This window comes from Coregonus lavaretus, assembly GCF_964263955.1.
Source record: "Coregonus lavaretus genome assembly, chromosome: 33".
NCBI lineage: Eukaryota > Metazoa > Chordata > Actinopteri > Salmoniformes > Salmonidae > Coregonus > Coregonus lavaretus.
Window position 1 is genome coordinate 34,264,294 of NC_140020.1, and position 264,871 is coordinate 34,529,164.

The 264,871-nt window shown below is 43.7% G+C and overlaps 3 protein-coding genes across 3 annotated transcripts; 2 read left to right on the forward strand and 1 right to left on the reverse strand.

Annotated features, from left to right (window-relative positions):
* The first annotated feature begins 27,578 nt into the window (after positions 1 to 27,578).
* Positions 27,579 to 45,073, forward strand: LOC311108314 (pre-mRNA-processing factor 17-like). Its single transcript, XM_084150943.1, has 15 exons — positions 27,579 to 27,768; positions 28,427 to 28,513; positions 28,620 to 28,749; positions 28,901 to 28,987; positions 29,738 to 29,877; positions 30,043 to 30,139; positions 30,281 to 30,420; positions 33,194 to 33,268; positions 34,287 to 34,332; positions 35,987 to 36,088; positions 36,743 to 36,858; positions 37,252 to 37,385; positions 42,379 to 42,455; positions 43,692 to 43,836; positions 44,454 to 45,073. Exons 1-15 carry the CDS (start codon positions 27,595 to 27,597, stop codon positions 44,629 to 44,631), a joined length of 1,728 nt encoding a protein of 575 aa, XP_084007069.1. The 5' UTR covers positions 27,579 to 27,594; the 3' UTR covers positions 44,632 to 45,073.
* A 2,507-nt stretch (positions 45,074 to 47,580) lies between these two features.
* LOC311108563 (putative methyltransferase-like protein 24) lies at positions 47,581 to 160,052 on the reverse strand (the record flags this gene model as incomplete). The annotated part of the gene is made up of 5 exons (XM_084151218.1): positions 47,581 to 47,898; positions 54,309 to 54,534; positions 78,354 to 78,499; positions 89,717 to 89,815; positions 159,696 to 160,052. The coding sequence occupies 5 exons, from the start codon at positions 160,050 to 160,052 to the stop codon at positions 47,581 to 47,583; spliced, it is 1,146 nt and encodes a 381-aa protein (XP_084007344.1).
* Positions 160,053 to 192,590: 32,538 nt separating this feature from the next.
* Positions 192,591 to 249,685, forward strand: LOC311108694 (solute carrier family 22 member 16-like). The gene is made up of 8 exons (XM_084151414.1): positions 192,591 to 193,137; positions 196,483 to 196,965; positions 206,891 to 207,008; positions 214,448 to 215,006; positions 232,961 to 233,088; positions 248,069 to 248,178; positions 248,288 to 248,387; positions 248,510 to 249,685. The coding sequence occupies exons 1-8, from the start codon at positions 193,094 to 193,096 to the stop codon at positions 248,675 to 248,677; spliced, it is 1,710 nt and encodes a 569-aa protein (XP_084007540.1). The 5' UTR covers positions 192,591 to 193,093; the 3' UTR covers positions 248,678 to 249,685.
* Positions 249,686 to 264,871: the final 15,186 nt, after the last annotated feature.

A 264,871-nucleotide genomic window follows, 5' to 3' on the forward strand; every position in this document is an offset into this window, starting at 1 on the left:
TGGTCCAACAGCATCGGTCAAATGGACACCAAAACACATTGAGACATTATTTTACTGTAATAGAGGAGAAGTTAACCTTTCTAACGATACCCTTTTTATGTCTCAACTCCTCAAATTGCAAACAGAGCAGACACTAGTAAAACGGGGATATCAATGAACATTGATTCTGGAAAATTCATGCTCAGTTTGTCCATTTCAGTAGCACGTATCGCTAGCAAGATTTTAGTCAAAGATTGTTATACTAGTTGTCTAGTCTGTTTTATTAATGTGCAATAAGCGTAAAAAACAATTATATAAGGAATTTGCAACTCGTTCTTATTCTGAGAAATAAGGTAAGCCACTTGATTTCAACATCTGAACAAAGTGAACAGGCTAGCATGCTTTTCAAACAGTTTGAGACGGACAGAAGGGTGTGTTCATAACAGTTCAACTGTTCTACCTAACAAATAGATCCAAATTGGCGAAATTCGAAATATAAAGATTAGCTGGCTACTCACTAGCACATGGGCTTGTGCTTGAGCGATTGTTTATGAGACCGGTGTTCATTTTCTATAATGCCTGCTACAAGAAGTTAGTCAATATTATTCTGGTTAACCTTTTCACGCGCAAGTTCCAAATAGCTCTAATTCTCGCCCCAGCGTGAATTTTTTTATGAGCGTTGATGTCTGAATGCATTCACTGTTACAAAATGTGATTGTTACGCAACCGGACAGTTAACCCATGCTGCCATTAAACCAAGACACGCTGCCTGCTAATTATCTATAGGCTATGTTTCAACTTGTTAGAAAATAATTTGAAATTGACAAGTTATATTTTCTAACAACAGTTTGAATTGAGGTGTGTTTCGCCTCCTCATTAATTCACATAGATTTTGCCCGTTTCACTGTTACGGAGAATTTACAGTGAGGGAAAAAAGTATTTGATCCCCTTCTGCTTTTGTACGTTTGCCCACTGACAAAGAAATGATCAGTCTATAATTTTAATGGTAGGTTTATTTGAACAGTGAGAGACAGAATAACAACAACAAAATCCAGAAAAACGCATGTCAAAAATGTTATAAATTGATTTGCATTTTAATGAGGGAAATAAGTATTTGACCCCCTCTCAATCAGAAAGATTTCTGGCTCCCAGGTGTCTTTTATACAGGTAACGAGCTGAGATTAGGAGCACACTCTTAAAGGGAGTGCTCCTAATCTCAGCTTGTTACCTGTATAAAAGACACCTGTCCACAGAAGCAATCAATCAATCAGATTCCAAACTCTCCACCATGGCCAAGACCAAAGAGCTCTCCAAGGATGTCAGGGACAAGATTGTAGACCTACACAAGGCTGGAATGGGCTACAAGACCATCGCCAAGCAGCCTGGTGAGGTGACAATAGTTGGTGCGATTATTCGCAAATGGAAGAAACACAAAATAACTGTCAGTCTCCCTCGGCCTGGGGCTCCATGCAAGATCTCACCTCGTGGAGTTGCAATGATCATGAGAACGGTGAGGAATCAGCCCAGAACTACACGGGAGGATCTTGTCAATGATCTCAAGGCAGCTGGGACCATAGTCACCAAGAAAACAATTGGTAACACACTACGCCGTGAAGGACTGAAATCCTGCAGCGCCTGCAAGGTCCCCCTGCTCAAGAAAGCACATATACAGGCCCGTCTGAAGTTTGCCAATGAACATCTGAATGATTCAGAGGAGAACTGGGTGAAAGTGTTGTGGTCTGATGAGACCAAAATCGAGCTCTTTGGCATCAACTGAACTCGCCGTGTTTGGAGGAGGAGGAATGCTGCCTATGACCCCAAGAACACCATCCCCACCGTCAAACATGGAGGTGGAAACATTATGCTTTGGGGGTATTTTTCTGCTAAGGGGACAGGACAACTTCACCGCATCAAAGGGACGATGGATGGGGCCATGTACCGTCAAATCTTGGGTGAGAACCTCCTTCCCTCAGCCAGGGCATTGAAAATGGGTCGTGGATGGGTATTCCAGCATGACAATGACCCAAAACACACGGCCAAGGCAACAAAGGAGTGGCTCAAGAAGAAGCACATTAAGGTCCTGGAGTGGCCTAGCCAGTCTCCAGACCTTAATCCCATAGAAAATCTGTGGAGGGAGCTGAAGGTTCGAGTTGCCAAATGTCAGCCTCGAAACCTTAATGACTTGGAGAAGATGTGCAAAGAGGAGTGGGACAAAATCCCTCCTGAGATGTGTGCAAACCTGGTGGCCAACTACAAGAAACGTCTGACCTCTGTGATTGCCAACAAGGGTTTTGCCACCAAGTACTAAGTCATGTTTTGCAGAGGGGTCAAATACTTATTTCCCTCATTAAAATGCAAATCAATTTATAACATTTTTGACATGCGTTTTTCTGATTTTTGTTGTTGTTATTCTGTCTCTCACTGTTCAAATAAACCTACCATTAAAATTATAGACTGATCATGTCTTTGTCAGTGGGCAAACATACAAAATCAGCAGGGAATCAAATACTTGTTTCCCTCACTGTATGTCTGAGCTGGACAAACTTCTCTCTTCAAGGAGAGCCCAAGCACTTCCCCAGTGTTTCTGCAGATCAAGTATGCAGACATTTGCGCAGTCTTGCATAAACATTTTCCCTGTGGCACATTTTCTGGCTGGTGCTCGCATTGCCTTCATTGTTGTTTTCCTTACAAATAATAACTTTGGACATGTGTGTGTTCCTACCAAAGTAAGTGCCTTCTTTTCTGCATATCGTATTGTCGTTTCTACTGTAGCATACCATATGTATGTATGGAGCATAATGTATTTACAGTTTTATTCACATGTTTTCAAGTACTGGTGTCAAATCATGCATTCCGATTCTTGCATAGATTGTAATGGACACATATGATGTGTGTAAAATACTTTTTTTAAGGTTGTACCCATTATGATGAGCTAATGCTAAGCTATTTGCCAGCTATGTGTGGCACCTTGTTTGTTGACATTATACACTGCATTCTGGTTGTCACGTAAACATCTGTCAGACCGAAGATGTTATAACAAAATGAGGTGAAGGGATGGTTCACTCATCTTTCGAGTAAGCTTCTGGAAGTGAATGATGGTAGACGACACCCCCCCTTCAACATGCATACTGCAAACAGACCAAACTCAGCTTGTCTCCTCTTATCTTTGGTTGATGTGAAAAACCAAACATGGTAGTAACACACCTTCGATTTTTTGAAAATGTGTTTTACTCAATTATTTAATTATTTAGATCAATGGTGAGCTCACCCGTGATGTAGTTAATTGTAAATAGTAATTGCTATTAGATCATTCATATTATGGTTTCTGTCAGCCGAGAGTTAGCAAAATATGACCGCTTGTGTTATGTCAATCTTTCCTCAGCGCTAGGACTAATGTAGCCTACATTTTACTGTTTGAATGATTGTGTTATGCTGTAGCTATTTCTGTGAATGTCTGAACATTGCATCCAAAAATAAACTGGTCACATTCAGGACATAAGGACTGTGTTGGTGCAAAATGTTAGTGTGAAATGTTGGTGCAAAATGTTTCAGTGAAAAAACAGTGTGGCCAGCTCAAACGCTGACTGTTGCGTCAATCAAAACTGGACATTCTAAATAAGAGTTCTATTCACACCGGTTTGTGCGTACACTGCAGAGACCACTGTAGAATGGTCACGCCCCTTCGTTGGTATGTGTCAAAGGGTTACATTTATTTAATTTTTTGCCATTTTCATAGACAGACTGGAAAGCAAAAAAAGCAGGTTAAACTATTTTGATAAAATAATGCAATTATTAGTGGGTGTTATGGGGCGGCAGGTAGCTTAGTGGTTAAGAGCGTTGTGCCAGTAACCGAAAGGTCGCTGGTTCTAATCCCCAAGCCGACTAGGTGAAAGATCTGTCGATGTGCCCTTGAGCAAGGCACTTAACCCTAATTGCTCATGTAAGTCGCTCTGGATAAGAGCGTCTGCTAAATGACTAAAAATAAAATAAATAAAATAATGGTTGTGGAAGGCTTATATTTAGCCTGGGTATAATTTCACAAGCCCTGAATTCATTAGATTATTGCTGACTGTTTGAGATGCAGTGTATTTGACTTTTAATTGTACAACAAAGCTTATTTAAAGATATGGCCTAAATATTGATATTGATATATATATATATATATATATATATATATATCGTGAATCGCCCATAAGTTAGAAAAACAAAATGTAGATATGATTTTTAGACCATATCGTCCAGCCCTAGTATCCGTTTGTTTGAAGCCATTCCATTCGTTCTGTTCCAGCCGTCCTCCCCTCAGCAGCCTCCTGTGGTGTGGGTGGGTGTGTGTAAATGTAACAGAGAAAGACATTCAGAAGAATGCGTCCAGGGTTTTTCTTTTTTACCTGCTGGTATAAAACCACACAAACAAATCCTTGTGAAACTGACACACATCATACTTCCTTGTCAACTCAATATCCATCAGAGAAAACAAGGGAGATGGTAACCCTTGATGTCATTGTCCAGTAAACCTACAGGCATCCACAAAACAATAACAAGTAGCCTGAACTCAATTGAACTCTGTTTAACTCACTGCTGCAGTGAGCCCACGGTGTTAGCGATTAGCGCTCTCTCCATTGACCTGCATTGACTTAGTTAGCGTCACATGCTAACTCTCCTCCAGACGCCAGCAGCAGTAGGATTAGTGCTTTGGGACTGTAGAGTGGATGATGGTCCCCAGTCACAGCCAGTCACAGTCCACAGGCCACATGGGGCCTCACGGGCAATACATCACATTCACCACCTATTCTATGTAGTTGAATCCAATGTATTACAGAGGCCTATGGGGGAAAGGAGTTCCAATGACAGGCCTTAAGCTGGTGGTGCTGGATGGTTGTCGACAACTGATGCTGAAAAACAGCAAGTGAGAGAACATGGGTAAGTTCACATATAAATACATCCCAAGATTTATGCCCATTCGTTGAGAGAAAGGAAAGTGATAATTGCAAGAGTGAGCCCATAGATTGAATAGCAAGCATGAGGAATGTGAATTATTGTGCCGTGCTTATAGGCTATAAAGTCAATAGGTGAATTACATTTTGCATGTGGCTAATAGGAAAAAGGAGAAGAAACAAGACGTTATGTTGATGATACGTTTGTATTTATTCCCACTATGCCCTTAGAATAGGAAACTAAGTGAATTATGTTATGCTTACTGGATGAAGTTAAACGAGCATTCGGACCAACCTCCCTAATTGAACTTTCGTAAACTACATTATACCTCACTGCGGTGGCGGTCAGCGCTCGCCTTCTGCGCCCGATGGCCCGCTGCAGGCGCACATGGGCAGTGTTCCAGGTCTCCTGCGAGCGCCGAAACCATTCATCCACCGCAGGTGCCTCGATCTGGCTCTGATGCCAAGGTGCCAGAACTGGCTGATAACCTAATACACACTGGAATGGAGTAAGGTTAGTGGAGGAGTGGCGGAGTGAGTTTTGGGCCATCTCTGCCCAGGGGAGGAAAACCGACCACTCCCCCTGCCGGTCCTGGCAATACGACCTCAGAAACCTACCCACCTCCTGGTTGACTCTCTCCACCTGCCCGTTACTTTCGGGGTGAAACCCTGAGGTCAGGCTGACCGAGACTCCCAGACGTTCCATGAACGCCCTCCAAACCCTCGAGGTGAACGTGTGTAAATAGGGCCTCAGCAGTCTGTAGGGCCGTAGGGAGACCGGGCAGAGGAATGAGGCAGCAGGACTTAGAAAACCGATCCACAACGACCAGGATTGTGGTATTCCCTTGTGAGGGGGGAAGATCCGTCACGAAATCCACCGATAGGTGGGACCACGGTCGTTGTGGAACGGGTAGGGGTTGCAATTTCCCTCTGAGCAGGTGTCTAGGAGCCTTACCCTGGGCACACACCGAGCAGGAGGAAACATAAACCCTCACGTCCTTAGCTAAGGTGGGCCACCAGTACTTCCCACTAAGACAATGCACTGTCCGACCGATACCAGGATGACCAGAGGAGGGTGACGTGTGAGCCCAATAGATCAAACGATCGCGGCCCTCCAGCGGGACGTACACACGACCCTCTGGACACTGGGGAGGAGTGGGTTCGTTGTCCGCGTCCACCTCCCACACCACCGGTGCCACCAGACACGACGCCGGAAGTATGGGAGTGGGCTCCACGGAACTCTCCTCCGTGTCATGCAGTCGGGACAGAGCATCTGCCTTAGTGTTCTGGGAACCTGGCCTGTACGAAAGGGTGAAACCAAAACAGGTGAGATACATTGACCACCTTGCCTGGCGAGGGTTTAATCTCTTCGCCGCCCGGATGTACTCCAGATTGAGGTGGTCAGTCAAAATGAGAAATGGGTGGTTAGCCCCCTCAAGCCAATGTCTCCACGCTTTCAGGGCTTGGACCACAGCCAACAGCTCCCGGTCCCCAACATCCGCCGGACTGAGCTTCTTTGAAAAGAACGCACAGGGGCGAAGCTTGGGTGGTGTGCCAGAGCGCTGGGAAAGTACAGCACCTATCCCAGCCTCCGACGCGTCCACCTCAACCGTGAAAGCCAAGGAGGGATCCGGATGAGCCAGCACTGGAACCGAGGTAAACAGGTTCTTCAGATGATTGAACGCCCTGTCCGCCTCAGCTGACCACCGCAGACGCACCGGTCCCCCCCTTCAGCAACGAGGTAATAGGAGCCGCTACCTAACCAAAGCCCCGGATAAACCTCCGGTAGTAATTGGCAAATCCCAAAAATTGCTGCACCTCATTCACCGTGGTTGGAGTCGGCCAATTACGCACGGCCGAAATGCGTTCACTCTCCATCTTCACGCCAGACGCGGACATGTGGTACCCTAGGAAGGAGATGGACTCCTGAAAGAACAGGCATTTCTCCGCCTTGGCATACAGGTCATGCTTCAACAGTTGTCCAAGTACTTTACACACCAGGGACACATGCTCGGCCCGTGTAGCGGAGTATATGAGAATGTCATCAATATACACCACTACATCCTGTCCATGCAGATCCCTGAAAATCTCATCGACAAAGACTTGGAAGACTGATGGAGCATTCATCAACCCGTATGGCATGACGAGGTACTCATAGTGTCCTGAGGTGGTGCTGAAAGCCGTCTTCCACTCATCTCCCTCCCGAATACGCACCAGATTGTACGCGCTCCTGAGATCCAATTTCGTGAAGAAGCGCGCCCCGTGCAGTGATTCCGTCATACATGCTATCAGAGGTAAGGGATAGCTGTACTTGACAGTGATCTGATTAAGCCCACGGTAATCAATGCACGGGCGTAAACCACCATCTTCTTCTTCACGAAAAATTAACTAGAGGAAACATGTGAAGTGGAAGGCTGAATGTATCCCTGTCTCAGAGATTCGGAGACATATGTTTCCATAGCAGCCTTCTCCGCCTGTGACAGAGGATACACGTGACTCGGGGAAGTGCAGCGCCTACCTGGAGATTTATCGCACAATCCCCCGGACGATGGGGTGGTAATTTAGTCGCCCTCTTTTTACTGAAGGCGAGAGCCAAATCGGCATACTCGGAAGGAATGTGCACTGTGGAGACCTGGTTTGGACTCTCCACCGTAGTAGCCCCCAAGGAAACCCCTACACACCTCCCTGAGCACTGACTGGACCATCCCTTGAGAGCCCTCTGTTGCCAGGAAATAGTGGGGTCATGAGTGGTTAACCAGGGAAGTCCCAACACCACAGGATACGCAGGAGAATCAATCAGATAGAGACTAATCCTCTCCTCATGACCCCCCTGCGTCCTCATTAAGAGTGGTGCGGTAACCTCCCTGATTAGACCTGACCCTAGCGGGCGACTATCTAATGCGTGGACAGGGAAGGGCACATCAACGCGAACAGTAGGAATCCCTAAACTATGAGAATATTGACGATCAATAAAATTCCCAGCTGCGCCTGAATCTACTAGCGCCTTATGCTGGGAATGAGGAGAAAACTCCGTAAACACAACCTCTATACACAACTGACCAACAGGGAGCTCTGGGTGAGTCGGGTGCTTACTCACCTGAGATGGTCGACCAGTGCTCTGCTTACTGCCTCGACTCCCTGGGGACTCTCCCCAGCACCGACCCGCAGTGTGTCCTCTGCGGCCACAGTTGGTGCAGGGGACGGCCCCTCTCCTGGTCTCCCTAAGCGCAGCACCTCCGAGCTCCATGGGGGTAGAGTCGGAGGTGCTGAGGGATGGAATGAATGGGCCCTGATCAGAACGTCCGCGGGTCTCCAACAGGTTATCCAGCCTGATGGACATCTCCACCAGTTGGTCCAGGTTGAGTTTGGTATCCCTGCAGGCCAGTTCCCGCCAAACGTCCTCCCTTAGGCTGCACCAATAGTGGTCGATCAGGGCCCTCTCATTCCATCCGGCGCTGGCTGCCAAAGCCGAATCCCACTGGGCCCAGGTGGCGAAGGGGTGGACTGTGGTATGGGTGGTAGAGTGGTTGGAGGAGGTGTAGGAAGGCCACCTCTCTCCCAACGGTCCATAGTATTCATCACCCTCTCCGTGGCGGTGCAGAGAGCCTGGAAGATACTCTCCTGTCGTTGAAATCGTTCCTCCATCGATTCAGACTGACTGTCTGTACCTGCTGACTCCATAAATGGTGTGTGGTTCTGTCACGAGTGTCAGTGTAATGTGGTGGATCGAAGTCAGGCGCAGGACACAGAACTCTAAGAAATGTACTTTACTGAAATAAGCAAAGAATACAACACAGAATACCTCCACACAGGGAGGAACTAACCCGCTCACCAACGACACACGAAACGAAAAACAACCACGCACAAAACACATTGGGAGCCACTGGGTTAAATAGGGAAGGAGTGATCACATAATGGGAAACAGGTATGTAACAATAGACAACAGGTGCAACATAGAAACATAGAACATAGATCGGCAGCAGCTAGTATTCCGGTGACGACTAACGCTAAAGCATGCCCGAGCAAGGAGGAGGGGCAGCCTCAGCAGAATCTGTGACACAAATACATTTAAACTCAGGTTTTTCATAATTCCTGACATTTAATCCTAGTAACAATTCCCTCTTAGGTCAGTTAGGATCACCACTTAATTTTAAGAATGTGAAATGTCAGAATAATAGTAGAGAGAATGATTTATTTCAGCTTTTATTTCTTTCATCACATTCCCAGTGGGTCAGAAGTTTACATACACTCAATTAGTATTTGGTAGCATTGCCTTTAAATTGTTTAACTTGGGTCAAATGTTTTGGGTAGCCTTCCACAAGCTTCCCACAATAAGTTGGGTGAATTTTGGCCCATTCCTCCTGACAGAGCTGGTGTAACTGTGTCAGGTTTGTAGGTCTCCTTGCTCGCACACGCTTTTTCAGTTCTGCCCACAACTTTCCTATAGGATTGAGGTCAGGGCTTTGTGATGGCCACTCCAATACCTTGACTTTGTTGTCCTTAAGCCATTTTGCCACAACTTTGTAAGTATGCTTGGGGTCATTGTCCCTTTGGAAGACCCATTTGCGACCAAGCTTTAACTTCCTGACTGATGTCTTGAGATGTTGCTTCAATATATCCACATAATTTTTCTTCCTCATGATGCCACCAGTCCCTCCTGCAGCAAAGCACCCCCACAGCATGATGCTGCCACCCCCGTGCTTCACGGTTGGGATGGTGTTCTTCGGCTTGCAAGGCACCCCCTTTTTCCTCCAAACATAACGATGGTCATTATGGCCAAACAGTTCTATTTTTGTTTCATCAGACCAGAGGACATTTCTCCAAAAAGTACGATCTTTGTCCCCATGTGCAGTTGCAAACCGTAATCTGGCTTTTTTAATGGCGGTTTTGGAGCAGAGGCTTCTTCCTTGCTGAGCGGCCTTTCAGGTTATGTCGATATAGGACTTGTTTTACTGTTGATATAGATACTTTGTACCCGTTTCCTCCAGTATCTTCACAAGGTCCTTTGCTGTTGTTCTGGGATTGATTTGCACTTTTCGCACCAAAGTACGTTCATCTCTAGGAGAGATGACGGCTGCGTGGTCCCATGGTGTTTATACTTGCGTACTATTGTTTGTACAGATGAACGTGGTACCTTCAGGCGTTTGGAAATTGCTCCCAAGGATGAACCAGACTTGTGGAGGTCTACCTTTTTTTTTCTCTGAGGTCTTGGCTGATTTCTTTTGATTTTCCCATGATGTCAAGCAAAGAGGCACTGAGTTTGAAGGTAGGCCTTGAAATACTACATTTACATTTAAGTCATTTAGCAGACGCTCTTATCCAGAACGACTTACAAATTGGTGCATTCAACTTAGGACAGCCAGTGGGACAACCACCACTGGGGGAGGGGGGATGTAGAAGGATTACTGTTAGACTATTCCAGGTATTCCTTAAAGAGGTAGGGTTTCAAGTGTCTCCGGAAGCTGGTCAGTGACTCCGCTGTCCTGGCGTCGTGGGGGAGCTTGTTCCACCATTGGGGTGCCAGAGCAGCGAATAGCTTTGACTGGGCTGAGCGGGAACTGTGCTTCCGTAGAGGTAGGGGGGCTAGCAGGCCAGAGGTGGATGAACGTAGTGGCCTCGTTTGGGTGTAGGGTCTGATCAGAGCCTGAAGGTAAGGCGGTGCCGTTCCCCTCACAGCTCCGTAGTCAAGCACCATGGTTTTGTACCACAGGTACACCTCCAATTGACTCAAATGATGTCAATTAGCCTATCAGAAGCCATGACATAATTTTCTGGAATTTTCCAAGCTGTTTAAAGGCACAGTCAACTTAGTGTATGTAAACTTCTTACCCACTGGAATTGTGATACAGTGAATTATAAGTGAAATAATCTGTCTGTAAACAATTGTTGGAAAAATTACTTGTTTCATGAACAAAGTAGATGTCCTAACGACTTGCCAAAAATATAGTTTGTTAACAAGAAAATGTGTGGAGTGGTTGAATAACGAGTTTTAATGACTCCAACCTAAGTGTATGTAAACTTCCGACTTCAACTGTACATGCATAATGATCTGCATGTCATTGTTGCAGTAACGGGAGATCAGCATGAAACCTTCTTTACTCTTCAGTTGTATCACACACACACACACACACACACACACACACACACACACACACACACACACACACACTCTCCCTCCCTCACACACTCTCTCTCCCTCTCTCCCACAAACACAGCTGCTCCCAACTTTTAAAATGTTAGGCACCAAACAGAATGTAAGGAGCACCAGAAAGTGATAGATTTTTAAAATATAGTTTAGGCTTACATTAGGCCTTGATGAATCCTATACCTTTGAAGCACATCTCATGAGCAGCCGACCGACCCTTTTCCTTTCTTCCAGTGCCAATCAAATTTGCCTAGACCTACTGTGAAGTTACCAGTTTGTTAGCTAGGTAACATGACTGAACAACGTTATTTGTTATCAAACCAATAATTATCGGCACAGGATCAGTTTAAAATGGCCCACGACATGGTTTGTGAAATTGTATTAAATGCATGGCTGTTGAAAAGCAGTTTTTTCTCTCTGTTTTTCGCACTGCTGCATGACAGCGAACTTGTATAGCCTACTCAGACTAGCCTGTGCGCTGGTTATACCTGGGATGAAATTATGCACTCTGCTCAAATGTACAAATGTAACAACAGAAGACTGATCAGGGTAAGCATCCCAGCTAGCCATCACAGCTAAATTATATTTTAAAAACGGATGTAGGAATAGTTGAGCAGGAAGAGCGGACGGAGAGAATCAGGTGAGTGATGGCTGGAAGTGGGATGCAGCTGGCTGATTGCAGCTGCCACACGTGATATGCGCATGAAAGTGAAGTGGACATTATTGGACAGTATCATATTAAACTACGGTATTCTAAAATGTTGGTATCATAAGTATTATGATGTTTTGGTACCGTGATATTACCATGGTACCGGTATACCGCGCAACACTACTAGGCAATACTGCAGTGGCACCGCGACCCATAAGAAACCTCCACAGAAATAGAAACCCAAAACCAACCACTCCCCAAACCTCCCCGGCAGCTCCCGATTTTGATCATTCGTAACTTCCTTTGAACCACTTCCTCTCCTCCTCCTCCTCCTCCTCCTCACCTGTTCTTCCTCCTCCTCTACTCCTGACTCTGCACATCTTTCGTACCTATTCCACCTATATTCGTACAGCTCCCAAGTTCCATAAAATCCCCTTTACCCTGTGTGACCTCTACTTTAAAACAATGCTATCATGCCCCATGTGTATTCCATGGAATGATAAGAACTACTAATACTGTTAGACCCGGTAATTTATATTTACAGTATGCATGATATATTTTTAAATAGAGGCTTTGTTGGATGGCTGGCATTTCCTGTGAAAACATAAAAGACTAAGGAGGAGTAGAGCCTGCCCTGCTGCCTGCCTGCCTGCCAGTCTGTCCATCCGGCTATTCCAATTTTAAAAAAATATCCATGGAGCAGAGATAATATTTAGCTGTTTTAAAGCAAATTTCCTTCAATTCCACACATTTTGCCATGGAGCTGAGAGAAAATGTTGCAGTTTTAAAGCAAATTTCCTGCAATTCTATGTATTTTGCAATGGCTAATGCTGTGTTCTTATGCTCAAGAATAATACCAAAATCAATACTGCTAAATTCATTGTTTTGGTAATTTTCAATTCTTACTGAATGTCTAGGTTTTATTTTGGTTAGTGTTAGTTCTCAAATATTATAATATTAAACATTATTTAGCTCTATTATCTTTTCTACATACCTTATACCTGGTTTAGTTGTTTAAGTTTACAATGAAAGCGTTTTCCACGAAAAAACAATGGCAGAAAAATGTGTGTTACTCTCCATCTCTTCCTTCCTTCCTCCTCAACTAGCTTGTTCTCTCACTCCTTCTCACCCTCCCTCCATCTTGAAAGAAGAAAAAAATACATGAAAAACTGCCCCGGCATGATTAACACACCTCAGTCACCTCCTGCGCCTCTGCCCCTACATCAATCAACACACTTCGCCATGGAGACCAGGGTATCAGGGCATTCCGCCTCAATGCCATCCCCATCAGAGAGAGAAAGCGAGAGAGGGGGGAGGGTGCAGTGGTCTAAGGCACTGCATCGCAGTGCTAGCTGTGCCACTAGATATCCTGGTTCAAATCCAGGCTCTGTCGTAGCCGGCCGCGACCGGGAGACCCATGGGGCGGCGCACAATTGGCCCAGCGTTGTCCAGGGTAGGGAATGGCCGGCAGGGATGTAGCTCAGTTGGTAGAGCATGGCGTTTGCAACGCCAGGGTTGTGGGTTCGATTCCCACGGGGGGCCAGTATAAAAAATGATGTATGCACTCACTAACTATAAGTCGCTCTAGATAAGAGCATCTGCTAAATGACTAAAATGTAAATGTACATGGGTGAAAGAGCTAGCAGCCAGTGATCCATCATGCATAGAGAGAGAGAAAGACAGAAAAACCTGTTTGTTACGTGTCGGCTGTCGAGTCTTTGCATATTCAAATCTATTAAAGAGGATATTCAGCATATTCAAATCTATTAGCCTACACAGAAAGAAAAATGAACTGAAACACACACATGCCTGGAGTGCAGCTGAAATCTATTGCTATGAATCACTCTGATGTAGGAGTGGTGCCAGCTTGGGCCTGATTTATTCATCTAAAGTCTCACAGACACAGAGACCAGACTCCATGGCTACCCAGGACACAGTATCCAGTGGATGCTGAGGGGGACTCTAGCTGCTGCATTGTGCTGTGTGAGGTATCGGACTACGTTTACCATCCAAACAAACACGCACCACCACAGGAGAGTCCCTCCCAACCTTACCTGACCCCATTGTGTCACAGCGTTTGGGTCCGTGGCTGGAGCGCGAGAGACAGAGAGAAAGGAGCAGGCCAACCATGCGACAGGCAGGCAGCTCTGGTTGCAGGGCTGATAATGTATTACTAATTGAATGACTGACAGCAGTCCTCAGGGTCTCCCTGACCTCTTTATCTTAACAGAGACTACTACTAGTTACTGTGTATAAGTAACCTGTTAGGCTAGTTACCCTATTACTATACAACAGCTACTACTCTGAAGGCTTCCCTCCCCCTATAGGCCATTGAAATACATACATGGTTACTAGAGGAGGTGGGGCTTCAAAACAATAAGTTAGGCTACCTCTTACTAATCTGAGACTTTCCTGCACCATGCCAGTCATTACTGCTGAAGGAGACAGAGCTCCTGCTGTTTACAAGAGAGAGTGCGAGAGAGAGAGAGAAATATCAATATCATACTGTGAGCACCTGCTGTCTACACCATAGAGAGAGGGGAAGAGATACAGAGGGAGGGAAGGAGGATTAGAGCAGTGAGAAATACAGGTTAAAAGGGGTTGGAAAAGTTAAGTATGGGGTGAGAGAGGGCAGGGTTAGGTTGTCATCCAGACTCTCTCTGGCTGTGGTGATCGGTGGGCACTTCTGCTCCAATGGGACTAGTCCAGGGGAGAGACATGGCGGCACAGACCTACTGTATTTCAAATGCATCTTGTCAAGTTACTGACTGAACCTAGAGAGAGAGGGAGAGAGAGAAGAGAGATAGAGAAGAGGGAGAGAGAAAATAAGAGAGGGGCAGTAGGAAGAGAGAAGAGGTGCAGAGGGAGGAGTGGGAGAAAGACAAAAAGAGAGAGGATGGGGAGGGTGGTGATACACAAGGGGCACCAGTCAGTCAGTGAGACAGGATCAGGCCCTGTAACCACTCACCCAGAGGAAGCTTTTCTGGTGGGCGGAGATTTTAACGCAGGGAGACTTAAAACTTCTACCAACACGTCTCCTGCGCCACTAGCGGATGTTAAAACTCTAGACCACTTTTATTCTACCCACAGAAACACATACAAGACCCTCCCTCGCCCTCCCTTCGGCAAATCTGACCACAACTCCATTCTCCTGCTTCCTCTTTACAAACAAAAGTTCAAACAGCAAGTACCAGTGATGCGCTCAATACAGAAGTGGTTGGATGAAGCAGGACTGTCTTGCTAGTACAGACTGGGTGTCACGTTCGTTTAATGACGGGACAGACCAAGGCACAGCATGATATACATACATGTTTATTAAACCAATAAACACTCGCCGAAACGTGAAGTCTAAGGTAGCACACACAACATACCTTACAAGAAACAAGATCCCACAACCCACTAGTGCCAATAGGCTGCCTAAGTATGATACCCAATCAGAGACAACGAGCTACAGCTGCCTCTGATTGGGAACCACACCGGCCAACATAGATCTACACATAACAGATCAAAACATAGAAAACACCACAAAGAATATACACACCCTGACTCAACATATAAGAGTCCCCTGAGTCAGGGCGTGACACTGGGATATGTTCCGATAGCATTGTCACGCCCTGACCTATGGAAATCTTGTTTGTTGAGTTAGGGTGTGAATGTCTATTTGAGATCTATGTTTGTCTATTTCTATGTTGTAGTTCTAGATTGTGTTTCTATGTTTGGCCGGGTGTGATTGCCAATCAGAGACAGCTGTCGCTTGTTGTCTCTGATTGGGGATCATACTTAAGTAGCCTGGTTGCCTACCTTGTTCAGTTTGTATGTGTATAGCCGGAGGACTTCACGTTACGTTGTTTCTTGTTTTGTTTGATGTTTATTGAGTTAATAAACATGTACGCTTTTCACGCTGCACCTTGGTCCGACCCGTCTCTCAACGATCGTGACAAGCATTGAGGAGTTTACCACAACAGTCACAGGCTTCATCAATAAGTGCATAGATGATGTCACCCCCACAGTGACTATATGAACGTTTCCAAACCAAAAACCATGGATTACAGGCAATAATCGCGCTGGGCTAAAGGCTAGAGTTACCTTCTCTGTAAAGTAATGCTGCTTCTGAAACAGACTAACTTCCATCACTAGGTGACCAGAACACTCAATTAAAAATAATCTCGAGCTGCTGCGTCAAGGCTGCCTGCGTGCAGACCACCGTATCCTAAAAAAGTAGCCTAATTAAAATGTATTCAAATACTGTGACTTACCAAGACATTTAGTAGAAAGAAAGCACATCTTGCTATCCTACCATAAAAAAACAACACAGCAGCACATCCATCAGCAACGTTTATTGTTGTCAGGGAAACAATAGAAAATGATATGCCGGAGCAGAATACTACTGTCTGAAAAGTTACTCTCTCACCTTGACAATAGGGGAAATAACTATGTGAGAATGCTGTTTATAGACTACAGCTCAGTGTTCAACACAATAGTCCCCTCCAAGCTCATCACCAAGCTAGGGAAACTGGGACTGAACACCTCACTCTGCAATTGGATCCTTGACTTCCTGATGGGCTGTCCCCAGGTGGTGAGGGTAGGAAACAACACCTCTGCCACGCTGACCCTCAACACGGTGGCCCCTCAGGAGTGTGTGCTTAGTCCCCTCCTGTACTCCATTTTCAGCCACAACTGCGTGGTCACGCATGACTTCAACACCATCATCAAGTTTGCTGACGACACAACGGTGGTAGACCTGATCAATGACAGCAATGAGAGCCTACAGGGAGGAGGTCAGAGACTTAGCAGTGTGGTGCCAGCACAACAACCTCTCCATCAATGTCAGGAAGGCCAAGGAGCTGATCGTGGACTACAGGAGAAAGAGAGGTGAGCACGACCCCATCCACATCAACGGGGCTGTAGTGGAGTGGGTCGAGAGCTTCAAGTTCCTCGGCATCCACAATGCTAAGGACTTAACATGGTGCACACAGACCCGCACAGTCGTGAAGAGGGCACGGCAGCGCCTCTTCCCCCTCATGAGGCTGAAAAGATTTGGCATGGACCCTCGGATCCTCAGAAATGTCTACAGCTGCACCCTCGAGAGCATCTTGACTGGCTGCATCAACGCTTGGTATGGCAAATGCACCTCCCTCGACCAAAAAGCGCTACAGAGGGTGGTGTGGACAGCCTAGTTGATCACTGGGGCCGAGCTCCCTGCCATCCAGGACCTATATATAATGCGGTGTCAGAGGAAGGCCCGAAAAATTCCCAAAGACTCCAGTCACCCAAGCCATAGACTGTTCACTCTGCTACCGTCCAGCAAACTGTACCGGAGCATCGGCTCTCTGACCAACAGGCTCCGAGACAGCTTCTATCCCTAAGCCATAAGACTGCTAAATAGTCAATTAATGGTTACCCGAACTATCTGCACTGAACCTATCTTGCACTGACCCTACGCACACTCACTAGACTATACACTGAGTGTACAAAACATTAGGAACATCTGCTCTTTCCATGAAATAGACTGACCAGGTGAATCCAGATGAGTCAATACTTTGTAGAGCCACCTTTCGCAGAAATTACAGCTGCAAGTCTCTTGGGGTATGTCTCTATAAGCTTGGAACATCTAGCCACTGGGATTTTTGCCCATTCTTCAACGCAAAACTGCTCCAGCTCCTTCAAGTTGGATGGGTTCCGCTGGTGTACAGCAATCTTTTAAGGCATACCACAGATTCTCAATTGGATTGAGGGCTTTGACTAGGCCATTCCAAGACATTTAAATGTTTCCCCTTAAACCACTCGAGTGTTGCTTTAGCAGTATGCTTAGGGTCATTGTCCTGCTGGAAGGTGAACCTCTGTCCCAGTCTCAAATCTCTGGAAGACAAACAGGTTTCCCTCAAGAATTTCCCTGTATTTAGCGCCATCCATCATTCCTTCAATTCTGACCAGTTTCCCAGTCCCTGCCGATGAAAAATATCCCTACAACATGATGCTGCCACCACCATGCTTCACTGTGGGGATGGTGTTCTCGGGGTGATGAGAGGTGTTGGGTTTGCGCCAGACATAGCGTTTTCCTTGATGGCCAAAAACCTCAATTTTAGTCTCATCTGGCCAGAGTACCTTCTTCCATATGTTTGGGGAGCCTCCCACATGCCTTTTGGTGAACACCAAACGTGTTTGCTAATTTTTTTCTTTAAGCAATGTCTTTTTTCTGGCCACTCTTCCGTAAAGCCCAACTCTGTGAAGTGTACGGCTTAAAGTGGTTATATGGACAGATACTCCAATCTTCGATGTGGAGCTTTGCAGCTCCTTCAGGGTTTTCTTTGGTCTCTTTGTTGCCTCTGATTAATGCCCTCTTTGCCTGGTCCGTGAGTTTTGGTGGGCGGCCCTCTCTTGGCAGGTTTATTGTGGTGCCATATTCTTTCCAATTTTTAATAATGGATTTAATGGTGCTCCGTGGGATGTTCAAAGTTTCAGATATTTTTTTATAACCCAACCCTGATCTGTACTTCTCCACAACTTTGTCTCTGACCGGTTTGGAGAGCTCCTTGGCTTTCATGGTGCCGCTTGCTTGGTGGTACCCCTTGCTTAGTGGTGTTGCGGACTCGGGGGCATTTCAGAACAGGTGTATATACACTGAGATCATGTGACACTTAAATTGCACACAGGTGGATTTTATTTAACTAATTATGTGACTTCTGAAGGTAATTGGTTGAACCAGATCTTATTTAGGGGCTTCATAGCAAAGGGGATGAATACATATGCACGCACCACTTTTCCGGTATATATTTTTTTAGAATTTTTTGAAACAAGTTATTTCTTTCATTTCACGTCACCAATTTTGATTATATTGTGTATGTCCATTACATGAAATCCAAATAAAAATCTATTTAAATTACAGGTTGTAATACAACAAAATAGGAAAAACGCCAAGGGGGATGAATACTTTTGCAAGGCACTGTACATATCTACCTCAACTACCGCGTACCTCTGCACATTGATCTGGTACTCCCTGTATATAGCACCATTCTTGTGTATTTTATTTTATTCCTTGTGTTACTATTTTCTTTTCATTATTATTTTTTAACTCTGCATCATTGGGAAGGGTTCGTAAGCAAGCATTTCACAGTAAAGTCTACACCAGCTGTATTTGGCGCATGTGAAAAATAAAATGTGATTTGATTGGTTTGAGAGGACGAACAATGGCCCCAGTGTGTGTGCTGTATCCCAACAGCTGGGAGATACAGGAGCCATACAGACAGGCCTCCTAGCAGGTAAGGTACGCCAGGGGGATTCACACACACACAACCCCTGGACTCATTTTGCTCTCCTCTATTTCTGCCCTCTGCTTTCTCTCTCACACACCAGAAAGGCAGTGTGAGAAGAGAAAGCTACAGGCTGGCAACAGATCAAAGCAAAGCCGGCCCGCTCATTAGGCAGGATTAGGCTGCAGATTGACGAGGGCGGCATTTTCTGAGCTAAACTGACCAAGACGCACCTCCAACAACAACACATAAAATCTGACGTAATTCTGTTAAAAAACAATGACAATTTCTCGCAACCAGTGGCATTTGGGTTTTTAGGTGAGCGCTGGTGCTGCCCTGTGATAAACAGTGCCCACTTTGTCAAAGGCAGGGGCGCAAAAATATTTAGCTTGTCCATTCCAAGCGCGCCTCTTCATGGTGCTGTTGGAGAGACGCATCGCTGTGGTGCTCCACCAACATTCAGTAAAAAAATATATATATAATATAAATCATGTAGCAGATAAAGGATATGGTAGAAAGAGTATGTGGCATTTTCTGTAACCTACAGGCTGGAGATGAAATGTATTACAATGTAATGAGACAGACACTTTTTACATCATGCAGGTTTCTCCGATCAAATAGCCTAACATAAATGGCGCTCAAATAAAAAGATGTGCTGTCATGTTAACAAACAACATATCCTAAAAACAGGACAGGTCAAAGTAAAATGCTCAATATGGAATGGACAATCACAACTGTTGTCCAGGAGTTTCACCCCATTGTCATGCAAGTTTGTATCCGTCAATTTTTGACAAGCTGATGATAGCGAAATATAAAATACTTCTGCATTTCCCGCTGTGTAAACACATTGCAAATAGGCTCACGATAACTCCTGATAAAGTTTGGTAGCTGATATTCAGAGCTTAAATAGCCAAATTGATTAGTCACAGGAATCAGGACTAATAAAGCCAATGCAACGGCCTGCTTTACAAATGGTGGCCATTCATACAATTCCATTGTGGCGACACGGTAGGTTACACCCCAGTATGCACGAGTCGATGTCCGGTCTGGACCAGCCTTCATTTGGCCCAAACATAGACGTCTATAAATCACGTCTTTTCAACTTTCATTCAGAACCAAAAATGTGCCTGATTTCAACGTCTGGAAAATAAGTATTTTTCAACATCCGGAAAAGATGCCTTTTCAACGTCATGGAAAATATGTATTTTACATGTCTTTTCAACGTCATTTTGCTTACTGGGACTATTGGGGTGGGGTGGCAGAATGGCAAGGACCGGCCCTGGATCAAAGCAACCATAACAAACAGAAGTGAGAGGCGAGGAGAGAGGAAACCCTCTGGGTGAGACTGATTGAAAGCAAGTGGACATCTCACAACAGAGATATAAGAAAAACACATTGGTGAGGATATTCCTGCAGCTATTACTTTATCACTAACTGGGCAAAACTGCAGACATGACACAAGCAATGTGACATGACAATTTTAATGACAACCATATGTAACATTATTTACCTAATATAACAGTTGACTTGCATTTACACAGGCTAATGTAAAACTTCAACAAAGAGAAGTATAGGGAATAAAGGCATGGAAGATTGGGCAATAGGCTATGTATGTCCATCTTCCCTCTCCTCTACTTTGGTTCTGTGATTCTCTCCACTGGGCCCGTTCCAGTTCATAGCAAGTGTGTCAAGGGAAGATAACACAAACCCAGTAGATAAGGAAATCCCACTTGGACGATAAGTACACACTTCAAAGATAACAAGGACACACTTTTAAAGTGGTTTGGTACAGGGCCCAGAGCACCCAGAGGACCTGTTGGTCAAGGTCCATGGTTTAGGTGCATCACCTCAAACTAGTTGTGCAAGGGTGAATTCTAGTGTAGAGAGCGAGAGAGAGAGAGAGAGAGAGAGAGAGAGGCAGAAAAGAAAGGAAGGAGCAAGAGAGAGAGAGAGAGACAGAACATTTATCTCCTAAATGCTTTAATGGGGTGATTTTAAGTTCATGTCTCCATTTGTGGGGGCGTGAAATGTGTGCTTGTACTGTCCCTCCACGCTGCAAAGGAACTTAAAGCCCCATGTATGGGAACTGGCCAGTCATGACATGCTTTGGATGCCTTTTACTGCAGACTGATAAACTCCTCAGACAGCCTCCGTCACGCTGACCCTCAACACGGGTGCTTAGTCCCCTCCTGTCACCTGATAACGTGACCAGGAAGATTTTACTTTACCGGCCATTTGAGAAATTTACCGGACCCATATCCATCGGGTGCATAACCCATTAGGGCGTTCACCCACGGTGCTCAGAATGACAGAAAAATCACATTTAGATTTATGGTAATGCATTTTAACAGAACATGCAACCTATGTAATTAAGTGAACAATAAAAAACATTTTAAAACATTTGCCAAACACATTTTACATTTACATTACATTTACGTCATTTAGCAGACGCTCTTATCCAGAGCGACTTACAAATTGGTACACCATTCTAAACAGCGCACCTGGGTAAACACAATTCTAAACAGCGTCACCATATGTGACAGAGATGAAAATCTCTGTTAGAAACTTAGAAAGAGGGGTAATCTAAAGATGCAACAACTAAGATGGCTTGCTAATATGAAAACTAGGATTGTGCCTTTGGCTTCTGGACAATACATTTGATATGAAAACCAATAGAACAGGAGAGAAATGGCATAGCGGTGGGTCCAATAGAAAAGTCAATGTAAATACATTTGCCAAAATGATATAGGCTAATCACTCCTGTCTATACAGAAATAAATTACATCATTCAAAATACTTCAACAGAAAGCACGACTTAGCCACAGAGGAATCGAGAATCATTAGCTTCTTTAAAAATTAAAATAAAATCACAAGCTTGGAAAGACCGCAATTTGGCCAGCATGCGTGGCAATAAGCCTAGCTGATTATTGACTTGCCGCTGTCAGTGAAAAGCATCTAAAATATGTGTGAAGATAATGTGTCTTGAGTATAATTTTTAAATGTTGAGACAAAAAGGGGAGGGGTGTGTGGTGTCCAGGACCTCTATATCAGGCGGTGTGAAAAGAAAGCCCGGAAAATCGTTAAAGACTCCAGCCACCATAGACTGTTCTCTCTGCTTCCGCACGACAAGCGGTACAGGTGCATCAAGTCTGATACCAACAGGCTCCTGAACAGCTTCTATCCCCAAGCCATAAGACTGCTAAATAGCTAACAAAATGGCTACACGGACTGTCTCTATGCACACTCACAGGGCCCTACACACTCACTGACACTCACTTCATCATTTGCACACACACAAAATATGCACATACATTTATACTGACTCCACACACGCACTCACATACAATAATAATATAATATGTCATTTAGCAGACACTTTTATCCAAAGCGACTTACAGTCATGTGTGCATACATTTTTACGTATGGGTGGTCCCGGGGATCGAACCCACTACCCTGGCGTTACAAGCGCCATGCTCTACCAATTGAGCTACAGAGGACCACACATTCAATGATCATATACGCTGCTGCTACTCTGTTTATCAAATATCCGGATGCCTAGTCACCTTACCCCTATACATATCTACCTCTATCACTCTAGTATCCCTGCACCAGTGGAGGCTGGTGGGAGGAGCTATAGGAGGATGGGCTCATTGTAATGGCTGGAATGGAATCAATGGAACGGAGTCAAACGTGGTTTCCATATGTTTGATACTGTTCCATTAACTCCATTCCAGCTATTACAATTAGCCCGTCCTCCTATAGCTCCTCCCACCAGCCGCCACTGCCCTGCACATGGTAAATATGGTACTGGAACTGACTGACCCTGCATATAGTATGCTTACTTACTTTCTCGTGTTCTTCTTATTTCTATTTCTCGTATGTTTTTGTTCTACCTTGTTATTTTTAGTATTACATTGTTATTGATTACTGCATTGTTGGGTTTAGAGCTTGCAAGAAAAGGCATTTTACTGTACTTGTGCACGTGACATTAAAACTTGAAACTTGAACCCACTCTGTGTTCTTATCCTATATTTTTTATTTAACCTTTATTTATCCAGGCGAGTCAATTAAGAACAAATTCTTATTTACAATGATGGCCTGGCCAGTGATAAAATAAATACAATTCAAATAAAAACATTGAAATCACAGGACAAGACAGACAACACAGAAGGACAGGGACATATGACAAACACAAAGGTCAATCCAGAACAGTTACAGCACAAGGGGAACAGATATCACAACACAGCGGGACAGAATCACATGGCAACAACACAACATTTAGTAAAAACAGTCAGCATAGATAGCAGACAATCAGCACTAAATTTGATAGAATATCAGGTACACCTGCCTGACCAACATTGCTGCTACTCATAGAAAACAACAACAACAAAACATATCCTTGCAGTGATTCATGGACATAGTCGTCTTTAAATTATTTTTGATCAGATTACCATTGCTATAACGATCTGTTATTAGATTCGGGACAGGAGATATTAGCCTAAGCAATAATTTCAGGGGATTCTTCTCCAACTTCAGTGGGAATGTATGCCATATGGCATATCATAAAAATAGAGGGTTGAGATCTAATATAACCTACTGTACAAGATTTGAATGACAGGCGCTTCTCGCTGGCAAATGCAGGACCTGGCGCGCTCCTCACCACATTCGCATACACACAGATGTTAAACTATAGACATCAAATAGGACCGTCGTCAGTCAGGCTTATATCATGTTGGCTAATATCATGCTGCGAGAGACATTAAATAATGTAATCTTATCACAACTAAATTAACTGACAAACTATCATAATATACTGAGCAAAAATATAAAACGCAACATGCAACAATTTCAACGATTTTACTGAGTTACAGTTCATATAAGGAAACCAGTCAATTGAAATAAATTCATTAGGCCCTAATCTATAGATTTCACATGACTGGACAGGGGAGCAGCCATGGGTGGGGAGCCAGGCCCAGCCAATAACAATGAGTTCTTCCCCCCAAAAGGGCTTTATTACAGACAGAACTACTCCTCAGTTTCATCAGCTGTCCGGGTGGCTGGTCTCAGACGATCCCGCAGGTGAAGAAGCCGGATGTGGGGGTCCTGGGATAGCGTGGTTACACGTGGTCTGCGGTTGTGAGGTTGGTTGGACGTACTGCCAAATTCTCTAAAACAACGTTGGAGGTGGCTTATGGTAGAGAAATGAACATTCAATTCTCTGGCAACAGCTCTGGAGGACATTTGTGCAGTCAGCATGCCAATTGCATGCTCCCTCAAAATTTTAGACATCTGTGGCATTGTGTTGTGTGACAAAACTGCACATTTTAGTGTCCTTTTATTGTCCCCAGCACAAGGTGCACCTGTGTAATGATCATGCTGTTTAATCAGTTTCTTGATATGCCACACCTGTCAGGTGGATGGATTATATTGGCAAAGGAGAAATGCTCACTAACAAGGATGTAAACAAATTTGTGAACAAAATGTGAGAGAAATAAGCTTTTTGTGCATATGGAACATTTCTGGGATCTTTTTTTCAGCTCATGAAACATGGGACCAACACTTTACATGTTGCGTTTATATTTTGGTTCAGTATAAATACATCCTAAGATGAAAGCCTGTCAATATCTATATGTAACCAGTAGGGATGTGCTGCTGTCGGGGCTATAGGCCTAAACTGCTACTTTGATACAACCCGAAAAAGCATTACAGAAAACATTTGCATAATAACAAAACATTTAGAATAAAAAATACACCCAAACGACATGGCTATCTCAAAACACGAGTTGTGATTCAGGTTAGTGTGTAGTAGTCACATTATGTGTTTTTGCCACAAATGAACTCAAGGCGCCCGAGTCAGAAAAGGGTTTCAGAGGTTTCTAAGGTTTCAAAGCACTTCCCAAAAATATTTTCCCCGGCTGTGGCGTCCCCATCCCCAATAGACAACTTCATTGGAAACAAACTGAAGGTCGATCGAAGAGGACCCCAACCCTTCTGCAACGAAAAGTCAATGCATTTTTCGTGAGAAAATGAAATGACGTTCGTGCGTGCTCGCTTTGCACAAAGGGGGTTGGTGCACCGTTATCTTGCCCATGCAACCAAAGAAAATCGTCAGCTAGCTATATATCGATAATGTTGACCAGAGTTTGCTAAAAAAACAGAGTTTATGATAATGAATTGAGAAGATGTCTGATGTATACTTTCATTCACACCAACCCTTCAGAATGACAATGTGGTGTGATAGTTAGCATGCTGCTTGCTAACCAGCTCTCCTAATTTACAACCACCATCTATTGAACCAATTACGTTAGCGTGAGTTCGTGCAGATGTGAAACCTTGATCCCTTCCCCCGGGCTATTTTCAAAACATGACCACTGGCCAAGTAGCTAGGTATTTTTTCTCTCTTTTTGTGCATCCTGGTTAATTGCCGTATGCATAATGCAACAAATAAAACCAGATTTGTGCAACAAACGGACAAGTTAAAAAATATATTTTCCTCACACCTGTCACGAGTGGCTAGCTCAGTTGCTCTACTGTTACAGACAGTAAAGGCTAAATATTTTAACAGTTAATTGTGTAAGTAAATGGTCGCAATTTTACTACATTTCCCAATTCTCAAATATTCTTCATGGTAGCAGTTTTTAGAGCATGCAAAAAATTCTGTCATGATAAAATGTTATATCATACCTTAAATGTATTTTCAATTCCTCCTATAGTCTTGCCATCTCTACTGCAGTACAGTGTACGCCGATGTTTCTATCAATTCACATATCCAATCCAACCCACTTCCATGCTTTGGTTATCATAGCTGGGGTGAAATTAATCCCGTTTAGCAGCGAAGGAACAAGGCACTATTCCCTTCCAGAAGGGATCCAGCGGGCACAATCTAATGCAACAGATAGTACAACAACCGATTTTAAGATTCATTCACAGGCGAGGAAACAATTTTATCAATGCAAAGTAGAAAAGATAATCTTGACTTCGTTGGGAAATGTACCTATCGTAAAGACTGTGATGGTACGTACCACTTTCTATTGTTGGAGAGCCACCTCACGCGTCAGAGCGAGGAGCCACAAAACTGACCTTCAGAAAACGCACACCTGATTGGCCCATTTTCTTCAAACCACTCCCGTTCTTACCGTATGTCCAATCCATAGCAAGGAGGTGGATAACAATTTGATTAGTTCTGACTGCCCTACTGTACTGTGCAAATTCATATATATATTTTTTAAAGTCATTACATGCGTAATATTATATTGTTATTACATAACTTTATCACAGTTACACATCAATATAATTAATGTATCTCACTGTTTAAGTTATTGATATAGGTAACCATAGGGTTACATACAATTCTATATAGGGTTTAATGTTCATCAAATAATCATCCTGTGGGCAGGGTTGGGTAAATTACTTTCTAAATGTAATTTAGGTTACTGCTTACCTGTCCAAAATTGTAATCAGTAGGCCTAATGTAACTTTTGGATTACCCAAACTCAGAAACGTAATCAGATTACTTACTTTTTGATTATTTTCCCCTTAAGAGGCATTAGAAAAAGACAAAAAGGATCCATCAAACGCATTTGCTGTGTCATCCTAGTGTTCTCCAGACTTGCTCAGGTGAAACAAAAGTATCTGTAATCTGATTACAATATTTTTGCTGAAATGAAAAGTAATCATCTAGTTTTTCAAAAGTATCTGTAATCTGATTACAATATTTTTGCTGGTAATGTAACCGATAACGTTACCGTTTTTTGTAATCAGATTACCTGTAATCAGTTATTCCCCAGCCTTGCTTGTGGGTTATTATGGCTGCTCATCTAATTGATTTTCAGATCGCACACAACACTAACTAGTCTTATTGGCTTATTAGTTTCCGTCCAAGGAATATTGTCCAATCATGGTCTTGCATTTTGCCTGCTATGAAAGAAAGAGGCGATTCGATTATCTGTCCCGGGTTGCCCCATTGAAAGGAGTTTGATCGGGTGAAAAGTGATTGCATTCGTTTTGGAACAAGGCTGCCTCACGGGCGTGAGCCAGGTGCTCAGCTCTGGCCGACGTTGAAGTCGGCTCCTCAAAACAAAAGTGACGTAGAATTATGAGTAGGATTCTGTGTTTCTTTTTATGTAAAGTGATTGCTTTATCTGCCTTCATAATGAAAACTAGTTTGAAAATTCGAACATATATATATATATATATATATATATATATATTCTATGAAAAAGAGATGTACGTTTCTGAACGATGCGCCGTACTGCCTTGTTGACAACATGGCCGAGCATCGCAGATTACTGTTCGATTGAGAAGGACGCCTTTGCCTCACCGCTTTTGCCCGTGCACGTCACAGGCCATACCCCGGTGCACCGCAGCTCAGCTTAATCGAACACCCTCAGACGAACAACCGATCGAGAATTATATCCTGAATGGTTTATAAAAAATTATTTGTATTGATTCAATATTTAGATCACTCATCTATTGAAAACATAGGAGTGATTTATGTTATTTCAAATTGAGTCATAATATTTAACTAAATAATGAATCTCTCCCAATGTTGACGTTTATTATATATTTGTTCACTTGAATGTTGCAAAGTAAATACCTACTTTTAGGACATTTCCGGTGGCTTTCACAACATCCAAGATGGCGGCCACCCTCGTTTCGTACGGGAGCGATTCAGATTCAGATAATGAGACAAAATCTGATGTTAATCCCGAAAAAATTGACCCTGATGCTTTGGCACATCTTCAACCGTTGAAATATGGCCAAACAATGTCTTTGGCTGTCCTCAATTCAGCTCCTGAGGTCGCCGTAAAGGTACGCGAGCTGGCCAGGCAGATTAGCCGGTTGCTAATTTAGCTAGCTTGTCACATAGAAAAAAACTCTGAATGTAACGTTCACTTAATACTACTTAGCTAGCTACACTAGATGGATCGTGAAAGTAAAGAAGCTAACGTTAGTCGATAATAATTTGATGCTAACGCGTAACACTGAGTAGCAACTGTGAGTCAAAAGGGTTCGTTAACGTTAGCTGGTCAGGCGGGAAATGTTTGTTAACTGTCTGTCTTTAGCTTGCTAGCTAGATAGCTAACATGCTGTTCTAAACGATACATTGAAGAACGTTGTGATTATGGTGGCTTAGAGGATGATACTTTGAGCTGCACGAGTTTTGCGATTTCAAATGTCACCCATATTGATCAGCCAACACCCCGTCAAACGCATCTCAATTCAAATACTGTTTAAGAATGGTGTGCAAGGTTTGTGGGTAACGTGTTGTTCAGTACAAACGTTTTGTACTGAACGTGACGGTTTTGTTGTCACGCAAGGTAACAACCCGTTTAATGAACTGAACGCAACACAGGATAGGTGTGGGACAGCTAACTTCAAGCCCGTTTAACTTAAGTGTCTTCATAGTTTGATGACTGATCAGAATGATTAGCAGTATAAAACCAGTCATGTTTCTTCACTCCAACAGGAGGCTGTGGAGACTGGCGTACATCTGGACCCCTCTCTCAAGGAGGTCAACTACAACCCCACATATGAAACCATGTTTGCGCCAGAGGTAAAATTTTTGTAAATTTTTTACACAAGTAAACTGCTGTACATCATTCTGACTGTACCTACCTAACATGTTCATCATTATCATATTCACTTTGCACCCCTTCTAGTTTGGTCCCGTCAACCCATATAAAAGTCAACAGATGGCTGCGCCCAGGAATATGCTGTCTGGCTATGCAGAGCCTGCTCACATCAACAACTTTATGTTTGAACAGCAGAGGAGGACCTTCTCCACCTTTGGTAAATATACCTTATTCACACCACAGTCATTGTCTATGATAGAATGTTTAGCTGTGAAGAGGTCAACCTTCCTTTCACCTTGAATCGAAAGGTTTAGGGGAATGTAGCATCTTAGTTCTTTTATTCACTTGTTATATACTTTTGCTTTCAGGATATGCTCTGGATCCGTCTGTGGATACAAGCCAAAATTCCTCCAATAGCTACATCGGTGCAGTAGACGAGGCAGAGAAAAAGAAAGGTAATCCTTTGTAATTTCCTGCTCTTTATGTTTTTGCTTGTGATGGGTACCCTGTGAGTGACATCATCCTATGTCATACTTCCGGCGTCATGTCCCGACTCTTTTCAATGGGCTTCAAGAATATATAATAAAATTCATGAAAACGTGGTCATTTTAAGATATATATATATTAAATTATATTTGTATTCGTGTATTGATTCAATCATACCCGATGCCTGTTATCAAAATATTTGACACAGTAAGACAACGCCGGAAGTTAGAAAAGTCTAATTTGAACCGCATCTCCTGCTGCTTTGATAGCATGCAGCATGCCGGAGCGTGCCTGCTTGAGCTGAGGACTTACAGGATGGTAAGAACCTGTTAGTTACTGTCCGTTTTATGTTTATATTATATTACACTCGTTTTTTTTTTACTGAATGTTGCCAGCCAGCTTCTTCTTGGCCGTCAAATACGTTGAAACACGGCACTCGGAAACAAGTATGCAATTTAATATACAGTATATCTTAAATAGACGTGTTATCATGACTTTGATGATGCAAATTTGAGGCTCATTCTTAGCCTACAAAACAAGGAATACAGAAGTAAAATTGACGCGTCACTTGCACATTGTGTGAATTGCTAGCCGGTAAGGGATGTTTTGAAGCGCAATGGAAAGCCGTTGAAATGTGTAGCGTAGTCATGGTTCTCTGTAAAAGTCAATGAAAGAACGAGCACAAAGTTACATTTTCTCTTGTGTTTCTCCTCTCGTAGGATTGACTGTGTTCGAGGTTGGCCCAAAGCAGACTGACAAGAGGAAAAAGGTGCAAGGAGGTGGAGCGGATGACCTTGACAACTACCTCGGGCCCTGGGCGAAATACGTGGACGAAAAGGACGGCGCCAAACCATCAGAGGTAATCAATCAACGAATCAATCAAATAATATAATGTGAAGCTCAAACAAAATGTGGATGCTTGTATTATACAGCAGGAGTGTCATTATTTGGACTTAACTGATTTTCCTCATAGAGAAATATGGTCTGATTCTGACCGATTTGTTGTCTGCTGATTGGTCTCTAGGAGGAACAGAAGGAGCTGGATGAGATCACAGCCAAGAGGCAGAAGAAGGGAAGGAACGAGGAAGAGGCTCCGGCAGAGGAGAAGACCATTCTCCATGGTAACTAACACGCTCGTCTCCGCCATTACGACTTACATAACTGAACTGGTCAGCACTCACTCAAATTAAAAGAGAATGAGATGTAGACCTGTATGTAGACAGTTCTCAGGGTCTTACTGTTTATCTACTCTGCGTCTCCAGTCAAAGACGCGTACGACTACCAGGGGAGGTCATACCTCCACGTACCCCAAGATGTGGGCATCAACCTGCGTACTGCAGACATCCCAGACAAGTGTTACCTGCCCAAGAAACAGATCCACGTCTGGTCTGGACACACCAAGGTGAGGTGTGTGTGTGTGTTAGCTTGGGCGGCATACCGTCTATACTGTGTACCGGGGTATTTTGAAATACACAAATCGGTCATTACAGTGTCCGTCATATTTACAGAGACGGGAAATGTGAGCGTAAGAGCGAGAGAGAAAGAAAGTACTTGTGCAGCAGAAGGAGTGTTGTGGAGATGTGATCAGGCCTTTGGTTCTGCCTGTATGCAGTAGCGTGAGCGAGGGGAGGATCACTCGGGTTTAAAATGAGCAAGGCTTCCAACTCACTCACACAGGAGCCAGTTGCAGACCGAAAAGCAAGAGGGGTGAATACAAATGCAGCGTGCTTGTGGATGGAGGGATAGAGGATGGATGAGAGGAGAGACGGGTAGATGGTTTAATAACGAGTTTAGACACATTTTCCGGTAACGCCATTGTGATTTGAGTAAAATATCCTGCATGGCAGATGCCGCGAGCAACATGCCTTGGCACAAATCAGTGTGCAGCAAGGCATGCATGCCTGATCTCTGCCTCTCTAGCAGGATGTCCTCTCTTTCTCCTGCGCTGCTAGCTATAGGGCAGGCTAAAGGGCCCTACGCAACAGAGTGTCGTATACAGTCCGTTCCAAAAATGTAACCGCACAAAAGTATGTAGAACACGACGCTGCGTTTGCGTAAAGTGTGCAGTGTCCTTTAGTCTAATCACATACACACACTGAGCTGTCCATGAGTAGGGGAATAGTGTTTTACATTTTTACATTTTAGTCATTTAGCAGACGCTCTTATCCAGAGCGACTTACAGTTAGCTCATACATTATTTTATCGAACCCACAACCCTGGCGTTGCAAACGCCATGCTCTATCAACTGAGCTACATCCCCTGCCGGCCATTCCCTCCCCTACCCTGGACGACGCTGGGCCAATTGTGCGCCGCCCCATGGGTCTCCCGGTCGCGGCCGGCTACAACAGAGCCTGGATTCGAACCAGGATCTCTAGTGGCACAGCTAGCACTGCGATGCAGTGCCTTAGACCACTGCGCCACTCGGGATACCCAAGTGTTGTCCAAGACAAGTTGTTAGTGGGTATTATCACACGCACACACACGGGTTCGGGCGCCCTAAAGCTCGAGGGGGGCTTTAGCTATAAGTTCACTATCTAAGATATGGCAATTACATTCTCCAGCTATGCCTTTGGTTTGCTAACTTGCTAGCTAAGTGGATAGCTTGCAAGATCAAGCTTCTTGGTTACAGCAGAGACAATCAACTCCCTCCTGGATCAAGATGCTGCCTAAATGTGTTTTGTGTGTAAATCATTATTACATTTTTTGCAACGTTCTACTAGCAATTTGGCCCACTCTTCAGCAGCAAGCTGCTCTAATTCTTTAATGTTTGAGAGGTGCCCTCCACCAACTCCAGTTTTCAGATCTCACCATAGGTTTTGGATGTGATTCATATCTGGGCTTTTCGCTGGCTGCTCCAGAATAGTCCAACGTTTCTTCTTGAATCATACCCGAGTGCTTTTTGATGTGTGTTTGGGGGTTGTTGTCCTGCTGGAAGACCCACAACCTTCAATGGAGACCCAGTTTTTGGTCACTGGGTTGAGCATTGGACTTCAAAATACCACATAATCTGCAGATTTCATGATGCCTTGGGCACTTTCAAGGCCCCCACTACCAGAGGCAGCAAAGCATCCCCACAGCATTATCAAACCTCCTCATGTTTGATTGTCCTGTGTTCTTTTCATTGAATGCTTAATTTGGTCGTTGGTTAACACAGCGCTGATCTGTATTGCCAAAGAGCGCTAATTTTGTTTAATTGGTCCACAGAACATTTCCCCCCTAGGATTTAGGCTTGTTTTGGTGGGTTACTGAGAAGTTCAATCAGGCTTTTTTGTGTCTCCTTCAGCAGTGGGGTCTTCCTATGTTTGCCAACGACCAAATGCAACATTCAAAGAAAATAACCCCCCCCCCCCCCCCCCCACACACACACACACACACACACACACACACACACAATCAAACATGGGGGAGATTCAAAAATGCTGTGGGGTTGCTTTGCTGCCTCTGGTACTGGGGGCCTTGTACGTGCGCAAGACATCCATGAAATCAGCAGATTATCAACGTGTTTTGGAGTTCAATGTTCAACCCAGTGTCCAAAAACGGTCTCTTTGTTGAAGGTTGTAGGTCTTCCATCAGTACAACAACCCCCAACCACACACCAAAGCACCCTGGAATGGTTCAAGAATAAACTGTGGACTTTTCTGGAGTGGCCAGGGAATAGTCCAGATCTTAATCCCATCCATAACCTATGGCGAGAGCTGAAAACAGCAGTTGGTGGAGGGCACCCGTCAAACATTGAATAATTAGAGTAGTTTACTGCCAAATTGCCAGTAGAAAGGTGCAGCAAGCTCATTGCTGGCTACAAGAAGCATTTTTCGGGAGTTATCTTGGCCAAAGGCTGTGCAACCAAGTACTAGCTCTGGGGTGCCAATACATTTGTCCATGCCACTTGTCTTTAATTTCTACATTTTAAATTGTAAACTTAAGTGTACAAAAATCTAATTCCAAAAACAAGGTGTGAAGACCAAAAGTCTTATCAATTTATTTCAGAAGAAATAGGGAATTATTTAAAAGTGCAAGGTTGCCAATATGTTTGGCCGCAAATGTATGTAAGAGGAATTATAGCAATACCATACACACACCTGCAAGCTCAGTGATGGGCAGATTATTATAATATGAATCTATTATGTCCACACATTTCACTCTCTCTCGCTCTCTGTCTGTCTGTCTGTCTGCAGGGGGTCAGTGCCATCCGTCTGTTTCCTGTATCAGGTCACCTGCTGCTCTCCTGCTCTATGGACTGTAAGATCAAGGTAAGGAACACTCTTGACTCGCTCGGACACCATTAAGTCCTCACTGAGGTGGTGATTAACCCCCTAAATGTAATTATCTTAATAAGAAAATCCCCCCCAAAATCTGTCAGTTTAAGCTAGAGATATGTTTTTTTGCATTGGATGCGTTTCACTCCACTGCATCCGCCTATGTCGCACTTCTGTGGTGAAAGGTGTCCAAACGGTTTGGCCTGCAAAGACTATTATGACCCATCTATGGAAAGATGATACTCTCACGACCGTTTTGCTCTACGACCCCCACAAGCGTCTTGGGACTTGTCTGATGTCGGTACAGCCGATCTGTCAACTTCTGTCTGTAGTGTCCGAACAGTTTGGGCTACACACACTCCCCTCTGGGGAAAGGTGAGACTCTCACGAACACGTACAGTACCAGTCAAAAGTTCGGACACACCTACTCATTCAAAGGTTTTTCTTTATTTTTACTATTTTCTACATTGTAGAATAATAGTGAAGACATCAAAACTATGAAATAACACATGTAATCATGTAGTAACCAAAAAAGCGTTTAACAAATCAAAATATATTTTATATTTGAGATTCTTCAAATAGCCACCCTTTGCCTTGATGACAGCTTTGCGCACTCTTGGCATTCTCTCAACCAGCTTCATGAGGTAGTCACCTGGAATGCATTTCAATTAACAGGTGTGTCTTCTTAAAAGTTAACTTGTGGAATTTCTTTCCTTCGTAATGCGTTTGAGACAATCCAGTTGTGTTGTGACAAGGTAGGGGGGTATACAGAAGATAGCCCTATTTGGTCAAATAGGGCTATCTGACTCCTCACTGTGTGTGTCTGGTAGAACCAGGGGCCTACTGGTTTTAATGCCTTTACTCTCTCAGATGAGCCCTGTGCTGGTTTCTGATGAGACCCTCAGTGGTTGCCAGTAGGACTGGTGCATCACACTGACCCATGCTGGTCAAACCAAGTCAAAGGGTCACGCAGTGCTTGTTTAATATTCTCTTCTCTCATCCCTTTCCTCAGTTGTGGGAGGTTTATAACGAGAGGAGGTGCGTACGGACCTTTATCGGTAAGTGGACTATCTCTGTTTACTGTTTCACACTCTGTGTTTCTGTTATTCATGTGTTGTGCTACAGGGATTATAATGCCTCTTGGGTTAAGAGGGTAAGACCTCAGCTCAAACCACTAACTAGCCGAAGTGTTGTCATCTCAAAGGGTATATACAAAACCAAATGCATTTCTTAGTCAATCAAGCACATCACTTCAACATTCAATCTATCCACCAGTACAAGTTAGTTGGATTTCAATCAAGCACACTCCTTTCCCTCGGCAGATCTCATTAGTGTTTCTAATTCAATGCGGAGTGAACGTGATCTGAACATTGGGAGAATAATGGATGTAAGCTGTTGTCAGAGCATCGCGCTGGGCCACGGTCAGGGAGAGTGACATCTCATTATCCTGTTTCCCACTATTCTAGAACTCTGTTGCGGCGGAATGTTAATTCAGCATTAATACAACGTTAATGGAATGTGAGCTGACACTGTTGGGGGGGGGGGGGGGGGTGTAAGATGTGGAGTATATTGGTGATGGAGCGTTAATTTAGCGCTAAGTGAATGTTAATAAAACGTAAGCTTTCCGCTGAGCATTGAGGATAGGTTTAGAGTAGACCGAGGGACGCAGCTGGGTATTGCATGCAGGTCACTACCCATCCATCCCTCCTGTGGACAGGCTGGGCTGTCGGAGAGTAGATTGTTTTCCTTCAGCTGTGGTTCTGCCTGTCAGCTCCCTCAAACACCATGTATAATTCAACAGCCCTGGGTGGATAGAGGGAGGAGAGGAGGAGAGAGGGGGAGGGGGTGTATAGAAGGCAAGAAAGAGGGATGGAGAGTGCGTGTGTTTTAGGAATGGAGCTCCAGAGAGCAGTGGGGTTATTTCAGAGTAGCAAGCACGCTAACCAAAGTGGTAACGTGTGTGTGGTGAAGGTCTCTAGCTTGAGTGTGTTGTATGTTTTGCCCTACCCTACAGTACAGCTGAAGCCAGTCTCTAAAGTGCATGTGGGGTTAGGAGTCTGTGCCACTACAGTAATGAGATGTGGGATAGGCCTGGTTAGAGCGTGGACAGACAGACTGCTAGCTTCGAAATACCCTGTTATTGCCATGGTAGGCGCTCTTAACAAGAGGGTTGTCTGAGAGGAGAGAGACCAACGGGACCAGATGTTACTTAACCTGACTCTATAGACACGCATACGCATGAACACAAGGGAGGGAGAGTGTGAGAAAGAGGGATAGAGGTATGAATGAGTGGAGACCAGGGGGAAGAGATGAGTTGAGGGAACGAGGGGTATAGTAGAGGGAGATTCTCACGCCAAGTCCCCTTTATGCTTAAGCTTGTTTGTCTTCCTTGCCTTGATACTCCCTCCCTCCTCCCTGTCTCTTCCCCTCTCCTCCCTGTCTCTTCCCCTCTCCTCCCTGTCTCTTCCCCTCTCCTCCCTGTCTCTTCCCCTCTCCTCCCTGTCTCTTCCCCCCTCTCTCTTCCCCTCTCTCCTCCCTGTCTCTTCCCCTCAGCTCCACTTTGGCTTTGTCTCTTTCTCACCCTTCTTTCTCTGTCTGTGATTTCATATTCCAACAATGAATGTGATCTGAAAGGCAGTGGGATCAGGGGCTATAACAGGACAGGAGGAATATATGCATATAAAATGTTTTTTTCTGTCTCTCTCCCTCCAGGCCACAGTAAAGCGGTGCGGGATATTTGCTTCAACAACACTGGGACTCAGTACATGAGTGCAGCCTACGACCGCTACCTCAAACTCTGGGACACTGAGACTGGTTGGTTCAGCCGTGGTCGTGGTGACCACGATATAATTGCCACAGTTCCACCATGTCTGGGGACTGTCATTGAACGGAACAGTCGTGGCCGTGATTTAGAAATGCCACAAATAGAGCCGTCACGATGACTTTACTTGACATAGTCAGAGAAGCATATCAGTTCTATATAACACAATTCTATGAGAATGTTTCATAATGTTGTGCCCTACTGAAGGTGGCCAGCATGGTTGAACATTCAGATAGAAGGATGTTGTGTAGATGTGGGTACTACAAGTGGGACCAGGGAGAGTCTCTGCTCTCCCAGCAGAGGGCAGTAGAGAGACTAATCCTCCACTTGTTGCTCTGTAGGACCACTGACTTGTCATAGCACCTTGTGTACGAGTCACCGAGCTGTATGGTTAGGGGACATTTCATTTACATTCAGTCAACTTGTATTGATTAATTGAAAATGACACATTTTTCATGAGGATTCTTCCATTCATCAATTGTATTGAGGGTGTTGGCTTTGACAAATCGGATTGGATTGGCAGAATGACACACACCGGCAAGTTATGGCTGGCTGGCTGCTGGGGGTGTTTCTGCACTATTATGACAATGTGTGTTGCAGACAGTCCGTGTGGGTTGTTCTCAAATGTGTAAACTGTCCTTCCACAGGCCAGTGCATCTCCCGCTTCACCAACAGAAAGGTGCCGTACTGCGTCAAGTTCAACCCAGATGAGGACAAGCAGAATCTGTTTGTGGCTGGCATGTCTGATAAGAAGATTGTTCAGGTACTGTCATGAAACACACGCTACCTGGGAGGGAGGGAGGGAGGGGAGAGAGGGGAGGAGGGGAGGGGGGAGAGAGGGGAGGGGAGGGAGGGAGAGAGGGGAGGGAAGGAGAGAGGGGAGGGAGAAGGAGACCACAACACACTAGGCACAGTCCCCTCGCTGGAAAAGCAATTAACAACTCTGTAAATAGACAATCTCTCTCTCCCTCTCTATTTTTGAATCATTTTGTCACCTTATTAAACTGTAATATTGGTGTGTTTGTCTATGACAGGAGTGTGTTGTGTAATTTATCTTTCACATTCACTTAGCTAATCTACCGGTGTGTGTGTTTAACCTGTTTCATTTTGTGTTAATTAATGTCTTCTCTCTATCCTGTGTTCCCCCCTCCCCCAGTGGGACGTGAGGACAGGAGAGGTGGTTCAGGAGTACGACCGTCACCTGGGAGCGGTCAACACCATCACGTTCGTGGATGAGAACCGCCGTTTCGTCAGCACGTCTGACGACAAGTCCCTCCGCGTGTGGGAGTGGTAAGTGACAAACAAGAGACTGCTGAGCTTGTTACCTGCACTGACCCTACCATTGTGTTGGCATTGTAGCTTTCAAGCTTGTGTGTATTGGCTGACGGTCTGAATCAGCACCGTTAGTTATGAGATGGAGAGGATTCAACAACATTGTTGATGAGTAGCATCATAGCATCACTACTGGTATTATGCCTCATTTGCATAATATAGCTTGTTTGTACATTGGAGCCAACAGTTTGTCCTGACAGTGTTCTAGATGCTTCTCTGCAAGCCGAACTCATTGCCAAAGAGTGTTTCACAGGTAATAAAGTGCAAATGAGAGTGGAGGAGGAATGTGTTTGGTTGAATTGGGTTAGGGTGCTGCTATGGGTGGCAGGTCATGGGAAGTTCACTACTGTTGGATTCCATGAAGTCCCCTCTTCTTCTAGCTACGTGCCTAGCTTGTAATGTCAGGCTCTTACCTACCCGCTCCTGTTCCGCTTTCAGATGTATTTATTTGCTCATGACGGGTTTAGATGATTTTTGTAGACGAAGAAAAAATGTTTTAGACCAGGGGTGTTGAACTCATTTTGCCCCGGGGTCTTCAACGAGGTCCAGAGGGCCGTACTTAAAATGTTGTCCATTTTTTTAACAAATTATCCTCTATCCATCATTTTTGGAATTTTCAATGCTCACTGACTGTAGTGATTATTAGCAAGCTGGAAAGTCAAACTGTATGAATGTAGGTCCATTGACTGCACAGAACAGGAGGTTGGTGGCATCTTAATTGGGGCTCGTGGTAATGACTGAAGTGGAATTTGTGGAATGGCATCAAATACATGATGCCATTCCATTTGCTCTGTTCCGGCCATTATTATGAGCCGTTCTCCCCTCCGCAGCCTCCTGTGGTGCACACTGATATTTTGTGAGCTGGACAGTCAAGAATGGATGAATATAGGTCATTATCATTTCTACAATGTTTAGATTTGGTTTTGGTCATTTTAAAGTATATAGAGTTCGTTTCCCCTCAAGGGCCCCATCCAGCCCGCGTGCCATATGTTTGACACCTTGTTTTAGACATTCTGTCTTTCCACTCAACCGCCAATCACCAAGCTCGTTAGAACGACTTGCAAATTAGCTTGGTTCCCATGGCAATAAACAAACCACTGGTGTGTTTACCACTAAGATGATAAATATTTAAGACCCGGTGACGAAGGATGGACATTTCACAGGGATACTTAGAGGGACTGTTTTATTAGAACACAGATTCCACAAAATACCCCCTTTTCCCATCAGTTGTGATTCTTTCTGTAATATCCGGTTATTGTGTGTGTTTAAGCAGTAGGATCGAATGGTAGGGAGAGGGTGCCAGGGAGGACAGCTGTGGGTTTAGTAGTGGAGTCTGGGGAGGGAGTGGGTTTGGTCGGGTCGGTGAGAAGGGAGTGATATGCACTCTTGCTAGTATGCCTAATGACTGCGTTTACACAGGCAGCCCAATTCTGATCTTTTTCCACTAATTGGTCTTTTGACCAACCAGGTCAGCTCTTTTGACAATAATTGGGCAAATCCACGTTTTTGGTCTCTGCCTTAATTGATTGGAGACACTGTACTTACACTTTTACGGTAAAATGTGCTTGTTAGGGTGGAGTGTGGAACATGCACACTCTTTGGCTTTGAGAGTGTTGAGTATTTGAATGGATTGCACACTCATTCAGGGTGCTCTCAGGGGCTTTGGGAGTGTAGTGGGGGCGCGAGAGGGGTTTGTTACAGTGAGGGGGGAAAAGTATTTGATCCCCTGCTGAATTTGTACATTTGCCCACTGACAAAGAAATGATCAGTCTATAATTTTAATGGTAGGTTTATTTGAACAGTGAGAGACAGAATAACAACAACAAAATCCAGAAAAACGCATTTCAAAAATGTTATAAATTGATTTGCATTTTAATGAGGGAAATAAGTATTTGACCCCCTCTCAATCAGAAAGATTTCTGGCTCCCAGGTGTCTTTTATACAGGTAACGAGCTGAGATTAGGAGCACACTCTTAAAGGGAGTGCTCCTAATCTCAGCTTTTTACCTGTATAAAAAGACACCTGTCCACAGAAGCAATCAATCAGATTCCAAACTCTCCACCATGGCCAAGACCAAAGAGCTCTCCAAGGATGTCAGGGACAAGATTGTAGACCTACACAAGGCTGGAATGGGCTACAAGACCATCGCCAAGCAGCTTGGTGAGAAGGTGACAACAGTTGGTGCGATTATTCGCAAATGGAAGAAACACAAAAGAACTGTCAATCTTCCTCGGCCTGGGGCTCCATGCAAAATCTCACCTCGTGGAGTTGCAATGATCATGAGAACGGTGAGGAATCAGCCCAGAACTACACGGGAGGATCTTGTCAATGATCTCAAGGCAGCTGGGACCATAGTCACCAAGAAAACAATTGGTAACACACTACGCCGTGAAGGACTGAAATCCTGCAGCGCCCGCAAGGTCCCCCTGCTCAAGAAAGCACATATACAGGGCCATCTGAAGTTTGCCAATGAACATCTAAATGATTCAGAGAAGAACTGGGTGAAAGTGTTGTGGTCAGATGAGACCAAAATGGAGCTCTTTGGCATCAACTCAACTCGCCGTGTTTGGAGGAGGAGGATTGCTGCCTATGACCCCAAGAACACCATCCCCACCGTCAAACATGGAGGTGGAAACATTATGCTTTGGGGGTGTTTTTCTGCTAAGGGGACATGACAACTTCACCGCATCAAAGGGACGATGGACGGGGCCATGTATCGTCAAATCTTGGGTGAGAACCTCCTTCCCTCAGCCAGGGCATTGAAAATGGGTTGTGGATGGGTATTCCAGCATGACAATGACCCAAAACACACGGCCAAGGCAACAAAGGAGTGGCTCAAGAAGAAGCACATTAAGGTCCTGGAGTGGCCTAGCCAGTCTCCAGACCTTAATACCATAGAAAATCTGTGGAGGGAGCTGAAGGTTTGAGTTGCCAAACGTCAGCCTTGAAACCTTAATGACTTGGAGAAGATCTGCAAAGAGGAGTGGAACAAAATCCCTCCTGAGATGTGTGCAAACCTGGTGGCCAACTACAAGAAACGTCTGACCTCTGTGATTGCCAACAAGGGTTTTGCCACCAAGTACTAAGTCATGTTTTGCAGAGTGGTCAAATACTTATTTCCCTCATTAAAATGCAAATCAATTTCTAACATTTTTGACATGTGTTTTTCTGGATTTTTTTGTTGTTATTCTGTCTCTCACTGTTCAAATAAGCCTACCATTAAAATTATAGACTGATCATGTCTTTGTCAGTGGGCAAACATACAAAATCAGCAGGGAATCAAATACCTTTTTCCCTCACTGTATGGTGGAGAGAATAACCTTTACTGCCCCCCTGTGTCTCCCCTGGATACCACCTGGTTGGCTCTGGGCCCCCCCTCTCCCCAGCTCAGCTGAATTCGGCAGAAATAAACATGGAGTCACATATCACTGACATGGCGATAGAGGGGCAAGTTGAATATAGTGTGAATTTGGGACATATTGAAATGAAAACGATTACATGGACAGGGGGGACCTGATCCTAGATCAGCAGTCCTATTCTGAGAGAAGCTGTTAATGTGGATTAGGACTGACTGGGGGCAGGTTAGGGTCTTCAGGAACACAACTTCACCTGAAAGTTTATGGGCTTTATTAACAAAACACACTGGGATGAAATCGCAGCAGTCCACTCCAAACTCTGGTGGTGTTATTCGTATCCTCCTTGTTCTCTCTTTATCTCTCTCCCAGCTCTATCCGTCTCTTTCCCAGCCACGCAGACACATTGAGAGCAGAGTTATTTTTGGAGCTCTGAGAGGAGATTTTACGTGTTTTTCTTGTGTACAGAGATTTAGTTTGGCCTGACTTCTCTGCTGTGGACATCAGCCAGGGCTCGCTCAGGGGGACATTTTGGGTTGCGTGTGTGTGTGCACACGCTCTACATTTTATATGTATTCAGGATCATAGACAGTTGTTAACTCATGCTTTGTGAGTTATTTTTCTGTTGTTCACCCTGGTTTGAAAATGTCTGTCCTGTTCCTTTTTGGCCCTGGTTTGGTGTTGGGTGGAGATAGGCTTAGCTGCTGTTTATGGGATAGAACTGTGCAGCACTGCTACTCTAAACGAGTCCAGCTGTGTGTTATCTGAGAGCGGGAGAGGGGAGGGATGGATGGAAGAGGGAGCGAGAGAGAGATGGCCTCAGTCCAGATAGACAGCCTCCCACTGAGTGAGCAGTCTCGAAAACCCGACCAAACCCAAACAATTTTTTTCCCTTATTGAAGTTTCCAAAAGTCTGTCATTGAAATCAGACCCTAGTCACTGTTGCTGCCTAGAGTCGGGCTTTCGAGACTACTGAGGGAGGGGAAAGGAGGATCAAGTCAACGTGCACACACACACACACACACACACACACGGCATTAGTCACAGTCATAGACAATCTGCAGCCTGCCACAGGGGTCGGTGTCTGTCACACACACAAATAAACCTTAGACTGCCTGCTGCTCTGCTGTCGCAGGCAGGTGGGACAGGACCATAGAGTTGGATGATGCTGGGCAGACCCTAGAACAACATGCATAACATCCCTCCATTTCACTCTCACACTCTGCGAGCGGAGGGTTGACAAAGTAGAGATGGAGAAAGAGAGAACGGGGAGAGCAGGGAAAGAGAGAGGGAACGAGTAGATCTAATTGGACGCTAGCGTTTAAGCAAACATGGCTAGGAAATCCATACCATTTACATATCTGTAATGCCAACACTGTCTGGATCCTAGCAGTACTGTGTGTACTGTCAGTGTTATCATTTGGATCTCTGCTAGAATCATGTCCTGCTAAGACAAGCTCAAGCTGCATGGCATGACTTTGTGAATGTTTCCAACCTGAGAGCATTGCTGCTAGTTGTCAATACTCATGCCAGTAATGTCATGGTGGACCGTACTTGACCATACTCTAACCAATTTGTGACCGTGCTATGTTTTACAGGGACATTCCCGTGGACTTCAAGTACATCGCAGAGCCCAGTATGCACTCTATGCCTGCTGTAACACTCTCACCCAATGGTGAGTGGAGACACACACACACACACACACACACACACACACACACACACACACACACACACACACACAGAGATTGACTGGTGTACATATTCTGGCACTTAACTTTTTATTTGTCCCATTCCCCCCTTCATACACCTCCACCCCTCTCCCCTATCCTCACGTCCCCCATATCTTTCTCTGAGCTGTTCATATTTGACCTGACATGGATTGTTTCTCTTTAGTCTAAATAATGGATGAACTCTCACTGGGAGAGCAGACCACTCCACTCTGTCCCCCACAGCTACACTCCTAAATGGCAGCATGGCAGCAGCCCTAGCTGGGACTGGAGCCTTTCGTCTTCTTATCCTTGTTATTTTCTCTCCACTTTAACAAAAGAGATCTGAGGTCAGAGCAGTCGGGCGAAATTGACCCAGTTGTTTTCATCCGTTTCTCGTCCACATTTTGGGATAATGGCATCCTTTTATGTGGGTTTGGTAAGGAGGACACACACACAGTGGAACACACACACACGCACAGCCAAACACACATGATTCATTTCCATCATGTTTCTTTTCAAGAAGTGCAGTGATTCGTGAAATGCTTTGGCACGGCTGCCCAACCAGCATCTTTGTTACTGAGTCCCAGTGTCTGAGGAGAGAGACTGGAGGGTTTCTAGCTAACTGAACGTCTGTGAGGTTGACGTCAAAGTTATCCCAAATGGCACCCTATTCACTATGCAGTGCACTACTTTTGAACATGGCCCAAAGTAGTACACTATATAGGGAATTTGGGTGCCATTTGGGACGTTGCCCAAGTCGGCGTTCGGTCTTCATGTTTTCCAAAGGGAAGGCTTTCATCTTTCTCAAGTGGTTAGGAAAAAGAGCTGCCAGTGCAGTCTTCTGGGGTGGTCCACTCATACAGACCATGATAACTAGCATTTTCTTTAGCTCAACCAACCTGGCTTGTTTGACACGCTCAGTCTGCCTGGGATAGATTTGTATGATTTTATTTCTAGAGAGTTGTATCCCTTTCCTAACAAAACTGAGCTCCTCATGCATTAGCTGCTTTTCACACTCTGAAAAAGGTTGAACAGAAACATGTTGTTTGGAAATACCTTGGCCCAGACCCACTTCTCACTGGAGAAGTCCTGACCTGGGCTCAACACCTACCATCAGCAAGCTCGAACTAAAACTGCACTCTGAAGAACTCTAAATCAAACCGTTTTTCTAAATGTTATTGTATTTTCTCCCCTCGTAGGTAAGTGGCTGGCCTGCCAATCCATGGACAACCAGATCCTGATCTTTGGAGCCCAGAACCGTTTCCGTCTGAACAAGAAGAAGATCTTCAAGGGCCACATGGTGGCTGGCTACGCATGCCAGGTGGACTTCTCCCCAGACATGAGGTAAGACAACAGAGTCCCATTCATTAGAGCACACCATTGCAAACAGTAGCAAAACATTTTGCAACGAAACAAATGTTTCTTATTGGACAAATCCAGGTAGTCCCTCACCGTTTTCTTCAATTTGATTTCTAATGAATATGACCCAGGGCTTCAGAGAGAAACATTCCCCAAACAGGTAATATTCTGTTTATCCAGAAACAGACAGATCAGTACACTCACCTCTACTTCCCTCTCTAAAACAAGTCCTTCAGTCATTGAGTGTTTCTGAGGATATCCTGTACTTTGAGCCTAATATACACCCCTCCAGGAGAGAGCTAACCAGGCCACCTACCTCATTTTAGCACAAACCCCAATTAAGAACCCCCTCACCCTCCCCGTGTTGCCCCCACCCTTCCCCATGCCGCATCGCTCACCCCTATCAGCAGGTGCCTTCACTTCTCTCTTAGTAACCATGGAAACAGCAAGTACCCCCCCCCCCCCCCCCCCCCCTTCGAGCAGAGACCCAAATTCACACAACCTCTTAGGTATAATGGAACAGGAGACATTTATAGCAGGGAGCCTAACCTCTATCTCTCTCCTCCCTTCTCTCTCTCCTCCTCTCTCTCTCTCTCCTGTAGCTATGTGGTGTCTGGCGATGCGGATGGGAAGCTGAATATCTGGGACTGGAAGACCACCAAGCTGTATCACCGGATCAAGGCCCACGACAAGGTGTGCATCAGCGCCCTGTGGCATCCGCACGAGACTTCCAAGGTCATCACCTGTGGCTGGGACGGACAGATCAAACTCTGGGACTAGAAACATGGGGGTGGGGGGCAAGAGTGAGTGGTGCAGAGGGACTCCCTCTCTTTGGGGGGAGAGGTGGTGGTCTTTCTGTCATGTATTTTACATCATTTAATGGCAGTCTAAAAGCCATAGGGCTGGTATCCAGTCCTGTTGTAACTCAGTGTATATTTCTACCCCATCTGAAGAGGGGACACTGGTGGATTGAACTGTTGATGTTGACAGAGAGCTTTATACATACAGAGATAATGATTCACACATACTCACCCACAGTGTGTTAGTTGTATTTGGAGGGTTTACATCTTTAGTTTCATGTTTTTATTTTTCTGTTTTAATCAGTGATGTCAGTATCATCCACACACAATAATCCTGGAAAATATTGTTTTCCTTATTTTGTAAACCATTTTTTAAATATGACTGTCCCAATGTGAAATGAGATTAAACATTTTGTACATTTTGCCTGTCAAGAAAACGCATGTTGTTTTCATACTTTCGTCATTTGCCTTTGAAGGTCAGATTTTCCTAAGTGTATTTTCTCTTTAGTAACAGTTCCCTTATCACCATTAAATCCAAACAAACCCCTCTCTCAAAAGAAAAGTGTAGCCAAGTCGCTATTTCCTTGTGTCTTTTAAACCACGTCAAAAGATCAGGGGTATTCATTTTTAATTGAAGGATTTTCACAGAATGTATTCATCCGTAATATGTCAGCCTGAACCATGTCTACCATTTTGTAATATTTGTTGAAAAGTAGTTGGACAGCTGCAGAGAAAAGTCAATGAGTGAGACAGAGATTGATTCAGAAAGAGAGGAACGGTTTGAGAAAGAGTGGGAAAACAGCATGAGTCATTGTGGCATCTGGACTGAAATGTTCTAAGGAGGGAGCGACTCCGTACTATTCCCTCAGGAAAAGTTCAGTTGCAGTTCAGGTTAGATAGATTTCACCATCTTTGGGATTGTCTTTAGAATAATCCAGATTTAAATATTTGCTCAGGCAAACTGAATTCTCCCTATAATTTGACATACCTTGTAATCTTTTCAAACACTCAGTTTAATGTATAGTGTCATATGTATTGACTGACGTAAGACAAGTGAGTGAGGCAATTCTGAGAGTATTCTTCACATCCTTGAGTTTTCCCCTCCTGTAACCTACATACAGTACAGTGCCAGTCTGTTGTAACCCAGGCAGGGTCAGTCTCTGGGAAGACAGTCCGTCCGTCTCTCTTCAGGCGGCATAGTCTCTCCTACCCTACCTCATAAGAAGCCTCCTACAGACACTCATCCCTGTGCTAAATGAGGCGTGCTCAGCCTCTCTGACAGCAATGCACCCAGCTCCATTTACCATCTTTTTTGCGGAAGGTCCTGGGGACAATTTGAGGCTATTATACTGAACAAAAATATAAATGCAACGTAAAGTGTTGGTCCCGTTATCCATGAGCTGAAATAAAAGATCCCAGAAATGTCCCATATGCACAAAGCTTATTTCTCTCAAATGTGCACAAATTAGTTTACATCCCTGTTAGTGAGCATTTCTCCTTTGCCAAGATAATCCATCCACCTGACAGGTGTGGCATATTAAGAAGCTGATTAAACAGCATGATCATTACACAGGTGCACCTTGTGCTGGGTACAAAAGGCCACACTAAAATGAGCAGTTTTGTCACACAACATATTGCCACAGATGTCTCAAGTTTTGAGGGAGCGTGCAATTGGCATGCTGACTGCAGGAATGTCCAACACAGTAGTTGCCAGATAATTGAATGTTCATTTCACTACCATAAGCCGCCTCCAATGTCGTTTTAGAGAATTTGGCAGTATGTCCAACCGGCCTCACAACCCCAGACCTCAGGGTCTCGAGGCAATTATCTCACTATGTCTGAGGTCATATCAGGGAGGGGAACAGGGAGTGGTGATTCATCATCGTTGAAATGATAGCAGCTTGTTAGGAGGAGAGTAGAGCTCACATAACTTTACATAAACCTCTGTAGATATAGAGGCATTCATTTGCATGAGTACAGTACTTTGGTTAGCGTGATAAATGTGGTATTGGCCAGAAATACAGTGAGCTCTAAAAGTATTGGGACAGTGACACATTAATTTGAGGGTATTTTCATCCATATCACGTGAACTGTTTAGAAATCACATCACTTTTTGTACATAGTCCCCCATTTTAGGGGACCAAAAGTATTGGGACAAATCCACTAATAAGTCTATTAAAGTAGTCAAAAGTTTAGTATTTGGCCCCATATTCCTAGCACGCAATGATTACATCAAGCTTGTGACTTTACAAACTTTTTGGATGCATTTTCTGTTTGTTTTGGTTGTGTTTCAGATTATTTTGTGCTCAAAAGAAATTCATGGTAAATAATATATTGTGTAATTTTTGAGTACTTTTATTGTAAAGAAGAATATATATTTCTAAACACGTCTATATTAATGTGGATGCTGCCATGATCACGGATAGTCCTTAATGAATCGTGAATAATGATGAGTGAGAAAGTTACAGATGCACAAATATCATACCCCCAAGACATGCTAACCTCTCACCATTACAATAACAGGGGAGGTTAGCATTTTTTGGGGGGTATGATATCGATGCCTCTTTAACTTTGACTACTTTAATACACATATAAGTGAATTTGGAGGGACTATGCACAAAAAGTGCTGTGATTTCATAACGGTTCACCCGATATGGATGAAAATACATCTCAAATTAAAGCTGACAGTCTGCACTTTAAGCTCATAGTCATTGTATCATTTCAAATCCAAAGTGCTGGAGTAAAGAGCCAAAACAACAACAAAACTGTCACTGTCCCAATACTTTTGGAGCTCACTGTAAATATCCAAAGGCAAACATCCTATGGAATTGACGACTCTTTCGTTTTCCATCGTAGCTGGACTACATTTCCCAGAGTTTCCCCTTCTCACTGGCCAGAGGCCTGTCTGTCAGTCAGTCAGTCAGTGCTCTCAGGGCCTCCACTGATTGTTGACCCAGCCCAGTGTATAGGCACTGCTGGCGTTCAGAAAGTTCCTGTGCAGGAAGAGGCGGGGCTTGGCTGGGTCGCTGTAGTAACGGAAGAGGCGGAAGTGAGCGCGCTCCAGCTCCTTCAGCAGGCTGAACCAATAGCGCACCACGGATGGGTCGTCCCCATCCACCTCAAACCCCGCCCAGTGGAGGTGGACTTCTAGTAGTAACTGACCCACTGAGCTCAGAACCCCTTCTAGAACCAGGTTCTCCAGAATCTTCCACTCCGCACTCTCCATGTCTGCCTTCAGAACATCCACCTGGAACAGAGAGTGGGAGAAAGAGAGAGGGAAGATCTCAATTGCATACTCCTCGTGTCAATTATTTATTTACACTAGATGACTGTGTGTTGAAGCCACTGTGCTTCCATCTTGGCACTCCCCCACCATTGTAAAATATATTTAGGATGTTATAGAAATTGATTTATTAATGTCTAGATTCGTTTTTGCCACATTTATTCTATTACAGACACCTTATTGCATACTTGTAAAATATTATGTGAGCAAAACATATAAATAAAAAAGTATAGTTTTTAGAGATTAATAATGTTACTGTCCCCACTACAACAACAAAATTACTTAAATGCATGTAACTTTGTCCTTGAAACATTTAATTGAAATACTGTAGAATTCCATTCATTCCTATAGATGGGTTGGTTGTTTAGCAACAAAACTGACGTGTGTGCAAATATGGGGCAAAACAGACAGGGTTGCATTAGATTATTGTAAACTATATTTAGTCTTCAATGTTTATTGAAAGCATAAATACATTTGCACAATCAACACTTGTCGTTTCTCAGATACATCGCTACAGTTGTTGGTTAGCTAGCTAACACATTTTAGCCATATTAGCATAGACGTAACGTCAGTCAAAACACCTCAAAACAAAATAATACTGATAAAAAATAATATGCCATTCAGCAGACGCTTTTATCCAAAGCGACTTACAGTCATGTGTGCATACATTTTTACGTAACAAGACATGGTATCAAGTATTAGATCAAACTAGATAAAACGAGCCACCTACGATTCCCCACATGGCAGCCTCTTGGAATTGTTGCTAGTTAGCTGGCCATCCAGAATCACAACAACACACAGACGGATAGATGGGTTGGCTGACAACGTCACGAAAATGGATAGACAGGGGCACACTCCAACACTCAGACATAATTTACAAATGAAGCATTTGTGATCACTGAGTTTGCCAGATCAGAGACAGTAGAGATGACCAGGGATGTTGATTAGTGTGTGAATTTGACAATGTTCCTGTCCTGCTAAGCATTCAGAATGTAATGAGTACTTTTGGGTCTCAGGGAAAATGTGTGGATGGAAAAGTCCATTATTTTCTTTAGGAATGTAGTGCAGTAAAAGTAAAAGTTGTCCAAAATATAAATAGTAAAGTAAACTACAGATACCCCCAAAAAACGACTTAAGCAGTATTGGCACTCCTACTGGGGAGTGCCAATATGGCCGACCGGTGGCTTCAAAGCCTTTCAATGGCCAATACATACTGAAACATCATTGCCTCGCGTCCTCTCTCCTCATCTCCTTCTCAAAAGCCATTGGATGAGAAAGCCAGAGGCCCCGCCCCTCTGACCTTCTCCTCCAATGGGTTTTGATAAGGAGACGAGGAGAGAGGACGCGAGGGGTATGCAATTGAGATCTTCCCAGAGAGAGAGAGAGTCAATCATGATGATATCTAGCAATCAGTAGGGAGAGATAAGATGGAGAGAGTAAAAAGTACTTTTGATGGAGGTGAGGGGAAGTTGGTGCAAAGATTGAGCGAATTATTAAGAGGTTGAAAAAGAGAGATGTACTGTATCTGTCTGAGTGGAGGACGAGGAGGATATGAGGGGGGTGAGGGGGGATGAATGTGGTATAAGGTCTGTGAAGAGGAGAGGGGGAGGAAAACACATTAATTTTAATAACGGCCTCAAGATATGATCTTACTGAGTCATCATATGCATGGCCTACTTTCAATGCACATCTATTAGGCATTGGGCTGCTGTTTAAATGTGTTGGAGTATTTCTGATGTCAGGTTAACTCCTTGACCCCATACTTTTTAAAAGCCTAATTAGTGAACGTGCTTTAATCTCTTTGCTTTTGACATTTTATCTAACCAATTTATTCTCTCCTCTCTCCTTCTCCCCTGTACTTTACTACCCCCTCATTGGCCGATTGCCAACATGTCATTGGTGACATCCCCATTGGCAACTTCAAATGCTGCCAATGATATTTGTCAAATAGTTGACCCAAACTCTCCACACACCAAGCATATCTCTCTAATGTTACAGTGTAAGTGATGAGTTTCTGACCTGTCTCAACAGAAAAACACTTCTTCTAAGGGCTACAGTCAAATGAACAACTGAACCTGGCTGGCTCTCGGACATATTGCTCATTCTGTCTCTGGGTCTCCCAATGGATAACATCCCTCCCCAAGGCAAATACATCTTTCTTAATTGGACAGACATGTCATACAATGAGAACTGCCCTAACCAACAGGGATGTTATGACCCATGACCCCACCCCCCCCCCTGCGTATGTGTGTGTGTTTTTGGTTTTACTATCCTTGTGGGGACCAGAAGCCTTCACAAGGATAGTAAAACACAGAAAATTCGGGGACATTTTGCCGATCCCTACAAGGAAAAAGGCTATATGAAGGTCTTACAAATCCCATAATGGTTCTACACAATAGATGTTTTTCTCAGGGTGTGCACTGAGTAGGCCTACTTTCAATAACTTAATTCTATTTGACAGCTGTCTTCTCCCTGTTGTACCATACAAGGCAAAACCTAAGGACTTCACACACACACATCCCTCTCAAAGTCCCCTAAACCCCCACCACCAGCAGTACGTCTGCGCTTCGCTTCCCCTGTATATGGGAAGTTGCAAGGACTGGAAAGATGCCAGTTTTGCGTGAACATCCGTATGGTGGCATAGCTCTGAATAGATCTCCGACTGCTCCACTAAATGGCCTGTGCCTGGAGCTGGGAGGATTGTGTCTGTGTCTGTGTGTGTGTGTGTTTGTCAGAGAGTGAGAGAGGAATAGAGATATGCAGACAGAAACTACTTTGACGGGGAGGATTGGAAGAAGGGCAATAACTGATGGATTTGGGGAGGGTGTGTGTGTGTGCGTGCTTGCTTGCTTGCGTGCTGGGTGATTTAGCCTAAATTGTGGTCTACTGAGGGGAGGGAGGTTCAGTGGTGCCGATGGGAGTGTGAGATGGAAGGAGCTGTTATTTAGTCCTTCAGAGAGGCTCTGCCTGAGTTTGCCTTCTCCCAAGGTCATCAGTAGCATTGTCTTATTCCTACCTGTGCGTCTTTAACACTGTAGGCCTATAGCATTGCTATAAAGCCTGGCAAGCAAGGCTAGAAGCTATGTAAACAACCGCTTTCTCCTCTTGTCTCATCCTCTGTTCCCCTGTAGTCCGGGGATATTGTTCTGGAGTTGCATAACAGCATGGAAACAACTAAAAAAGATGGCTATCATCTACCCTGAGCCTGAGGTATGGTGGTGCCTTTTACCTTTGGGCCACACACTCAGTCCGGACCTTTAGTTCTGAAGTCTCGCTCAAGCAGTAAAGTCATTGTGGTCCCCCAGGCTCCATATAGGGAGAATGTCAGAATCACTCCATCAACAGGAAACATGTTTTAGTGTTCTTTGTTCATAGCCCGCAACGTCTCTCTCTCTCTGTGTGTGTGTGTGTGTGTGTGTGTGTGTGTCTGTGCCTCACCCCTAAAGGTTTCCTTAGATAAATGCACAGCTAGATACACACTATTTTTTAAACCATCGCCAAAGGTGGAGTCCTCGACAGAATCACTTCTCTGTGAGAAGAGGGGAACTTTACTTCCCATTCAGAGAGAAGCTATTCCCCTAGCTGCAGAGAATATTCAAGTTGAGTCGGCCTTCAACTGAAATGAAAGCCCCTCAGCCATTAAACAGCAGCTTTGTGTTCACCCCCAGCCAGGGGTCACTATGTCTCCATTACGATGAGTTATTGTTGATCAAAATGTCTGTCCATAAAGCTGCTTTCAGATTAAGGATACACATTTGTTGGCAGAATGGTTTAAAGCCGTTGGACTGACTAACACAAGATAACAAGTTTGAGTCCGACTCAACACAAGATAACAAGTTTGGCCTGCGTGATTTTTTTGATTGTATCAAGAAGAGATTAAGTATTTTGTGTTCTTTAATTAGTGGATGTGAGGTGCAGGGAGAAACGTCTGAAACAGGCCTCTCCAGAGACTATCGTAATGAGCAGACATTTAATTACACATCGATGGGACCAGGAGAGAGAGAGGTTCTGTTCAGCCTCTCAGTGTCCCCCAATAACTGGTACAAGACCTGTTCTGTTTCCAAATCTCCCTGGAGTTACTGGTCCCAACTGGTCCCCAATTGTTCCCCAAAGCTGGTCACAACTGGTCCCCACAACTGGTCCACAACTGGTCCACAACTGGTCACCACAACTGCATGATAACCAACCCTTACAAGTGTAAGGAAAGGCCTGCGCTGTGGGGGAGATACAATGGAAGCCATGTTGCCGGCTGTGTGTCCCTCTAGTGACAGTGTGGATGTGAGACATTGAGAAGTGTCTCTGTTTGTTGTTCTACTGTCCATTAGGAGAAAGCAAATCAATTTGCATGAGATCTGAAGGACTGCTGAAGTGGTGTTAATCCCCATGGAGACAGGCTCTGATGCTGACTAGAGTGGCATATGACTCATTTATGAGCTGTGTAATCACCGATAAAGAACACAAATGAATGCATATTTTGATCTATAGAAGCAACTCATCAGTTCTCTCTTCTTCTGACACAAAGCTGGAGAAAGAAAAAAGGCAGAGCGAAGAAAGGCAGACAGTTGTTCTTTAAGCATGCTGTGTACTCACCTTAAAAACCCATTATGGAGATGTGTGTGTCGCATTGCATCTAAAGCAGGTACAAGGATAGGATCTGTCCTTTACCTCACACACACATGCACACCCACACGCACGCACACATGCACACCCACACGCACGCACGCTCCAAAAAAAGGAATTAATGGCTGATGCCTCTAAGCATGGACTCGCTAACGCTAATGCTAGGCGCCGGTGCATTCTGCTCAAGAGCCTGATTTAAATTTGCACTGATTAAACTGTTGCTCATGCCAAAAAAAGTAGAGAAAAAACAGAGTGATGAATTAGGCTGAGGTAACCTGCCATCTGGAATATGCAGTTAAAAATTGAGAGGTTATAATTAATTATATCTTGTGAATGGGAATAATGAGAAAATAAAGTTTATTTTGGTTGGTTTCTGGTCTAGAACGTCACATTGACACAATTCTGATGGCAACGCGTGTAGTGTAGCTGACTTGTAACTCCTTCCATAGGATGTATAGTTCTGATCTCTCCTGCCTACTTCTATGATGCCATCGCTGTGTTTTGGGAAGGGCACCGTTCTACAAACTGCTGTGTTCATGCACGCGTTGCATGTGTGTGTGCGTGTGTGCAAGTGAGCATGCGTGTGTGTGGGTGCGTGTTTGCAAGCATGCATGAGTGTGTGTGTTTGTGTGTGGATGTCATTGATCTTGTATGCAGATCCATATCTGATAAGGCAGAACACAGAGCCCTGGGGGACTCCAGTGAGTTAATATTCTGAATGATAACATTTAAAGGAGGAAAGCCATAACTATAAGCAAAGATGATGGATATACTGACAAGATACATGCCTCTCCGCCCTAACATTGGGAGTCGTTGTCCACAAAGCTGCACAGCGGGCTGTCTAGCTCCCGCCTATCCTTTCTTTGGATTGATGGATGCATCTCATTATTGTAATCCTTTTTTTGAATATTCGGTGAGGGTTGTTGACGTCAAATGCCTGTATTCAATGGAGAGAGATGCTATGCGACTAGCCTCATGCCATGAATATGCATAGCCATCTCGAGATAACTCCGATATAGAGTGTTTTTTCTCAAAGTTGCCGGGATGTCACATGTCCTACTTATGTCACTACACTCGTAACAACTTAAACATTACGAAACATCCATTAGATCAAATAAACCTCACGTAGCAAATAAGCAATTCATTATTTTGTTGACAAAATTCAACACTCTCTCATTGACCTCCATAGAAAAACTCCTTGCATGGTGGGCAAAACAACAAAAAAACACCACCTGCTGGAGGGAGACAGATTCTCTGCCGAGTTGGGCCTCTCTCTTCCTCTGAGTTTTCTGCCCTCCAGGGCAAGAGGAGACATTGGAGGAATGAATGATGAGGAGGCATAGAGAGGAGCTGCTACTGGAGTCAACGTGCAGCTTTATGTGATAATAAAGTTCAATCTTCCAGCTCATAGGGAGAGAATATATACATTTTCGTGTAGCCTTTTTCGGTCGAGGTGAGAAAGATAAGGAATTTGTTTTTATGGTGACTTTTATAGTGTCTTTTGCATGGATTGTTTGTATTGTGGTCATGGATATGACATAAAAGACAGGTACTGTATATTGTGCACTGTGTAGGATGTTGGTCTGTGGAGTAAATTATCACTGTATTTAGTATAGTACATATACTCTCTGAATATAAGCCCATGCATGACTTATTCCTTATATTTGATTCAGGACACATTTGCCCATTTGGCATTTCATTCACACCTCTCCCTTTACATGTAACCCCCTTCTCCTCTCTATGTGCCCCCTGACCTGTCTGTGTCCAAAATCGTTGAGGATGGCGGCCAGTTTCTTGGTGTTGCCGTGCTGTCGCTGGACGGGGATGGCTGGGTTGGGGTCCCTCCAGTCTATGGAGAGACGGTGGAGCCACATGTCTGACTCCTGCAGGTGGGCCTGTCTTAGGCTGGGGTCAAAGCAGTGTACCTCACAGCCCGCCCTGGCCAGAGAGCGCTCCAGGGTTTTATCCTCCACACCCAACCTATGGGAGAGAGAGGGGAGGGAGGGAGATTTTTTAAAAGGGAGAGAGAAGTTATATACATCATATTTGATGGATGGATGAGTGGATGGATAGATGGATGGATACAGATATAATGATATATTGTATATTGTATAAGTACTTTTGGGGAATCGTTTGTATAGCTGCTAAAGCTGAAAATCACTGCTCACTTAATAATTCAATGTAAGGCTGAAAGTATGGGAGGATATGAGCATAATATTTAATGTCTTCTTCCCACTGCGCACAGACGTCAATTCAACGGCTATTCCAAGATGGTTCAACGTAATTCCATTAAAATTATGTGGAAACAACATTGATTCAACCAGTGTGTGCCCAGTGGGTTGCTTGTTGTCAAGACTGACGAAGGCTCATGTTTCACTCCCCCCTCTCTTTCTTTCTTTCTCTCTCTCTTCTCCCCCTCTCTCATTTTCTCTCTCCACCCTTTTTTCTCTTTCCACTCTTTTCCTCTTTCACTGAAAGCTCCTTGTAGTTTGTAAATCTATGTAGGCAGACCTCTCTCTCTCTCTCTCTCTCTCTCTCTCTCTCTCTCTCTCTCTCTCTCTCTCTCTCTCTCTCTCTCTCTCTCTCTCTCTCTCTCTCTCTCTCTCTCTCTCTCTCTCTCTCTCTCTCTCTCTCTCTCTCTCTCTCTCTCTCTCTCTCTCTCTCTCTCTCTCTCTCTCTCTCTCTCTCTCTCTCTCTCTCTCTCTCTCTCTCTCTCTCTCTCTCTCTCTCTCTCTCTCTCTCTCTCTCTCTCTCTGAGTAGCTGAGTGTGTTGTTTGTGTTGTGGCTTGCTGTATCGCAATACAGTATTTGCAGCTCAGGGAGTATCTCTCAAAGTTCATTTGTCACGGATGAGCTACTCTGGTCTCTCATAGACAACCATGCGTTTAGGAGGGGGATGCAGGGATGAGATGAGAGAGGAAGGGAATGCTCCAGACATCTCTGTTACTCTCTCTGCTAAATGATTCAGTTAACACAACCACTAATGGTAACATAGCAGGCCTTACCAGGAGAGTGGCTCGTGCTTCGCTACCGTTTTAGTCAAATGATACTTCAGATGACAGTGCTTGCTGTTTTACATGTGAGGATGGGGGAAGAGACAAAGTACTGTAAGTGGTGACTCTGGGTGACTCTAAAGTGCTTATATAGATAAAGGTTGTCTATAGAGAGTAGGGTGCTATTTGGGACTCAGGCCATGTCTGTCTGACTGCTGCACTGGATTAGATGTCTGATAGAAGAGGGTGATAATCATACGGTGTTTTACCATCAGTTATCCTCTGTCCCACAGGACAGGACTGTGTGGCGAAAGCGGGGAAAGACAGAATGCCTGCTGTGTCAGAGAGAAAGAGAACACTTCTTCAAACATGGGGATTATGGTGGATTCCCTGATGATCGTGGTTTCATGACAACCACAAGGGTCTGTGTGTGTGTGTGTGTGTGTGTGTGTGTGTGTGTGTGTGTGTGTGTGTGTGTGTGTGTGTGTGTACAAATACATGACAAAGTACAGAGCAGTTATAGACAAGAACAACATAAGATATGACATTCAATTCAAAATAAAAATAAAATAAGAGTTATATAGTGGAAAGAAACCAAGAGACAACAAAAACACTATTTACACAGTATTCATGAATACATATTAATATTCTTATATACAGTACAGTTAATTTAGATCTTTAGAAAGAGGAGAGGGGCTTTGATACAATATTTTTTTACATTTGTTTTTTAAAGCTAAACTTGCTTTGAGCGTGATCCTGGTAAATAGGGTGTGAATATCACTGTCCTCATGTTTACATTTACATTTACATTTTATTCATATAGTAGACGCTCTTATCCAGAGCGACTTGCAGTTAGTGAGTGCATACATTTTTTATACTTCATGTACTACATGTTGATCTGCAGTCAACACCAAGCTCCCTTCTAAAGATCCCTAATGCCATGGAAGATCACTTATCCTCTGTGGGCTGGGAACGTATCATCTCTCCAACTCAAACTTAACTCTAACCACTCTATCCCTCTCTCTGCCTGTTTCTCTTGCTCTGTTTGTCTTGTATCTTCCTTGCTTTTGTCTCTTTCGTTTTCTCTTTCTCTGTCTCTGTCTCTCTCTGAGTTCTAAAACACTTATCTGAGTAATGAAGTGTAGTCAGTCAGAGCGTATTACCCTCCTCTATAATCTATACCTTCCATTCATATCTCCTCCAACCTGTAGAGCACGCATGCTCATTCACTAACACAAACACAGCATTTATTCAACGTCTACATCATTAAACACTCCCACGCAAACACAAACACACTTACTCACACACACTATGAGATTTGACATTTGTGTTGGACAGATCTTAACTTTGAGGGGCTACGCTATGAGGGAGTTATTACAGTTTTTTCAATCACTTTGGGGCAATTTTCACAAGTACGTGGTACATTTTCACAACTCTAAACACAAAATTCTAACTGGCTCATGTTTCAAAACTCTAAGCACATTTTCAATTGACTGAGTACAACAAACAAATTCACAAAGTCACTTGTTCACTGCACCAAATCACTCTTTTCAAAATGCAATTTTCACTTTACTTTTGATATGATTTTCTTGTCATTTGTTAATGATACAATTAACTCTCATTTAATCAAACTGCTCAAAACTGATAACAACTGAACCAAAATTATGTAGCGCCTAGTTCGTTTTTTTAAAAAATCGCTTTGGTGCTATTTTCACAAGTATGTGGAATTTTTTTAACTCTGTATAAAACTCCAAACTGGTAACACTTGTAACGCAGCCAGCCATACATTAAAAACCTTTCCTTGTGTGTTCATTTTGTTTGTAGACATATCTCACCACACAACCATTGATCCAAAATAGAAGTTTACTGTGAAATATAATGAAGGTATAGATAATAGAGGAGGGTTTTTGGTTTAATCACCAAAACACAACATATCTTCTCAAATCTTCTCAATTTAGTTATTTTAACAACCAGTTAATCCAATAGAAAAAAAATGTAAGATACATGCATATAATTAGAATACTAAAATGGACATGAACCTTCTTATGATGGGATAAAGGTCAGCCATTTTGGTCAGGGAGTTGGTCAACCTTGGTTTGCTGGTGCTGTGATAAGATATTGTGTAAAACAATGCATTTTAAGAATGTATCTGCACTGTATGTTTGTTAGCTAGCTAGCCAGCCAGTTTTAGAGGAATGATCCCATACATTTTTCAAATTAACTGCCATTATACCACAGCATTGTTGATTACTCGTTTCTGATTGGCTAAAAGGGCATTCTAGAATGAACATTAAAACCAGATAACGAGACAGTTGGAAAATATATCGGGACACCTTGCAATCATGACACAATATGCGCCTACACATGCAGACCGTACTTGCTACGAAGTTACAGAAAGCTAAACCAACAACTACACAAACTGAAATAGGATACATTGTAAACACAGGTCCAATGAGGAAAAAACTTAGCTAGCATTGATTTTGTTTTAGCAAAATTGAGCATCTGATGATGACCTAACGTGGTGAGTGATGAACATGAATTTCTCTGGTCCCTGCTGTTGCAGTCATGACGCAAATGGTGTTATGCTGTCAAATCCTCCCATGTTTCTAGTTTGACCAGCTGTTTTCAGCAACAGGTATTTATTTTTTTCGGTTCTCATATTGGTAGGTTTGCTAGCAACAAACTATTTACCTAGCTTCTAGCCTAGGGTTTGATATGCAATGCAATCTCCTCGTAATTAACAGTCAGTGTTGACGAGTGTCCTGATGAGAAGGGAAACTTCTAGCTATGCCAGGTAAAATAGGGCCTTATCAGCTCATTGTTATGGATGTATCCAAATGAATATTAATAGAAAACAGCTAATTTGCTGTTATTCTGGATGCAGAGGTCGTGACTGTGTTAGCCGTTGATAGCTGGCTAGCTAGCAAACAAGGGATAGGAACCTTGCCAGCGAGCATGGCAACGGAACATAAAGAACGAATGACTGCGTTGCACCCATGAATATCGAACTAATTGAATGAACGACTGGGTCGCATCTCTAGCAACCAAAATATGAAAAAGTATGAACTTGCTTATGAGAATGGAAATAAGTATTTCTACCTGTAAATGTGTGCTTTCATATTGTTTTCTTTGGCAACTGTGGTATAAGCAGGATAAACGCCTCCGTTCTGTACATTACGCTCGTCCTGCTGCATCGTCCATTATTTCCAAGGTAATGTACAGAAAGTCGACGTTTATCCCTTACATATGCCAACATTCCATTCAAACAATGCAGTCAATCCACAGCCATACACTGGCTGAATTCAGTAGATGATAGGATAGACAAGTTGTAAATGCAACAAGTTGTCACGGTTTCGGCCGAGGCTGCTCCTCCTTCTGGTTCGGGCAGGCTTCGGCGGTCGTCGTCCCCGGAGTACTAGGTGCCACCGATCGATGTTTCATGTTCGTTTGGTTTTGTCTTTATGTTGTACACCTGTGTCTTGTTAGTCCTCGTTAGTGTCCTATTTAGTTCTCGTTGGTTGTGTTTGTCTTTGTGTGTGATTGCTCTTCTGTTTTTGTGTTGGAGCTACGTACTTCCCTCCAGTGTTTTGGAGAGGGTTTTCGCACATGTTAGTGCGTCGTTTGTTTGACGCCTGTGTGCGCCGTGATTTCGCCTTCGGGCTTATTGTGCTTATTTTTCTACATGATTATTGCACTAAAGTCTTTTGGACTGAGCTTCTGCGTCCTGCGCTTGATTCATGCACCACACCCACCTTCAGCACCCCTTGACACAAGTACTGATATTGTATCATATAATAGCATTCTCAGGTTTCCAAGAAAACAAAAATTGAGACATTCATAGTGTGTTTACATATATTGTCGCGGCTATTTATACAGACATTTTTTTTAAATAAATCCCGTATTTATGATTATATGACAATATTTTAGGTTGACAATAATTCTATTCACAATAATTCCATTTCTGATTTTCTGATATCACATGCCTTTGTTGTCAAGGTATGCTGATGTGGATGCGGTGGTGAAGTCAAGCGCAGGACACAGAGGATAAGTCAAGACGACTTTACTGAAGAACTCTATAATACACAAAAATAAACGGCCTCGAAACACTGGAGGCGAACAAAATACGCGGGGTGCGTAAAACCAACAATAGATGCCAAGGTTCCGAACCAGTACGCATACGACAAGCGGACAATAACACACAACATGCAAACATAACACAGGGGAACTTATAGGTGACATAATCAATACAGAATACGAAACAGGTGCACCAACTAGACATAACAAAACAAACATTGAAAACATCAAGCAGTAGTAGCTAGTACTCCGGGGACGACGAACGCCGAAGCGTAAAATCAGGATTATGCCTCTACTGCCATTCATTGCAATTAGACTGGTTTGGATTTCTCCCCGACCAATATGGCTGCCATTTTCACCCCATTCTGGAACCTCGAGGGTTTATGTCATATCCCCTCTAGTAATTTAATAGGATCTCTATGGATACATTTTTCAAAATTGCCCTTTGAAACATTACACTGTTTTCACATTAGGCCATATACTTGAACTACCCATTAAAATTGACTGAACATCAAATGTCCATAATTTCTTTCCCACCCCCACACCAGAACACCTCCTACTCCATGCTTTACGGTGGGAACTACCCATGCGGAGATCATCCGTTCACCCACACTGCGTCTCACAAAGACACAGGGGTTGGAACCAAAAATCTCAAATTTGGACTCCAGACCAAAGGACACATTTCCACCGGTTTAATGTCCATTGCTCATATTTCTTGGCCAAAGCAGGTCTCTTCTTCTTATTGGTGTCCTTTAGTAGTGATTTCTTTGCAGCATTCCGACCATGAAGGCCTGATTCACACAGTCCCCTCTGAACAGTTGATTTTGAGATGTGTCTGTGTCTTGTACTCTGTGAAATATTTATTTGGGCTGCAATTTCTGAGGCTGGTAACTCTAATTAACTTATCCTCTGCAGCAGATGTAACTCTGGGTCTTCCATTCCTGTGTCGATCTTCATGAGAGCCAGTTTCAACATAGCACTTGATGATTTTTGCGTCTGCACTTGAAGAAACTTTCAAAGTTCTTGAAATGTTTCATACTGACTGACCTTCATGTCTTAAAGTAATGATGGACAGTCGTTTCTCTTTGCTTATTTGAGCTGTTCTTGCCATAATATGGACTTCGTCTGTTACCAAATAGGGCTAACTTCTGTATACCCCCCCTACCCTGTCACAACTGATTGGCTCAAACGCATTAAGAAGGAAAGAAATTCCACAAATTAACTTTTAAGAAGGCACACCTGTTAATTGAAATGCATTCCAGGTGACTACCTCATGAAGCTGTTTGAGAGAATGCCAAGAGTGTGCAAAGCTGTCACCAAGGCAAAGGGTGGCTATTTGAAGAATCTCAAATGTAAAATATATTTTGATTTGATTGTTTAACACTCTTTTGGTTGCTACATGATTCCATATGTGTTATTTCATAGTTTTGATGTCTTCACTATTATTCTACAATGTAAAAAAACAAAACAACAAAAAAACACCCTTGAATGAGTAGGTGTGTCCAAACTTTTGACTGGTAGTATAGGTCTGGATTGAAATCATTGCATGCCTCATCCATGGCCTGAAGGAGGTTGGCACGCTCATGGGGATGGCAATCATACAGTGCCTTGCAAAAGTATTCATCCCCCTTGCCGTTTTTCCTATTTTGTTGCATTACAACCTGTAATTTAAATTGATTTTTATTTGGATTTCATGTAATGGACATACACAAAATAGTCCAAATTGGTGAAGTGGAATGAAATAAATAACTTTTTTCAAAAAATTCTAAAAATAAGTAACGCAAAAGTGGTGCGTGCATATGTGTGCCCTTTGCTATGAAGCCCCTAAATAAGATCTGGTGCAACCAATTACCTTCAGAAGTCACATAATTAGTTAAATAAAGTCCACCTGTGTGCAATCTAAGTGTCACATTATCTCAGTATATATACACCTGTTCTAAAATGCCCCAGAGTCTGCAAAACCACCAAGCAAGAGGCACCACTAAGCAAGCGGCACCATGAAGACCAAGGAGCTCTCCAAACAGGTCAGGGACAAAGTTGTGGAGAAGTACAGATCAGGGTTGGGCTATAAAAAAATATCAGAAACTTTGAACATCCCACGGAGCACCATTAAATCCATAATAAAAAATGGAAAGAATATGGCACCACAACAAACCTGCCAAGAGAGGGCCGCCCACCAAAATTCATGGAGCAGGCAAGGAGGGCATTAATCAGAGAGGCAACAAAGGGACAAAGATAACCCTGAAGGAGCTGCAAAGCTCCACAGCGGAGATTGGAGTATCTGTCCACAGGACCACTTTAAACCGTACACTCCACAGAGCTGGGCTTTACGGAAGAGTGTCCAGAAAAAAGCCATTGCTTAAAGAAAAAAATAAGCAAACACTTTTGATGTTTGCCAAAAGCCATGTGGGAGACTCCCCAAACACATGGAAGAAGGTACTCTGGTCAGATGAGACTAAAATTGAGCTTTTTAGCCATCAAGGAAAACGCTATGTCTGGCGCAAACCCAACACCTCTCATTACCCTGAACACCATCCCATGGTGGTGGCAGCATCATGCTGTGGGGATGTTTTTCATCGGCAGGGACTGGGAAACTGGTCGAAATTGAAGGAATGATGGATGGCGCTAAATACAGGGAAATTCTTGAGGGAAACCTGTTTCAGTCTTCCAGAGATTTGAGACTGGGACGGAGGTTTACCTTCCAGCAGGACAATGACCCTAAGCATACTGCTAAAGCAACACTTGAGTGGTTTAAGGGGAAACATTTAAATATCTTGGAATGGCCTAGTCAAAGCCCAGACCTCAATCCAATTGAGAATCTGTGGTATGACTTAAAGATTGCTGTACACCAGCAGAACCCATCCAACTTGAAGGAGCTGGAGTAGTTTTGCCTTGAAGAATGGGCAAAAATCCCTGTTGCTAGATGTGCCAAGTGTATAGAGATATACCCCCAAGAGACTTGCAGCTGTAATTGCTGTAAAAGGTGGCTCTACAAAGTATTGACTTTGGGGGGATGAATAGTTATGCACGCTCAAGTTTTCTGTTTTTTTGTCATATTTTTTGTTTGTTTTACCCCAAAAAATATTTTGCATCTTCAAAGTGGTAGGCAGGTTGTGTACACCAAATGATACAAACCCCCCCAAAATCAATTTTAATTCCAGGTGGTAAGGCAACAAAATAGGAAAAATGCCAAGGGGGGTGGATACTTTCGCATGCCACTGTACATCTTACACCTGTATTATAATCATGTATTGTATTTTACAGTATTGTATTTATGTATTGTATTGGTCCTGTACATACATGTAGCTCAGTTCATAGAAGCGTGGTACTAGCAACACCAGAGGTGTGGGTTTGATTCCCACTGGTTTCACATACCAAAATATGTGGACTGTTGTCACTTTGGATAACATTGTCTGCTATGTAAATGGAATATATTACAGTATTACAGTACTGTATTGGCCAATGCAATTTTAGTAATTATAGGATGCATTTCTTTCTTGTTTTGGACTTTCTGGATTATTTGCATATAGGTATTGTAATGTATTGATATTGATTTACTGCACTTCAGGAGCTACAAACACAAGTGTTTCGCTACACCTGCTTTAACACCTGCTTATCTGTATACGCGACCAATACACTTTGATTTGTTACATAATAGTCATCATCATAGTAGTACATTCGAGTATGTATATATATCATACTTTTTATATTTCTACTGTACAGACATACATTTCATTATGTACTTCTCAAAATCTGTACTAGACAAACCTATATCACGAATATCCTACCAACGTGGCATTAAAAACTGTAATATCTTATGTTTCACCGAGTTGTGGCTGAACGACGACATGGGTAACATACAGCTGGCGGGGTTTATGCTGCATCGGCAAGATAGAACAACCGCCTCCGGTAAGACAAGGGGTGGCGGTCTGTGTATATTTGTAAATAACAGTCTCGAGGTTTTGCTCGCCTGAGGTAGAGTATCTCATGACAAGCTGTAGACCACACTATTTACCAAGAGAGTTTTCATCTACAGTGGGGAGAACAAGTATTTGATACACTGCCGATTTTTGCAGGTTTTCCTACTTACAAAGCATGTAGAGGTCTGGCCAAAGAGTTCAATCTTGGTTTCATCAGACCAGAGAATCTTGTTTTTCATGGTTTGAGTCCTTTAGGTGCCTTTTGGCAAACTCGAAGCAGGCTGTCATCAATCAATCAATCAATCAATTTTATTTTATATAGCCCTTCTTACATCAGCTAATATCTCGAAGTGCTGTACAGAAACCCAGCCTAAAACCCCAAACAGCTAGTAATGCAGGTGTAGAAGCACGGTGGCTAGGAAAAACTCCCTAGAAAGGCGAAAACCTAGGAAGAAACCTAGAGAGGAACCAGGCTATGAGGGGTGGCCAGTCCTCTTCTGGCTGTGCCGGGTGGAGATTATAACAGAACCATGCCAAGATGTTCAAAAATGTTCATAAGTGACAAGCATGGTCAAATAATAATCAGGAATAAATCTCAGTTGGCTTTTCATAGCCGATCATTAAGAGTTTGAAAACAGCAGGTCTGGGACAGGTAGGGGTTCCATAACCGCAGGCAGAACAGTTTAAACTGGAATAGCAGCAAGGCCAGGCGGACTGGGGACAGCAAGGAGTCACCACGGCCGGTAGTCCCGACGTATGGTCCTAGGGCTCAGGTCTCTCAGTTGGCTTTTCATAGCCGATCATTAAGAGTTGAAAACAGCAGGTCTGGGACAGGTAGGGGTTTCGTAGCCGCAGGCAGAACAGTTGAAACTGGAATAGCAGCAAGGCCAGGCGGACTGGGGACAGCAAGGTGTCATCATGACCGGTAGTCCTGACGTATGGTCCTAGGGCTCAGGTTCTCAGAGAGAAAGAGAGAACGAGAGAATTAGAGAGAGCATACTTAAATTCACACAGGACACTGGATAAGACAGGAGAAGTACTCCAGGTATAACCAACTAACCCCAGCCCCCCGACACATAAACTACTGCAGCATAAATACTGGAGGCTGAGACAGGAGCGGTCCGGAGACACTGTGGCCCCATCCGAAGAAACCCCCGGACAGGGCCAAACAGGAAGGATATAACCCCACCCACTCCGCCAAAGCACAGCCCCCGCACCACTAGAGGGATATCCCCAACCACCAACTTACAATCCTGAGACAAGGCCGAGTATAGCCCACAGAGGTCTCCACCACAGCACAAACCAAGGGGGGGGCGCCAACCCAGACAGGAAGATCACGTCAGTAACTCAACCCACTCAAGTGACGCACCCCTCCCAGGGACGGCATGAAAGAGCACCAGCAAGCCAGTGACTCAGCCCCTGCAACAGGGTTAGAGGCAGAGAACCCCAGTGGAGAGGGGAACCGGCCTGGCAGAGACAGCAAGGGCTGTTCGTTGCTCCAGCCTTTCCGTTCACCTTCACACTCCTGGGCCAGACTACACTCAATCATATGACCTACTGAAGAGATAAGTCTTCAGTAAAGACTTAAAGGTTGAGACTGAGTCTGCGTCTCTCACATGGGTAGGCAGACTGTTCCATAAAAATTGAGATTTATAGGATAAAGCCCTGCCTCCCGCTGTTTGCTTAGAAATTCTAGGGACAATTAGGAGGCCTGCGTCTTGTGACCGTAGCGTACGTATTGGTATGTACGGCAGGACCAACTCGGAAAGATAGGTAGGAGCAAGCCCATGTAACGCTTTATAGGTTAACAGTAAAACCTTGAAATCAGCCCTTGCCTTAACAGGAAGCCAGTGTAGGGAAGCTAGCACTGGAGTAATATGATCAAATTTCTTGGTTCTAGTCAGGACCACGTGCCTTTCATGTGCCTGTCATGTGCCTTTTACTGAGGATTGGCTTCCGTCTGACCACTCTACCATAAAGGCCTGATTGGTGGAGTGCTGCAGAGATGGTTGTCCTTCTGGAAGGTTCTCCCATCTCCACAGAGGAACTGTGGCGCTCTTTCAGAGTGACCATCGGGTTCTTGGTCACATCCCTGACCAAGGCCCTTCTCCCCCGATTGCTCAGTTTGGCCGGGCGGCCAGCTCTAGGAAGAGTCTTGGTGGTTCCAAACTTCTTCCATTTAAAAATGATGGATGCCACTATTTTCTTGTACCTTCAATGCTGCAGACATTTTTTGGTACCCTTTCCCAGATCTGTGCCTCGACACAATCCAGTCACCACATCTCTTGGTTTTTGCTTTGACATGCACTGTCAACTGTGGGACCTTATATAGACAGGTGTGTGCCTTTCCAAATCATGTCCAATCAATTGAATTTACCACAGGTGGACTCCAATCAAGTTGTAGAAACATCTCAAGGATGATCAATGGAAACAGGATGCACCTGAGCTCGATTTCAAGTCTAATAGCAAAGGGTCTGAATACTTATGTAAATAATGCATTTTAGTTTTTTAAAATTTGTAATACATTTACAAACATTTATAAAAACCTGTTTTCGCTTTGTCATTATGGGGTATTGTGTGTAGATTGATATGGGAAAACATTTATTTAATCCATTTTAGAATAAGGCTGTAACGTAACAAAATGTGGACAAATGGAAGGGGTCTGAATACTTTCGGAATGCACTGTATTTTCACTCAACCTTAATATTGCAGATAGATTAAGTTATCTTTTGTTTGTTTTTAGTCCCAGCCTGCAGCTATCCTCAACCCCTCCCATCTATCTCTGAAGACCATCCAGTTTTGATTTCTTGCTGCCATATATTTTTCCACTGTGCTGTGATGTTTCACAAATGTTCTGAACCTTTCTATTCTCATAGTTTCTACAAATTGTAAATTAAAGGTAAACCTTTTTGCTAAGAGTATTATTATATTATTGATCGATTGACTATGGCTTTTCAAATCACCCAGCAGTGCTATTTGCAGAGTTAACTCCAAGTAAATGTTGCAATTTTTCAGCCATTCCTGAACCTGCGGCCAAAAACAAGCAAACATAATAAGTGATCTAATGAGTCTGTCTCTTTGCAGCAAAATCTGCAGAGCTGGGTTGGTTGTATCCCCCAAATATATAACATTGTATTGGTTGCAAGCATTTTGTATAATAATTTAAATTGAAAAACTTAAAATTTTGAATGTGGCGTCGTTTTGTATATCAGTTCATAAACCATGTGCCATGGAATCGGTACATTGAAAATCTCCTCCCAACTATTTTGTAACCTGTATGGGACAGCTGTACATTTTTTGGTCCTTAAATGAAACTGGTATACTTTTTTCTTTATCACAATTTCCTTCAGCCAATTTTGGTCTTCAATGCAGGGCCGACAGACAAGTTCTTTACCTTCTCCCCTTTCAACTTGCCTCCTCAATTTTTGCGGTAGTGCTGCAATCAGTTGGTTGTAATTTTGGATAGAGCAGACATTTCCATATATTTTTGTTAACTGCATGTGTGACAACTCCACCAGTCCTATTTATTATATCATTTACAAAGATAATATATGATCCTTAAAAAATATATATATGTTTTTTTATGAGTTTAACCATAATATTTGTTATAATATTTGTTCTGCTTTTCTGGTGGATTACACTGAAATTGCAACCAGCTTTCTATGGCTTGATTTAAAAATAGCGATATTTTTGAGATTATTTCATTTTCAAATAACCGAAAGTGAGAGGTTGAAATCTGAATGAAGGGAAAAAGGCCTATCTTGAAGATGGGGTGAGCCATTCTTACTAATCTGCTAGAGAACCAGTTTGGATTTAAGTATAAATAATAATTAATAATTTCTGCCCTCCAAATTCATATTCATTATATAAAGAGGCCCGTTCAGTGGTGATTTTAGCATGTAAATCTTGGTGGGGCAAACTCCCCCATTACTTTTTTAATGCATGCCAGCAAAGTCACTACACAACACTAAACAAGACATGAATTGCACTATAACGGTGACAAACGGTGCCCACAAAATGTTAAGGCCTACATAAAGCTGTCCCAACAGCAGAGCTTTCTTTTCAGCACCATGGAGTGAATCCGTACCACTGCTACACCTGGTAATCAGCAGAGCCTTGTTTGGAAGCGAAACAGTTCATTCAGCCTCATTTACTGTCTTTTCAAAAAACATACAGTGGGGAGAACAAGTATTTGATACACTGCCGATTTTGCAGGTTTTCCTACTTACAAAGCATGTAGAGGTCTGTAATTTTTTATCATAGGTACACTTCAACTGTGAGAGACGGAATCTAAAACAAAAATCATGAAAATCACATTGTATGATTTTTAAGTAATTAATTTGCATTTTATTGCATGACATAAGTATTTCATCACCTACCAACCAGTAAGAATTCCGGGTCTCACAGACCTGTTAGTTTTTCTTTAAGAAGCCCTGTTCTCCACTCATTACCTGTATTAACTGCACCTGTTTGAACTCATTACCTGTATAAAAGACACCTGTCCACACACTCAATCAAACAGACTCCAACCTCTCCACAATGGTCAAGACCAGAGAGCTGTGTAAGGACATCAGGGATAAAATTGTAGACCTGCACAAGGCTGTGATGGGCTACAGGACAATAGGCAAGCAGCTTGGTGAGAAGGCAACAACTGTCGGTGCAATTATTAGAAAATGGAAGAAGTTCAAGATGACGGTCAATCACCCTCGGTCTGGGGCTCCATGCAAGATCTCACCTCGTGGGGCATCAATGATCATGAGGAAGGTGAGGGATCAGCCCAGAACTACACGGCAGGACCTGGTCAATGACCTGAAGAGAGCTGGGACCACAGTCTCAAAGAAAACCATTATTAATACACTACGCCGTCATGGATTCAAATCCTGCAGCGCACGCAAGGTCCCCCTGCTCAAGCCAACGCTTGTCCAGGCCTGTCTGAAGTTTGCCAATGACCATCTGGATGATCCAGAGGAGGAATGGGAGAAGGTCATGAGACAAAAATAGAGCTTTTTGGTCTAAACTCCACTCGCCGTGTTTGGAGGAAGAAGAAGGATGAGTACAACCCCAAGAACACCATCCCAACCGTGAAGCATGGAAGTGGAAACATCATTCTTTGGGGATGCTTTTCTGCAAAGGGGACAGGACGACTGCACCGTATTGAGGGGAGGATGGATGGGGCCATGTATCGCAAGATCTTGGCCAACAACCTCCTTCCCTCAGTAAGAGCATTGAAGACGGGTCGTGGCTGGGTCTTCCAGCATGACAACGACCCGAAACACACAGCCAGGGCAACTAAGGAGTGGCTCCGTAAGAAGCATCTCAAGGTCCTGGAGTGGCCTAGCCAGTCTCCAGACCTGAACCCAATAGAAAATCTTTGGAGGGTGTCACAAGCCGGGCTAGAAACTCCGGTCTCAGATGTGGAGAGCTGGGGGTACTACCCCTTAGCCACAGAGGAGGTGTTGTAGGACCCAAATGAAAGACCCAAGGCAATACTCCAGGCAAGTAGATTTAATGTTCCAAAACAGGAGGCAAAACAAAACAACTCCACGAGGGGAGAAAAACAAACTAAAGATAACTTTGAACAACTTACTAGGACAGACACGGTGGGACAAAGCAGGAGACACATAGTCAGGACGCAATAACCAAGTGAGAAACAAGGGGAAAACACACAGCTAAAATACACAAGGGGAAACAAGGCACAGGTGACCTGGATCAAGCTAATTAGGACACATGAGGAAGAACTAAGGCAGAGGGGAACACAGATGACCTCTAGAGGCCCGGAGACAAACAGGAGGCAGGAAGCTGACACACACGAGGAAGAACTAAGGCAGAGGGGAACACAGATGACCTCTAGAGGCCCGGAGACAAACAGGAGGCAGGAAGCTGACAGGACCCCCTCCTCTAGGAACGACTCCTGACGTTCCTTCCAGAACACCCTGGCCCCAGGGTGCGAAAATCTCGGATCAAACCTGGGTCCAGGATGTCCCTGGCTGGAACCCAGGAGCGCTCCTCCGGCCCGTAGCCCTCCCAGTCCACCAGATACTGCAGAGAGTTCTGGACCCTCCGGGAGTCCAGTATCCGGCGGACTGTGTAGGCTGGCTGGCCGTCAATGATCCTGGGAGGTGGCGGGGGTCTGCGTGGGGGGGCAAAGGGAGAAGACAAGACAGGTTTAAGGAGTGAAACATGGAAAGTGGGGTTAACTCTAAGGGAGCGAGGGAGAACCAAACGATACGACACAGGGTTAACCTTTCTAGCAATGCGGAAAGGCCCGATGTATCTCTGGGAAAGCTTCCTGGATTCGACCCGGAGGGGCAGGTTCTTAGTGGCCAACCAAACTCTCTGACCAGCTCGGAAACTAGGGGCCGTCCGGCGGTGGCGATTAGCCTGACTTTGGTATCTCTGGGAGGTCCGAAGGAGGGCACGCCTGGCCTTCTTCCAGGTCCGCCTACAGCGTTGGACAAAGCGCTGGGCCGAGGGAACACCAACTTGCGCCTCCTCCTCTGGAAACAATGGAGGGTTGTAACCGAACTGGCATTCGAAGGGGGACAATCCGGTGGCTGAGGACTGGAGGGTGTTGTGGGCATATTCAGCCCAAATGATATAGGTGGCCCAAGACGTGGGATTACTGGCCGCCATACACCGCAGAGTGGTCTCCAGATCCTGATTAATCCGTTCCGTTTGGCCATTAGACTCTGGATGGAACCCCGACGATAGGCTGGCTGTGGCCCCAACAAGCCTGCAGAAGGCCCCCCAAAACCGGGACGAGAATTGGGGACCTCGGTCAGAGACCACGTCCAGGGGAATACCAAATATCCGGAAGACATGGTTCATGAGGAGCTCAGCAGTCTCCTTAGCCGAGGGCAGCTTGGGCAGGGGAATAAACCGGGCAGCCTTAGAGAACCGGTCTACCACCACTAGGATGACGGTGTTGCCCTGGGATAGAGGAAGTCCCGTAACAAAGTCCAGAGAAAGGTGTGACCATGGCCTTCGAGGAACAGGTAAGGGATGGAGCAGTCCCTGGGGTCGCTGGCGTGTCGACTTTCCCTGGTTGCACACAGGGCAGGCCTCAACATAGACCTGCACGTCCTTCTTGATGGACGGCCACCAAAACCGCCGTCGGAGGAACTCCAGTGTGCGAGCACTGCCTGGATGGCATGTCAAGGGCGACTCATGACCCCACTGCAAGACGCGGCCCCGAACAGAGAGAGGAACGTACAGGCGACCGGCAGGACCACCGCCTGGATCGGGCTCCTGGACAAGAGCTTCTCGTACCCCTCTTTCTAGTTCCCACTGAAGAGGTGCGACAATCCTAGACCTCGGAATAATCGATGCCAAGGGCTTCTCTTGTAACTCGGGAGAATAGACTCGAGACAGAGCATCCGGCTTGACGTTCTTGGTGCCAGGTCGGTAAGTCAGGAGGAACTGGAATCGATTAAAGAAAAGGGACCATCGTGCTTGCCGAGGGTTCATCCGCTTAGCCTGTTGGAGATATTCCAGGTTCTTGTGGTCGGTGAGAACCTGGAAAGGGTGCTGAGCCCCCTCTTTCTTTTCAACAAAAAAGAAGCCCGCCCCAGCCGGGGAAGTAGAGGCATAGATGAGGCCGGCTGCCAAGGACTCCTTAATGTAGGTGTCCATAGCTGCGTGCTCGGGGGAGGACAAGGAAAAGATCCGACCTCTAGGAGGGCAGCACCCAGGGAGTAGATCAATGGCACAGTCATACGTGCGATGAGGCGGTAAGGAAGTAGCCCGGGCCTTGCTGAACACTGCCTTGAACCGATGGTAAACACTGGGGACTCGGGAGACGTCAACAGACTCTTGAAACTGGGTACTAGGGGCTGAGGGACTCTGAAGCATGCAGGTGAGTTGGCAGGCGGGACCCCAGCTTAGAATGGTGCCCGTAGGCCAGTCGATCTGGGGATTATGTCTGCATAGCCAAGGGTAACCCAGGATAATAGGATACTCGGGAGAGTCAATGAGATAGAAGGTCTCCTCCTGCTGGTGTTGAGAGATGGTAAGTCGCAGGGACTGAGTCGCCTCGGTAACCTTTCCTGGTTCCAGAGGTCTGCCATCTAAGGCTGTAACTGCCTGGGGTTGAGGAAGTAGTTGGGTAGGGATCTTAAGTTCCTTAGCCAATCTTACATCCAGGAAATCACCTGCGGCACCGGAATCGATCATAGCCTGGACCCGATGCTGGTGGCCCCCCCAGGACAGAGTGGCTGGAATAGCCAGGACAGCGTTAGTAGGAGGCGCTCTAACTCTCCCCATCACAGCCCTCCTGTAGCTGGGCGGGGACAGGCGTTTCCCGAAAGCTCGGGGCAAGTGGAGCGGAAGTGGCCGGTAACCCCGCAGTAGAGGCACCGACGTTCCCTCATGCGACGTTCCCTTTCGTTGGGAGAAAGCCTGGAACGGCCTAACTGCATGCTCTCCGGGAAATCCTGGAGTAGTTCAGGAGCCGGGGAAGCTCTGAATGACGGAGTCCAAACAGGAGAAACAGAGCTGCTCAGAGGAACTTGGGAATGAGACACCTGACGGCGAGCCATTCTCCGCTCTCTTAGACGATTGTCCAGGCGGATGGCCAAGGCTATGAGGGACTCGAGATCACCAGCTGGTTCTCGGGTGGCTAACTCATCTTGAAGGGGCTCAGATAACCCTCCCTGAAAGCAGACCCTCAGCGCTTCATCATTCCATCCGCTCCTTGCTGCTATGGTCCGGAAATCAATGGCAAAATCTGCCGTGCTTCGGGGCCCCTGACGGAGAGACAGTAGGCGCTTGGAAGCCTCCCGCCCACTGACAGGATGATCGAACACCCGCTTGAACTCTTCTACAAATGCAGCGTGGGAGTCACAACAGGCCTCCTGGGACTGCCACACCGCAGAAGCCCAGGCGAGCGCCTTGTCTGAAAGAAGGGTAATGATGTAGGCAATCTTGGAACGGTCTGTGGGAAAACTTGAGGGTTGGAGCTCGAAGGTGAGGGAGCATTGGGTGAGGAAACCCTGGCAAGAGCTTGGATCCCCAGAAAAGGGCTTGGGAGGTGGTAGTCGGGGCTCCGCCAACCGAGACGACCTGTCGTCACTGGGGGGTGACCTGGGGGAAGGGAGAGGACCAGGGAGGCGTTCAAAGAGCTGGCGGAGGGAACTCATCATTTCGGCCAGGAGTTGAGAATGACTAGCCATCAGCTCCTCTTGTCGGCTGAGAACGGCTTCATGGCGCTGGAAAGAAGCCTCATGTCGAGTGATCACCGCCAACAGGTCCGGGGAACTGAGTGTTTCTGGGTCCATGATTGACTTGGTTATTCTGTCACAAGCCGGGCTAGAAACTCCGGTCTCAGATGTGGAGAGCTGGGGGTACTACCCCTTAGCCACAGAGGAGGTGTTGTAGGACCCAAATGAAACACCCAAGGCAATACTCCAGGCAAGTAGATTTAATGTTCCAAAACAGGAGGCAAAACAAAACAACTCCACGAGGGGAGAAAAACAAACTAAAGATAACTTTGAACAACTTACTAGGACAGACACGGTGGGACAAAGCAGGAGACACATAGTCAGGACGCAATAACCAAGTGAGAAACAAGGGGAAAACACACAGCTAAAATACACAAGGGGAAACAAGGCACAGGTGACCTGGATCAAGCTAATTAGGACACATGAGGAAGAACTAAGGCAGAGGGGAACACAGATGACCTCTAGAGGCCCGGAGACAAACAGGAGGCAGGAAGCTGACACACACGAGGAAGAACTAAGGCAGAGGGGAACACAGATGACCTCTAGAGGCCCGGAGACAAACAGGAGGCAGGAAGCTGACAGAGGGAGCTGAAATTCCGTATTGCCCAGCGACAGCCCCGAAACCTGAAGGATCTGGAGAAGGTCTGTATGGAGGAGTGGGCCAAAATCCCTGCTGCAGTGTGTGCAAACCTGGTCAAGACCTACAGGAAACGTATGATCTCTGTAATTGCAAACAAAGGTTTCTGTACCAAATATTACGTTCTGCTTTTCTGATGTATCAAATACTTATGTCATGCAATAAAATGCAAATGAATTACTTAAAAATCATACAATGTGATTTTCTGGATTTTTGTTTTAGATTCCGTCTCTCACAGTTGAAGTGTACCTATGATAAAAATTACAGACCTCTACATGCTTTGTAAGTAGGAAAACCTGCAAAATCGGCAGTGTATCAAATACTTGTTCTCCCCACTGTAGATGACATTGCTGACTTGCTTAAATAAATGTAGTTTCTACTCACAATTGAGATGTACAAACTATGGCATAAGGGGATGACGAGCAGATAAGAGGCAATCCGTAATTTCGATTAAGACGTTAATGAGTGAGCTAGGACGGACGTAGTCAATATAACTATTTGTTCAGCACTTTTGAAATGTACAGCGACAGAATTCAGAACATGGCCGTTCTTAAAGTATTCTCCCAGTACACCAAGTCAGAACCGTGGATAAATAAAGGGGGCATATAAGCAGACAATGAAAGCTCTTACAATATTCAATGATGACATTTCTCTAAAACAGGCTATGGGCTACATGTGCACTACCAACAGCTAACAGCTAACAGCTAACAACAGCTAACAGCATTACTACACAACATACACTTAGTATAACTTTCTTAGCTACAGTATACATATCTCCTTGGCATATTACATAATTTATGCAGCAGCATACAATACATTTTTGGACTCACCTTGTTGTGCTGTGCTCACTTGAACACAAAGGTGGCACGGTGGTCCTTCATGTGCAAATGTGTAATCAAACTTTGTCATCAAAGTCTGGCATTCTGTTGATTTATGGTGCTTTCAAGACAATTGGGAACTCTGAAAAAAACAAGGTCGAATCATGACATCAGTGATCTTCAGGTCGGAGCTCTAGAAAGAGGCCCGAGTTCCCGACTTGGAATTCCGAGCTGGATGACCGTTCGAAACTTATTTTCCCAGTTGGAGCTAGCTTTTTTCAGAGTTCCCAGTTGTATTGAACTCACTGAAGTCTGAGAGTTCCCAGTTCCGAGTTTCCAGTTGTTTTGAACGCTGCAGAAGTCATGCTGGAATGACAGCATGGCCAGTGTTGAATGTTAATCCTTTTAAACTTGGAAAAGAGACCTTTAAACCCAGACTTGGACCACACACCCACTCCACTGAATAGCAGGCAAGTGATTGCTTTGCAACTCTTGCAGTTAGCCACTGATTCCTTCCAAACCACTCATTGTTGAATTTGTGATTTCCAACTTGTTGTGTAATGTTCATGTCCAATGGCCGATGAGCACCTATACATTTTATCTATAATTTCTCTTCATAATTTCTGTTCATATGACAAGGATTTGCCAGTAGATTGTCGACTTGATTCATGATGATGACTGCTAGTTTGCTAGCTAGGATTTTAAAAGTATGATGTTGACATGATCAGTCCAATCAAAGCTACGGTAGATATAACGTGATTTGACGCCATTTTATCTGTGGCCAATGACCTTGAGCCTTCTTGGATGGGCACATGTAATGTAACTCTATGGCAGCAACCAAGGGGCTTGAATTTTCGAGCTCTCCCCAAAGATTTTGCGGTGACGTAGTGTCCCCATGAGTGACAGAACACTGAGCCAATCACGGGGCAACTAGAGAACATTACCAACCCCTACGCTACGTATTTTCCGCTGGCTGCCCCACCACCACCACCGAAAGCACTGAGCTAGGCTGAAACACCTGCATTTTGGAACTGCCTTACTCAAGAAAGTAATAATAATAATAATATGCCATTTAGCAGACGCTTTTATCCAAAGCGACTTACAGTCATGTGTGCATACATTTTTACGTATGGGTGTTCCCGGGGATCGAACCCACTATCTTGGCATTACAAGCGCCATGCTCTACCAATTGAGCTACAGAGGACTACAAAGTACAAACTGTTTGTTTGTATGCATCTTTATTAACGATTATTTTCTGCACTATTGTTCCAATAATTTGTTTTATTTAGTATAGTATAAGCTTCTGTCTTAAGCATCCTAAATAATGCCATAGATTTTTCAAAAATAGTCAACTTGATGGCAAAAAAGGGAAGAATGATGTAAGATGTAAACCTGGTATTCCAACTGATTATAGGTTACTAAAGCTAACTATTTACCGCTGCACCATGGAGTTTTGAATAAAACAGTGAAGAGAAAAAGAAGTATATCTGATAATCACACGCTGCTATTTATTGCTGACCAGCAGATGTCACTAATGTCCATTGCGAACAGATAATGAAGCTCAATTTGATGAAAGCGTCAAAGCCTTCAGAAAGCCTCCGTTTCCCATTATTCCCAAACAGTGGTCTGAAACCCCTGATTTACAGGCCACATCAAGTCTGCAAGTCACATTATGCTGACATGCAAAGTGATGTGTAATTCCAATTGGAATCAAGACAGAATGAGAATATCCAATAATTGACACTTCTAATCACCCACAATCTGCACTGAGAATGATTGACGGGGTAGAGAAGGTTGAGTAAAGAGACTAACTGTCACGACTTCCGCTGAGGCTGCCTCCCCTCCTTGTTCGGGCAGGTTTCGGCGTTTGTCGTCACCGGCGTACTAGCTGCTGCCGATCCATTTATCATCACTCCACTAGTCTTGTCTAATTAATCACACACACCTGGTCCTTATCACCAATTAGTCATTGTATAAGTGTTCCCTCTGCTAACTTGTCTGTGTGGGTGATTGTTTGTTGTGAGCTGTGTATAGCTCGGTTGAGCTACCCTTACCTCATTGTTGCCAGGGTAGATATTTCCTCTGTGCCTGAGTGTTGTTGTCGCATGCTTGCGCAACTGTTTATCGACAGAATAAACTCTTTGGAAGCATATTACTCTCCTGCGCCTGACTCCTTCTATCACACGCACCACACTACCTAAATCATGTAAACTGGAACAGCCATCTCAGTAACGGGGCAATACGTCCTACTACTAACATATTGGATTTGTTTCGAAAAGTGTATGTTATTTATGTTTGTGTAGCATAAGATTAATCAACCAATCCAATGTTGCAAAAATACAGGTATTGAAACAAACAATTCTGAAAATCAACCTGAAATAGAGCATGCTGGGAAATATGATAATGAGGAGTGTGGTTTTGAGCAAACATGAATTTGTAATTATACTCAACAAGCTTGTTCAAATTCAGCTCACTTCGATCAGATTTTGTTGAGTAAACAAACTTTAACACATTACGTTAGCTCAAAGTCTTGTCCTTTTGAAGTTCACTCAACTCACAGAATAACGCTGATTAAGCAATTGGTTGAGTTGGCTTTTTTCCTCTGCTGATGTTGGCTGTTTGTCATTATTGTATTGGTCAGAGCTTGGATGGAAGAGCTTAGAGATGATCCTGTCTTAGCTTCTGTTGATTATAAATCAAGGACTCTAAAAGGATCTTCACGATCTTTTCTGAAGGATGTACGTTGTGTGAGGTCACATATTCAGAACTGTCCTACAGAATTGAGGTCTTATATATATATATATATATATATATATATAAACAGTATGTTGTAGACGCTTTTGGTAGCACCTGTGTGCATCTTCAAAATGCCCTCTAAGTGAAATTAACTTGTTTATATTGGTTCCCTGATCTCTCTATCTCTCTCTCCCCACTATAACATACACTTGTCCACTGTTTGTATCCTAAAATATTCCTAGAACTGGTAGTTATATATGTGTAGGGTCAAAGGTTATGTGAACAGCCATGATCAAAGGAACAATCCTGCTTTCACACAGCTCTGGCCCCTAGTTATAAATGTATTATTCCCTGATCAGGTAGTCAGGAAAAACCATGGCGCTTAATGATGTCTCTCTCTCTCTCTCTCTCTCCCCCCCACAATGTTGCAGTGTTGGTGTGAGTGTTGAGGGTAGGGATAAACTCCTGTTTATCTAGCTCTGCTATCACAACAGTCCATCAAACTAATGTGGCAGAGAAAACCAACCCACAGATCATTAGATCAATACAGACAGCTGAAGTGTGTGTGGTGACTTTTATGGCGTACTTTGACCTGAGAGGGCAGTACTATAAGTAACATCATGAAAAGTGAGGAGAAATGAGTGCGTATGTGTATGTGCTCATCAGTCACCAATAGTAAATCTATTTCCCTCCAACCAGTTCATTTGACCCTTGACCCTGCTGTAAACAGGCAGCCAGCCGAGGGTAATCCCTAAACCTCTACTGCTGCTTTCCCGCCCCCTCATTCCTGCTCTCGCCCCTCTCACCTCTTCCCTCCCTCTCAGAGTCCACCTATTGCCTACCCTGCTGCTGCCAGCACACCTGTGCTGTCTCTCAACACTCAAATTAATAGGCCATCCAGGGGCTTAATCTCTTCAACCCTACATCCCTCCATGCTACCACCGGCAAGCCCAGCCAGCCCAGCTCAGCCCTGGGCATACAGCAGGGGCACAGCCTCTCCTGGAAGGTCAAATACCTTTATAACCTGCAAAATAGCATCCAGATTACATGACACAGAGATTTGGACGTGTTGGCCAAGGCTGTTTCTTTGTGTGTGTGTGTGTGTGTGTGTGTGTGGATGTGTTTAACTATACTTGTCCACAAGAATAGTAAACAAACCTACATTTGACCAACTGGGGACATTTTGTTAGTCCCCACAAGGTTAAATGCTATTTCTAGTGGGTTTAGGGTTAAGGTTAGAATTAGTGTTAGGGTTAGGGTTAGGAGCTAGGGTTAGGGTTAAGGTTAGGGTTAGGGTTAGGGGTTAGGGAAAATAGGATTTTGAATGGGACTGAATTGTGTGTCCCCACAAGGTTAGTTATACAAGACTGTGTGTGTGTGAGCGTTCGTGTGTGTACACTCACCCCAGAGAGTAGACCCGGCAGTGTTTGGTGTGTATCCGTTGCGCAAGGCTGTACCTGCTGTCCAGACACACTGCCCAGGGCCCCTTTGGCCCTTCCTGACCCCCTAGTACCAAGGGGCCCTCTGGGGAAGGGGGGGCACAATACACCTGTAGGAGAGACACAGGGGTCATCAGTAAACCTGTCCCCCAAAATATCATTTATTTGTCATTGTGTTCTGCATTGTTGGGAAGATTAAGTATGCATTTCACTGTTAGTCTACACCTGTTTTTTACGAAGCATGTGACAATTAAAATGTGATTTGATCGTTATCATCATAGCTATCATTATCATTGTAATTATCATCAACACCACATACTGTATACCATACTTATCCCTTGCCCCTGTCAGATCACATATTCACCACACACACCCACATACATTCATATTCATATTTCAACATGTTTTTCTTTCTCATCAAATAGCACCCTCTCCATTTCTCCTCATCTTCCCCTCGCCTTCCTTTCCTTTTGGTTTCAGTGAAGGAGAAAAATGTTGATTTAGTGTAAACAAATGCGTCCTCCATCCTTGACATGATTCTCCATCTCACAGAGGGACAGGGCACCTTAATCTTGTCTTAACGCTCAAGGATTCCATTGATTCCACGTTGCAGTTCAACGTATACACAGGTACTATATGAAGCAGGAGGAGCTGTTAGACATCTCCATTTGATGATGGTCTCTGACAATCAATAATGCCGGTTGGACATACTGCCAAATTCTCTAAAATGATGTCAGATGCGGCTTATGGTAGAGAAATGAACATGCAATATCTCTGGTGGACATTCCTGCAGTCAGCATGCCAATTGCACGCTCCCTCAACTTGTGACATCTGTGGCATTGTGAACATTTTAGAGTGGCGTTTTTGTCCCCAGCACAAGGTGCACCTGTGTAATGATCATGCTGTTTAATCAGCTTCTTGATATGCCACACCTTTTAGGTGGATGGATTATCTTGGCAAATAAGAAATGCTCACTAACAGGGATGTAAACAAATTTGTGCACAAAATTGGAGAGAAATAAGCTTTTTGTGCGAATGGAACTTTTCAGTGATTTTTTTATATCATCTCATGAAACATGGGACCATCACTTTACATGTTGCGTTTATAATTTATAGTTCAGTATATGTTTTTGGAGTTTTATCCTTTCCGTGTGTGTTCCAACCACTCCTGTGTGTCTGGGTGAGCGTGTACGACACACATTAGTCCCAGCCTAGTGGTGAGTCTGCGTGTGTCAGTCAAAGCCCAGTTGTGTGTGTCTGTCCCAGCCCAGCTACGTGTGTAGTTCAACCCCAGTGGTGTGTGTGAGACTGTGCGCTTCTGTTTACTTTTTCATTGTAAAGTTCATGTACTAACTGAAACTACATACAATATCAATAGATTAATTGATATTATTCTCACTTTTCAACAAGGCTGGAGAGAGGGGTTTAGGGGTGTGTGTGTGTGTGTGTGTGTGTGTGTGTGTGTGTGTGTGTGCGTGCGTGCGTGTGTGTGTATGTATGTGTAGAGCTATTCCTATGCCAACATAGAGCATTCATCATACTAGGCAGCTAGAGTTGAAAGCGGACACTGCCAAGTTTCTCCTGTCATCAGAAGAGAGGGAGAACAAGAGAGGAGGAGAGGGAGATATCTGCCCTTCCAGGCCCCTATCTCTCCATTGCAGCCACCATGGCCGACAACAAAACCAAGACTAACAGAGCCAGTTGGCTTACACTGGCTGGTCTTAGTCTGTGGGGAGTAGGTCTTTCTTTGTTTGGGACGGGGTGTGTGTGTATATTAGAGAGAGACGGCAAACTCCAATGGCATAAAGACAAGGATGGGTGTATAAAGTATGTGTGAAGAGCTGTGTGTGAGCCAAACTAAGGCATCATTGATAGTGTATGTGTGTGCGTGTGTGCATGCATTCTTAATGCATGTGTGTGTCCTGAATGGACTGGACCAGCGGACATTGACAGAGCCTGAGACTGATTATTTGTTCCAATCACCATGTCTTTCCCCATAGAGACCACAGCCCAGACTGTGTGAGATACTGACTAGTCCACTGCTCTGCACAGACTGGTCATTAATCCTTCTCTTTCTGAACCACCATGTTAATAACAGCCCAACCCTAACCAGGGGCCGGTTGCACCAGTTGGTGCGTTTTAACGCTATGTCCAACGTAAAATGTGCTCTAGTTTGCTGACATTTATGAATTCTTTCCCATGCCACTAATAGAAAGTGGACAAAGTCTAGAATCCCTAGGGGGTTCTTACGCTTTGTGATGTCATAAAGCTTTGGAATTTATGGTTTCCAACTGCTTCAATCTTTAGAAGGAAATAATTTATCCATAGAGCTGAATAGGAGGACCTCTATGCTTTTATCCTGTCCGAACAGAACTTTTGGCAGAAAAGGAAGGCAGGAGGCAATAGGAGGCATGACGAAGTCAAGAGCTGTGACTTATTGTGAGGGAATAACAGTCACACTTGGAGCCTTGGGGACTTCTGTCAAGCGCTCTGCAACAATGGCATTGTAAAAAAGGGTCATACAAGTAAAACATCTCGAAATGCAATAGAATTTTAAACAGCCTTATGAATACATTGTGTTGTGGTGAGCACCGTGAGCTGTGCTGAAATGGGAGGCACTCGTCCATCCATGTATTGCAGTGGTAGCGATGATTCTGTTGTATTGGAGGATTTTTGTTTTGCTGTTGCAGTTGTGTGTTGTAGTGGTTCATAATTGCATTAGCAGAGCTCAGCCGGTGTGGTATTGAACAGTATTGGCCCATTATTGTTGATTTGAACATGTTTTATTGTAACAGTATTCTGGTCTATATTGTGAGCTATTATGAATAGAGAGATACTGACACGTTGTTGTCATTTTGAATATACTGCAACACTACAGTATGTTACATTGATCAGTCTCCGCCTTTCCCGCTGTTGTGTGTGTGTTTGTGTGTGTTGCATTGACTGCTATTGATTTGCCAATCCCAGTGCAGCGTGCCTCAGAGGTTGAGTTCCACCAACCACAACGTCAGTCAGAATTACTGCTGAGGATGCTGTTATAGTCACTGCAACTCCCCCTCTGCCTGTCAGAGGAGATAGATGATTCACCCCCAACCACCCCCCTTCACGCACGCACATATGTACACACACACACACAAACACACACACACACACACCCAAAGGCTAATTCATTATGAGTTACATGCCTGCCATGTAAGATATACTGTAGAGAAAGTGCTTCATCATTAGCAGAACTCTGTAGGCCAATGGTATATGAAAGAAGATAAGAGGTTGCTGATGTTTCTAAACTTCATTTGATTACAGAGGAACAATGGCCTTCGTTATCAGAAAATGGTGGGACTGTAGTGAGGATAAAACTTAGTTGACTATTTAAAGAACTTGATTGATGCTATAGCCTCTCTCACAGTGCAGTTGTATTTTGTTGATTGTAAGACACAAGGGCATGAAAGCCGACCCTGTCTCTGCCTCGCAATCTTTATCCTCACACAACACAACAACGTATCAATCGATTGGTTGTTGTTTTCTTTTCCACAGACAAACAGAAAAGGCAAGAACATCTCATTGATTAAGTTCAATCGAGTACAGGCTTAACTGAATGAACAACAGAGACAGAATGCAATATGGAATTTGATGATATAGTTTGGGTTTATGGCCTCATCTCAGAGGAATGCTCCTCGGAGCCAGATGCTGATGACAGGTAGCCCTTTGCTGGGCAGCTGGCATCGAAACCCCTCGGCTGGGGGAAAGGAGGTCCAATGAGGGGCCTTAAAGTTATTATAGCTGCTGGTGGTGTGGAGGTGGACACTTTGGGACTGTAGAGTGGATGATGGTCCCCAGTCACAGCCAGTCACAGTCCACAGGCCACATGGGGCCTCACGGGCAATACATCACACTCACCACCTATTCTATGTAGTTGAATCCAATGTATTACAGAGGCCTATGGGGGAAAGGAGTTCCAATGACAGGCCTTATAGTTGAATCCAATGTATTACAGAGGCCTATGGGGGAAAGGAGTTCCAATGACAGGCCTTATAGTTGAATCCAATGTATTACAGAGGCCTATGGGGGAAAGGAGTTCCAATGACAGGCCTTAAGCTGGTGGTGCTGGAAGGTTGTCAAACTGATGCTGAAAAACAGCAAGTGAGAGAACATGGGTAAGTTAACAAATAAATACATCCCAAGATTCACGCCTATTGGTTGAGAGAGAGGAAGGTGATAATTGCAAAAGTGAGCCCATAGGTTGAACAGCAAGTGAGAGGAATGTACATTATTGTGTCATGCTTATAGGCTATAAGGTGAATGACATTCTGCACGTGGCTAATAGGAAAGAGGAGAAGAAACAAGACGCTATGCTGATGATGATACGTTTGTATTTATTCCCACTATGCCCTTAGAATAGTAAACAAAGTGAATGATGTTATGCTTACTGGATGAAGTTAAACAAGCATTCAGGCCAGCCTGCCTGATTGAACTTTCGTAAACCACAGTAGGAACGAGACAAATCAGATGAATCAGAATGCCATCTCTATGGTAATCAATGGAGTATGTTTAACTGTCAAGCGAGACAAATTCTCTCTCAATTAACATATATGAAAAGGGTGCTTTGTTTACAGTTAGAGTTGGTTATAGACCAGCATAAATGTCAAGCTGGTCGATGCTGGTCCATGCAGATTGTGTGTGAATAAATGTCCCAATTGTTAGATATCCCCAATCTGGCTGGGTATATGCATAAACTGGTCGGCCAGCATACCAGCATCAAAGTGTCCAAAAAACAGCAAAGGCTGGTCACCAGCAAAAGCAGCATTAGTCACCAGCATATGCTGGTCTATGCAGTTTTTTCCCCAGCAGGGTTCTCTGTTATTTACCAGTTAGGCCTTTATGCAGAACTAGGGCTGTTACGGTGACCGTATTACTGCCACACCGGCGGTCACGAGTCATGACGGCAGTCAAATTCCACGTAACCGTTTAGTCACCGGTAATTATGCTTCTCCAAGCTCTGATGCTGCTGATGGTCATTAGTAGCCTACCAAACTTGCTAACTGCCTGGTACTCAGCACTCTATTGTCCCTCTAATCACTCTGACATCAATGCAAATGTAATCGAAAATCTAATCAAACACTTCACGAGCTTATGTTGCGCAACATTTCGATAGGCTATGCAATTGCGTGAGAAAACGTAGTTATGGCCTCTATTAAAAAGAGTAGGATCCCATCAGCTTTCTATAGACTAGGCCTACTGTATTTATTTCTCAACTTTCCTAATATTAAGCACATTGCTTCTCTTTACAACAGGAGTATAGCCTTCCTGGCTGGCATGAAAATTAACCACGGGAAAAGCGTCCTCCATTTGCTATTTAAGTGCATAGATGACATGTATGTTTTCCCACTGCCTGTTTCGAGACAGGTGCATAATAATGGTCCATTCTAAATCAAAACAAATTTCACACATATACACTGCTCAAAAAAATAAAGGGAACACTTAAACAACACAATGTAACTCCAAGTCAATCACACTTCTGTGAAATCAAACTGTCCACTTAGGAAGCAACACTGATTGACAATAAATGTCACATGCTGTTGTGCAAATGGAATAGACAACAGGTGGAAATTATAGGCAATTAGCAAGACACCCCCAATAAAGAAGTGGTTCTGCAGGTGGTGACCACAGACCACTTCTCAGTTCCTATGCTTCCTGGCTGATGTTTTGGTCACTTTTGAATGCTGGCAGTGCTTTCACTCTAGTGGTAGCATGAGACAAGGTCTACAACCCACACAAGTGGCTCAGGTAGTGCAGCTCATCCAGGATGACACATCAATGCGAGCTGTGGCAAGAAGGTTTGCTGTGTCTGTCAGCGTAGTGTCCAGAGCATGGAGGCGCTACCAGGAGACAGGCCAATATATCAGGAGACGTGGAGGAGGCCGTAGGAGGGCAACAACCCAGCAGCAGGACCGCCACCTCCGCCTTTGTGCAAGGAGGAGCAGGAGGAGCACTGCCAGAGCCCTGCAAAATGACCTCCAGCAGGCCACAAATGTGCATGTGTGTCATGCCCTGACTCAGGGGACGCTTATATGTTGAGTCAGGGTGTGTATATTCCTTGTTGTGTTTGGTCATTGTTTGTCGATCTAGTATGTATGGTTCTATGTTGGCCGGTGTGGTTCCCAATCAGAGGCAGCTGTCGTTCGTTGTCTCTGATTGGGGATCATACTTAGGCAGCCTATTGGCACTGTGTAGTTGTGGGATCTTGTTCCGTGTAAGGTATGTTGTGTGTGCTACCTTGGACTTCACGTTTCGTTTAGTTTGTTGTTTTGTCGTTGTGTTTATTTGGTTTAATAAACATGTACGTATATCACGCTGCCCCTTGGTCTGACCCGTCCTTCAACGAACGTGACAATGTGTCTGCTCAAACGGTCAGAAACAGACTCCATGAGGGTGGTATGAGGGCCCAACGTCCACAGGTGGGGGTTGTGCTTACAGCCCAACACCTTACCAGGACGTTTGGCATTTGCCAGAGAACACCAAGATTGGAAAATTCGCCACTGGCGCCCTGTGCTCTTCACAGATGAAAGCAGGTTCACACTGAGCACATGTGACAGACGTGACAGAGTCTGGAGACGCCGTGAAGAACGTTCTGCTGCCTGCAACATCCTCCAGCATGACCGATTTGGCGGTGGGTCAGTCATGGTGTGGGGTGGCAATTCTTTGGGGGGCCGCACAACCCTCCATGTGCTCGCCAGAGGTAGCCTGACTGCCATTAGGTACCGAGATGAGATCCTCAGACCCCTTGTGAGACCATATGCTGGTGCGGTTGGCCCTGGGTTCCTCCTAATGCAAGACAATGCTAGACCTCATGTGGCTGGAGTGTGTCAGCAGTTCCTGCAAGAGGAAGGCATTGATGCTATGGACTGGCCCGCCCGTTCCCCAGACCTGAATCCATATGAGCACTTCTGGGACATCATGTCTCGCTCCATCCACCAACGCCACGTTGCACCACAGACTGTCCAGGAGTTGGCGGATGCTTTAGTCCAGGTCTGGGAGGAGATCCCTCAGGAGACCATCCGCCACCTCATCAGGAGCATGCCCAGGCGTTGTAGGGAGGTCATACAGGCACGTGGAGGCCACACACACTACTGAGCCTCATTTTGACTTGTTTTAAGGACATTACATCAAAGTTGGATCAGCCTGTAGTGTGGTTTTCCACTTTAATTTTGAGGGTGACTCCAAATCCAGACCTCCATGGGTTGATAAATTTGATTTCCATTGATACATTTTGTGTGATTTTGTTGTCAGCACATTCAACTATGTAAAGCAAAAAGTATTTAATAAGATTATTTCATTCATTCAGATCTAGGATGTGTTCTTTAAGTGTTCCCTTTATTTTTTTGAGCAGTGTATTATTTAGTATATGTAAAGACAAGATTAAATCAAGAACAGTGTGATGGGTGATAATATTAGCCTATCACCTGTGAATGATGCCCAGCATAAGGCAAGAAACAGCGCTTGCTTTATTGTGCAACATTTTCAAATCATATAGTCGCACACCTCATGTAGCCTAAGGAAGGTATTCAGACCCCTTGACTTTTTCCACATTTTATTCTAAAATGGATTAAATAAATACAAATCCTTAGCAGTCTACACACAATACCCCATAATTATTTTACATAAGTATTCAGACCCTTTGCTATGCGACTAAAAATTGAGCTCTGGTGCATCCTGTTTCCATTGATCATCCTTGAGATGTATCTACAACTTGATTGGAGTCCACCTGTGGTAAATTCAATTGATTGGACATTATTTGAAAAGGCGCACAACTGTCTATATAAGGTCCCACAGTTGACAGTGCATGTCAGAGCAAAAACCAAGCCATGAGGTCAAAGGAGTTGTCCTTAGAACTCCGAGACAGGATTGTGTCGAGGCACAGATCTGGGGAAGGGAATGTCTGCAGCATTCAAGGTCCCCAAGAACACAATGGCCTCCATCATTCTTCAATGGAAGAATTTTGGAACCACCAAGACTTTTCCTAGAGCTGGCCGCCTGGCCAAACTGAGCAATCGGGGGAGAAAGGTCTTTGTCAGGGAGGTGACCAAGAACCCGATGGTTACGCTGACAGAGCACTAGAGTTCCTCTGTGGAGATGGGAGAAACTTCCAGAAGGACAACCGTCTCTGCAGCACTCCACTAATCAGGCCTTTATGGTAGAGTGACCAGACGGAAGCCACTCCTCAGTGAAAGTCTCATGACAGCCCGCTTGGAGTTGGCCAAAAGGCACCTAAAGACTCTCAGGCCATGAGAAACAAGATTCTCTGGTCTGATGAACTCTTTGGCCTAAATGCCAAGCGTCACGTCTGGAGGAAACCTGGCACCATCCCTATGGTGAAGCATGGTGGTGGCAGCATTATGCTGTGGGGATCTTTTTCAGCGGCAGTGATTGGGAGACTAGTCAGGCTAATCACATTAGCGAACGTTAGCTCAACCGCCCCGTACACGGGACACTGATCCCGTAGAGGTTAACTATGTAAGATGTGGAAAATAAATTCTCTCCAGCTGGGTTTTGCTTAGTGGCTAACGTTAGATTGCAAGATCAAGCTTCTTGGTAACATCAGCAGAGACAATCCCTTCCTGGATTAAGATTCCTGCTGTCTAATATTTGCAAGATCAAGCTTCTTGGTAACATCAGCAGAGACAATCCCTTCCTGGATTAAGATTCCTGCTGTCTAATATTTGTTTTGTGCGTGCTGCAAACTGCGTTTAGAGATACTTGCATAACTTTATGAGCTGTGTTGTCTGTCTTAGTAGTAAATGTTTCCATGCACTCATTAGCATTTAACTAGCATTTACTATTGTCACGATCGTTATAGGAAGCAGACCAAGGCGCAGCGTGATATGCGTACATCTCTTTTAATGAGTACTTAAACACTGATTACAAAACAACAAAACGAAACGTGAAGTCCTCGGTCATGAACACAAACCAACACGGAACAAGATCCCACAAATGACAAGAGCACAAAAGGCTGCCTAAGTATGGTCCCAATCAGAGACAACAAGCAACAGCTGATTCACGTTGCCTTTGATTGGGAACCACCCCGGCCAACATAGAAAACACATGAACTAGATACTAACATAGAACACAAAACATAGACCCTACACACCCTGGCTCAACATATAAGAGTCCCCAGAGCCAGGGCGTGACAGTACCCCCCCCCCCAAAGGCGCGGACTGCGACCGCGCCAACTAAACCCAACAGGGGAGGGGCCGGGTGGGCATTCCGCCTCGGAGGCGGATCCGGCTCCGGGCGTGACCACCACCCTCTAACAACCCCCCCATAGCGCCCCTGGTCTGGTCTGGCCCCGCTGGCTGGAGCTGGACTGGACCTCGGTGGAGCAGATTGCTTAGTCTCCGGTGTGGAGCAGCTGACCGGTACCTGACCAGGAACCGGTGAAGCAGGCACGGGCTGTGCCGGACTGACGACGCGCACCACAGGCTTGGTACGGGGAGCAGGGATGGGCCGTGCCGGGCTGACGACGCGCACCATCGGCTTGGTGCGGGGAGCAGGAACGGGCCGGACCGGGCTGGCTAAGCGCACCACTGGCTTGGTGCGGGGAGCAGGAACAGGCCGGGCCGGGCTGGCGACACGCACCATTGGCTTGGTGCGGGGAGCAGGAACGGGCCGGGCCGGGCTGGCGACGCGCACCACAGGCTTGGTGCGGGGAGCAGGAACAGGCCGGGCTGTGCTGGCGACGCGCACCATAGGCTTGGTGCGGGGAGCAGGAACAGGCCGGGCCGGGCTGGCGACGCGCACCATAGGCTTGGTGCGAGGGGCAGGAACAGGCCGGGCCGGGCTGGCGACGCGCACCACAGGTTTGGTGCGAGGGGCAGGAACAGGCCGGGCCGGGCTGGCGACGCGCATCACAGGCTTGGTGCGGGGAGCAGGAATCTGTGTGAGGCATCAGCACAGGACGTACAGGGCTGTGTACTCGTACTGGCACTACAGCACTTGACACTGGCGCAGGATATCCGGGACCGAGGAGGGGTACTGGAGGCCACGAGCATTGAGCCGGCACATTCCGTCCTGGCTGCATGCCCACCTTAGCACGACACGTGCGTGGTGCTCGCACAGGACGTACCGGACTGTGCCGGACCACTCGCGGCACAGTACGTAGCTCTGCATACCTCGGAACCTGCCCAGTCTCACGCTGCCTAGCCTGAGTACGGGGAATTGGCTCTGCTCTACCTCTAGGCTCCGCCAACCTCCCTTCCAGCCCCCCAAACCCGGTGGCCTCCTCTCCTAATCCACAAACTCGCCCAGTAGCTGCCTCCAGCAGCCCCGTCGTCCATGCCGTGTGCCCCCCCCAAAAAAAGTATTGGGGTTGCCTCTTGCGTGTCCGACGTCGGCCCGGCCAACATAGAAAACACATGAACTAGAAACTAAACATAGAACACAAAACATAGACCCTACACACCCTGGCTCAACATATAAGAGTCCCCAGAGCCAGGGCGTGACAACTATGGGGATCCTGAGTTCTTGTTAGTATTTTGTTAGCATTCTGGTAGGTGACGTTTTTGGGGCTTTTTTATGTTAGAAAAAGAAAATTGCACGCCTTGTGTGCACTACCAGTAATACCGTATATCCAGGGATGGCACAGGCATGGTATGGAACTCTGGATAGCGCCCAACCCTACACCAAACACAGATGAAAGGAAAAACATACTGTATATTGTAAGTATCTTTGCCATAGATGAATACGGTAAACTTTTAATTGTATTTGCTGACACCCTACAGTCAAATTTGGGCACGAATAGAGTAGCTATCTAGCTATATAAACCACGCCCCTCTGTAAACAAGCCTTCTCCGATGTTGGTTACAAGGTGGTACTTATTTAAATTAGGTAAGAGAATATCATGTTACCATTGGTGTATTAAAATAAGGGTGACGTCACCTTATCCCCTTAATAAACCCACCTCCTGAATCCAAGTGTTTGACACGGGGGAGGGGACCAGTAACTTTATGATCAAACTTTATCATTGTAGAAGCAACAGTAATTATTCATACTTTGGTCATCATACTTTGATCTGGTTTTATAAAAATATCATCACATTTCATGAAAACATGTTTTTTTACTGTTCATGACCTTTAAAACGGCAAGATTTTCTATCAGCCACGCATGGGTCTTGAGGTGGGGGTTTGTTACTACGCTGAAAAATGACAATATCCATCCAGACCTTTGCCACCTAGGAAATTTGTGTGACCAGACCTTCTCAAATAGCATTTAGTACCCCTGATATAGGGAATAGGGTGCCATTTTGGATGCAACCATTACAAGAGTGTGACCAACCTGTGGTGTAGTGATGTAGTGAAGGAACCTCCTAGCTTCCTCCTCCAGGGAGTGGCTGTCACTGGCCCATGGCTCCAGCTCTATATGCCACCTGGGAGACTGGAAGAAGGAACAGGGAGACAGCCAATCAGCATCAGTGGACCAGGGAGATGGCCAATCAACAACACAGAACAAGGAGAAGGCCAATCAGCATCAGTGGACCAGGGAGATGGGCAATCAACAACAGTGTTACTATCAGTGTGGAATCCTAAAAATGACTGAGGGGATTAGATTAATTTGGCCCGGACGCCCGGGTAGTCGTTTTTTGCACCAGGTGAAAGTTGATTGCATTTGTTTTTGAAACCGGGCTGCCTCCCGGTCATGAGCCAGGTGCCCCGTTCAAAGCCAACGGCGAAGTCGGCTCAAAACAAAAGTGACATCATTAACCACAAGGAGTAATGAGTAGGATTCTGGTTTTCACATGCAAAAGAGATTGCTTTTGATAAAAACTCTTTATTTGCCTCAAACTAGTTTGAAAATTCAAACATATATTTTATGGAAAAGAGATGTTGTATGGTTCTCGAACAAGTACCATGCTGCCGTGTTGACAACATGACCGAGCGTCGCAGATTACTGATTTGAGAAGGTCGCTCCTCTCTCACCGCTTTTGCCCATTCACATTACGGGCCATAGACCGGTTCTCTGCTGCTCAGCATAATCGAATCCGCCCACTGTCATCCGTTAAAGTGACATTAATGCCCAACCTTATGTCCTGCTACAGTATCCACCCAACTGTGAGACTGGAAAAGTGTTTCTGACCTGTGGCCCAGTCCACTGTCCCAGTACATACCCCTCTACAATAGTGTTTCTGTGTCACATTCCTATTGTTCCTGGCTGGTATACAGGCCTAGGCTCAATGACCTCATTGATCATCATAGGAATTTGTCTGTTTGTGATTACAGCAGAGATAGAGAGAGAGAATAACTGTGTCTGCACTGTGCTGCGTTCCAGCAATCCAACCCCATTTTGGCCAACTAGACAACTGGAGGAGTACGTTCCATGGTGTGGTTGTGTTTGCACTGTAATTTCATGGGTCAAACACTGTGACCAATGTTAATGACTAATAATGCTGTGTTATTTCACTATAATTATAGGAATATAATATAATAACTGGATCATGTTGTCATTTGTATGTGTTCACATTCTGTGTTTTCATGTGGACAATATTAGCAGTGTGCATGTGTTTTCATATGTGGTAACTATGCACAGTGTACTGTTATTTGTCCTACAGTAGTACATGGTAATGTCGACGCTTTCCCCTCTCAGGCTCAACTGGACAACAGGACTATGGGTACATTCCAAATGGCACCCTATACCATATATAGTGTACTACACAGCAAATTCTCCAGTGTTAAATCAACACTGACAGTGTTAAATGTAACACTTGGCCAGTGTCTATAAACTGTGCTTAGTGCTGATGCTGTTACACTTAGTCAGTGTTAGGGAATTAACATTTTAGGGTTATGCAATAACACCTCATAAAGCTGGTATTTTTAACACTAGGAATTGTATATAGTTTACACCAATGGTGTTATGCAAGAGGTTTGTATCACTTGTGTTGGATTAAGGACATTTCAATTACCTAAACAAGTCTTTAATGCCTTATGGTCTTACATAAGCATTTACAAAGACTTCAGGACTGGCAGCCAATATGCTCATAATTTAAATAACATAACCATAGACCACTTCAACTGGTACAACACTTCCACTCACGGGTGGCCAAAAACAACAAATTGAAAGCCACTGCCCCACTAAGCCACGCCTCCAATATAATTTCCCAGTGTGCCTTGCCTTTTCGAGTGAATTTTAGCAAAGATTATGGATATATTGTTGTAATTATTTTTTGAATATTCGATGAGGGTTGTTGACGTTAACCGCCTGTATTCAATGGAGAGAGACACTATGCAACTAGCCTCATGCCATGAATATGCATAGCCATCTCGAGACAACTCCGATGTAAAAAGTGTTTTTGTCGGAATGTCACGTGTCCTACTTATATCAGTATACTTGTAACAACTGAAGCATTGCAAAACTTATATTCGGGTAAATAAGCCTCATGTAGAAAATAAGCCATATATTTTTAGTTGACCAAATTTGACACTCTCTCATTGACCTCCATACAAAAACTCGTTGCTTGGTGGGAGAAACAACTAAAAAAATGCCACCTGCTGGAGGGAGACAGATTTTCTGCCAGTTGAGCCTCTCTTCCTCTTCCTCTTTATTGTAGAGTTACCACCCATGACTGTATTTATTAGTGACAGAGACATTTGTTCATTTTCAGACCTGTGGACTTCACCATGTGAGTTCCTAATGGAGGTGAATGTTATCATTAAAATGTAACTCTTTAGGACAATACATTAACTATATCATAAGCAATGTTCCCTCAAAAAAAATCAGCACTGAGCAAATTTCAGGTCTGCTGAGCGCAAACTTGAACGTTGTGAAAATTCTGTGCAAATTCCAGTGTGCGTTTACTGTGAACACTGAGGCTGTACCCGCTTTAAGTTTTAACAGTGACCATGTAGGCTACTGTGGCTATTTGATCATAATGTAGGCCTACCAGAGTGTCCTACCATAAAAAACAATGGAGAAAATCCATCCCATAACATTTTAATATGGAAATAGCTGTTATATCATTCAGCCTACAGTAGCAACCAATGTGTGGTTGTAAGGGATCGGGGGTTGGCTGGGTCTAGACAGAGTCTGACACTTCCCCGATCTACAGAGAGGGGGAGTCATCAGACTCGATCTGGTTCACCTGAGTTCTGAGCACACCTGTCCGTAATTAGGGTAGGATATAAGGTGTGCTCAGAAGTTCAGTCGGTGCGAGGTATTGTTCCATTGTGACTTGCTAAGCGTTTTGTTCAGAGAGAGAGAGAGAGAGAGAGAGAGAGAGAGAGAGAGAGAGAGAGAGAGAGAGAGAGAGAGAGAGAGAGAGAGAGAGAGAGAGAGAGAGAGAGAGAGAGAGAGAGAGAGAGAGAGAGAGAGAGAGAGAGAGAGAGAGAGAGAGAGAGAGAGAGAGAGAGAGAGAGAGAGAGAGAGAGAGAGAGAGAGAGAGAGAGAGAGAGAGAGAGAGAGAGAGAGAGAGAGAGAGTTGTTTTTGATTACCCGTGTATACGACCTGTGCCTTGTTGTTTGACTCCCCGAATTGCTTAATCCTCTACTTGTCTACCCCAGTGATTACCGTTCTCTGATCCTGTGACCTCGACTACGACTAAGCCCGCTCCCTTGGTACCTCTGCCTGGCCCGGTTTTGACCACAGCCCGCCCGACCACGATTAAGCTATTCCCTTGTCTGTACTCTAATAAAGCATCGCTATTCTGCGATTGGATCTTACCACTCTGTCCGAGTATTCATTACAGAATACCTCGCCATTACCATGGATCCAGCGGAATTACAGAGGCGATGGGAGATACAGGAGAAACGGATGGATGAACTCCTGCAGCTACTCAACGCTGGTGCTGCTGAAGGCACCACCCCGAGCACGGTCAGTCCTCGTCCTACACCTCCGATTTCTCTACCGACTAGGTACGACGGGGAACCTGGCAAATGTCAGGGGTTTCTACTTCAGACGTCCCTGTATATGTCGTATAATCGTACTATGTTTTCCGATGACCGTAGCAGGGTGGATTTCATGATTTCTCTACTAACGGGAGGAGCACTGGATTGGGCTACTGCGCTTTGGGCAGCTGAGGTTCCCGAGTTGAATGCGGAAGTTCAGTTCAAGAGACTGTTCCAGGAGGTGTTCGACCACCCAGTATCTGGGCGTAGTGTGGGAGACCAACTATGCGAACTTCAGCAGGGCCGTCGCACCGTAGCCGACTACGCTTTAGAGTTCCGTACTATAGCAGCCGGTAGCGGATGGAGCGAGACGGCCTTGCTCACCGTTTTCCGAAGAGGGCTGCGCAAAGACGTACAGACTGAGTTGGCTTGTCGAGGAGATATCACTGCGCTACATGAGTTTATCAAAATAGCCATCTCTATTGATAATCTGATAGTGCAACACAAGGTATCCACAGTCCGGGAGCCCTCGATCACTGGTCCTACGCAATCGACAGAGCGGAGGAGAGAATCTGAGGAGGAACCTATGCAACTGGGACGGTCACCTCTACAAGGGTCGGTGAGACAACAACGTCGGCAAGACGGACTATGCCTGTATTGTGGTCAGTTGGGTCATTTCGTTCGTCAATGTCCGGTACGACCAAACCGTACCCCAGGATATCGCCTCGGAACTGCCAAACCGGTGAGTGAGACTCCAGTTTTGAACATTACATCTAAACAAATGTATGTGCCAGTTACCTTATCTGTCGGAGAGAAAGTGCGCAGGTTGGAAGGACTTATTGATTCCGGAGCGGCTGCCAGCTTTCTGGATATGGGTCTTGCTGAGGAGTTGGGAGTTCAACTTATCCCAATTCAACCCCCCCTGCGAGTCAACGCGCTAGACGGTGAGCCCATGGGCACTGGGTTCATTACGCACCGTACCGAGGAAATCAAGTTACAAGTGGGCTCCCTGCACCATGAGAACATCATTCTGTTCGTCATCTCCGCTCCACGGGAGCCGCTAGTCCTCGGCCACCCCTGGCTCGTTACCCATGATCCGGTCATCTCCTGGAAATCTGGCGAGATCACGGCTTGGAGTGAGGTATGTAAGGGCAGAGTGCCTCATTTTACCTTGCAAAACGTCTACTGTGGAGGATGCGAAGGGTGCGGTGTCTACTGTTGTTCCTACAGAGTACCAGGATTACGCGCAGGTGTTCTCCAAGGAGAGGGCTACCGTGTTACCACCGCATCGGGCCTGGGATTGTGCAATTGATCTGCTATCCGGGGCTACACCTCCTCGCGGACGAATCTACCCTTTGTCACAGCCGGAACGAGAATCAATGACAAGTATATTGATGAGGCACTACAGCAAGGGGCCATTCGCCCATCTACGTCTCCCGCCGCATCCAGTTTTTTCTTTGTTAAGAAAAAGGATGGTGGACTGCGTCCTTGTATAGACTATCGAGGTTTGAACGATATTACCATTAAAAATCGTTACCCCCTTCCTTTGATTCCAGCAGCCCTCGAGCAGGTGGGGCAGGCCTCCATCTACAGTAAACTGGACCTCAGGAGTGCGTACAATCTGGTGCGCATTAGAGAAGGGGATGAATGGAAGACCGCCTTCATCACCCATCGAGGACATTATGAATATTGTGTCATGCCCTATGGACTTACTAACGCGCCCTCTGTGTTCCAGGCGTTCATGAACGACATTTTCAGGGACTTGATTGATCGCTTTGTCATAGTGTACATTGATGACATCCTAATCTACTCTAACTCTCTGAGTGAACATGTGTCCCATGTACGCCAGGTTCTGGACCGACTCCGACAACACTCTCTGTTCGTGAAGGCCGAAAAGAGTGAATTCCATGTCACGACGATTTCCTTCCTTGGGGCCATACTCACTCCCGACGGGGTAAAACTGGATGAATCCAAGGTGCAAGCTGTACGAGACTGGCCTCAACCCCAGACGGTGAAAGAGCTCCAGAGATTCTTAGGGTTTGCCAATTACTATAGACGGTTCGTGCGTAATTTCAGCACAACCGCAGCTCCCCTGTCGGCGATGACCAGCCACAAGGGTCGTGGTCTGAAATGGACGGAGGGGGCAGTGCGGGCTTTTGAGACATTGAAACAACGATTTACCACCGCTCCCATTTTATGTCAGCCGGATCCTACCTTGCCGTTCATCGTGGAGGTGGACGCCTCGGAGGTTGGAGTTGGAGCCGTGCTATCCCAGCGCCAAGGTGAGCCGCCCAAATCACGACCCTGTTCTTTTTTTTCTAAGAAGCTGAATCCGGCTGAGCAGAACTACGACGTGGGAAATCGTGAATTACTGGCGGTGAAGTTAGCACTGGAGGAGTGGAGACATTGGCTGGAGGGAGCAGCTCATCCGTTCCAAGTGCTCACGGACCACCGCAATCTGGAGTATCTTCACAGTGCTAAACGACTGAACTCCCGACAGGCAAGGTGGTCTTTATTCTTCAACCGTTTCCAATTCACTGTCTCTTATATTCCCGGGTCCAAGAATTGTAAGGCGGACGCGCTTTCCCGACGGTTCGAGCACGCTGACAGACCGGTTGAACCAGAACCTATCCTCCCCATGAGTTGCCGTGCTGGTCCTGTGAGGTGGGCTATCGATGACACGATTCAGGAGAGCCTACAAGCGGAACCAGCCCCTCCAGAAACCCCGGTGTCGAAGGTGTTTGTACCAGCTCCGCTTCGACCTCAACTGATGGAATGGTGCCACACGTCGCTAGGATCTGGTCATCCCGGAATCACTCGAACTACACGACTCATCAGTCGAAAATACTGGTGGGATTCCCTCACAGATGATGTCAGAGACTACGTATTATCCTGCCCAGTATGTGCTCAGTCCAAGGCGCCTCGAGCACTACCGGAGGGTAAGCTGATGCCATTGCCAACTCCTCAACGACCCTGGTCGCACATTGCTATGGACTTTGTTACCGACCTACCAGAATCAGAGGGCCATACTGTAATTCTCGTGGTCATCGATCGATTCTCCAAGATGTGTCGGTTAGTACCCATGACCCGTTTACCTAACGCCACTCAGATGGCGGAGACTATGTTTAACCAGGTGTTCCGGCAGTTTGGTGTTCCGGAGGATATTGTTTCCGACCGGGGACCCCAGTTCGTATCCCGGGTTTGGAAGGCTTTCTGCGAACACTTGGGCATCTCGGTGAGCCTCACCTCCGGATATCATCCCCAGGCCAATGGGCAGACAGAACGGCTCAACCAGGAAATTGGGAAGTATCTACGGCAACAATGTTCGCGGCAGCCGCAAGAGTGGAGCCGATTCCTTCCTTGGGTAGAGTATGCTCAGAACTCACTCATTCACACCTCCCTACGTCTAACGCCCTTTCAGTGTGTTCTAGGGTATCAACCACCCCTGTTCCCATGGGATACCGCACCCGGGATGGTACCGGCGGTGGACGAGTGGTTCCGTCGGAGTGCGCAGGTCTGGGAGACGGCCCATCAACATCTCAGTCAAGCCTCACAACAGCAAAAGACCTACGCCGACCGACGCCGGAGACCTACTCCCACTTATCAACCCGGGCAGCGAGTGTGGCTGTCTACCCGAGACCTGCGGTTCCGACGGAGCTGCAAGAAGCTCCAACCCAGGTACATTGGTCCCTTCAAGGTACAGAGACGTATTAACCCTGTCACCTACCGTCTGTTACTCCCTCGACACTACAGGATAAACCCTACGTTCCACGTCTCCCTGTTGAAACCTGTCCATTATAGCCCGATGTACCCACCAATCGCTCAACAACCTACTACACCACCTTTGGAGGATGAACAGGACACCACCTATACAGTCCACGAGATACTGGAGTCAAGACGGAGACGAAGGGGCATCGAATATCTCGTGGACTGGGAGGGATATGGACCGGAGGAATGGTCCTGGGTCCCTGCTAAGGACATACTAGACCCTGCTCTCAAGGCCACTTTCCACGCTGAACACCCAGATCATCCCGGATCCCGACCCAGAGGAAGACCACCCGGTAGAGGTAGAAGGCCGTCAGGAGCCGGCCCTGGGGAGGGGGATACTGTAAGGGATTGGGGGTTGGCTGGGTCTAGACAGAGTCTGACACTTCCCCGATCTACAGAGAGGGGGAGTCATCAGACTCGATCTGGTTCACCTGAGTTCTGAGCACACCTGTCCGTAATTAGGGTAGGATATAAGGTGTGCTCAGAAGTTCAGTCGGTGCGAGGTATTGTTCCATTGGGACTTGCTAAGCGTTTTGTTCCGAGAGAGAGAGAGAGAGTTTGTTGTTTTTGATTACCCGTGTATCCGACCTGTGCCTTGTTGTTTGACTCCCCGAATTGCTTAATCCTCTACTTGTCTACCCCAGTGATTACCGTTCTCTGATCCTGTGCCTGTGACCTCGACTACGACTAAGCCCGCTCCCTTGGTACCTCTGCCTGTCTCTGCCTGGCCCGGTTTTGACCACAGCCCGCCCGACCACGATTAAGCTATTCCCTTGTCTGTACTCTAATAAAGCATCGCTATTCTGCGATTGGATCTTACCACTCTGTCCGAGCATTCATTACAGTGGTGTTCAATGTTTATGTGATAATGCCCTCGAAGCCGGTGTTTGGAGGATATATTGGCACGGGTGTTGTTAGCAAACCATGCCAATATATCCTCCAAACACCGGCTTCAAGGGCATTATCACTTTTATGCAATGGGTTACCAACATATTAAAATAATGATTGAAATATTTTCATTAAAAACATTATTTTGATGAATTTATTCATACTATTTAATCCTTCCACAAGATATAGTCCCGGCACAAATCAAGGGTTGCTATCCAAGCCGGCTGGTCGTTCGTTCTATCGGTTCGGTTGCCAGAGACGTGACCCAGTCGTTCAGTCTTTTTGTTCTGTATCTATGCACGCAGTCTTTCGTTCTAAATGTTCCATTGCCATTCTGGCTGGCAACATTCTTATCCCTTGCTTGCTAGCTAGCCAACTACGGCTAATTTACAGTCACGTCAAAAAGTGCTGCCAGAGTAACAGCAAAGTAGCTGCATTTGCATTTGTTTAAGCTGTTTCCTAGTGACATTTATTTGAATACATCCATAACAATGAGCTAATGAGGCACGATTTCACCTGGCATTGAAAATGTGCTCACTCGTCAGGACACTGCTGTTCAGAAGAGCTAGCCAACAACACAGCTAACACAATCACTTCAAACTGAAGCTGGAAAGACTTCAAACTAACTGCACTGTTTCGTCTGACCTTTTTTCAATTGACATTTCTTTGTGTATATCCATAAAAATGATGCTAGCTGATTTCATGATTTTGACTGGCTGAGAAACGCTGCCTGTCCGTCTCGTCCCGACTCCTGACACGTTCATTACTATGGGACAGCTGGAGATCAAATTTGAATATTGAAACAATGTTGCAAATGTCGGAGAGACAGAGACAGCAAGGTTTATACAAATATCCGCTGTTGAAAACTAAATGTTAGTCTAAAAGAAATGTGAGATAATGTCTGGATGCTTTTTATAGAGATCAAGTTTATAAATTGCTTGGCTGGGCTGATGAGACAGTGGATTGCGCAGTCAGATGGAACAGAGTAAATAGGCATTTTAACGTCATAGATTTAGCCGGTGGTAACTTGTGGAATAGACACCGGCATTCAGGATTAGACCCACCCATTGTATAAAGGCCTACTACATTCCATGAGACTTTTGAATAAAAAACATGCAGGGCTTGACATTAACCTGTTATCCACTTGTCCATCAGACAAGGAGGTGACTGAAAATGTTATTGTGTTGTTTGATGCAAGAAACCACTTTACAAAATAAAATGCATTATTATTCGCATGCCATTATTACAGAGAATCAGACAAATTATGCTACCCTCTGCCTATTGGCTTCTTAACTTATTCAAGACTGTCTCAATATACAACACTGCCCCTTTAAGACCCCAAAAAAAGCTCTTTACCTGACTCGCTTTTCAAAGATGCCTAGAAATGCATACGTTTTGTGCTCTTGAAGGAAGCAATCACTCCCCTATTGCTGACTACAAATGATCTATAACTGGACTAATAACTCACTAACTAGCAAAGGATGTGCACACGTGGCTACATGCAGCTCTCGCTTTGATCTCAAAACAAGCGCATCTACTCACGACCACTCATGCTGTAAACACAGTCCAGTTCAAAGTAAACGGCACAGATCCATATATGGCAATGGTCTATTTGCATATTGGCCTACTGCAGCTCCGATTGTTTATGCCACACAGGTCTGTGTAGAGTAGTGCGTGTCAATGCAATAGAATCCTACTCCGATTCATTCTGCCTACAACAAAATCTCTTGCATAGTTTGTTTTGTTTTGGTATGTTGCATTGAAACTGGCTAATATTGACTAGCTGCCCACTCAAAATGAAAAAACTTCTGACTGTAACCAGTGCCTGCAACCTGGTTCAGGTTGTCAGTCAACCTACCAGGGTAGTTACAAATAGCACAGGAATTAAATCATCAACATGTAGCGATCACATCTTTACTAATGCTGCAGAAATTTGCTTTAAAGCAGTATCCAAATCCATAGGATGTAGTGATCACAATATAGTAGCCATATATAGGAAAACCAAAGTTCCAAATGCTGGGCCTAATATTGTGTATAAGAGGTCATATAATAAGTTTTGTAATGAATCTTATATTGATGATGTAAATAATATTTGCTGGTCTGTGGTGTTTAATGAGGAGCAACCAAATGCTGCACTTGACACATTCATGAAATAGCTTATTCCAGTTACTAATAAGCATGCACCCATTAATAAAATGACTGTAAAAACTGTTAAATCCCCTTGGAGTGATGAGGAATTGAAAAATTTTATGGTTGAGAGGGATGTGGCAAAAGGTATGGCAAATAAGTCTGGCAGACCAACCGATTGGCAAATGTACTGCAAATTAAGAAATTATGTGACTAAACTAAATAAAAATAAACTATACTATGAAACAAAAATAAAGGATATAAAGAATGATAGTAAAAAGCTTTGGAGAACCTTAAATTACATTTTGGGAAAAAAGGCAAACTCGGCTTCATCATTCATTGAATCAGATGGCTCATTCATCACAAAACCCACTGATATTGCCAACTACTTTAATGACTTTTTCATTGGCAAGATTAGCAAATTTAGGCATGACATGCCAGCAACAAACACATCCAAGTATATCTGACCAAATTATGAAAAACAAGCATTGTACTGCTGCTGGAAAAATGCATGTGTTATGGCTTTACACCAACTGCTATATTGTGGATAAAGAGTTACTTGTCTAACAGAAGACAGAGGTTGTTCTTTAACCCTTTGACGCGTATGATCACGTATTTGTGATCATTTTTGAGTGGTCCCTGCATCTCAAATATGTGATTGGAACAGTAGCAACAGAACGTATGACGCAACAAATGCGTCTAAACACCATTGTTGTCTGAATAGCATCTAAATATTTTTTTGTACTGATGGAAATTAAAGGTCTTAAACTTTATTCCTCAATTGTAAAAATAAATGCAAACTTCATCATCCAAGCATCACACAGAACACATCCACAGCCAAACTCATTCCATAAACCAGTCTAAATAACAGGTTGTGCTGACAATAAACAAAACATAAGTTAGCGACCTAACAGCTAGACTAGTTTACAATGTACCACATCTCTGGTGAGCACAAGAGACTAATGTAATGTTGTTTAGAAAAGAAATGCGTGTCAGCTAAGCTAACAGCAGCTAAATTCTTTATGATGGCAGCCATGTTTGTTTACGTTTGACAAGTGAAAACTCCCTAATCCCAGAATGCCATTCACTATAATGCCGCATTCAAAACAACTGAATCTCAGACATCCGACCAGTGATTTCAAAACAACTGGGAACTCTGAAAGAAAGAAATTAGCTCCGACTGGGAAAAATAGATTTGAACGGTCGTCCGTCTCGGAAATCCAACTCTGGGCCTCTTTTTAGAGCTCTGACTTTCTGACCTGAAGATCACTGTTGTCATAATTGTACCTTTTTATTTTTCAGAGTTCCCTGTTGTTATGAACGCGGCATTAGACGCAAATAAGCAAAGTCAAAGATGGCTGTGCCCATTGCCTGGAAAATATCAACTTAGTTTGGCCACTTTTCAGAATATTACAAATCTGCATGAGCTTGTTACAGTGTATACAAGAACCGGAGCACATGACTTGACAAGTTGTTTACAGTTTTTGACCAATCACAAAGCAAATAAAATGTTATCACCTCACAGATCATCACCCAAATACAAGCCTACTGCCTATCCTAGCCGTAGCGCAAACAGGGTGCCAGATTTGGTTGAAACCATTTTAGTGGGGGGGTGGGGTTCATTTCATTTGTGGGGGGATTTCAGTGCATGGGGGGGGTGGAAATGGGGGAAGGTATCGTGGGGGGATATGATGGAGGAAATGTTACTATGATGGGGGATTTATCAATAAATGGGGGGCCAACACAGGAGAAGTTTATAAACTGAATAAAAATAAAACCCCTGGAAAGGGGGTCTGAGCTGGCAACCCAGAGTAACCATAGTTACAATCGAAGTCAGTCCTGACAGAAGAACGTAATTCTTGACAGACACTGATAGCCATTGAGCATAGAGATAATGTCCAATTTCAAAAGGAAATGCCTCACTAATGAGGAGATACAAGAAATATTTAGTAATTCTGATGAAGAATCTGTGTATGAGAGTGAGTCGGATCAATCAGATAGTGACGAGGAGTATCTACCCCCCAACCTTCTGGACTTTGAGTGTGAGGAAAATGCGGCCCACCCCAACCTTGCAGGCAATGAACATCCTTCACCTCCCCAGGATGCTGGTGCTGCTGTCAATCTTGTAGACTGTGAGGGAGAAGATGTTGAAGTTGAGGAGGATGGTCCCCGCTAATGGAGATCCTGTCACTTCACACCATCAGAGATAGACTTCAATGACACCCTGTCTGGCGTACAAAGCACCCTGCCTACCCCCTCAAAGTCAGAATGTTTTAAAATGTTCCTTGATGGGGAATTGGTGGAGACCGTGGTGCAGGAAACCAACAGGTATGGCCATTATCATATTACAGAAAAACCCAAAGCTCTCTTCAAATGTATCAAAATTCAGAATGTCTTTAGCCTACTAAATATGCATATTGAACTGAAAGAGAAGACTGCCGCTGGCGTAAAAGGGAAGCTCTCAAAATGGGTGAACACTACCATCAGTGAAATGTATACCTTCCTGGTCACGGTGCTGCTGATGGGGCTAGTGAAGAAGGGCTCTGTGAGGGACTACTGGACCACTGACCCCATGCTGAAGATCCCTTTTTTCCCAACCCTTTTCTCCCAGGACCGCTTCCTTGTCTTGCTGAGAGCACTCCACTTTGTAAACAACGCCATGCCAACCTCGCCGAACCCCTTCACAAAATTAGGAGTGTCCTGGGCAGCTTCACCAGGGCATTTGGAAGGGTGTTTGTTCCTCACAAGGACTTGTGCATTGATGAGTCTCTCATGGCTTGGAAAGGAAGGCTTGCATTCCGCCAATACATCCCATCAAAGCGCCACAGATTTGGAGTCAAGTTCTTTGTTTTATGTGACTGTCTGACAGGATATGTACAGGACCTGATCATCTACACCGGCGCCACCATAGATATAAGGCATTTTGAGGGTCTTGGCATATCTGGATCAGGGGTGATCACCATGCTGCAGCCTTACCTCAGAAAGGGGCACACTGTATTTGTGGACAACTAGTACAGTAGCCCTACCCTTGTCCAGTACCTTTTGAGGGAGAACACAGGGGCCTGTGGCACAGTGAGATCCAACAGGAAGGGGACACCAATATTCAAAAAGAAAATTAGCAAGGGGGAGGTGGAGTTCCAAACAAACGGGGAGATGATGACAGTGAAATGGCATGACATACGCGATGTCCATGTTCTCCAAAATGTCGGACACAGGAAAACTGGACTATGTCACCGGAGAGAGGAAAATAAAGTCAGACTGTGTCTTGGAGTACAACAAGAAGATGGGAGCAGTTGACAAAGTGGACATGCAGAACAGTTTTGTTGAGTTTGCCAGAAAGTCCCTTAAATTATAAGCTATTTTTCCATCTAATAGATATAGCTCTCCTCAATGGCCACATTGTCCACTGGCTGGTCACATGACAGGTTATCTCGTACCAGCAGTACAGGATAAACCTGATGCGGCAACTCCTTGAGGACCACCACACTCCTCGTCGTCCGTCTGCTGGGGTCCGGCCTGCCTCTGACAATCCTCTACGCCTCACTGGACGCCACTTTCCAAGTGATGTCCCTCAGACCACCCTGCAAGGAAAAAGCACAAGGAGACATTGCAAGGTCTGTCTACAATCTACCCGATGACAGAAACAAAGGAAGTTGACCAAGTACATGTGTGAGCCATGTGACACAGCCTTGTGTGCAGTTCCTTGCTTTGGCGAGTATCACACCCTGAAGCACTTCTAAGTGGAAAGTAGGCTTATAGTGGCTGATACAATTGTTGCTTTATGATGATATTAAAAAAATATATACAATTGTAAAATGTATTTAAATGTATGACTTGAGGTGTTTGATGGGGGAATTGGGGAAATGTTCCCCAAAAAATAGATGTAACTGTCACGCCCTGACTCAGGGGACTCTTATTTGTTGAGTAAGGGTGTGTATATTCTTTGTTGTGTATGTTCTATGTTGTATTATCTAGTATGTGTATTTCTATGTTGGCCGGTGTGGTTCCCAATCAGAGGCAGCTGTCGCTCGTCGTCTCTGATTGGGGCCCATACTTAGGCAGCCTATTGGCACTAGTGGGTTGTGGGATCTTGTTCCGTGTAAGGTATGTTGTGTGTGCTACCTTGGACTTCACGCTTCGTTTTCGTCGTGTGTTTATCAGTTCAATAAACATGTACGCATATCACGCTGCGCCTTGGTCTGACCCGTCCTTCAACGAACGTGACAGTAACATATGTTTACCTGAAATGAAATACTTTGTTTGACTCCTGGGTTCTATATCGGAAATAAAACAGAACAAGAAAAGTATGTAATCAACAATTGTATAATGTATTGAAATGTATGACTTTGATGTGTAGTGGTGAGGCAGGATTGGAGAAAACAGAAAAATGAAAGTATGTAATCAACTTTTGTTATTCCTTGATTTGTAACGCATTCTCCCAATTATGTTTTATCATTTGGCCATTTGGCCAAATGGTTGTTGGCCAGGGCAAATATGATTTGATTATTTCAATCAAATCATATTTTCCCTAGCCAACAACCTTCAGCCTAATCTGTAGACTACTTTAGACTAAAGAGCATGATTTGAGTTGTTACATTACATCGACTTTTCCTAGGAATATACTGTATAGTTAGTAATAATTGAGGTTTATACAAATGTACCCACGTTTTGGAAGGAGAGCGATAACTGGTCCACACACGTAACATTCAGCCCGTAGATGGCGCCAAAGCATAAACCTAGATAATCCTGTCTAGCTCTGTAGTTTACGATAACCCATTATATCTACAACCTCGCTTCACTCATGCCACGGTCTCTGCATACAATATACAGTGGCTTGCGAAAGTATTCACCCCCCTTGGCATTTTTCCTATTTTGTTTCCTTACAACCTGGAATTAAAATTGATTTTTTGGGGGTTTGTATCATTTGATTTACACAACATGCCTACCACTTTGAAGATGCAAAATATTTTTTATTGTGAAACAAACAAGAAATAAGACAAAAAAACAGAACTTGAGCGTGAATAACTGTTCACCCACCCCAATGTCAATACTTTGAAGAGCCACCTTTTCAGCAATTACAGCTGCAAGTCTCTTGGAGTATGTCTCTATAAGCTTGGCACATCTAGCCACTGGGATTTTTTCCCATTCTTCAAGGCAAAACTGCTCCAGCTCCTTCAAGTTGGATGGGTTCCACTGGTGTACAGCAATCTTTTAAATCATACCACAGATTCTCAATTGGATTGAGGTCTGGGCTTTGACTAGGCCATTCCAAGACATTTAAATGTTTCCCCTTAAACCACTCGAGTGTTGCTTTAGCAGTAGGCTTAGGGTCATTGTCCTGCTGGAAAGTGAACCTCCGTCCCAGTCTCAAATCTCTGGAAGACAAACAGGTTTCCCTCAAGAATTTCCCTGTATTTAGCGCCATCCATCATTCCTTCAATTCTGACCAGTTTCCCAGTCCCTGCCGATGAAAAACATCCCCACAGCATGATGCTGCCACCACCATGCTTCACTGTGGGGATGGTGTTCTCGGGGGGATGAGAGGTGTTGTGTTTGCGCCAGACATAGTGTTTTCCTTGATGGCCAAAAAGCTCAATTTTAGTCTCATCTGACCAGAGTACCTTCTTCCATATGTTTGGGGAGTCTCCCACTTTTGGCGAACACCAAGCGTATTTGCTTATTTCTTTCTTTAAGCAATGGCTTTTTTCGGGCCACTCTTCCGTAAAGCCCAGCTCTGTGGAGTGTACGGCTTAAAGTGGTCCTATGGACAGATACTCCAATCTCCGCTGTGGAGCTTTGCAGCTCTTTCAGGGTTATCTTTGGTCTCTTTGTTGCCTCTCTGATTAATGCCCTCCTTGCCTGATCCATGAGTTTTGGTGGGCTGGCCCTCTCTTGGCAGGTTTGTTGTGGTGCCATATTCTTTCCATTTTTTAAATAATGGATTTAATGGTGCTCCGTGGGATGTTCAAAGCTTCTGATATTTTTTTATAACCCAACCCTGATCTGTACTTCTCCACAACTTTGTCCCTGACCTGTTTGGAGAGCTCCTTGGTCTTCATGGTGCACCTTGCTTGGTGGTGCCCCTTGCTTAGTGCTGTTGCAGACTCTGGGGCCTTTCAGAACAGGTGTATATATATACTGAGATCATGTGACACTTAGATTGCACACAGGTGGTCTTTATTTAAATAATTATGTGACTTCTGAAGGTAATTGGTTGCACCAGATCTTATTTAGGGGCTTCATAGCAAAGGGGGTGAATATATATGCAAGCACCACTTTTCCGTTATTTATTTTTTAGAATTCTTTGAAACAAATTATTTCACTTCACCAATTTGGACTATTTTGTGTATGTCCATTACATGAAATCCAAATAAAAATCAATTTAAATTACATGTTATAATGCAACAAAATAGGAAAAACACCAAGGCACTGTAGGTGATTACATGCACGCACCATTCAATCTGATCGCCTGCACAAACTACCTCACTTGTTGCTTACATGACTTTGTCCACCACCCTGTTCTCATTATTCTCCGCCTCGACCAGGCTAAAACCTCTGCAAGCCATAATACTCACCACATTTCATGAGAAATATCTTCCTCGCTTGGTGACGAGGCAGGCATCTGTAGGCTACATGTCCAGTGGTGATAATACGTTGACATGATGATGAATTGTAGCCACCGCTGTAGCCTAGTTTTTCCAGGGGAGAATATATTTTAATTAATTTTTTTAAATGAAGAAAAAGTATTTAGGATGCCAGCCTTTCCCTGCCTTAGCCATAATCGGCATATGTAATATATGCTCATACCCCGCTCTCACTTTTTGTATGCCACTATTGTATCAAATACACTGGATTTAGCACCTCAGGTTTCCCACCCCATCTCACACGCGCAGCCACTCAGACAGGCTAATACCAAAGCCTCTTTCAGATAATATAATATAGATGATAATAATTATTATACAATTATCAATGATACTATAGATACTCACTGCTACTACCATAGGAAAAACGTTTTCTAAAGCCTCATATGAAGCAGACATTGCGGTATTGAAACAATGAGGGGTGTAGAGAATAGCGGCAAAATGAAATAATCAAATTCTATAACAGCAGCATAGAATTCTGGTACCGTATGCAAAAAAAACTCACGCTGTAAGGACCGTTATTAATATTTAGAACGTACGCGTCAAAAGGTTAATGGAAGCCTCTCCAACATAATCCAGATAGAATCAGGAATTCCCCAGGGTTGCTGTTTAGGACCCTTTGAGTAAAGCCAGTGTGTCTATGTATGCGGATGACTCAACACTATACATGTCAGCTACTACAGCAACTGAAATGACTGCAACACTTAACAAAGAGCTGCAGTTAGTTTCAGAATCGGTGGCAAGGAATAAGTTAGTCCTAAATATTTCCAAAACGAAAAGCATTGTTTTTGGGACAAATCATTCACTAAACCCTAACCCTCAACTAAATCTCGTAATGAATAATGTGGAAATTGAGCAAGTTGAGGAGACTAAACTGCTTGGAGTAACCCTGGATTGTAAACTGTCATGGTCAAAACATATTGATACAACAGTAGCTAAGATGGGGAGAAGTCTGTCCATAATAAAGCGCTGCTCTGCCTTCTTAACAACACTATCAACAAGGCAGGTCCTACAGGCCCTAGTTTTGTCGCTCCTAGACTACTGTTCAGTAGTGTGGTCAGGTGCCACAAAGAGGGCTCAGAACAGGGCATGCCATTAAAACTACACAGTGAGCTAACATTAATGATATGCATGTCAATCTCATGGCTCAAAGTGGAAGAGAGATTAAACTTCATCACTACTTGTTTTTGTAAGAAGTGTTGACAAGCTGAATATACCGAGCTCGGACACCCATGCATACCCCACAAGAAATACCACCAGAGGTCTCTTCACAATCCCCAAGTCCAGAACAGACTATGGGAGGCGCACAGTACTACATAGAGCCATGACTAAATGGAATTCTATTCCACATCAGGTAACTGATGCAAGCAGTAGAATCATATTTTAAAAAACAGGTAAAAATACACCTTATGGAACAGCGGGGACTGTGAAGAGACACACACAATGGTACAGACACACGCATACAGTGGGGAAAAAAGTATTTAGTCAGCCACCAATTGTGCAAGTTCTCCCACTTAAAAAGATGAGAGAGGCCTGTAACTTTCATCATAGGTACACGTCAACTATGACAGACAAAATGAGAAAAAAAATCCAGAAAATCACATTGTAGGATTTTTAATGAATTTATTTGCAAATTATGGTGGAAAATAAGTATTTGGTCAATAACAAAAGTTTCTCAATACTTTGTTATATACCCTTTGTTGGCAATGACACAGGTCAAACGTTTTATGTAAGTCTTCACAAGGTTTTCACACACTGTTGCTGGTATTTTGGCCCATTCCTCCATGCAGATCTCCTCTAGAGCAGTGATGTTTTGGGGCTGTCGCTGGGCAACACAGACTTTCAACTCCCTCCAAAGATTTTCTATGGGGTTGAGATCTGGAGACTGGCTAGGCCACTCCAGGACCTTGAAATGCTTCTTACGAAGCCACTCCTTCGTTGCCCGGGCGGTGTGTTTGGGATCATTGTCATGCTGAAAGACCCAGCCACATTTCATCTTCAATGCCCTTGCTGATGGAAGGAGGTTTTCACTCAAAATCACACGATACATGGCCCCATTCATTCTTTCCTTTACACGGATCAGTCGTCCTGGTCCCTTTGCAGAAAAACAGCCCCAAAGCATGATGTTTCTACCCCCATGCTTCACAGTAGGTATGGTGTTCTTTGGATGCAACTCAGCATTCTTTGTCCTCCAAACACGACGAGTTGAGTTTTTACCAAAAAGTTATATTTTGGTTTCATCTGACCTTATGACATTCTCCCAATCCTCTTCTGGATCATCCAAATGCACTCTAGCAAACTTCAGACGGGCCTGGACATGTACTGGCTTAAACAGGGGGACACGTCTGGCACTGCAGGATTTGAGTCCCTGGCGGCGTAGTGTGTTACTGATGGTAGGCTTTGTTACTTTGGTCCCAGCTCTCTGCAGGTCATTCACTAGGTCCCCCCGTGTGGTTCTGGGATTTTTGCTCACCGTTCTTGTGATCATTTTGACCCCACGGGGTGAGATCTTGCGTGGAGCCCCAGATCGAGGGAGATTATCAGTGGTCTTGTATGTCTTCCATTTCCTAATAATTGCTCCCACAGTTGATTTCTTCAAACCAAGCTGCTTACCTATTGCAGATTCAGTCTTCCCAGCCTGGTGCAGGTCTACAATTTTGTTTCTGGTGTCTTTTGACAGCTCTTTGGTCTTGGGCATGGTGGAGTTTGGAGTGTGACTGTTTGAGGTTGTGGACAGGTGTCTTTTATACTGATAACAAGTTCAAACAGGTGCCATTAATACAGGTAACGAGTGGAGGACAGAGGAGCCTCTTAAAGAAGAAGTTACAGGTCTGTGAGAGCCATAAATCTTGCTTGTTTGTAGGTGACCAAATACTTATTTTCCACCATAATTTGCAAATAAATACATTACAATGTGATTTTCTGGGGTTTTTTCCCTCAATTTGTCTGTCATAGTTGACGTGTACCTATGATGAAAATTACAGGCCTCTCTCATCTTTTTAAGTGGGAGAACTTGCACAATTGGTGGCTGACTAAATACTTTTTTCCCCCACTGTACATTGTAATATTGTTGTATGGTGCTATTATACATTTTGTATTGTACATTTTGTATTGTAGATATGTAGTGGTGTAAAAATGTTATATTATGTACTGTTTTATATTTTGTTTTAAATGTAATGTAAGTGCTTTAATGTGTTTGGACCCCAGGAAGAGTAGCTGCTGCCTTGGCAGCAGCTAATTGGGATCCCTAATAAATACCAATACAGTAAAGGGAAACGTTGATAGTGTTAACAGGGAAAACTCTAGAACAGTGGTCACCAACCTTTTCTGAGTCAAGATCGAGATCTACCGGTCAAATTTTTTTTTTTACATGAAAAGCGCAAGCCTATGCAACATTAACCAATTAAAAACAGTACTGTAGCAATGAGGTTGCTTGAATTGCCCTGCCAATGCATTGTTGTTCAGGCCATTTCTGTAAATTATATTTCAAAATTTGAGGTAGGCTATATGATCACACTGGTAATAGATCCGTTGTTGTATTACTTGTGAAGCTGAGTGAGCATACATTTACGTAATTTGCTTTTTATTTTAATTTGTATTTTATTGGGCTGATGGTGAATATATCTGATGGTCAGTCTCAGCTGAGGGAGAGAGCAGCAGACTGAGGGTATGTCTCTTAACATCTCTCCGCTCTCCCTTTCCTCCACTGACACTGACCAAAAAGGGACACAATCTTCCAGATGATGGCGAAACTCGAGTCGCACCACATTATTTCTGCGTAATGCACAAATTCATGTTGTTACTCCTATGAACAGAGAAAGTCAAATAATCCTTGATATTAAAAAAGACCCAAGCCGCTAATAATAACAAAAACGCAAGCCTATAGATACACTTTCCTACTCATTCATTACTGCTGCAGTGCACTTGATTTGCTCTCTGGGCCCGCCAGGAAGGCAGAGTTTGTACCTTCAGATACATGAAATGGTTCATAATGGCAACAGTTCTCCTACCCGGCGCACAGGGCAGCTGAATCGCCAACAGCCCGAGACAAAAAAAAAAAAAAGGAGCACAAGGCTTTATCGTTGGGTTTTTTACAGAAATGTTTGGTGATTCGCGATCGACCGGTTGGTGACCACTGCTCTAGAAAGTTGAGTGAAGTTCAATCTTTCCTTCTGTGGGCTGAGCGCGCATGCGCGCAGCTTGGAGGGAACATTGATCATAAGGCATTGCTTTGATGGCCAAGTTTTACCCTAACACAGTGGTGTTAGGAACCTCCTGGTTTATAGACCACATCAGGCCTGCAAGTCACATTAAGATGGCTTGCAAAGTGATGTGTAGTTCCTATTGGAATCCAGCCAGAGTTATATTCAACTGCAACCTGCATTCAGAATGACTGTCAGGGTTAGGAACATTGTGAGGAGACTACCATTTAAACTGGAACAACCAGTGCAATAAATACATCTAACTAACTGATTGGATTAGTTTAGAAAAATTTATGTTATTTATCTTTGTGTAGCATAAAATCAATCAATCAAAAATTGTCCTCTGTAGCTCAGTTGGTATGCCAGGATAGTGGGTTCGATTCCCGGGACCACCCATACTTAAAATGTATGTACGCATGACTGTAAGTCGCTTTGGATAAAACTGTCTGCTAAATGGCATATATTATAAAACACAGATATTAAAAACAATCCCAAAAATGTCTACCTGCAGTAGAGCATGCTGGAAAATCTGATAATGATGGGAATGTTTTACTCTCCACAGAGTAAAACTGACACAATCACACTCTCAACACTGGTTATTAACACCAACATTGGGGTTATTTTACACCACTGAGTGTTAATTTCACTCTTACAGAGTTCATTTAACTCCTGAATCGATCTGATTCACCCCCTAAATAAAACATTTTAAAAACTCCTGAAGCGACACTAGATATGTTACACTGAAAAATCAACACTAGGTAACACTGGCCAATTTGCTGTGTATTGTTGACCAGAGCCTTATGGGCCTTGGCCAAAAGTAGTGCACTAGAAATGGAATAGGGTGCCATTTGGGTGAGCCTCACTGCTTAGGGCCATCTGTCAGACAATCTGTGCAGAACATCTCAATGATGTCAGTGGAGTGTTTAGGAACAATGTATAGGACTACAGTTCAGTGTTTTTCTCTTCTCTCTCCAGTCCATATGCATTCTCTCTCTCACTTGGTCTCTCTTACTCTGTCTCTCTTTCTCACTCTTTCTGTTTCCTTCTTTTTCTCTGTCTCTCGCTTTCTGTTTCTCTTGCTTTAACCCTCCTATGGCCCTATGGCCCCAGTCTAGACCCATATTTGTCTACTTTCCACATCCCTCCTCCTCTTTTCCTTCATTGTGTTTATCTTATTTTCTGACACTTTTCTCCTCTCAAAGTTTTCGATTACACTAGGCTTGATGTCACTCAACAGAACGTGTTCCAGATACATTTGTTTACAATCTTCTACCTTGTCGCTTCTACAAAGAGAAAATTACAGAACAGCCCGGCTGGAATCCAATCGTTCACTTTAGTGCTGTACATTTGTAATGGGGAATGAGAAAGAAATGTTTTCTGCCATTTCTCCTGTCACCCTAGACCCAGAGGTTGTTTATAACTCCTCTGACATTTTCATTTGTCTGATCTGTCAATGTGATGTGTTTACACTGTCTACACGCACACACGCACACACGCGCACACACACACACACACACACACACACACACACACACACACACACACACACACACACACACACACACACACACGTAAGCATGTACACATACATACAGGCACGCACACACGCACGCATACACACACACACATACTCACACACATACACACACACCTTCATCCCTCATCTCCCCCTTTTTTTCCATCCCTCTTCTGCCCCCTTTCTCTCGCTCAGCTTGAAATTATGTGTGATCATAATAAATGCCTCGCGGGATTGGTGTGGTCGTCGTTCCTTCACCACCAGATTTCATTTCTATGTTATTTTTTTCTTCCATTTCTGTTTTTCTTAATTTGTTTTTCACAACTATTTCTCTAAAAAAAATTATGCTTGTGCCATCCTCTGTCCCTGACTGTGTGGCAGTGTTTCATTAAGCAGAGCTTGGAGGGGGAGAAAAGAAACACAAAACATAATTGGGCAATTAGTCAGAACAAGAGTAGCAGAGGGAGAGATGGAGGGAAGGAGATAGAAGGAGAGAGAGGAAGGGAGAAGGAGAGAGAAGGAGAGAGGGAGAGGGGTGGGGGTTAAGGATAGCTAACAGATTGCAGCCCCTCTCACTTCTGTCAAACAGTATTGCCTTGACCCCTGAACTGCCGGGCTCACATCTATGTTTTCTTCTTTTCTACATCCTTGAAGTACCATATAGATCCTTGTGCCTCTGAGCCGCCTCCCTCAGCCTATGACAGCCACCTGTCATGGCCCATACATCAGTCTGGATCAGGCCCTGGCATGACCACAGATTAACAGATACATGTTTGGGTTGGGTATTTAACTGGGGAGCAGGGAGGGGCAGATGATGTTTGAGGGAGAGAGAGTAATTTGGCCAGGGGTGGAGGTGTGTGCTTTAAGAGTATGAGAATCTTCCTTTGGTTCAAATTACCTTTCTGAGAACAGAATTACCCTAGAGGACAAAAACTGTAATGTATTCACCCTGAGTCCTTCAGGGCAGTAATGTACAGTGTTCTGGTTTCCTTCTCTCCCTGGTTCTTATTTGATGAAGAAATAGAATTGCTTGGCCAAAGTTTTCTCCACCCCTGGATGGTGTAAACCAGACAGAACAGATGAGACTACAGCCCTGAAAGACTAGAGCTGAATACCCCTGACAGACACAGAGACACACACGTCATTAGCCAGAGCAATTACGTTGATGTGTGTACCTACGGACAATTTAAAAGGTGCTCCTGTGAAAAAAAGAGAAGAAGAAATAGACACCTTTGCAGCACAGAATCAGAGCCTGGCTTCAATGTGATGTTACCCATGCTTGACATTCTCAACTCGTTTCTGCCTGCAGGCTCTCTAGTCTGTGAGTGTGTGTGTGTGTGTGTGTGTGTGTGTGTGTGTGTGTGTGTGTGTGTGTGTGTGTGTGTGTGTGTGTGTGTGTGTGTGTGTGTGTGTGTGTGTGTGTGTGTGTGACTGTGGGCTATGCTCCCTGCAGTGAGGTGATGGGATTACTGATAGATCTGATGATCAGTGGAGCAGAAACAAGCCATCAACCTCCAGGACACCACAGTTAATCAGACTCCGAGGCAGGCCTTCATCTCTGCTCTCTCAGTTCTTAATCCATATCTTTCAGTTATAAGGCTCTTTCCCATAGACACACTACTGTGGTATATACAGTAAATGCTTGTAGCAGGCATAGTTTGCAGAATAAAAAATAAGACGGTACAACTCACAGATTTCTATTCACACTGTAACTGAACTGTTTGAGCACTCAGTTCCTCGTCAGGGAGGGAGGTAGTTCAATGCCAGCGTGATGGGTAACCTTGTGTAAGACTTCAAAATTAGTGTTAGCTCAAGGTTGGCTTTAGCTTAGGAGATTTACAATATCTTAAGTCGTGGAGAGTGGAAGAATAGGTTGTTCTTTTTTCAGTGCTCTGCCCTTCAGCAGAGGTGTGAGTACTGAGCAGCAAGACAGACGGGCCAATCATAAATAATCCCTGGAAATGGTGGAGTGGTAGAGGAGTAGAGGGGTAGTGGGATGGAGGGGTGGAGAGGTGCAGGGCTGGAGGGGTGACTGTCAATACAACAGGCCCCACCAGTGAACACTTCCCACACTTAGAGTAGAAGAGAGTGAGGAGATGGAGAGTGGAGGGATATTAATTAAGAAACATGAAGGGAATTAGAGAGGAGTGGTTTATACAGGCCTTAGTTAAAAGTTTTGGAGATAGTGAAGTCCCACTGGTCACAAACTGGTTGAATCATTGTTGTTTCCATGTAATATCAACAAAAAAATGAAATGTGATGATATTGAATTAACGTGGAAAACTGATTGGACTTGCAAAAAAGTAATGAACTTCAAGGAATTTCGGTAATTTGTCTATTTTCTGTAATTTGTATCTTTTTTTTCACCATCATTTGACCCTAAATCCAATTAGATATATTTTTTGTTGTTGATTTCACTTTGAATTCACGATAGTTGACACGTCAATCAAACGTAAATCAAAACTAGACGTTGAACCGACGTCTGTGCCCAGTGGGGTAGAACTGAGCTGAATAAGAAGGCCGGTGTCTTATGTAAAGTAGAAGTAAAAGCTACAGGTGAGCTGTCTGGATAGTTGTGCAAATAGACACCAGCATAGGTACTGAGATTCCAAGTCTCTATCCTGTCTGTCAGCTGGACATGTTCCAGTTCTGCTGGTCTGGGACCTGCTGTTACACTGTCTGACATCTTCAACAGAACAGCCGGGATAAACAAGTCCTTGGGTGGCCGTTTATAGCCAATCATAACCCTGCGGTGTGGGTGTATAATCTCCCACAGCCTATTAGCTGCCTCCATCCACCTGTTAAAACTTCACAGCACCGGGTGTCTCTAGACAAAACATTTGGTTTAAATGAGGGTTTTGAGTGCATGCTGCTGTTGAAATCTCATTGCGGAAATGTATGATTACAAACACAACCCCAGCCTATTGTTGTACAGAACAGTATCTAGCCTAGCGTAGCGCTCCGGGCAATCTCACTCACAGTGGTAATACTTTGTTGATTTATCTGTCTTTATTGTTTTAAGAGCTGGAGATCATCCATCTCTATCTCTATCACTCTCTCCCCCACTCCTCCCGCTCTCCTCACCCTCTTTTCTTTATCACCTTTTTTGAGAGTGTCTTTATAGCTATGAATGTGATTATTACCGTTGCAGTAGCTATTCCATCACACATTTGGGTGGTAACGTCAAGCTTGCTTGTTGAGGTATGCCGTTAGGCTGTGTGGAGCTCCAGACTAGGGTTTTTCCCCCCTCAGAAACACAGAACAGGAAGAACCTCGATGGGGATCGACTCCTGGAAGCATGGCTTTAGCTTAGGTCCTTGGAGGTGAATGGGTTAAGGTTAATATAAGATTAGAGCAACACGGAGCAAATTGGTGGTCTTATTGTCGACCCACCCAGGCAAGCCCACAGGAAATGGAATTCCATACATATAATGAAAAACCAATATGGGTTCATAAATTCAAATTAATTGAGGTGAATTGTTCTGCTCATAATCAGACAATGGTAGGCTAATATATACAGTAATACGCCTACAAATTAACTGTAACTTCTTAATCCATGTCTTACAGTACTGATTAAAGGCTCAGTGCAGTCAAAAACTTGATTTTCCTGTTTTACAGTGCCTTGAAAAAGTATTCATACCCCTTGGATTTCTTCACATTTTATTGTGTTACAAAGAGGGATTAAAATTGATTTAATTGTCATTTTTTGTCAACAATCTACACAGAATACTCTGTGATGTCAATGTGGAAGAATTTTTAAAAACATTTGTTAAAGATTAATAGAAATTAAATAACTAAAATATAGTCGTTGCATTAGTATTCAGCTCCCTGAGTTAGAAACACCTTTGAGAGCTTTAAACACCTGGATTGTGAAATATTAGCCCATTATTCTTTTCAGAATTCTTCAAGCTCTGTCAAGATGTTGGGCGATCATGGCTAGACAGCAATTTTCAAGTCTTGCCACAGATTATCAAGCATATTTAAGTCAAAACTTTAACTTGTCCACTCAGGAACATTCACTGTCTTCTTGGTAAACAACTCCAGTATAGATTTGGCCTTGTGTTGTAGGTTATTTTCCTGCTGAAAGATGAATTCCTCTCCCAGTGTCTGGTGTAAAGCAGACTGAAGAAGATTTTGCCTGTGCTTAGCTCCATCCCATTTCTTGATGTCAACCATACCTACAGTCGTGGTCAAAAGTTTTGAGAATTATACAAGTATTGGTCTTCACAAAGTTTGCTGTTTCAGTGTTTTTAGATATTTTTGTCAGATGTTACTATGGTATACTGAAGTATAATTACAAGCATTCCATAAGTGTCAAAGGCTTTTATTGACAATTACATTAAGTTTATGCAAAGAGTCAATATTTGCAGTGTTGACCCTTCTTTTTCAAGACCTCTGCAATCCGCCCTGGCATGCTGTCAATTAACTTCTGGGCCACATCCTGACTGATGGCAGCCCATTCTTGCATAATCAATGCTTGGAGTTTGTCAGAATTTGTGGGTTTTTGTTTGTCCACCCGCCTCTTGAGGATCAACCACAAGTTCTCAATGGGATTAAGGTCTGGGGAGTTTCCTGGCCATGGACCCAAAATGTCGATATTTTGTTCCCTGAGCCACTTCATTATCACTTTTTGCCTTATGGCAAGGTGCTCCATTATGCTGGAAAAGGCATTGTTCGTCACCAAACTGTTCTTGGATGGTTGGGAGAAGTTGCTCTTGGAGGATGAGTTGGTACCATTCTTTATTCATGGCTGTGTTCTTAGGCAAAATTGTGAGTGAGCCCACTCCCTTGGCTGAGAAGCAACCCCACACATGAATGGTCTCAGGATGCTATACTGTTGGCATGACACAGGACTGATGGTAGTGCTCACCTTGTCTTCTCCGGACAAGCTTTTTTCCGGATGCCCCAAACAATTGGAAAGGGGATTCATCAGAGAAAATGACTTTACCCCAGTCCTCAGCAGTCAAATCCCTGTACCTTTTGCAGAATATCAGTCTGGCCCTGATGTTTTTCCTGGAGAGAAGTGGCTTCCTCGCTGCCCTGCTTGACATCAGGTCATCCTCCAAAAGTCTTCTTCTTACTGTGCGTGCAGATGCACTCACACCTGCCTGCTGCCATTCCTGAGCAAGCTCTGCACTGGTGGTGCCCCGATCCCGCAGCTGAATCTACTTTAGGAGAGGGTCCTGGCGCTTGCTGGACTTTCTTGGGCGCCCTGAAGCCTTCTTCACATCAATTGAACCTCTCTCCTAGAAGTTCTTGATGATCCGATAAATGGTTGATTTAGGTGCAATCTTACTAGTAGCAATATCCTTGCCTGTGAAGCCCTTTTTGTGCAAAGCAATGATGACGGCACGCGTTTCCTTGCAGGTAACCATGGTTAACAGAGGAAGAACAATGATTTCAAGCACCACCCTCCTTTTAAAGCTTCCAGTCTGTTATTCTAACTCAGTCAGCATAACAGAGTGATCTCCAGCCTTGTCCTCGTCAACACTCTCACCTGTGTTAACGAGAGAATCACTGACATGATGTCAGCTGGTCCTTTTGTGGCAGGGCTGAAGCAGTGGAAATGTTTTTGGGGGGATTAAGTTCATTTTCATGGCAAAGAGGGACTTTGCAATTAATTGCAATTCATCTGATCACTCTTCATAACATTCTGGAGTATATGCAAATTGCCATCATCAAAACTGAGGCAGCAGACTTTGTGAAAATTAATATTTGTTGAATTCTCAAAACTTTTGACCACGACTGTGCAGTATATACAGTATGTCCACTCTATGAGGTTGGAAAAATACTGTGAAATTGTGAAAATGATGATAATGCCCTTTTAGTGTAAGAGCCGTTTGAAAAGAACGCCTGAAGTTTCAGCTTGTTTTGGGGGGAGGGTTTTGGCCTTCCTGGTGACATCGCCAGCTGGTAAATTAGTTAATAGACCAGTAAGAAAAAGAGTTCCAAATCTCTCTGCCAATAACAGCTAGTTTTCAGTTTTCCCTTCCCCACTCCCAGACTGTGCTAGCAACAGTCTTGCTTCAGAAATTGCTCTTGCTAAGAAGCTAGTTTTGTTTCTTTTTGATTGAAAACAATCACAGTAAGGTACACAATTGCTACCCAGAAATGATTTGATATTGACATAAAAACATCTGCTTTGGTCCTTTAATATCTATATTTGGTATGGCTGGTCTCTTCCTAGCAATCCCAACTCAGGGCTTGGGTATGGCTCAGTGTACAGGGAGACTATAACAGAATTAAAGGGATAGTTTACCCAAATTACAAAATTATACATTTTTTTCCTTACCCTGTAAGCAGTCTACAGACAAGATATGACAGCAATCCATGCTTTCGTTTAATTTCGCTGGCACTGTTTCCACATACTAATGTTTTAGCATTTGTGGCACAAATCCCATTCAAGTCATGGGACCAATATTAGCATTTTTCACACATCATGTCATCCAAAAGTATCTAAAATGTATTGTGAAGCTCAACAAAATGACTTACAGATGATTTGAACACAATGCGCAAAAAATGCAATGCTAAAACGTTAGCATGTGGAAACAGTGCCAGGGAAACTAAACCAAAGTATGGATTGCTGTCATAACTTGTCTATAGACTGCTTACACAGTAAGTTAACCCCCTAGAGTAGATTGATGCACCGGTGCGTCAATATAAGTAACATAATTTTAAAAAATCCCCATACATATGTGCCAGTTTAAGCTAGAAATATCTGTTTTTTCCATTGGATACATCTCCATCCACCTCATCCGCCAATGTCGCACTTCCGCATCTGCGGTGAAAGGTGGTAGAACTAGAGTGGTGTTTGTCAGACCATGAGACATCCCGAAAATCAGTCTTCTCACTAAAACGTCTATAGTGTCCGAACTATTATGATCACTCTATGGAAAGGGGAGACTCTCACAAACACAATGGTGGTCTCCGTTTTGCTATATGACCCCCACAAGTGTCAGGGGACTCGTCTGACGTCCCATTCTTCAAGGCAAAACTGCTGCAGCTCCTTCAAGTTGGATGGGTTCCGCTGGTGTACAGCAATCTTTAAGTCCACAGATTCTCAATTGGATTGAGGTCTGGGCTTTGATTAGGCCATTCCAATACATTTAAATGTTTCCCCTTAAACCACTCGAGTGTTGCTTTAGCAGTATGCTTAGGGTCATTGTCCTGCTGGAAGGTGAACCTCCGTCCCAGTCTCAAATCTCTGGAAGACTGAAACAGGTTTCCCTCAAGGATTTCCCTGTATTTAGCGCCATCCATCATTCCTTCAATTCTAACCAGTTTTCCAGTCCCTGCTGATAAAAAACATCCCTACACCATGATGCTGCCACCACAATGCTTCACAATGGATGGTGTTCTCGGGGTGATGAGAGGTGTTGGGTTTGAGCCTGACATAGCGTTTTCCTTGATGGCCAAAAAGCTCAATTTTAGTCTCATCTGACCAGTGTACCTTCTTCCATATGTTTGGGGAGTCTCCCACATGCCTTTTGGTGAACACTTTTAGCCTTTTGGTGAACACTTTTTTCTGGCCACACTTCCATAAAGCCCAGCTCTGTGGAGTGTACGGCTTAAAGTGGTCCTATGGACAGATACTCCAATCTCCGCTGTGGAGCTTTGCAGCTCCTTCAGGGTTATCTTTGGTCTCTTTGTTGCCTCTCTGATTAATGCCCTCCTTGCCTGGTCCTTGATTTTTGATGGGTGGCCCTCTTTTGGCAGGTTTGTTGTGGTGCCATATTCTTTCAATTTTTTAAATAATGGATTTAATGGTGCTCCGTGGGATGTTCAAAATTTCTGATATTTTTTGTAACCCAACCCTGATCTGTACTTCTCCACAACTTTGACCCTGACCTGTTTGGAGAGCTCCTTGGTCTTCATGGTGCCGCTTGCTTGTTGGTGCCCCTTGCTTAGTGGTGTTGCAGACTCTGGGGCCTTTCAGAACAGGTGTGTGTATGTGTGTATATGTATATATATATATGTATATATATATATATATATATATATATATATATATATATATATATATATATATATATATATATATATATATATATATACTGAGATCATGTGACACTTAGATTGCACAAAGGTGGACTTTATTTAACTAATTATGTGATTTCTGAAGGTAATTGGTTGCTCCAGATCTTATTTAGGGGCTTCATAGCAAAGGGGGTGAATAAATATGCACGCTCCACTTTTCCGTTATTTATTTTTTAGAATTTCTTGAAACAAGTTATTTTTTTCATTTCACTTTACCAATTTCGACAATTTTGTGTATGTCCATTACATGAAATCCAAATAAAAATCCATTTAAATTACAGGTTTTAATGCAACAAAATAGGAAAAACGTCAAAGGGGATGAATACTTTTGCAAGGCACTGTATGACCTCCACAAGTGTCACGGGACTCGTCTGAAGGTAACCAGTACCGGGTAAAAAGAAATGAATAGAAATATTTTTTGTTCCTACCCAAAAAAGGGGTTAAATATGTGTAAAAAAAACAACAACAAAAAACATATGCAGTGAGGAGAAAAAAGTATTTGATCCCCTGCTGATTTTGTACGTTTGCCCACTGACAAAGAAATTATCAGTCTATAATTTTAAATGGTAGGTTTATTTGAACAGTGAGAGACAGAATAACAACAAAAAAATCCAGAAAAACTCATGTCAAAAACATTATAAATTGATTTGCATTTTAATGAGGGAAATAAGTATTTGACCCCCTCTCATTCAGAAAGATTTCTGGCTCCCAGGTGTCTTTTATACATTTTTGTCATTTAGCAGATGCTCCTAATCTCAGTTTGTTACCTGTATAAAAGACACCTGTCCACAGAAGCAATCAATCAATCAGATTCCAAACTCTCCACCATGGCCAAGACCAAAGAGCTCTCCAAGGATGTCAGGGACAAGATTGTAGACCTACACAAGGCTGGAATGGGCTACAAGACCATCGCCAAGCAGCTTGGTGAGAAGGTGACAACAGTTGGTGCAATTATTCGCAAATGGAAGAAACACAAAAGACCTGTCAATCTACCTCGGCCTGGGGCTTCATGCAAGATCTCACCTCGTGGAGTTGCAATGATCATGAGAACGGTGAGGAATCAGACCAGAACTACACGGGAGGATCTTGTCAATGATCTCAAGGCAGCTGGGACCATAGTCACCAAGAAAACAATTGGTAACACACTACGCTGTGAAGGACTGAAATCCTGCAGCGCCGCAAGGTCCCCCTGCTCAAGAAAGCACATATACAGGCCTGTCTGAAGTTTGCCAATGAACATCTGAATGATTCAGAGGAGAACTGGGTGAAAGTGTTGTGGTCAGATGAGACCAAAATCGAGCTCTTTGGCATCAACTCAACTCGCCGTGTTTGGAGGAGCAGGAATGCTGCCTATGACCACAAGAACATCATCCCCACCATCAAACATGGAGGTGGAAACATTATGCTTTGGGGGTGTTTTTCTGCTAAGGGGACAGGACAACTTCATCGCATCAAAGGGATGATGGGCGGGGCCATGTACCGTCAAATCCTGGGTGAGAACTTCCTTCCTTCAGCCAGAGCATTGAAAATGGGTCGTGGATGGGTATTCCAGCATGACAATGAAGCCAAAACACACGGCCAAGGCAACAAAGGAGTGGCTCAAGAAGAAGCACATTAAGGTCCTGGAGTGGCCTAGCCAGTCTCCAGACCTTAATCCCATAGAAAATCTGTGGAGGGAGCTGAAGTTTCGAGTTGCCAAACGTCAGGCTCGAAACCTTAATGACTTGGAGAAGATCTGCAAAGAGGAGTGGGACAAAATCCCTCCTGAGATGTGTGCAAACCTGGTGGCCAACTACAAGAAACGTCTGACCTCAGTGATTGCCAACAAGGGTTTTGCCACCAAGTACTAAGTCATGTTTTGCACAGGGGTCAAATACTTATTTCCCTCATTAAAATGCAAATCAATTTATAACATCTTTGAAATGCGTTTTTCTTGATTTTTTTGTTGTTATTCTGTCTCTCACTGTTCAAATAAACCTACCAATTATAGACTGATCATGTCTTTGTCAGTGGGCAAACGTACAAAATCAGCAGGGGATCAAATACTTTTTTCCCTCACTGTATATATATATATATATATATATATATATACTGTGTGTGTATATATATATAGAGCTCTGGAAAAAATTAAGAGACCACTGCAAAATTATCAGTTTCTCTGGTTTTACTATTTATAGGTATGTGTTTGGGAAAAAATAACATTTTTGTTTTATTCTATAAACTACTGACAACATTTCTCCCAAATTCCAAATAGAAATATTGACATTTAGAGCATTTATTTGCAGAAAATGACAACTGGTCAAAATAACAAAAAAGATGCAGTGTTGTCAGACCTTGAATAATGCAAAGAAAATAAGTTAATGTTCATTTTTAAACAACACAATACTAATGTTTTAACTTAGGAAGAGTTCAGAAATCACTATTTGGTGGAATAACCCTGATTTTCAATCACAGCTTTCATGCGTCTTGGCATGCTCTCCACCAGTCTTTAACATTGATGTTGGGTGACTTTATGCCACTCCTGGCGCAAAAATTCAAGCAGTTTGGCTTTGTTTGATGGCTTGTGACCATCCATCTTCCTCTTGATCTGGTGGTCCTCCATCCACACCTTGATTGACCTGGCTGTGTGGCATGGCGCATTGTCCTGCTGGAAAAACTAATCATCAGAGTTGGTGAACAATGTCAGAGCAAAAAAAGCACGTTTTCATCCAGGACAACCGTGTACATGGCTTGATTCATTCGTCCTTCACAAAGACAAATCTGCCCGATTCCAGCCTTGCTGAAGCACTCCCAGATCATTACTGATCCTCCACCAAATTTCACAGTGGGTGTGAGACACTGTGGCTTGTAGGCCTCTCCAGGTCTCCGTCTAACCATTAGACGACCAGGTGTTGGGCAAAGCTGAGAATTGGACTCATCAGAGAAGATGACCTTACTCCAGTCCTCTATTGTCCAATCCTTATGGTCTTTTGCAAACCTCAGCCTGGCTCTTCTTTGCTTCTCATTGATGAAGGGCTTTTTTCTAGCTTTGCACGAATTCAGCCCTGCCCCTAGGAGCCTGTTTCGAACCGTCCTCGCCGTGCACTTCACCCCAGCTGCCGTTTGCCATTCTTTTTGTAGGTCACTTGATGTCACCCTACGGTTGTTGAGTGACATTAGAATGAGTTGGCGGTCATCCCGGTCAGTAGAGAGTCGTTTTCGCCCTCTGCCGGTCTGTAGCTTTGTTGTCCCCAATGTCTGCTGCATGAACTTGTTCTTATGAACCGCCGTCATTGAAATTTTAAGGATGACGCTCACTGTATCCCTCTGCCAGTAAAGCCAGAATTGAACCCTTCTTTTCCTCACTCAAAACTTTCCTTTTCATCTCTTTTGGCATGGTCAATAGTTATTTCTTGATTAATATTACTTTTGAGGTACTATTAGCACTGTTTTTGCCATCCAGCTGGTCCTATTGCTGGAGGATAATGATGACCACAGCAGTGTTTTTTATACTTTTCCTCGTTAAATAAGATTTGGTTCAGGTGATCACCTAATCAGTACCTAATTCAGTAGAATGAGGTGTGCCTGTGTTGGAATTCAACAGACACTGGAATGGAATTGCTGTCATACATGTAGAGATGCTGATTTAAGAAACATCTGCAGTGGTCTCTTAATTTTTTCCAGAGCTGTATATATACAGTATATCCTGAGCTTTCTTTTATCTCCTAGATATAGGAAAAACACTTCAAAACCTTGTTTCTTATGATTTATTTTTTGAACGTCTTTTTTGCCCTCCCCTATTAAACTATCCCATTAAAGTGGGAGGATTAAGCTAGTATTTTTTAATAAAGCCCATAATCTGACTGGGATTTAGCTAGGTCTTAAAGGAAGAGGGAGGGAGAGAGGGAGAGAGAGAAGGGGAGTGGGAAGAAGAGGATAGAGGGAGGGAGTGAGGGAAGGTAAGAAAGAGTCGGTATGGCAGGGATAAGGGTAAAGGAGAAAGGGAGGGAGGCAGGGGGTTGATGGATGCCTGTAGGATTGGTGGATGGGGGGAGGAACTGTTTCCATAAATTTTTCTCTGTAGAGGGGATTTAAAGGTAACAATTGCTGACACTACAAATCAAAGTATATCTGACCAAGCATTGTCATTTTGAATTCCGTAAAATGAGTGTGGAAGATGTGAAACAATTATTGTTGTCTATTAACAATGACAAGCCACCGGGGTCTGACAGCTTGGATGGAAAATTCCTGAGGATAATAACTGATTATATTGCCACTCCTATTTGCCATATTTTCAATTGAAGCCTACTAGAATGTGTGTTCCCCAGGCTTGGAGGGAAGCAAAAGTCATTCCGCTACCTAAGAATAGTAAAGCCCCCTTTACTGGCTTAAATATCAGACCAATTAGCCTGTTACAAACCCTTAGTAAATTATTGGAAAAAATTGTTTTTGACCAGATACAATGCTATTTTACCATGAACAAATTGACAACAAACTTTCAGCATGCTTATAGAGAAGGACATTCAACAAGCACAGCACTTACACAAATGACTGATGATTGGCTGAGAGAAATTGATTATAAAAATAATATGGGGGCTGTTTTGTTAGACTTCAGTGCGGCTTTTGACATTATCGATCATAGTCTGCTGCTGGAAAAATGTATATGTTATGGCTTTACACCCCCTGCTATAATGTGGCTAAAGAGTTACTTGTCTAACAGAACACAGAGGGTGTTCTTTAATGGAAGCCTCTCAAACATAATCCAGGTGGAATCAGGAATTCCCCAGGGTAGCTGTCTAGGCCCCTTGCTTTTTTCCATCTTTACTAATGACATGCCACTGGCTTTGAGTAAAGCCAGTGGTATGGTCCTCTGTAGCTCAATTGGTAGAGCATGGTGCTTGTAACGCCAGGGTAGAGGGTTCGATCCCCGGGACCACCCATACGTAAAAATGTATGCACACATGACTGTAAATCGCTTTGGATAAAAGCGTCTGCTAAATGGCATATTATTATTAATATGTATGCGGATGACTCAACACTATACATGTCAGCTACTACAGCAACTGAAATAACTGCAACACTTAACAAAGAGTTGCATTTAGTTTAGGAATGGGTGGCAGGAACAATTTAGTCCTGGAGATTTCCAAAACTAAAAGCATTGTATTTGGGTCAAATCATTCACTAAACCCTAAACCTCAACTACATCACGCAATGAATAATGTGGAAATTGAGCAAGTTGAGGAGACTAAACGGCTTGGAATAACCCTGGATGGTAGACTGTCATGGTCAAAGCATATTGATACAACAGTAGGTAAGATGGGGCGAAGTATGTCCATACTTAAGCGCAGCTCTGCCTTCTTAACAACACTATCAACAAGGCAGGTCCTACAGGCCCTAGTTTTGTTGCACCTAGACTACTGTTCAGTAGTGTGGTCAGGTGCCACAAAGAGGAACTTGGGAAAATTGCAGTTGGCTCAGAACAGGGCAGCACGGCTGGCCCTTAAAAGTACACGGAGAGCTAACATTACTGACATGCATGTCAGTCTCTCCTGGCTCAGAGTGGAAGAGAGATTGACTTCATCACTGCTTGTTTTTGTAAGAGGTGTTGACAAGCTGAATGTACCGAGCTGTCTGTTTGAACTACTATCACATAGCTTGGAATCCTATGCATACCCCACAAGACATGCCACCAGAGGTCTCTTCACAGTCCCCAAGTCCAGAACAGACTATGGGAGTACTACATAGAGCCATGACTACGTGGAACTATATTCCACATCAGGTAACTGATGCAAGCAGTAGAATCAGATTTTTAAAAAGAGGTAAAAATACACCTTATGGAGCAACGGGGACTGTGAAGAGACACACACAAGGGTATAGACACATGCATTGTAGATAGGTAGTGGTGTAATAATGTCATATGATGTTTTATATTTTGTTTTATTTGTAATGTAAGTGCTTTAATATGTTTGGACCCCAGGAAGAGTAGCTGCTACATACTGTACCCTCACTAACTAACATCTGAGCTACATTTACAATATAGAGGTGTGTATGTTGGGGGGTGGGGGTGGGGTTGAGGCGGGTTCTTCAAAGGATTCTTGAGAATGTGTTTAGTGTAAAGTGGAGATGGGAGTGTGAGGTTGGAGGGATTACTGCCAATATGCTTATGTTTCTCAACATAACAATACGATAATCTTATCGTTGAGCAGTTTTCTCATGGCAGTAACATTGCTATCTATCCATTCTAAAGCTACAACCAAGCTGCTCTGAGAACAGTTTGTCCTGGCCTCTAATAAAGCTCTGTTGTTCCTTATGAAGCCGTCACTGATATTTAGGGGCTTCATAGCAAAGGGGGTGAATACACATGCACTCTCCACTTTTCCATTATTATTATTTTTTTTTCATTTCACTTTACCAATTTGGACGATGTTGTGTATGTCCATTACATGAACTACTTACATGAACTCCAAATAAAAATCCATTTAAATTACAGGTTTTAATGCAACAAAATAGGAAAAATGTCAAGGGGGATGAATACTTTTGCGAGGCACTGTATGACCTCCACAAGTGTTACGGGACTCGTCTGAAGGTAACCAGTACCGGGTAAAAAATAAATAATAGAAGTATGTTTTGTTCCTACCCAAAAAAGGGGTTAAATATGTGTAAAAAAACAACAACAAAAAACATATATATATACATATATATATATATATATATATATATATATATATATATATATATATATATATATATATACACAGTGGGGAGAACAAGTATTTGATACACTGCCGATTTTGCAGGTTTTCCTACTTACAAAGCATGTAGAGGTCTGTAATTTTTTATCATAGGTACACTTCAACTGTGAGAGACAGAATCTAAAACAAAAATCCAGAAAATCACATTGTATGATTTTTAAGTAATTAATTTGCATTTTATTGCATGACATAAGTATTTGATACATCAGAAAAGCAGAACTTAATATTTGGTACAGAAATCTTTGTTTGCAATTACAGAGACATAAGTTTCCTGTAGGTCTTGACCAGGTTTGCACACACTGCAGCAGGGATTTTGGCCCACTCCTCCATACAGACCTTCTCCAGATCCTTCAGGTTTCGGGGCTGTCGCTGGGCAATATGGACTTTCGGCTCCCTCCAAAGATTTTCTTTTGGGTTCAGGTCTGGAGACTGGCTAGGCCACTCCAGGACCTTGAGATGCTTCTTACGGAGCCACTCCTTAGTTGCCCTGGCTGTGTGTTTCGGGTCATTGTCATGCTGGAAGACCCAGCCACGACCCATCTTCAATGCTCTTACTGAGGGAAGGAGGTTGTTGGCCAAGATCTCGCGATACATGGCCCCTTCCATCCTCCCCTCAATACGGTGCAGTCGTCCTGTCCCCTTTGCAGAAAAGCATCCCCAAATAATGATTTTTCCACCTCCATGCTTCACGGTTGGGATGGTGTTCCTGGGGTTGTACTCATCCTTCTTCTTCCTCCAAACACGGCGAGTGGAGTTTACACCAAAAAGCTCTATGTCTCATCAGACCACATGACCTTCTCCAATTCCTCCTCTGGATCATCCAGATGGTCATTGGCAAACTTCAGAAGGGCCTGGACATGCGCTGGCTTGAGCAGGGGGACCTTGTGTGCACTGCAGGATTTTAATCCATGACGGCGTAGTGTGTTACTAATGGTTTTCTTTGAGACTGTGGTCCCAGCTCTCTTCAGGTCATTCACCAGGTCCTGCCGTGTAGTTCTGGGCTGATCCCTCACCTTCCTCATGATAATTGATGCCCCACGAGGTGAGATCTTGCATGGAGCCCCAGACCGAGGGTGATTGACCGTCATCTTGAACTTCTTCCATTTTCTAATAATTGCGCCAACCGTTGTTGCCTTCTCACCAAGCTGCTTGCCTATTGTCCTGTAGCCCATCCCAGCCTTGTGCAGGTCTACAATTTTATCCCTGATGTCCTTACACAGCTCTCCGGTCGTGGCCATTGTGGAGAGGTTGGAGTGTGTTTGATTGAGTGTGTGGATAGGTGTCTTTTATACAGGTAATGAGTTCAAACAGGTGCAGTTAATACAGGTAATGAGTGGAGAACAGGAGGGCTTCTTAAAGAAAAACTAACAGGTCTGTGAGAGCCGGAATTCTTACTGGTTGGTAGGTGATCAAATACTTATGTCATGCAATAAAATGCAAATGAATTACTTAAAAATCATACAATGTGATTTTCTGGATTTTTGTTTTAGATTCCGTCTCCCACAGTTGAAGTGTACCTATGATAAAAATTACAGACCTCTACATGCTTTGTAAGTAGGAAAACCTGCAAAATCGGCATTGTATCAAATACTTGTTCTCCCCACTGTATATACAGCTCTAGAAAAAATTAAGAGACCACTGCAAAAGTGTCAGTTTCTCTGGTTTTACTGTTTATAGGTATGTGTTTGGGTAAAAATAACATTTTTGTTTTATTCTATAAACTACTGACAACATGTCTCCCAAATTCCAAATAAAAATATTGTCATTTAGAGCATTTATTTGCAGAAAATGACAACTGGTCAAAATAACAGAAAAGATGCAGTGTTGTCAGACCTTGAATAATGCAAAGAAAATAAGTTCATGTCATTTTTAAACAACACAATACTAATGTTTTAAGTTCAGAAATCAATATTTGGTGGAATAACCCTGATTTTCAATCACAGCTTTCATGCGTCTTGGCATGCTCTCCACCAGTCTTTCACATTGATGTTGGGTGACTTTATGCCACTCCTGGTGCAAATATTCAAGCAGTTTGGCTTTGTTTGATGGCTTGTGACCATCCATCTTCCTCTTGATCACATTCCAGAAGTTTTCAATGGGGTTCAGGTCTGGAGATAGGGCTGGCCATGACAGGGTCTTGATCTGGTGGTCCTCCATCCACACCTTGATTGATCTGGCTGTGTGGCATGGCGCATTGTCCTGCTGGAAAAACCAATCCTCAGAGTTGGGGAACAATGTCAGGGCAAAAGGAAGCACGTTTTCTTCCAGGACAACCTTGTACACAGCTTGATTCATAAGTCCTTCACAAAGACAAATCTGCCCGATTCCAGCCTTGCTGAAGCACCCCCAGATCATCACCGATCCTCCACCAAATTTCACAGTGGGTGCGAGACATTGTGGCTTGTAGGCCTCTCCAGGTCTCCGTCTAACCATTAGACGACCAGGTGTTGGGCAAAGCTGAAAATTGGATTCATCAGAGAAGATGACCCTACTCCAGTCCTCTACGGTCCAATCCTTATGGTCTTTTGCAAACCTCAGCCTGGCTCTTCTTTGCTTCTCATTGATGAAGGGCTTTTTTCTAGCTTTGCACGACTTCAGCCCTGCCCCTAGGAGCCTGTTTCGAACCGTCCTCGCCGTGCACTTTACCCCAGCTGCCATTTGCCATTCTTTTTGTAGGTCACTTGATGTCATCCTAGGTTGTTGAGTGACATTAGAATGAGTTGGCGGTCATCCCGGTCAGTAGAGAGTTGTTTTCACCCTCTGCCGGTCTGTAGCTTTGTTGTCCCCAATGTCTCCTGCTTGAACTTGTGAACCGCCGTCATTGAAATTTTAAGGATGGAAGCAACCTGATGCTCACTGTATCCCTCTGCCAGTAAAGCCAGAATTGAAGCCTTCTTTTCCTCACTCAAAACTTTCCTTTTCAACTCTTTTGGCATTGTCAATAGTTATTTTTTTTATTAATATTACTTTTGAGGTACTATTAGCACTGTTTTTGCCATCCAGCTGGTCCTATTGCTGGAGGATAGTGATGACCACAGCAGTGTTTTTTATACTTTTCTTCGTTAAATAAGATTTGGTTCAGGTGATCACCTAATCAGTACCTAATTCAGTAGAATGAGGTGTGCCTGTGTTGGAATTCAACAGGCACTGGAATGGAATGGCTGTCAAACATGTAGAGATGCTGATTTAAGAAAAATCTGCAGTGGTCTCTTAATTTTTTTCCAGAGTTGTATATATACTGTATATCCTGAGCTTCTTATATCTCCTAGATATAGGAAAAACACTTCAAAACCTTGTTTCTTATGATTTATTTTTTGAACGTCTTTTTTGCCCTCCCCTATTAAACTATCCCATTAAAGTGGGAGGATTAAGCTAGTATTTTTTAATAAAGCCCATAATCTGACTGGGATTTAGCTAGGTCTTAAAGGAAGAGGGAGGGAGAGAGAGAAGGGGAGTGGGAAGAAGAGGATAGAGGGAGGGAGTGAGGGAAGGTTAGAAAGAGTCGGTATGGCAGGGATAAGGGTAAAGGAGAAAGGGAGGGAGGCAGGGGGTTGATGGATGCCTGTAGGATTGGTGGATGGGGGGAGGAACTGTTTCCATAAATTTTTCTCTGTAGAGGGGATTTAAAGGTAACAATTGCTGACACTACACATCAAAGTATATCTGACCAAATTATGAAAGACAAGCATTGTCATTTTGAATTCCGTAAAGTGAGTGTGGAAGATGTGAAACAATTATTGTTGTCTTTTAACAATGACAAGCCACCGGGGTCTGACAACTTGGATGGAAAATTCCTGAGGATAATAACTGATTATATTGCCACTCCTATTTGCCATATTTTCAATTGAAGCCTACTAGAATGTGTGTTCCCCAGGCTTGGAGGGAAGCAAAAGTAATTCCGCTACCTAAGAATAGTAAAGCCCCCTTTACTGGCTTAAATAGCTGACCAATTAGCCTGTTACCAACCCTTAGTAAGTTATTGGAAAAAATGGTTTTTGACCAGATACAATGCTATTTTACCATAAACAAATTGACAACAAACTTTCAGCATGCTTATAGAGAAGGACATTCAACAAGCACAGCACTTACACAAATGACTGATGATTGGCTGAGAGAAATTGATTATAAAAATAATATGGGGGCTGTTTTGTTAGACTTCAGTGCGGCTTTTGACATTATCGATCATAGTCTGCTGCTGGAAAAACGTATATGTTATGGCTAAAGAGTTACTTGTCTAACAGAACACAGAGGGTGTTCTTTAATGGAAGCCTCTCAAACATAATCCAGGTGGAATCAGGAATTCCCCAGGGTAGCTGTCTAGGCCCCTTGCTTTTTTCCATCTTTACTAATGACATGCCACTGGCTTTGAGTAAAGCCAGTGGCATGGTCCTCTGTAGCTCAATTGGTAGAGCATGGTGCTTGTAACGCCAGGGTAGAGGGTTCGATCCCCGGGACCACCCATACGTAAAAATGTATGCACACATGACTGTAAGTTGCTTTGGATAAAAGCGTCTGCTAAATGGCATATTATTATTATTATGTATGCGGATGACTCAACAATATACATGTCAGCTACTACAGCAACTGAAATAACTGCAACACTTTTTTTTTTTTTTTTTCTTTTTTTTTTTTTTAACAAAGAGTTGCATTTAGTTTAGGAATGGGTGGCAAGGAACAATTTAGTCCTGGAGATTTCCAAAACTAAAAGCATTGAAATTTGGGTCAAATCATTCACTAAACCCTAAACCTCAACTACATCACGCAATGAATAATGTGGAAATTGAGCAAGTTGAGGAGACTAAACGGCTTGGAATAACCCTGGATGGTAGACTGTCATGGTCAAAGCATATTGATACAACAATAGGTAAGATGGGGCGAAGTATGTCCATACTTAAGCGCAGCTCTGCCTTCTTAACAACACTATCAACAAGGCAGGTCCTACAGGCCCTAGTTTTGTTGCACCTAGACTACTGTTCAGTAGTGTGGTCAGGTGCCACAAAGAGGAACTTGGGAAAATTGCAGTTGGCTCAGAACAGGGCAGCACGGCTGGCCCTTAAAAGTACACGGAGAGCTAACATTACTGACATGCATGTCAGTCTCTCCTGGCTCAGAGTGGAAGAGAGATTGACTTCATCACTGCTTGTTTTTGTAAGAGGTGTTGACAAGTTGAATGTACCGAGCTGTCTGTTTGAACTACTATCACATAGCTTGGAATCCTATGCATACCCCACAAGACATGCCACCAGAGGTCTCTTCACAGTCCCCAAGTCCAGAACAGACTATGGGAGTACTACATAGAGCCATGACTACGTGGAACTCTATTCCACATCAGGTAACTGATGCAAGCAGTAGAATCAGATTTTTAAAAAGAGGTAAAAATACACCTTATGGAGCAATGGGGACTGTGAAGAGACACACACAAGGGTATAGACACATGCATTGTAGATAGGTAGTGGTGTAATAATGTCATATGATGTTTTATATGTAATGTAAGTGCTTTAATATGTTTGGACCCCAGGAAGAGTAGCTGCTACATACTGTACCCTCACTAAATAACATCTGAGCTACATTTACAATGTAGAGGTGTGTATGTTGGGGGGTGGGGGTGGGGTTGAGGCGGGTTCTTCAAAGGATTCTTGAGAATGTGTTTAGTGTAAAGTGGAGATGGGAGTGTGAGGTTGGAGGGATTACTGCCAATATGCTTATGTTTCTCAACAACATAACAATATGATAATCTTATCGTTGAGCAGTTTTCTCATGGCAGTAACATTGCTATCTATCCATTCTAGAGCTACAACCAAGCTGCTCTGAGAACAGTTTGACCTGGCCTCTAATAAAGCTCTGTTGTTCCTTATGAAGCAGTCACTGATCCCAATCCTGTTTTCACACGTGGTTCCATTTAGGCCCCCCCAAAAAATATCCCAATAAGGGAACGTAGCCAAAAACGTAGCCAAAACGACTGAGGCGATTGATTGCTCTGCAATGAATACTGATTCTAGAGAGTTAGGTTTGACTGGTGTTTCCTGAGTAAAGAATTGGACTTCTACACCGTCATTGTTATGGATTGCTGTATGAAAGCACTTGGCCCAAACCCCTCTAAAAGTCAGTATGGGACGAGAGAGAAAATCAGGGAGGAAAAACTTCTTTAGACAGAGGAGAATCAAAACAAGCAGTCATAACAAGGAATTAATCCAAGCACTCCTGTTGACAAGGACAATCAATTCTAAAAGCCTCTACGGCACAAAAAGTACTTTCCCTCATAAAAAAGCATGAAGGGTTTCCGTTACAACTTTTACACAGAGTTCTTTAATCTCTTGTGTATGTATCTTCTTATCATGATTGGTTGTGTTATCGCTTTACTGCAACATCTCCATGGATGGTAAAAAGCTTTTCTTTGCGAATGCCTTTTACTGCAGTTTGTCTTTTTCTCCAGCATTACCTAGTGGGTTGTTAGTTATCCATTAATCTATAAAATGCAATGAGGGGGTAGACCACTCCAGAATGCCCTGCTTACCTTTGTTACACACACCCAGAGAGCCACACCCCTCCTTTGAAAGACTGGTGTGTGTGTATGTCATGCAACGGAGCACACAGACACTCTCCTGTCACAGGAAGGGAGAGAGTGGTTATGGTGCTTATCATTAACCCAAATCTCTCCAAAACTTGGCAGCTGTTGCATTTTACATTTTAGTCATTTAGCAGACGCTCTTATCCAGAGCAACTTACAGTTAGTGAGTGCATACATTTTTCGTACTGGCCCCCCATGGGAATCGAACCCACAACACTGGCATTGCAAGCGCCATGCTCTACCCACTGAGCTACAGTTACCTTCCCAGAGTCAAATTATAATTTCTTCCTTATTTGCTCGTCAATCACAGCAAGACTCGTTTCACCAAGGGTGACAGTAGTTTTGTGTTTTGAGTGTGAGAGAGAGACTCTGGCAGGTTAGAGTGTATTCTTGTGGTTGTGTATATCAGTGTGTATTTCAATGAGTGTGGCAATGTGTGTGCGGCTCTACTGGTGCACCCATCTGTGTGTTTGAGTGTGTGTATGTGCATGTTTTATGTACCAGCAAATATATGTCATAAGTCAATAAGAGTGTGTGTTTCTCCTTGGCTGCCTACTGTCTATGCAGATAGTCCACAAACCCCACATTGCCACCGGGCCCTCTGGTTAAACCCCCTCCTCCCTCCTCCCCACCTGCCTGCCTGTCTGCCTGGACCAAAGCCCAGATATGAGATCTGTGTTTGATTTCTAATGGAGAGGAGAGCAGAGGGAGTACTGCTGAGAGCAATATGACACAGACAGAGATGGAGAGAGAGGGATAAATGGGTTTGGGGATGGGAGAGAGAGGGGGGAGAGGAAGACAGAGGGGAGGTAAGGGTGAGAAAGGCAAAAAAGAGAGAGGAAGGAGCAAGAGGGAGAGAGAGAGAGAGAGAGAGAGAGAGAGAGAGAGAGAGAGAGAGAGAGAGAGAGAGAGAGAGAGAGAGAGAGAGAGAGAGAGAGAGAGAGAGAGAGAGAGAGAGAGAGAGAGAGAGAGAGAGAGAGAGAGAAAGAGAGACTACTTAATCCTAGATGTGAGATATATTGGACATCTTGTTCAATTTCTTCACCACTGCTCTACTATGCACTTTGACATTTGAAATGGTCTTCATTGCACCTCTTCCACAGGCGGCCGGTGGCACCTTAATTGGGTAGGATGGGCTCATAGTAATGGCTGGAACGGAATAAATGGAATGGTATCGAACACATAAAACACGTTTCCATGTGTTTGATACCATTCCATTCACTACATTCCAGACATTATCATGAGCCATTCTCCCCTCAGCAGCCTCCTGTGACCTCTACTCCAAACTACACGAACAGGACAAGACACATGCCCTTTCAGTTTCTCTGGGCATGACGCCTTTGCTCTCTCTACCTCTCATCTTCTCTCAGGCCCTTTCCTTTCTCTACCAGCCAAACGCTGGTCTCTTCACAGCGAGAAAGCCTTCCTAACAAAGTAAAAATGACACTGAGTGTTTCAACACAGCGAGCTTATACCAACACAAAGCTCGCTCATTGTCTGCTGTGCTACTCAGGTCTCTAACAGTGTCTACCTAACCACAACCGTAGACATTTCAAGGTTTTATTGTCACGTGCACAAGTACACTGAAACAATGCAGTAATCAGTAGTACTATAAAATAAAGTAAAGTGAAATGAGAAATAGAAATACGAACAGTTCGGAAAGTTTTTTTTGACATTTTAGCAAATGTATAAAAATAATACAAATGTATAAAAATAAAAAAAACGGAAATATCACATTTACATAAGTATTCAGACCCTTTTACTCAGCACCTTTGGCAGCGATAACAGCCTCGAGTCTTCTTGGGTATGACGCTATAAGCTTGGCAAAACTGTATTTGGGGAGTTTCTCCCATTCTTCTCTGCAGATCCTCTCAAGTTCTGTCAGGTTGGATGTGGAGCATCGCTGCACAGCTATTTTCAGGTCTCTCCAGAGATATTCAATCAGGTTCAAGGTCGGGCTCTGGCTGGGCAACTCAAGGACATTCAGAGATTTGTCCCAAAGCCACTCCTGCGTTGTCTTGGCTGTGTGCTTAGGGTCATTGTCCTGTTGGCAGGTGAACCTTCGCCCCAGTCTGAGGTCCTGAGTGCTCTGGAGCAGGTTTTCATCAAAGATGGTTGTCCTTCTGGAAGGTTCTCCCATCTCCACAGAGGAACTCTGGAGCTCTGTTAGAGTGACCATCCCTGACAAAGGGCTTTCTCCCCCAATTGCTCAGTTTGGCCGGGCGGCCAGCTCTAGGAAGAGTCTTGGTGGTTCCAAACTTCTTCCATTTAAGAATGATGGAGGCCACTGTGTTCTTGGGGACGTTCAATGCTGCAGAAATGTTTTGGTACCCTTCCCCAGATCTGTGTCTCGACACAATACTGTCTCGGAGCTCTACGGACAATTCCTTCGACCTCATGGCTTGGTTTTTGCTCTGACATGCACTGTCAACTGTGGGACCTTATATAGACAGGTGTGTGCCTTTCCAAATCATGTCTAATCAATTTAATTTACCACAGGTGGACTCCAATCAAGTTGTAGAAACATCTCAAGGATGATCAATGGAAACAGGATGAACCTGAGCTCAATTTCGAGTCTCATAGCAAAGGGTCTGAATACTTTTATAAATGAGGTATTTCAGTTTTTCAGATTGATGATGAGGAAATGTTTTTATTTAATCCATTTTAGAATAAGGCTGTAACATAACAAAATGTGGAAAAAGTCAAGGGGTCTGAATACTTTCTGAATGCACTGTATACCGTATACAGGGTCAGTTCCTGGGCCAGTGCCAATACCATATTTACAATGTGTAGGGATACTGGAGTGGTAGGGGTGGCTATGTATAGGGGTAAGGTGACTAGTCATCAGGATATATGATAAACAGAGTAGCAGCAGCATACATGATGATTGTATGTGAGTGTGTGTGCGTTTGTGTAGAGTCAGTATGAATGTGTGTGTGTTAGGTGTGTGTGTGAGTGAGTGTGTAAAGTCCTGTGAGTGTGCATAAAAATAAAATGGTCAATGCAGATAGACCTTGTAGCCATTTTGTTAGTTATTTAGCAGTCTTATGGCTTGGGGATAGAAGCTGTTCAGGTGCCTGTTGGTGTCAGACTTGTTGCTCTGGTACCGCTTGCCGTGTGGAAGCAGAGAGAACAGTCTATGGCTTGGGTGGCTGGGGGCTTGAACAATTGTCCGGCCCTTCCTTTCACATCGCCTGATATAGAGGATGGCAGCGAGCTCTGCCCCAGCGATGTACTGGGCTGTCCGCACCACCCTCTGTAGCGCCATGCGATCGAGGGCGGTGCAGTTGCCATACCAAGCAGTGATGCAGCCAGTCAAGATGCTCTCAATGGTGCAGCTGTATAACTTTTGGAGGATTTGAGGGTCCATGCCAAATATTTTCTCCTGAGGGGAAATAGGCGCTCTCGCACCTTATTCACAACTGTGTGCATGTGTCTGGACCATTTTAAGTCCTTAGTGATTTGGACACTCTCGACCGCTCCACTACATTTGGATGGGGGTGTGCTCAACCCCCCGTTTCCTGTAGTCCACGATCAGCTCCTTGGTCTTACTGACCACGCTGCCAGGCCTACCACCATCGCGTCGTAAGCAAACTTGAAGATGGTCTTGGAGTTGTGCGTGGACACGCAGTCGTGGGTGAACAGGGAGTACAGGAGAGGACTAAGCACACACCCCTGTGGGGCCCCCGTGGTGGAGGTGATGTTGCCTACCCTCACCACCTGGGGTCAGCCCATCAGGAAGTCCAGGATCCAGTTGCATAGGGAGGTTTTCAGTCCCAGGGTCCCAAGCTTGGTGACAAGCTAGGGGACTATGGTGTTGAACGCTGAGCTGTAGTCAATGAACAGCATTCTCACATAGGTATTCCTCTTATCTAGGTGGGTGAGGGCAGTGTGGAGTGCAATTCCTGATGGAGGTGGTTAGCTCGTCGACGCTATCGGCGGAGTCCGGAACATATTCCAGTCAGCGCAAGCAAAGCAGTCCTGTAGCATAGCCTCCGATTCGGAGGACCATTTCTCTACGGAGCATGTCACGGGTACTTCATGTTTGAGCTTCTGCTTGTAGACAGGAAGCAGGAGTGTAGAGTCATGATCTGATTTGCCGAAGGGGGGATGAGGGAGGGGCTTGTATACCTGCTTGTGGGTAGAGTAACATTGGTCTAGCGGCGAAGGAGACATTTTGATGGAAGTTGAGCATCACGTGTCTTAATGACGCAGAACTAAAATCACCGGTCTCCGGCTGCTTGTTAATAGGCTCGTACTTTTCTTGTTCTGAGGTGGAATATATACAGCAGTCACCATAACAGCTGAAAACTCTCTCGGGAGATAGAAGGGTCAGCATTTGACCATCAGGTATATCAAGTGGTGGCTGTATTCTGCTGCCTCTACAACAAAAGACCCCTCGTAAAACTGACTATCCTACCGATCCTTGACTTCGGCGATGTCATTTACAAACTAGCCTCCAACACTCTACTCAGCAAATTGGATGTAGTCTATCACAGTGCCATCCGTTTTGTCTCCAAAGCCCCATATAATACCCACCACTGTGACCTGTACGCTCTTGTTGGCTGGTCCTCACTACATATTCGTCGCCAAACCCACTGGCTCCAGGTCATCTATAAATCACTGCTAGGCATATCCCCGCCTTATCTTAGCTCATTGGTCACCATAGCAACACCCACCCATAGTATGCGCTCCAGCAGGTATATCTCACTGGTCATCCCCAAAGCCAACACCTCCTTTGGCCGCCATTCCTTCCAATTCTCTGCTGCCAATGACTGGAACGAACTGCAAAAATCTCTGAAGCTGGAGACTCTTATCTCCTTCACTAACATTAAGCATTAGTTGTCAGAGCACCTTACCAATCACTGCATCTGAAATTAGCCCACCCAACTACCTCATCCCCATATTGTTATTTATTTTGTTTATTTGCACCCCAGTATCTCTATTTGCACATAATCTGGCAATGTGTGTGCGGCTCTACTGGTGCAAGACAGAATTTCTCAAATAAGAGGAGCATGTCTGAGGGGACCATTGTGAGAACTGCCCACAGGACGTGGCAGTTTGACACATTACTTTTAGATGTTTAGTGGGAGCCTTTGTCTGATAAGAGTCACTGTACAACAGACTCAAAGTACAATCAAAGTTAATTTTGTTCAATAGTCAATAGCTAAAAAGTGGCAATAGTACTGTTTGTCCAGTTTGAGACGCCGTAGCCAGTATACACTTCCTCAAAATAGTCAGAATTAATCTAAGATAACTCAAGAAATCTGTCATAACTTTTGATGTTTTTGCACAATTATTACATCTAACTAAGTTTGGTGCAGTATTTTTCAATGACAAAAATGTTCATGAAAATGAGTCGTCTCTCGTAGAATGACAACACAGACTTTATTGAAGAATCCCTACTGTTGACCAATCACTGATGAAGGGGCGTAGACTTCGGCTCCGAACTTCGGCTTGCCACCAGAAAAAAAATGGTGTGCCCAAACAAGCGAACAAACCCTCACCGAACTCCAAAACGAACAAAAACGTCACAAAATGTCGTCATAATATATGCCTGAACTCCACCGAACTGTTTCAGTTGGGAAACATGCCGACGCCTTTACTCTACCCACAAGCAAGCATACAAGCCCCTCCCTTGTCCCCCCTTCAGCAAATTGGATTATGACTCTGTACTCCTGCTTCCTGTCTACAAGCAGAAGCTCAAACAGGAAGTACCTGTACCCTCAGAGCCTGCTTCCTCTCTAGGTTCCTGCCTTTCTAGGGGAGTTTTTTAGGGAGTTTTTCCTAGCCACTGTGCTTCTACATCTGCATTGCTTGCTCTTTGGGGTTTTAGGCTGGATTTTGTATAAGCACTTTGTGACATCTACTGATTATATAAATACATTTGATTGATTGATTGAATGATTGATGACAACGGCAATACAATAGCCCTCTATGCAAAAGTCAATCTGGAATCCATGTGCTCTAATTCTGTTAGGTTATGGAAATTCTGAAATAGCTTTTGCATTATAGCAATTTACTATACAGTACCTAATATGTTAACTTCATAGAGTTCAAATTAACCCAGAAACAACTGTATAAAGGTAGATGCAGTGTGTTTGTGATTCTATGGGTAGTTCCAGCATCAGCTCCAGCCTCAGCTCCAGTGAGGGGAGAACAGACATAGTGTGCTTTTCCTTACCGACTCATTCCAAACCATCTCGATTTGTTTGAGGTCGGGGGATTGTGGAGGCCAGCTCATCTGATGCAGCACTCCATCACTCGCCTTCTTGGTAAATTGCCCTTATACAGCCTGGAGGTGTGTTGGGTCATTGTCCTGTTGAAAAACAAATAATAGTCCCACTAAAGCCAAACCAGATGGGATGGTGTATCGCTGCAGAATGCTGTGGTAGCCATGCTGGTTAAGTGTGCCTTGAATTCTAAATAAATCACAGACAGTGTCACCAGCAAAGCACCCCCACACCATTACACCTCCTCCTCCTCCATGCGTTATACACATGCGGAGATCATCATTGCTCGGGTTTCTTGGCCCAAGCAAGCCTCTTCTTCTTATTGGTGTCCTTTAGTAGTGGTTTCTTTGCAGCATTTTGACCATGAAGGCCTGATTCACACAGTCTCCTCTGAACAGTTGATGTTGAGATGTGTCTGTTACTTGAACTCTGTGAAGCATTTATTTGGGCTGCAATTTCTGAGGCTGGTAACGCTAATGAACTTATTATTATTATTATTTTTTTTTTTTTTTGTCATTTAGCAGACGCTCTTATCCAGAGCGACTTACAGGAGCAATTAGGGTTAAGTGCCTTGCTCAAGGGCACATTGACAGATTTTTCACCTAGTCAGCTCAGGGATTAGAACCAGCAACCTTTCGGTTACTGGCACAACGCTCTTAACCACTACGCTACCTGCTACCTGCAGCAGAGGTAACTCTGGGTCTTCCATTTCTGTGGCGGTCGTCATGAGAGCCAGTTTCAACATAGCGCTTGATGTTTTTTGCGACTGCACTTGAAGTTCTTGAAATTGTCCATATTGATGACCTTCATGTCTTAAAGTAATGGACTGTTGTTTGTCTTTGCTTATTTGAGCTGTTCTTGACATAATATGGACTTGGTCACAACACAACTGATTGGCTCAAACGCATTAAAAATATGCCATTTAGCAGACGCTTTTATCCAAAGCGACTTACAGTCATGCGTGCATACATTTTTGTGTATGGGTGGTCCCGGGGATCGAACCCACTACCTTGGCGTTACAAGCGCCGTGCTCTACCAGCTGGACCACAGAAAAGAAATTCCACAAATTAACTTTTAAGAAGGCACACCTGTTAATGGAAATGCATTCCAGGTGACTACCTAATGAAGCTGGTTGAGAGAATGCCAAGAGTGTGCAAATCTGTCATCAAGGCAAAGGGTGGCTATTTGAAGAATCTCAAATATAAAATATATTTTGATTTGTTTCACACTTTTTTTTATTTCTACATGATTCCATACAGTGGGGGAAAAAAGTATTTAGTCAGCCACCAATTGTGCAAGTTCTCCCAAGATGAGAGAGGCCTGTAATTTTCATCATAGGTACACGTCAACTATGACAGACAAAATGAGAAAATTTTTTCCAGAAAGTCACATTGTAGGATTTTTAATGAATTTATTTGCAAATTATGGTGGAAAATAAGTATTTGGTCAATAACAAAAGTTTCTCAATACTTTGTTATATACCCTTTGTTGGCAATGACACAGGTCAAATGTTTTCTGTAAGTCTTCACAAGGTTTTCACACACTGTTGCTGGTATTTTTGCCCATTCCTCCATGCAGATTTTCTCTAGAGCAGTGATGTTTTGGGGCTGTCGCTGGGCAACACAGACTTTCAACTCCCTCCAAAGATTTTCTATGGGGTTGAGATCTGGAGACTGGCTAGGCCACTCCAGGACCTTGAAAGGCTTCTTACGAAGCCACTCCTTCGTTGCCCAGGCGGTGTGTTTGGGATCATTGTCATGCTGAAAGACCCAGCCACGTTTCATCTTCAATGCCCTTGCTGATGGAAGGAGGTTTTCACTCAAAATCTCACGATACATGGCCCCATTCATTCTTTCCTTTACACAGATCAGTCGTCCTGGTCCCTTTGCAGAAAAACAGCCCCAAAGCATGATGTTTCCACCCCCATGCTTCACAGTAGGTATGGTGTTCTTTGGATGTAACTCAGCATTCTTTGTCCTCCAAACATGACGAGTTGAGTTTTTACCAAAAAGTTATATTTTGGTTTCATATGACATTCTCCCAATCCTCTTCTGGATCATCCAAATGCACTCTAGCAAACTTCAGACGGGCCTGGACATGTACTGGCTTAAGCAGGGGGACACGTCTGGCACTACAGGATTTGAGTCCCTGGTGGCGTAGTGTGTTACTGATGGTAGGCTTTGTTACTTTGGTCCCAGCTATCTCTTTGCAAATAAATTCATTAAAAATCCTACAATGTGATTTTTTATTTTTTTTTCTCAATTTGTCTGTCATAGTTGACGTGTACCTATGATGAAAATTACAGGCCTCTCTCATCTTTTTAAGTGGGATTTCTTGCACAATTGGTGGCTGACTAAATACTTTTTTTCCCCACTGTATGTGTTATTTCATAGTTTTGATGTCTTCACTATTATTCTACAATGTAGAAAACAGTAAAAATAAAGAAAAACCCTTGAATGAGTGGGTGTTCTAAAACCTTTGACCGGTAGTGTATATCAGTGGAGGCTCCTCAGAGGAAGAAGGGGAGGACCATCCTCCTCAGTGAATTTCATACAGGTTTTAATTGTAAAACATGTCACCAAATAATTGATTAAAACACTATTTTGCAAAGAATGTCTACAGTAGCCTCAACAGCACTCTGTAGGGTAGCACAATGGTGTAGCCGGAGGACAGCTAGCTTCCGTCCTCCTCTGGTTACATTGACTTCAATACAAAACCTAGGAGGCTCATGGTTCTTACCCCCTTCTATAGACTTTCACAGTAATTATGACAACTTCCGGAGGACGTCCTCCAGCCTATCAGAGCTCTTGCAGCATGAACTGACATGTTTTCCACCCAATCAAAGGATCAGATAATTAATCTAGTACTGAAAGCATAAACTACAGCTAGCTAGCATTGCAGTGTATAAAATGTGGTGAGTAGTTGACTCAATTTCTTCCAAAATGAAGGAGAAGCAAGAGAGAAATCGAGAGCGAGAGATTGTAATTTCTTTCCACTTTCAGTTTCACTTACTTAGCTAGCAAATGCAGCTAGCTAGTTTAGCCTACTAAAACACCCTGCTCAAACAGAGGGATGCTATGTTAGCTAGCTGGCTATGACTTTCCAACACAACACTGGAACTCTTCCAAGTCAAGGTAAGCTTTTGGTATTACTAATTTATTGCCACCGGGGCCCGCCGGTGTAACTGCTTACTTGACTTGTTACCGCATGATTGTAGTGGGTTTACTACCACATTAGTTCTATTAGCTATGCTGAATATGATGTTACTTTAGCTAATAGTGACAACGATGTAGGCTGTGTGTAGCGGTTTGGCTTAGAAAGGTTTTTTCGCCTGGTCACATACAGCTGTTGTGTTGTGCATTGAAGTCCACAAGCGAAGGGAAGAGGTGAGAGGAGGAGAGATGAGAGAAGGAATACAACGTGGCTGCTATGAAAGTGAACAGTGTTTACGCGTGATCAGGGGTGTATTCATTCCGCTGATTCTGTTGAAAAACGTTTCTTAAACAGAAGCAAATGGAACAAAACGGGGATAAACATACCTGAATTTGTCCAATAGAAACTCTCGTTTGCAACTGTTGAACTAATTACACCCTATATCAGCTAGATGCAGGCAAGAGTGTGCAAGGCTGTATTGAATGTCACTGTCTGTTACTTCAAATATGTCTCTCGACCTGTGTGTACGAGTATCATGTAGTAGTCTAAACCTATCGCTGTTACATTGAACTGGGTGAATGGAATATGAATTACAGTCATCCAATATGCTGTAATAGAAATAAGGCCATGCTCATAAAAAAAAAAAAACGGCACTGATATACAGTATATACAGTATAAATGGTGTGTATTGACAGTATGGACAGTATATGAATAGGAAAGGTGTGTACAGCAGTAGTTATATAGGATGAGCCATGATTAGAATACAGTATATACTGTATCAGGATAGAAGGGAAAATGAATGGAGCAATGTACAGAAAGGTCCTTGAGGAAAACCTGCTGCCCTCTTCAAGAAAGACGAAACTGGGACGGAAGTTCACCTTTCAGCATGACAACGACCCGAAGCACACAGCCAAACCTACAGTGGAGTGGCTAAGGAATAAAAAGCTAAATGTCCTTCAGTGTCCCAGTCAGAGCTCAGACCTAAATACAATGGAACATTTGTGGGTGGAGGTTGACAGAGCTTGAACAGTTTTGTAAATAAGAATGGTCAAATATTGCCAAATGTAGGTGTGCAAAGTTGGAAGAGACCTATCCCAACAGACTCACAGCTGTAATTGCTGACAAAGGTGTTTCCACCAAGTATTAACTCAGGGGCTGGAGACTTTTCCCCTTAAAAGTGTAGAGTATGGTGCGAGACAAATGGGAAAACAATCCTTATTTAACTCTGAAACACTGACACAACAAAATGTGAAAAAAGTTCATGGGGGTCTAGGTTTTCTATAGGCATTGTGCATAAAGTGGATAAAACAGTATGTAAACATTGTTAAAGTGACCAGTATGGGTATTTGGACACGGCCAGTGTGTCACGACTTCCGCCGAGGCTGCCTCCCCTCCTTGTTCGGGCAGGTTTCGGCGTTCGTCATCACCGGCTTACTAGCTGCTGCCGATCCATTTATCATCACTCCACTTGTCTTGTCTAATTAATCACACACACCTGGTCCTTATCACCAATTTGTCATTGTATAAGTGTTCCCTCTGCTTCCTTGTCTGTGTGGGTGATTGTTTGTAGTGAGCTGTGTGGAGCTCGGTTGAGCTACCCTTACCTTTGTTGCCAGGGTAGATATTTCCCCTGTGCCTGAGTTTTGTTGTCGCATGCTTGCGCAACTGTTTATCGACGGAATAAACTATTTGGAAGCGTATTACTCTCCTGCGCCTGACTCCTTCTATCACACGCATCGCACAGTGTCTAAGGTGCTGGGCAGAGTACCTGGCGGTGGCCGGCTAGTGACGAAGAAATCACAGGTTCTCATGTGCTCTCTCTCTCTGTCTCTCTGTCTCTCTCTGTCTCTCTCTGTCTCTCTCTGTCTCTCTCTGTCTCTCTCTCTCTCTCTCTCTCTCTCTCTCTCTCTCTCTCTCTCTCTCTCTCTCTCTCTCTCTCTCTCTCTCTCTCTCTCTCTCTCTCTCTCTGTGTTAGCTGTTGTTTATCTTGTCCATGTTTGTAAGTGGCTTAATGCATTCTGTTTCTCTATAATTTGCAATACTGCCTCATCCTCCTCCACCCCCCGCCACTTCCCTCCATCCTTTCATCCCTTTACTTAGAACTGAAAAAGGCAAGCGGAAGAAAGAAATTAAGCCTTGAAAAAGTAAATGATTAAATAAAGTATAGGGTGTTTGCGCTAGCAGGGGCTTTGACAGCTGAGAGATGGATCTCGTTTGGTTGTGAGGTCTGGGGTCCACTCACCAACCAAAATGGGACAAACCCCAAATTGAGACTCTGCATGCAGAAATATCCTCTGTGTACAACGTAAAACACCAAATAATGCATGCAGAGCAGAATTAGGCTGATACCCGCTATTGATCAAAGTCCAGAAAAGAGCTGTTAAATTCTACAACCACCTAAAAGGAAGCAATTCCCAAACCTTCCATAACAAAGCCATCACCTGGAGAAGAGTCCCCTAAGCAAGCTGGTCCTGGGGCTCTGTTCACAAACACAAACAGACCCCACAGAGCCCCAGGACAGCAACACAATTAGACCCAACCAAATCATGAGAAAACAAAAAGAAAATTACTTGACACATTGGAAAGAATTAACAAAAAAACAGTGCAAACTAGAATGCTTTTTGGCCCTAAACAGTGAGTACACAGTGGCAGAATACATGACCACTGTGACTGACCCAAATTTAAGGAAAGCTTTGATTATGACTCAGTGAGCATAGCCTTGCTATTGAGAAAGGCCGCCATAGGCAGACCTGGCTCTCAAGAGAAGACAGGCTATGTGCACACTGCCAACAAAATGAGGTGGAAACTGAGCTGCACTTCCTTACCTCCTGCCAAATGTATGACCATATTAGAGACACACATTTCCCTCAGATTACACAGACCCACAAAGAATTCAAAAACAAACCCAATTTTGATAAACTCCCATATCTATTGGGTGAAATACCACAGAGTGCCATCAAAGCAGAAAGATCTGTGACCTGTTGCCACAAGAACAAACACCATTGTAAATACAACCCATATTTATGTTTATTTATTTTCCCTTGTACTTTAACTATTTGCACATAATATGACATTTGAAATGTCTTTATTCTTTTGGAACTTCTGTGAGTGTAATGTTTACTGTAAAAAAAAGAATTGTTTATTTCACTTTGGTTTATTATCTAGGCTATTTCACTTGCTTTGGCAATGTAAACATATGTTTCCCATAACAATTAAGCCCTTAAATTGAAATTGAAATTCGATCACGGTTTATGGCATTGTCCGGATAGATGGCCATATGTTTGCATATCACAGGAGTGAAAAGCTGTGGAATTCTTCGGGGCGGGATGTTCCCATAGAGCCTGGGGATTACTGACACTGTTGTGAAGACTGTTGAAATTTAAAGTGACTAAATTACCGTGTGAATTAAACTGTCATGTTTAGATTGTTTCAAGAGCTCATAAAGTGCTGAACATTTGTACATGTATTTTGTACTGTACGTGTTATGGATATCATTTTACAGTGAGCTAAAACTGTTTGTCAGATGGTGGTCATTTCAAAGTGAGGAACTCCTTCAAGACTGTTGGAAAAGTATTCCAGGTGAAGCTGTTTGAGAGAATGCCAAGAATGTGCAAAGCTGTCAAACTGGCAAAGGGTGGCTATTTGAAAAATCTCAAATCTCAAATATATTTTGATTTGTTTATCAGTTTTTTTGATTACTACATGATTCCATATGTGTTATTTCATAGTTTTGATGTCTACAATGTAGAAAATAGTAAAAATAAGGAAATCCCTTGAATGAATAAGTGTTCTAAAACGTTTGACTGGTAGTGTGTGTGTGTATATACACTGCTCAAAAGAATAAAGGGAACACTAAAATAACACATCCTAGATCTGAATGAATAAATAATCTTATTAAATAGTTTTTTCTTTACATAGTTGAATGTGCTGACAACAAAATCACACAAAAATTATCAATGGAAATCAAATTTATCAACCCATGGAGGTCAGGATTTGGAGTCACCCTCAAAATTAAAGTGGAAAACCACACTACAGGCTGATCCAACTTTGATGTAATGTCCTTAAAAGAAGTCAAAATGAGGCTCAGTAGTGTGTGTGGCCTCCACGTGCCTGTTTGACCTCCCTACAACACCTGGGCATGCTCCTGATGAGGTGGCGGATGGTCTCCTGAGGGATCTCCTCCCAGACCTGGACTAAAGCATCCGCCAACTCCTGGACAGTCTGTGGTGCAACGTGGCGTTGGTGGATAGAGCGAGACATGATGTCCCAGATGTGCTCAATTGGATTCAGGTCTGGGGAATGGGCGGGCCAGTCCATAGCATCAATGCCTTCCTCTTGCAGGAACTGCTGACACACTCCAGCCACATGAGGTCTAGCATTGTCTTGCATTAGGAGGAACCCAGGGCCAACTGCACCAGCATATGGTCTCACAAGGGGTCTGAGGATCTCATCTCGGTACCTAATGGCAGTCAGGCTACCTCTGGCGAGCACATGGAGGGCTGTGCGGCCCCCCAAAGAAATGCCACCCCACACCATGACTGACCCACCGCCAAACCGGTCATGCTGGAGGATGTTGCAGGCAGCAGAACGTTCTCCACGGCGTCTCCAGACTCTGTCACGTCTGTCACATGTGCTCAGTGTGAACCTGCTTTCATCTGTGAAGAGCACAGGGCACCAGTGGCGAATTTGCCAATCTTGGTGTTCTCTGGCAAATGCCAAACGTCCTGCACGGTGTTGGGCTGTAAGCACAACCCCCACCTGTGGACGTCGGGCCCTCATACTACCCTCATGGAGTCTGTTTCTGACCGTTTGAGCAGACACATGCACATTTGTGGCCTGCTGGAGGTCATTTTGCAGGGCTCTGGCAGTGCTCCTCCTGCTCCTCCTTGCACAAAGGCGGAGGTAGCAGTCCTGCTGCTGGGTTGTTGCCCTCCTACGGCCTCCTCCACGTCTCCTGATGTACTGGCCTGTCTCCTGGTAGCCTCCATGCTCTGGACACTACGCTGACAGACACAGCAAACCTTCTTGACACAGCTCGCATTGATGTGCCATCCTGGATGAGCTTCACAACCTGAGCCACTTGTGTGGGTTGTAGACTCCGTCTCATGCTACCACTAGAGTGAAAGCACCGCCAGCATTCAAAAGTGACCTAAACATCAGCCAGGAAGCATAGGAACTGAGAAGTGGTCTGTGGTCACCACCTGCAAAACCAGTCCTTTATTGGGGGTGTCTTGCTAATTGCCTATAATTTCCACCTGTTGTCTATTCCATTTGCACAACAGCATGTGAAATGTATTGTCAATCAGTGTTGCTTCCTAAGTGGACAGTTTGATTTCACAGAAGTGTGATTGACTTGGAGTTACATTGTGTTGTTTAAGTGTTCCCTTTATTTTTTTGAGCAGTATATATATATATATATATATATATATATATATATACACACATATACAGTGGGGGAAAAAAAGTATTTAGTCAGCCACCAATTGTGCAAGTTCTCCCACTTAAAAAGATGAGAGAGGCCTGTAATTTTCATCATAAGTACACGTCAACTATGACAGACAAATTGAGCATTTTTTTTCCAGAAAATCACATTGTAGGATTTTTTATGAATTTATTTGCAAATTATGGTGGAAAATAAGTATTTGGTCACCTACAAACAAGCAAGATTTCTGGCTCTCACATACCTGTAACTTCTTCTTTAAGAGGCTCCTCTGTCCTCCACTCGTTACCTGTATTAATGGCACCTGTTTGAACTTGTTATCAGTATAAAAGACACCTGTCCACAACCTCAAACAGCCACACTCCAAACTCCACTATGGCCAAGACCAAAGAGCTGTCAAAGGACACCAGAAACTAAATTGTAGACCTGCACCAGGCTGGGAAGACTGAATCTGCAATAGGTAAGCAGCTTGGTTTGAAGAAATCAACTGTGGGAGCAATTATTAGGAAATGGAAGACATACAAGACCACTGATAATCTCCCTCGATCTGGGGCTCCACGCAAGATCTCACCCCGTGGGGTCAAAATGATCACAAGAACGGTGAGCAAAAATCCCAGAACCACACAGGGGGACCTAGTGAATGACCTGCAGAGAGCTGGGACCAAAGTAACAAAGCCTACCATCAGTAACACACTACGCCGCCAGGGACTCAAATCCTGCAGTGCCAGACGTGTCCCCCTGCTTAAGCCAGTACATGTCCAGGCCCGTCTGAAGTTTGCTAGAGTGCATTTGGATGATCCAGAAGAGGATTGGGAGAATGTCATATGGTCAGATGAAACCAAAATAGAACTTTTTGGTAAAAACTCAACTCGTTGTGTTTGGAGGACAAAGAATGTTGAGTTGCATCCAAAGAACACCATACCTACTGTGAAGCATGGGGGTGGAAACATCATGCTTTGGGGCTGTTTTTCTGCAAAGAGACCAGGACGACTGATCCGTGTAAAGGAAAGAATGAATGGGGCCATGTATCGTGAGATTTTGAGTGAAAACCTCCTTCCATCAGCAAGGGCATTGAAGATGAAACGTGGCTGGGTCTTTCAGCATGACAATGATCCCAAACACACCGCCCGGGCAACGAAGGAGTGGCTTCGTAAGAAGCATTTCAAGGTCCTGGAGTGGCCTAGCCAGTCTCCAGATCTCAACCCCATAGAAAATCTTTGGAGGGAGTTGAAAGTCCGTGTTGCCCAGCGACAGCCCCAAAACAACACTGCTCTAGAGGAGATCTGCAGGAGGAATGGGCCAAAATACCAGCAACAGTGTGTGAAAACCTTGTGAAGACTTACAGAAAATGTTTGACCTGTGTCATTGCCAACAAAGGGTATGTAACAAAGCATTGAGAAACTTTTGTTATTGACCAAATACTTATTTTCCACCATAATTTGCAAATAAATTCATTAAAAATCCTACAATGTGATTTTCTAGATTTTCTTTTCTCATTTTGTCTGTCATAGTTGACGTGTACCTATGATGAAAAGTACAGGCCTCTCTCATCTTTTTAAGCGGGAGAACTTGCACAATTGGTGGCTGACTAAATACTTTTTTTCCCCACTGTATATATATATATATATATGTTTTTGTGGTTTAACCTCTACAGGATCGGTGTCCCGTATACGGGACGGTTGAGCTAATGTGCACTAATGTGATTAGCATAACTGTTGTAAGTAACATCAAACTTTCAAGGACATAGACATGTCTTATATGGGCAGAAAGCTTACATTCTTGTTAATCTAACTGCACTGTCCAATTTACAGTAGCTATTACAGTGAAAAAATACCATGCTATTGTTTGAGGAGAGTGCACAACAACAGAACATTTATCACAGCAACTGGTTTGATACATTCACCTCTGAAGGTAAATAATGTACTTACATTCAGTAATCTTGCTCTGATTTGTCATCCTAAGGGTCCCAGAGTTAAAATGTAGCATAGTTGTGTTTGATAAAATCAATTTTTTTATTCAAATTAAGGAACTTGGTTCTACAGTTTGAACCACTGCTGTCTCTGGCTCCACACCCACCCCGCCCTGCCATCTAGATGTGTGAAAGTTAGTGTATAAGATAATGATCCATCATGTATGACATTCCTGGGAGTATGTAAACTTACATTTTGTATTACCATTTCATTTTTGTATGTTCTCTATAGTTATGTACTTGAAAATGTATCAATTGACCAATTCGGCACATTTGGGCAGACTTGATACAAAATAATCCAGTATTGCAATGCTTCACTGGATCAATCTGAAACTTTGCACACACACACTGCTGCAATCTAGTGGGCAAAATGTAAATTGCGCCTAAACTGCAATATTATATTGTGGCCTTTCTCCTGCATTTCAAAGATGATGGAACAAAAAAAAAAGATTGAAAACACATGTTTTTTTGTTTGTATTATCTTTTACCAGATCTAATGTGTTATATTCTCGTACATTAAGTTCACATTTCCACAAACTTCAAAGTGTTTCCTTTCAAATGGTATCAATATCCTTGCTTCAGGTCCTGAGCTACAGGCAGTTAGATTTGGGTATGTAATTTTAGGCGACAATTGAAAAAAAGGGTCCGATCTTTAAGAGGTTTTAAGGGCCGACAACCATGGAAGATCTGTTGAAGCAATTGGTCACTTCCAATAACATGCAAAAAGAAGCAAATCAGCAGCATGCGGAAACCAACCACTTGTTATTGGAGGAACAAAGGAAGTGTCAACTGCAGATTAATATGGACATGCAAAGGTTAACTGCTGAAATCACTGCGTTGAAAATTGCTCAACAGACTGTGGGTCTACCCATCGTGGCCACTCGGTATCTGCAGAAAATACGCCGAATGATGACGTTGAGGCTTTCCTAAAGACATTTGAGCGCACGGAAGAACGAGAGGCATGGCCACAGATAGAGTGGGCAGGAATACTGGCTCTATTTATTTGTGGGGATGCACAACAGGCGTGGGCGGATTTGGAAGAGACAGAAGCCAGTGACTATGGCCCGGTTGGGAGTCACTGTTTGTTTGAGGGCGCAGCGGTTCCAATCGTGGACGTATCAACCCGAGAAGACACCCAGGGCACAGATGTTTGACCTGGTCCACCTAGCAAAAAATGGCTAGAGCCTGCGACCCTCAGTACTAGGGCCATGATGGAAAGAATAGTGATTGACCACTACATCCAGGGCTTACCTTACAAGCTAAAGAAGGTTGTCAGCCAGAGCAGTCCCACAACGGCGGACAGAGTGTCGGACCTCGTTGAGAGATGTCGAGCAATGGAAGAACTGCTCAAACCCAGCCATCTGGACAGAACCACCCATGAACAGGGAGGCCTCAAGAAAGGAGGAAGAAAAACATCCCAACTGCAGCCATCCCGGGTTTGGAAATAAATAATCCAAAGGACAGATGGGGAACATGGACACCAGGACCAGGTTTTACAGCCTGAAGCAAAGGCGAGGTATAGAGGGGTTGATACCGACAGCTGGGAGTGCTACTGCTGTCACAAAATAGGACACATCACATGGAACTATCGCAAGAAGGAGGAACCCATTGCAGGTCGATTTTCCACTCTACATCACCACCATGTCATTTTGGCCCATGTCCAAGACCACCGCCACCCACCGCACCTCAGTCGGGTACAGGTACAAGGGAAAGTAGTAGATGCTCTTCTAGACTCCGTGAGCATGGTCTCCCTCATCATGCCTTCACTACTAACTCAGCCGCAGAGGACTGCAGCTCCCCCCATGGACATCACCTGTGTACACGGGGACACCAGAATTTATCCAACTGCAGTGGTAATGATTAACACCACAAAAGCGCGGTTCAGATGTAACCTAGGGTTGATTGAAGATCTACCATATCCTGTGATACTGTGTCATGACTGTCCATACTTTCAAGAATTGTGGAAAGGACTACAGGACAAAGGAGATGGCTGTGCCAGTAATATGGCATGCCAGGTACCATTTACATTTTCCGGTGAAATGAAAATGAAACCGCTACAAAATAACTCCTTGTCCTATGAAAAAAAATAAAAAATGGATACTTACCTGCCCGCTGTCACGCCCTGACTCAGGGGACGGTTATTTGTTGAGTCAGGGTGTGTATATTTCGTGTTGTGTTTATTTCTATGTTTAGTTTCTAGATCGTTTAGATCTATGTTGGCCAGGGTGGTTCCCAATCAGAGGCAGCTGTAGCTCGTTGTCTCTGATTGGGGACCATACTTAGGCAGCCTTTTGGCACCAGTCAGTTGTGGGATCTTGTTCCGTGTAAGGTATGTTGTGTGTATGCTACCTTGGACTTCACGTTTCGTTTGTGGTTTTGTCGTGTGTTTAGTCGTTAATAAATATGAATGCATATCACGCTGCGCCTTGGTCCTTCTCGTCCGTAAACGATCGTGACACCCGCCTCCTGTGGCCAACACTCGCGTTCTCCTGGGAGAGGAAGGGGAATAAACCGACGAAGAGACGGGAAACCTAGGGGGGATAAATGGTCCCGAAATGGGGGAAGAGGAGGAGCCGGAGGAGCAGGGCGAGGGGCCTGGGAATTTGGTTACCCATGACTTTTTTTCCTCCTGAGTTAACACAGTATAGGGGAACGTTTGGTACGGCTCAGCTGGAAGACCCCACACTACAGAACGCAAGACAGATTGTCAAGGTAATAGATGGCATACCTATAAATCCGGCTAATGTACTCACTTTTCCAACAACGTTACGATGGAGCAGCTGTTGGTTCCAACCCCGTTTCGGTGAACAGTGCTGAACTTGGCCCATAGCCACCTGTTGGGAGGACATTTATGGAGAGGAAAAATACGAGCGGTGTTACAACGTTTCTTCTGGCCGGGGGTATATGCGGATGTGGTAAGGTATTGCCAGGGGTGTCCTGACTGTCAGAGAACTTCACCCCTTCCTGATTTACGAAATCCATTAATCCCGTTGCCGGTGATAGACACACCCTTCGATTGAATTGCTATGGATTTAATAGGCTAATTGACATCATTTAAGTCAATTGTAGGTGTACCTGTGGATGTATTTCAAGGCCTACCTTCAAACTCAGTGCCTCTTTGCTTGACATCATGGGAAAATCAAAATAAATCAGAAAAATAATTGTAGACCTCCACAAGTCTGGTTCATCCTTGGGAGCAATTTCCAAACGCCTGAAGGTACCACATTCATCTGTACAAACAATAGTATGCAATTATAAACACGATTGGACCACGCAGCCATCATACCGCTCAGGAAGGAGACGCGTTCTGTCTCCTAAAGATGAAAGTACTTTGGTGCGAAAAGTGCAAATCAATCCCAGAACAACAGCAAAGGACCTTGTGAAGATGCTGGAGGAAACAGGTACAAAAGTATCTATATCCACAGTAAAACTAGTCCTATATCGACATAACCTGAAAGGCCGCTCAGCAAGGAAGAAGCCACTGCTCCAAAACCGCCATAGAAAAGCCAGACTACGGTTTGCAACTGCACATGGGGACAAAGATTGTACTTTTTGGAGAAATGTCCTCTGGTCTGATGAAACAAAAAAAGAGCTGTTTGGCCATAATGACCATTGTTTGGAGGAAAAAGGAGGTACTTGCAAGCCAAAGAACACCATCCCAACCGTGAAGCACGGGGGTGGCAGCATCATGCTGTGGGGGTGCTTTGATGCAGGAGGGACTGGTGCACTTCACAAAATTGATGGCATCATGAGGAAGGAAAATTATGTGGATATATTGAAGCAACATCTCAAGACATCAGTCAGGAAGTTAAAGCTTGGTCGCAAATGGGTCTTTCGAATGGACAATGACCCCAAGCATACTTCCAAAGTTGTGGCAAAATGGCTTAAGGACAACAAAGTTAAGGTATTGGATTGGCCATCACAAAGCCCTGACCTCAATCCTATAGAAAATGTGTGGCCAGAACTGAAAAAGCGTGTGCGAGCAAGGAGGCCTACAAACCTGACTCAGTTACACCAACTCTGTCAGGAGGAATGGGCCAAAATTCACCCAACTTATTGTGGGAAGCTTGTGGAAGGCTACCCAAAACGTTTGACCCAAGTTAAACAATTGAAAGGCAATGCTACCAAATACTAATTGAGTGTATGTAAACTTCTGACCCACTGGGAATGTGATGAAATAAATAAAAACTGAAATAAATAATTATCTCTACTATTATTCTGACATTTCACATTCTTAAAATAAAGTGGTGATCCTAACTGACCTAAGACAGGGAATTTGTACTAGGATTAAATGTCAGGAATTGTGAAAAACTGAGTTTAAATGTATTTGGCTAAGGTGTATGTAAACTTCCGACTTCAACTGTATATATATATATATATATATTTTTTTTTTGCTATAAATGTGGGGCTCAAAACAGGTGGGCGGGTCGCTACTGATATCATCGCATTTGCGTAGTGGCATACAGCAGTAGAGTAGAGGCACTTACAGAAGTCGCACACATGGAGAACATTTTTAGTGGTGTAGGGTCCGGGAAAAATGTGGCATTTTTATAAACACATTTCATGTAATTCTACATCATTTTACATGACTGGAGATTTTGGCATAATGTTTTTTAATGCCGCTTTCAAAACGGGACCTCGGAACTGGGAAATCTCTGACTTCCAAATTCAGTGCGTTAAAGACAACTGGGAACTCGGTAAAAGTCAAGCTACAACTGCGAAAATTTGTTTTGAACGGTCATCCAAATCGGAATTCCAAGTTGGGAACTCAGGCCTCTTTTTAGAGCTCCGGCTTTCCGACCTGAAGATCACTAACGTCATGTTTCCACCTTGTTTTTTTTCAGAGTTCCCAGTTGAAAGCACCATAATAACGCACAAATGATCGAAATGACAGGCTACTTTGACACTGACAAACTGAGAACCTGAGATCAATAAAAATGACAATTTCTTGAAACCATTAATAGCCCAGGAGTAAGTGTGTGGGGACACATATTGTAGGCTACAATATGAGGAGGAAATTATAGTCCTAAAAATGCTTTCCAGTTTCATTGACTCACCCAATGATGCGCAGCTCACTCGCTGGTGATGGCCGATGCACTCGTGCCAAAAGCCCCTCTCTCTCTTGTTTTACTTTCTAAAACAATAGGCCTATTTGGAAGTTGATCAAATATTTTGGTAGCCTACAGCAGACAGATTAGTCTTCTCTTTTCAGCAGGAGCCATTTGCTTTCCAACCTGTTTTTTCCAGCGATTGTATTTGTATTGCGAAAGGCCTGTTTTGTCTGCATGATGTTTATTCACTGACAGATTTGCCGCGCGTTCCCGACTGTAGGCTATACCTTGTTATTGGTCTACAATCCACAGCTAGGCAATTTATTTTTTAAGAAGCTGTTGATCCTCTGTGGTTAAATTATATGCTTTGTCATGGTGTAGTAGGCAGTTCTAAATTGTTTCATTTATTTCTGAACAGACAGCAGTAATTCTATAACTTTGGCAATTGTATTACAATTCATCAGGGGTGCTGCAGCTCCTCCGGAACCCTTCTATGATTCAATAAGGAAATAAATGATGAAGTGCAAGGCTGGAGAGATGAGAGTTGCAGGCTCATTCATGTCTATCAGAGCAGAGAGAGTTAACTTTGATCGGTTTTATTATATTTTTACACTGCAAAAAGTGGTCCCAGAACGAAACAGTCCAAAAAGGAGAGGTGCAGGATCCTGTTCTGGCAGGATCCGGCACAAATTAAGCAGTGGTTCTGCTCCTGTAGGGCAATTTATGTGACAAATGTGTGTTAAAAGTAGAGACCACCAGGCAGCATATGGTGCTATGTATTATTGATATCACAGCAGTGGCCAGCTAGCTCTCAGTGCTCAGGGTGATGTGGCATAATATGTTGTTTTTGCCTGCAGTGATTTTCAAGCAGCCTCCTTTGAGACATGGCTGAGGGGAAAGAGATGGAGGGGTGAAGAGAGGGCAGGAGGGAGAAAGGAATGAGATGAAGACAGCAGGGAAAAGAGAGGAATAGAACATTGGGGGAAAGAAGAGAAAGCCAAAGAGAAACTGGTTGACAGATGAAGAAAGAAAGAGAGAGAAAGAATTGGGAGTCAACCGGTAGTGTGGTGGGTGTGGTGCATGGTCCTTGAACATACTCTCAATAGGTTAGAGGTCAGGTGTGTGTGTTTGTTTGTCTCTGAAAGGTTGTTTGTTGGACCGGATCCTCTATTGACATGCAGCTTCAGAAACAGTCAGGGGGAAATAGTAGTGTGTGTGTGTGTTAATATGTGTGGCAGCAAGGAGTGTCTTTGTCTCTGAGTTGGACTTTGGGACTCCCACCCCAAGTAACTTTGTAGCAAATCTCTAAACCCCTAGTTCAAACAGTGAATCATCTTTCCCCACCCACTTTCTTACATAAAAACATCTCTCACAGCATATCTTTAGCATTTAGCATGTTTCACCAATGCTAGCACTCTCACGCCAAGCACATTTCAGGATTCTGCAAAATTAGAAGTAGAACATTTGGGTCTTTCAGTTTGAGAGTATCTATCATATTCTCAGAGTCTATCAGATAGAGAAATTCTCCTCAACCCTGTGTCCATTGTCTTTAGTTCAGTACAACAGCTCAGCTTATCATCGGCCACATACATTTACATTTTAGTCATTTAGCAGACGCTCTTGAGTCCTTTTCCTCTCTGTAATCTAACAACAGTCAGCCTCTCTCTCCTCTTCAACCTACAGCCTACCCATTGATCCCTCATTGATCCCACTGCCCCTCTCCTCCTCTTAGTTTTAACTCTGTCTGTCAGCCTCTAAGCAGCTTTGTGGCTACAACACAGTGACTGAACAAGTGCTCCCGAACGTCCCCTTATTGAGTCACACACTCCAGGTGGGCATCTTCCACTAAGCTCTGATCTAGGTTCAGATAACACTTCTATAGTTCCACAATTCTAATGCTCAATCATTAACAATTAAACAGCAGAACTGACTTCAGATCAGATAAACACTTAGTGGTCACATCCCCCTACTGTAGAAATTTGCATCCTGTAGCACTAACTCCAAAAACTTTTGGGACACTGTAAAGTCCATGGAGAATAAGACCACCTCCTCCCAGCTGCCCACTGCACTGAGGCTAGGAAACACTGTCACCACTGATAAATCTACGATAATCGAGAATTTCAATAAGCATTTTGCTACGGCTGGCCATGCTTTCCACCTGGCTACCCCTACCCCGGCCACCAGCTCTGCACCCTCCGCTGCAACTTGCCCATGCCCCCCAGCTTCTCCTTCACCCAAATTCAGACAGCTGATGTTCTGAAAGAGCTGCAAAATCTGGACACCTACAAATCAGCTGGGCTAGACAATCTGGACCCTTTCTTTCTAAAATTAGCCACCGAAATTGTCGCAACCCCTATTACTAGCCTGTTCAACCTCTCTTTCGTATCATCTGAGATCCCCAGAGATTGGAAAGCTGCCGCGGTCATCCCCCTCTTCAAAGGGGGTGATACTCTAGATCCAAACTGTTACAGACCTATATCCATCCTGCCCTGCCTTTAGAAAGTATTTGAAAGCCAAGTTAACAAACAGATCACCGACCATTTCGAATCCCACCGTACCTTCTCCGCTATGCAATCTGGTTTCCGAGCTGGTCATGGGTGCACCTCAGCCACGCTTAAGGTCCTAAATGATATTATAACCGCGATTGATAAAAGACAGTACTGTGCAGCCATCTTCATCGACCTAGCCAAGGTTTTCGACTCTGTCAATCACCGCATTCTTATTGGCAGACTAAATAGCCTTGGTTTCTCAAATGACTGCCTCGCCTGGTTCACCAACTACTTCTCAGATAGAGTTCAATGTGTCAAATCGGAGGGCCTGTTGTCTGGACCTCTGGCAGTCTCTATGCGTGTGCCACAGGGTTCAATTCTCGGGCTCTTGCTGCTGGTGACTCTCTGATCCACCTCTACGCAGACGACTCCATTTTGTATACATATAGACCTTCATTGGACACTGTGTTAACAAACCTCCAAACGAGCTTCAATGCCATACAACACTCCTTCCGTAGCCTCCAACTGCTCTTAAACGCTAGTAAAACTAAATGCATGCTCTTCAATCGAACGCTGCGGCGGGTCTGACTTAGAATTTGTGGACAACTACAAATACCTAGGTGTCTGGTTATACCGTAAACTCTCCTTCCAGACTCACATTAAGCATCTCCAATCCAAAGTTAAATCTAGAATTGGCTTCCTATTTCGCAACAAAGCCTCCTTCACTCATGCTGCCAAACATGCCCTCGTAAAACGGACTATCCTACCGATCCTTGACTTCGGCGATGTCATTTACAAAATAGCCTCCAACACTCTACTCAGCAAATTGGATGTAGTCTAACACAGTGCCATCCGTTTTGTCACCAAAGTGCCATATACTACCCACCATTGTGACCTGTACGCTCTCGTTGGCTGGCCCTCACTACATATTCGTTGCCAAACCCACTGGCTCCAGGTCATCTATAAATCACTGCTAGACAAATCCCCGCCTTATCTTAGCTCATTGGTCACCATAGCAACACCCAATCGTAGTATGCGCTCCAGCAGGTATATCTCAATGGTCATCCCCAAAGCCAAATCTCTTATGGCCGCCATTCCTTCCAGTTCTCTGCTGCTAATGACTGGAACGAACTGCAAAAATCTCTGAAGCTGGAGACTCTTATCTCCCTCACTAACTTTAAGCATCAGTTGTCAGAGCAGCTTACCGATTACTGCACCTGTACACAGCCCATCTGTAATTAGCCCACCCAACTACCTCATCCCCATATTGTTATTTATTTTGCTCATTTGCACCCCAGTATCTCTATTTGCACATCATCTTCTGCACATCTATCACTCCAGTGTTAATACTACATTGTAATTATTTTGCACTATGGCCTATTTATTGCCTTACCTCCATAACTTACTACATTTGCACACACTGTATATAGATTTTCTATTGTGTTATTGACTGTATGTTTTTGTCTATCCCATGTGTAACTCTGTGTTGTTGTTCTTTTTATTGCACTGCTTTGCTTTATCTTGGCCAGGTCACAGTTGTAAATGAGAACTTGTTCTCAACTGGCCTACCTGGTTAAATAAAGGTTAAATAAAATAATAATAAAATCAAAAATCGCTCTCTCTCACCTTTCTGTTAGGGCGCAAAGGTGGGCAGCATGTGGAGGGGTTGTGCCTTCCCCCTGTCTTCCCTGCTACAGAGTCATTCTGCAGCGTGCGTACGTAGGATACCCTTCTCTTCACGGCTCTGTCCTCAGCCCCAACATTGGGCTCCATGGGGTCCTTTGCCCCCCGTGTCCTCGCCCTCTTGTCTGGTAGCACCTGGCTGGTCTGTGTGGGACATCCTAAAATGAGGGGCGAAGGAGCCCCCCTCCTCCTCCCAAGCTCCAGGTAAACGTGAACACAGACACACAGAGTGGTGAGGAGAAGACACAGGCGCAGAGCCAGTCCTCTAGTCTGTCTGTCTCTCCCCATGCTTGGCCACATCTCTCTCTGTATCTTTCCCTTTTTTCTGTTCCTCTCTTTCTAGCCTCAGTCCATGTTCTGAACTGTGAGATTGTTGATCTCTCGCTCTGTCTCTATCCCATTCTTCCTCTCCTCCTCCTTGGAGTGGATAGTCTTTCTCCTGTCCTCCTTCTTTCCCTCCTTCCCTCTGCTTGGAAGTCCACAGTTTGATCAAGATAAGCAGGAGCAGTGCTGAGGGTTTGTGAGACAGGAGGACACCTGCTCATCGCAAAACAACTACCTCAGTCTGTGTGAGTGTGTGTGTGTGTGTGTGTGTGTGTATGTCTCTCTCCCTCTCTCTCGGTGTATATGTGTGTCATTGTATGTGAGCCCCTTCACATTAAATCGGTGGAAAAGAGCATGCGGCTTTCATTGAAAAGTTTTGGAACTTCCCCCTCCCTCTCCTAGCCCTCACACCCCTTTCTCACACACACCCCTCTCACTCCATCTACGTTCCCCTGTGTCTCGGGTTACTGTGTAACTCTACACTGGGCAGGGCCAACACATCCACAGCTAGCTGTCACCAAGGCCTCACATTATCTCTCTACGGACACTCTGTTTCATACACTGAGGAGGTCATATAGAGAGAGGGGGAGAGAGCGAGGGAGAGGAGAGGAGAAGAGAGGGAAGGAGAGAGAGAAGGACAGGGAGAAAATGAAGTGCAGTCTTGGACGGTGTGTGTGAGTGCTTTTAAATCAAAGGCGTGTTTTGCAGTCTGTCACAGAAAGAGAGGAACAAGGGAAAATAAATCAAATGGGAAGAATGGAGAAGAGAGGGATACAGAGGTTGATTAGAAAAGGTTTCGGGGTGTTGTAAATGAAGGAATGAGGGCGCTTCATCTACTTTAGCGCTCTCTTTCTTTCTCTCTGCTCACTGCAATCTAAAAACTGTGGGTATAAACATGATTAATCAAAACTGTTGGGAGCTCAAGTCCTACGAAATCACTTTGAAACACTCTACACTTAGAAAAAAGAGTTTCAAAAGGGTTCTTCGGCTGTCTCCAAAGAATAACAATTTTTTCCCCCAGGTAGAACCTTTTGAGTTCCATGCAGAACTCTCTGTGGAAAGGGTCCTAGATGGAACCCAAAAGGGTTCGACCTGGAACCAAAAATGGTTCTTCAAAGGGTTCTCCTATGGGGACAGCCAAAGTGTACACTTACTCCCACTCCCCCAGAAGCAGCCCAATTGCTCCTTTCTTCATAAAAAATTATAATTCCAATCCCCCTACTGCAGCTCCCATGTATTAAGTCTGACATTGCAAAGGGTAAAGGAGTTTACAGTATGGCTAGCTGATTGAAAGAAGTAGATTTTTTGCATCTGGAAAAGTTTATCCACTCAAGTTTTGGGGACTTTATTAGTTGAGGTCAGTGAGGTTGTGAGTGTAATGATTAAGGATCCACACAGGCTTTATGAAAGTAGGGGAATGGGAGGCTCCTAGACAGTGTACTCTTTATTTATGAAAACAGGCTGTGGGATTGACCAGAGACACACATTGCTCTACTGCCACCTGGATGTAGAGAGAAGTATCACACACACACACACACAAACGCACACAGGCAATTACGCTAGGTTATATTCCCCAGTCAATATGGAGGACGTAGTTACAGTTATTTTCTATCGATATGGCGTTATTTTCACATATGTGGTGAATTTTCAAAATTCTTAGTACAAAACTCCAAACTGGTAACACTTGTAATGCAGCAAGCCTTCTATTCAAAACCTTTTTATTGTGCATTCATTTTGTTTGGAGACATCTTTCACCATACAACGATTGATCCAAAATATGTTTACTGTGAAATACCATGAGAACATTGATTGAATCACCAAAACACAACATAATGATATCTTCTCAATTTAGTTGTTTTACCAACCAGTTAATCCAATAGCAAAAAATGCAAGATACATGTTTCAAAATTGCCCTTTGATTGTTATATGCTACAGTACTGTAAATTACAGTAAATTACTGTTTTCACATAGACAGTACACTTGCACTACCCATCATTTCTATCCCATGTGTGATCATTGAAGACATCTTTCATAATCATTGATGCATTAAAAATGAATGTATTGTTCAGATATAATTAAAACATAGGTGTACTGTAATCAAATGAAACAAATTAAATTATTGAAAGAAACATAACGTTTAGCAGGCACTAGTTTGCATCAAGCCTGTCTTGAGCATGCCCACATAAAAATACTACAGTTTACTATAGAATACTAAAGTACTTACTATTGAATTCTGTAGTAAACTATAGCATACTTTAAAATACTATACTACACACTGTAGTATCCCTCGATCAATTCTAGTCCTTAGTATATAATTGTGTAGTACACTGTAGAATACTATAGTACACTGAGCAAATATATAAATGCAACATGCAACAATTTCAAAGATTTTACTGAGTTACAGTTCAAGGAAATTAGTCAATTAAAATAAATTCATTAGGACCTAATCTATGGATTTCACGTGACTGAGAATCCTAAGGCCTTAGGATCTTGTCACGGTATCTCTGTGCATTCAAATTGCCATCGATAAAATGCAGTTGTGTTCGTTGTCCATAGCTTATGCCTGCCTATACCATAACCCCAATGCCACCATGGGGCACTCTGTTCACAATGTTGACATCAGCAAACCGCTCGCCCACACGTCATCTGCCCGGTACAGTTGAAACCGGGATTAATCCGTGAAGGGCACACTTCTCTATCGTGCCAGTGGCCATCGAAGGTGACCATTTGCCCACTGAAGTCGGTTACGATGCCGGACTGCAGTCAGGTCAAGACCCTGTTGAGGATGACGAGCACACAGATGAGCTTCCCTGAGATGGTTTCTGACAGTTTGTGCAGAAATTCTTCAGTTTTGTCTCAGATGATCCCGCAGTTGAAGAATCCGGATGTGGGGGTCCTGGGCTGGCGTGGTTACACATGGTCCGCGGTTGTGAGGCCGGTTGGACGTATGCCAAATTCTCTAAAACGACGTTGGATGCGGCTTATGGTAGAGAAATGAACATTCAATTCTCTGGCAACAGCTATGGTGGACATTCCTGCAGTCAGCATGCCAATTGCACGCTCCCTCAAAACTTGACACATCTGTGGCATTGTGCTTATGACAAAACTGCACATTTTAGAGTGGCCCTTTGTTGTCCCCAGCACAAGGTGCACCTGTGTAAAGATCATGCTGTTTAATCAGCTTCTTGATATGTCAAACCTGTCCGGTGGAAGGATTATCTTGGCAAAGGAGAAATGCTCACTAACAGGGATATAAACAAATTATGGAACATTTCTGGGATCTTTTATTTCAACTCATGAAACATGGGAACAACACTTTACATGTTCACGTACAAGTCATAAAGCTTAAGTTACAAGGCAATACTGCCATTAACAAAGCATAATTCTAGACATATAGATCCTAGGTTAACTTACAAGACAAAGCATGGACAAATACATGCATACTAGGCCTAGAAGCCTAGGAAATTATAATTGATCATACAACCTTCCTCCAATGGACAGGATACAGGATAAGAGAGAGAACAACAGACCTTCATTTCATTTATATTATCTGAAGGTGTAAAACCAACCACCGTTGACCAATCAAACAGTAACTGTTTGATTGGTCAGTAACTTGAGACCAGTGTAAATAAGACAGAAATCCTGAGAGGACAATAAAACCCCTTTGCAATTAGTAATTTAAAGTTCACCCTGTACAGATACAAGTTATCACAGAGATCATACATCCATATAGATGGCATCAGCATTCTACTCATTTACATTTTAGTCATTTAGCAGGCGCTCTTATCCAGAGCGACTTACAGTTAGTGAGTGCATACATTATTTAAAAAAAATATGTTTCATACTGGCCCCGTGGGAATTGAACCCACAACCCTGGCGTTGCAAACGCCATGATCTACCAACTGAGCTACATCCCTGCCGGCCATTCCCTCCCCTACCCTGGATGACTTGTGCGCCGCCCCATGGGTCTCCCGGTCGCGGCCAGAGCCTGGATTCGAACTAGGATCTCTAGTGGCACAGCTAGCACTGCGATGCAGCGCCTTAGACCACTGCGCCACTTGGAGGACAAGTTTCAGATAGATGCCAAACATGGATACTATGGTATTATTCTATCACACATTCAATAGTCAGTCCTCTGGATACTGTAGAGAGAGAGGGGAAAAGACATACTGGTCCTTGAAGCATTGTCATTTGTGTTTTGCTGGGCCATTTGCCATGCACCCCCAGGTGACAGAGAGCACATTGTTTAGGGCCGAGCCTACATGGGGCTGGTGGCAAGGGGAAATAATGGCTGTGAGTGGCCATCGGTTTGAGAGCTCACTTAAGAGTTATCGGCAGCCTAACATAGAGAACAGAAAACGCTGGAGTGCTGGCAACGATGTGAGTGGGACGTCCCATTCTCCGCCAAAGAAGAGGCAAGCACTGGCTATCACCAACCAGCGCCAGGTCCATGGACAGTTCTTCCACTCGTGTGCCATCAACGGACATGTCACTATTAACATCACCAACCAGCTTGGTTAGCTCGGACTCACCAACCAGCACCAGGACCATAGACAGTTCTTCAGATGTAGGGGTCATTGACCCTTCGATTGACCCTGGGTTCTGTGAAATCCACTCCAGTTGGCCATGCAAAGCAGAAGTCAACACCAACCAATAACGAGAAGCCCCAGAGTCCTTCAGAGAGATTGACAGTGTCAAACGACTACGCTACAATAATCCCAATGATGCTTTAGTCACAGACAGCTATTCATTTGACACTCTCAGGTAGAGGCCTTAATCCTTTTTATTTTTGGTGAGAAAGCTCTTGGTAGGTAAGAACCCACTGGGCACAGACATCAGTTCAACAACAATTTTTATTTACATTTGGTTGAGTTGTCAATTAGAGTGAATTAAATTTGAAATCAGCAAAAAATGGCACCATGACATTGGATTTAGGTTAAAAGTTAGGTAAAAAAAATACGAAATTCCTTTTTGCAAATCCAATCAGTTTTCCACAATGATTAAATTTCATCGCATATCATTTTGTGTTTGAAATGACGTGGAAACAACGTTGATTCAACCAGTTTTTGCCCAGTGGGGAGTGAGGGACTGTATGAGAGTTTCTTCACAGTGGAAGAATGCAGAACCTCTCATTCTTTCTCACCTGTTCTAGGGTCTGTGGTGGTGAGAATCCCCCTCCATTGTTCTTTCCACTAAATAATGAAACTCATCTTGTGTCATAAAGGAGAGAAAAAGAAAGGGGAGCCAGATTGAAAAGGACTGGACTGGGAAAGCTATTGTGAGAAAAGCAAAAGAAAGAAAGATGGAGCAAGTGAGTGAGTGTGTGTGTGAGAGAAAACTGTACAGAGAGAAGGAAACGGTACCTTTACTCCCCATACGCAGACCACACACAATTAATCTTCTCCTTTCCCCCTTCTGATAACCAGGTGGCGAATCGCATCTCTGCATGTCTGGCAGACATATTAGTGTGGATGACGGATCACCACCTCAAGCTGAACCTCGGCAAGACGGAGCTGCTCTTCCTCCCGGGGAAGGACTGCCCGCTCCATGATCTCGGCATCACGGTTGACAACTCTGTTGTGTCCTCCTCCCAGAGTGCAAAGAACCTTGGCGTGACCCTGGACAACACCCTGTCGTTCTTCGCTAACATCAAAGCGGTGACCCGATCCTGTAGGTTCATGCTCTACAACATTCGCAGAGTACGACCATACCTTACACAGGAAGCGGCACAGGTCCTAATCCAGGCACTTGTCATCTCCCGTCTGGATTACTGCAACTCGCTGTTGGCTGGGCTCCCTGCCTGTGCCATTAAACCCCTATAACTCATCCAGAACGCTGCAGCCCGTCTGGTGTTCAACCTTCCCAAGTTCTCTCACGTCACCCCGCTCCTCCGCACACTCCACTGGCTTCCAGTTGAAGCCCGCATCTGCTACAAGACCATGGTGCTTGCCTACAGAGCTGTGAGGGGAACGGCACCTCCGGCTCTGATCAGTCCCTACACCCAAACGAGGGCATTGCGTTCATCCCCCTCTGGCCTGCTGGCCCCTCTACCTCTGCGGAAGCACAGTTCCCGCTCAGCCCAGTCAAAACTGTTCGCTGCTCTGGCACCCCAATGGTGGAACAAGCTCCCTCACGACGCCAGGACTGCGGAGTCACTCACCACCTTCCGGAGACACTTGAAACCCCACCTCTTTAAGGAATACCTGGGATAGGATAAAAGTAATCCTTCTACCCCCCCCCAGTGGTTGTCCCACTGGCTATCATAAGGTGAATGCACCAATTTGTAAGAGCGTCTGCTAAATGACGAAAATGTAAAATGTAAATGTGTGCAAGAGAGGGGAGAAAAAGTGGAAAATGGAAAAGAAGGGAGGAGAGGAAAGAGGAAGAGAGGGAAGGGTTGCCCCAACAATTAGTGTCTGTGCTGGAAACAGGAGCAGTGAAGGAGCAAAACTGCCATTGGCTCACTCTAAGGGTGGGTGTGTGTGTGTGTGCGTGTACACGTGTGTGTACACGTGTGTGTGTGCATACGAGCATGTGTGTGTGTGTCTGTGTGTGTCTGCGTGTTTGTGTATGTGTATGTGTGTGGTTAGATTGGTGTTTTGAAGCTTTGCGAGTGTGTGAGTGTAGATGTGTAGCAGGGTGGGAATTCCTCTGTATGTGAGTCGAGATAGAGGTGTACTGTAAAAAAGCCATCTTAACCAATTGCGTAATCAGCGTTATTCTGTGAGTTGAGTGGACTTCAAAAGGACAAGAATTTGAGCTAATACGTTAGTGCATTTACTCAACAATCTCTGCTCGAAGTCAGCTGAATTTGAACAAGCTTGTTGAGTAAAATTACAAATTCATGTTTGCTCAAAACAACTCAAAATCATGCCCACCATTATCATATTTCCCAGAATGCTCTCTTGCAGGTTGATTTTCAGAATTGTTTGTTTCAATACCTGTGTTTTTGCATGTACTTTGATTGGTTGATTAATCTTATGCTACTCAAAAACAATATACATTTTTCTATACTTATCCAATCTGTTAGTAGTTTGACTTCTTGTACCCGTTACTGAGATGGCTGTTTCAGTTTATATGATTTAGGTAGATTATTGAGACTATCTTCCTGTATGACGCAGACCCGGTGGCGAGCGTGGTGAAACTGAGATGACATTGTCTGTCGTTTAGAAGCATAAAGTTATCTTAGGATATGTCAGTTATCCAGTGAGAGCTTTTGTGCAGACCACACTAAGGTGTTTCAGATGCCAAGCTTATGGTCATGTTGCAGCAGTGTGTATTCAGAGAAGTGTGCAGGAGGGCATTGGACAAAGGAATGTGTAGTATCGGTTGAAAAAACTGTGTGTGTCAATTCTGGTGGTGCCCATGTTGCTGGGGATCAGAAGTTCCCAGTGCGAGAGACACAGGTTGAGCTTGACAAGGTCAGAGTAGAACAGAATGTATCGTATGCTGAGGCAGTGAAGAGAGTAGAGGATGATGGGTCAAGGGTGAGTAGTAGACCTAGGCCAATACAGAGTGATATGAATTTGTGCTTCAGTAAGGTTGGTAATGCAATTGACCACACACTACAGAACAGTAGGTGGCGGCATGCACAAACAAAATGTGCGAACGCAACGATACCAAAGAAGAAGATCAATCTTCCCTGCCCCAGCAGTCATTCTGAATGCAGGTTGAATGCATGCTCTGATGAAGGTCGACTGACCAAAAGCTTGGTTAAAATACATTTGCATCTGACTGGAAGTGTGCAGAGACTTTTTCGTGTTTCTTCAGGTTGCGGGTGATTAAAAGTCCCAATTGTTGGATACAGTGGAGGCTGGTGACTTGAAAATTTGAGGAGGATGGGAGACCCACGGTATAGGCACGGATCGCACGGAGACGACAAAGTTTGTATCAAAAATCGTCAAAGACAAGTTATTTTAACCTAAAACATTTATTAAAGACATTTATAGTTAAATATTATGGGGAATAGGAATGAGAGGGCTACTTACACAGTGTTGGGAAGGGATCACAGCATTGAATGAATGAGTGTATGAAGCGTGAGTTGAGGTGTTCAGAGGCTTGACTTCAGTGCAGGACAGGGGTTGAGGTGTTCAGAAGCTAGGTTTCAGTGCAGGACATGCTCATAATAGATGGTTGGTGTTGGAGAAGAGCTCAACTTCCACTGAGGGCAGGACAGGATTTGACTGGGAAGACAAAACAATAGCACAACACAGTTAGACAAATGAGCTAAGAATGAGTTAGTCCAAGCAAGGATTAAATCACATTAATAATGTGATTCTGTTTGTGTATGTGATTGACTCTACATACAGTAATGCGAGAAAATTGACAGGGCTACTCTCCTGACATTAATTGACAGGGCTACTCTCCTGACATTAACTGACAGGGCTACATTCAATGCACCAGTGGATAAAAGGGCACATGAGACATGGCTTCAGTTAATGTCAGGAGAGATTTCACACTGGTAGTGGAGTGGACTGGTCATCACCTCTTAATCAGGGAACAGGAGGGGACTTACAGTTGAAGTTGGAAGTTTACATTCTCCATAGCCAAATACATTTTACGTTTTTCACAATTCCTGACATTTAATCCTAGTAAAAATTCCCTGTCTTAGGTCAGTTAGGATCACCACTTTATTTTAAGAATGTGAAATGTCAGAATAATAGTGGAGATAATTATTTATTTCAGCTTTTATTTCTTTCATCACATTCCCAGTGGGTCAGAAGTTTACATACACTCACTTAGTATTTGGTAGCATTGCCTTTAAATTGTTTAACTTGGGTCAAATGTTTCGGGTAGCCTTCCACAAGCTTCCCACAATAAGTTGGGTGAATTTTGGCCCATTCCTCCTGACAGAGCTGGTGTAACTGAGTCAGGTTTGTAGACCTCCTTGCTCACACACGCTTTTTCAGTTCTGCCCACACATTTTCTATAGGATTGAGGTCAGGGCTTTGTGATGACCACTCCAATACCCTGACTTTGTTGTCCTTAAGTCATTTTGCCACAACTTTGGAAGTATGCTTGGGGTCATTGTCCATTTGGAAGACCCATTTGCGACCAAGCTTTAACTTCCTGACTGATGTCTTGAGATGTTGCTTCAATATATCCACATCATTTTCCTTCCTCATGATGCCATCTACTTTGTGAAGTGCACCAGTCCCTCCTGCAGCAAAGCACCCCCACAGCATGATGCTTCTACCCCTGTGCTTCACAGATGGGATGGTGTTCCTAGACTTGCAAGCTACCTTTTTCCTCCAAACATAACGATGGTCATTATGGCCAAACAGTTCTATTTTTGTTTCATCAGACCATTGGACATTTCTCCAAAAAGTACGATCTTTGTCCCTGTATGCAGTTGCAAACCGTAGTCTGGCTTTTTTATGGCGGTTTTGGAGCAGTGGTTTCTTCCTTGCTGAGCGGCCTTTCAGGTTATGTCAATATAGGACTCGTTTTACTGTGGATATAGATACTTTTGTACCTGTTTCCTCCAGCATCTTCACAAGGTCCTCTGCTGTTGTTCTGGGATTGATTTGCACTTTTCGCACCAAAGTACGTTATTCTCTAGGAAACAGAACACATCTCCTTCCTATGCGGTATGACGGCTGTGTGGTCCCATGGGGTTTATACTTGCGTACTATTGTTTGTACAGATGAACATGGTACCTTGAGGTGTTTGGAAATTGCTCCCAAGGATGAACTAGACTTGTGGAGTTCTACACATTTTTTTCTGAGTTCTTGGCTGATTTCTTTTGATTTTCCCATGATGTCAAGCAAAGAGGCACTGCGTTTGAAGGTAGGCCTTGAAATACATCCACAGGTACACCTCCAATGGACTCAAATGATGTCAATTAGCCTATCGGAAGCTTCTAAAGCCATCATTTTCTGGAATTTTCCAAGCTGTTTAAAGGCACAGTCAACTTAGTGTGTGTAAACTTCTGACCCACTGGAATTGTGATACAGTGAATTATAAGTGAATTAATCTGTCTGTAAACAATTGTTGGTAAAATTACTTGTGTCATGCACAAAGTAGATGTCCTAACCGACTTGCCAAAACGATAGTTTGTTAACAAGAAATTTGTGGAGTGGTTGAAAAATGAGTTTTAATGACTCCAACCTAAGTGTATGTAAACTTCCGACTTAAACTGTAGATGTAAATACAAATAGCACATACATTCCATTACAGCACCGGCATCATAGGTTTGGGCAACAAGTTTCTCCATGAAGATAAACTCAGAATAGACTAATCAGAATTCACAAAGTAAAACACAGACTCTGTATCTCGCCCACTTGACACATCAAAGTAGCCCAAGAAACATTCCTGAATAAAGCCCTGATCATCCACATATCTGACGTTAACTGACAACTGCGAGCGACAGCTGATGTCTGTGGTTTCATCCATTTGCCATGTAAAAAATGCGCTGCGTCACCCTCTTTTAATCTCACTTTCAATGGATGATGCGTTGGAAGCTATCAAATCATTCTGAATTGATTTCGACTTCCCAGAGAAGACAGTAGAAACTTCCAAATGTTCAGCAAGTAAATCATCGTAACGTGCAATTACCTCTGCATACTCCTTGTAGTTGCCCTTGTTAGCGGAACGTTCCCTCTTATCATGCCCCCTAAAAGCCAACTGTTACATGCCCAATAATGCAGTAGTGTCGATAAGTTGCTTGAGAACATCCCTGTTTCTTCTTACCTTCTCGTTGTGTTGCGCAAGTAGCTAGCTAGCTACTTTCTACTAAAGTTAGCAAGGCAAATATAAATTTTTGACACAAAAATAAAGTTCTAAAACCAAGAAAACAATATATAATCTACCTCTGCTGTCTCCTGTATTTTAAATAAACTAATTTGAATGGAATAATATCCTAAAAATGCTCAACTATCACTCTCAATCTATCCAACAATGTCACCAACTCACCAAGCTTCTAAATCGCACATGCATAGTATTACATTCATTCTCCGATCCTTTAATTGGATGGACAACATTTTAGTTCATATTGCAAAAGCTTTGATTGGTTGGAGGATGTCCTCCGGAAGTCGTCATACAGTGAGGGAAAAAAGTATTTGATCCCCTGCTGATTTTGTACGTTTGCCCACTGAAAAAGACATGATCAGTCTATAATTTTAATGGTAGGTTTATTTGAACAGTGAGAGACAGAATAACAACAAAAAAATCCAGAAAAACGCATGTCAAAAATGTTATCAATTGATTTTTTCATTTTAATGAGGGAAATAAGTATTTGACCCCTCTGCAAAACATGACTTAGTACTTGGTGGAAAAACCCTTGTTGGCAATCACAGAGGTCAGACGTTTCTTGTAGTTGGCCACCAGGTTTGCACACATCTCAGGAGGGATTTTGTTCCACTCTTCTTTGCAGATCTTCTCCAAGTCATTAAGGTTTGGAGGCTGATGTTTGGCAACTCAAACCTAATCTCAGCTTGTTACCTGTATAAAAGACACCTGGGAGCCAGAAATCTTTCTGATTGAGAGGGGGTCAAATACTTATTTCCCTCATTAAAATGAAAATCAATTTATAACATTTTTGACATGCGTTTTTCTCGATTTTTTGTTGTTGTTATTCTGTCTCTCACTGTTCAAATAAACCTACCATTAAAATTATAGACTGATCATTTCTTTGTCAGTGGGCAAACGTACAAAATCAGCAGGGGATCAAATACTTTTTTCCCTCACTGTAATTATCATGTACTCTAGGACTATGGAAGGGGGTAAGGACACTGTAAAGGGGTTGCCGTGAATTTGACTGTCTTACAGGCAGCTTGTGGTGAGTAAGATGTTGTATTGCATACTTCAGTACACCTACGGTAATATAAATATGGTATCAAAGAAAGTACTGTGTGATAACACAGTACAATACTGTAGAATTGACCGTATTATACTGTAAAAAAAAAGAAAAAACGCTACCGTAATCGGAAGGAATGGATGAATGAAATTCATTGAGGGGAGAGGTTTGTATTTCAGGGGATTGGGACAAGCAGGTTGGCTGCTTGATGATGTGTTTACACATTACAGCATACTAATTAATATTTTGTGTTTTATTTGATATTTTATGTTATGTTTGATACTGGAGCTCCGAGGCATGCGTCAAAATCGCTAAGCAGCTAACTTCGAAGCAGTGTGCCGATGCGTGTCTCACTTTATCAGAAGTACGTCATCAATGACGTTCAAAGCTTTGTTTGATCACGTGACTTTTCAAACTGTGTGTTGCAAAATGCGAGATGCCACTGATTTCGCCGTGGTTGCGGTGCTTTCTTCGATTAAGCTGAACAAAACATATCTGATAATCACACATGGCTATTTATTGCTGACCAACAGGTGTCACTAATGTGCATTGTGAGCTCTGAGAAATTAACCTATTTTCGACACAATTGGCTGGAAAGCCTCAATGCTTCATGAAGCTTCGTTTCCCCATCACTATGTTTTATATCACTTACACATCTTGAGGCTCTAAAAAAAGCCTTCTAAACTGGCAGCGATTACAGGGCAAAACGCTCACATTTAAGGTTCAAGACTTGCCTCCACTCTAATCTGTTCTCTACACATTTTAAATCGATGGTGCACTATAACCACATAGCAGTTCAATTGGTGCAGCATTCTCACTCACGGGTGCAACAAATATAGCCTCTTACAAGGCACGCCTCAAAATATGTTAATGAGCCAGAAACAACAATACCATGAACCCACTAGTGGTCCAAATGTTTTTGGCGCTCCAAAGATACGGTACAGCACTGTTTTCGGTGAGGTGGAATTACAGTCCCTTTCGAAAACCAGCAATTTGCCCACAATGTACCATCATGTACAGTATGCTGCAGTTAAACGTTTCAGAGTTGAAAATACCTCAAATTACTGTATAAATTACAGTTTCCCGTTACAGTGTATCACATATGGAGATTCGCTAGGATCACCTATACTCTCAGAAGAACCAATCTAAATCTTCTGTTGGAGACAGACAGGTAGAGTGGAGGATGGGGTGAGCCCTTCACCTCCTTATAAGGAGCCACTCTCCCGCCCTCATGTCATTCGAGCATGCTTCTCTTCCTCACACTCTTGGGAGCAGGGAAACGCGGTGACACATATCACTCATATTATCAGAGACATGGGGTTACGAAAGTAAACTTGAGTTCTCTTTCAAATACTTGTTTTGATGTATCACATATGGGGATTTGGCCAAATCCCGTATCGCAAACATGCTCTCCGAAGCCAGGGTAGTCACAACATCAGTAACCCTCAGAGGCTCCAAAACTGAGGAAGTACGCACCAAGAAGGTGCAGAGACAACCCGTCGGGAAAAACCTCATAACAAGTGAGGGGAGGTCCAATACGTGGCGCACAAAATCTCAGTTCAGTGAGATCTGTCCCAAAACCAGTTCCCAAGAGAGAAACTCCTCTGTAGGAAAGGGCCCTTTCAGGCCCCTCCGAAGGCTGTTCCCTTTGCCATTATAACAGTAAATCAATATAATAGCCCCCAAGATCCGTCAGGATACCGTAGAAGAGGGAAGGGCCCACCCTCTTTAGTTCAATCCAAGTAAATTGCCTAAACTCTTGTTCAATCCAAGTAAACACGCCATCATGCGTACTGGACAATAACAGGGAGACGCCCTTCTGGGGAAGGCGACAGGTGAAAAGAAATAGGGCACGTTCCAGAGCAGAAATCCATCTAGCACGTTGGGGGCGATGAAACAACGGAGCCCCATTCATGTCGCGTACTCCACAACATTTCATTGCTATTGACCAGTCGAAGCTCACTATAGTTTCCAGCCCCTACTGGATTGGCTGTTGATACCTAGCACTACCTAGCCTGCTCGCTAGCACCAACATTTGCTGCAATCTGGTAAATGGTTTCACCATAATCAAGAACTGACAGTAAAGCTGACTGTACAATCTGCTTCCTGCTATTTAGGGAGAGGCATGAGCTATTTCTAAAAAATAAGCCCACTTTAAATCTTAGCTTTTTAATAACTAGCTCATCCGTATGTTTTTTAAACATGAAGTCTTCATCAATCCAAATGCCCAGATATTTGTAGGCGGGAACCCGATCAAAGGGAGAACCATCCAGTGGATAAATATGCAGTCCATCTGAAACATTCTTGCGAGAACGAAAGAACAACATGTATTTAGTATTGCCCACATTAAGTACAAGGTTTAAACCAACCAGGGCTTTCTGTAAGGTAAGAAGGTCAGATTGCAGCTCTAACATAGCCTGGTCAACAGTTGAGGCAATTGCATATACAACAGTGTCGTCTGCATACAGATGAATATTACACGTTTTAACAGATAGATCAATATTATTTATATAAATAGTAAAGAGAACAGGTCCCAGTACCTGTCGGACAGATAATTTTTAAACCACTTGCAAGAAGCCTGATCCAGGCCTATTTCCGTCAACCTTTGAATAAGAATGTTATGGTCAACGGTATCGAAGGCCTCGACAATCGACAATGATTTTTACGATCCAAGCAATTTAACACATAATCTAAAACAAGTGTTGCAGCTGAAACTCTGCTATGTTCAAGTCTAAAACCGGATTGGTGCACATTAAGAATAGAGTGAGAAGTAAAAAATGTTGTTTGCTAAAAGTTAGTCAGGGATTCTAAAACGTTGGAAAGGCAAAATAATTTCGAAATTGGACGGTAATTATCTAAGTCAGAAGGATGTCCTCCGTTATGTAGGGACAGGACATTTGCCGCTTTCCGTATGTTAGGGATAACACCAGAAAAAATTGTCAAGTAAAAAATATAGGTTAGTGGTTCTGCAATAAGTGGGGCAGAGAGCTGCAGTGAATCAGCCACTATATATTTTTTACAGCAATCTTTAGCAGTGCACTTAGTACATCATAGGCCACAGTACAGTAGCTAGCTATCATTAGCCAACAACTGTGGTAAAGCCAACAGGAGACGGCTGGTCAACTCCACGGATCACACACAACAATGGTGTCCGAAGATTTGGACAACTAACGGCAATCGGAAACAACTATAAACTCAGAGACATTATTGTGCCAGCCATCTATAAGTTTATTGACTGTATATATACTGAACAAAAATATAAATGCAACATGCAACAATGTCAACGATTTTACTGAGTTACAGTTCATATAAGGAAATCAGTCAATTGAAATAAATTCATTACGTCCTAATCTATGGATTTCACATGACTGGGCAGGGGTGCAGCCAAGGGTGGGCCTGGGACTTGGGAGTCAGGCCCACCCACTGGGAAGCCAGGCCCGGCCAATCAGAATGAGTTTTTCCGCACAAAAGGGCTTTATTACAGACGGAAATACTCCTCAGTTTCATCAGCTGTCTTGATGGCTGGTCTCAGATTTTCACGCATGTTAAGAAGCCGGATGTGGAGGTCCTGGGCTGGCATGGTTACACGTGGTCTGCGGTTGTGAGGCCGGTTGGACGTACTGCCAAAAAAAGAGGCGGCTTATGGTAAAGAAGTGGACATTCTTGCAGTCAGCATGCCAATCCCTCAAAATTTGACACATCTATGACATTGTGTTGTGTGACAAAACTGCACATTTTAGAGTAGCCTTTTGTTGTCCCCAGCACCTGTGTAATGATAATGCTGTTTAATCAGCTTCTTGATATGCAACATGGATGTAAAACAAATTTGTGCACAACATTTTAGAGAAATGAGCTTTTTGTGCTTATTTTTGTGCTTTTATTTCAGCTCATGAAACATTGGACCAACACTTTACATGTTGCATTTATATTTTTGTTCAGTATACAAGAAAACGGACATCAAACTCACCGCAATCGGCGTGGCTAGCTAGCTAGCCAACTGTCACCAGAAGTAGCTAGCTGTAGCCTGCTATGTTAGCTTCGAGCGCGAAATCGATGTCCCCCTGGCCGAGAAGCATCCTGTTGCCATGACAACGCGGGAAAAACTACTGCAGCCAAACATCGCTTCGTGAGGAGGACCGTTTCAACGTTGGAAAGTGATACACTGTGGCAGGATGCTGTCAATGCATGGAACCAATTTATCAGGATACAGAGTGAGATAGTTTTCCTTTTCCAGCTCATTATTATGATTTTTATGTCACAGTGCAATTTAAAGTCCTGTGCTGTTTGTACTACAGAGAGGGACTGTTTACTTATTTTCTCTCCTCCAATATATTTGTTTTTCCTTAAATACAGAGAGAGACTGTTTTCCTCCCAGCATAGTATTTTCCCTTTTTGATTATGCCAGTGGAATTTAAAATCTTTTTTTTATTTTATTTTTTATGTCATATCTATTTGACAAATACATTTTTTTAAGACATTGAGCCCCAGTTTTTCATGAATATATGAGAAATATATATTTTTTTCTCCAACTACTTTTTCAATATTTTTCAACTCAGTCCATTTTCTAACTAAGAATGAGGGATGGGTCTGATGATGGAGATGGGGCTGGAGAGCCTACACAGCCTGCTTCCAAGGACCCCACTCCTGAATGGGTCTGTACGCTGATGGACAAGCTAAGCAGGATGAAGGATAGCCAGCGCAGCTAAGCGAGGGCCAGCGGCAGCTTAGTGAAAAATCTGAGAAGAGATGTGACCAACTGGAGAAGAGGATTAACAGGAAGATAGACGTCATCCTAAGTTCACACTAACCTCAGATATCATGGTGCTGCAGCTGGCCCCTCTCTCAGTGGGGCCCTATCAAACACATCACCCTTAGCAGCAGAACTTCATGTCATTGACCAGTATGCCCTATAAAAACAAAGAGAGTTGCACACTATGTATAAACTCCCAGTAATTTATTGGGTAAACCACCAACGTTTCGGCATCACAGTGCCTTCTTCAGGGTAATGTCATGAATGCTTGAACCAGGTTATGTAGACAATTAGTGCATTAGTGCAACCAATGACAATAGTGAGGGGTGTGTCATAATTATTAGGTTGATTAAAATGAATTGAGTGAAACTGTTAAAAGACAATAGTTTACAGCATATTGAATATATTAGACTATTGTTATCATTAGCATTAGCATAAGATTAGCATCAACATACATGATTCTTTGATTTAATTTCACATATATATTTAATTGTTTCCTATTTCATAAATATTTTGTTGCATGTCATCTTTTGGTTCAACCATAATGCATAATAAGCATCATAAACAGGGGGAACATATTGGGTGTAGGTGGATAAGCTGTAGACAGAATATATTCATTTATAAGACTTGTTCATAGAAAATATAATTGTTCATAAGAAGGACCTGAGATCAAAGTCAATATTCAGACCACTAGGGGTCAACGTTTTTAAAAGGATATCCAGTAGGTCTTCCTCTGTAGTAGTAGGGTCTCGATGTTACCTCCTCTCCTTGGTAGAGCAACATGCTCAATGCCTGTGTGTTTGAGGGAGGAGATGAGATAGTTAGCTTCAACAAAGTGGGCTGCTACTGGATAGTCAGTGTTCTTACACCTGATTGAGCTGCGGTGTTCAGCTATGCGTTGTTTTAATTGTCTTTTCGTTTGTCCTAAGTAGGTTTTCCCAAGTGAACAGATTTTTCGACCTGTATGTGGGTGTCTGAAGAAATATGTTTTTGTAGTGCTATTGCACTGTGCGCATGAGCCACATTTGTAGTTTCCATTTGGAATGGGTGTCAAGAGTGTCTGAGTGGGCTCAGGGGGCAGGTCAGATCTCACTAAGCTATCCCCAGTATTGCGACCACGCTTATAGACCACCAGTGGGGTTCCTTGAAGAGGTGTGCAATTGCTTTGTCTGATTGCAGAATATGCCAGTGCTTTTTCAGGATTGCTTTAATTTTCTCCGAACACATGGTGTACTTAGCGCAAAAGTCTATTGCGTTGTTTTTCTTAAATTTTAGCAGACGCTCTTATCCAGAGCAACGTACAGTTAGTGAGTGCACACATTTTCATACTGGCCCCCCGTGGGAAACGAACCCACAACCCTGGCATTGCAAGCGCCATGCTCTACCAACTGAGCTAAAGGGGACTGTATGTTTGGTTGAGTTTTTAGCAATTCCTCTCTTGGGTTTTGAGATATTTTCATCATTGCAGCATCAGGAGTTTTGTCCTTGTACCCTCTCATTTTGAATGTATCTATCATTTTCTTAGCACTGCTGTCAAAATCTGACTGGTGGCCACAGATTCATTTAACCCTGCATAACTGGCTATATGGTAGACCATTCTTGAGGGGAAGTGGATGCATACTATCCGCACGTAACAGGGTATTGCAGTCTGTGGGCGTTGTGTATAAGTCTGTATGTAATGCATCATTCTCTTTGAGGATCCATGTCCAGGTAGTTTATTTTTCTCTCATCAGTCTGCATGGTGAATCTGAGATATTTAGAGCTCTCGTTTAGCAGAGTTTGGAATTCATTCAGTTCCTGCTGACTTCCTTCCCAGAGCACAAAGACATCATCAATGTATCTCTTCCATAGGAGGATTTTAGAAAGTAGGGGTTGTGTCTCTGTTTTGTAAATGAGTGCTTCCTCAAATTGTCCCACATACTCAGTTGACCAGTATGCCCACAGCTCAGTTGTGAATGAGCAAAACTTCAAGGCAACCGTTGGCCGTGACAGCGACTCAAGGCACAGGGCTCGACGCCTATCGTGGTCCGACTTAGACAAACAACCAGTTACATTCAAGGGCCCCCGTATGTCACACAACAACATTTTGATTCTAAGTTTGAGTCTCTGCTGGAAGAAATGAAACAGCTACAGCTGGAGCTGAGAAACCTCAAACAACCCCCTGCACCCCCCAAGTTTGCCATGTCCGGCACCAACAGCTACCCAGAGCTGAGAGGGAGAGAAGGGGGTCCGGCCAAGGTAGAGTCATGTTCCAGTCCCCAAGCCCAAACAGAGGTGCCAAAGTCACCTGCTTCCAGTGTGGGGAGGAGGGGAATTTCAGAAGACAATGCTCAAGGTCTCCTAGCACCATCCAGAGCTCCAGGCCTCACTATGAACAAGGACAAAGTACCCCGTTGGGCGGAAGACGGGGCCTTGCCGGCGTCTCGGGGCGGATGGGGGCGAGCTCACCCACTGACCAGAGCACCAACTGATCGGAGCGGCCATTTTTATTGTATTGCATTGTTGTCTTAAAGAAAAGAAAAAAGAAAAGAAAAATAATATATACGTATACAGTTGAAGTCGGAAGTTTACATACACTTAGGTTGGAGTCTGTCAGGGGTGCTGAAGGTGGGTGTGGTGCAGGAATCAAGCGCAGGACGCAGAAGCTTAGTCCAAAAGACTTTAGTGAGTTATTCACGTAGTACACGAGAACCATAAGCCCGGAGGCGACATAAAGGCGCACACAGGCGTCAAACAAAAGGCGCACTAACATGTGCGAAAACCTCTCCGAACAACGGAGGGAGGATACGTAGCTCAGAACACCAAACAGAGGAGCAATCACACACAACACCAAACACACACAACGAGAACTAAATAGGACACTAACGAGGACTAACTAGACACAGGTGTACAACATCAAGACAAAACCAAACGAACATGAAACATAGATCGGTGGCAGCTAGTACTCCGGGGACGACGACCGCCGAAACCTGCCCTAACAAGGAGGAGGAGCAGCCTCGGCCGAAACCGTGACAGAGTCATTAAAACTTGTTTTTCAACCACTCCACACATTTCTTGTTAACAAACTATAGTTTTGGAAAGTCGGTTAGGACATCTACTTTGTGCATGACACAAGTAATTTTTCCAACAATTGTTTACAGACAGATTATTTCACTTATAATTCACTGTATCCCAATTCCAGTGGGTCAGAAGTTTACATACACTAAGTTGACTGTGCCTTTAAACAGCTTGGAAAATTCCAGACAATTATGTCATGGCTTTAGAAGCTTCTGAGTCAATTGGAGGTGTACCTGTGGATGTACACTGCTAAAATAAAATAAAGGGAACACTTAAACAACACAATGTAACTCCAAGTCAATCACACTTCTGTGAAATCAAACTGTCCACTTAGGAAGCAACACTGATTGACAATAAATTGCACATGCTGTTGTGCAAATGGAATAGACAACAGGTGGAAATTATAGGCAATTAGCAAGACACCCCCAATAAAGGAGTGGTTTTGCAGGTGGTGACCACAGACCACTTCTCAGTTCCTATGCTTCCTGGCTGATGTTTTGGTCACTTTTGAATGCTGGCGGTGCTTTCACTCTAGTGGTAGCATGAGACGGAGTCTACAACCCACACAAGTGGCTCAGGTAGTGCAGCTCATCCAGGATGGCACATCAATGTGAGCTGTGGCAAGAAGGTTTGCTGTGTCTGTCAGCGTAGTGTCCAGAGCATGGAGGCGCTACCAGGAGACAGGCCAGTACATCAGGAGACGTGGAGGAGGCCGTAGGAGGGCAACAACCCAGCAGCAGGACTGCTACCTCCGCCTTTGTGCAAGGAGGAGCAGGAGGAGCACTGCCAGAGCCCTGCAAAATGACCTCCAGCAGGCCACAAATGTGCATGTGTCTGCTCAAACGGTCAGAAACAGACTCCATGAGGGTGGTATGAGGGCCCGACGTCCACAGGTGGGGGTTGTGCTTACAGCCCAACACCGTGCAGGACGTTTGGCATTTGCCAGAGAACACCAAGATTGGCAAATTCGCCACTGGCGCCCTGTGCTCTTCACAGATGAAAGCAGGTTCACACTGAGCACGTGACAGACGTGAAAGAGTCTGGAGACGCCGTGGAGAATGTTCTGCTGCCTGCAACATCCTCCAGCATGACCGGTTTGGCGGTGGGTCAGTCATGGTGTGGGGTGGCATTTCTTTGGGGGGCCGCACAGCCCTCCATGTGCTCGCCAGAGGTAGCCTGACTGCCATTAGGTACCGAGATGAGATCCTCAGACCCCTTGTGAGACCATATGCTGGTGCGGTTGGCCCTGGGTTCCTCCTAATGCAAGACAATGCTAGACCTCATGTGGCTGGAGTGTGTCAGCAGTTCCTGAAGGGGGAGGCATTGATGCTATGGACTGGCCCGCCCGTTCCCCAGACCTGAATCCAATTGAGCACATCTTGGACATCATGTCTCGCTTCATCCACCAACGCCATGTTGCACCACAGACTGTCCAGGAGTTGGCGGATGCTTTAGTCCAGGTCTGGGAGGAGATCTGCCACCTCATCAGGAGCATGCCCAGGCGTTGTAGGGAGGTCATACAGGCACGTGGAGGCCACACACACTACTGAGCCTCATTTGACTTCTTTTAAGGACATTACATCAAAGTTGGATCAGCCTGTAGTGTGGTTTTCCACTTTAATTTTGAGGGTGACTCCAAATCCAGACCTCCATGGGTTGATACATTTGATTTCCATTGATAATTTTTGTGTGATTTTGTTTTCAGCACATTCAACTATGTAAAGAAAAAAGTATTTAATAAGATTATTTCATTCATTCAGATCTAGGATGTGTTATTTTAGTGTTCCCTTTATTTTTTGGAGCAGTGTATTTCAAGGCCTACCTTCAAACTCAGTGCCTCTTTGCTTGACATCATGGGAAAATCTAAAGAAATCAGCCAAGACCTCAGAATAATAATTGTAGACCTCCACAAGTCTGGTTCATCCTTGGGAGCAATTTCCAAACGCCTGAAGGTACCACGTTCATCTGTACAAACAATAGTATGCAAGTATAAACACCATGAGACAACGCAGCCGTCATACCGCTCAGGAAGGAGACACGTTCTGTCTCCTAGAGATGAACGTACTTTGGTGTGAAAAGTGCAAATCAATACCAGAACAACAGCAAAGGACCTTGTGAAGATGCTGGAGGAAACAGGTACAAAAGTATCTATATCCACAGTAAAACGAGTCCTATATCGACATAACCTGAAAGGCCGCTCAGCGACGAAGAAGCCACTGCTCCAAAACCGCCATAAAAAAGCCAGACTACGGTTTGCAACTGCACATGGGGACAAAGATCGTACTTTTTGGAGAAATGTCCTCTGGTCTGATAAAACAAAATTAGAACTATTTGGCCATAATGACCATTGTTATGTTTGGAGGAAAAAGGGGGTTGCTTGCAAGTCGAAGAACACCATCCCAACTGTGAAGCACGGGGTTGGCAGCATCATGCTGTGGGGGTGCTTTGCTGCAGGAGGGACTGGTGCACTTCACAAAATAGATGGCATCATGAGGAAGGAAAATTATGTGGATTTATAGAAGCAACATCTCAAGACATCAGTCAGGAAGTTAAAGCTTGGTTGCAAATGGGTCTTCCAAATGGACAATGACCCCAAGCATACTTCCAAAGTTGTGGCAAAATGGCTTAAGGACAACAAAGCCAAGGTATTGGAGTGGCCATCACAAAGACCTGACCTCAATCCTATAGAAAATGTGTGGGCAGAACTGAAAAAGCGTGTGTGAGCAAGGAGGCCTAGAAACCTGACTCAGTTACACCAGCTCTGTCAGGAGGAATGGGCCAAAATTCACCCAACTTATTGTGGGAAGCTTGTGGAAGGCTACATGAAACGTTTGTCCCAAGTTAAACAATTTAAAGGCAATGCTACCAAATACTAATTGAGTGTATGTAAACTTCTGACCCACTGGGAATGTGATGAAAGAAATAAAAGCTGAAATAAATCATTCTCTCTACTATTATTCTGACATTTCACATTCTGAAAATAAAGTGGTGATCCTAACTGACCATAGACAGGGAATTGTTACTAGGATTAAATGTCAGGAATTGTGAAAGACTGAGTTTAAATGTATTTGGCTAAGGTGTATGTAAACTTCCGACTTCAAATGTATATACAGTGCATTCGGCAAAAACTGTTTTTTTAGAATGTTTTTGCAAATGTATAAAAAATAAAAAGCTGAAATACCACATTTACATACGTTTTCAGACCCTTTACTCAGTACGTTGTTGAAGCACCTTTGGCAGCGATTACAGCCTTGAGTCTTCTTGGGTATGACACTACAAGCTTGGCACACCTGTATTTGGGGAGTTTCTCCCATTCTTCTCTGCAGATCCTCTCAAGCTCTGTCTGCGGTCCTGAATGCTCTGGAGCAGGTTTTCATCAAGGATCTCTGTCTGTACTTTGCTCCGTTCATCTTTAGCGATCTTAACTAGTCTCCCAGTCCCTGCCGCTGAAAAACATCCCCACAGCTTGATGCTGCCACCACCATGCTTCACCATAGGGATGGTGCCAGGTTTCCTCGAGACATGTCACTTGGCATTCAGGCCAAAGAGTTCAAGAACCAACGGGCTGCCATGGGGCCCGGGTCTGCATGGCAGACAGAAGATGAAAGCTTCACCTTCTTTCTTGCGCATGTCACACTTCTGCCGCATGGCGGTGACAGTGGGCCTGAACTGGGGAATCCAGGAGGTCCACCTTTTCTTTATCTGTTCAGCTTGAGAAGCTCAGCCAAAGTGCCCTTTCTCCCACCACTGCTAGGCTCATGGTACAAACCACAGTCTTATATGGCATTACGGGATGCACAGAGGTTTAGGTCTGTAATCATACAGCCCTCTTCCCAAGCATCTGGATCAAGGGTGTCCAGGTCCAGTTGCTTCCCCACCTCCTCTAGTAGCTCAGCCTGTAAAGCCAACAATAAATAGGTCACACTGAGAGCTCTGATTGATTGGGCTGTGGCTTTGTACGTCTTCTGAAAAATGGAGTCAGTAAATGCTCCATCTTTTCAGGGAGTGAGGTGCCGGCGTTGTTAGTAACATGGCACGAGGGGTTGAGGTGGTTAGCCAGTCTCCACCGTGGGAGGGTTGCCAAACCCAGATTCCTCCAATTATGCATGTCCAGGCTCAGTTGCACCTAGCAAGAATCCTGCTAGTGAGTGGTTTGTCCCACAAGCTTTTAGCTTCCCTGAGGCAACCTGGTACCATGGAGAGCAGCTGTTTTACCAGGCCTGTATGAGACAGGAGTCTCTTTCCATCGTACAGGTCCCTTAATGGGCCCTGAGCCACTACGGGAGACGGCCACTCTAAGTCAAGTCTAGCCGTGGCTCGCTTTCAGACATGGAAGAGCCCAAACTCCAACGAAGGAAGGGTGGCTTCGCTGCTCTTGGGGCCGTCAGATCTGCGGGCCTGAGAGGATGGGATAATGGGTTCATCAACCACCATCTCCGGGGCCATCTCGAGGACATCCATGAGAAATCCCATCTTCATCCTCGTCATCCCCTAGCTCATTTTCCCCTGACATTGAGTGGTAAGGCTAAAGCAACCGACTGTAGACGAAAGTTGAGTAGTGAAGTCGGGGGAGGTGCATCTGCAACCTAAAGTCGGACACTAATGTGGTTTTCCAATAGCATAGCTCAGATCAACATGGCAGTGGAGGTATCTAACCCCCATCTCACACAATCACAAACTGAAATCAGAATATAATATTGTGTGTATACATACAATACATGTACAATCAATTAGTGAGAAAAAGCCTCAAATATCACATTTATTTGTATATATCCACTGTACACATAAATCACTTTGGTCACGTTCAACTGGCTCAAACAAAAACACCATGATGATTAATTGACAATAGAGCCTCCCATAATGCAGGTGATGGCTGCAGAATGAAGTTGGTGAAGAGCAACTTCAGAAACGTGCAGTCGACTGCAGTCAAAACTTTATTACCTTTGATCACATGATTTTTGTCAAGTTCATGCAGTTGACATGTAGGTGCAAGTCGGACAATGATGGTCACCGACTTGACAGAAGTGATCCGCTTGAACATGCCCATTAAGTCATCAGACATTGAGGAGAGGGAGTCGAGGCTATCCATGACCTCGCCCCAGCTGGGCTCGGTTGAAGGGGAGCTGAGCCTCGGTGTCAAGAGGGGCTATCAAGATAGATGCTCGTTTAAGCTGCAATAATGGAACTGCAAGTGCAAGAACAGGGGGCTAGGCATGTCCTGGAAAGGGATAGCAGTGGCCATTGTGAGGAACAAGGCTTGCTAGGAAGAAAAAGCAATGCCTGTTGTAAGAACAATGTGTAAACGGTGTAGGCTAGCAAGTTGGAAGCCTTGTGGCCAATAGCTAGCAATGATGAGCACAGTAAAACGTTATAGCTGCGAGGCTAGTGGAGTGTTAGCTAGCTAGCTAGCTGCTACCTCGTGGTGAAGGTGTGTTGTAGCTAGCTCAGTGCTGGATGAAGGGAACTGTGTGGGGGCAGAGTTAGCCTTCAGGTAGAGTGTGTGTGTGTGTGTGTGTGTGTGTGTGTAGGATATGCTAGTGAGGTTAGCTTGCCTCTCAGCAAGCTCGCCAAAGCCTTGCAGCGTGGGCTAACCGAGTCTCAATAGCTAGTCGTAGAGCTAGCTACAACCGGAGAGTGAGAAGTACAAAAGCAATTTCTACTCAAAGGAAAAACCTTTTGGTCAGTACTCATGGTCTGAAGACTTACGCTTGGCAGCGATATCCTACACGGTTTGCTTGTGAGCTGTTAAGCAAGAAAACATGGTTCCAGTCATGCCGAGGAGAGCTTTCAGAATACTCTTCGCGAGTAAGAGACGCGAGAATGACCAGAGGGCGGCCCCTTATAAGGAGTTGAGGGGCTCACCTCATTCGCCACTCTACCTGTCTGTCTCCAACAGAAGCGTTTGATTGGTTTTTTTAAGAGTATAGGTGATCTTAGCATATCCTCATGTTGAATCAACATCTTTTTTTTTCTTTTTTTTTGTAGTGAGTGAGTGAACAGTATTTCTACACATTGACCTCCATAGTACTGTTATATGGTGGGCGTAGGTGTGTTCTTGCCCAAGGCAAACAGGCAGACCAGAGCAACCTTCACCTGCACCTGCACCAGTGACAACTGGCTGATTCCCACAGCAACACGTCTGCATAGGGATGTGTGTGTGCGTGCATTCGTGTCTGTAATGTGTGTGTGTGTGTGTGTGTGTGTGTGCATGTGCATGTGCGTGTGCATGTACGCATAAGTGTGTGTGCGCATTTGTGTGTGCTTGTTTGTGTGTGCGCGATTGTGTGTGTGTTTGAAGGATTTTGCTGGAGAGGCGTGAGGACAGTTATCTACTGCAGAGGTTGGGCGGGGTTACCAGATATTGTAGAGCATCATGTTCTTCACATTCTCATGCCAACCAACACCAAGCTGCCTCTCTTTCTTTTGAATATCAACTCAACACCAACCAACTACACTGAAAAAAATGTGTTGGTCCCATGTTTAATGAGCTGAAATAAAAGATCCCAGAAATGTTCTCTATGCACAAAAAGCTTATTTCTCTCAAATTTGGTGCACAAATTTGTTTACATCCCTGTTAGTGAGCATTTATCCTTTGCCAAGTTAATCCATCCACCTGTGGCATATAATGAAGCTGATTAAACAGCATGATCATTACACAGGTGCACCTTGTGCTGGGTACAGTAAAAGGCCACTCTAAAATGTGCAGTTTTGTCACACAACACAAGTTTTGAGGAAGCGTGCAATTGGCATGCTGACTGCAGGAATGCCCCATGGTGGCGGTGGGGTTATGGTATGGGCAGGCATAAGCTACAGACAACGAACACAATTGCATTTTATTGATGGCAATTTGAATGCACAGAGATACCGTGACAAGATTCTGAGGCCCATTGTTGTGCCATTCATCCGCCGCCATCACCTCATGTTTCAGCATGATAATGCAAGGCCCCATGTCGCAAGGATCTGTACACAATTCCTGGAAGCTGAAAATGTCCCAGTTCTTCCATGGCCTGCATACTCACCAGACATGTCACCCATTGAGTATGTTTGGGATGCTCTGGATCGACGTGTACGACAGTGTGTTCCAGTTCCCGCCAATATCCAGCAACTTTGCACAGCCATTGAAGAGGAGTGGGACAACATTCCACAGGCCACAATCAACAGCCTGATCAACTCTGTGCGAAGGAGATGTGTCGTGCGGCAAATGGTGGTCACACCAGATACTGACTGGTTTTCTGATCCACGCCCCTACTTTTATTTATGGTTTTAAAAAAATGATTGTTGCATGCTGCGTTCAGTATAGTATAGACCCTTATTATCCATATCCACAGCATGGACTTTTCTTTCATAAATAAAAAAACATCTCCCAATGCCACTTCCAGAGGCTCTGTGACTCCCTGTGTTATCTTGTTTTTACCACACTGTAAAAAAGCCAACTTAACGTTATTCTGTGAGAGGACCTGAAATGGATGAAAATGTAAGCTAATTTTTTTAAGGTTGTTTACTCAACAAACTGAAAAAGCTTGGGTAAAATTACAAATTCATGTTTGCTCAAAACTCAAAACCACACCCATCATTCCCAGCATGCTCTCTTGCAGGTTGATTTTCAGAATTGATTGTTTCAATAAATGTGTTTTTGCATGTACATGGATTGGTTGATTAATCTTATGCTACACAAATATAAATAACATACAGGTCACTGCCAAAATAAAGGAAACACTTGAGTAAATGAGGGATACAAAGCATATTGAAAGCAGGTGCTTCCACACAGGTGTGGTTCCTGAATTAATTAAGCAATTAACATCCCATCATGCTTAGGGTCATGTATACAAATGCTGAGCAGGCCATTATTTTGGCTACCATGGCTATGCCCCCATAGGATGACAATGTGCCCATCCATAGGGCACAAGTGGTCACTGAATGGTTTGATGAGTATGGAAAGGATGTTAACCATATGCCATGGCCGCCTCAGTCACCAGATCTTATACCCAATTGAACACTTATGGGAGATTCTGGAGCGTTGCCTGAGACAGCATTTTCCACCACCATCAACAAAACACCAAATTATGGAAATTATATATATCCCTCCAATAGAGTTCCAGACACTTGTAGAACATTCAGGCTTGTGGTGCCCCAAAGCCCTATTAAGACAATTTATGTTGGTGTTTCCTTTATTTCGGCAGTTACCTGTACATTTTTCAAAATTAATCCAATCTGATAGTAGTTAGATTTATTCCACCCGTTACTGAGATGGCTGTTCCAGTTTATATGATTTAGATAGTCTCAATAATCAATATTCTCAACCCTGGCAGTCATTCTGAATGCAGGTTGCGGGTGATTAAAAGTTATAATTAATAGGTACATAAAGATGGAGGAATTCAGATATGACGTCATTGTTTTTAGCACTATAGCACCATGGAGTTCTTAAACTACGGCGAGCAACATGTTTCAGTGTGCCAGTAAATCAGCACAATCTATTTTTTCGATTTTTCTAATTGCCGCCATCTTGGAGCTATAATTTGGATTATGTATACAGTGCTAACGCTGATACAAAAAAAAAAGTAACGGAGAGCAATATACAATACGGCAAGAGTTTAATTTTAAAGATATTCATATACTGTATATTCATATACAGTGCATTCGGAAAGTATTCAGACGCCTTGACTTTTTCCACATTTTGTTACGTTACAGCCTTTTCTAAAATGTATTAAATTAAAAAATGTCCTTATCAATCTACACACAATACCCCATAATGACAAAGCGAAAACAGGTTTTTAGAAACATTTTTACATAAGTATTCAGACCCTTTGCTATGAGACTCGAAATTGAGCTCAGGTGCATCCTGTTTCCATTGATCATCCTTGAGATGTTGCTACAACTTGATTGGAGTCCACCTGTGGTAAATTCAATTGATTGGACATGATTTGGAAAGGCACACACCTTGTTTATACAGTGAGGGAAAAAAGTATTTGATCCCCTGCTGATTTTGTACATTTGCCCACTGACAAAGAAATTATCAGTCTAAAATTTTAATGGTAGGTTTATTTGAACAGTGAGAGACAGAATAACAACAACAAAATCCAGAAAAACACATGTCAAAATTGTTATAAATTGATTTGCATTTTAATGAGGGAAATAAGTATTTGACCCCTCTGCAAAACAAGACTTAGTACTTGGTGGCAAAACCCTTGTTGGCAATCAAAGAGGTCAGACGTTTCTTGTAGTTGGCCACCAGGTTTGCACACATCTCAGGGATTTTGTCCCACTCCTCTTTGCAGATCTTCTCCAAGTCATTAAGGTTTCGAGGCTGACGTTTGGCAACTCGAACCTTCAGCTCCCTCCACAGATTTTCTATGGGATTAAGGTCTGGAGACTGGCTAGGCCACTCCAGGACCTTAATGTGCTTCTTCTTGAGCCACTCCTTTGTTGCCTTGGCCGTGTGTTTTGGGTCATTGTCATGCTAGAATACCCATCCACGACCCATTTTCAATGCCCTGGCTGAGGGAAGGAGGTTCTCACCCAAGATTTGACGGTACATGGCCCCGTCCATCGTCCCTTTGATGCAGTGAAGTTGTCCTGTCCCCTTAGCAGAAAAACACCCCCAAAGCATAATGTTTCCACCTCCATGTTTGACGGTGGGGATGGTGTTCTTGGGTCATAGGCAGCATTCCTCCTCCAAACACGGCGAGTTGAGTTGATGCCAAAGAGCTCCATTTTGGTCTCATCTGACCACAACACTTTCACCCAGTTCTCCTCTGAATCATTCAGATGTTCATTGGCAAACATCAGACGGCCCTGTATATGTGCTTTCTTGAGCAGGGGGACCTTGCGGGCGCTGCAGGATTTCAGTCCTTCACGGCGTAGTGTGTTACCAATTGTTTTCTTGGTGACTATGGTCCCAGCTGCCTTGAGATCATTGACAAGATCCTCCCGTGTAGTTCTGGGCTGATTCCTCACCATTCTCATGATCATTGCAACTCCACGAGGTGAGATCTTGCATGGAGCCCCAGGCCGAGGGAGATTGACATTTATTTTGTGTTTCTTCCATTTGCGAATAATCGCACCAACTGTTGTCACCTTCTCACCAAGCTGCTTGGCAATGGTCTTGTAGCCCATTCCAGCCTTGTGTAGGTCTACAATCTTGTCCCTGACATCCTTGGAGAGCTCTTTGGTATTGGCCATGGTGGAGAGTTTGGAATCTGATTGATTGATTGCGTCTGTGGACAGGTGTCTTTTATACAGGTAACAAGCTGAGATTAGGAGCACTCCCTTTAAGAGTGTGCTCATAATCTCAGCTCGTTACCTGTATAAAATACACCTGGGAGCCAGAAATCTTTCTGATTGAGAGGGGGTCAAATACTTATTTCCCTCATTAAAATGCTAATCAATTTATAACATTTTTGACATGTGTTTTTCTGGATTTTTTTGTTGTTATTCTGTCTCTCACTGTTCAAATAAACCTACCATTAAAATTATAGACTGATAATTTCTTTGTCAGTGGGCAAACGTACAAAATCAGCAGGGGATCAAATACTTTATTCCCTCACTGTATAAGGTTGACAGTGCATGTCAGAGCAAAAACCAAGCCATGAGGTCGAAGGAATTGTCCGTAGAGCTCCTAGTCAGGATTCTGTTGAGGCACAGAACTGGGGAAGGGTACCAAAACATTTCTGCAGCATTGAAGGTCTCCAAGAACACAGTGGCCTCCATTATTCTTAAATGGAAGAACTTTGGAACCACCAACACTCTTCCTAGAGCTGCCGACTGGCCAAACTGAGCAATCAGGGGCAGAAGGGTCTTGGTCAGGGAGGTGACCAAGAGCCTGATGGTCACTCTGACAGAGCTCCAGAGTTCTTCTGTGGAGATGGGAGAACCTTCCAGAAGGACAACCATCTCTGCAGCATTCTACCAATCAGGCCTTTATGGTAGAGTGGCCAGACGGAAGCCTCTCCTCAATAAAAGGCACATGACAGCCCGCTTGGAGTTTGCCAAAAGGCACCTAAAGAACTCAGACCATGAGAAACAAGATTCTCTGGTCTGGTGAAAGCATTATTGAACTCTTTGGCCTGAGTGCCAAGCGTCACGTCTGGTGGAAACCTGGCACCATCCCTACGGTGAAGCATGGTGGTAGCAGCATCATGCTGTGTGGATGTTTTTCAGCGGCAGGGACTGGGAGACTAGTCAGGATCGTGGGAAAGATGAACGGAGCAAAGTACAGAGAGATCTTTGATGAAAACCTGCTCCACAGCGCTCATGACCTCAGACTGGGGCGAAGGTTCACCTTCCAACAGGACAACGACGCTAAGCACACAGCCAAGACAACGCAGGGGTGGCTTCGGGACAAGTCTCTGAATGTCATTGAGTGGCCCAGCCAGAGCCCAGACTTGAACCTGATCTAACATATCTGGAGAGACCTGAAAATAGCTGTGCAGCAACGCTCCCTATCCAACCTGAAAGAGCTTGAGAGGATCTGCAGAGAAGAATGGGGGAAACTCCCCAAATACAGATGTGCCAAGCTTGTAGCGTCATACCCAAGAAGACTCAAGGCTGTAATCACTGCCAAAGGTGCTTCAACTAAGTACTGAGTAAATGGTCTGAATACTTATGTAAATATACATTTGCAAAAAAATCTAACAACCTGTTTTTACTTATCATTATGGGGTATTGTGTGTAGATTAATGAGGAAAGAAACACATTTTTATCAATTTTAGAATAAGGCTGTAACGTAACAAAATGTGGAAAAAGTCAAGGGATCTGAATACTTTCCGAATGCATTTAAACACTCAGTGTAGGCTACAATACTGAAAACCATTGAATACAACAATCATGTCTCTGTCGCTAACAAATACAGACATGCATGGTAACTATAATTTACTCCAAAGGCAAAGCACTATATGCAAATAAAGTAGAATAAATTCTCAAGTTGAATTGTATGTTCACTCATCCTAAAATTCAAAGTTGAGTGAATATACAATTCAACTTGAGAATGTATGTTGGTTCAGCTATAGGCCTAAATGTTGAGCGAACTCGCAATCCTTTTGCCGCTGGTTGCCTTACTATTGTACGTTGAATCATTTTTTTTTTTACAGTGCTCTTATGCCTCTATTACAAGGCTCAAAATCGATCCTTCCTAAAAAAATAAGAGCACAGGTTGCGAGATCAAAAGTTACTAGTAGTACTACTGCTACTGTATCTGTTGATGCCTCCAGGAAAGAGTGAGTCTGAAACATACTTGGCTGCTCATGTTCAGTAGATAGACATAAAGTTAATAATCAAATGATATTTCAGCCATTTTCCCCATAAACCAGTAGCACAGTAGGCTAAAGTCCAGATGTGTACCAGCCAGGATATTAGGAGGGGGGCATGCAGAGATATTTCCATTTTAAATTCATATGACTAGAATATGCAGTCAAAATTACTGCCTCAGAGCTTCTAGTGTTAAGTGCCTATCAGAAAGGCTACACAGTTTACAGATTTGGTGTAATTCTACCATTCCATTGGTCTTTTTCTGCCCTATGCTTTACCAGCAGGTGGTCAGTCAGTCAGTCAAAGTTTAGTTTCACTCTTAACACAAACAGATGGTACCTGTTGTAGCCAACTAGGGCAGGGTGGATGGATACAGGAAGTCAATAGAACCACCCAAACCTCTGCTCTTCCCCAGCTGCCCTATGGCAGATAGAGTCAACAGAGGCATGCTCTGCCTAACAGTCATTCATTAATAGGAGCTATGGATCCTTTTGTAACATATTATTGCCACAAACATGCAGCAGACACGCACATGCAAGCACAGTACACACACACCCACACACTATTTTCTAGTCACTTTTACCCCTACCTACAGTACATGTACATATTACCTCAATCACCTCAACTACCTCTTACCCCCAGCACATTGACTTAGTACCGGTACTCCTTGTATATAGCCTCGTTATTGTAATTTTATTGTGTTACTCTTTTTTATTTTATTTTTATTTACTCTGCATTTTTGGAAAAGGGCTCATAAGTAAGCATTTCACGGTAAAGTCTACACCTGTTGTATTTGGCGCATGTCACAAATACAATTTGATTGATTGACACACACATGTGAATGGCAAGTTTGTGTGTGTCAGACAAAGGAAGCATAAAACACAAGCCTGGAAAAAGTGCAGGTGTGTGTCTGTGAGAGACAGAGGGACAGAGAGAGAGAGAGGTCTTACAGTTAGCATCTATGAATGATTTACTGTAGTAGGATAATTTTTGTTATTGCAAAGCAATTTTTTCATGTTAGACGCAGTGAGTGGAAATGTCCCCTAAGCGCGCACCCATGCTACCCGGGGATCCAGTGAAAGCCAACATATACAAATTGTCAGTGGCGAGTCAGAATCCGCTACTCACCACACCCGAGCGAGAGTCGTGCGCACGACCTGTCAACGAATTATGAGAGTGGAGCGTATATTCGATGAGTTTGGACACTTCAAAAGGTAGGCTACCAAGAACAATAATGACATTTTCAAAATATTTATTGCGTTGAATCAGTATATCCCTACTATCATAAACTATCAGAATCTGTCCTGTTCACTCGACCACCCTCCCTAGGTATATGATGACCGTACACCCTCTTATAGTCAAAATTGTTATTTTTTTGAAATAGCTCTATGAGGATTATGGTTCTATTTATGGTTAGCCTACATAGTATCCCTAAATATGGCAGCCCTTATAGTAGATGTTTCTTTCTTTCTCTCTGCAAACAAAATACAGCAGTTTTCTTCCTTCTTCAAGTTGGTATGAACTTGCTTTTCGAGAGACGGGTGTGTAGTGCATTGCATCATTGGCGCGTTAAAATTGTATAAACATTCTCCGTTAGAATATATATATATATATTTTTCATTCTCACTATGTAACCATAACACTTTAAATGTGTTTAGGGGACAGATTGGAGTGGCAGCAAGACTAAACTTTTGATGGTTGAGTATTTGCCATGTAACAAAATGTGGAAAAAGTCAAGGGATCTGAATACTTTCTGAAAGCACTGTACTAGGCGCACTTGAAATGTTTGGATTTTTTGCATATGGAGATTTTTTTTGTTGTTAGGCTACTTTATAAGAATGCATGCATCAATTATGTTGGATAATAATGGTTTCATTCCTTTGATGCACACTGTAAGACTAACTTCAACAGGAAAACTGTAGAATGCAGGGTAAAATACCTTAAATGTATTTTACAGAATTAATGCTGTAGATTGCATGGCATTATGGGTAAAATGCTGAAAAATACTGTTATTAACTGTAATTGGAAGCCTCCTGTAAAAATTACTCTAACATACTGCATTTCTTTACAGTAATAGCTTATGCCTACTGTAGATTCAAATGTTCAGTTCCATGCGCCAACATCATGTCGGGTGAAATGCATGAAGCTCAGACTATTTTAGTAAATATCTTCTTGAAAGGGCAGTGAAATGGAATAATATTTTCAGCAGCTGCTGACTTCTCTCTCCTGGATGCTCTCCTGCCCATTGTGTGTTTAAGCACCTCTGAACCCCCTTACCCCAAATAGATTTGTCCCGATCATAGATCTAGGATTGTACCCAATCCCAATTTTAACTCCATCTCCATCTTCCTCTCTCTCTTTGTCTCTCTCCCCCAACACCCACCCCACACACACAGGCACACAATATGTTCTGAATTAGTGTTGTAATTATGCTCTTCTTTGGTTACATACACTTTTTAAAAGTATTGTTGTTTTTACAGTATTATACAATAAAACTAACAGCTATTAATTATTTACAGTAAATTGCCGTGAATCGCAATGCACTCTGGGTGATTTTAGGAGTAACTGGTCAATTATACTGTAAATTCCAATGAAACGTTGGTTTAACAGTACATTACTCTAAATAAGTACTGTATTTCAAATGGTACTGTAATTCCACCCCACAGAATACAGTACCCTACCATATTTTTGGAGCACCAAAAACCTTTTCACCACTAGTGGGTGCATGGTATTTCTGTGCTCATTAACATATATTTTGAGGCGTGTCTTGTAAGAGGCTACATTTGTTGCACCCGTGAGTGAGAATGCTGTACCAATTTAACTGATATGTGGTAGTAGTGCCTCAACAATTAAATGTGTTTAAAGAACAGAATGGAGTGGCAGCAAGACTAAAACTTTTAATGGTTGAGAATTTGCCATGTCCTTGGTCTGTTTTGCAAGTTTGGAAGCTTTTATTAAAGCTGCGGTATCTAACTTTGGGGCGACCTGACTAAATTCACATAGAAATGGTTGTTATAGATCTGTCATTCTTATTGAAAGCAAGTCTAAGAAGCGGTAGATCTGTTCTATGTGTGGTATTTCTATTCTTTCCGTTCTTAAGTTTCATTTTTGCGTCTTTTACTTTCGGTTTTGTACACCAGCTTCAAATAGCTGAAAATACAATATTTTTGGTAATGGAGAATATAGTTCACAGCGGTTTAGATGGTACGATGATTCTCTACACTATACTTGCTTGTTTTGTCACATAAACTAACATTTTAGAGTTTTAGCAACCAGGAAATGGCTGAGCGATTTCTGCATAGTGCATTTTTACGGTCTCTAAATGTACAAGTGATATTAAACACCAAATATTCATATTATTTTTGTATATTATTTCATATGCAGTAATATGAAAACACATTACCTAGGAGCCAACCTGCTTGCACCAATCCCATGCAATTACAGTTAAATACTGTAAAATACAAACACCTCAATGAATTACATTCATCCAGTTATTCATTAAATTTATCGTAAAAATATTACAGTAAGAGTATTGGTACACTAACACTGATTACCATAATATGCTGTACTGTAAATTTACAGCATTATACTGGCAGCAGAGTTTCCAGCAAATTACTGTAATTATATAATACAGCTGTGTTGCTGTAACGATTACAGTATAATTCTGTATTGTATAATACAGCATTGTTGTTCTTACTGTAAAACATTTGACAGCATCCTAACCCATTCATAGACGCTAACTATCTTTAGCACCTATTGACGATAGTATCTTCTGGCTGGGGGAGTTTTGTTGCGAGCCTCGACGCTCGTTCTGAGCGTTAAAACAAATTGCTTGCGAGAAAACATAAGGAACATATATTTTATATCAGCAAGAAATAATAATGTAAAAAAGGTAAAATTACTACACACCTTTATAGGGTTTGGGTTCTAATAATATTAATATGCCGTTTAGCAGAATTTTTTATCCAAAGCGACTTACAGTCATGTGTGCATACATTTTTACGTATGGTTAGTGTTCCCACACGGCCATATCTCCATGCTACAGTGCTTGTTTACGGAAGACAGACAGAGGACATAGGCGGCCACCTGTGCTAATTAGCTATCTAGCATGCTCAGAACACCTGTGTGTAAGCGTAACTTGGGAGGAAGTGTAGTTTGTCATCTGGAGGCACACACAGCGTATGGATCTGTGAAAAGCTGCTACATTAAGTGTATATTTTTTATTTGAAGGATTCTTTCTCGCTGATATGAAAGATAAGGGGCATATCAGCATATGTTTCGAAAACCGTTTTGCAAGTGATGATTATTGACATTTCTAAATGTTAAAACACAGCCTCGGAATTGTAGTTCACACGCAGCCAACCGTGGACAAAGCTAAGCGCTGAAAACCCTACAGAAGGGTTTTCAAGAGCTAACAGCATCCCTACTGTAAAGCTAAATTACAGTATTTAACTGGCAACTTAACTGGTTTTACAGTGCAACTTCCTCATGTTATCCTTTTATTGAACCCCTTGATTCTCCTCTTCTCTCTCCCTCTCCACCTCCTCTCCGCCTCCTAGGTTCCAGGCATGTCTGTACTTTGCTGCTGTCTTCCAGGCCATAGCCTGCGGAATCCACTACCTGGCCTCTGTGTTCCTCGTGGAGAGGCCAAGCTTCGTCTGCGCTCCGCCCGGTAACATCACTGACGTCCTGTATGGGAACCACACTGGTGCCTCTCTAGAGGAGGTGCTACCATTCTTCAAACCGGCGAACGGGCCCTTGGTGGTGCGAACGGCGGAAGGCAAACAGTGGGAGCTTAGCACCTGCCAGTGCACTCAGCGGATTAACCCCACAGACTTTACCTACGAGCAGGTCGTCAACAGCACGACGGAAAAGTGTGACGGGAACTACCATTACGTGTATGACCACAGTGAGGTGTATCAGAGCATCGTGACGGACTGGGACCTGGTGTGTGACAGGGAATGGCTGGCCAAGCTGTGTCAGCCCACCTTTATGATGGGGGTGCTGGTCGGAGCACTGGTGTTCGGGGACATCGCTGATAGGTAAGAGTAGCTCTCCCCACCTACCTAATCCCAAATATGGGGATCATGTCTGCCCCCTGCAGGGTCCCTGTGCAATGGAGAACCTTGATAACTGGAAGGGTGTCGATGACAAAACATGGGTGTCATCATCAGTGGTGTAGAGCAATTTGTTTTATGTGAGGGAGCGCAAAGAAAAAGTAAATGACATCATAATTTCCTCAATCAACATTTGTATCAACAGATGTAGCCAATTGCATAGCTTATCATACTGTAAAATGCATCCTCCAATTGCAAAGTCTGCCTACGCCCACACATACTGTTTTATTTTTTATAAGCTCAAACACCAAGTTAGGCATAGGCTACCTCATTTCAAAATAGGCCATCATCACCGTCAATCGGGAATGATAATTCTTCAAGTTTTACCGGTGAAACATCCAAACTGCATTTCCATGCCAATCATTTGATTGATCTCAATTAGTTTCATGGGAATATGCATTCCTTGAATTACTGTTTCGTGAGAGAATTAGAGCAGATGGTGTTAACAAACTATTAGCGTTTCTTGTATTTTGTTTCAATCAAAGCATATATCCTGCCTAGTGGCACACTGATGAGTTTTGGCGCATGAGAAAAAATTCAACTATTCAGCTTCAGCTAACCATCCTAAAATCTCATTAGAAATGATTAAGTGTTTTTGGTGTAACAGTAACGTTATAGGCCTACTCTGCTTTGGTATTATATTCGGTTCTGTAAAATACAAATGAATCATTATGTGATCTTGCGAGACATTGATTCAGCTTTGATCTAACTTTACTAAACGAGCACCATTGTGAGAAGTGATAATCTTCTATTTGTAATAATAATAATAAGTGATGAGTAGGACTATTAGGCGTAGGCAACAGATCTTAATGAGATGTTATTTTAAGCGATTGGAGGGCACTTCGTGGTGCTGAAAGGACAGCGCCTGAATTGTATAATGATGTTAAAGAAATAGAACCAACTTGTGGTGCTGAAGGATAGCTGGAGGAACAAGTTCAGGAACAAACAACAATAATATGCAGTAGGCCTATAGCCTAATAGGCCTATGACTACGTGGTATAGCTGTTTGTAGACTGTAGCCTAATGTAAATACAGATACATACAGCTTAAAGGGAAACTTCACCGCTAGACACTATTTGGGATGATTTTCCTGTCTCTCTACATAAAATAACTACATGAGAGAACGCCAAGAGTGTGCAAAGCTGTCATCAAGGCAAAGTATGTCTATTTGAAGAATCTCAAATATAAAATATATGTTGATTTGTTTAACACTTTTTTGGTTACTACATGATTCCATATGTGTTATTTTATAGTTTTGATGTCTTCACTATTATTCTACAATGTAGAAAATAGTAAAAATAAAGAAAAACCCTGGAATGAGTAGGTGTTCTAAAACGTTTGACCGGTAGTGTACATGTACAAAATCTAGCAATATCTATAGCACAATTCAGTTGTGAGCATACTAGGCATTCTATATTATACTACAACATCAGTCTAACTGAATATGGATTATGTGCTGGTTGAATGTTCCAGGCAGGTTCCAGAATGTTCTTAAGCTGGTGAACATCTTCTTGTGTTGGGTAATGGCAGCTGGTTTAGCAAGCTTTGGCGCTGTGGCGATGTTGGCAGGGATGTTGGGTTTGGGAGGCTGTGACTCTGGCTCATTATAGACAACCATCTGATAATTTCTGCGCTCCACAGCCAGGTTGACAAGCCTCTCGTACACTTTTTTCACCACACACTGCTTCGTCCTCTTGCAGAATATTTGTTTGTATAGCAAGTCTCCTGGAAATACATGAAGACTGATCATGAGAATGTGTAAAACATGAAGACTGATCATATTTATTTGGTTTGCCATTCTATCATATTTCATAACATTTTAGTGGTAATTAATGATTTATTTACAAGTTATCAGAAATAGTTTTCCAGAAATAGTTTTACCAGCTCCAGCAGCACTTCATCCCTGGTCATCATTTTACTTTTGGAGTAACTAACAATACTGTAACATACCTCTGGATGAAACGGTCGGTCACTCGGTCGGACAGTCTGTGTAGTGCAGAAGAAGGGTACCCCATCAGTGCCGTAGCACAGTTTCACAGGCCCCCCACGAGGTCCGAGCAAGGCCCCCCCTTTTGCCATGGGGCAGAGAGACAAATGTGCAGTTTTATAGCTAATCTCATGCTATTTTAAACATTTTGCCATGAGGCTGAGAGAAAATGTTGTTGTTTTAGAGCTATATATTTGACTTAATATTAACACAATTTGAAATATATATTTTGATAGACCAAAGTATCAGCTATCACACCAAGTAAAGGAACAACCTCCTAATTTTTTTGCAATTAACTGGATTTATGTCAACTCTGTCAGACACCATAAAAGGTATTTAATTTTTACCATTGTTGTCAAACAAGTGTTTAAAGCCTTGATTGTTTAATTTTAACATTCTATTTAATACACATTTCCAAACGTATTATGTTTTGTTTTATAGCACTATTAAATGCTCCAGGGCTAATTTTGTTAGCATTTTGACATGTTTTTCTAGATTTCAAACATAGAGCAACATTTATAAAGCAAACATCCCTTAGGTCTATCACAGCAAATACTGTATTTCAATTGTTTAAGCATATGTTGCAGAACAGTGATTACAATATTTTTAAACAATATTGAAAAAAAAATAGATCTTAAGGGTCTTAAGGGTTAGCCATCAGTGACGTAGTTGACAAGCCACTGACAGAGTTGACAACAGATATCACAGCAGACATATTTTTGCCTCTAAAAATAAAAGTTCAATACACACATTTGTAAAATATGGAAAATTATTCATTTGAAAATCCCCAATAAAAACATAACCATGCTAGCAGATCTTTCAGCACTAGTTAGAAAAAAATCTGACAGAGTTGATGTTTTACGGAGTTGACAAAACTTGCATTTTTATTTTTTATTCAAGTGGTATACATATAGCAAATAATATTTTCCTCAGTTGCTTTATGACTCTAAAACCTAATTAAATGTAACATATTTGAACCAAAATTCATATTGTATTCTAATCTATCAGGCGGATGGAGTTGACAGTTTATGGTTGTGACCATGGTGATTCCAATATTGTTTGTTTAAATCTATCAAAAGTAGAGAACTTTACAAACGATGAGTGATCTTGTTGCACTACATGTAATGAAGAGGGTCCTTATGGTATACAGTGCATTCGGAAAGTATTCAGACCCCTTGACTTTTTCCACATTTTGTTACATTACAGCCTTAATGTAAAATTGATTAAATTGTTTTTTCACTCATCTATCTACACACAATACCCCATAATGATCAAGCAAAAACAGTTTTTTTTGCAAATGTATTGAAAAAAAAAAAGTAAATATCACATTTCCATAATTATTCAGACCCTTTACTCAGTACTTTGTTAAAGCACCTTTGGCAGCGATTACAGCATTGTGTCTTCTTGGGTATGACGCTACAAGCTTGGCACACCTGTATTTGGGGAGTTTCTCCCATTCCTCTCTGCAGATCCTCTCAAGCTCTGTCAGGTTGGATGGGGAGCGTCGCTGCACAGCTATTTCCAGGTCTCTCCAGAGATGTTCGATCGGGTTCAAGTCCAGGCTCTGGCTTGGCCACTCAAGGACATTCAGAACTTGTCCCGAAGCCACCCCTGCATTGTCTTGGCTGTGTGCTCATGGTCGTTGTCCTGTTGGAAGGTGAACCCACCCCAGTCTGAGGTCTTGAGTGCTCTGGAGCAGGTTTTCATCAAGGATCTCACTGTACTTTGCTCCATTCATCTTTGCCTCGATCCTGACTAGTCTCCCAGTCCCTGCCGCTGAAAAACATCCCCACAGCATGATGCTGCCACCACCATGCTCCACCGTAGGGATGGTGCCAGGTTTCCTCCAGACGTGACGCTTGGCATTCAGGCCAAAGAGTTCAATCTTGGTTTTATCAGACCAGAGAATCATGTTTCTCATGGTCTGAGAGTCCTTAGGTGCCTTTTGGCAAACTCCCTGACCAAGGGCCTTCTCCCCCTGATTTCTCAGTTTGGCCGGGCGGCCAGCTCTGGGAAGAGTCTTGGTGGTTCCAAACATCTTCCATTTAAGGGGACCTTCAATGCTGCAGAAATTTTTTGGTACTCTTCCCCAGATCTGTGGCTCAACACAATCCTGTCTTGGAGCTCTACGGACAATTCCTTTGACCTCATGGCTTGGTTTTTGCTCTGACATGCATTGTCAACTGTGGGACCTTATATAGAAAGGTGTGTGCCTTTCCAAATCATGTCCAATCAATTGAATTTACCACAGGTCAAGTTGTAGAAAGATCTCAAGGATGATTAATGGAAACAGGATGCATCTGAGCTCGATTTCGAGTCTCATAGCAAAGGGTCTGAATACTTATGTAAATAAGGTATTTCAGTTTTTTATTTATAATAAATTAGAAAACAATTCTAAAAACCTGTTTTCGCTTTGTCATTATGGGGTATTGTGTGTAGATTGATGAGGAAAGAAATTAATGTAATCCATTTTAGAATAAGGCTGTAACGTAACAACATGTGGAAAAAGTCGAGGGGTATGAATACTTTCTGAATGCACTGTATCTGACCCTGCTCATTCCCGATTAATTTAGGATTCTGATGGAGTCAACCAAATTTCCGGACACATCTTTTAGTAATCAATGTTTTGAGAAAAATATTATTTAAAGTCACAGAGGGCTATTGCAAGAAACTACATACGATAATTATTCAGTTAATATCAATTTTTGCCAGTTTTTAGAAAACTCTTTTGGAGAGTTTGAAATTGGGATCTTTGCTCCGGAGAATGGCATTTCCAGACATAGAGCAAACATGGGAATTAATAATATCGAAAGTATCTAGAAAATACTATAAACATAAAGTTTCCCTGCCAGACAAGCACAAGGAGCATAGAGATGTAGTGAGCGGTGATGAGTGAGGGGAAGAGGGATACAGGGATGGTATGGAGGTCTGTTGCAAGCTATGAGCGCAGAGTTTATGGGTGAGGGGAGAGGGGTGATGATTGAGGGGAAGATAGAGCGATAGATGGTATGGAAGTCTATTTTAAGTAATGAGTGGTATATGAGGAGTGCCGAGGTTATGGGTGAGGGGAGAGGGGTGAGAGGTGACCGTTGAGTAAGGAGGGGTGAAGAGGATATAGGTGAGGGGTTAGGGGTGAGGGTTTATTCTCAGCAGGTCCTTAGAACATCCTTGTTTCTCAAACACGAAACAGGCGAACAGAGTGTGAGAGTGTGTGTTTGGATAGCAGTGAGTGTGTGCCAGTTCAGAGAGTTGTTCCCGTCAAGACTCTTGGGACAGTGGGGACATATCAAGTCACCTGGCAGGCTAACATCCAGTTGTCCAGCAGGGGAGGAGAGGCCTGCCAAGGCCAGTGGAGGTCCATGGGTCTAGCTAGGGTCTGGGTCTGGGTGTCCTTTGTCCAGAGAATAGGGCACTCAGTTGAACCCCTCATGCCCACAAACCCAAAGCGTTTGCTGGGTTGAGGAGAGATGGTGTGTCCCACTCCCTACTGTATCATCATGGGCTGCTGGATAGTTTGAATGTCTATTTCAAGCCTGGCCTCAGAGCCATACGAAATATACTTTACGTATTTCTGAGCACCTCCAAGATGTATGATACCTATTAATGGTCTAGTTACTTGAGACAGAAATGAAAGTAGGGTGGTTGGTCGGGGAAGATGGGTGGGCATAATCCGCGACAGTCTAGTAGGGAGGTTGGTAGGGTAGGATGGGTGGGCGTAATCCGCGACAGTCTAGCAATCTAAAGGTTGCATGTTCCAGTCATGTCGGGGACAACTGTAGCATTTTAGCTAACCGTTCCCCTAACACTTATTTGAAACTTAACCCAATTCACCTAAACTGCTACGTAAATTCACCTAACCTTTGTCGTTTTAGTTTTCTAAACCTTTGTCGTAACCGCCAACATATATTCTCCCCGTAATTATCCTTTTGTTACTGCGCAATAAGCAACCTGGTCTCAGATAAAGACATGCAATACTATACATTCTCCAAAATGTATGACTAGGTAAGTCATCCAATTCTTATGCTATTGTACGACCGGGTAAACCGTATGACACTAGACGTCCTCTAATTCTTATATATAGTATAGCATAGCATTATAAGACTACATCCTTTGTATTCAGTGGAACTAAACAAACTGCTACTTTCAGACTCACACACTGGGGCAGTATGCATGCATCATCAGCCAACTTGTTCATTGATTTGTTTTATTTGGTCTGGAGTCACATGCAAATCACATACTCATTCACACAAACACCTATAAACTCAGCAACTCCTGTTGTGTAGTGATACTAGCGATGTGAAATTTCAACCCAAACTGCTCCCAGGGCTGCTGCTCCCAGCTTGTGTCTACCAGTATTTCAACCAATATTTGTTCTGGATCAATGCCATGAGTCACGTGCAGACACAAACCTTCTATGTGGCAATGTGCAATTCCCAGTCAACAATACAATGCTCCTTATTTATATTTTAGCAGAGGAGCAATTATGGTTAAGTGCCTTGCTCAAGGGCACATCGCCAGATTCTTCACCTAGTCAGCTCAGGGATTCAAACCAGCGACCTTTCGGTTACTGGCCCAATGCTCTTAACTACTAGGCTACCTGCCACCCAAGGTATTATTTCACTCATCATATGAGCTTGTGTGACATTAAACCGTTTTCTCTCAACTCTTCCCATGTCGTCAGCTACAGTAAATAGCAGAGGGCCTCTTCTGAAAATACAGGAAGTATGTCATTAAAACCTATGGCTCCCCACAAAATAAACTCAGCAAAAAAAGAAACGTCCCTTTTTCAGGACCCTGTCTTTCAAAGATAATTCGTAAAAATCAGAATAACTTCACAGATCTTCATTGTAAAGGGTTTAAACACTGTCTCCCATGCTTGTTCAATGAACCATAAACAATTAATGAACATGCACCAGTGGAACGGTCGTTAAGACACTAACAGCTTACAGACGGTAGGCAATTAAGGTCACAGTTATGAAAACTTAGGACACTGACTCTGAAAAACACCAAAAGAAAGATGCCCAGGGTCCTTGCTCATCTGCGTGAATGTGCCTTAGGCATGCTGCAAGGAGGCTTGAGGACTGCAGATGTGGCCAGGGCAATAAATTGCAATGTCCGTACTGTGAGACGCCTAAGACAGCGCTACAGGGAGACAGGACGGACAGCTGATCGTCCTCGCAGCGGCAGACCACGCGTAACAACACCTGCACAGGATCAGTACATCCGAACATCACACCTGCGGGACAGGTACAGGATGGCAACAACAACTGCCCGAGTTACACCAGGAATGCACAATCCCTCCATCAGTGCTCAGACTGCCCGCAATATGCTGAGAGAGGCTGGACTGAAGGCTTGTAGGCCTGTTGTAAGGCAGGTCCTCACCAGACATCACCGGAAACTACGTCGCCTATGGGCACAAACCCACCGTCGCTGGACCAGACAGGACTGGTAAAAAGTGCTCTTCACTGAGGAGTCGCAGTTTTGTCTCACTAGGGGTGATGGTCGGATTCACATTTGTCGTCGAAGGAATGAGCGTTACACCGAGGCCTGTACTCTGGAGCGAGAACGATTTGGAGGTGGTGGGTCCGTCATGGTCTGGGGCGGTGTGTCACAGCATCATCGGACTGGGCTTGTTGTCATTGCAGGCAATCTCAACGCTGTGCGTTACAGGGAAGACATCCTCCTCCCTCATGTAGGCTCATCCTGACATGACCCTCCAGCATGACAATGCCATCAGTGTCACGATCGTCATACACAGAGGACCAAGGCGCAGCGTGGAATGCGAACATACTCTTAATTTGAATGATCACACGAACAAAACAACAAACGATACGAAACGTGAAGTCCTTGGTTACAATACAAACCATACGGAACAAGATCCCACAACACACTGTGGAAAACAGGCTGCCTAAGTATGGTTCCCAATCAGAGACAACAAGCAACAGCTGATACACGTTGCCTCTGATTGAGAACCACACCGGCCAACATAGAAACAAATGAACTAGAATATAACCCTAGCACACAAAACACATAGAAACAACACACCCTGGCTCAACATAACAGAGTCCCAGAGCCAGGGCGTGACAATCAGCCATACTGCTCATTCTGTGCGTGATTTCCTGCAAGACAGGAATGTCAGTGTTCTGCCATGGCCAGCGAAGAGCCCAGATCTCAATCCCATTGAGCACGTCTGGGACCTGTTGGATCGGAGGGTGAGGGCTAGGGCCATTCCCCCCAGAAATGTCCTGTCATAGTCCCGTGTAGCTCAGTTGGTAGAGCATGGCGTTTGCAACGCCAGGGTTGTGGGTTCATTTCCCACGGGGGACCAGTATGAAAATGTATGCACTCACTAACTGTAAGTCGCTCTGGATAAAAGCGTCTGCTAAATGACTAAAATGTAAATGTAAATGTCCGGGAACTTGCAGGTGCCTTGGTGGAAGAGTGGGGTAATATCTCACAGCAAGAACGGGCAGCTGGTGGCCACATTATTGACCCCCCCTTTGTTCAGGGCCACATTATTTCATTTCTGTTAGTCACATGTCTGTGGAACTTGTTCAGTTTATGTCTCAGTTGTTGAATCTTGTTATGTTCATACAAATATTTACACATGTTAAGTTAGCTGAAAATATACGCAGTTGACAGTGAGAGGACGTTTCTTTTTTTGCTGAGTTTACTATAAGTGTGTACTATGGTAGGAATACTATAATATTCACTGTGGTGTTTTAGCTGACTTTACTGTACGTTTCACTGCGGCAAAAACACTACAGTAAATATTGTAGTATACTGTAGTATTTACAGTTTACTATAGTATAAATACTGTTGTAAAAAAATAGTAGTATATACAATAGTAATTACTATAGTGTTTTTGCCGACTGTAGTATACTGTAGCATTTCATTATATTGTGTAGCATGCTGTATCATAAATAAACTTTGAATTGATTAGCTTAACACATGGTTACAATATGCCCTATTACAGAATAAAAGAAAACAGAGAGGTGAACTATCAATTCATATCATTTATTTGCATAGATTAAACATGCTATCAAATCAATTGACCAAGTAGTGAACATAAATCATTACTACGTAGAATTTGTTTTAAAACGACCATAAAATCAAGCTTTTGGTGTGGTGTATTCATGTACTGTAGTATTTACTGTAGTGTGTTTGTGGACTGCAGCATACTGTAGTATTTACTATAGTGTTTTTTAGGGACATTGTATTATCTTTGACATAGAAGTTGGGGGTATCTCCTTGAGGAACGCTACGGGAGAAATACTAAAATAAATTGTATTCCATAACCTGTAGGTAGGTAGGTAGGTAGGTTGGTAGGTAGGACTGTGTGCTGAACAGAGTTATACTGTAACCTGTAGGGAACACAATATATGGTCTATACTTGGCATGTAGGTTTCTCACTTACGGGTGGCACAAATTGGGATATGGGGGAGGGGAATGGACAGGGTATATGCAAATTGAATACTGTAGTATTTGCTATAGTAAAACAATTTAACATGTTTTTTTGTGTGGATAAAACTGTAGTATTTACTATAGTATATTACAGTATACTACACAATTCTATACTAAGTACTACACATGATCAAGGGATATCACCGTGTGTAGTATAGTATTCTACAGTATACTATAGTTTACTACAAAATTCTATAGTAAGTACTGTAGTATTCTATAGTAAACTGTAGTATTTTTTAAAATGTGGATTAGTCAATGAGTATGACAGTCAACCACAACACAGGCCTTTGTTCAACTATTCAAATATAGACCCTAACAAGAAATCCGAACTTTTCTCCCTCCCTGTCCCTATCCCTGTCTCTATCCCTGTCTCTCTCTCTCTACATTTCTCTCTCTCAGGGTTGGCAGACGGAGGGTCCTGATGATCACCAGCCTCTGCCAGTTTGTGTTTGGTGTAAGCGTGGCATTCACGGGAAACTACTACCTATTTATGGTCATCCGCTTCCTGCTCGCCATGGTAAGTGTGTGTGTGTGTGTGTGTGCGTGTGTGTGTGCGTGTGTTTGTGTGTTTGTGTGTGTGTGTGTGTGTGTGTGTGTGCGCGCGTGTAAGAGCCTAATTATAAACACATGTGGAGTGAAATGTAGTGTAAGGAATGCAGGATGACGTAAGGAGACACTCAATGAAATAATATTTTATGGCCAAATCCAAACTTGAGACATGCACTTTACTTGAAATCTCAGAATAATCTCCCATAAACATACAGTAATTGTATGCTGAATGTAGAAGTTGTGGATTATTAGTGCAAATCTCAAGTTGGTAGCAGTTATATACATTAGTTAGTATTCATCCAGTATTTGTATTTGTTAGTATTTGATTATGTGCCTAAGAGGAATATCAGGTCGTACTAGCCCTATGTTGTGCCTCTCTCTCTCTCTCTCTCTCTCTCTCTCTCTCTCTCTCTCTCTCTCTCTCTCTCTCTCTCTCTCTCTCTCTCTCTCTCTCTCTCTCTCTCTCTCTCTCTCTCTCTCTCTCTCTCTCTCTCTCTCTCTCTCTCTCTCTCTCTCTCTCTCTCTCTCTCTCTCTCAATTCAAGGGGCTTTATTGGCCTTGGTCAGGGAGGTTATAAACAAAAGTGAAATAAACACTCACTCTCTCTATGTCTCTCTCTCTCTCTTTACGTTTTAATTTCTCCCTTCCACCTCTGCCCTGAGCAGAAGTCCTACAGCTGTTGCTTTTCACTAAGGCAAAATGTACAGTGCCCTCTGTAAGTATTGGGACAGTGAAGCATTTTTTCTTCTTTTGGCTCTATACTTCAAAAGTTTGGATTTTAAATCAAACAATGACTATGAGGTTAATGATGATTGACAAAGTTACAGATGCACAAATCATACCCCCAAGAAATGCTAACCTCTCACCATTACAATAACAGAGGAGGTTAGCATTTTGGGGGGGTATGATATTTGTGCGTCTGTAACTTTGTCAACCATCATTATTCACGATTCATTCAGGATTATCCGTAATCATGGTAGCATCCACATTAATGTAGAAGTGTTTAGAAACATATTATATTCTTATTTACAATAAAAGTGACTCCAAAATGACACAATACATTATTTACCATTAATTTCTATTGGGTACAAAATAATCTGAAACACAACCAAAACAAACAGCAAATGCATCCAACAAATTTGTAGAGTCAGAAGCTTGATGTAGCTATTGTATGCTGTGAGTATGGGACCAAATACTTACATTTTTATTACTTTAATACACATATAACTGAATTTGTCCCAATACTTTTGCGGCCCTAAAATGTGGGGACTATGTACAAAAACTGCTTTAATTTCTAAACAGTTCACCTGATATGGATGAAATACCCTCAAATTAAAGCTGCTTGGACGTCATTGTCCTGTTGGAAGGTGAACCTTCGCCCCAGTCTGAGGTCCTGAGCGCTCTGGAGCAGGTTTTAATCAAGGATCTCTGTACTTTGCTCCGTTCATATTTCCCTCGATCCTGACTAGTCTCCCAGTCCCTGCCGCTGAAAAACATCCCCACAGCATGATGCTGCCACCACCATGCTTCACCGTAGGGATGGTGACAGGTTTCCTCCAGACGTGACACTTGGCATTCAATCTTGGTTTCATCAGACGAGAGAATCTTGTTTCTCATAATCTGAGAGTCCTTTAGGTGCCCTTTGGCAAACTCCAAGCGGTCTGACATGTGCCTTTTACTGAGGAGTGGCTTCCGTCTGGCCACTCTACCATAAAAGCCTGATTAGTGGAGTGCTGCAAAGATGATTGTCCTTCTGGAAGGTTCTCCATGCTCTGGACACTACGCTGACAGACACAGCAAACCTTCTTGCCACAGCTCGCATTGATGTGCCATCCTGGATGAGCTTCACAACCTGAGCCACTTGTGTGGGTTGTAGACTCCGTCTCATGCTACCACTAGAGTGAAAGCACCGCCAGCATTCAAAAGTGACCAAAACATCAGCCAGGAAGCATAGGAACTGAGAAGTGGTCTGTGTTCACCACCTGCAGAACCACTTCTTTATTGGGGGTGTTTTGCTAATTGCCTATAATTTCCACCTGTTGTCTTTTCCATTTGTACAACATCATGTGAAATGTATTGTCAATCAGTGTTGCTTCCTAAATGGACAGTTTGATTTCACAGAAGTGTGATTGACTTGGAGTTACATTGTGTTGTTTAAGTGTTCCTTTTATTTTTTTGAGCAGTGTACTTTTTATGGACACAGTCAATTTTACAGGTGTGTCCAAACTTTTGACTGGTACTGTATATACAGTTGAAGTCAGAAGTTTACATACACTTAGGTTGGAGTCATTAAAACTTGTTTTTCAACCACTATAACTATAGTTTTGACAAGTCGGTTAGGATGCTGCCACCCCCGTGCTTCATGGTTGGGATGTTGTTCTTCAGCTTCCAAGCCCCCCTTTTTCCTCCAAACATAACAATGGTCATTATGGCCAAACAGTTCTATTTTTGTTTAATCAGACCAGAGGACATTTCTCCAAAAAGTACGATCTTTGTCCCCATGTGCAGTTGCAAACCGTAGTCTGGCTTTTTTTATGGCGGTTTTGGAGCAGTGGCTTCTTCCTTGCTGAGCGGCCTTTCAGGTTATGTCGATATAGGACTAGTTTTACTGTGGATATAGATATGTACCTGTTTCCTCCAGCATCTTCACAAGGTCCTTTGCTGTTGTTCTGGGATTGATTTGCAGTTTTCGCACCAAAGTACATTCATCTCTAGGAGACAGAACGCGTCTCTTTCCTGAGCGGTATGACCGCTGCATGGTCCGATGGTATTTATACTTGCGTACTATTTTTTGTACAGATGAACGTGGTACCTTCAGGCTTTTGGATATTGCAGCTTTCCACTACATGTTAGAATATTGCTGCTAGGACTTGCTTCCATTCAGCCACAAGAGCATTAGTGAGGTGGGGCACTGATGTTGGGCGATTAGGCCTGGGTCGCAGTTTCAATTCATCCCAAAGGTGTTCAATGGGGTTAAGGTCAGGGCTCTGTGCAGGCCAGTGAAGTTCTTCCACACCGATATCGACAAACCATTTCTGTATGGACCTTCCCCAAACTGTTGCAACAAAGTTGGAAGCACAGAACCGTCTAGAATGTCATTGTATGCTGTAGCATTAAGATTTCCCTTCACTGGAACTGAGTGGCCTAGTCCGAACCATGAATAATAGCCCCAGACAGTTGGCACTATGCATTCGGGCAGGTAGCGTTCTCCTGGCATCCGCCAAACCCAGATTCGTCCGTCAGACTGCCAGATGGTGTGATTCATCACTCCAGAGAATGTGTTTCCACTGCTCCAGAGTGAAATTGTGACTCCAGCTGATGCTTGGCATTGCGCATGGTGATCTTAGACTTGTGTGCGGCTGCTCGGCAATGGAAACCCATTTCATGAAGCTTCCAACAAATAGTTTTTGTGATGACTTTGCTTCCAGAGATGGTTTGGAACTCATTAGTGATTGTTGCAACCGAGGAAATACTTTTTTACTCGCTTCGCGCTTCAGCACTCTTCGGTCTTGTTCTGTGAGCTTGTGTTAGCTTGCCTACCACTTCGCGGCTGAGCCGCTGTTGCTCCTAGACGTTTCCACTGCACAATAACAGGACTTACAGTTGACCGGGGCAGCTCTAGCAGGGCAGAAATTTGACGAACTGACTTGTTGGAAAGGTGGCATCCTATGATGGTGCCATGTTGAAGGTAACTTTGCTCTTCAGTAAGGCCATTTTACTGCCAATGTTTGGCTATATAGATTACATGGCTGTGTACTCGATTTTATACACTTGTCAGCAACGGGTGTGGCTGAAATAGCCAAATCCACTAATTTGAAAGGGTGTCCACATACTTTTGTATATGTATATATATATATATATATATATATATATATATATATATATATATATATATATATATATATATATATATATACTGTATGTGATGGGATGTATAGACATTATGGACAGTATGTGGATAGAATATGTAGTATATCTGTAGGATAGGTAGGATATAATAGTATATACAGTATACAGCAATAGTTGAATAGGATAGCATTGACTAGACTACAGTATATACAGTGGGGGAAAAAAGTATTTAGTCAGCCACCAATTGTGCAAGTTCTCCCACTTAAAAAGATGAGAGAGGCCTGTAATTTTCATCATATGTACACGTCAACTATGACAGACAAAATTAGAAAAAATCCAGAAAATCACATTGTAGGATTTTTAATGAATTTATTTGCAAATTATGGTGGAAAATAAGTATTTGGTCAATAACAAAAGTTTCTCAATACTTTGTTATATACCCTTTGTTGGCAATGACACAGGTCAAACGTTTCTGTAAGTCTTCACAAGGTTTTCACACACTGTTGCTGGTATTTTGGCCCATTCCTCCATGCAGATCTCCTCTAGAGCAGTGATGTTTTGGGGCTGTCGCTGGGCAACACGGACTTTCAACTCCCTCCAAAGATTTTCTATGATGTTGAGATCTGGAGACTGGCTAGGCCACTCCAGGACCTTGAAATGCTTCTTACGAAGCCACTCCTTCGTTGCCCGGGCGGTGTTTTGGGATCATTGTCATGCTGAAAGACCCAGCCACGTTTCATCTTCAATGCCCTTGCTGATGGAAGGAGGTTTTCACTCAAAATCTCACGATACATGGCCCCATTCATTCTTTCCTTTACACGGATCAGTTTTCCTGGTCCCTTTGCAGAAAAACAGCCCCAAAGCATGATGTTTCCACCCCCATGCTTCACAGTAGGTATGATGTTCTTTGGATGCAACTCAGCATTCTTTGTCCTCCAAACACGACGAGTTGAGTTTTTACCAAAAAGTTATATTTTGGTTTCATCTGACCATATGACATTCTCCCAATCCTCTTCTGGATCATCCAAATGCACTCTAGCAAACTTCAGACCGGCCTGGACATATACTGGCTTAAGCAGGGGGACACGTCTGGCACTGCAGGATTTGAGTCCCTGGCGGCGTAGTGTGTTACTGATGGTAGGCTTTGTTACTTTGGTCCCAGCTCTCTGCAGGTCATTCACTAGGTCCCCCCGTGTGGTTCTGGGATTTTTGCTCACCGTTCTTGTGATCATTTTGACCCCACGGGGTGAGATCTTGCGTGGAGCCCCAGATCGAGGGAGATTATCAGTGGTCTTGTATGTCTTCCATTTCCTAATAATTGCTCCCACAGTTGATTTCTTCAAACCAAGCTGCTTACCTATTGCAGATTCAGTCTTCCCAGCCTGGTGCAGGTCTACAATTTTGTTTCTGGTGTCCTTTGACAGCTATTTGGTCTTGGCCATAGTGGAGTTTGGAGTGTGACTTGTTTGAGGTTGTGGACAGGTGTCTTTTGTACTGATAACAAGTTCAAACAGGTGCCATTAATACAGGTAACGAGTGGAGGACAGAGGAGCCTCTTAAAGAAGAAGTTACAGGTCTGTGAGAGCCATAAATCTTGCTTGTTTGTAGGTGACCAAATACTTATTTTCCACCATAATTAGCAAATAAATTCATAAAAAATCCTACAATGTGATTTTCTGGAGAAAAAAAATCTCAATTTGTCTGTCATAGTTGACGTGTACCTATGATGAAAATTACAGGCCTCTCTCATCTTTTAAAGTGGGAGAACTTGCACAATTGGTGGCTGACTAAATACTTTTTTCCCCCACTCTACATATGAAATGAGTAAAACAGAATTTAAGCATTATTCAAGTGACCAGTGTTCCATTATTAAAGTGGCCAGTGATTCCATGTGTATGTACATAAGGCAGCAGCATCTAAGGTTCAGGGTTGAGTAACCGGGTGGTAGCCGGCTAGTGACAGTGACTAAGTTCAGGGCAGGGTACTGGGAGGAGGCCGGCTGGTGATGGCTATTTAACCGTCTGATGGCCTTGAGATAGAAGATGTTTTTCAGTCTCTCTGTCCCAGCTTTGTTGCACCTGTACTGACCTCGCCTTCTGGATGATAGCGGGATGAACAGGCTGTGGCGCGGGTGGTTGATGTCCTTAATGATCTTTTTGGCCTTCCTGTGACATCTGGTGCTGTAGGTGTCCTGGAGGGCAGGCAGTGTGCCCCCGGTGATGCCCCCCTCTGGAGAGCCCTGCGGTTGAGGGCAGTGCAGTTGTCGTACCAGGCGGTGATACAGCTCGACAGATTGCTCTCGATGGGGCATCTGTAAAAGTTTGTGAGGGTTTTAGGGGCCATGCTGAATTTCTTCAGCCTTCTGAGGTTGAAGAGGCGCTATTGCGCCTTCTTCACCACACTGTCTGTGTGGGTGGACCATTTCAGATGATCAGTAATGTGTACACTGAGGAACTTGAAGCTTTTCACCTTCTCCACTGTGGCCCTGTAGAGGTCGAGTGGAGGTGCTGTTTCCTACCTTCACCACCTGGGGGCGGCCCGTCAGGAAGTCCAGGACCCAGTTGCACAGGGCGGGGTTCAGACCCAGGGCCCCGAGCTTAATGATGAGCTTGGAGGGTCTTATGGTGTTGAAGTCTGAGCTGTAGTCAATGAACAGCATTCTTACATAGGTATTCCTCTTGTCCAGATGGGATAGGGTAGTGCGATGGCGATTGCATCGTCTTTCGATCTATTGGGGTGGTATACAACTAGAAGTGGGTCTAGTGTGTCAGGTAAGGTGGAGGTGATATGATCCTTAACTAGCCTCTCAAAGCACTTCATGATGATAGAAGTGAGTGCTACGAGGCGATGGTCGTTTAGTTACCTTTGCTTTCTTGGGTACAGGAGCAATGGTGGACATCTTGAAGCAAGTGGGGACAGCAGACTGGGATAGGGAGATATTGAATATGTCCGTAAACATGTTTGCGCATGCTCCTGTGTGTGCCCAGTGGGTGCGTTGTAGTCACATGCCTCTGTGGGCCAGCCCTATTGAAGAATAGCTGATCATCAGCAGAATAGCTCATGGAAGAGCTACACATATGATCACGTTTAAAATACCTTTTTGAAAACAAAAAGCATAACCAAAAGAAAATGTCGTGACAATGTGACTGTGTGCATGTGTGTAAATATTTACTGTATGTGTATAGGTCTATGGACTGTATGTGTTTGTATGAGTGTCTTCCTCTCTCCATCTGGATGCAAAGCAGTCAGCCTTAGATAATGTTGATATGGCTAGCCTGGGCTAGTATCTGGGTCATTCTAATTGATCTACAGTAGATTCTAACTACAGTCTGATCTCAGGGTCCGTTTACTAAATACAGGATAAGTGGATAAGTTACATGAGACTTGTTTTCAGGCATTAGACTAACTTTCTGCATCAACAGTAACGCAAGTGTGTGTGTGTGTGTGCGCGTGCGTGCATGTGTGTGTAACCTATATGTGATCAGCATTTGAAGCTCTGCGTTGTGTCCCCTTTGTTGATCTAATTGAAATGTTCCCTCCTTCCCTCTCTCTCCGCAGGTGTCCAGCGGCTACCTTGTGGTGGTGTTTGTGTACGTGACCGAGTTCACCGGCAACAAGGTGCGCACGTGGACGTCCATGCACGTGCACGCCGCCTTCGCCGCAGGCGTCATGATGGTGGCGATCACGGGCTACCTAGTGCGCACCTGGTGGATCTACCAGATCATCCTCTCCACCTGCACCTCGCCCTTCCTCTTCTTCTGCTGGAAGTTTCCCGAGACACCCTTCTACCTGATGGCTAAGGGGAGGCTCCAGGAGACCCAGGTCCTGCTGGATTCCATAGCCCGCTTCAACGGCCTGGAGCCTGGCCGCCTGAGGGCTGAGGACCTCCTGGAGCCCCAGGAGGTTCTGCTGGAGAAGGAGGTGGCACCGGGGAGAGCCCAGCCAGCGGAGCCCGAGAGAAAGCTGAGCATCCTGGACCTGTTTGGGACATGGAGGATGGCCTGGAGGACAGTGACAGTGTGGGCAGTGTGGTTCATTGGCAGCCTGGGCTACTACGTCTTCTCCCTGGGCTCCGTCAACCTGGGGGGCAACCAGTACATCAACCTCTTCCTGGCTGGTGAGAGGGGGGATGGGGGGTTGGGTTGTGTGTGTGTGTGTGTGTAATAAGAGAGGGAGGGCTAGGGGGGTTGAAAGGGCATGTGTTCACGGTTGTACACCTGCACATGTGTGGCTGTGGGTGGGGCATGTGTACTGTATGTACTGTATGTACTATGGGTGTACGTGCTTATTATAGCAACCTGGTCTCAGAGCATGTACTATTATTCTGACACTCCATTTAGTATGATACACTATATATACAAAAGATAATTAGAGTTACCAGCCTCAAAAATTGCTGCCCAAATAAATGCTTCACAGAGTTCAAGTCACAGACACATCTCAACATCAACTGTTCAGAAGAGACTGTGTGAATCAGGCCTTCATGGTCGAATTGCTGCAAAGAAACCAAGATGGCCATTCCAAGATGGCGAAGTAGTGCAGTCCTGTTTCTGTCGTGTGTCTGTAAATAGCCTGTAAATACCCAGTTTTTTTGTATTTTTCGTACATGTTTCCCTATCAGACTTTTCATCCTTCTACAAAATATACTTTCCTGCAACCCGCCTCACTCAATGTGGAACGGATTCTATTGTTGACTTACCTTTGTCTAGAATCTAGAATCTCCAGTTGAAACTAGCTAGCCAGTTTCAGCTAACTAGCTACTTGCTATTAGCCACAGCTAGCGGTGTTTCACTCAGAACATTGGATTTTTTTCCGCGGGATTAATTTTAATCACTGGACATTGATCACCGGATATTCGGCCAGTCTGCACAGCGCGTTATCGACCCAGAACATATCAGTTTTTCCGCCGGAATCACTGAATCACTGGACCTTTAACTCCGGATTCATCGCTACCAGCTGGCTACAACAAAACGGACGCTGTGGTCTGGCTAATCATCCTGAGCTAGGCCCATCTCCCGGCTATCTACCTCTTTGTCAACCAGACGGGACCACCTAGTGTTGACACGGAGCCCCGCCGATCCTACACGACTGGTCTGCCGACGAAATCGTCTGATGTGGTTACGACGTTAACCACGAAGATTCCATCCATCTGCTAGCCCCTGGCCCGCTAGCACACGCTATCCGTGGCCTCTTACTCACTAAACTGAACTAGCTACTGAACTAGCTACTTGCTATTAGCCACAGCTAGCGGTGTTTCACCCAGAACCTTGGATTTTTTTCCGCGGGATTAATTTTAATCACTGGACATTGATCACCGGATATTCGGCCAGTCTGCACAGCGCGTTATCGACCCAGAACATATCAGTTTTTCCGCCGGAATCACTGAATCACTGGACCTTTAACTCCGGATTCATCGCTACCAGCTGGCTACAACAAAACGGACGCTGTGGTCTGGCTAATCATCCTGAGCTAGGCCCATCTCCCGGCTATCTACCTCTCTGTCAACCGGACGGGACCACCTAGTGTTGACACGAAGCCCCGCCGATCCTACACGACTGGTCTGCCGACGAAATCGTCTGATGTGGTTACGACGTTAACCACGAAGATTCCATCCATCTGCTAGCCCTTACTAGCCCCTGCTAACCCTCTTACTCACTAGCGCTTCACCACCGGACCTTATGATAACTCAGCTATACAGCTGATATATGCTGGACTGTTCCTTTTTACGGTACTACATCCTGTTTATGTTTAGCCTCAGCCCAAACATGGTTAGTTTATTGTTGTTTCGGTTATTTCTAATTGTACTATATCACTGTAGACCCCCCAGCCTAGCTAAACCTGCCTTAGATAGCTATTTTGTCCCTCCCCCCATACACTCAGAGACCGACTCAATTGATGCCTCTAGAGATACTATCTCTTTCATTGTTACCCAACGCTTAGGTTTACCTCCACTTTACTCATATCCTTCCATATCCTTGTCTGTACATAATGCCCTGAATCTTTTCTATAACACCCGGAAATCTGCCCCCTTTATTCTATGTACCCAACGCACTAGAAGACCAGTTCTTAAAGCCTTTAGCCGTATCCTTATTCTAGTCCTCCTCTGTTCCTCTGGTGATGTAGAGGCTAACCCAGGCCCTGCAGCCCTCAGTATCACTCCTACTCCCCAGGCGCTATCATTTGATGACTTCTGTAATCGCAAAAGTCTTGGTTTCTTGCACATAAATATCAGAAGTCTACTTCCTAAGTTTGAGTTATTCACTGCGTTAGCACACTCTGCCAACCCTGATGTTCTAGCAGTGTCTGAATCCTGGCTCAGGAAGGCCACCAAAAATTCTGAAATTTCCATCCCCAACTATAACATTTTCCGTCTAGATAGAACTGCCAAAGGGGGTGGAGTTGCAATCTACTGTAGAGATAGCCTGCAGAGCTCTATCATACTATCCAGGTCTGTGCCCAAACAGTTTGAGCTTCTACTTCTAAAAATCCACCTTTCCAGAAATAAGTCTCTCACTGTTGCCGCTTGCTACAGACCCCCCTCAGCCCCCAGCTGTGCCCTGGACACCATATGTGAATTGATTGCCCCCCATTTATCCTCAGAGTTTGTACTGCTTGGTGACCTAAATTGGGATATGCTTAATACCCCAGCCATCCTACAATCCAAGCTAGATGCCCTCAACCTCACGCAAATTATCAACGAACCTACCAGGTACAACCGTAAATCCGTAAACATGGGTACCCTCATAGATATCATCCTGACTAACACACCCTCTAAATACACCTCAGCTGTCTTCAACCAGGATCTCAGCGATCACTGCCTTATTGCCTGCGTCCGTAACGGGTCCGCGGTCAAACGACCACCCCTCATCACTGTCAAACGCTCCCTAAAACACTTTAGCGAGGAGGCCTTCCTAATTGACCTGGCCCAGGTATCCTGGATGGATATAGATCTCATTCCGTCAGTAGAGGATGCCTGGTTGTTCCTTAAAAGTAATTTCCTCTCAATCTTAAATAAACATGCCCCATTCAGAAAATACAGAACTAAGAACCGATATAGCCCCTGGTTCTCCTCAGACTTGACTTCCCTTGACCAGCACAAAAACATCCTGTGGCGTACAGCATTAGCATCAAATAGCCCCCGCGATATGCAACTTTTCAGGGAAGTTAGGAACCAATATACACAAGCAGTCAGGAAAGCAAAGGCTAACTTTTTCAAACAGAAATTTGCTTCCTGTAGCACTAACTCCAAAAAGTTTTGGGACAGTGTAAAGTCCATGGAGAATAAGAGCACTTCCTCCCAGCTGCCCACTGCACTGAGGCTAGGAAACACTATCACCACCGATAAATCTACAATAATCGAGAATTTCAACAAGCATTTTGCTACAGCTGGCCATGCTTTCCATCTGGCTACCACTAACCCGGCCACCAACTCTGCACCCTCTGCTGCAACTTGCCCATGCCCCCCCCGCTTCTCCTTCACACAAATTCAGACAGCTGATGTTTTGAAAGCGCTGCAAAATCTGGACCCCTACAAATCAGCTGGGCTAGACAATCTGGACCCTTTCTTTCTAAAACTAGCCGCCGAAATTGTCGCAACCCCTATTACTAGTCTGTTCAACCTCTCTTTCATAACGTCTGAGATCCCCAGAGATTGGAAAGCTGCCGCGGTCATCCCCCTCTTCAAAGGGGGTGACACTCTAGATCCAAACTGCTACAGACCAAATCCATCCTGCCCTGCCTTTCGAAAGTATTCGAAAGCCAAGTTAACAAACAGATCATCGACCATTTCGAATACCACCGTACCTTCTCCGCTATGCAATCCGGTTTCCGAGCTGGTCACGGGTGCACTTCAGCCACGCTCAAGGTCCTAAACGATATTATAACCGCGATTGATAATAGACAGTACTGTGCAGCCGTCTTCATCGACCTGGCCAAGGCTTTCGACTCTGTCAACCACCGCATTCTTATTGGCAGACTAAATAGCCTTGGTTTCTCAAATGACTGCCTCGCCTGGTTCACCAACTACTTCTCAGATAGAGTTCAGTGTGTCAAATCGGAGGGCCTGTTGTCTGGACCTATGGCAGTCTCTATGGGGGTGCCACAGGGTTCAATTCTTGGGCCGACACTTTTCTCCGTGTATATCAATGATGTCGCTCTTGCTGCTGGTGACTCTCAGATCCACCTCTACGCAGACGACACCATTTTGTATACATCTGGCCCTTCATTGGACACTGTGTTAACAAACCTCCAAACGAGCTTCAATGCCATACAACAATCCTTCAGTAGCCTTTAACTGCTCTTAAACACTAGTAAAACTAAATGCATGCTTTTCAATCGAACGCTGCTAGCACCCGCCCACCCGACTAGAATCACCACTCTCGACGGGTCTGACCTAGAGTATGTGGACAACTACAAATATCTAGGTGTCTGGTTAGACTGTAAACTCAACTTCCAGACTCACATAAAGAATCTCCAATCCAAAGTTAAATCTAGAATCGGCTTCCTATTTCGCAACAAAGCCTCCTTCACTCATGCTGCCAAACATGCCCTCGTAAAACTGACTATCCTACCGATCCTTGACTTCGGCGATGTCATTTACAAAATAGCCTCCAACACTCTACTCAGCAAATTGGATGTAGTCTATCACAGTGCCATCCGTTTTGTCTCCAAAGCCCCATACACTACCCACCACTGTGACCTGTACGCTCTTGTTGGCTGGTCCTCACTACATGTCCGTCGTCAAACCCACTGGCTCCAGGCCATCTATAAATCACTGCTAGGCAAATCCCCGCCTTATCTTAGCTCATTGGTCACCATAGCAGCACCCACCCGTAGTCTGCGCTCCAGCAGGTATATCTCACTGGTCATTCCCAAAGCCAACACCTCCTTTGGCCGCCATTCCTTCCAGTTCTCTGCTGCCAATGACTGGAACGAATTGCAAAAATCTCTGAAGCTGGAGACTCTTATCTCCCTCAATAACTTTAAGCATCAGTTGTCAGAGCACCTTACCGATCACTGCACCTGTACACAGCCCATCTGAAATTAGCCCACCCAACTACCTCATCCCTATATTGTTATTTATTTTGCTCTTTTGCACCCCAGTATCTCTATTTGCACATAATCTCTTGCACATCTAGCATTCCAGTGTTAATACTATTGTAATTATTCTGCACTATAGCCTATTTATTGCCTTACCTCCATAACTTGCTACATTTGCACACACTGTATATATCTTTTCTGTTGTATTTCTGACTTTATGTTTTTTTTACCCCATATGTAACTCTGTGTTGTTTTTATTGCACTACTTTGCTTTATCTTGGCCAGGTCGCAGTTGTAAATGAGAACCTGTTCTCAACTGGCTTACCTGGTTAAATAAAGGTGAAATAAAAAATAAATAAAATAAAAAAACCACTACTAAAGGACACCAATAATAAGAAGAGACTTGCTTGGGCCAAGAAACACGAGCAATTAGACCGGTGGAAATCAGTCCAAATTTGAGATTTTTGGTTCCAACCGCCGTGTCTTTGTGAGACGCAGTGCGGGTGAACGGATGATCTCCGCATGTGTATTTCCCACAGTGAAGCATGGAGGAGGAGGTGTTATGGTGTGTGGGGTGCTTTGCTGGTGACACTGTCTGTGATTTATTTAGAATGCAAGGCACACTTAACCAGCATGGCTACCACAGCATTCTGCAGCGATACGCCATTCCATCTGATTTGGGCTTAGTGGGACTATAATTCGTTTTTTAACAGGACAATGACCCAACACACCTCCAGGCGGTGTAAGGGCTATTTGTCGAAGAAGGAGAGTGATGGAGTGCTGCATCAGATGACCTTGCCTCCACAATTACCCGACCTCAACCCAATTGAGATGGTTTGGGATGAGTTGGACCGCAGAGTGAAGGAAAAGCAGCCAACAAGTGCTCAACCCCTCCTATCTATCTATCTATCTATCTATCTATCTATCTATCTATCTATCTATCTATCTATCTATCTATCTATCTATCTATCTATCTATCTATCTATCTATCTATCTATCTATCTATCTATCTATCTATCTATCTATCTATCTATCTATCTATCTATCTATCTATCTATCTATCTATCTATCTATCTATCTATCTATCTATCTATCTATCTCTGAAGCCCATCCAGTTTGTGACACAGCCTGGTATCAAACCCAGGTCTGTAGTGACGTCTCAAGCATTGCAATGCAGTGCCTTAGACCGCTGCACCACTCGGGAGGCCCCTTAAATATAACTATTATATGGCTGGCACATTTAGTGAGAGGTCTAATGCTTTAATATTTTATAATTTCTGCCCTCCATCAAACACCTTTGGGATTAATTGGAACGCCGACTGCGAGAGCCAGGACTAATCGCCCAACATCTGTGCCCGACCTCACTAATGCTCTTGTGGCTGAATGGAAGCAAGTCCCCGCAGCAATGTTCCAACGTCTAGTGGAAAGCCTTCCCAGAAGAGTAGAGGCTGTTATAGCAGCAAAGAGGGGACCATGATTATGCCCATGGTTTCAGGATGTAGTGTATGTTATGTTTGGTATGGTTACATAATAGAGATGGTTACTCAGGGTTGGGGAGTAACTGTTTACATGTAATCAGATTACAAAAAAATGAACTAATCAATTACGTTACCAGCAAAAATATTGTAATTAGATGACAGATACTTTTGAAAAACTAGATGATTACTTCTTGGATTACTTTTAAATTCAGAAAGGATGTTTGCGAAGAACTATATTATGACACCTTTCTGTTTTCTCAATTACATTCAATTCAGCATTGAAAAAAGCTGCAAGTTTAAGTTTGTTCCACCTGAGCGAGTGTTACCACAAGTCAGAGATCACTATGATTACACACCAAATGCGCTAGATGGATCCTTTTTGTCGTCTTCTAATGCCTCTTAAGGAGAAGGTAATCCAAACGTAACTGAAAGTAATCAGATTAGGTTAATGAGTTTGGGTAATCCAAAAGTTAAATTACTGATTACAATTTTGGACAAGTAACTAACGGATTACATTTAGAAAGTAACCTACCCAACCCTGGTTACTTAAGGCAAAAACGGAAGGACAGTGGTTGGTCGGGGCGGATGGGTTGGCGTATAACGGGAACGTCTAGCACTCCAAAATGTGTGAGTTCGAATCTCATCACGGACGACTTTAGCATTGTAGCTAATTAGCAACTTTTCAACTGCTTACTTTTTTTTTGCTACTTTAGAACTATTTAGCATGTTAGCTAACCCTTCCTCTAACCCTAACCTTAACCCTTTTAGCTAACCCTTCACTTAACCCTAACTTTAACCATTTTAGCTAACCCTTCCCCTAACCCTCTAACCAAACTCCTACACTTAACCCTAACCTTAACCCTAACCTCTAACCCCTAGCCTAGCTAAAGTTAGCGAGCTAGCTCACATTAGCCACCTAGCCACCTGGCTAGAATTCGTAACACATTATACATTTAGCAAATTCGTAACATATTGTACATTTAGCAAATTCAAAACATATCATACGAATAGTAATTGGTAACATATCATACGAAATGGGTGATGGACATCCACAAATTAATACATACCATACGAAACGTAACATATCAAACTAAATGGGTGGTACATATTTACTTACAGAATAATACAAAATGCTCTGAGACCAGGTTGATTATAGGGGTGATTATAGGACTGACCATGGAGTTGCTATGAATCAAGCTGTATATATTTAGTTCTCTATCAAGCAAAAATGTATGCATACAGTACATGCAGATGGACATAGACAAATGGGTATTATGTACACTGAACTACAGCTGCTGTACTACTGGACTGTATGTACAACTGTGGCTGATGTTGATACTGAGTGAGTGTGGGCTGGCTGAGGTAGCTACAGGCAGAAAGGGAGTGTTGTGTGCGGCTGCTGCTGCTAGGTGGTGCTGCCAATTCTGTCTCCTACATATACAGACAGAGGTGTATTTATACAGACAGAGCTGCTTCAGGCCATGTAAACACATGTCTAGTCTGTTTCATCAACCTGGCCTTAGGGCACATCGTAGGATTTGGTACTTAAATTAGTTTTCTTCCATTTAGTATATACACTGCTCCAAAAAATAAAGGGAACACTTAAACAACACAATGTAACTCCAAGTCAATCACACTTCTGTGAAATCAAACTGTCCACTTAGGAAGCAACACTGATTGACAATAAATTTCACATGCTGTTGTGCAAATGGAATAGGCAACAGGTGGAAATTATAGGCAATTAGCAAGACACCCCCAATAAAGGACTGGTTTTGCAGGTGGTGACCACAGACCACTTCTCAGTTCCTATGCTTCCTGGCTGATGTTTTGGTCACTTTTGAATGCTGGCGGTGCTTTCACTCTAGTGGTAGCATGAGACGGAGTCTACAACCCACACAAGTGGCTCAGATAGTGCAGCTCATCCAGGATGGCACATCAATGCGAGCTGTGGCAAGAAGGTTTGCTGTGTCTGTCAGCTTAGTGTCCAGAGCATGGAGGCGCTACCAGGAGACAGGCCAGTACATCTGGAGACGTGGAGGAGGCCGTAGGAGGGCAACAACCCAGCAGCAGGACTGATACCTCCGCCTTTGTGCAAGGAGGAGCAGGAGGAGCACTGCCAGAGTCCTGCAAAATGACCTCCAGCAGGCCCCAAATGTGCATGTGTCTGCTCAAACGGTCAGAAACAGACTCCATGAGGGTGGTATGAGGGCCCGACGTCCACAGGTGGGGGTTGTGCTTACAGCCCAACACCGTGCAGGACGTTTGGCATTTGCCAGAGAACACCAAGATTGGCAAATTCGCCACTGGCGCCCTGTGCTCTTCACAGATGAAAGCAGGTTCACACTGAGCACGTGACAGACGTGACAGAGTCTGGAGACGCCGTGGAGAACGTTCTGCTGCCTGCAACATCCTCCAGCATGACCGGTTTGCGGTGTGTCAGTCATGGTGTGGGGTGGCATTTCTTTGGGGGGCCGCACAGCCTTCCATGTGCTCGCCAGAGGTAGCCTGATTGCCATTAGGTACCGAGATGAGATCCTCAGACCCCTTGTGAGACCATATGCTGGTGCGGTTGGCCCTGGGTTTCTCCTAATGCAAGACAATGCTAGACCTCATGTGGCTGGAGTGTGTCAGCAGTTCCTGCAAGAGGAAGGCATTGATGCTATGGACTGGCCCGCCCGTTCCCCAGACCTGAATCCAATAGAGCACATCTGGGACATCATGTCTCGCTCCATCCACCAACGCCACGTTGCACCACAGACTGTCCAGGAGTTGGCGGATGCTTTAGTCCAGGCCTGGGAGGAGATCCCTTAGGAGACCATCCGCCACCTCATCAGTAGCATGCCCAGGCGTTGTAGGGAGGTCATACAGGCACGTGGAGGCCACACACACTACTGAACCTCATTTTGACTTGTTTTAAGGACATTACATCAAAGTTGGATCAACCTGTAGTGTGGTTTTCCACTTTAATTTTGAGGGTGACTCCAAATCCAGACCTCCATGGGTTGATAAATTTGATTTCCATTGATAATTGTTGTGTGATTTTGTTGTCAGCACATTCAACTATGTAAAGAAAAAAGTATTTAATACGATTATTTCATTCATTCAGATCTAGGATGTGTTATTTTAGTGTTCCCTTTATTTTTTTGAGCAGTGTATAGATATTGCATTACGTTAGGTTACAGTATGAATGGAATAGTGGTCGTACAATATCATACACATTAGAGGGCGTATAGTATCACACATCGTACCTGGTTGTACAATGTCATACGAAATGGATTATGTAACTTATCATACGTCTTGGTGGACGTATACAGGGTTAGGTAGGTTACTTTCTAAATGTAATCCGTTACAGTTACTAGTTACCTGTCCAAAATTGTAATCAGTAATGTAACTTTTGGATTACCCAAACTCAGTAACATAATCTGATAACTTTCTGTTACTTTTAGATTACTTTTCCCTTAAGAGGCATTAGAAGAAGACAAAAATTAATATTACCAATTGAACAACATCTATTGCAGACTAAATCAATGTTAGAGTTTACATAGCTGGCCATAAATGGATGTTGCATTTTACTTTATGGGTTGGTTATGTAGGCTTCTTCTAACCCATATGAAAGCTCGATAATGTGCAGCTGTTTAAGTCTATCAAAAGTGTGTGGGTTTGAGCATGTGTTCGTTAGGCCATGGAAAATGTTGATTGAGCAATAAAAGCCTCACTCGTGGTCTTAAATTAAACTTGTTTTTGACAGTATGGAGCACAGTACCACAGAGGAGTTTAGAAGGGAGGAACTCCCTCAAACTTTTATTCCATAGGCTGGGATCCGCACTATGCAGCTGTTGCAAGAGTGCATTTTTCACTGGCTGGCCATTGTTCGCAAAAACATTGATTGAAAGGCAGCTTAAACTTCTTCAATTCAACCATTATTAGGTTAAAATCAGGGAACCGGTTCAGGGAACAGAACCGAAAACCAGCAAATAATTAAATTTTTCAAGGAACAGAACAGTCCCCACCCGCAAAATGTCAGTCGCATCTTGCACCATAGCCTACACTTGTCTGTCCATCACGCATGTAAACAACTAGCTTGGCTGCTTGGTGAAGTAATTTAATGAGCTAAACGTACAAAACTGTTGATTTCACAGGTTACAAAAGGAACAGAAAGGAATGTTTATAAACCAGTACTTTTTGGGGGGTTTGAACCGGTTCAGAACTTTATTTTGCTGGTTCTGTTCAGAACGAAATGATTGGAAAATAATTTTGTTCTAGCCCCCTGGTTAAAATACACATACAGTGCCTTGCAAAAGTATTCATCCCCCTTGGCATTTTTCCTATTTTGTTGCATTACAACCTGTCATTTAAATAGATTTTTATTTGGATTTCATGTAATGGACATACACACAATAGTCCAAATTTGTGAAGTGGAATGAAAAAAATTACTTGTTTAAAAAAAATCTAAAAAATAAATAACGGAAAAGTGGTGCGTGCATATGTATTCACCCCCTTTGCTATGAAGCCCCTAAATAAGATCTGGTGCAACCAATTACCTTCAGAAGTCACATAATTAGTTAAATAAAGTCCACCTGTGTCACATGATCTGTCACATGATCTCAGTATATATACACCTGTTCTGAAAGGCCCCAGAGTCTGCACCACAACTAAGCAAGGGGCACCGCCAAGCAAGCGGCACCATGAAGACCAAGGAGCTCTCCAAACAGGTCAGGGACAAAGTTGTGGAGAAGTACAGATCAGGGTTGGGTTATAAAAAAATATCAGAAACTTTGAACATCCCACGGAGCACCCTTAAATCCTTAAATCCAAGAATATGGCACCACAACAAACCTGCCAAGAGAGGGCTGCCCATCAAAATTCACAGACCAGGCAAGAATGGCATTAATCAGAGAGGCAACAAAGAGACCAAAGATAACCCTGAAGGAGCTGCAAAGCTCCACAGCAGAGATTGGAGTATCTGTCCATAGGACCACTTTAAGCCATACACTCCACAGAGCTGGGCTTTACGGAAGAGTGGCCAGAAAAAAGCCCTTGCTTATAGAAAAACATAAGCAAACACGTTTGGTGTACTCCAAAAGGCATGTGGGAGACTCCCCAAACATATGGAAGAAGGTACTCTGGTCAGATGAGACAAAAATTGAGCTTTTTGGCCATCAAGGAAAACACTATGTCTGGCACAAACCCAACACCTCTCATCACCCCGAGAACACCATCCCCACGGTGAAGCATGGTGGTGGCAGCATCATGCTGTGGGGATGTTTTTCATCGGCAGGGACTGGGAAACTGGTCAGAATTGAAGGAATGATGGATGCCGCTAAATACAGGGAAATTCTTGAGGGAAACCTGTTTCAGTCTTCCAGAGATTTGAGACTGGGACGGAGGTTCACCTTCCAGCAGGACAATGACCCTAAGCATACTGCTAAAGCAACACTTAAGTGGTTTAAGGGGAAACATTTAAATGTCTTGGAATGGCCTAGTCAAACCCAGACCTCAATCCAATTGAGAATCTGGTGTATGACTTAAATATTGCTGTACACCAGCAGATCCCATCCAACTTGAAGGAGCTGAAGCAGTTTTTCCTTGAAGAATGAGCAAAAATCCTAGTGGCTAGATGTGCCAAGCTTATAGAGACATACCCCAAGAGACTTGCAGCTGTAATTGCTACAAAAGGTGGCTCTACAAAGTATTGACTTTGAGGGGGTGAATAGTTATGCACGCTCAAGTTTTCTGTTTCTTTGTCTTATTTCTTGTTAGTTTTACAAAAAATATATATTTTGCATCTTCATAGTGGTAGGCATGTTGTGTAAATCAAATTATACAAATCAATTTTAATTCCAGGTTGTAAGGCAACAAAATAGGAAAAATGCCAAGGGGGGTGAATACTTTCGCAAGCCACTGTATACATTTGTGAACAACCATCCACAACAACCACAATCCATAAGGCACAAATAGCTAAATGAGCGAGCAGCAATGTAATTCACATTAATGTGCTATCAATAATAAGTGATATCCATATCACCCGTAGGCTACACCACTGCTGTCATCCTTACCTCCAAGCTTTTATTCAAGTTGGATCATCTTTGGATGCTGACAGCAGTCACCCCATTGGAAGACATAGCTTGGACTGTAGCCTACAAAAGCCTATTCCTGCTATTTTCCTGCGATCAATCAAACAGATTTGGTTTGTCATCATAGTGGTCTCTGACTTGTGGTCAGACTCGCTCATGCGGAACAAACTTAGCCTTTTTTCAGTGCTGATTTGAATATCATTGAGAAAACCAAACGGTGTCAAGTAATTTTGCTGCCAACATCCTTTCTGAATTTAAAAGTAATCCTAGAAGTAATCATCTAGGTTTTCAAAAGTATCTGTAATCCGAAACGGCTACATGTTACAGATTACATGTAGCCGTTACTCCCTAACCCTGGATGTATAGTATTATACGTCTTTCTCTGAGACCAGGCTGCTTGTTGCATCATAACAACTAAGCAGAATTACAAGTAGAATTTACGTTGCTGGTTTAAACTAATGACAAAGGTTAGGAGAATTTACGTGAAAGGTTTACAGAACTAACAACAAAGATAAGGAGAATGTATGTAGCAGGTTAGGTGAATTAGGTTAATGTTAAGAAAAGGGTTAGGGGAAGGGGAAGCTACACAGTGGTGAATTTAGCATGTAAATCTTGGTTTGGCAAACAAAAACAAAAAAATGGGATGCATGCCAGCAAAGCCACTACACAACACTAAACAATACATTAATTGCACTATAACGGTGACAAACGGTGCCGACAAACTGTTAGGGCCTACATAAAGCTGTCCCAACAGCAGAGTCCCAACAGCAGTCCCAAAACCTTACCACTGCTACACCTGGCTATCAGCAGAGCCTTGTCTGGCAGCGAAACAGTTAATTAGCCTCATTTACTGCCTTTTTAAAAAACATAGCTGATATGGCTGACCTGCTTAAACAAATGTGGTTTCTACTGACAATTGAGATGTACAAACTATGGCATAAGAGGATGACGAACGGATAAGAGGCAATCCGTAATTTCGATTAAGACTTTAATGAGCGAGCTAGGACGGACGTAGTCAATATAACTATTTGTTCTGCACTTCTGAAATGTACATTGACAGAATTTAGAACATGGCCGTTCTTAAAGTATTCACCCTGTACACCAAGTCAGAACCGTAGGATAAATAAAGGGGGCATATAAGCAGACAATGAAAGCTCTTACAATATTCGATGATGACATTTCTCTAAAACAGGTTATAGGCTAAATGTGCACCACCAAGTCAGAACAGTAGGCTAAGTTATGAGGGGAAAAGGGAGCAAATTATTAGGGTGAGGCACATGGGCTACTAACAGCTTATTACACAACATACACTTAGTCTTACTTTCTTAGCTACAGTATACATATCTCCCTGGCATATTACATTATTTATGCAGCAGCATACAATACATTTTTGGACTCACCTTGTTGTGCTGTGCTCACTTGAACAGGAAGGTGGGCGGCGGTCCTTCTTGTGGGCTCTAGAAAGAGGCCTGAAATCCTGACTTGGAATTCCGAGTTGGATGAACATTCAAAATTATTTTCCGTATTTTCCCAGTTGGAGCTAGTTTTTCAGAGTTCCCTGTTGTCTTGAACTCACTGAAGTCTGAGATTTCCCAGTTCCAAGTTTCCAGTTGTTTTGAATGCAGCAGAAGTCATGCTGGATTGACAGCATGGCCAATGTATTCACATTTTTCTGGCCCATGGCATTACGCCCTTTTTCGTGATATCCAGTTGGTAGTTACGATATTGTCTCATCGCTGCAACTCCCCTATGGACCCGGCGAAGGTCGAGAGCACTGCTTCTTGACACACTGCTCGCTTAACCCGGAAGCCAGCCGCACCAATGTGTCGGAGGAAACACTGTCGAATTGACGACCGAGTTCGACCGACCGGCCCGCCACAAGGAGTCGCTAGAGCACAATGAGACAAGGACATCCGGCCGGCCAAACCCTCCCCTAACCCGGACGACGCTGGGACAATTGTGCGCCATCTCATGGGTCTCCCGGTCACGGCCAGCTGTGACACAGGATCGAACCCAGGGCTGCAGTGGCGCTTTAGCACTCATTGCTGAATTTGCGATTTCCAACTTGCTGTGTAATGTTTATGGCCGATGAGCACCGATACGTTTTATCTATAATTTCTCTTCATTTGAAAAGGATTTGCCAGTAGATTGCTGACTTAATGCATGATGATGACTGCTTGTCTAGCTTGCTAGCTAAGATTTTGAAAGTATGATGTTGACATGATCAGTCCAATCAAAGCTACGGTAGATATAACATGATTTGACCTTGAGACTTATTGGATGGGCACTTCTAATGTAAGTCTATGGTAGCACCCAAGGGGCTTGAAGTTTCGAGCTCTACCCATAGATTTTGTGATGACGTAGTATCCCAAAGAATGACAGAACACTGAGCCAATCACGGCACAACTAGAGAACATTACCAACCCCTATGCTTCGTATTTTCCACTGGCTGCCCCACCACCACAGAAAGCACTGAGCTAGGCTGAAACACCTACATTTTGGAGCTGCCTTACTCAAGAAAGCAAAAAAGAGACCATGTTTGTATGCGGCTTTATTAACTCAATGTTTATTTTTTATTTTTTTGTTTTGCTAAACAGGTGGGGCTCTGCCCTGAATGATGCGTCGCCACTGAAGCTACAATGTTACAGTTGTCCCTGACGCGACTCCAACACGCAACCTTTGGATTGTTAGACCCATCCTCTTCGACCAACCTCCCTACTTTCGTTTCTGTCTTAAGTAACCATACCATTATTGCGTTTGTAACGTAACATACCATACTTAATAGAGGTGCATAAATGTACGTAAAATAGCCAACATCTGTCCAGTGAGTCCAGTCTTTGTTGTCTATGCGTAATTTCAAGGTCATTTCCGATTGGGACAATTTGACGGGGGGGTCGGTGTGCTGCTAACAGCTAGCCTCCCTGCTGTCCCGTACCAGGGAGGTTCTGTGCCGCAACATATGTGACTGCCATGCTTGACAAAGTTACCAACGGGTTAAGCCACACAAAAAGTTCCGTAAAATTTCAAGCAAGCTGTGGAGTGAGTATACGACACATTTTTACCACTATAACACCTACATATGCAGCATTACCGGGAATGTGGTCTCCGCGAACGTGGGAACATTGCCTTTAAAAGGTACATTGCCGACAAAGTGCAATCAGATTGAATCCTTAGGTTTTAGGTTAATGTCTGGGGACATCCACTGTAAACAGACAACTGTTGTGGACGTGCCATTGGATGTAAACATTGTTTTTTTAAGGGTAATTACCTAATGTGTGTCTTGTGCAGGAGCATAACTAATTTCATTTAGGTAAGGTCAGGTCAGTAAAGTCAGCAAAGTACTATTTAAAAACAAATCTTGGTTGCACTTTATTTGGATAGTCCGGATAGTCCATCTGTATACAATGAGGGAAAAAAGTATTTGATCCCCTGCTGATTTTGTACGTTTTCCCACTGACAAAGAAATGATCAGTCTATAATTTTTAATGGTAGGTTTATTTGAACAGTGAGAGACAGAATAACAACAAAAAATCCAGAAAAACGCATGTCAAAAATGTTATAAATTGATTTGCATTTTAATGAGGGAAATAAGTATTTGACCCCTCTGCAAAACATGATTTAGTACTTGGTGGCAAAACCCTTGTTGGCAATCACAGAGGTCACACGTTTCTTGTAGTTGGCCACCAGGTTTGCACACATCTCAGGAGGGATTTTGTCCCACTCCTCTTTGCAGATCTTCTCCAAGTCATTAAGGTTTCGAGGCCGACAACTCGAACCTTCAGTTCCCTCCACAGATTTTCTATGGGATTAAGGTCTGGAGACTGGCTAGGCCACTCCAGGACCTTAATGTGCTTCTTCTTGAGCCACTCCTTTGTTGCCTTGGCCGTGTGTTTTGGGTCATTGTCATGCTGGAATACCCATCCACGACCCATTTTTAATGCCCTGGCTGAGGGAAGGAGGTTCTCACCCAAGATTTGACGGTACATGGCCCTGTCCATCGTCCCTTTGATGCAGTGAAGTTGTCCTGTCCCCTTAGCAGAAAAACACCCCCAAAGCATAATGTTTCCACCTCCATGTTTGACGGTGGGGATGGTGTTCTTGGGGTCATAGACAGCATTCCTCCTCCTGTAAAAACACGGCAAGTTGAGTTGATGCCAAAGAGCTCCATTTTGGTCTCATCTGACCACAACACTTTCACCCAGTTCTCCTCTGAATCATTCAGATGTTCATTGGCAAACTTCAGACGGCCCTGTATGTGTGCTTTCTTGAGCAGGGGGACCTTGTGGGAGCTGCAGGATTTCAGTCCTTTACGGCGTAGTGTGTTACCAATTGTGCCTTGAGATCAATGACTAGATCCTCCCGTGTAGTTCTGGGCTGATTCCTCACCGTTCTCATGATCATTGCAACTCCACAAGGTGAGATCTTGCATGGAGCCCCAGGCCGAGGGAGATTGACAGTTCTTTTGTGTTTCTTCCATTTGCGAATAATCGCACCAACTGTTGTCACCTTCTCACCAAGCTGCTTGGTGATGGTCTTGTAGACCATTCCAGCCTTGTGTAGGTCTACAATCTTGTCCCTGACATCCTTGGAAAGCTCTTTGGTCTTGGCCATGGTGGAGAGTTTGGAATCTGATTGATTGATTGCTTCTGTGGACAGGTGTCTTTTATACAGGTAACAAGCTGAGATTAGGAGCACTCCCTTTAAGACTGTGCTCCTAATCTCAGCTCGTTACCTGTATAAAAGACACCTGGGAGCCAGAAATCTTTCTGATTGAGAGGGGGTCAAATGCTTATTTCCCTCATTAAAATGCAAATCAATTTATAACATTTTTGACATGCGTTTTTCTGGATTTTTTTGTTGTTATTCTGTCTCTCACTGTTCAAATAAACATACCATTAAAATTATAGGCTGATAATTTCTTTGTCAGTGGGAAAACGTAGAAAATCAGCAGGGGATCAAATACTTTTTTCCCTCACTGTATGTTGATAAGCAACAGCTTGCTAAGGTTACAATTAGGGTTAGGTTTAAAATAAGGGTTAAGTTTAGGGTTAGGGTAAGGGTTACGTTTAGGGTTACGATAAGGGTTAAGGTTAGGGTTAGTGCTAGTGTTAGTAGAACATTTGGACTATCCAAGATAGTTTGGACTATCCAAAAATAGTGTTACCCAAATCTTTACTATTTTTCAAGATTTAGTTGTTTAGATACAACGATATCTTGCTCTGCCTGCTCAGTTAGTTAGGCTAGCTGTCTGTGGCTCTATTTTTGGCTGCCCTTTAGCTTGCGTGTGAATCCCAGAAGTGCCATCTAGCTAGTTCCATCCATGCTCTCAAGTATCTCAAAGGCTAAACAATCTCATCACCAGTGCCTTTCAGTCAAATAACAGCCACAGCTTGCCCAGTCCCAGATGTCACCACACATAATATCACCATGCCAGCCGTGCCTTCTGCCTTGCCCTGACATCTTCTGTGATTGGCTGTTTCCAGGTGCGGTGGAGTTCCCCTCATACTTGATTGGCTGTTATGCGATGGACAGGGTGGGCAGGAAGAGGACATGTGCCCCAGCTCTGCTGCTGGCTGGAATGGCCTGCATGCTCATCATCGTAGTGCCAAATGTATGTACAAACAATCACGTTTGTGTGTGTGAATGTGTGTGTTTGTGTGTAACTGTGAGTGTGTGAGCTAGAGAGAAATCAAAGGATATGATCCACCCAGAAAACATGATCCCATTGGTCCAATTTGGCCAAGATGGACAGGTGCTAGCCCACAGAAAGCCTACACCAAGCCCACACCAGCCAAACACGGGCTAGCCTACACCAGTCCAACATGGGCCCAACCAAGCCCAGCACAGGGTAGCCCACACCAAGCCCTGCACAGGCTACCCCACACTAAGCCCAGCTACTTCATAATGTATAGGCAGGGGCTCATTACAATATTTGGGGGTGTGGTTTACACATACCCAAATTCATGTTGTTAAGCTAAAAAGGAATACAAGATAAAAATTGCTGACACCATTCAAACCAATGAGAGTTCGGAACTTTAAATTATCTCTGAATCATATATTTTCAGATAGAACCTTATAGTTCAAAGTTCACAAGATATTTTTGTGCAATCGTTACTGAGAGTGTTGTTCCGGTTAAAGTGTTGTGTTGTGTGACATCAACAATGTTGTTTTAGTGTATGCTACCAATTATGTGAAAGTCTGTAAAAGTACTAAGATATGTGCCTGTGACATATGAGAAACATTTAAGTTTCTCTGGTAAAACAATTAAGGGAGTGGCTTCAAATCTGTGATTGGATGTTTTATTTCTGATGCTCTGTATCCGTGACTGCGCAGATTCTCGCTGTATCTCACAGAGAAAAATCCCCACAGCATGATGCTGCCACCACCATGCTTCACTGTAAGGATGGTGCCAGGTTTCTTCCAGACGTGATGCTGGACATTCAGGCCAAAGAGTCCTTTAAGTGCCTTTTGGCAAACTCCAAGCGGGCTGTAATGTGCCTTTTACTGAGGAGTGTCTTCCGTCTGGCCACTCTACCATAAAGGCCTGATTGGTGGAATGCTGCAGAGATGGATGTCCTTCTGGAAGGTTCTTCCATCTCCGCAGAGGAACTCTGGAGCTCTGTCTTGGTCACCTCCCTGACCAAGGCCCTTCTCCCCCGATTGCTCAGTTTGGCCGGGCGGCCAGCTCTAGGAAGAGTCTTGGTGGTTCCAAACTTCTTCCATTTAAGAATGAAAGAGACCACTGTGTTCTTGGGGACCTTCAATGCTGCAGAATTTTTTTGGTACCCTTCCCCAGATCTGTGCCTCGACACAATCCTGTCTCGGAGCTCTACGGACAATTCCTTCAACCTCATGGCTTGGTTTTTGCTCTGACATGCATTGTCAACTGTGGGACCTTACATAGACAGGTGTGTGCCTTTCCAAATCATGTCCAATCAATTGAATGTACCACAGGTGGACTCTAATCAAGTTGTAAATACATCTGTGGATAAAGGGTAGGGGTCTGAATACTTTTAGAATGCCCTGTATACAGTTGGCTGGGTTTTCCATGCATCGGCAAGACAGAACAGCTACCTCTGGTAAGACGAGGGGTGGTGTTGTGTGTCAATAAAAGCTGGTGCGCGATGTCTAATATGAAGGAAGTCTCGAGGTATTGCTCGCCTGAGGTAGAGTACCTCATAATAAGCTGTAGACCACACTATCTACCAAGAGAGTTTTCATCTATATTTTTCGTAGCTGTCTATTTACCACCACAAACCGATGCTGACACTAAGACCGCACTCAACGAGCTGTGTAAGGCCATAAGCAAACAGGAAAATGCTCATCCAGAAGTGGTGCTCCTAGTGGCCGGGGACTTTATAGCAAGCAAACTTATATCCATTTTCCCTCATTTCTACCAGCATATCACATGTGCAACCAGAGGGAAAAAAACTCTAGACCACCTTTACTCCACACACACAGAGATGCGTACAAAGCTCTCCCTCGCCCTCCATTTGTCAAATCTGACCAGAATTATATCCTCCTGATTCCTGCTTACAAGCAAAAACTAAAGCAGGAAGTACCAGTGACTCGCTCAATGCAGAAGTGGTCAGATGAAGCGGATGCTAAGCTACAGGACTGTTTTGTTAGCACAGGCTGGAATATGTTCCGGGATTCATCCAGTGGCATTGAGGTGTATATCACCTCATTCACCAGCTTCATCAATAATTGCATCGATGACGTCGTCCCCACAGTGACCGTAGGTACATATCCCAACCAGAAGCAATGGATTACAGGCAACATCTGCACTGAGCTAAAGCTGCCGCTTTCAAGGAGCGGGACACTAATCCTACTATGCCCTCAGCCGAACCATCAAACAGGCAAAGCAACAATACAGGACTAAGATTGAATCCTACAACACCGGCTATGATGCTCATCGGTGTGGCAGGGCTTGCAAACTATTACGGACTACAAAGGGAAACACAGCCACGAGCTGCCCAGTGATGTGAGCCTACCAGACATGCTAAATGTATTTTATGCTCGCTTCGAGGCAAGCAACACTGAAGCATGCATGAGAGCACCAGCTCTTCCGGATGACTGTGTGATCACACTCTCCATAGCCAATGTGAGCAAGACCTTTAAACTGGTCAACATTCACAAGGCCACGGGGCCAGACGGATTACCAGGACGTGTACTCAGAGCATGCGCGGAAGTGTCTTGTCACGAGAATTGTGTTATCTCAATGGTTGAACTCAACTATCACTCAAGCTTTGAATAATTCCCAGAGGTTGTAAGGCTCTGGTTAACAAAGAATTAAACAAAGTCCCAGTCTGCGATTGATCAGTCCTTTATTCAGAGAACGCCCAAAGTGCAGAGCAAGTCCTTTTATTCACACACACAAGTTCTTATAATAGCTACTCCCTGCTTAGACGGGCTGTATTTTTCCATTAGGCCTCTACATGGTTATCTCGTCTACAAGCCTCTCGCTTCCCCTCCCTAGGTGGGGACATTTGGTTTCCCATCCGACTCCTGCATGCATAGCTGCAAAAGACCACAATGTCCTATTTCTAAGTCTAACTAAGCTACACACATCATAGTTCTATCATAATTCTAACACATTTCACACAGTTATACAGTTTCGGGGTGGAATACTTTAGTCATTACTTTAAGCATTTAAATACTTCTGTCAGTCTTCACTGACATTTTCAACCTCTCCCTGACCGAGTCTGTAATACCGACATGTTTCAAGCAGACCACCATAGTCCCTGTGCCCAAGAACGCCATGGTAACCTGCCTAAATGACTACCGCCCCGTAGCGCACGCCGGTAGCCATGAAGTGCTTTGAAAGGCTGGTCATGGCTCACATCAAATTAAATCAAATTAAATCACATTTTAATTGTCACATGCGCCAAATAAAAAAGGTGTAGACCTTACAGTGAAATGCTTACTTACAAGCCCTTAACCAACAATGCAGTTTTAAGAAAGAATACAAAACAATTAATAATCACAAAAAAAGACAATGTAAAATAATATGAAATAAAAGTAACAAATAATTAAAGAGCAGCAGTAAAAATAACAATAGCGAGGCTATATACAGGGGGTACCAGTACCGAGTCGATGTGCGGGGGCACCGGTTAGTCGAGGTAATTGGGGTAATATGTACATGTAGGTAGAGTTATTAAAGTGACTATGCATAGATAATAAACAGAGAGCAGCAGCAGCGTAAAGGAGGGGTGGGGGGGGCAATGCAAATAGTCTGGGTATCCATTTGATTAGATATTCAGGAGTCTTATGGCTTGGGGGTAGAAGCTGTTTAGAAGCCTTTTGGACCTAGACTTGGCGCTCTGGTACCACTTGCCATGCGGTAGCAGAGAGAACAGTCTATGACTAGGGTGGCTGGAGTCTTTGACAATTTTTAGGGCCTTCCTCTGACACCGCCTGGTATAGAGGTCCATGTTAGTTTGTTGGTGATGTGGACACCAAGGAACTTGAAGCTCTCAGCCTGCTCCACTACAGCCTCGTCGATGAGAATGGGGGCATGCTCTGTCCTCTTCTTTTTCCTGTAGTCCACAATCATCTCCTTTGTCGTGATGAGCTTTGAGGGCACTATGGTGCTCTACCCTTTAGCTCAGTGCGGATGTTGCCTGTAATCCATGGCTTCTGGTTGAGGTATGTACATACAGTCACTGTGGGGACGACGTCATCGATGCACTTATTGATGAAGCCAGTGACTGATATGGTGTACTCCTCAATGCCGTCAAAAGAATCCCGGAACATATTCCAGTCTGTGCTAGCAAAACAGTCCTGCAGCTCAGCATCTGCTTCATCTGACCACTTTTTTATTGACAGAGTCATTGGTGCTTCCTGCTTTAGTTTTTGCTTGTAAGCAGGAATCAGGAGGATAGAATTATGGTCAGATTTGCCAAATGGAGGGTGAGGGAGAGCTTTGTATGCGTCTCTGTGTGTAGAGTAAATGTGGTCTAGAGTTTTCTTTTTCCTCTGGTTGCACATTTAACATGCTGGTAGAAATGAGGTAAAATGGATTTAAGTTTCCCTTTATCAAAGTCCCCGGCCACTAGGAATGCCGCCTCTGGATGAGCGTTTTCCTGTTTGCTTATGGCCGTATACAGTTCATTGAGTGCGGTCTTAGTGCCAGCATTGGTTTGTGGTGGTAAATAGACAGCTACGAAGAACATAGATGAAAACTCTCTTGGTAAACAGTGTGGTCTACAGCTTATCATGAGATACTTGACCTCAGGCGAGCAAAACCTCGAGACTTCCTTAGATATCGTGCACCAGCTGTTGTTTACAAATATACATAGACCGCCACCCCTTGTCTTACCAGAGGCTGCTGTTCTATCCTGCCGATACAGTGTATAACCCGGCAGCTGTATGTTATTCATGTCATCGTTCAGCCACGACTCGGTGAAACATAAGATATTACAGTTTTTTATGTCCCGTTGGTAGGATATTCGTGCCTGTAGTTCGTCCATTTAATTATCAAGCGATTGTAAGTTGGCCAATAGTATCGATGGCAAAGGCAGATTAGCCACTCGTCGCCGGCTCCTTACCAAGCACCACGATCTCGTTCCGCGATATCTCCTTTTCTTTCTACTGCGAATGACGGGGAAGAGGGCCCTGTCGGGTGTCTGGAGCAAATCCCTCTCGTCACTCATAAAATAAAAATTATTCGTCCAGTTCAAGGTGAGTAATCGCTGTGCTGATGTCCAGAAGCTCTTTTCGGTCATAAGAGACGGTAGCATCAACATTATGTACAAAATAAGTTACAAACAATGCGGAAAAAACACACAAAATGGCACGGTTGGTTAAGAGTCCATAAAACGGCAGCCATCCCCTCCGGTGCCATCATAACACCATCATCCCGGAAACCCTAGACCCACTCCAATTCTCATACCGTCCCAACAGATCCACAGATGACTCAATCTCAATTGCACTCCACAGTGCCCTTTCCCACCTGGATAAAAGGAACACCTATAGTATGTGAGAATGCTTTTCATTGACTACAGCACAGCGTTCAACACCATAGCGCTCACAAAACGTATCAATAAGCTAAGGACCCTGGGACTAAACACCTCCCTCTGCAACTTCCTGACGGGCCGCCCCCAGGTGGTAAGTGTAGGCAACAACACATCTGCCACGCTGATCCTCAACACGGGGGCCCCTCGGGTGCGTGCTTAGTCCCCTCCAAGCGTGGCCAAGCACGACTCCAACACCATCACTGCTGCTACTCGCTGTTTATTGTCTATGCATCGTCACTTTACCCCTACCTACATGTACATATTACCTCAATTACCTAGACTAACCTGTACCCACGCACATTGACTCAGTACCAGTACCCCCTGTATATAGCCTCGTTATTGTTATTTTATTGTGTTTATTTAGTAAACATTTTCTTAAGTAAGCATTTCACGTTAAGGTATGCACCTGTTGTATTCGCCGCATGTGACAAATAACATTAGATTTGATTTGTTCCAAGCACTTAAATCTTTTGTCTTGCCCATTCGCCCTCTGAATGGCACACATACACAATCCATGTCTCAATTGTCTCAAGGCTTAAAAATCCTTCTTTAACCTGTCTCCTCCCCTTCATCTACACTGATTGAAGTGGATTTAACAATTGACATCAATAAGGGATCATAGCTTTCACCTGGATTCACTGGGTCAGTCTATGTCATGGAAAGAGCAGGTGTTCCTAATGTTTTGTACAGTCAGTGTATTTAACATCACGTAAAATGCATGTAATGCCTTAAAATGTATTCCAGAAATGCATGGCTATGACATCTAGTCTAGAGGGTGGCCAAATTGGTTCCTAATTTAGCTTCTTCAATTACTCTTTACAGTTGATCAATTGAGAGAATTTTTCGGCCCACCAAGCTATTGTTAAAAAGTTTCTAGTCTGTCTATCTATGGGTAACAGGCTGGACGTGGTATGCTCGACCCGCTCAGTTTTTAACCACAAAACACCAGAAAATTGCCAAAAATACTATAACCAGCACTTGCTTTTACACTATGATTTGACTATTAGGTTTTCCATGTTTCTTTTGAAATAGATATTTAAAATGAATAGTTTCACCATATTAAAATGAGAGTTCAGTTCACGTAACAGGGTTGACCTTAAAATGAAGGACAGCTGTAAATTAATCACTAATCACATTAAGTAAATAATAATCCTAAATAGGGCTTTACAGCAATGGTGAGTTTTGGCACTTTAGCAAGTCTTCATTCATATTGAAAATCTGATTTATTGAGTTCTCCAAGTGGTCTATATTAAAGGGCACTTCATTTCATATAACAGGATTTTAAAATATTGGTGCATAATTTCGACTTTTATATCAAACCGTAGTCAAAAACTCCTATAGTCCTATTGGAGTCCAAGAATTCAATAGAAAATTCTATCAGATTTTGGAACCTATCCTATAAGATTGTATCCTATAGGATTTTTTTTTAAATAATCGTATAGGATAAAGTCCTATAGGAGTCCAATAGGACTGGTTCCAAAATCTGATTGGATTTAACAGAAATCTGGAAAACGGGGTTGACTTTCCTATAATAAGGTACTTTTAGCAATAACAAACAATAAAAAACATTTATCATCTATAACAATACAGTGACTCAAAAGCAACATACAAAAATGGCTACAATTTAGTAGTCAGCTGACAGAAAAATTTGGCTAACAGTAGTTTCTTAACTAGCATAAAATCGAGCGCATAAAATACTGTATAATGACGGAAATTAAGGAAACAAATACTGTACTCACTGTCTTGTTTTGCACGCTTTGTACAAAATAATAAAACTGCCATATTCTCTAAAATGACATTGGCGGCAGCTTGTGGTAGAGAAATTAACATTACATTCTTTGGCTACAGCTCTGGTGGACATTCTTGCAGTCAGCATGCCAATTGCACGCTCCCTCAAAACTTGAGACATCTGTGACATTGTGTTGTGTGACAAAACTGCACATTTTAGAGTGGCCTTTTATTGTTCCCAGTACAAGGTGCACATGTGTAATGATCATGCGGTTTAATCAGCTTCTTAATATGCCACACCTGTCAGGTGGATGGATTATCTTGGCAAAGGAGAAATGCTCACAAACAGGGATGTAAACAAATTTGTGCACAAAATTTGAGAGAAATACGGTTGGGAAAAAAGTATTTAGTCAGCCACCAATTGTGCAAGTTCTCCCCCTTAAAAAGATGAGAGAGGCCTGTAATTTTCATCATAGGTACACGTCAACTATGACAGACAAATTGAGAAAAGAAATTCCAGAAAATCACATTGTAGGATTTTTTATGAATTTATTTGCAAATTATGGTGGAAAATAAGTATTTGGTCACCTACAAACAAGCAAGATTTCTGGCTCTCACAGACCTGTAACTTCTTCTTTAAGAGGCTCCTCTGTCCTCCACTCGTTACCTGTATTAATGGCACCTGTTTGAACTTGTTATCAGTATAAAATACACCTGTCCACAACCTCAAACAGTCACACTCCAAACTCCACTATGGCCAAGACCAAAGAGCTGTCAAAGGACACCAGAAACAAAATTGTAGACCTGCACCAGGCTGGGAAGACTGAATCTGCAATAGGTAAGCAGCTTGGTTTGAAGAAATCAACTGTGGGAGCAATTATTAGGAAATGGAAGACATACAAGACCACTGATAATCTCCCTCGATCTGGGGCTCCACGCAAGATCTCACCCCTTGGGGTCAAAATGATCACAAGAACGGTGAGCAAAAATCCCAGAACCACACGGGGGGACCTAGTGAATGACCTGCAGAGAGCTGGGACCAAAGTAACAAAGCCTACCATCAGTAACACACTACGCCGCCAGGGACTCAAATCCTGCAGTGCCAGACGTGTCCCCCTGCTTAAGCCAGTACATGTTCAGGCCCGTCTGAAGTTTGCTAGAGTGTATTTGGATGATCCAGAAGAGGATTGGGATAATGTCATATGGTCAGATGAAACCAAAATAGAACTTTTTGGTAAAAACTCAACTTGTCGTGTTTGGAGGACAAAGAATGCTGAGTTGCATCCAAAGAACACCATACCTACTGTGAAGCATGGGGGTGGAAACATCATGCTTTGGGGCTGTTTTTCTGCAAAGGGACCAGGACGACTGATCCGTGTAAAGGAAAGAATGAATGGGGCCATGTATCGTGAGATTTTGAGTGAAAACCTCCTTCCATCAGCAAGGGCATTGAAGATGAAACGTGGCTGGGTCTTTCAGCATGACAATGATCCCAAACACACCGCCCGGGCAACGAAGGAGTGGCTTCGTAAGAAGCATTTCAAGGTCCTGGAGTGGCCTAGCCAGTCTCCAGATCTCAACCCCATAGAAAATCTTTGGAGGGAGTTGAAAGTCTGTGTTGCCCAGCGACAGCCCCAAAACATCACTGCTCTAGAGGAGATCTGCATGGAGGAATGGGCCAAAATACCAGCAACAGTGTGTGAAAACCTTGTGAAGACTTACAGAAAACCTTTGACCTGTGTCATTGCTAACAAAGGGTATATAACAAAGTATTGAGAAACTTTTGTTATTGACCAAATACGTATTTTCCACCATAATTTGCAAATAAATTCATTAAAAATCCTACAATGTGATTTTCTGGAATTATTTTTCTCATTTTGTCTGTCATAGTTGACGTGTACCTATGATGAAAATTACAGGCCTCTCTCATCTTTTTAAGTGGGAGAACTTGCACAATTGGTGGCTGACTAAATACATTTTTTCCCCACTGTAAGCTTTTTGTGTGGATATAACATTTCTGGGATCTTTTATTTCAGCTCATGAAACATGGGACCAACGCATTACATGTTGCGTTTATATTTTTGTTCAGTATATAATCTAATAGGATTCTGATTGGGGTGACAAAATCCTATAAGACTTATCAAAAACCTATAGGTTTTGTACTTTGTGGTCCTCTGTAGCTCAGCTGGTAGAGCACGGCGCTTGTAACGCCAAGGTAGTGGGTTCGATCCCAGGGACCACCCATACACAAAAATGTATGCACGCATGACTGTAAGTCGCTTTGGATAAAAGCGTCTGCTAAATAGTATATTTTTATTATTATTACTTTTAATCCGTCTGAATGCATATTTCAAGACATGGCATATGAAGGTGCAGTGGAATACCCGATGAATTAGACGATACTTTTCTCGTCAATCGTCTTGAAAACACGTACTTAAAAACTGGAAATCAACCAATCCTCCATCCTTAACACAATGGAAAGGTAAAATGCTTTATTATCGGGCCTCCCGAGTGGCGCAGCGGTCTAAGGCACTGCATCGCAGTGCTTGATGGGTCACTACAGCCCCGGGTTTGATCCCAGGCTGTGTCACAGCCGGACGTGACCGGGAGACCCATGAGGCTAGGCACAATTGGCCCAGCGTCGTCCAGGTTAGGGGAGGGTTTGGCTGGCTGGGATTTCCTTGTCCCATCGCGCTCTAGTGACTCCTTGTGGTGGGCCGGGTGCCTGCAATCTGAATTCGGTCGCCAGTTGTACGGTGTTTCCTCTGACACATTGGTGCGGCTGGCTTTCGGGTGAAGTAAGCAGTGCGGCTTGGCAGGGACCTTCGCCTCTCCTGAGTCCGTATGGGAGTTGCAGCGATGGGACAAGACTGTAACTACCAATTGGGGAGAAAAAGCAGTCCAATAGGATTCTGATACAGGTAACACAAAATTACATGTGCATGACCGATAATGTATCATGTTTGTAGTCATTTGTTATGCTTTCGGTATGTGTCAAGTACAATAAAAAAGCATTTTGACAAAATATAGTAGCAGCGGCCGCCTGCTAGAAGACTTGGAGGTGTGGCTTGTTGGGGGCGTGGCTTTGTCTGTAGTGCTTTGCCAGATTGTCATGCCAGTTAATGTGTTATTTATGTTCTGTGATTAAAGGTTGTGTGTACACTGCCAGGTCTGCAGTCTTAATGAGACTGACATAAGTGCATGTGATACCAAAGAGCCTACTAAAGTTTAATTGTTCAGACTGTAACCATTTCGTTACAATGTGATTTGGCCAATTTATTATATTTGTCTTAGGTTTTTCTTACCAATACATTTAATTGCATGTTGGAATACATTACAAAACATTTCCAAATACATGAAAAATTATATTTACCAAATATTTTGATAGATACATCTGAAAATATGTTATAAAATACATTCTCTAATGCATTTTTAAAAATGCATTAAATACATTTTCCAATGCATTTAACATATGTTGTGATATACATTTTACATACATTTATATATACATTTTAAATACATTCCGTAATATATATTGGAATGTATTTAAATGTATCAAAACATTTGTTTAAAAAAACGTCATTTGGCCAATTTATATATATATATATGGTGGTTCACTCACTACTACCATCCTTAGCAAAGATATTGCAAAAAATAGTCTGAGCAAATATTTACGATGGCCATAACCCACAATAATGTAACAGTAAACCGAGCCTTGGAGTGCCTGTATTCCTGGGAATGACCCTATCTCCCAGACAGAATGATCAGTGGTTAACGTACAGTAACTGAGCTGTGGGTAATTGGGTATCACTGCTTCACCCGGCCTTACCCTAGCCTTAACAATATCATTGGACTTAACCCTAACTTTAACCCTAACCCTTACCTGACCCATTCTACCTTCTTGCTTATCACAGACCCCTTGTCCCTCTCAAAAATCCCTTTCAGCGCCCCATGTCCCTTACCGCTCAATTACATCCAGCAGAAGAAATTAACTTTGAATTCTGAACTGTGAACTCTGATCCCATAGCCATTCAATTAGGTTTAATGGTCCTTCACCATGACAAAACAAAAACGATATAATCTAACTTTGCATAATTTGGTCACAACAATACTTTTTAAAGGAATTTGATCATTTTTGTAAAGTTGTTACGTTACATTTTTTGTCTCCTTACATTGATTTGTGATACAAATGTAAAATATTTTTATACCCCCATTTTTGAAAGGGTCCAAAAAGTGGCTTGTTTGAGTGGTGAGGAGAAAGCAACTGACTGTAGACGAAAGTCGAGGAGTGAAGTCGGGGGAGATGCATCTGTGACAGTCGGACACGGATGTGGTTTTCCAACAGCAAGGCTCAGTGCAACATGGCATTATTGCCATTGTTTATAAATGTTTTTTTTATCATGTCGAAATAAACATGTCTCCAACTAGCCTGGCTGACGCACGACCCAGAGACATAGAGAGGCTGGTGTTAGCAAGACTAGTCTTCAACCCCATATCACACACTCACAAACTGAAAATATACAGTATGTGTGTACGTTGAACACTCAATTGGTGAGAGGGAGAGACTCAAATATCACATTCATTTGTACGAATCCACTGTATACATGAATTGCAGTCACGTCTTTGGTCACGTTCGCGTGGGTCAAACAAAAACATCCTAATGATTGATTCACAATAGAGCCTCCCACAATACAGGCGATGGCTGCAGGATGAAGTTGGTGAAGAGCAACTGCAGAAACTTGCAGTCGACTGCAGTCAAAACTTCATGACCTTTGATCACATTATTTTTGTAAAGTCCATGCAGTCGACATGTAGGCGCAAGTATGACATATTTTATCCCCATAATGCAATACAATTTGAAAGGCAGTGACCATCGACTTGACAAAAGTGATCCACTAGACCCATTGAATTGAACTTAACCAGACACCCTATAGCTGGGTTCTCCAACTGGAGGCCCACAGGCTGAATTTGGCCTGCGGGTGATTTTATTATTTGGCCCTCCAAATAATTTTGATTTTTGATTTTATTGTTGGACATAAAAGACCAGCAAATCAGCTCCAAGTGATTTTAATTTAGGAAATCTGTTCTAAAGTATTCCCACGCATAATAGAGAGATATACAGTACCAGTCAAACGTTTGGACACACCTACTCATTCAAGGGTTTTTCTTTATTTTTACTATTTTCTACATTGTAGAATAATAGTGAACACATCAAAACTCTGAAATGAAAGTGTTAAACAAATCAAAATATATTTTAGATTTTAGATTGTTCAAAGTAGCCACCCTTTGCCTTGATGACAGCTTTGCACACTCTTGGCATTCTCTCAACCAACTTCACCTGGAATGCTTTTCCAGCAGTCTTGAAGGAGTTACCACATATGCTGAGCACTTGTTGGCTGCTTTTCCTTTACTCTGCGGTCCAACTCAACCCAAACGGGTTGAGGTCGGGTGATTGCAGAGGCCAGGTCATCTGATGCAGCTCTCCATCACTCTCCTTCTGGGTCAAAAACCCTTACACAGCCTGGAGGTGTGTTGGGTCATTGTCCTGTTGAAAAACAAATGATAGTCCCACTAAGCGCAAACCAGATGGGATGACGTATCCCTGCAGAATGCTGTGGTAGCCATGCTGGTTAAGTGTGCCTTGAATTCTAAATAAATCACTGACAGCGTCAACAGCAAAGCACCCCCACACCATCACACCATCCCACCTCCTCCTCCGTGCTTCACGGTGGGATCCACACATGCGGAGATCATCCGTTCACCTACTCTGCGTCTCACAAAGACGCAGAGGTTGGAACCAGAAATCTCAAATTTGGACTCATCAGACCAACGGACAGATTTCAACCGGTCTAATATCCATTGCTTGTGTTTCTTGGCCCAAGCAAGTCTCTTCTTATTATTGGTGTCCTTCAGTAGTGGTTTCTTTGCAGCAATTCGACCATGAAGGCCTGATTCACGCAGTCTCCTCTGAACAGTTGATGTTGAGATGTGTCTGTTACTTGAACTCTGTCAAGCATTTATTTGGGCTGCAATTTCTGAGGCTGGTAACTCTAATTAACTTATCCTCTGCAGCAGAGGTAACTCTGGGTCTTCCTTTCCTGTGGCGGTCCTCATGAGTGCCAGTTTCATCATAGCGCTTGATGGTTTTTGCGACTGCAATTGAAGAAACTTTCAAAGTTCTTGAACCATCCCTACCTTGTCACAACACAACGGATTGGCTCAAACGCATTAAGAAGGAAAGAAATTCCACAAATTAACTTTTAACAAGGTATACCTGTTAATTGAAATGCGTTCCAGGTGACTACCTCATGAAGCTGGTTGAGTTAATGCCAAGAGTGTGCAAAGCTGTCATCAAGGCAAACGGTGGCTACTTTGAAGAATCTCAAATACAAAATATATTTTGATTTGTTTGACACTTGTTTGGTTATTACATGATTCCATATGTGTTATTTCATAGTTTTGATGTCTTCACTATTATTCTAAAATGTAGAAAATAGTAAAAATAAAGAAAAACCCTTGAATGAGTAGGTGTGTCAAAACATTTTACTGGTACTCTATGTGATTGTATACAAATTACATTTACATTTTAGTCATTTAGCAGACGCTCTTATCCAGAGCGACTTACAGGAGCAATTAGGGTTAAGTGCCTTGCTCAAGGGCACATCGACAGATTTTTCACCTAGTTGGCTCGGGGATTAGAACCAGCGACCTTTCGGTTACTGGCACAACGCTCTTAACCACTAAGCTACCTGCCGCCCCAAATGTAAGCAAGGTTTGAAATGATTATGTTTTAGTCAAATATTATATCTGTTTGGGCTTCTAACAGTCAATTTACAGTCTACAAATTATTAGAAAATGATGTTCCGGCCCCCTGACCAACCGATTCCTGCCCTATAGGCTACATGTGACAAAGGCCAATATGTTTTTGTGTGCTTGTGTGCATGCACGCGTGTTTAAGTGGTGGGATTCTGCTTTAACAGGTTTGTTCCAGCAGCAGCCACTAGTTTTACATCATCAGCATGGAGGGATCTCCATATCTTTTAGTAATGGTCCATAGCAGCCGCAGGCCAGGGTTCCTGGCCAACAGATTACAGTTACAGTTTAGTCTACTGTGGATCTGTTGCACCATGTCAACAGCCTGAGTTATAGTCCTGCAGGTGCACTGGGTGAGATTGGTTGAGTGGAGTTCTACTGCAGTAATCCCAGCCTCTTTTACACACACACACATGAATGCATGCAGGCAGGCACACGCACACACACACACACACACACACACACACACACAAACGCGCACACACACACACACACACAAACGCACACGTGGAATTGCTCAGATGTGAGGCAATGTGTTGGGTGCTTGCTGTGGAGTGGGAGGCAGCTTTGGCTGAGAAGGGCACATACCACACAGCTCCAATGACATGAGCAGATAGCTCAGCCAGGGAAGGATACCAGAGACAGAGAGAAGTGAGGAGGAGAAGGAGAGAGAGAAAGAGGGGAAGGGGTGGTGCTGCACTTCCCTCCTTCACTGGGAGGAAAGCAAAGTGAACCTCAAAGTGAAACCTTTTTTTCAGTCACAGAGTTACTACTATGTATCTCGGTTTAAAGATCAGACATTGTAGCTTATTTCTTCAGGTTGAAAGTATGTGTTACTGCTCTAATAACTGATTGTTGACTGATGCTGTGATGTAATTGGCTGGGACCTGGATAATCAGGTAACAGATGTTTGGCAGTGTTTAGATTTGCACTGTTGTCGATTGCTCTCTCTCTTTCTCTCCCTCTCTCTCTCTTTCTCTCTTCTATGTATTTATCTCTCTGTCTCCCTCTCTCTCTCCCTGTGTGCTGCAGGACATTGAGGTGTTAGCCATCCTCCTCAGTATGACAGGGAAGTTTGCCATTTCCATAGCCTTTGGCCTCATCTACCTCTACACCTGTGAGCTCTACCCAACTATCATCAGGTAGAGTACACACTGTCAGCTTCATGTATCCAACATACTTAATGTATCCTAAAAGATGCAATCAATTATATTAGAGCTTGTTGATTAACTGTGTGTGTTCTCCCCTCAGGTCCCTAGCGGTGGGCAGTGGCAGTATGATGTGTCGTGTGGGCAGTGTGGTGGCTCCTTTCTGTGTCTACCTGGCTGACATCTGGCAATACCTACCACAGGTAAACAACAGACAGACAGATACCGTAGATAGAGCATGTATTGTGATTATGATGACACATTTTATTTCTTCAACTAACACTTTCCTTTTCTCCTCTCTTTGCTTTCCTCTCCTCTCCCATAGCTGATTGTGGGGCTCCTGGCGTTTATAATAGGTGTTCTTACCCTGTTGTTACCGGAGACCCTGGATGAGCCCTTGCCCAGCACCATGGAGGAGGCTGAGGCTCTAGGCAGGAAGAAGAGCCCTGATCAGGGCAAGAAAGACCCTGAGGAGGGGGTGGAGATGAACTAGAACCAGAGCATGCCCTGAGGGATACACCTCACCACCAACCAGAGAAAAGGAGAGAGAAGGAGGTGGCCAGGGAGAGAGAGGGGGTAGGAAGTGGAGGAGAGAGAGAGGAGGAGAGAAACTACGCCAAGAAACCAACAAAACAAACAACCGCAAAAACCGTAAAGGAAATCACACCCCAAACAATCACCCACATGCTCTTAAGGAAATTGTGAATGTCATGGATACATTAGAACTAGTAGATATATGGAGGCTTAAATATACTGATCTAGTGAGATATACATGGCGGAGACTGAATCAAGCTAGTCGTCTTGGCTTCTTTCTTATCTCATTCTCGTTGGCACCAAAAGTTTTAAAAAGTGTTGATAGGGGACAGAATGCGGTCGGACCATGATATAATAGGCATATACATTACTCTTACTGAATTTCCACGTGGGCGAGGATATTGGAAATTTAATCAAAGCCTATTGGATGATAATTTATTTATAATTAGAACAAAGGAATTTATAACTGACTTTTTCCAACATAACATAGGTACAGCGAATCCCCTTATTGTATGGGACACCTTTAAATGTGCCTTTGGAGGCCATGCAATTCAGTACTAAGAAAGGAAATAGAAAGTCTAACAGAACAGATAGATGGCAATAAAAACTAAATTAGAGGAAAAACAAAAAGAAATGGAGAAACTTATTCAAGAAAGATCAAGTGTAATATATTATAAAAATAAAGCAAACTGGATGGAATATGGGGAAAAATGCACCAAATTCTTTTTTAATCTTCAACATAGGAATGCTACCAAAAAGAACTTAATGAAACTGGTTACAATTGACGGAGTCACCCATAATTCACCAAATGATATTTTGAAGGAAGAAACAAAGTACTTTAAGCATATGTTTTCTTTTCAGTCGCCTCCATCTCCTCTAACTGAAGCCAATTGTAGAGATTGTTGTGATGCAAAAATCCTAGCAAAATGTATAGCGCATAGAATTAAAAAGGTATTGTCGGATATTATTCATTCTAATCAGACTGATTTTTTTCATGGAAGATACATTGGAGATAATATAAGGCAAGTATTGGAAACAATAGAACACTATGGAAAATATGGGAAACCAGGCCTGCTATTCATAGCAGACTTCGAAAAGGCATTTGATGAAGTTAGACTGGGGTTTATATATAAATGCCTGGAGCATTTCAATTTTGGAGAATCTCTTATAAAATGGGTCAAAATCATGTATAGTAACCCTAGGTGTAAAATAGTAAATAATGGCTATTTCTCAGAAAGTTTTAAACTGTCAAGAGGAGTGAAACAAGGTTGTCCACTATCGGCATATCTATTTATTGTGGCCATCGAGATGTTAGCTATTAAAATCAGATCCAATAATAATATCAGAGGATTAGAAATCCAGGGCTTAAAAACAAAGGTGTCATTGTAGGGGAGTAAATATATAAAAAACATGGGGGATTGGAAGTGATGCAGACAATTACATTGATAGAAGAAACAATCTATCTGCAATATTAAGCTGATCCCCCCCCCCAAAAAAAAAAATATATATATATATATATATATATATTAAAAATAAAACTACCGCAAAAACCAACAACATCGAATTTGGAACCTTAGTAGGACTTGTAATAAAGTGGTTTTTGACATTTTGTTTTGCAAAGTTACCAATTTCAGAGCTGGTATGCTCTGGTTGAGCCAGCCAACCGCAGCCAACCTCTGAGTGCCTTGGCTGCAGCTGTTCTGACAGAGACAAAGGGAAGTGACGTGAAGACCTTTTATTCACCACGTCTCCTGATGAGAGCCACATGAAACTGAGCCTCATGATCGACATTCACGTGTGCCTTCCAATCACAGCAACCAATGAATGTGTGTGCGAGAGAGATTGAGAGAGAGAAAGAGAGAGTGTGCAGGTTCTATGTAGGAAGTGCGTGTGCATACATGTGTGTGTGCGTGTGAAATTTGATATATCACTGACTGAGACTGTGATATAGTTACCTCTATTCAGCCCGATGATCATCTAGTGCAGCTGATTTTGCTTATGTGTTACAGACAATGCTATTGTTATGTCATTTAAAGTGTACTTTGTTTATCTGAAGTCCACACACACACACACACACAGAAAAGTGCATAGTATTTGTTTTTTCTAGAAGTACTTTATACTGAATCTATCTCAGGGCATCCACCATAGGATCTCACTGTGATAATATTTAGTGTATTCGGAAACTATTCAGAACCCTTCCCTTTTTTCACATTTTGATACATTACAGCCTTATTCTAAAATTGATTAAATAAAAACATTTCCTCATCAATCTACACACAGTAGCCCATAACGACAAAGCGAAAACAGGTTTTTAGATTTTTTTGCAAATGTATAAAATTAAATAAATAAAAACGTATTTACATAAGTATTCAGACCCTTTGCTATGAGACTCTAAATTGAGCTCAGGTGCATCCTGTATCCATTGATCATCCTTGAGATGTTTCTACAACTTGATTGGAGTCTACCTGTGGTACATTCAATTGATTGGACATGATTTGGAAAGGCACACACCTGTCTATATAAGGTTCCACAGTTGACAGTGCATGTAGGAGCAAAAACCAAGCCATGATGTCGAAGGAATTGTCCATAGAGCTCCGAGACAGGATTGTGTCGAGGCACAGATCTGGGAAAGGGTACCAAAAAATGTCTGCAGCATTGAAGGTCCTCAAGAACACAGTGGCCTCAATCATTCTTAAATGGAAGAAGTTTGGAATCACCAAGAGCTGGCCGCCTTGCCAAAATGAGCAATCGGGGGAGAAGGGTCTTAGTCAGGGAGGTGACCAAGAACCCGATGGTCAATCTGATAGAGCTCCAGAGTTCCTCTGTGGAGATGGGAGAACCTTCCAGAAGGACAACCATCTCTGCCGCACTCCACCAATCAGGACTTTATGGTAGAGTGGCCAGACGCAAGCCACTCCTCAGTAAAAAGCTAATAACAGCCTGCTTGGATTTTGCCAAAAGGCACCTAAAGGACTATCAGACCACGAGAAACAAGATTCTCTGGTCTGATGAAACCAAGATTGAACACTTTGAAACCTGGCACCATCCCTACGGTGAAGCATGGTGGTGGCAGCATCATGCTGTGGGGATGTTTTTCAGCGGCAGGGACTGGGAGACTAGTCATGATTGAGGGAAAGATGAACGGAGCAAAGTACAGAGATCCTTGGTGAAAACCTGCTCCAGAGCGCTCGGGACCTCAGACTGGGGCAAAAGTTTACCTTCCAACAGGACAACGACCCTAAGCACACAGCCAATACAACGCAGGAGTGGCTTCGGGACAAATCTCTGAATGTCATTGAGTGGCCCAGCCAGAGCCTGGACTTGAACCTGATCGAACATCTCTGGAGAGACCTGAAAATAGCTGTTCAGTGACGCTCCCCATCCAACCTGACAGAGCTTGAGAGGATCTGCAGAGAAGAATGGGAGAAACTCCCCAAATACAGGTGTGCCAAGCTTGTAGCTTCATACCCAAGTAGACTCGAGGCTGTAATCGCTGCCAAAGGTGATTCAACAAAGTACTGGGTAGAGGGTCTGAATACTTATGCAAATGTCATATTTCCGGTTTTTTATTTGTAATACATTTGCAAACATTTCTACAAACCTGTTTTTGCTTTGTCATTATGGGGTATTGTGTGTAGATTGATAAGGGGAAAAACCAATTTCATCAATTTTAGAATAAGGCTATAACGTAACAAAATGTGGAAAAAGGGTCTGAATACTTTCCGAATGCACTGTAGCTGTAGTTTGTTCTCTCTATATCTCCGTGATGTTTTTTAATTCCATGTCGTTTACGATGCCTTTGATAATACACTTCACTTACTGTGTGTGTGCCAACTAGCTCTCACAGTCTCACGTCAGAATTAGACTTTCATCAGTTTCTGAAACGTCAAATTTTGAACTTGGTCCAAAATTTAAATTTCAAAGTGTTTAAGGTTAAGTTTAGGCATTAACTCCACATCTTTAGGGTTAGGGTTAAGTTTAGGCATTAACTCCGAAATCTTAAGGGTAGGTATTAACTCTGAATGGTTAAGGTTAGGGTTAAGTTTAGGCATTAACTACGAAATCTTAAGGGTAGGTATTAACTCTGAATGGTTAAGGTAAGGGTTAAGGTTTGGGATAGGCTTCAAACAAATATCTCAAAAACTACTTTCTATCGCTAGATTCAAACACGCAACCTTTGGCACCAGAGGCAGATGCTTATGCACCAGAAGCAGATGCTTATGCCCAGCCGCCATCTCCGTCCACAACGCCCTAGCAAATCCGAAACCAACTTGAAGGTAACAGCGCTCACTGTTGCCCGTAGTGGACGGTTTCCATGTCATCACTCGACGTCCTCAGACATGGATGGACGTTGAATACTGACTTGTATCACGGGTGACCTGGCTGGTGTGTGCACGTGCGCTTGCGCCTGTGTTTGTTTGTGCGTGTTCTGACGTGATGGACTACCTTAAAGAAGTGAGTGTGTGTGCATGTGTGAGTGTGCGTGTGTGAATATAAATGAAGTAAGCTACATTCTAGTCTTCCAGACAGAAATGGATCAAGTAGACTTCTCTGTGTTTGGAGCATAGATGCTGGATGAAACGATAGAAGAAAGACATTGCTGTATTTAAAAAAGGACACAATGGATTTTGTTCATGTTTTGAAAAAGTTCTGATTACTATTTAAACCATGATGTTTTGGACCAAAGATGTGACGATGCTTTAAAATCATTCTTAAACATAAACAGGCAATACACTATGTAAAGGAACACACACAAAAACGACAGCTCTGATATTTGGTATCCTAACATTGGAAATCTATAAAACACATTGTAATCAAAGCAACAGATGCAACTGTCATCAAATGTTTTTTTGTTTTAACAGTCTTACAATCATTGAAGTGATTGTTAATGTCTATTTACAGTGGGGGGAAAAATAATTTAGTCAGCCACAAATTGGGCAAGTTCTCCCACTTAAAAAGATGAGAGAGGCCTGTAATTTTCATCATAGGTACACGTCAACTATGACAGACAAATTGAGAAGAAAAAAAATCCAGAAAATCACATTGTAGGATTTTTTATGAATTTATTTGCAAATTATGGTGGAAAATAAGTATTTGGTCACCTACAAACAAGCAAGATTTCTGGCTCTCACAGACCTTTAACTTCTTCTTTAAGAGGCTCCTCTGTCCTCCACTCGTTACCTGTATTAATGGCACCTGTTTGAACTTGTTATCAGTATAAAAGACACCTGTCCACAACCTCAAACAGTCACACTCCAAACTCCACTATGGCTAAGACCAAAGAGCTGTCAAAGGACACCAGAAACAAAATTGTAGACCTGCACCAGGCTGGGTAGACTGAATCTGCAATAGGTAAGCAGCTTGGTTTGAAGAAATCAACTGTGGGAGCAATTATTAGGAAATGGAAGACATACAAGACCACTGATAATCTCCCTCGATCTGGGGCTCCACGCAAGATCTCACCCCGTGGGGTCAAAATGAACGGTGAGCAAAAATCCCAGAACCACACGGGGGGACCTAGTGAATGACCTGCAGAGAGCTGGGACCAAAGTAACAAAGCCTACCATCAGTAACACACTATGCCGCCAGGGACTCAAATCCTGTAGTGCCAGACGTGTCCCCCTGCTTAAGCCAGTACATGTCCAGGCCCGTCTGAAGTTTGCTAGAGTGCATTTGGATGATCCAGAAGAGGATTGGGAGAATGTCATATGGTCAGATGAAACCAAAATAGAACTTTTTGGTAAAAACTCAACTTGTCGTGTTTGGAGGACAAAGAATGCTGAGTTGCATCCAAAGAACACCATACCTACTGTGAAGCATGGGGGTGGAAACATCATGCTTTGGGGCTGTTTTTCTGCAAAGGGACCAGGACGACTGATCCGTGTAAAGGAAAGAATGAATGGGGCCATGTATGGTGAGATTTTGAGTGAAAACCTCCTTCCATCAGCAAGGGTATTGAAGATGAAACGTGGCTGGGTCTTTCAGCATGACAACGATCCCAAACACACCGCCCGGGCAACGAAGGAGTGGCTTCGTAAGAAGCATTTCAAGGTCCTGGAGTGGCCTAGGCAGTCTCCAGATCTCAACCCCATAGAAAATCTTTGGAGGGAGTTGAAAGTCTGTGTTGCCCAGCGACAGCCCCAAAACATCACTGCTCTAGAGGAGATCTGCATGGAGGAATGGGCCAAAATACCAGCAACAGTGTGTGAAAACCTTGTGAAGACTTACAGAAAACGTTTGACCTGTGTCATTGCCAACAAAGGGTATATAACAAAGTATTGACAAACTTTTGTTATTGACCAAATACTTATTTTCCACCATAATTTGCAAATAAATTCATTAAAAATCCTACAATGTGATTTTCTGGATTTATTTTTCTCATTTTGTCTGTCATAGTTGACGTGTACCTATGATGAAAATTACAGGCCTCTCTCATCTTTTTAAGTGGGAGAACTTGCACAATTGGTGGCTGACTAAATACTTTTTTCCCCCACTGTATGTACTGATAGTTTTCATGTTATCATTCTTTTTTTATTTGAAGGGAAATTAAAAGGATATAAATATTTTTTCTCCTGGTTCATTCAAGTAGCTAGGCTTCTAGACTTCTTAATGTGTTCATAAAGCCAATATAAAGCCTTTATATGCTATTCTATATAATCTCACAACTCCAAAGTAGAAAGGTCCTTTTCCCCAGCACTGTTGCTGTGCTCATCAAAACAACCACATTTTCCACATTTAAAAAAAAAAAAAAAATTATTTAACCTTTATTTAACCAGGTAAGCCAGTTGAGACATTTACAACTGCGACCTGGCCAAGATAAAGCAAAGCAGTGCGATATAAAACAACAACACAGAGTTACATATGGGGTAAAAAAACATAAAGTCAAAAAAATACAACAGAAAATATATATACAGTGTGTGCAAATGTAGCAAGTTATGGAGGTAAGGCAATACATAGGCTATAGTGCAAAATTATTACAATTAGTATTAACACTGGAATGCTAGATGTGCAAGAGATTATGTGCAAATAGAGATACTGGGGTGCAAAAGAGCAAAATAAATAACAATATAGGGATGAGGTAGTTGGGTGGGCTAATTTCAGATGGGCTGTGTACAGGTGCAGTGATCGGTAAGGTGCTCTGACAACTGATGCTTAAAGTTAGTGAGGGAGATCTTAAAAATTTAACAACAGAGTTTAAGGGGAGTTTGGCCTGGGACAGCCAAGTGAAGAAATATTTGTTGTGTTACTATGTGTGTGGAGTTTAGGCTATAAAAATAAATAAAGAGAGTTGCACATTCTATATACATGCTCCCAGTAATTTATTGGGTAAACCACCAACGTTTCGGCATTAGGCTGTACCTTCTTCACGGTGTATGTTTCAGCATCACTGTGCCTTCTTCTGGGTGACAACCTGAAGAAGGCACAGTGATGCCGAAACGTTGGTGGTTACCCAATAAATTACTGGGAGCTTGTATATAGAGTGTGCAACTGTCTTTATTTATTTTTATAGCCTACAGTTTACTCGCCGTTAGTCAGCACATGTACCAAATGTTTTGGGTGTGCACCAGTGGAGGCTCCTCATAGGAGGAAAGGGAGGACCATCCTCCTCAGTGAATTTCATAAAAATAAAAATAGTGAATCAAAGTTATCCTTTTTAGATAAAACTATACTAAATATATTCACAACACCAAATAATTGATTAAAATACACTGTTTTGCAGTAGCACCATGGTGTAGCCGGAGGACAGCTAGCTTCTGTCCTCCTCTGGGTACATTGACTTCAATACAAAACCTAGGAGGCTCATGGTTCTCAACCCCTTCCATAGGCTTACACAGTAATTATGGCAACTTCCGGAGGACGTCCTCTACCTATCAGAGCTCTCGCAGCATGAACTGACATGATGTCCACCCAATCAAAGGATCAGAGAATGAATCTAGTACTGAAAGCATAAGTTACAGCTAGCTATTACTGCAGTGCATAAAATGTGGTCAGTAGTTGACTCAAAGAGAGAGAAAAACAATAGTTGAAAAATGTTGAACAAATTGATTTCTACCAAAATTAAGGAGAAGCGTGCTAGAGAGAGAGCGCTAGTTATATTTGGTTGTATTTTTTTTTTTTAAATCACTTTAACTTAGCTAGAAAATGCAGCTAGTTAGTTTAGCCTACTGAAACACCCAGTTCAAACAAACAAAGATGCTATGTTGGCTAGCTGGCTATGGCTATCCAACACTGGAACTCTTCCAAGTCAAGTTAAGCTTTTGGTTTAATTAATTTATTGCCACCGGGGCCCGCCGGTGTAACTGCTAAACTGCTTGCTGTACACTGTACTGCATGATTGTAGAGGGTTTACTAACACGTTAGTTCTAATTGCTATGTTGACTATGACGTTAATATGGTGAAAATGACGTAGGCTGTGTGTAGCAGTTAGCGGTTATGGTATGAAAGTTTGGCTTGGAAAGGTTTTTTCACCTGGTCACAGACAGCTGTTGTATTGTGCACTGAAGTCCACCATGAAGGGAAAAGGTGAGAGGAGGAGAGAACGTAGATGCGAGAAGGAATTATATATACAACAAGCAAAGTGATCATGCGGTTTATATGTGACTGCTAGATCTGTGTTTGCGTGTGATCAGGGATGTATTAATTCCTCCGATTCTGTTGAAAAACGTTTCTTAAACGGAAGCAAACAGAACGAAACGGGGATAAACATAATCATTAGTCCAACAGTTGCAAATGTCCAATAGAAACTCACATTTGCAACTGTTGGACTAATGATTACACCCTACAACAGCTAGATGCAGGCAAGAGTGTGCAAGGCAGTGTTAAATGTGTCACTGTCTGTCACCTTGATTACTGTAATTTCTCTCGAACCTGTGCACCTACATTATAAACTTTAATTCGTAGGCTAGGTTGTAGCAGCCTCATGATGGGTATAGGGAAAATGTGAGTATCATTTAGAAGCCTAAACCTATCGATGTTACATTGAGCTGGGTGAATGGAATATGAATGACAGTCATCCAATATGCTGTAATAGAAATAAGGCCACACTAATTATTATTTTTTATCATCCTCCCTCATCTTAAACGGCATGGACCTCCACTGGTGTGCGCCAGCTCATGCTTTTTATTAGACTATGTGTGTGGAGCACAGAGTGTGTGTACAGAGTTACTTGTGGTCCTCTGTAGCTCAGCTGGTAGAGCACGGCGCTTGTAACACCAAGGTAGTGGGTTCGATCCCCGGGACCACCCATACACAAAAATGTATGCACGCATGACTGTAAGTCGCTTTGGATAAAAGCGTCTGCTAAATGGCATATTATTTATTATTATTACTGTGTGTGTGGAGTGAGCCCAGGACCAGCCCATCGATACACACAGCTTTCCATTCGCTGCTGGAGAGGGGAGGAGGACAAGGAGGTTTTCACTGCTAGCTCCATCTACTAAACCACAGCCACAAATACACTACCTCAAACACAGGAGTCAGTGTGTTCATCTGGATTGCTCAAGTATTAGCTTCTGTACCAGACACACAGACTTCACTTGCACACACACATATTATGCTATCACTGGTAGGCTTTGTAGTGGTGACCCATGTATCCTATACACAGCCTGGTCACCATTAGACCCTATGCAGTGAGGCTTGTGGCAGAGCGAAGGGTCAGGAAAAGCGGGTGGGAGAGAGAGAGAAGGTTTCTGTGAAAGAGTGATGAGCTGGTGCATGGGCCCCGGTGGAAGAAAGAGAGAGAGGGAGGAGTGTGTGTGTGAGGAGGAGTATGTAACAGAAATAGCAGCAACATAAATACCTAAGTCAGGCTCGTTTGATCTACGGCCTACTGACCTTAGGGGTATCCTACGAAGCAGGTTTGAGGAGTTAATGAAGTCACTTTGGTCAACTCGGGATAACCGGTCATTCGAAAGTGGCTCACCTTTTAGCCAGGTACATTTCTATGGCAACAAATCCTTCGGAACTAACCTTGCTCCGGGGCAGGCTAACTCACGGCTAACGCCACTTACCCTGAATGGAATGACTGAGCCACGAGTTGAGGACCAATTAAATCAGATTCCCTCCCTCTTGCAAAGATTGCATCGTCATCCCCTTAATTTGAGGAAGATGACTGATTCAATATTTTATTAATCAAATATTTCGTTTTGTTGTAAAAATCTCTTGGGTGCCCTGAGAACTGATGTAATGGACAGTGGATGAGATTGGCTGGACGTGGAGCGATGAGGGGGCGTTTGCATTACATTCACAGAAGGAAGATTAGCCAATGCTGATCCCAACTTCAGGGAAAAATAAGAGACATGGATAGGGGGTTTGTGGGGGGTTGAAGGGAGAAAGGAATTGGTGTGTTGAGAGGAAGACCAGGAGATAGGAGGGAATGTGGAGGGGTTGTTGGGGTCTACAGACCGTCTACAGCTGTTGAGCTATTCAGGGAGTTGGCCCACAGAGAAATCAGCTCTCTTCCATGTATTTGATTGTAGCACCCACACTGACTAGCAGATGGCGGCATCTCCAGTTCAGCTTGACTGACAGGTCACCCAAGTCTTCAACTCTCTAGGTCACCTTAGGTGAACTCTGAAGACGTTGTCCATATGGAGTAGATATTCCACTATTTCCAAACTCCACAAACAATGTCCTTATGAAAAATATAGTGAATATGGGTTTTAATGTGTGTCGTATACAACAGCCTTCTTGTTTATGGGCCCATTATTTCCACAGAACAGTGGTCACATTTGGAGGGAAAATGGAGGTCAAGGACTTGAGATTGTTTTGGGAACAGTGTCAGTGCCACTGCCTAAAATACCGATGTAATTGACAGGAAATCTAGTTTGTACTAGTTTCTAGGAAGAATGACTTAATGAGGCTCTCTCTCCACATCCACACTGCCTGTCAGACACTGCATAATGGGACCAAACTATTCCTGTTACTGGGTTATGTGGACATGCGTGTGTCCATGGGTTTGTGCGTGCCTGCATTTGTTCATGGGTGTGGGTGGGTTTGTGCGTGCGTGCGCGTATGTGCATGCTTGTGTCAGTATGCTAGTCTAGAGGGGTATCCTACAAAGCGAGCTAGATCTACTCAGCGTTTTCTAAAGCTAGTCAGCTTCAGATTCCAGCTCAGGCTTCATCCGTACTATAATGGTGGATATTGCTTGTCCACCTGCCGCTAACTCTAGCAGGCTGGTAACTGCGCGTGCATGTCACACATGGCTAGTCGAAACACCGAACTCTTCATTGAGACAATCCTGAAACATCAATCCATGGGCGTGTCAGTGCCACACTTTCATTGGTGCCAAAATCAAAATGAAATAAAAGTTATATTCATGTCACGCCCTGACCTAGAGAACTCTTGTTGGTTGGGTCAGGGTGTGAGTTCAGGTTGAGATCTATGTTATTAGATTCTATGTTTAGGATCTAGTATGGATATTTCTATGTTTGGCCGGGTGTGATTCCCAATCAGAGGCAGCTGTCGCTCGTTGTCTCTGAATGGGGATCATACTTAGGTAGCCATGTTGCCTACCTTAGTTGTGGGATCTTGACTCGTGTTTGGCTTGTTAGTGTGTAGCCATTGTTTGAGCTTCACGTTACGTTGCTTTTGTTGTTTTGTCAAGTGTTTATTGTCATTAATAAATATGTACGCATACCACGCTGCGCCTTGGTAACGCTGCGCCTTGGTATGACCCGTCTCTCAACGTTCGTGACAGAAGATCCCCACCACCAACGGACAAGCAGCGTGCCCAGGAGCAGCAGACACCCTGGACACAGGTGGGGAAGTCATTTTGGACTTGGGAGGAGATATTGGCTGGTAGAGGACCTTGGGCGAAGGAGGAAGCCCAGGCAGGAGAGGAGAAACGGTGACTCAAAAGGACTCGGTCACGAAGAAAGCCCGAGAAGCAGCCCCAAGAAAATGTTTTGGGGGGGCACACGGGGTGGACGACGAGGCAGCAGGAGGCCGTGAAAGTGCTGACTATAGAGGAGGAGGCCACTATTTTAGAGGTCCTCCAAGACCTGCGGATCGAGAGTTTAAGAGAGGAGGCCACCACATTACGGGGGCTGATAAGGAGAATAGAGCAGGAGAGCTCCCTTAAAGAGGAGGCGCTGCAGGAGGCCCGTAGGGAGAAGGAAATAGTGGAGGCACGGAGAGAGGAGGCACGGAGAGCGTGTGTTCATTGAGGAACCTAGGTATGCGGAGATACGCACTGTGTCGCCAGTGCGCAATCACAGCCCAGTGCGTCCTGTGCCAGCGCCCCGCACGTGTCGTGCGAAAGTGGGCATCCAACCAGGACGGGTTGTGCCGGCTCAACGCTCCTGGTCTCCAGTGCACCTCCACGGTCCAGTATATCCTGCGCCAGTCCTACGCACTGTGTCGCCAGTGGCGTTCACAGCCCAGTGCGTCCCGTGCCAGCGCCCCGCACGTGCCGTGCGAAAGTGGGCATCCAGCCAGGACGGGTTGTGCCAGCTCTAAGCTCCAGACCTCCAGTGCGCCTCCACATCCCGGTACGGCCTATGCCAGCTCCTCGCACCAAACCAGTGGTGCTTGTCGCCAGCCTGGTACGCCCGTACCTGCTCCCCGCACCAAACCAGTGGTGCGCATATCCAGTCAGTACGGTCCGTACCTACTCCCCGCACCAAACCAGTGGTGCATGTCGCCAGCCCGATACGCCCCGTACCTGCTCCCCGCACCAAACCAGTGGTGCGCATATCCATTCCGGTACGGCCCGTACCTGCTCCCAGCACCAAACCAGTGGTGCGTGTCGCCAGCCCGGTATGCCCCGTACCTGCTCCCCGCACCAAACCAGTGGTGCGTGTATCCAGTCCGGCACGGCCCGTACCTGCTCCCCGCACCAAACCAGTGGTGCGTGTCGCCAGCCCGGTATGCCCCGTGCCAGCTCCTCGCACCAAACCAGTGGTGCGTGCCTCCAGTCCGGCACGACCCGTGCCTGCTCCTCGCACCAAACCAGTGGTGCGTGTTCCCAGTCCAGCTCCGGTCAGCTGCTTGTTAGTGTGTAGCCATTGTTTGAGCTTCACGTTAAGTTGCTTTTGTTGTTTTGTCAAGTGTTTATCGTCATTAATAAATATGTACGCATACCACGCTGCTCCTTGGTCTGACCCATCTCTCAACGATCGTGACAATTCAGCAGGCTATGTTGTGAAATAGGATTTCAGATGTGCCGTCTTTATACGTTAATGCCGTCTTTGTGTACTTTGGTGTGCTTATCAATGCACATACCTTTTACCCATTCCTATTGATAATTTTTATTTATTAAGTCATAGAAAAGTATTACATTGCATGAAGTTTAAAATGAATTCTGTCATTAATAAATGTGTAATGTTAAAATATATCACATTACACATTTAGTAATGACAGAATGTATTTTAAACCCATTATGCAGTGTCTGACAGGCAGTGTGGATGTGGAGAGAGAGCCTCATTAAGTCATTCTTCCTAGAAACTTGTACAAACTAGGTTTCCTGTCAATTACATCTGTCACGATCGTTACCGGAAGACACGGACCAAGGCGCAGCGTGATAAGCGTACATCTTTAATTTAGTACACAACACGAACCAAAACAACAAACAAACGATACGTGAAGTCCTAGGTTAACACCAAACAAAACCTTACGGAACAAGATCCCACACCGACTAGTGCAAAACAGGCTGCCTAAGTATGGTCCCCAATCAGAGACAACGATCTACAGCTGCCTCTGATTGGGAACCACCCTGGCCAACATAGATCTAAACGATCTAGAACAAAAACATAGAAAAACTAAACATAGCAAATCCACACCCTGGCTCAACAAAGGCGCAGACTGCGACCGCGCCACACAAACACAACAGGGTAGGGGCCGGGTGGGCATTGCGCCTCGGAGGCGGATCCGGCTCCGGGCGTGACCACCACTCTCTCTCCACCCCCACTTTGCGCCCCTGATCTGGTCTGGCCCCGCTGGCCGGAGCTGGACTGGACACCGGTGGAGCGGATTGCTCTGGCTCCGCACCACTGGCTTGGTGCGGGGAGCAGGAACGGGCCGGACGGGGCTGACGACGCGCACCACTGGCTTGGTGCGAGGGACAGGAACAGGCCGGACCGGGCTGGCGACGCGCACCACTGGCTTGGTGCGAGGGACAGGAACGGGCCGGACCGGGCTGACGACGCTCACCACTGGCTTGGTGCGAGGAACAGGCCGGACCGGGCTGGCGACGCGCACCACTGGCTTGGTGCGGGGAGCAGGAACCGGCCGGGCTGGACTGGGAACACGCACCATTGGCTTGGTGCGGGGAGCCGGAACAGGCCGGGCTGGACTGGGAACACGCACCACTGGCTTGGTGCGGGGAGCCGGAACGGGCCGGGCCGGACTGTGGAGGCGGACTGGAGGTCTGGAGCGGAGAGCTGACACAACCCGTCCTGGCTGAATGACTATTTCCACACAATATGTGTGAGGCATCAGCACAGGACGTACAGGGCTGTGCACTCGTACTGGCGCTACAGCACGTGGCACTGGCGCAGGATATACGGGACCGAGGAGGGGTACTGGAGGCCACGAGCGTTGAGCCGGCACACCCCGTCCTGGCTGCATTCCCACCTTTGCACGACACGTGCGTGGTGCTAGCACAGGACGTACAGGACTGTGCCGGAACACTCGCGGCACAGTACGTGGCTCCGCATAACACGGAGCCTGCCCAGTCTCACGCTTCCTAGCCTGAGTACGAGGAGTTGGCTCTGCTCTACCTCTAGGCTCCGCCAACCACCCTTTTAGCCCCCCCCAAAAAAATTATTGGGGCTGTCTCTCGGGCTTCCTCCTCGGCCGGTACCCTCTGCGTTGCCGCTGCTCCTCTCTGTAGCGCGCCTCCACAGTCTCCTCCCAAGGACGGCAATCCATTCCGGCCTGGATCTCTTCCCAAGTCCAGGATCCCTTCCCGTCCAGGCTGTCTGTTCCTGGACACGCTGCTTGGTCCTCCAAGGCGCAGCGTGATAAGCGTACATCTTTAATTTAGTACACAACACGAACCAAAACAACAAACAAACGATACGTGAAGTCCTAGGTTAACACCAAACAAAATCTTACGGAACAAGATCCCACACCGACTAGTGCAAAACAGGCTGCCTAAGTATGGTCCCCAATCAGAGACAACGATCTACAGCTGCCTCTGATTGGGAACCACCCTGGCCAACATAGATCTAAACGATCTAGAACAAAAACATAGAAAAACTAAACATAGCAAATCCACACCCTGGCTCAACATTTAAGAGTCCCCAGAGCCAGGGCGTGACAACATCGGTATTTTAGGCAGTGGCACTGACACTGTTCCCAAAACAATCTCAAGTCCTTGACCTCCATATTCCCTCCAAATGTGATCACTGTTCTGTGGAAATAATGGGCCCATAAACAAGAAGGCTGTTGCATACGACACACATTAAAACCCATATCCACTATATTTTTCATAAGGACATTGTTTGTGGAGTTTGGAAATAGTGGAATATCTACTCCATATGGACAACGTCTTCAGAGTTCACCTAAGGTGACCTAGAGAGTTGAAGACTTGGGTGACCTGTCAGTCAAGCTGAACTGGAGATGCCGCCATCTGCTAGTCAGTGTGGGAGCTACAATCAAATACATGGAAGAGAGCTGATTTCTCTGTGGGCCAACTCCCTGAATAGCTCAACAGCTGTAGACGGTCTGTAGACCCCAACAACCCCTCCACATTCCCTCCTATCTCCTGGTCTTCCTCTCAACACACCAATTCCTTCATCCCATCAACTCCCCACAAACCCTCTATCCATGTCTCTTATTTTTCCCTGAAGTTGGGATCAGCATTGGCCAATCTTCCTTCTGTGAATGTAATGCAAACGCCCCCTCATCGCTCCACGTCCAGCCAATCTCATCCACTGTCCATTACAGCAGTTCTCAGGGCACCCAAGAGATTCACAATGACGTCTGATGGAGGAGTAAGCTTCCAACTCCAAAATAGCAACAATGGCGGTTATTAGTTAGTGTCAATGGAAACTGACAGTGTTCTGACGTAAACTTTCCTTTCCAGATTTGATCATTGCTCAATGGTTGTGTCATCTTTTTCTGTGGTAACCAACCAGCTGTTGGGGTCTTGGTCGTCCTTCTTCAGGGTCTCTGGGATGTTGAAGACCGTGCCTTTACTCTCAGG

Excerpts from the sequence above, each read along its gene's own strand:
- LOC311108314 (XM_084150943.1), top strand. The coding sequence starts at position 27,595 with ATGGCGGCCACCCTCGTTTCGTACGGGAGCGATTCAGATTCAGATAAT. Across the intron at positions 28,750-28,900 it reads GAGGACCTTCTCCACCTTTG|GATATGCTCTGGATCCGTCT; the intron begins GTAAATATACCT and ends TTTTGCTTTCAG. Across the intron at positions 36,859-37,251 it reads CTGATAAGAAGATTGTTCAG|TGGGACGTGAGGACAGGAGA; the intron begins GTACTGTCATGA and ends CCCCTCCCCCAG.
- LOC311108694 (XM_084151414.1), top strand. The coding sequence starts at position 193,094 with ATGAGAGTGGAGCGTATATTCGATGAGTTTGGACACTTCAAAAG. Across the intron at positions 193,138-196,482 it reads GAGTTTGGACACTTCAAAAG|GTTCCAGGCATGTCTGTACT; the intron begins GTAGGCTACCAA and ends TCCGCCTCCTAG. Across the intron at positions 248,388-248,509 it reads TCTGGCAATACCTACCACAG|CTGATTGTGGGGCTCCTGGC; the intron begins GTAAACAACAGA and ends CCTCTCCCATAG.